Raw genomic sequence first — 288,358 nt, 5'->3', positions numbered from 1 at the left:
ACTGAGCCTGCGCTCTAGAGCCTGCGACCCACAACTACTGAAGCCCGGGTGCCTAGAGCCCGTGCTCCGCAACAAGAGAATCCACCACAGTAAGAAGCCCGTCCACCGCAACTAGAAAAAGCCCGCGCGCATCAACGAAGACCCAACGCAGCCAAAAAAAAAAAAAAGAAGAAAAAGAAAAAAAAATTAACTGGCTTCTGGTGTTTTATCTGACAACCTTAGGGAGGGAGGGCAACTCCCTCCCCCGTTGAGAACCAAAGTGCTAATGTATTATTATGCCTATATTACTCTCTACAACCTTGCCTTTCTCTCAGCCTCACCCTACCTTCCAAACTCTTCCACTGTGCCCTCTAGAACTTATTATCCACAGCCTGCAAAAGCCCCTGCATTGTCAAGCTTTCTCTTCAATTTCTTACCTTTATTAAAATCTGACTCTCCCTTGAGGACACTATTTTCCTGTTGCCCCACCCAAATGGTGCTGTTTATACACTCAGGTTCCACATACCTCTGGGATGAGAGGTGTACTGAAATTTGGAAGAAGCAAAAAATATAACTGGTGTTTCCAATAGAAAACTATACATTCTTTAGAGCAGACCTTTCCACGTTATCTGATTCTAGCTTTTTATTGCTTTTGAGGTATTTTACAACTTATGTAAACTGTATTTAACTGGTAACAAGGCAAAATAAATTCTGTCCAGTGGAAGCTCAATTGACTTTCCTGAAAAAGTAGAAACTATCCCATTCTCTACTTTCTTAGTACTAAACATATAATCCTACTTTCACCAATACCCATCCTGTTTTCCTTCCCTCCTGTTTTAATGGAGGAGCTGTCTTTCCTCCTAATTAGGGCCAAATTCTTTTCCTGTGTTTTGGATTCCCTCAACCCTGCCTTCTCAGAACCCTTCCCTGTGGACTATACAGTCTGGTTTCATCTATATATCTTTTTCAATTTTTTTTTCCTCTGTATAGGATCCTTCTCAATGGTTTTAAACATTCTCTCTTCTTTTTTTTTCTGTTAAAGAAAACAAAACCCTTCCTGGATCTTAGCTTCCCTTCTAGCTACTCCTCTAACTGCCTTCATTTCCTTTCCTTCCACTCACTGTTCAGCCAGTTCTCCTCTGGGGTCCTGCGTTATCACACCCATGAAGGACTTCTGATTGAGATCACTTATGTCTCACTGATAAAGTCTTAGTGTCAACAAATCCAACATTTTTCAGTCATCTTATTGACTTTCCAACAACAATTGACACAATTTGACCACTCTCCCTTCTTGAAATGCTCTCTTTTCCAGCTTCCATGACAGTACTCTCCCAGTGTTTTTCTTATCCTTCTGACCACTCCTTCTGACTCCTTGTAAGTATATCCTCCTCTATCCATGCATTAACCCCAAGCATCTCTCAAAGCTCGGTTCTAGGCCTTCTTTTCTTTTCCTTCCAGTTAATATTTCTGAATATTCTTGTTCATGCCTCGGACTTTACCACCACCTCTTTATCGATGACCTCTGCCTTGACCATGCATCTGAACTCAGGTTACTTATCAATTCTTCTTGGAAGTCTCAGAGGCATCTCAAATTCAATGTATATATAACTGAACTCATGACTTAGCCTTTTCCAGGAGTTTTATTTCAATGAACAGTTATACAAAAACCTAGGCCCTGATGTCTTGTCCCTCAACCCCTAATCTCTCCAATCCATCACCAAATTCTATCTTTTTAGATTAGATCCATTTACTTCTAACTCTACTTTCACTGGATTTGTCCAAGCTACCATCTTCTCTCCCTGTGTACTCCTGGAAAATCTTCCTAATCATCTACCCTAATCCGCTCTCAGCCCCCTCCATCCTTTCTCCTCATAGTAGCCAAAATAATCTTATAAAATGCATATCTGATCAGATAAACCCCTGTTAAAAACCCTTCGGTGACTCTTAAAGACTAAAACCTTCAACATGGCCAGGCCCCTGCAGAATCTAGGCTGCATCCTCATCTGATATCATGTTCCATTCCAGCTGTGCTTCAGCCACAATGAGTGCCTTCTAGGTCTCCCTCCACCCCCTCTGCCCCCAGAGCCTTTGCATGTGCTGTTGCCTTTGCTTGGAACATGGCCACCCAACTGTCCACTTGGCCACATTCACACTTGCCTTTCCTTCAGATCATAGCTCCCCTTAATGTCTCTAATAGGATTCTCCCATTTTAATCTCTCACCATCATCATCATAACAGCTAATACTCAGACATGTTTACTACACATCAGTCACTGATCTAAGGGCTCTACCAATAAGAATTTGTTATATATGGAAACTGAGTTACCACACACTTTTATGTACCATAACTAATTTTCCTCATGTGTAACATAGAATAATAATACTTTCTTCATAGGGTGGTTAAGAATATAAAATGAGTTAATATCTCTAAAGGACTTGGAACAGTGCCAGCCACATAATAAATGCTCAATAAATGTAAATGTTAGCAATTGTTAGTATTGTAATCTTACATTTACTGCATGATTATTTGATTAAAGTCTGTCTCTGTCTCATAAGTACTATGAACATTGGTCAGGGTCTTCTTTTTTTACCCACTATTATATTCCTTGTGTCTTCCTAGGGCATTGGTACATTGTAAATGCTCAAAAACATTTCTGGAGTTAATGAATAATAATTTGTGTCCAACCACGCAGGATTGTTACAAAGCTAAAAAAAGTATGTGAAGTACTTTTTAAAACTACACAGGCATATAGAAATATTAAACATTTAAATGGTAAACTGTGATGCTAACAGTAACCATAACAGGAATCTTAGGAAAGGAAAACTAATGTGGCCTAAAACTGTTAGAAAAGAGGCTTGTGGAAGAAGAGGACCTCAAAGTATATATAGGATTTGAATGGATGAAGTGGACCTCAAAATATGTATAGGATTTGGTAGAGTAGCGTGAGCATATAGGTATACAGGGAAGAATGGGCTACCAGCCTACTTGGTGGATGTGTGATGAGGAGTAACAGGAAATATACTTATAGATATGGTGGAGACAAATCATGGAGGAACTTGATAGGCAGATAAAGGAGGCTGGACCTGATATGACAGAGAAGAGAGTATTGACCAGGGACATTTCAGGAAGATTCATTCACCTAACAACTAGTGACCAGGACCTCTTCTTGATACTGTAGATTCAATGGTAATCAAAACAAACTGTGAGGGACTTCCTTGGTGGCACAGTGGTTAAGAATCCGCCTGCCAATGCAGGGGACATAGGTTCGAGCCCTGGTCCGGGAAGATCCCACATGCCGCGGAGCAACTAAGCCTGTGCGCCACAACTGCTGAGCCTGCGCTCTAGAGCCCGCGAGCCACAACTACTAAGCCCGCATGCCACAACTACTGAAGCCCGCGTGCTTAGAGCCTGTGCCCTGCAACAAGAGAAGCCACCGCAATGAGAAGTCTCTGCACTGAAACAAAGAGAAGCCCCCACTCGCGGCAACTAGAGAAAGCCCGTGCACGGCAACGAAGACCCAACACAGCCCAAAGTAAAATATAAATAAATTAATGTAAAAAAAAAAACCATGAAATAGAGACACAGATGTAGAGAACAAATGTATGGACACCAAGGGGGGAAAGGCGAGGGGACGAATTGGGAGATTGGGATTGACATATATACACTAATATGTATAAAATAGATAACTAATGAGAACCTGCTGTATAGCACAGGGAACTCTACTTCACTTCACTCTACAGTAGAAACTAACCCAACATTGTAAAACAACTATACGCCAATAAAAAAAAAAAAAAGAATGGTGAAGGGATTTGACCAGGTGATTTCTGAGATCCCATGGGCTTTATCTTTTGTGATTTGAATAATGATTATCTTTCAGCAAGCTCATACTTCCAGCTCCAAATTAAGTGGGATCTATACTATAGTCAAGAATACTGATGATACCATTTACATCTTGAGTTCATGTGGTTTGTTCAGAAGGGAGGGGAAACAAGTTTATAAACACATGCTGTGATCAGTTCATTTTCCAGGAGCCTGTCCTCGATTACCACTGAACCCACAACGACAATTTATATTTGACATCTTTATTGAAGAATCTTCTTGCTTCTCCTTCGGTATATTTTACTTTGGGGAAGGGGCATTGCCCAATTTTATTTTCTAAATGGTGTTTAGCAGACTGAGGATGCTCCATAAACATTATATATCCATGGAACCATCTCTGGAAAAGAAATCTTGGCTATGTGACTACATACCCAGTGCAATAAACAATAACTGTTTTAACCCACTCACCAGGGGTAATTCATGTGGAAACCTAAAATTAAAAATAAGTGAAAACAGCTGGCTCATGATGATTTTGTCAAGAAAACTTCAAATATACAAAACCCAGATGGTTGGCATAGAACAGCACAGAAGATACCACTGAGTAAATATCAAAATAAATAATCCTGGCCACTGAGAATTTCTGTTCACCTTCACTCCAATAAAGGTTATTTCAAACTGGATTTCTTTATTCATCACGAAGAATTATGCATGGAAACTGACAAAGGATTAATCTCCAATATTTACAAGCAGCTCATACAGCTCAATATCAAAAAAACAAACAACCCAATCCAAAAATGGGCAGAAGACCTAAATAGACGTTTCTCCAAAGAAGATATACAGATCGCCAACAAACACATGAAAGAATGCTCACCATCACTAATCATTAGAGAAATGCAAATCGAAACTACAATGAGGTATCACCTCACACCAGTCAGAATGGCCATCATCAAAAAATCTACGAACAGTAAATGCTGGAGAGGGTGTGGAGAAAAGGGAACCCTCTTGTACTGTTGGTGGAAATGTAAATTGATACAGCCACTATGGAGAACAGTATGGAGGTTACCTAAAAAACTAAAAATAGAACTACAATACGACACAGCAATCCCACTACTGGGCATATACTCTGAGAAAACCATAATTCAAAACCAGTCATGTACCACAATGTTCATTGCAGCTCTATTTACAATAGCCAGGACATGGAAGCAACCTAAGTGTCCATCGACAGATGAATGGATAAAGAAGATGTGGCATATATATACAATGGAATATTACTCAGCCATAAAAAGAAACGAAATTGAGTTATTTGTAGTGAGGTGGATGGACCTAGAGTCTGTCATACAGAGTGAAGTAAGTCAGAAAGAGAAAAACAAATACCGTATGTTAATACATATATATGGAATCTAAAAAAAATGGTTATGCAGAACCTAGGGACAGGACAGGTATAAAGATGCAGATGTAGAGAATGGACTTGAGGACACGGGGAGGGGGAAGGGTAAGCTGGGACGACGTGAGAGAGTGGCATAGACTTATATATACTACCAAATGTAAAGTAGATAGCTAGTGAGAAGCAGCTGCATAGCACAGGGAGATCAGCTTGGTGCTTTGTGTCCACCTAGAGGGGTGAGATAGGGAAGGTGGGAGGGAGATGCAAGTGGGAGGAGATATGGGGATATACGTATATGTATAGCTGATTCACTTTGTTATAAAGCAGAAACTAACACACCATTGTAAAGCAATTATACTCCAATAAAGATGTTAAAAAATTTTTTTTAAAGAATTATGCATGGAAAACTTGAACGAAATGTCTGGAAAGTAAGTTGGATTGTGATTTGAAAATTCTAGTAACAAATGATACTCTGACTTTAATTACTGAATTCAATTACTTCACAGACTGGAAACTCACTTCAAGACCTGTGAAAAATGCCCCTTTTAAAAAATGTATTAGAGGGAATTCCCTGGCGGTCCAGTGGTTACAGGGGGCACAGGTTCCATCCCGAGTTGGGGAACTAAAATCCTGCAAGCCGCACGGTGTGGACAAAAAAAAAAAAAAGACATTAGAAATTAATAACAGGAGGAATTTTAGGAAGTTCACAATATGTGGAAATTAAACAATATATTCTTAACTAATGGGAGAAATCACAAGGGAAATCAGAAAATACCTTAAGATGAATGAAAACACACAACGTACAAAAACTTATAGGATGCAGCTAACACAGTGCTTAGAAAGAAATTAATAGCTGTGAATATCTATATTAAAAAGAAATCTCAAATCAGTAATATAACCTTCCAATTTAAGAAATTAGAAAAAGAAGACTAAACCGAAAGCAAGCAGAGGGAAGGAAATAAAGACTAGAGCAGAAATAAATAAAATAGAGAAGCAAAAAACAATAGAGAGAATAAACAAAAACCAAAAGTTTGTTCTTTGAAAATATCAACAAAATTGACAAGACAGCTGGACTGACCAAGAAAAAAAGAGAAGACTCAAATTACTAAAATCAGGAATGAAAGAGGTGCTATTACAACTTTACAGAAATAAAAAGAATTATAAGGGAATACTATCAACGTGCCAACAAATTAGATAAGCAATATGAATTCCTAGAAACACCCAAACTACCAAAACTGAATCAAGAAGAAAATCTGAATAGAACTATAACAAGAGATTGAATCAGTAATCAAAACCTTCCCACAAAGAAAAGCCCAGGCCAGGCAACTTCCCTAGTGAATCCTACCAAATGTTTAAAGAAGAATTAGCACTAATCCTTCACAAACTTTTCCAAAAAATAGCCGATGGACTTCCATCTCATTTTATAAGGCCAGTATTACCCTGATACTAAAACCAAAGACATCACAAGAAAACTGAAAACAAACATTTCTATGAATATAGTCACAAAAATCCTCAACTAAATACTAGCAAAGTGAATCCAGCAAAATATAAAAATGATTAAACACCATGACCAAGTAGAATTTATCTCAGGAATGTAAGATTGGTTTAACATATGAGAATCATATTAATAAAGGACAAAAACCATATGATCATCTCAGCATACAAAGAAAAAGCATTTGACAAAATCCAACACCCTTTCATGATAAAAACATTCTACGACTAGGAATAAAAAGGAAGTTCTGCAACCTGATAACAGAATCACATAAAATCCACAGTTAACATAATATTTAATGGTGACTAATATTAGGAACAAGACAAGATGTCTGCTCTTACTACTTCTATTCAACATTGTACTAGAGGTTCTAGCCAAGGCAATTAGATTAAAAAAAAAGAAATAAATGGAATGTGGATTGAAAAGGAAGATGTAAAAGTATTTCTATTAGCCCGTGACATGATTTTGTACATAAAAGTTTTAAGAAACCTACCTACCAATTAGAGCTAATAAATGAGTTAAGTAAATTTGCAGGATACAAGGTCAATATACAAAAATCTATTGTGTATCTATACATGAGCAATTTTTTAAAAATTAATTAATTTATTTATTTTTGGTTGCATTGGGTCTTTGTTGCTACGCATGGGCTTTCTCTAGTTGCGGCGAGCATGGGCTACTCTTTGTTGTGGTGCGTGGGCTTCTCACTGCGGTGGCTTCCCTTGTGGCAGAGCATGGGCTCTAGGCGCGTGGGCTTCAGTAGTTGTGGTACGCGGGCTCTGTATTGTGGCACATTGGCTTAGTTGTTCCGCGGCATGTGGTATCTTCCCAGACCAGGGCTCTAACCCGTGTCCCTTGCATTGACAGGCAGATTCTTAACCAATGTGCCACCAGGGAAGCCCATACACTAGCAATTCAATGACGGAAAGAACAGTCTTTTTTAAAAATGGTGTTGGGATGATTAGATGTCCACATGGAAAGGAATAAAGTTGGACCCTTAGCTCACACTATATACAAAAATTAACTCAAAATGGATCATAAATGTATCTAAATGGATCATAAATGGATCTAAATGTAAGAGTTAAGACTATAAAGCTCTTAGAAATAGTATAGGAGTAAATATTTGTAACTTTGGATTAGGTGGGTTTCTCAGATATGGCACCAAAAGTACAAGTAACAAAAGAAAAAATATGTAATTAGACCTTAACAAAATTTTTAAACTTTTGTGATTCAAAGGATACAATCAAGAAAATGAAAAGACAACTCACAATATGAGAAAACATATGTAAAAATGATAATCTGATAAGGGACTTGTGTCTAAAGTATGTAAAGAACTCTTAGAACTCAGCAATAAAAGGACAAATAATTTTTAAATGGGCAAAGGATCTGAATAGACATTTCTCCAAAGAAGATACACAACTGGCCAATAAGCACATGAAAATATGCTCAACATCAAAGGCCATCACAGAATTGCAAATCAAAACCATAATGGGAAACCATTTCACCCACTTGTATGGCTATAATTAAAAAAAAATAGATAGGCAATAACAGGCATTGGCAAGGATATGAAAAACCTGGAACCATGTTACGTTGCTGGTGGAAACGTAAAATGGTCACTTGCTTGGAAAACAGTGTGGACGTTCCTCACAAAGTTAAACATAGAGTTACCATATAACCCAGCAATTCCACTACTAGGTATATATACCCAAGAGAAATGAAAACATGTCCACACAAAAATTTGTACACAAATGTTAATAGCAGCATTATTCATAATGGTGAAAAAGTGGAACCAGCCCAAATGCCTATCAACTGAAGAATGGAGAAACAAAACGTGGTATTGTCCATACAACTGAGTATAATTTGGTCTAAGAAACAAATATAGAGTACTGACACGCTACAACAAATATAAACCTTGAAAAGACTGTTAAATGAATGAAGCCAGACACAAAGACCACATATTATATGATTCCACCCATATGAAATGTCCAGAATAGGCAAACCCAGAGATAGTAAATAGATTAGTGGTTGCCAGGAGCTAAGAGGAGGGAGGAATGGGGAGTGACCGTTAATGTGAATGGCGTTTCTCTTTGGGGTAATGAAAATGTTCTGAAATTAGATAGTGGTAATGGTTGCACCACTTTGTGAATATACTAAAAGCCACTGAATTGTTAACTTTAAAAATGTGAAATTTATGGTATATTATATCTAATAAAATTATTATTATCATTTTTAAAAATTTATTTACTTTAGGCTGCGTTGGGTCTTCGTTGCTGCGTGCAGGCTTTCTCTAGTTGCGGCAAGTGGGGGCTACTCTTCGTGGTGGTGCGCGGGCTTCTCATTGCAGTGGCTTCTCTTGTTGTAGGGCACCGGTTCCAGATGCGCGGGCTTCAGTAGTTGCAGCATGCGGGCTCAGTACTTGTGGCTCACGGGTTCTAGAGCACAGGCTCAGTAGTTGTGGTGCACAGGCTTAGTTGCTACACGGCATGTGGGATCTTCCCGGACCAGGGCTCAAACCCGTGTCCCCTGCATTGGCAAGTGGATTCTTAACCACTGCGCCACCAGGGAAGCCCTTAAATTATCATTTAAAAAGAATGGATGTATGTCCTATAGATCTTGTTGGAGGAATTTGCATTTAAATAGATATTTCTTTTTTTCCCCCAAATTAAAATTGACTGTTGACTGTTTGAAATGACCAATAACTTATCCTTTAAAATTTAAATGACAGTAGTTAAATTATCCATATATTTGACGCATTGATCGTTGTCTAAATTAATATCTCTTATCTATGAGTAGCAGTTTATTTTATTTTAAAGTTGAAAATATTTTGAAGTGAAAAATTTCTGATGCTAGTATCCATACATAGCCCTTAATATGCTAAAATTTAGTAAATGTGTGAGAAAGGCCTTAGCATTTTCTTAGGTTTTTTTTTTTAAACAAACAATTTCTAATGTTTGAACATTTCCTTAGCACCTAGTGCTTTTAAAGATTCTTTACTTTTTCTTTAGTGATATCAGGGCCAAGCAAAACAGAAGTCAAAGAGTAAATGAATTTCTGGCAATTCTATGTTTAATCAGTATTCAACTCATGGTGGAGCAATTAAGCAAGACTTCCCATGTTCAGTAATTTCCATATCTTGGTTTTTCCAGAATGAATTTTCAAAACTGTTTCCAGGCTTCCTGAATGTGAATGTTAATATACAGAAGTTTCTTGGCCTAGGTAAGAAAAATATGAATTTTTTACTTTTTCTCCCTCTTCCTCCACATAGTCTATGTACTGGAGAGATTACTCAGGAGTCCAATTTCATTTGCTATTTTTTAAAATATTTATTTGTTTATTTGGCTGCACTGGGTCTTAGTTGCGGTGTCCGGGATCTTTTTAGTTGCAGCATGTAGGATCTAGTTCCCTGACCAGGGAACGAACCTGGGTCTCCTGCATTGGGAGCGCAGAGTCTTAACCACTGGACCACCAGGGAAGTCCCTCATTTGCTATTTTTAAGCTAAGTACACTGGCTTTTTTTTACAATAAATGCCTATATCAAAAAGGCCAAGCTCATATGGTCATGGAAGTTAATTAAATGTTTGTGTTATATAGTTATGTACAACATTATTAGTTTGCAATAAATGACACAAGGGACTATGTCAAATTCATAATAAAAGCAAACAGCTATGGTGGGGCTTGATCTTCTGAAGTTGGGTTATATTATAGTTAGGGTTGCCAGATTTAGCAAACAAAAATACATGATGCCCAATTAAATCTGAATTTCAGATAAACAATGAATAATAATTTCAGTATATCTCAAATACTACATGAGACATACTTATGCTAAAAAATTATTCATTCTTTATCTGAAATTCATACAGAACTGGGCATCCTGCATTTTATCTGGCAACTCTAATTACATGAATAAGAGAGATTTTCTGCACTCTCCTTACAAAAAGCTGCGCATACTAGCAGTAGGATATAAACAGACTGAGAGGTCCCTACATTTCTGTCCTGGCTGGTCACTGAACAGTTAAGGAAGTATCCAGCAAGGTCCTAGAATTGGGCTGGCTTGTGATCGGATCCTGGTCTATTTTTAGGCTGAGATAAATGGGACAGTTATTCCAGGGATTGGGGAAAAGCGAGTCATATTTAAAATTGTGGAGAAGTATGTGCTTGAGAGGGGAGAGGAGGGTGTCATATATTGCCACAGTAAAGGCCACTTCAACCACATCATTACTGTGCACATCCACCCCACCCCAGGCAAAACAAAGTAGGTATAAATGATGTCCTATTAATTGGAAGGAGCCAGAGGGCTCCCTGTTTTTGAATGTGTGGATTGAGTAGGTCAAGCAAACGAACAGTGAGATGGGAGACTGGCTTTGAAATCATCTCCACTGGAATGAAGCACAGATACCTCAAACCCAATGCATCTGACACTGATGCATTACCTTCCCCTTTCCCTGACTTCATTCATGTATTCAATATTTGAGTGGCTACTCAGTTCCAGCATGTGCTAGTTCTGGTCATATACCCATGAGCAGAATAGGCATGGTCCCTGCTCTCAGAGAACTTATAGGGGGAACATGCTGATATAATCACAAAAATACATGTTTAATTACACATTAAGACATTGCTATGAAGAAAAGATGTTGGTTGCTATGAACAGAAGATGCTGGTTATAATCAAGATGGTATACCACTACTGATCTTTACGGTGCTATTATAATGAAGAAACACTATGAAGCATCCTGAGAATTAAACTTTTTAAAAGAAAGTATTACACATTTTCCTGTTTAGGGAAATAATATTCCATTAATATTCCAAGGCACTTAACACCTGTCTCCTCACTGGGGTCACCGTGGAGGCTCCCAGACGACTGTAGTGCAGCTACTTCTGGCCTGGAACGCAGCTGCTGGTTAACAGCTGTACAGCCTCAGAGCTCCACACTCAAGGCCTTGAAGAGGGGCTCACCGCACCCAATTAAATAACATATATTTCTATTTTCGAATAATGCATCTTGTGTCTTGCAGATGTACCTGGAACTAATGAACAGAGGTACTTTCTGCTTACCTGAGCTTTCTCAACTCGGTTTTGGCAATTTTCTTTTCAGTTAAAAATTCCTCCCCCCCCCTCTCTTTTTTCCCCCATATACCACTTCATCATCTAACCGATGGAACCCAGTTTAGCCTTTTTCACTGAATGGCTGGAAGAAGGGAAAATTAGGAAACTGGATGGGGCGGGGGTAGTGTCAAAACTTTCTTTGGGGGGCCCCAAGCAACCTTACCCCGAGTGTCCAGTCCTAACTCCTGGTTCCTTTCCCTTGGACAGGGCTCGGGCGGCCCAAGGATGAGGCGAACTGAGGGAGAACAACCGGAGCCTCTGCCCGCAGTCCTCCCTCCACCTCTTTGCCACCTCGGGCTGCATTTTCCGGACCGGAAAAAAAAGAGCCGGGAGCACACTCGCCGCGGCGGTGGACCGCCGGCCTCTGGTGGAGGAAGGCGAGTCCGCAGCCCCGCGGCCACTTTGATCGTTGCGCGCCTCCAACTTCACAGAGTGCACCGCTCAGGGGGTGCAGCCCGGCCTCCGCCCAGAGCGACCCCGGTCCTCGCGCGGGGAGGAGCTGCGGCGGGAAAGCCGAGCCGCCGCCCGCGGTCTAGAGGCCAGCCGCCCGAGTTCTTCCGGCCCTCGGCCCTCGGCCCGCGGCGGGGGAGGAGCCGCCGCCACCCGCGTTCCCTGGCCCCCACCGCCGGCGGCGGAAGGGCCGCGCGCTTCGCGGAAGCGCGGCCGCAGCTGAGGATCAGCTGCTGGAGGAGGCGGAGAAGGAGAGGGAGGAGCCTAGGGGAGGGGGAAGGGGAGGGAGGGGACCGTCAGGAAGCCGCGAACGCCACCGAGTGTCTGCACACCTCGCTCCGTCTGCTATGGCTGGTTAAAGAACCATCCGGATAGCAGCGCGGGGGGAGGGACGGGTGGGGGGAGAGCGCCGGCCGCGCGTGAGGCCGAGGGAGGGGCGGCGGCGTGAGCGGCGGCGGCAGTGGTTCCAGCATGAAGAGGAGAGCTGGCCTGGGGGGCAGCATGAGGTCAGTGGTGGGCTTCTTGTCCCAGCGGGGCTTGCATGGGGACCCCCTGCTCACTCAGGACTTTCAGAGGAGACGCCTGCGAGGCTGCAGAAACCTCTACAAGAAGGACCTCCTGGGCCACTTCGGCTGTGTCAATGCCATTGAATTCTCCAACAATGGAGGCCAGTGGCTGGTCTCAGGTAAATCAACCCCCTTCCCCTCCCCGCGCCTCCCGGCCCCCTTCCAACCTCCCCTTTCCGCTTTCCCTCGCCACCCTCCTCCTGCCCTCCGTCCCCACCCCCTCCCTCCTCAACCCCCCCTTCGGCGGTGGGAAGGTGGGTGTCAAATTAAAACCCTGGCGGGGGAGGGAGGGAGAGAGGGGTAGGAGAGGATGTCTTCTATAAAAAAGACCTAAAATGGTTGACAGGTCCTTATTTCGCTTTATCCCAAGTGTAAAGTGATCTCTCCTGATGACTGCGGTGGAAGTGTGGGTCGGGGAGGGGGGCGAGGTTACCGCTTGACAAAGTTTGATGGGAAACTCTTCCTCCGCGTACTTTAAAAGGTGCTGGGGGCATTTGAGCGATTTGGTGGGGGAGGAGGCCGAGGCACGCCGGATGCCGGGGGCGGCGGGGGGGGGAGCTCGAGCCCCTGTCTCCGTCGTCCCGGGAAGGGGCCTTGGGGCCGGGGGCCGGGCTGTGACAGGGCCGGCCGCCGGAGGGGTCGGGGCTGCGACTCCGGGTGAACGGAGGGGAGGTGACGAGCGGGTCCCCTTGGGCTGCCCCCTCGTCGCCCTCAGGGGCCCAGCGCCATCTCCTCGGGTCCTGGGGTGGCCTCTTCCGTATCTTGTTTTTCTTATGGCTTTGGGAGTGCCGAGGGCTCTGGAGGCCAAGGGGCACCGGCCTGAACTTGAATGCGCAACTTGCGAGGCAGGGGGTGGGGGAGTGGACGACCCCGGGAGACTTGTTGGCTGGAGCCCCGAGCCCGCACCCCCTTTCCCCGCGCCTGCCGTTGCAGGTGGTCTCCGCGCCTCCTCCTCCCGCCCAGCTGGGCTTGGTTGCCCCCCGGCTCCCCCTCCGGTGTTGGGTAAGTGGCGAAATCGAGGCCGGCGCTCCGGCCGGGCGGTGTAGGCCTCGCTCTCTCGGGGCTCCTAGCGACAGGCAGTTGAATCGATAGCCTATTGCTCCCGGGGAGGCCGGGGCCGGGCGGGTGGCGGCGATAGCTGCTCCGGGGGAGGTGCGCCTGCCGCCCGTGGGGGCGCTCGCCGCCGCCCTCATCACGGGGGTCGCGGGCCCAAGGCTGGCGAGTGGGGATGGATTACGCTGGGGGCGGCTCCCCGAAATCCGGCTCAGGGGAGGAGGGCGAAGACGGCTGATCTGGCGTTCCCGCTCGCCTTCTGCCCTCCCTACCCCGTCCCTTTTCCTAGATCGAGAGGGAGGAAGGGGGAACCCAGCGCTGGACGTGGCGCTTCGCTTCACCCAGGCCGGTCCCCGAATGGTTTTCTAATTTACGTCAGTGGGCAGCTCGCCAGAAACTTCTGGGATCATGGCAAAGCATCCGTCTTCTTCGCGAGTAACATTCGGAAGTGACACGGGGTGTGCAGTCCAATTTGGGGGTAACAGAGATAAGTCTTGTGATCATTTCATGATAAACCTTCTGGGGTTTCTCCAGAACTGACTTGACTTTTCCACTTCAGATCGTTTTCTCTTTGACTAGGTAGATTTTGGTCCTAGATCATCTCCTGAAGAAATCTGATATTCCACTTCGAGACATACCCCAAACAAAAGCTTCCTTCCCCCACAGGGCCAAAAATTCCAGGGGCAAAGATGGGGGAAGAGCTCTTTACAGAGCTCCCAGTTTTCTCCCCTGCTGCTACTTCTGTATTCATCATACTCCTGTCTCCTTCCCAGACTGATGTATTCCAACAGACATGTTCCCAGACACAAGTAAATGCACCCTACAGGGTGAGGGAATTTGGGGGGTGCTGTTACAGACTGAGCTAATCGTGTTAAATCATAAATGCGGTCATACATTGCTCAATTTAACACGCTTTTTATTTATTTATTTATTTATTTTAAACATCTTTATTGGAGTTTAATTGCTTTACAGTGGTGTGTTAGTTTCTGCTTTATAACGAAGTGAATCAACTATACATATATCCCTATATCTCCTCCCTCTTGCATCTCCCTCACACCCTCCCTATCCCACCCCTCTAGGTAGTCACAAAGCACCGAGCTGATCTCCCTGTGCTATTCTGATCTCCCTGTGCTATGCTGATCTCCCTGTGCTATTCGGCTGCTTACCACTAGCTGTTTTACATTTGGTAGTGTATATATGTCCATGCCACTCTCTCACTTTGTCCCAGCTTACCCTTCCCCTTCCCCGTGTCCTCAAGTCCATTCTCTACGTCTGCGTCTTTATTCCTGTCCTGTCCCTAGGTTCTGCATAACCATTTTAAAAATAACAGATTTATTAAGATATAATTCACATGCCATACATTTTATCCATTTAAAGTTCATTAACACTTTAAAAATATATATATTTATTTATTTGAGCTGCGCCAAGTCCCAGTTGCTGCCTCTAGTTCCCCGACCAAGGATGAACCCGGCACCCCGCATTGGGAGGGTGGAGTCTTACCCACTGGACCACCAGGGAAGTCCCCATTAACACTTTTTTAAAGGTGCTAAAAAGTTGCCTCCATTCTCTACCAGTTATCCTTGTGTAGTACCTTCCCCCATGTCTTAAATGAACCCAATTTTCTCTAGACTTGACCGGTTCATTTCCTTTATCTTAATTTTAGTCTATAGAGGAGCAGGGTCCTTTCCACAGGCAGGCTCTGGTAAACCTTCTGGTCCTAGGCATTCATTTTCTCTTTTCTAGGCCTGAGTTGCCCATCTCCATCAGTACTTACTGGGTTCCAACTTTCTTTGCCCCTTACTCCTCCTCCTTCCCTGCACGCTTCCTCTAGCTTAGTTCGTCCTGTTTCCTTTTTATCTACTCCTGTCCTTGTTCCTAGTCTTCCAGTAGGCTTTTTCACCTGCCCCTCCAGTTTAGCTCAGCTAGTGTTAGCTTTCTTACTTGTTCCCTGAAAGGTAGAGTTTTGGTTAAAAGCCTTATTAGCTTATTCACCGTCTAGTATGAGTACAACTTATGCAACAGAAAGTTCCTCCTGTTCGCTTCAGATAAAGAAGCCCCCTCTGGGAGTCCTAAATACACTTGTTAAAGCTAATTAAATTTTGTTCTGGGAAGTCCTTCAATAATCTTCCCAAATTTAAAACTATTTAAGGTGTTTACATCTTATCTATCATTGTCCTTCGTTAGCAGTTAACACCTGAGGGGAGGAGCACATGGTATTTTGAGGCTAATGCTATCAATCCCTAATGCTTCACCAAAAATGTGGTGGAAGGCCAGACTCTAGGATGGTAATGAGATTACTTTTATGCATTTTGTTGTAGTGCTTGTATCTTGTCTGGATTGGTTAAAGCTCTTGAAAGTGGTGATTAAAGTGATAGTTTGTTCCACAGAAAAGGAGATCAGACTTGTGGTTACCAGAGGAGGGAGCAGGGGTTGGGCCGGTGGCAGGGGAATTGGATGAAGGCAGTCAGAAGGTACAAACTTCCAGTTATAAGACAAACAGGTACTAGGGATGAATGTATCATGTACAACATGATAAATATCATTAGCACTGCTGTATGTTATATATGAAAGGTAAGAGAGTAAATCCTTCGAGTTCTCATCACAAGAAATTTTTTTTTCTATTTCTGTAATTTTATATCCATATGAGAGAGTGAATTCACTAAACTTATTGTGATTATCATTTCATGATGTATGTAAGCCAAATCATTACGCTGTATGCCTTAAACTTATACAGTGCTGTATGTCAATTATATATCAAAACTGGAAGAAAAAGTTTTTTAAAATGATAGATTGTCCATAGTTTGCCCACTGTTTTCATTTTCTAATTGTTTGGGCAGGCTCACGTTTCTTGTAACTGACACACTATTTGGGGTTTTTTGTTTTGTTTTTGTCTTTTTTTGTTCTTTTAATTTAATTTATTTATTTAGTCGCACAGCTCGGCCTATGGGATCTTAGTTCTCCGATCAGGGATTGAACCCGGGGCCATAGCAGTGAAGGTGCCGAGTCCTAACCACTGGACTGCCAGGGAATTCCCTGACACACACTATTTGATAGAAATAACTTAGACCTAGGCCAAAAATAATATTTGGGGCTTCCCTGGTGGCGCAGTGGTTGAGAGTCCGCCTGCCGATGCAGGGGACACGGGTTCGTGCCCCGGTCTGGGAAGATCCCACATGCCGTGGAGCGGCTGGGCCCGTGAGCCATGGCTGCTGAGCCTGCGCGTCCGGAGCCTGTGCTCCGCAATGGGAGAGGCTACAACAGTGAGAGGCCCGTGTACCGCAAAAAAATATATATATAATAATAATAATAATATTTGCATGATTCCTATGGCCTTATAAAATGCTGTTTGTTAAGGATACATCATTGCTTTTTTGTTCTAACAGCTAGCCCTTTTCCAGGGCACAATGAGGCCAGCAGATATTAAGAGTAAAGCAGAGAAAACCAGGAAGGAGAAAAGGTGCTCAGCTGGGAAGTGAGTGTGTGACAGCAACAAGTGGAGGATGTTTTTTTGACATTTTGAAATACAAAATTATTTTAACCTAAAAAGTATTTTTCTTTATTGCTGAAAGGGGCATTACTGTGATATCATGTAAGGCAGTGTGGTATAGCATACACATGGTTAAAATCACTGCTGTGTCATTTAATGTGTAACTTTAGTCAAGTTGCTAAGCCTCTCTTTCCTGATTTAAGCAATGGGAATACCAGCACCCACCTGAAGGGCTGTTGTGACAGCTACATTAGGCAAAGTTTAGATTGGGTACTGAACAGAGTTCCCAGCCTCTCAGAAAAAATGCTGAGTTTGTTTTCTTTCCCCTTTGTACTTATAACTTGTGGTTTCATTATTAGCTGACACTTGTTCTTACAATGCTGGTAATGGACGTGTGCAAATGGGGCAGACAGGATAGTTTTGTGATTTTTTGATGTGGAATGAGGAGGCACAATATGGTGGGGAAAGAGCCTGGGATTTGGTGTCACGTGATATGTTGGAGGCTCCACCAGTCACAGATTGTACGAATTTAGGCAAGTTCCTTCATTCCTCATCAGTAAACGGGATTAACAAATTGCCCTCACTACCTAACAAGGAGGTCTATTCAATGAAATGTCATATGTGAAGGTACTTTGTGAACTATATGGGTTTGAGTGAACATTACTCTATAAAAGACAGCTTATGCCTGATGCAGTCTTATCTTAGAATATTTATGGGTGTTAGTTTTTGAGAGATAAGGAACAACATTAAGTACTACTTACAAGAGATCCTAACACCATCAAGGAGTTTATGCTAGTATACATATTTAGGGGATAGCCTGGGTTTACCTTTTAAGTCTTTGGTTGCATCTGATTCTTTCTTTAAATTGCCTCCATTGCCTCCTCTTAGGTTTCTCCTTTTCCCCAGAATGGAAATATGTTTGCTTAAAAGTCTTTTTATTTTCTCTTGGGGAAGAAGATGAACATCTTCTTGCATTCTGCCTGCTAGACCAATCAGAATGTAGCTCTGGGGGAATTCCCTGGCAGTCTAGTGGTTAGGACTCAGCGCTTTCACTGCGGGGGTCAGGTTCAGTCCCTGGTTGGGAACTAAGATCCCACAAGCTGTGAGGCACAGCCAAAAAAAAAGAGTGTAGCTCTGTATATGTAACTCTCTGCTTTCTTATATCTTATAAATGGTTTTGGTAAATAGAATCTTAGCAGTAAATAAAAATATTTAGCTCTTTGGGATAAGAGTTGCTGTAATATTATTTACCCTGAATTGATGTTTAAGGCATTGGAACTTGTAGCACTAGCAGATTAATAGCCCATAGTGTGAAGTTTTGAGTTACAGTGAGAGATTATGATTTCTTTTTTAATGCTTATGACTAAATGTAGAAAAAGCACCCTCAGAAGCTTTTCAGATAGCATCGGCAACTATACTATTTCAAAGTGTTAATTAAGTAGGAGTTGTGAATGGGGAGAGGCATTCAATTACTTGGGCATAATATTTATAATTGGACTCACTATTTAGTCCTATTTCTATTTCTCCCATATTCTTATGGGATATAAGTATCCACAGTTATATAGAGAGATTAAGAGTCATATAATAAGGACAGTGATACATCTCACAGGGTTGTGGTGAGGATTGAATGAAATAACACTTGTAAAGTTTTTAGCACAAGGGCCTAGACCATGCTGTTGCTCTGGTTGCTACTGCTGCTGCAACTGTTATTACTGTTGTTGTTTAACTTGAACCTCATAAAAAGCTTATAGGAGGGCTTCCCTGGTGGCGCAGTGGTTGAGAGTCCGCCTGCCGATGCAGGGGACACGGGTTCGTGCCCTGGTCCGGGAAGATCCCACATGCCGCGGAGCCTGCGCGTCCGGAGTCTGTGCTCTGCAACGGGAGAGACCACAACAGTGAGAGGCCCGCATACCGCAAAAAAAAAAAAAAAAGCTTATAGGAGATTGACACTTGAGTATCTAACATTCATTGCACATGGCACAGTACAATGTGAAAAATTGAGAATGATCTCAATGAGAGGAACTGTTAGAAATGCTTTGTGAATAAACTTAACCCTAATACTGTCATCAGAGCATAATTTTAAGCATCACATAATAGCTATGATAATAACTATATGCTTAATTGGAACCCATTAATTAATGATCATTTCTTGTCACCCAATCACTAGTTATATTGCATTTTATGGAATCAGTTTTTAGTAAGTAAACTCATGTAAAAGCGTATTATCTACAGGTATAGTGTTTGACTTTAACCAGTTAAATGAAGTCTGACTATTAAAACTTCTACGTGTTTAATTAGAATGAATTTCTTCGTCCAGGGGTTAGTTTATCAGGGGAAATATGGCCAGTGGCAAGGTAGATTTCTGACTTTAAAAAGCTTTTGTAGGGCTTCCCTTGTGGTGCAGTGGTTGAGAGTCCACCTGCTGATGCAGGGGACAGGGGTTCGTGCCCTGGTCCGGGAAGATCCCATATGCTGCGGAGGCCCGCGTACCGCAAAAAAAAAAAAAAAAAAAAAAAAAAAGCTTTTGTAGTACATACGTTTTGACATGGTGATTAGGGAATCAATTCTTGGATTTTCTTCTGGGCTTTTCTGTTTACTGATAATGCATTGCTGTGAAGGTGTTAAATTTTATTCTTTGGTCTATTTATTAGTTCAACAAATAGTTTTTGAGCACATACTGTTTATAAGACAGGAGCTATGCGAAGTACGGATGATGAATCAGATATAAATCATACTCTTAAGCTTGTATTTTCGGAACATTTACTTCTCAATTCTAACAGTGCATGATCCTTTCAAAATTTTCTCTTCTGTTTTATGATACTTTAATAGATACTGGATTTCTGTTTGGTTTGTAGTACTTAATATAGCAAAAGTCCCCTTGTCTTTGATTTTTAGTGGGAAAGAAAGATCGCTTAGAGATGGCCTTGGAGGACATTGGTGTGATAAATTATAGAGATCATGTCATAAGGATAAGATAACATGGATATTTACAGATACACATTATTTTTCCCACTTGTTCTTCAGTCAACTACTTGATATCTGTCAAAAATTGGCGAATTTAGAATTATGCCTGGGTTTGTCACTTCCACTTAAGAAAATACCTAGTGAGGTTTAACCGATGACCACCAGTCTCATTAGACATTATAAGTACCTCAAACACTTGTCTTTGTGTTCAGTATTGTTCAAAGGATCATCACTGACTTGACTTACATTTATGATATACTAAGAGTTCTGAAGAAGACCAGTAGCTCTCAGTTATGTATCCTGGCCACACATTGAGGGAGGTGTCAGTCCAGGTACAAGTGTGTGCTCATTCACTGATTATTGATAGATTTGGTTGTAAAGTACAGTTGGAATCATTTAGATCAGGGAAACTTTATTCACCAGTAAAACTTGAGACAAAGGGGTACTGCTTTCTGAATGCTGAGTTAAGAAGTGGGTGCATTTATTTTCTCATGCATTGAGCAAGGTGAAGAGCCCTTTCATTGCTTATAAACAGTGCTTAATTTTGATTTTTCTTTTTTCTTTTTCATGGTTTCAAGAAAGAATTGCTTTTCCTATTGTTTTAGTCTGAATTTAAATACTCAAGGGTGGAATTAAAGACAACCTTAAAGGAACCAAAATCCTAATTCAAATAAAGATTATGTAGGTTAAGAAGGAATTGATTTTGTTTTCAGTTTTTGGTGCCCTACGTTATATTAAAAGTATTGTCTCTTATAATTTAAGAACTGAATATTGATCTATTAGGATTAACTCTTAGATTATTGTGGCGATGTGAAATTACATTTCTTTTCTACTGAATTCTGTGTTCTGTAAAATTTTTGATTTTAAGTTATAGGGATTAGGTTACTGTTTGCCAAAGTGTGCGTACATAAGCTGATTTTAGGTGATCTTTGAATGAATATTTACATTTTAATAGTACATTTATTTTATACATGTTAGAAAAGTTAACTAGCATATATAAAATAGCTTTCATGGATTTATTGCTTAAGGCAAGGGTAAATTTTATTTTATTTTTTTATTTTTTATTTTTTTTGCGTTACGCGGGCCTCTCACTGTTGTGGCCTCTCCCGCTGCGGAGCACAGGCTCCGGACATGCAGGCTCAGCGGCCATGGCTCACGGGCCCAATCGCTCCGCGGCATGTGGGATCCTCCCGGACCGGGGCACGAACCCATGTCCCCCACATCAGCAGGTGGACTCTCAACCACTGCGCCACCAGGGAAGCCCCAAGGGTAAATTTTTAAAAGTCAGTTTAAAGTAAAATAATGGTGACTGTGTTGTGTGGATATGGCAAAAATCAAAAGGTGATCACGATTAACTGTAGCTTGGGAAATAGTACATTAGGTGACCCTTTTTTATTTCTTCTTTCTCATGGAATCAGAGAGATGGAAAGGTCTTCATTTTATGGAAAAGGGAGTGGAGAAGTAGAAAGGTGACTTGTTCAGAGCTGCTTGATTAATCTTTGGCAGTGAGGACTGTTAAGTAGGACTCATTGCTTCTAGGCAAGTGCTGTTTCCAGGTTGCCTTTTTATGTTTTTCTGTCCCTTTTCTTATAGGATAGGCAGCCTTTTCTGGAGCTCTTCTGAAGAACTGAAAACTGACTGTTAGCAATTCCTAAGCACATGTGCAACTCTAGTTGCTCCTCTTAGATGATAAATTGTATTTCTCTGTTTTGCTGTGAATAACTTGCTTTACATAGGTATCTTATGTTTATTTGTTAAAAATACTTAATGAGGGCTTCCCTGGTAGCGCCGTGGTTGAGGGTCCACCTGCCGATGCAGGGGACGGGACACAGGTTCGTGCCCCCGTCCGGGAGGATCCCGCATGCTGCGGAGCGGCTGGGCCCGTGAGCTGTGGCCGCTGAGCCTGCGCGTCGCTCCGCGGCAGGAGAGGCCGGGGCGGTGAGAGGCCCGCGTACCGCAAAAAAACAAAACAAACAAAAATATTTAATGAGAACACACTATGTCTGCCTCTTTAATCTCAATGATAACTCTAAGGGTTATTTTTTTTTAACACTTATTTAGCAGATAATGTGTGCCAGGCCCTCTGCTAAGCACTTCATATGTCTTATTTGCCACTTGGAAAATAGCCAGTGTTACCTATTATCTAGAAAGATAAGGGGATTTGAAGGTTTTGTATTAATTGCATTAATTAAGTGCTAAAGAATCAAGAAAGGGCATTGATAAATGACTGCTGAGGATTCTGTAATGAGAACAGGTAGGGCATTAGTGGAAAAACAGAAATTGGAATTCAATAGAAATTGGAATTCCAATAGAATTGGAATTCATTTCTGGTTAAAAGGAAGTGAAATAGAATTCTAGGAAGGAAAAAAGATTTTTTATTATCTTGTCTATTACCTTGGTCTTTGTAGAAAATTTGGTTCCAATAGCTGCTTCCCAAGTTTTTGTTCTTTTCAGCTTTAATGCTTATTGGTCACCACTGCCAACATAATATAAGCTCCCTAAAGCTTAACTCATTATCTCATATGCCCTGCTGATCCCTCAAAAATCTGCAGTGCTCCCCAGTGCCTACCAAATTAACTAGGAATGGCTCTCCTGATGTTCGAGGCATTACTGTTTATAAAAATAAATGTTTAACAATAAAAATAGCTAATATTTGAGCATGTCATTCATATATCAAATATTATTTGGGGGGTGTTTAATATGTGTCAGGCACATTTACATACATGATCACATCTAATACTTATAAAAGAATCTTTCCTAAGGTACAGATAGTACTGTTATCCTTATTGTACATATGAGGAAACTGAGGCTTAGAGAAGTTAATTTGTGAAACCTGTAGTTTGTGGTGGAGCTGCATTTCCAGCCTCGGTCTGCATGAGCTCTGAGACATGCTGCTAACTGCTCTGAAATTTTTAGAATGTTATATACATTTTAAAAGGATATGACCTTTTCCTTATATTCTCATCTCCCTGTGTTATCACTCTGATTTGCTAATTGTTTTTTGCTCCCGTTATGTGGAAACAGAGGAAGGGGGTGCGGTTGAGGGAGATGAATCATGGGCTTGGAGCCAGTAAGCACAGTTCTGGTCACAGCTGCAGAACTCACCACTCAAGCAGGTCTCTCTCAGGACAAAAAGTCACTTCAACTGGATTTTGGTCTTGGCTGTCTTCTTCTTTTTTTTTTTTTAAATTAATTTTTAATTTTAATTAATTTATTAATTTTTTGGCTGTGTAGGGTCTTCGTTTCTGTGCGAGAGCTTTCTCTAGTTGCGGCGAGCAGGGGCCACTCTTCATCGCGGTGCACGGGCCTCTCACTGTCGCGGCCTCTCTTGTTGCGGAGCACAGGCTCCAGATGCGTAGGCTCTGTAGTTGTGGCTCACAGGCCCAGCCGCTCCGCCGCATGTGGGATCTTCCCACACTGGGGCACGAACCCGTGTCCCCTGCATTGGCAGGCAGATTCTCAACCACTGCGCCACCAGGGAAGCCCCTTTTTTTTTAATTTAATTTTATTTATTTTTTATACAGCAGGTTCTTATGTTATCCATTTTATACATATTAGTGTATATATGTCAATCCCAATCTCCCAATTCATCACACCACCAACCCCCACCCCTGCCACATTCCCCCCTTGGTGTCCATACGTTTGTTCTCTACATCTGTGACTCTATTTCTGCCCTGCAAACCGGTTCATCTGTACCATTTTTCTAGGTTCCACATATATGAGTTAATATACGATGTTTGTTTTTCTCTTTCTGACTTACTTCACTCTGCATGACAGTCTCTAGATCGACCCACATCTCAACAAATGACCCAATTTCGTTCCTTTTTATGGCTGAGTAATATTCCACTGTATATATGTACCACATCTTCTTTATCCATTCATCTGTTGATGGACACTTAGGTTGCTTCCATGACCTGGCTACTGTAAATAGTGCTGCAGTCAATATTGGGGGTGCATGTGTCTTTTTGAATTATGGTTTTCTCTGGGTATATGCCCAGTAATGGGATTGCTGGGTTGTATGGTAGTTCTCTTTTTAGTTTTTTTAAGGAACCTTCATACTGTTCTCCGTAGTGGCTGTTATCAGTTTACATTCCCACCAACAGTGCAAGAGGGTTCCCTTTCTCCAACATTTGTAGTTTGTAGATGTTCTGATGATGCCCCTTCTAACTGGTGTGAGGTGATACCTCATTGTACTTTTGATTTGCATTTCTCTAATAATCAGTGATGTTGAGCAGCTTTTCATGTGCTTCTTGGCCATCTGTATGTCTTCATTGGAGAAGTGTCTATTTAGGTCTTCTGCCCATTTTTGGATTGGGTTGTTTGTTATTTTAATATTGAGTTGCGTGAGCTGTTTATATATTTTGGAGATTAATCCTTTGTCCGTTGAGTCGTTTGCAAATATTTTCTCCCATTCTGAGCATTGTCTTTTTGTCTTGTTTGTAGTTTCCTTTGCTTTGCAAAAGCTTTTAAGTTTCATTAGGTCCCATTTGTTTATTTTTGTTTTTATTTCCATTATTCTAGGAGGTGGATCAAAAAAGATCTTGCTGTGATTTATGTCAAAGAGTGTTCTTCCTATGTTTTTCTCTAAGAGTTTTATAGTGTCCAGTCTTACATTTAGGTCTCTAATCCATTTTGACTTTATTTTTGTGTATGGTGTTATGGAGTGTTCTAATTTCATTCTTTTACATGTAGCTGTCCAGTTTTCCCAGCACCACTTATTGAAGAGACTGTCTTTTCTCCAGCGTATATCCTTGCCTCCTTTGTAATAGATTAGTTGACCATAGGTGCGTGGGTTTATCTCTGGGCTTTCTATCCTGTTTCATTGACCTATATTTCTACTTTTGTGCCAGTACCATACTGTCTTGATTAATGTAGCTTTGTAGTATAGTCTGAAGTCAGGGAGCCTGATTCCTCCAGCTCCGTTTTTTTCCCTCAAGACTGCTTTGGTTATTTGAGGTGTTTTGTTTCCCCATACAAATTTTAAGATTTTTTGTTCTAGTTCTGTAAAAAATGCCATTGGTAATTTGATAGGGATTACATTGAATCTGTAGATTGCTTTGGGTAGTATAGTCATTTTCACAATATTGATTCTTCCAGTCCAAGAACATGGTATATCTCTCCATCTGTCTGTATCATCTTTAATTTCTTTGATCAGTGTCTTATAGTTTTCTGAGTACAGGTCTTTTACCTCCTTATGTACGTTTATTCCTAGGTATTTTATTTTTTTGTTGCACTGGTGAATGGGATTGTTTCCTTAATTTCTCTTTCTGATTTTTCGTTGTTAGTGTATAGGAATGCAAAAGATTTCTGTGCATTAATTTTGTATCCTGCAACTTTACCAGGTTCATTGATTACCTCTAGTACTTTTCTGGTGGCATCTTTAGGATCCTCTGCGTATAGTATCATGTCATCTGCAAACAGTGACAGTTTTACTTCTTCCTTTCCAATCTGTATTCCATTTATTTCTTTTTCTTCTCTGATTGCCGTGGCTAGGACTTCCAAAACTGTGTTTAATAATAGTGGTGAGAGTGGACATCCTTGTCTTGTTCCTGATCTTAGAGGAATTGCTTTCAGTTTTTCACCATTGAGAATGATGTTTGCTGTGGGTTTTTCGTATATGGCCTTTATTATGTTGAGGTAGGTTCCCTCTGTGCCCACTTTCTGGAGAGTTTTTATCATAACTGGGTGTTGAATTTTGTCAAAAGCTTTTTCTGCATCTATTGAGATGATCATAAGGTTTTTTTTCTTCAATTTGTTAATATGGTGTATCACTTTGATTGATTTTCATATATTGAAGAATCCTTGCATCCCTGGGATAAATCCTACTTGATCATGGTGTATGATCCTTTTAATGTGTTGTTGGATTCTGTTTGCTGAGGATTTTTGCGTCTATATTCATGAGTGATATTGGTCTGTAATTATCTTTTTCTGTAGTGTCGTTGTCTGGTTTTGGTATCAGGGTGATGGTGGCCTCATAGAATGAGTTTGGTAGTGTTCCTTCCTCTGCAATTTTTTGGAATAGTTTGAGAAGGCTGGCTGTTAGCTCTTCCCTGAACGTTTGATAGAATTCATCTGTGAAGCCATCTAGTCCTGGACTTTTGTTTGTTGGAAGATTTTTAATCACAGTTTCAATTTCATTACTTGTGATTGGTCTGTTCATGTTTTGTATTCCTTCCTGGTTCAGTCTTGGAAGGTTATACTTTTATAAGAATTTGTCTATATCTTCCAGGTTGTCCACTTTATTGGCATTGAGTTGCTTGTAGTAGTCTCTTAGGATGCTTTGTATTTCTGTGGTGTTGTAACTTCTCCTATTTCATTTCTAATTTTATTGATTTGAGTCCTCTCCCTCTTTTCCTTGATGAGTCTGGCTAATCGTTTATCAATTTTATCTTCTCATAGAACCAGCTTCAGTTTTATTGATCTTTGCCTTTTTTTTTTTTTTTTTTTTGCGGTACTTGGGCCTCTCTGTGTTGTGGCCTCTCCCGTGTGGAGCACAGGCTCCGGATGCGCAGGCTCAGTGGCCATGGCTCGTGGGCCTAGCCGCTCTGTGGCATGTGGGATCTTCCCGGACCAGGGCACGAACCCATGTCCCCTGCATCGTCAGGCGGACTCTCAACCACTGCACCACCAGGGAAGCCCCTGCCATTTTCTTTGCTTCTATTTCATTTATTTCTGCTCTGATCTTTATGATTTCTTTCCTTATGCTAACTTTGGGTTTGTTTGTTCTTCTTTTTCTAGTTCCTTTAGGTGTAAGTTTAGATTGTTTATTTTAGATTTTTCTTGTTTCTTGAAGTAGGCTTGTATTGATATAAACTTCCCTCTTAGAACTGCTTTTGCTGCATCCCATAGGTTTTGGATCGTCGTGTTTTCATTGTCATTTGTCTCTAGGTATTTTTTAATTTCCTCTTTGATTTCTTCAGTGATCTTTTGGTTATTTAGTAATGTATTGTTTAGCCTCCATATGTTTGTGTTTTTTTATGTTATTTTTCCCTGTAATTGATTTCTAATCTCATAGCATTGTGGTCAGAAAAGATGTTTGATATTATTTCAGTTTTGTTAAATTTACTGAGGCTTGGTGTGTGACCCAAGATGTGATCTATCGTGGAGAATGTTCCGTGTGCATTTGAGAAGAAAGTGTAATCTGCTCTTTTTCGATGGAATGTGCTATAAATATCAATGAAATCTATCTGGTCTATTATGTCATTTAAAGCTTGTGTTTCCTTATTAATTTTCTGTTTGGATGATCTGTCCATTGGTGTAAGTGAGGTGTTAAAAGTCCCCTGCTATTATTGTGTTACTGTTGATTTCCTCTTTTATAGCTGTTAGCAGTTGCCTTATATATTGAGGTGTTCCTATGTTGGGTGCATATAGATTTATAATTGTTATATATTCTTCTTGGATTAATCCCTTGATCATTATGTAGTGTCCTTGCTTGTCTCTTTTAACATTCTTTATTTTAAAGTCTATTTTATCTGATATGAGTATTGCTACTCCAGGTTTCTTTTGATTTCCATTTGCATGGAATATCTTTTCCCATCCCCACACTTTCTATGTATATGTGTCCCTTGGTCTGAAATGGGTCTCTTGTAGACAACATATATACGGGTTTTGTTTTTGTATCCATTAAGCAAGCCTGTGTCTTTTGGTTGGAGCATTTAATCCATTCACATTTAAGGTAATTATCAATATGTATGTTCCTATTACCATTTTCTTAATTGTTATGGGTTTGTTTCTTAGGTCCTTTTTTTCTCTTGTGTTTCCCACTTAGAGAGGTTCCTTTAGCATTTGTTGTAGAGCTGGTTTGGTGGTCCTGAATTCTCTTAGCTTTTTCTTATCTGTAAAGCTTTTGATTTCTCTGTCGAATCTGAATGAGATCCTTGCTGGCTAGAGTAATCTTGGCTATAGGTTCTTCCCTTTCATCACTTTAAATATATCATGCCACTCCCTTCTGGCTTGTAGAGTGTCTGCTGAGAAATCAGCTGTTAACCTTATGGGAGTTCCCTTGTATGTTATTTGTCATTTTTCCCATGTTGCTTTCAATAGTTTTTCTTTGTGTTTAATTTTTGTCAATTTGATTACTATGTGTCTCGGCATGTTTCTCTGTGGGTGTATCCTGCCTGGGACTCTGCGCTTCCTGGACTTGTGTGGCTATTTCCTTTCCCATGTTAGGGAAGTTTTCTACTATAATCTCTTGAAATATTTTCTCGGGTCCTTTCTCTCTCTCTTCTCCTTCTGGGGCCCCTGTAATGCGAATGTTGTTGTGTTTAATATTGTCCCAGAGGTCTCTTAGGCTGTATTCATTTCTTTTCATTCTTTTTTCTTTATTCTGTTCTGTAGCAGTAAATTCCACCATTCTGTCTTCCAGGTCACTTATCCATTCTTCTCCCTCAGTTCTTCTGCTATTGATTCCTTCTAGTGTAGTTTTCATTTCAGTTATTGTATTGTTCATCTCTGTTTGTTTGTTCTTTAGTTCTTCTAGGTCTTTGTTAAACATTTCTTGCATCTTCTCGATCTTTGCCTCCATTCTATTTCTGATGTCCTGGATCATCTTCACTGTCATTATTCTGAATTCTTCTTCTGGAAGGTTGCCTATCTCCACTTCATTTAGTTCTTTTTCTGGAATTTTATCTTGTTCCTTCATCTGGTACATAGCCCTCTGCCTTTTCATCTTGTCTATCTTTCTGTGAATGTGGTTTTTGTTCCACAGGCTGCACGATTGTAGTTCTTCTTGCTTCTGCTGTCTGCCCTCTGGTGGATCTTGGCTGTCTCTAAAGTCTCCTTCTTCCTTAACACTGAGCGTTCTACGCTTACTTACGTCAACCATGTGGCTAACTTCACACCTCCTTTAGTCTAATTACGAGTGGGTGTACAGACTCTGGTTACCAAGTTGGTTCCTCTTCTCCATTAATCTAACTAAAAGTACAAATAATATATACGTGTTTACTGAGCCTGTGGTTTTGAGTTTGATTTCTGCTGAATGTATGCTGCTTGAGTATGGCTGAATTTCAGCCATCAGAAATAGGTATCTTTCCTTATAATTATACCCGGGGAGAAAATATCTATGCCTGGGGCACAGATAAATAATGTGCTTCCGAATAAAGTGCCTTTTGGAAGAAGGTTTAAACAATGTAACATGGGCGATCTGCCCAGAGAGCACTGTAAGTCATTTGGAAGCACTTTTGACACTTGGAAGCACTTTTGACAGTAAAATGAAGCATAGTGTTATTGCAGGTTAAGTTTACTTCTGTCACCAGCAGCTTCACTCTGCTTCTGTGAAAAAGGTGTTTTCTTTCCAAGCTTGCACACTGACTGGATGAGCAAGGAGGGTTACTCTTCAGGTTCTGGTCTTGGATTCCACTTGCTCTTCACCGCAGTTTTTCTAGGTCAGGGATTTAGGGAAAGAATTGACAATAGTAGTTCGTCACTTTAGTTGTCTGCTCTTCCCATGCCTGCGTGTTCGCACTTCCTTTGCCACCTTGCTCACTCCTTGCACTTTGTAGTGTTAGATGCCCGAGATTCTATCATGTACCTCTCAGGATACAGAGTTGATATGCAATGGAGATCAGGTCTGTGTGCTTTGAGTACTATTTTCCTATTAGGGCCCATCTTAAGGGAGTTATATTCCAGAGGGCTGGGGCATGTAGAAATCAATGAGAAAATGGCATCTGAGGTTATTGACAAGCTTATAATATATCCAAGTAGCAGAGATGATATTGGCAGCAAGGCTGATCTCCATCTTCCCTTTTGCCTTTGCTGGGGCTCCTGCGGTTGATAAAGTGAGGTAAGATTACCTTAAATGGTTGATCAAGTAACTCCTTAGGTCCCCTGCCTTTGCTGGGGTCCTTTATGACTAAGATGACCATATATCCTGGTTTACTTGGGACCGTCCCAACATCCTAGTACAATTATTAGTGCTCCTTTCATTCTTAAAAAGGTCCTAGTTTGGATTATAAGTCATATGGCCACCTGCTCATGATCGTCTGAGTTGTCTGGCACTCAGGTAGAACCAAAGCCCTAGTCTCTTAACTCCTCCCATTCACTGTTGAATGCCTCTGCTGGAAAAGCTTCCAAGCCCCCTTTCTCCCCACGTCAGGTCTTTCAACTGCCACTTTTAAGGTATTAAGTTGAATCCGAGAGGCAGAATGGTTGGTTAGTCATTTGTCTCCTCCTTGTCCTCTTATTAGAAAGAAAAAAAATGCTAAAACCATTAAGAAAATGCTAGATCCAGAGGCTAGTAAGTTACCCCTTCCTTTCTATATACTTCCTCTTATAGTTCTTGTTCTACTGATCACTTGCTGTACATTCTTTTTTCTTTTTTTTTTCTTTTTAAGTCTTCCTGTGGGTTGATGTTTTTTGCAGAGTTGATTTTGAGGAAAGATATTTTGACGAATGATTCTCCACTGAGCTGGAGTTTTTTTCCTAAGGTGTTTTTAACCCGAAGTGGTACAATATTAAAACCATGCTAAAGGCTTAGTTTTGTGGAGTATCTATCTAGCACCATATACATTTGGAATAAAAGTTGGCCCCCTCAAGTGTATAGGTTGGCCTTGCGAAGAGTTTTCAGGGATTGTAGTTTTTCAGATATGTGGGCAGTTGGCTGTAGAATATCTTTGGTGTTGTGTAATGTCATCATTAAAGAAGTTTAAGAGATCTGGACTAGAGTGCTGATTGCACCCCTCTTGTGATCTTAGGCTGCTGATGTTCTCCCTCTGTGGAATCGTACAGTTTTATTGCTGGAAAGGACTAATGATCATCTAATTGAAGCCTTTAATTTTACATATAAGGGCATAAAGGAGCAAAGAGGTAAAGTGATTAGCCCAGTAGCTCACAACTAGTAAGTAGTACAAGCAAGATTAAAATCTGGGTCTAGGGGGCTTCCCTGGTGGCGCAGTGGTTGGGAGTCTGCCTGCCAATGCAGGGGACACGGGTTCAAGCCCTGGTCTGGGAAGATCCCACATGCCGCGGAGCAACTAGGCCCATGAGCCACAATTACTGAGCCTGCGCGTCTGGAGCCTGTGCTCCCGCAACAAGAGAGGCCGCGATAGTGAGAGGCCTGCGCACCGCGATGAAGAGCAGCCACCCCTCGCCACAGCTAGAGAAAGCCCTTGCACAGAAACGAAGACCCAACACAGCAAAAATAAATAAATTAATTGATAAACTCCTACCCCCAACATCTTCTAAAAAAAAAAAAAAAAAATCTGGGTCTTCTGACCTGGTCCCTCAGTAGGGAAAATTATGAGGTTCTGCCTTTATAAAGGACTTACTCAAGTAAGTGGCTTACTTCACCAGTACATTCTGTCTGCAGTTTTATTGTCTCTGAACATGATTGTTTTAAGTTGGTGGTGCCTCATTATTTTGCAGGTGAGTAGTAGAGATTTTCCAGGGTGGAAGCAGACTGTCACTGTGGCTGACTCTCCAGTTTTAATTCTTAGCCTGCCTATACTTCCTTACTTTAAAAAGTTTTCCAAGAACATTACTCAGAAGAAGGAATTTCTTGCAAATCCAGATACCCGTCAGAATCTTATTACACAACTTTCCTCATTCTGAATTTCCATTCAAGTCTTGTGTCTAAATTCCGGTTGTATCTTTCATGTTACTCCTTAAAGCCGAGTGACTAACTGGAGTCTCTGGGATTGTTGTTTCTTTCTTTATAGGTGTCTTAACCATGTTTGATGGTCTAGTACAGATATCTTATCGCTTGCTGCCATAGGTGGCTGAAGCATGTTTTGCCTTAGACATACTGGCAAGAAACAACTGAAATTGGCATGTTTGGCAACCAGGTTCAAGCAGCCCTTGATTTTAGTCTCAGAGTTGACTTCTCTGTTTATACCTACTCTTGGGTGGATATTGTGTACCTTCCTGGAAGGACTAAGCATTGGTGCCTGCTTTGGTTCAATTTTTAGAAATTGCCCAAGAAGAGAAAAGAAAGCTTTATTATGTTCTTACTGTTGCTTATGCAAGGAATTTTGCAGAAGTTATGCAGGCAATCTTCTTATTTAAAAAAAGAAAAACTTAAAAATCAGAACCTTCTCAGATTGAATGAAGAGCATCTGTGCTTTAATGAGGAGAGTGTATTGTGCAGGTTAGTTCTCTATGGCAGAAGAAGTGAGACTGGACATGAAGACAGTCTGTGGTCTGGGAGTACCTCAAAATAAATGCTTCGTCCACTGTCATAACTTCCCTGTAAATCCTTACTATTGTTGAGGATCTGTTTTTAGCCCTAGCTCTATTTGAGGATCTTTTGTTCTTTGATATTTTACGAACTCCATACTTTACTATTGAGAATTTCCTGTTGAATCATACAAGTTATCAGAATATGGCACTTATAAGACAGACTTCCCACTTATTCATAAGTTTTTTAAATGTCATGTATTGATTATGGGAAATTTGGAAAATAGATATTTAAAGAAAGAAGTATCCCACCTACTCAGGATGACCATTTTAGACACCTGGGACATATTTTATTTAGACTTTTTTGTATTTAAATGTACATATTTTAAAAATAAAATTGGAATTAGGCCATCTCTGCTGTTTTATGTTTTTTTCTTAATATTGACATTTTTTTTCATATGTCATTGAGTATTTTCAAAAGCAGAGTTTCTCAGCCTCAACGCTATTGATGTTTTGGACCGGATAGTTCTTTGTTATAGGGGCTGTTCTGGGCACTGTAGGACATTTTGCAGCATCCCTGGCCTAAGACTATATGTGTATGCCAGTGGCAGCTCCCCAGTTGTGACAACCAAAAATGTCTCCAGGTATTGCTGAATGCTCCCTGGGGTGGGAGGGGGGCAATATCACCTGGTTGAGAACCACAATTCTAAAGCAAAAATTCTCAAACTCTTTGGCTTCAGTGAAAAAGACAAATAACATTTTAGTGTTATTGTGAAAGTAGTTTTGACTTAGCAGGCCTCCTGGGGTTCGTGGAACATACTTTGAGAACTGTTCTAATGTATGATATATTATGGCAGCACTGTATCCTGTCAAGGGCCTACATCAGAATTTAACCAGTTCCCTCTTATTCTATTTATTTTTTGCTTTTATCACAATTTCTTATAACTAAACCTTTGCAAAAACTTTTTTCCCCCTGAGAATAAAATCTTAGAAATGGGATTCTGGATCAAAGTTTTTTTATAATTTATAAAATACATTTGATATATATTTGTCCTCTGAGATGGTTGAATTAATTTATTTATACTTGTACCACTGTATTATTAGACTGCATCATGGCTGTTGTTGGGCATCATTTAATCTTTGCAATTCAGTCAATATGTGAAGATGGTATTACTTAAAAATTTTTATTATTACTGAAGTTCTCATATAACTGGACTTTATTAGTGAGGCTGAATATTTTTGTCTTAAGTTTTGGCCATTTTGTAGTCTTCCTTTAGGCTGATAACAGTGTAATTGATAAGATTGCAGCTTTCTTTGTTAAAATGGTCACATTCTCCTAATACCTTTAGAGATTAATCCCTAGTCACTCTGTTTGTGTTTGAGTGTGTATCAAATCACAACCTCAGGTTTAGAGTCCCCCTCTTAAGGAGGTAGGTAGTAGAGGTGCCTGGTAAACTATTCTCTAAATTTCAGAAGTTTGAGCCCCACCCTTTTGACTTTTGTCACATTTAAGGGGTATCATCTGTGCTATTTAACATTTTTTTCTAAATTGACTCCTTAAAACAATATTTGAAAGGAAACTTTATATTATTATAATGTCTATGAAATCATGGGTTTAATGGGCTAGGTTTCTTTTTCCTAATACACATTAAAATACATAATTGTTAAAATCATTTCTCTACTTTCTGAAATCATCCAGTGGCCTCTGCTTATTACACTTTAGGAAGAACAGGTGCTTTGGAATCAGACATCTTGGATTTGAGTCTCACTTTGCCTCTAACTGATGGTGTGCTCTTGGATAGGCGAGTTTACCTCTGTGCCTTAGTTTCTTCATTGACAGAAAGGGGATGTTGGAGAAGATGATCTGTTAGGTGTCTTCCAACTCTACTCTGTGATTCTGATGTGTATTCCTTTCTCTATTTCTGCTCAGGAATTTGAGACATTGTCTAGGGATTGGTGTGCTGGCTTAGGATTTAAAAACTCTAGCTCTGTTAAACCCCACTGCTACTAGTCATCTAATTTTAGAGAAACTGTTTTATTTCCTAGGGTTCTAGCTATCTCTTTAGGGTGTTGCTGCTACTTTAATTTCTGCTTCTCATTTAATGTCAGGTGATTCAAGCTAGGAGTCAAGGCTTCCATCATTGAGGCACACCAGTGCCTCACTCTTCACATCCTTAAAATGGGGATAATGTTTTTGCCTTACTTGCCTAATTGGACATGTGGGAAAATGAAATAATAGGTAGATGAGTAGAATCAGTTTTCAGGAAAAAGGTACTAGGTAAGAGCAGCTTATTAGCAGAAGTGTCACTCCTGTGGCTACTTCCGTAGTGAAGAGCAAACTTGTGTGATACCACCTCTCCTTATCTCTCCATACCTGCCTGCACTTGCCATTTGATTTTTTTTTTCTTCCTGATTTAGGAAGTACCATTGGACCCCAGTTTTGTGACCTTGGGCAAATCACCCCATTTTAACTTATCCATGGGCTAATTGCAGCCTGCACTGAGGCCTGCATTCAGCCTGCAAAAGTCAGGTTGCTATCTTCTCTTAAAAAATTGGAAGATCTGGCTGACTTAAGCCTGCACTCTGCTGTGGCAGTAACTGGCTGGAGCTGAGTAGTGGCTTTCCTTTAAAAAGGGTTGTGTAATCTCTAGTCTGCTATTTAATCTGGCAGGTTTCACTCATTTGCTTTGCTACCTGGCCCCTGTTGTACTTGAGAGGCTGGATTGTATTGTGGTAAGGAGCACCGTCTCTGGAGACAGATTACCTGGATTCAGATCCCAACTTCCATTCTTGGTAGCTGTGTACCTTCAGGTTATTTAGTTTTTCTGTAGTTTCATCTGTATAATAAGGATAACACTACCTGCTTCATAGGGCTGTTAAGAGGATTTGAAGAGCCACTACATGTAAAACCCTTAGGATAGTCCCTGACCCAGAGTAAATTTAGCTGATATTAGCTATTGTTGGAGTTCAAATAGCATAATAATTAGCTAACATTTATCTAGCTTGTATTGTGTATCAGGCAGTGGGCCAAGCCTTTCACACAGATCTATCATTAATCCTAACATAACACTATAGAATAGAGAGTTATTTTTTCAGTTTTGCAGATGAGAGGGTACAATTTAGAGTGGTTAAGTAACCTGTCTAAAGGTACATAGCTAGTAAGTGGGTAGCAACACTGACAGTTGAACCTTTGTTTTTTTTTAATTAATTTACTTTAAATTAATTTTTATTGGTGTATACTTGCTTTACAGTGTTGTGTTAGTTTCTACTATAGAGCAAAGCTAAGCCTGTGCTTTGGAATGCTATACTGTGCTGCCTCACACTACATCCATCTCTAAAGTAGGTTTAATTGCAGAATTGGCATGCTTGGGTAAACAGAGATTAGTGCTCTTAATGTCTTTGTAAGTGATTTGAGGAGAGAATGCATATAAATGGCCCCAATTTATATATGACATTAGTTCCTTAAAGTAGCAGAATGCCAAACCAATGGAAATAAACTGCAGGCAACTCTTTGGGTGGAAAGAGTGAGCAGAAGAGTGGTAACTGAATTTCAGGGTAGGTAAGTATAAAACAATACATAAAGAAAACTAACAGACTGCTTGTAGAATGATGTGCTCCAAGGTACTCAGTAAGGACTTGAGAATCATTTTAGTCTATTATTTGAAGGTAGAAATGGCCAACAAATATTTCATACCCATTAGGATAGCTATTATCAAAAAACCAAAAAATCAAAAACAGAAAATAACAAGTGTTGATGAGACGTGGAAAATTGGAACCCTGTGCATTGCTGGTGGGAATGTAAAATGATACAGCTGCTGTGGAAAACAGTATGGCAGTTCCTCAGAAAATTAAACATAGAATATTACCATATGATCCAGGAATTTCATTTTTGGGTGTATACCCAAAAGAATTGAAAGCAGGAACTTGAAGAGGTATCTGTACAGCCATGTTCATAATAGCAGTACTCACAATTGCCAAAAAAGTGGGAACAATCTAAATGTCTGTCAACAGATTAATTGATAAAATGTGGAATATGCATCCAAAAGAATATTATTCAGCCTTAAAAAGGAATGAAATTCGGGACTTCCCTGGTGGTCCAATGGTTAAGAATCTGCCTTCCAATGCAGGGGACGTGGGTTTGATCCCTGGTCAAGGAACTAAGATCCCACATGCCGCGGGGCAGCTAAGCAGCGCACTCTAGAGCCCACGCGCCACAACTAGAGGGAAGCCCACGCACCACAACAAAGATCCCGCATGCTGCAACTAAGACCTTATGCAGCCAAATAAATTAATTAACTTTTTAAAAAAAAATCCAGTCTTTTTTTTAAAAAAAAAAAGGAATGAAATTCTGGTACATGCAACAACATGGATAAACCTTGAAGACATTATGCTAAATGAAATAAGCCAGTCATAAAAGAACAAATATTGTATGAGTCCATTCGTATGAGGTACCTAGAGTAGTCAAATTCATAGAGACAGAAATGGTGTCTCTAGAGGTTGAATGGTGGTTGCCAGGGGAGGGGGGAGGCAGGAATGAACAGCTGATATTTTATGGATATGGAATTTCAGTTTGGGAAGATGAAAAGTTCTGGATGGATGGTGCTTTTCTTCCCTGCGTAAAGCTGTGAAACATCCTCACTTGGAATTGTAAGTAGTGTTCTGGCCTCTTGCACTTTGGTAGAAAGGATACACCTTGGTTTTAGGCTCCAGGCCTAGCTTCTTAGATTGTTAGCAAGTCATTTTGTCTCTCTGATCCTCATCTGGGAAAAGGGTTATATAATCCTTACCTCGCAAGTGAAGATATATGTGAATAAACTTTTATACAAAAGTTAATTATTTTCAACTTTGGGGAAATAACAAAACAGATTTATTTCTCATACACTGATGTAGCTGGGCTGTATGGCACATAGGCTGCATAGGCTCTATATCTCCATGCTTCCTCTTAGAGCTCAAGGAGAGGTATGGTTGTCACAAAAAGAGGTTTGGCTCCGCAGAGTGGCGATTACACACATGGAGAAGAAGAAATAAATAGGCTGAGAAGAAAGCCAGGCTGCGTGATTTCCTTTAAATCTTTGCAGGTTAAAAAAATAAACAAAACTGCAGCAATATAAAAGGGCATTAAGTAAAATTGCTATCCCCAAGAGTAACTTCTGTTAACCATTTTACATTTGCCCTTCCATGTACAAATTTGTGTATTTTGCTTTAGTAAAATACATCATGCTGTTCATACTCTAATGCCACCTTAACAAGAGTTTGGAAGATTGGGACAAATTCAGGGAGGATACTTAAGAGAAACTAGTATGTTTTAAGGAGTGTATATACCTAATAAATGACACACTGGGCTAAGTGCTTTTATATTTATTATCTCACCCAAACACCTAAGAACCCTGGGAGATAGTTGGCGTTTTCTTCATTTTACAGTCATAAAATTGAAGCTAGAGTAGTAGAATAACTCACCCAGGACACATGGGCGGTGAAACCAGGATTTGAATCCAGACACTTTTATTCAAAAGCTTGCCCTTCCTGTACCACCTTTGCTGCCTACAAAGATGGAACCCTAAACCCTGAATCTAATCCCAGTGTGTCATTTTTTAAAAGAAAATGTTTTCAATAGTTAACACAGTCACTAACACTGCATCTTCGTGATTATGCCGTATCAGAAGAGACAGAGCTGCCTCGTGCTTTTTTTTTTGCCTGCATAAGACATAGTATATCTATGAACAGTAAACTTTTTGCATTTTTAAAATTGTGGTACAATATACATAATACAAAATTTACCATTTTATTTTTTATTTTTTGGCTCTGCCACACAGCTTGTGTGACCTCAGTTCCCCGACCAGGGATTGAACCTGGGCCACCTCAGTGATAGCCCTGAATCCTCACCACTAGGCCACCACGGAACTCCTTTTTTTTTTTTTTTTTTAATTTACCATTTTAACCATTTTTAAGTGTACTGTTCAGTAGCATTAAGTACATTGACATTGTTGTACAACCATCACCACCATCCATCTCCAGAACTTTTTCATTTTGCAGAACTGAAACTCTGTACCCATCAAACAACAGCTCCCCATTGTTCCTCCCCCAGCCCCTGGCCACCACCATTTCTACTTTATGTCTCTATGATTTGACTACTCTAGGTGCTTCATATAAGTGGAATCATACAGTTTTTGTCCTTTTGTGTTTGGCTTATTTCACTGAACACTATTTAATGAGACTTAGTTTGATGGACATGTAAATGTCTTTTGCTCCACAAACAATGTTGTGCTGCAGGAGCATTTGATCCCGAGTTTCAGAGTGCTCTCTCAGATCTGTCCTGTGCTTGGCTGACTTTGAGGAAACCCAAAGCAAATTCTTTCCTTCTGTGCCTCAGCTTTTCTGGACTTTTCTTATTTTAAGAAGAATGTTAAATAATTTCTTTTGTTAACGGCATGGTGTGAGAGCTTGCAGACTTTCTGCGTATAGCTCGCAACCCACTGGAAAAGAGTAATATTTAAATATAAAGTCTTTCTGTAACTACAGAGCTGCTGCCACGATGTGATTATAGTACATTTTAGGATGAATTGGTGAGTTTGATACAGAATTAAATCAAGCCAAAATGACCAGCATAAGTAGCTGTATTCTCTTGGGATTCTCAACTGGGTTGAAGCTAAGCAGTGGTTTGTGAGGAAACCAGGCTTAGAAGGCCTGGCCTCTCCTTGTCCCTTGCCTGGCACTGGCACTAAGCAGAAAGGCCTTGCCTTCCTAAGAGGTCCTGGTGCTCCCCCTGAAGTGTCTGAGAGGCTGGGGCCAACCCCACAAGCACCCAACTGCTGCCAGACTTACGGAGCTGGCTTAAAGGATCATACTCTTCATTTCGATTGTTTGCAGGTCAGTCTCTCTCTGTGGGACTCTACAATACATCTTTGGTTTTTTGAACTGACCAGGTGACTCACAGAGACAGAACTGTAGAGCTTTTTTCATGTTCTAAACTGATTTATCCTTGCTTCACCAGCCCTCCTTTGCTTTGTGGGGTCAGAGTTTTGGGCACAGCTGTTCTGCGCTCTCTACTGGCTTAAAAGCAGCCCAGCAATTTCAGATTATGTCTCAGTTTGCACCGTTGGTGTTTTTTGCCAACCCATGGTTGAAAAGTGTCATCTTTACACAGGGCTCTTAATACCTTGCCTAAGGAAATGGGGGTGGGAGGGGCATGTACACCTTACATCTTCTGACACTGACCTTGAGGGCAAAGCAGAGGAAGCAGGCCCTGCCATAGTGATAGTTTCTGCCTCAGTGATTCCAGTCTTCTGTGGACTTGGGCTGTCATCATCATTTTAGGTACTAAGGACACATCATTTTATTTTATTTTTTATATTAATTTATTCATTTATTTAATTTTTGGCTGCATTGGGTCTTCGCTGCTGCACACGGGGTTTTCTCTAGCTGCTGAGAGCAGGGGCTACTCTTTGTTGTGGTGCGCGGGCTTCTCATTGTGGTGGCTTCTCTTGTTGTGGAGCACGGGCTCTAGGTGCACGGGCTTCAGTAGTTGTGGCACACAGGCTTCAGTAGTTGTGGCTCGCGGGCTCTAGAGCACAGGCTCAGTAGTTGTGGCACACGGGCTTAGTTTCTCTGCAGCATGTGGGATCTTCCCAGACTAGGGCTCGAACCTGTGTCCCCTGCATTGGCAGGCGGATTCTTAACCACTGCGCCACCAGGGAAGACCCAGGACACATCGTTTTAAATGATCCCAAGGCACTCTACAAATAACCATTCATTTAAAATCAGAAAGAATTTATTTGGCAAAATTAAATCTAGAATGAGCATTAAAGATAATGCTGTCTGGGTGATAGGGGAAGATCCTTTGGCTGAGAATGTTTATGACTTTGAGTGCATAGGTATAGATATTCTGTTTTCTTTTTTATTGAACTTTTTTTTTTTTTTTAAGCTGCTGCAGTTCAAGAGAGGTTGTACTGCTGCCTGCATAGGTCTTAATGAACAAACACAGAGGTGCCCTCAGTTATATTTTTTTGCTATGGGTATCCCAGCACATCCTGGAGAGTCTTATTTTCTTTTTCTATCATGAACATTAAAAAAATATGGTATTATTTTGCATATTTAAAACTATATACTTAATGTTTTCCTTTACATGTCCTTCTGAAACTTGTTTTTAGTACTTAATACTAGGTTTTCAAGATGTATTCATTTCAGTACACGTATCTGTAGCTCATTTTAAATGCTGTATAGTGTTCCATTGTGCTTAGATTTCATTCGTGTTTGTATTCCAATCGGTTTTATCAGTTTATATATTGATGGATATTTATGTTATCTACCTTTTTTTTGCAATCGGTTTTATCAGTTTATATATTGATGGATATTTATGTTATCTACCTTTTTTTTGCTATTATGAACAATGCGGCAGTGAACATTCTTTTGTACATTTCTTTGTGCCATTTTGTAAGAAGGTATCTAAATTATAATGTACATTTCCCCGATACTACAGAGGTTGAGATCCTCTATAATCTCTGTTGGCCATTTGGTTTTCCTCTTCTGTGAGTTGTCATATTTGCCTTTTTTCCTAGTTGTTTTCAAAGTTGATTTGTAGGAATTCTTTGTATGTTCTTTATAATAAAGAATATGTTCTTTATAATAAGCCATTGTTCTATAATAAGCCATATGTTCTATTAATAAGCCATTATCGGTTTTGTGCATTGCTAGAATCTTTATAATTTCAGGAAAGCCTTTCCTGGTCCCTGTCCCTGCTCCCTCCGTTTACTCCAGTTAAGTTGGTTTCTGTTTTTATTCCTGTGGTCCTTTGTTTTATTCTTAACTACTCATTTTTGAGTTGTGCTGCCAAGTCAGAGAATCCCTTCAGTTGTCCATCAGCTGAATTTGCTTTGCCAGTTATGGTTTATTTTTCATTCTATAAGGCAAGCAATCCAGAGTAGTGGTTAAGAGAGTGGGGAGTCTTAACTGCTTGCTTTTGAATCTTGGCTCAACCACTTTACTTACTGTTGTGACCTTGGCAGATTACTTAACCCTCTTGTACTTGACTTTATAATCTATAAAACCCATGAGAGTAGAGCTGTTATGATCCCAGTTTTGTATTTGATGAAACTCAGGCTCAGGGAGATTGGATTAGAAACATGAGTAAGTTGAAGAAACATGTGGGCCTCTTTATCTTTTAATTTTTCACTTTTGATAGAGACATGGGCACAGAGAAATATTTCCCTAAATATAAGATATAAAGTAACAAAAACAGTGCCAAGTCCCTGACCTGTGGCCTCAAGTGTTGGGGAAAAACAGTACGAGTAGAGACTATGTAGAACTAAAGTGCCCATAGCCTGTTTAAATCTATTAATAGGGAGGAAAACCCCTTTATGCCATTTTTCATTAAAATAAAACAACAAAAACCCAAAGCTTATTTTCATGACCTTAACTTCAAAGAGACATAGAATTTAAATAACTGTCCCAGGCCAGAGAACTCATAGTTGAATTAGGCAGATCATAAACACAGAACATTGTGGGCCGTACTTAAGGGATCATTCCATTAAGGGTAGACAGTGAAATACTTTGGGGGAGGACACAGAACTTGATTTTGACGGACAATGGAAGGAAGAAGGATCTCAAGAAACAAAGGAACTCAAGAAATGAAGGCAACTTCTTTCTAGGGGAGGGAGAAGAAGTATGATTTGGCTACTATGTTTTCTACTGGTTTTTTTTTTCTACTAAAAGAGGAAATATGTTTATGGCAAAAATGTCAAGTAGTAAAGGAAGGTATAAAGTAAAAATTAAAACATAAAATTTTCCAATGGTATATACCCAAAGGAACTGAAAGTAGGGACTTGAACAGATATTTGTACATCCATATGCTCTTAGCAACGTTATTCACAATAGCCAAAAGATGGAAACAACCTAAATGTCCATAGATGGATGAATGGACTAAAAAAAATAATGGTATGTGTGTAATGAAATATTACTCAGCCTTACAAAGAATGAAATTCTGATACATGCTACAATATGGATGAACCTTGAAGACATTATGCTAAGTGAATAAGCCAGACACAAAAGGACAAATGTATGATTCCACTTATATGGGAGTACCTAGAGTAATCAAATTCATGGAGGCAGAAAGTAGAATGGTGGTTACTGAGCACTGGGGAGAGTTACAGTTTATTGGGTACAGAGTTTCAGTTTGGGATGATGTAAAAGTTCTGGAGATGGGTAATGATGATGGTTGTACAACACTGCAAATATACTTAACGCCACTGAATTGTATGCTTGTAAATGGTTAAAATGGTGCATTTTCTGCTATATATATTTTACCACAATGTAAAGTGTCCAAACAATTCTAGCCTAGAGGTGGTGTCCACTAAAAACTTCTTTTGTAGCCATCTAGATATGCAAATACAAGCATAGATATGCAAGCATAAGACATTCATTCAATGTCTACTCTTTAGGACATTCATTTAGGTGCTGGGAATTCTGCAGTGAACAAAACTGACAAGGTTCCTGCTGTATTGGAGCTTTTTAAAAATTTGTTTTACACAAATGGATGTTGGTATGCATACTGTTTTACACCTCATTTTTTCCCCTAACAAAGACCTTTGGTCATCTTTCCGAGTTAGTTCTTACAGATCTACTGATTGAGTGGTTGCATGGTATGCCCTTGTTATGGATGTGATATAATTTGTGGCTATTATATTGAATGGAGGAGGGGAGGCAGAGGTATAGAGCTTACTATGGCTTGCTGCCCATGTTTACTCCTGTTGTAAGTTAAATTTTTATTCGGAGTACAATATAGGTTTGTTGTAAAGAGTCAAGCAGGGCTTCCCCAGTGGCGCAGTGGTTGAGAATCCGCCTGCCAATGCAGGGGACACAGGTTCGATCCCTGGCCCGGGAAGATGCCACATGCTGCGGATCAACTAAGCTCGTGTGCCACAACTACTGAGCCTGTGCTCTAGAGCCCGTGAGCCACAACTACTGAGCCCGCGTGCCGCAACTACTGAAGCCCACACGCCTAGAGCCCGTGCTCCACAATGAGAGAAGCCACTGCAATGAGAAGCCCGCGCACCGCAACGAAGAGTAACCCCTGCTCGCCGCAACTAGAGAAAGCCCGCGTGCAGCAACAAAGACCCAACACAGCCCAAAATAAATAAATTAAAAAAAAAAAAAGTCAAGCAGTGCCAAATCTATAAAGTGAAAGTAAAAACCCTCTTAATCTGTCCTCTACCTCTCTCTTAATCCTATTCCCTGGCAGTAGTAACCACTGTTTACAGTCCATTGTTCATGCTTCCAGATGTTTATAATGCATTTGCAAATATAAAGAATATGTAGAACATGTATCTTCTCATTCTCCAGGAGCTGGCTCATGCAGTATAATATTGCTCATTCAACTCAGACTGTTGAGAGTTATGCAGAGGAAAGACTGGACTGAGCTTCATGAGAGCCAAGTTCTGTCTTAATCCTTCTACTGTGACAGGGAATTCCTCCTCAGTTGTCATTTGTCTGGTGTCCCATAGTCAGTGAGATCACATCAAGGAGAGTGCTTTGGAAACTATTATGCTATAAATACTAGCATATTTAGAGTTCTTTGGTTGCAAGCAGTAGAAACCAACTCAGGTTCTGTTAGACAAAAAAAAAAAAGGTGGGGGGACATTAGTGGAAGGATTTTAGGTAGCAAATGAAGAAATATTTAAACAACTGGTTCTCTGGAAATTCAGAAATTTCTCTGTATCTGTTCAAGATGTAATTTCTGGGGAAAAGTGAGTGGCTTAGAGGCCATGTATCTACTGATGGTTTAGGGGGTAGAGTTCTGGGTTTATGTGTCCCATCAGAATCTCACAGAGTTGGGGAGATGCAGTTTTGGAAAGTATGGGATTCAGGCTGGCAAAACCAAATGTCAGCCTTGAAATGTCAGCGCTTTTAACTCTAGATTCTTACTCGCCTCTCAAGGAGGAGATGATCGCCGGGTTCTACTATGGCACATGGAACAAGCTATCCACTCCAGAGTTAAGCCCATACAGCTGAAAGGAGAGCATCATTCCAACATTTTTTGCCTGGCTTTCAACAGTGGGAACACCAAAGTATTCTCTGGAGGTGAGAAGGAGACTTCCCCTTGGGAAATGGTGGCTGGGATTCCAGATAAAGGAGTGCTAAAATTATTCCTTAATTTTCCTTCCTTTATCTCATTGAGTTGTGGAATTACTGGTTTCCCATAGCTTGTCTTCTCTGCATTACAGCAGTTTAGACACATGTATTAGACTAATGTCTGTCTGTCCTTTCTCTCCTTTGCTCTTGTTCTTTCTCTCTTTCTTTTTTGGTAGAAAACTTTTCACATTGCAGTCTGGTACACAGAAACATGTTAGAAGAGTACTTAACCTCAATATGTGTGGTACACTCTGATTTTTTTTTTTTCTATTCTATTCTGTTTTGTTTGTAAAGATTTTAAAGGTTGTGACTCAAATTGGTGTTATGACCCATGGGTGGCTCCTGTTTGAAAAAACGTCGTGTTGGGGTGTAATTGGAATGGCTTTTGCTCAAGCCAGCCTCTTGATGATGGCATCCATCAGTCACACTCCTTTCTGACCACTACATTTCTAGCCCTGACCTCTCTTCTGCACTGCAGATTTCCCCACTGAATATCTACCTTTGTTTTCCAAAAGTAATTTAAATCCAGCAGATCTAAAACTAAGATTATTAGTCCTTCTCCCCTGCACAAATATTTCCTCTTGTTTCCTGGTTTCCCTTTCTCGGTTATTATCACCATTCAACTAATTATAGAAGTTGTTAGGCTTAACTTTTAAGGAACTGCTGACACTGGAGCATTTTCAGCTGACAGAAATGACAGTTTCACGTGGTTCAGTCGAATAGAAATCTCAAAGTCGGCCTCAGACCTGCCTTTCTTTCAGTTTCACATCGTGTAAGTCACCAACTACACTGTCAGATCCAGCTTGGAAGCCTCATATCCATCCTTTAGTTTCTGCTCTCTTGCTATACCAACTGCTCTGATTCAGGTCCTCATCTTTGGCCTGGACTACTGCAGTGTCCTGCTGTGATTTCTGCTACCGGTATCTAAATCTCCTTATTCGTTGCTTATACGAGTTTTCTTCAACCATGTGGACCTTTGACTCTACATGTCCATCCACAGGATAAAGCCTAAATCCAGTCTACCTATCTGGCCTCATCTTCCTCCCCTGCACCTTGTGTTCTAGTTCACTAAATCACTTGTCATCTTAAGTGCCCTGTGCCTTTTGCCCATACTGGTCCTCCATAGGCCATGATTAATTGTCCAGACCCCACCAATTCCCGTAAGTCTTCCATCGGTAAGAGTTTTGAGTTATTTGAGTTTCTATTCAAGTGTCTCCTTCCCCGTAAAAATATTCCCCCTTTGTGCCATGTACTTTCACCCTGCTCATAAAGGACACAATTGCTCCTTTATCTGTGTCCCCATTGTAGAGCATATCGCTACAATAAGATAACCCGTCTTGTCACTATTAGTTGTTTGTGCAGGTGGACTGTGAATTCCTCCATCTTATTCATTCCTCTCGTATCCTCAGCACCTCACACTGTGCCTGTTACCTAAAAGGCATTAGTATGGGTTTGATTTACTTGGTATGAACCCACAATAGAGTTACAGTGAGGACTTTAAGGTGACCTGGCCACATCTCTACTGCTTATGCTTTTAGCATAGAGTGGGAAATTTTTTTACTGTCTTCATTTTGGGATTTTTATTTTTTGGCTACATAAACCATTTGAAGGCAGGACTACACATATCATGGATGCAATATTTTTAGATTCCTTGAGAAATGCAAGAGAAAAAAGTTGTGGATAAAAACTTTCCCATTATTTAGGATCACACTATCATTAGATTTTAATGCTATAAAAGATGATGAGGGTATGAATAGTAGCAAACGTTTGTTAGGAGCTTAGTCCTACTCCAAATGCTTTTATATTCTTGTCTTCACGATAACTCTATGAAGTAGATACAATTGTTATTCCTATTTTGCTGAGACATAGAAAAGTTACAGATATTTTTCCAGGTCTCACAGTTAATGAATGTTTTGTTTAAAAAAAAAAAAAAAAAAGCTAGCTTGGATGAATGGATTGATTTGCCCATGATCATTTATTCTTTTCCTGAATAGCCACAGTTTTTTGTTTTTTTAATCATCCACTGGATAATGCATTTTGGAAACTGTTATTATGTTATATCTACATGCTATTATGCTTTTTCAAATTCTCTATAAGAATATCTTACCTTCTTCATTATTTTTATTAACCTTTTTCTAATTAACACTCCTAATTTGTAAATATTAACATTGACTTTGTTCATTTGTTTTTGCTGAAATCTTTAAAATACTGAATTGTAATATGAACAGGATCACTTTGCAGGAGTTACCAAATGTCTGCTTTTTCCCTTGCAGGAAATGATGAGCAAGTTATCCTCCATGATGTTGAAAGGTAAATAGATTGTTGGTATGTGAAGGTAATTAACTCTATCTTTCATATGAAGAAAGGCAGGTATCTCTTTAGACCGAAATAGTTCTTGTTTTTTGAAGAAAATAACATGAAATCAACTGTCCTCTGCTGAAAAAGATTTCTGTAATAGTTTTGAAATAAAATTTTGATTTAAAAAAGATTTACAAAGTTGATATAAAATTATAGTTTTCAGGTAAAAATTTAAAGGGAGAGGTTGGAAGGGAAGGAGACATAATATTTAACCCTCACAGTAATTTTATGAGGCAGTACTATGATGATCTCAATTAGGAAACTGAGGTATAGAGATATTAGGTAACTTAAGGTCAAGTGATGTTAGGATCTGAACGTAGGCAGCCTGGCTTTGGGGCCATGCTTTTACTCACCACGCCAGACTGCCAGGAATCCCTCTTCTACCCCTGCTGGCATCAGGGCTGCTTTAAAGCTTTCCCTCGCTTTTTGGAAATCCAGCACCACCCCCAAGACTGTACACAAGCAGATGCATTCTATAGTAAGTGAAAACATGAAACTCATCAGTTGAGTCACTTTTTTGGGGGTGGGGATGTTAGTTCCCCAAACAGGGATTGAACCCAGGCTCCAGCAGTGAAAAGCACTGAGTCCTAACCACTGGACTTTCAGGGAATTCCCTTGAGTCACCTTTAAATATGCTTATTTAGTGCAAAAAACAAACTTGTCGTGAAGTCTTATCTCTTTAGTAATACTTTTTTTTCTAACCTGGAAGTTGAATACCTACTTTTTTGTAAATGTAATATCCTTTGGGTTTAGCTAGGTTGACTTTCTCCTGGAAATGAAAGAGAACTCCATTCTAGGAACTAGAGGGCTTTAACTCTGCACTACTTTTGTGTGTATGTGTGTGCCTGTGTGCCTCTCTCTGCTCTCTGTCTCTCAGCAGTGAGACCTTAGATGTGTTTGCTCATGAAGATGCGGTGTATGGCTTGTCAGTGAGCCCAGTGAATGACAACATTTTTGCCAGCTCCTCAGATGATGGCCGGGTTCTCATCTGGGACATCCGGGAATCTCCCCATGGAGGTAGGGTCACTCTGCAAAAGGTGGTTGGATTGTGTTGAAGAGTTTAATGTCAGGTTCATAGCAGATCCAGTCTGTGACTTGAGTAGACTGGGTAGAAGTGCTATAAAGGGAGAGGAAACTCACATAGGGACATAAATGTGTCTCTGGAGGTCCCACCTTACCCCTGAGTACTCAGAAGTGAGGCACCTCTGCCAGTCCTCCTCCAATCACTTGTGAATCTCCACGGACCTTTGCCCCTGGAGTAAACACCACAGTATCTTGCTGTGTAGTAGCCCCAAGGAGCAGAACATGTGGTGCCTCATTTGTGGAGAGTAGCCACCAAGGGCCAGCTTTGTGCATGGTGCTGACATGCACATATTCTTGGTTATTTACAGAGAATGGGGGTGTTGTGCACTTGGTTACATCCTAGATCCAGGGTTGTTATTTTGCTGAAAGAACCACAGAACCTCACCTTCACTGTGCATAGGAACTTAAAATGATAGCAGATACCCTCTGTTTAAGGGGGATTGTCTGGGTGAGTTCCTCTTCCAAATGTGTTCTTTGGGTCTCTGAAGTGTAAAATGAAGAATTTGTCTTGTTGAATTTCTCTGAAGTTCTTCAGGAAATGCATCTTTTCAGCTCATTTCCTGCACAGAGACTTCTGTCACTCTATCTTCAAAGGCTCTTTCCTCCAGCATACCCTCAGTGCCACCCCCAGCCCCACTCTTGGTGCAGCTTTGTCATGACCATACCTGTGTACATAGAGTTACTATCTTGCCTACCTTGTCTGGCAGGCTCTGAGTCTTTTTATTCTTCTATATTCTGAGCGTTTAACATGCTCGTCTGTGCTCATTATTGAGGTTCAGGCTATAAGAGAAGTTTGTTCTCAGAGTCAGGCAGGTATGGTAGCCAAAAGCAGCAGCTATGGTTGAGTGAAATGGCTTGCTTGTTACGTGAACTTCTCCTTTGTCTGAACTGCCTCGTGGCTGAGATTATTGAGCACTCCCTGTGCCCAGAGGCCTGTGAAGTAATCACATATGGAAATCATAGGCTGAGGAGTGCTTTCTGTCTGTTGTTTCTAAACAACTTCCATAGGAGTATGTCCCCCCAGGCAGCAAAGTGATTCCTTCCTCACCTGGAGCCAGCTAGTATATGCAAGAGGCTGCAGGGTTTCTAGGTGAAGTTGATTAGAAACTGGCTGGATGCAAGAGAAGTTCAAGTACTAGATGAAATGAAATCTTAAAATTCTAGACTGAGGCTAGTTTCTTTTCAACTTAGGGAGCAGTATTACCAGAAGGAAAAACTGCACTATTGTTTTATTTTGTCTTCATTAAATCTTTGTGTAGTTTTAAAACCTTCAATTTCTTAAGCTACTAAATTTGGATTAAGGTATAATAATCCTACCAGTAATTGACTGTGAATTTTTTTAGCTCATGAGGAATTCAGTTGTACTTACTGTAAAACAGCTTAACTTCCCATTTACAGTGACCATTCCTGTTTTGTTACAGGATCTGAATAGGTACTATGTTTATTTCTCAGCATTATAGCTTAAAATTTGTGTTTGTGTATTTAAGTTGCTGTTTGCAGACTTTCTGGTGCAGAAGGGTGTGTGCCAGGACTTGTGGGGACCTTGTGAACAAGCGTGGCTACTGGAATGATGTCCTACACTGGCTTCCAGCCCACTGGGGTGATTGTTAACGGCTGTGCTCCTCTTGCTTTCACATCCCTGCTTGTCTGCCTGCCACAGGCCCAGCAGTGCCTGAAGTGGACTGATCAGAATTTCTCTCTTCACAGAGCCCTTCTGCCTGGCCAACTACCCATCAGCCTTTCACAGTGTCATGTTCAACCCTGTGGAGCCCAGGTTATTGGCCACAGCCAATTCAAAGGAAGGAGTGGGACTCTGGGATATTCGAAAACCTCAGAGGTGAGCCCCCTTTGTTCAGAAGTTGTTAAAACTTTCCCCTGACTCAACTCTCAGGTAATGTCATCAGTCAGCGATGGTCTTGAGAACCTGGTTGGCAGTTGATCTCAGTTGGACATCTCCTAACATATCCCAGTGTCTCTGAAGCCAGGGGTACCCTATTTCCAGGGGGCAGGCAGTGTGAGATATCCACACTCCTTGCTAAGGAGGAATCATAAATTGTAATCTGGACTCTAGACAGGATCAGTTCTAGGCAAACTTTGCAATGGCAGAGCTCTCTTCAGCACTACCTTCTGTCTTTAGGTCCAGGGTTCCCCAGATGCATGGGAGGTCTTCTGGGGGAGTGATGGTGATTTGTTAAACGCATTGCCCCTGAACTGGGGATTCTTAACCCCGGGCTGAAGGGGATATGAGCTTCAGGAAGACTGTGAACCCCCAAACTGCATGGAAATTATATCGTGTATTCATCTAAGTCTGTTTTTCTGAGAAGGGAGTTTAGTTTTTTTCAGTTTCACAAAAGGACCGGTGACTACAACAATAAGGTTAAGAGCCACTGCACTACAGTGTTAGGGACCTAATGTTCCCCTTCTGTTTGCATTATTAAAGAGTACGCTTAGGACAATTCTGAGCTGATGGTGCGAATCACTAATGGGGGAATTTCAGACATCATTAAGAGAAATATGTGGATGGGGCAAGTAGAGCCTCTTTCATGTTCCTTAGATCCCATGGGCGAGAGATGACCTTTTATGGCATCTGTGCATGAAGCCAAACCTTGCTTTATGAAAGATTTGCATGCATTGCTAGCTCCTCTGAAAATTCTACATGGAGGTAACTTCCCACTTTAAGGTACTATTGCAGAAGAGTATCATGGAAAGTAAGCGAGGTTATGACTTCTTTCATGGGCCTTGGATGAAAGGGGCAATTGAGTACAGAGGATTATCTTCCTTGGTGATTTTTAGTTCTAGCTACTTCTCTCCATGGGGTAGTGTGATGAGGTTGGATCTATGGCAGATCTGTGTAGCCCAGAAGGGGATCCCTGGTGTTGAGCAGGGCTCCCTGAGGCTCCATAGGGCAGCAGAGATTTCTCCTGCTCTCTGTAGCCTATGCACCTGGCTCTTCCTTTTCCATGTGGCTGAAATGCGGGTAGTAGCAGGACCCCTATTGTGCCTTTTATGCTGTGTGCTGAGGGAGGCTTGTTCTCTGCCATTGAGACAATCTCCTGTGTTCGGCTCTAGCCTCCTCTGCCACTTCGGGCTCTTCAGGAACAACTGTTCTGCCTTGTCCTTATCACAAAAGGCAGAATTTGGACTAAAGATGCCAGCTTTCTCCCAACCTGCTATCTCCCACACTGAGAATGAATAGCTGGCAACGGGAGTGAGCCCTGAGCAATTCAATTCATCCCCAGTGGAAAGCTTGAGTAGTTCATGATGTCAGCAGTGTCTTGAGAGAAGAGGGGGGTTGAACGTTAATGCTTCTCCCAATTTTCCTCTACCAGCTTCTTACTGTGCATTATACTTGGGCCCTCCTCCCCTTTCTACTTGTCTCCTCACTAAACATGGCTTCTTTCTTTTCAAACAATTCTAAGTGAGATTTCTGCTTTACTTTTATAGTAACATTTATTAGATTTAAGGTCTATATCCAGAAAAGTGTAATGAAAAGAAAAAAAAGATAGAAAAAGAAAATCCCATCTCAAGATTATCTCTGTTGCTTGTATGTTTTTTAAATGTTTTACATCAATACAGTACTTCTCTTTCCTGGTCTCTAGTCACTATGTCCAAAGGTAACTACAGTGAACAGTTTCTTATGTATCTGTCCAGAACATAACTTAATGCGTGTAACTCACATAAAGAATATATATCCTTAAAAGAATTTAGACTAAAGGAACCACATAATAAAACCACTGTGCTCAGCTTCTTTTTTCAATTAATAATAGGCCTTGGAGCTTTTTTCATATAAGCACTTGCAAGTCTAGCACATTCTGTTAATTGGCTACATGGTATTCCATGCACATGATGTACCCAACAGCCACACTTCTTGTTTCCTGTTTGGGCCATCATAAACTATGCTTCACTGACCCTGGTCACACATCTATCTTGGCCTACCTTTGCAAAAATATCTAGGTAATTGCTGCACCAAACAAAGAGTGTACGTTTTTACATTTTTTATAAAAATTGTCAAATTTTCCCACGACCACAAAAGGCTGCACTGATTTACAAACCTACCAACTGTGCATGAGGCTACATGCATCTCCAGACCGTCATGAACACTTAAACTGTTGCAGGTCTTATGGGGGAAAAATATCTTCTTGTTTTGATTACTTCTTCATTTATGAGTGAGATTATGTGGTTTCTTTGGTAACCTATAGTTTTCAAAGCCCATGTGGGAGAAAAGTCATCTAGTAAAGCTAATTGGCAATCTTGACTGACTCCTTTTTTTGGAATAAAAGGAGGAGCACAGTGCTGTGGGGACTAGGATGTTTTTACCTGTTTCTTTCAACTTTTCTAAGGTTTTATGGATATGAGGCAGAAAAAGGGTATGAAATATTCTTGAGGTCCTCCTGTTCTTCACATCCACTAGTGTTTGGGGATTAAACTGCAGATCTTTTCTGTTTGAATTTTCTCAGTGCAAGTTGGTGTGAGGAGAAAGAGACGGCCCTTTGTCTTTTCCGTGCAGGATTAATTATGCTGAGTTGCAGTGGATGATTTGTCTCCTAAACACAGCTGCCTAGAAACCCCAACCCAGATCTTGGGACAATTCTGAATTGCCTGGGAGGACAAGCCTGGAACAGGAGAGATGATCTATTTCAGGGATACTTAAAGTCTAGGGAAAGATTTTAGGGAATTTGTGAACCCCTTGTAATTGCAGGTAAAATCATGTGTGCTTGTGTATCTGAGTGAGCACACGTGGCATTTTTTTCTAGGGACAAGGAGAGCTTTAACCAGGTTCTCATAGAGACCCTTGAACCCCAAGAGGATGAGTCGCTCAGTGTTCTAAAGATTTGATTTAGAGCCTGTTGTGGTTCCTTAGCAGGCTTCTAAGTAACTTCCAGCTTGTAGTAGCTTGGGCACATGTGAATTCTGGGCCTATTCAAATGGCCCACTGGCTCCCTAGAAACAAATATATCTCCGTGGAACAATAAGGGGGGCTCACATTGAATATCTTTTCCTTCCTAGCTTACCTTATGGGTGGTTCCATGCTGGAATGGTTTCCCTGCCCTATCCCAAGCCTAAGCTGTGTCTCTCCACTTTAGCAGTTAGCCTGTAGGAGTGTGAACAAGTTCATGTTTGTCCTACTACTGCCCTGAAATAAGCTGACTGGAGGGCTGGCTGGTAGAATAAAGTGTCAGCTCTAGAAGGGACTTCAGTTATCATCTGATCTGACTTCCTGTTGTACGGATTGTAAAGGAAGGCAGAGAGTTTGATGGTTTAGAGTGTAGGATCTGAAGTACATCCTGGGTGCAGAGCCAGGCAGTGTACCTTAATAGCTGTGTGACCTTGAGCATGTTACTTCACCTCTCGGTGCCTCATAATAATAAGTAATAGCTGATATTTATTAAGCATTACGTGCTGGGGATAATGACAGTTATATGAATCATTCCTTATTTAATCCTATGACAACCTTATGAAATAGATTCTATTCCTATTTTAATGATAAGGAAGTCAAGGTACAGAGAGGTGAAATAACATACATATATGTGTATTATATCCTCCCCTGTATGTTCTAGTTTCCTTTCATCTATGCCTCCTTGAAATAAAATTTGTCAGAATTCCTCTCAAATTTTTTTCATACAGGCCTATGCAACTCTAGAGTCTGAGGCCTTTAGACTTTCTGCCTCCCTTTTCACTGTCTTCTGGCCCAGCCCCAGTCTTCATGCTGACTTCCCATGTTTCTCGCTCTCCTAACCCTGGAAACCCACACATGCTCTTAATTTTTCTTTTGTAAAGCTTTAGAACAGAGGTTGTAAACTAGTTGCCCATAGGCCATATTCAACCCACGGAGATATTTTGCTTAGCCTACATGATGTAATAGTGTTTAGAAGATTACACAGAAAAAAATCACAGTTTCTAACATCTGTTGAAAAAGTCAAAAGATCTGATATCATTGGACCTTTATTCTCACATGGCAACAGTCGGCCGAAGTTGAATCATGGGTTCCTCTTTAAACCTTTGGGATGTGTTACAGGTTCCACCACTCCTTGATGTCTTAATCCAGGTGTGCTTCTCTCGTTTATGTTACTTCCCTGGTCATGTAGTCATTGGAGTTTGAGGGTCTGCTTTGGGAATTTTAGTGGAAATGAGGGGGCCATAGCTGGGGAACTTGAGTATAAGTGACTGGATAAGAGAAAACTTCACATATACAAGTATACATTGCAAGTTTGGGCGAGGTTTGGTTTATTTCATTTAGATTATTTCTGCCGGTGTCTTTTCACAACCATCCTCTCCTTTATCACTGCCAACATCCCAGTTATGATGTCTTGCTTGGACTATTGCAGTGGCCTCTGAACAGTTTTCAAAACTGAACTCCTTGAACATCCAAAGCGTTCAGGAAAACTGAAGTTTTCCCTGCTGTTACTCTCCTTGTCTCACCGTTTTCATTGCCTGTTTTAGCTGTCTGTTCACTCACCACCTCTCTCCCTTCTCGTATCTTTAGTTTGTCAGTTTTTGTCAGGAACCGTTAGTTCTGTGACAGGTAACAATGTCTTGCTTTGACAAGGATAATAAAGAGAGTGGTTCTTTCCCACTCAATAATAAAACTAGTGCAAGCCAGGAATTCCTATAAAGACTTACCTTATAAGCTGGTGCTTTTACGTGTTGTGTAAATAACACATTTGATAATGGGTATTGAGTGCAAATTCCTGCTCTCAGAAAGGAATTGCTCTTAGTAACTCACCTGGCTTTGGGGCCTAAATGTTCTCTCAGCCTGTGCCAATCCTACTTCTGTAGAGACCAGATTAAGTGTAACTCCTTGCCTTCTGAACAGCTAGGCAATCTCTGCCACATTGCATTTGAGGGCTGCTCATACTATTAAGGGAAAATAGAGCCCAAGTGTTCAACTTCAAAGGCCCGAAAAGGCATTTATGCTCTGCTTTCTCTCTCTCCTCTCCCACTCACCCATCTTTACTGTTCATATGTCTATATCCAATACTCAGGCAAATGTCCCATCTATTGAAGACTGTAATAAAAGCTTGTTTTTTTCCCCTAGAACTGTAAAGCTTTAAGTTCTGTATTTTTATTAATGTCGCCATCACTCTTGTACTCATCCTGGCTAAAATCCTAGAGTCCCATTTGACTCTTCTGTTTCTCCCTCCCTCTGCCATGACCAGCCTTGCTCTGTGTTAGTGCCTGGCCACTATTTTCAGTTCTTAAAGCCCCTGCCCTATTTCAAGTCCATATCACTGTTTCCATAAGGTGTTGACTACACTGGCTTCTTAACCTGCCTCTTGCTTCTGGCGCATAGCACACGTCCTTAAACATCACTTTTGCCATTCCCCTACCCAGGAGCTTTAGTGGCTGCTTTTTATCTTTGTTCATGGCCATATCCCCAGAACCAATTATGCGGGATGCTCCAAGAAAATGTTTTTTGGGGGAATGAATGTATGACCTAGTTCACTGGATGAGATAAAAACTTGTTACGCAAGCAGTCAGCCCCTTCGCTGGTACCAGTGTCCCTTCTCCCCTTGTAACTCCTCCTCTGCATACAAACACACATAGAGGAGAATTTCTCCTTTTTTCTTGATTTTTCTTCTCCTATTCAAATCCTAGTTACCCTTCAAGGTCCAAAATCAAATGGAAGCCCATCAGTGCAGACGTCCTTGCCGTGTCTCCCTATTACATACTCTTAAAGCTTACTTTGCTTGCTGTGTCCCCAGCATCTAGCCCAGTTTTGGCACAGAGTACATGCTGAATGAATGAAGCTTGCCCTCACTTCTAGCAGAAGGGATCTCTCTATCTAGAGCCTCTGTAAAGTATAATGCTTATGGCCTGTGGCATTCATGTTGCATGTCTCAGTCACTGCTTTTGCCATCATTGATTATCTTTACTGTGACTATGTTTTATCTCCAGACAGACCAGTATTATGTCTGTTATTTCCTTCCAGTGCTAAGGAATTACTCAGGAAGGAAACACTTGTCCTAATCTGTACTATTAATGCTCATGTTTTTCTGTGGATTTTTTTTTTTTTTTTTTTTTTTTTTTTTGTGGTACGTGGGCCTCTCACTGTTGTGGCCTCTCCCGTTGCGGAGCACAGGCTCCGGACACGCAGGCTCAGGGGCCATGGCTCACGGGCCCAGCCGCTCCGCGGCACGTGGGATCCTCCCGGACCGGGGCACGAACCCGTGTCCCCTACATCCGCAGGCGGACTCTCAACCACTGCGCCACCAGGGAAGCCCCTGCGCCACCAGCGAAACCCCTTTTCTGTGGATTTTTAAGGACAGAGCCATGTTTTATTTATTTTTAATCTCTATTGCCTAACACAGTGCTTAGAATGTTATGGACCCTCAGTAAATATTGAATGAGTACAGTGTTACACTCATCCCAAAATAGTATGTGTTCTCAAAGCTAGCTTTCTGTAATGTTTTCATTAACTCCCTGAGTGTAATGGCATGGATCAAAATGTCATCTGTAGGGAATAAATCCTTAGAGGAGGTTGTAAGGGTTCTTCTGGGCCTTTGGACACCTGTCAACTAGTGATATATGGAAGTCAAGGATTCTGGCAAAATTGCTTTCTGGCTTTTGGGCCACAAGGTGGAGCTCTAGGATCAGCTTTGTTCACTAGAAGATAACCAGGGCCCCAGTATCCTAACCCAGTGATTCTCAAACTTTAGAGCGCATCAGAATCACCTGGGGAGGTTGTTAACGTGCTGCTTCCTGAAGCGCAGACCCAAAGATTGAACTGTTGATCTGGGGCAGAGCCTGTGAATCTGCCATTTTTTAATACATACCCCAGGTGATCTGGCAACTTTGCTTATCCTTCAAGGTGGAAACTGATTATTCAGAGGTCTGTTGAATTTGCTGCTGTGTTCATTTGGACCCAGGGTCTTTGGGCTTTAGGCCAGAGCTTCCCTGTGTCCATTCATTCTCACCAGTGTGCCTTTTTATAGCAAGAGACTTAGCTTCAGACCAGAGCATCTGGGGAATGCCTGGTGAATGGATGGGAGTTGTGGAAGCATGTTCCAGTTCATATTCTCCCTTTAATTCTCCCCAACTCTTGTTATTCAGGAGGAGGTGATATCCAATTCCTAAATCAAGTACACTTTACTTTAAAATCAAATCTTGACTTTTTCTTCTTTTTAAAAAGCTTTTTACATTAAAAAATTCACATGCACATATATATATATATATGTAGAATTGTAAAATAAACTCCATTATACCTAGCACCCAGCTTCAGTTAACCCATTGACAATCTTATTTCATTTATTCTTCCTCTGTGACCTCCCTTCCCAATTATTTTGGATCCATTTCCATGTAACATTATATCATTTCCTCTGTAAATACTTTAGTATGTATCTCTGAAAGATCTTCTTTTTAAAAAATTGAGATAAAATTTACATAACATAAAATTAACTGTTTTAAAGTGAAAACTTCAGTGGCATCTAATACATTCACAGTGTCATGCAACTACCACCTCTGTCTAGTTCCAAAGCATTTTTATCATTCCAAAATAAAGCCTATACCCATTAAGCAGTTACTCCCCAGAATACTTCTCCCCTAGTTTCTGGCTACCACCAATCTGCTTTCTGTATCTATGGATTTACCTATTACGGATATTTCATATATCACATAACCTTCTGTCTGGCCTTTTACTTAGAATAATGTTTTTGAGATTCATCCACATTGTAGCATGTATCAGTGCAGTACTTCATTCCTTTTTATGGCTGAATAATTTTCTATTGTATGGATACATATACCACATTTTGTTTATCCACGCATTGATGGACATTTGAGTTGTTTCCACCTTTTGGCTATTACGAATAGTGCTGCTTTTAAGATTCATGAATAAGTATTTGTTTGAGTACCTGTTTTCGGTTCTTTTGGGTCTATACCTAAGAGTGGAATTGCTGGATCATAGGATAATCCTGTGTTAAACTTTTTGAGGAACTGCCAGATTACTTTCCATGAAAAGATAATTCTTGGGCTTCCCTGGTGGCGCAGTGGTTAAGAATCCGCCTGCCAATGCAGGGGACATGGGTTTGAGCCCTGGTCCGGGAAGATCCCACATGCCTTGGAGAAACTAAGCCCGTGTGCCACAACTACTGAGCCTGCGCTCTAGAGCCTGGGAGCCACAACTACTAAGCCCACGTGCCACAGCTACTGAAGCCCGCGTGCCTAGAGCCTGTGCTCCGCAACAAGAGAAGCCACCGCAGTGAGAAGCCCATACACCGCAACAAAGAGTAGCCCGGGCTCACCACAGCTAGAGAAAGCCTGTGCACAGCAACGAAATCCCAAAGCAGCCAAAAATAAAAATAAATAAATAAATAAATAATAAATTCATTTTAAAGAAGATAATTCTTTTAAAAAACATAATCAATATTATCATACCTAAAAAATTAACAATAATTCCTTAATACCATTGCATATTTAGTGTTTACATTTCCTTAACTGCTTCATGAATGTTACAATTGGTTTTTATGAATCAGGATTTAAATAAGGTCTGTACAAAGCAATTAGTTGACATGGCTTATAAGTCTTTTTTAATCTATAGATACTCCTACCTTTCATTTTTTCTCTTGTAATTTACTTGTTAAAGAAACTGGATTATTTACTTTATGGAATTTCTCACATTTTAGGTTATACAGTCGGCCCTTTGCGTCCTCGGGATCTGTATCTACGGATTTTCGTACCTATGGGGGGTCCTGGAACCAATCCCCCATGGATACCAAGGGACAACTGTACTGACTGCATTTTTATACTATCATTTAGCATGTTGCCTCTTATCCCAGTTTTTTCCATAAATTGGTATTAGATCTAGGGGCTCAAACAGATTCAGGTTCGATTTTTTTGTTTTTGTTTTTTTTGGTTACAAAAATGTTTCATAGATGGTGTTGTGTATATCCATAAGGAAGCCAAAGATATCTGGTTTTGTCTTTTGTTTTAAAATACATTGACTGGACTTCTCTGGTGGTGCAGTGGTTAAGGATCCGCCTGCCATTGTAGGGTACACAGGTTTGATCCCTGGTCCGGGAAGAATCTCCACATGCCGCAGAGCAACTAATTAAGCCCATGCGCCACAACTACTGAGCCTGGGCTCTAGAGCCCGTGAGCCACAACTACTGAGCCCGCATGCCACAACTACCTGAAGCCTGCACGCCCTAGAGCCCACACGCTGTAACTACTGAAGCCCGAGCATTCTAGGGCCAATGTGCCGCAACTACTGAGCCTGTGTGCTGCAACTACTGAAGCCCGCACACCTAGAGCATGTGCTCCACAACGAAGAGAAGCCACTGCAGTGAGAAGCCCAGGCACTGCAACAAAGAATAGCCACTGCTCACCGCATCTGGAGAAAGCCCACGTGCAGCAACGAAGACCCAACGCAGCCAAAAAATAAATAAAATAAAATACATTGATTGACTTATTTATTTATTTATTTGACTGTGCCAGGTCTTAGTTGTGGAGTGTGGGATCTTTAGTTGTGGCATGAGGGATCTTTTAGTTGTGCCATGCAGGATCTTTTAGTTGGCAGCACACGGGATCTTTAGTTGCGGCATGCAAACTCTTAGTTGGGGCACGTGTGATCTAGTTCTCTAGGGATCGAACCCAGGCCTCCTGCTTTGGGAGCGTGGAGTCTTAGCCACTGAACCACCAGGGAAGTCCCCATTGACTGACTTCTTAGCTTAGCTTTTTAAAATACCAGTAATGGGACTTCCCTGGTGGCGCAGTGGTTAAAGAATCTGCCTGCCAACGCAGGGGACACAGGTTCAGTCCAGGAAGATCCCACATGCCGCAGAGCAACTAAGCCCGTGCGCCACAACTACTGAGCCTGCACTCTAGAGCCTGTGAGCCACAACTACTGAGCTTGCGTGCTGCAACTACTGAAGCCCGCGTGCCTGGAGCCCGTGCTCCGCAACAAGAGAAGACACCGCAATGAGAAGCCTGCACACCACAAAGAAGAGTAGCCCCCACTCGCCACAACTAGAGAAAGCCCGCACGCAGCAACAAAGACCCGGTGCAGCCAAAAATAAATAAAAATAAATAAATTAATTAAATACAAGTAACGCTGCTGAAGATGTGGAGAAACTGGATCACTCATACGTTGCTGGTGGGAATGTAAAATAGTACAACCACTTTAGAAAATATTTTGGTAGTTCCTTTATAAATTAAAAATGAACTTATTATCTTACCCAGCAGTTGCAATCTTGGGCATTTATCCAAGAGAGAGGAAAACTTACTTTCATACAGAAACTTGAACATGAACATTCATAGCTGCTTTATTCATAATAGCCAAAAGCTGGAAACTACCCATATGTTTTTCAATGGGTGAATAGTTTAAAAACAGAAAAAACTGTCGTACATTTATACCATAGAATACTACTCAGCAATAAAAAACAGTGAACTATTGATACATGCAACAATTTGGATAAACCTTAAGTGAATTACACTACATGAAAAAGCCAATCTCAAAAGGAAACATACTGCATGATTCCATTTATATAACATTCATGGGATAATATAATTATAGAGATGGAGAACAAATTAGTCATTGCCAGGTGTTAGGGTTAGAGGTAGAGGGGGTGGATGTGACTATAAAAGGGTAGCACAAGGAAGTCTTGTGGTGATGGTACAGATAAGTATTGTGGTTACATGAAGTTATACAAGTGATAGAATTGCACAGAGCTACATACATACACACACACACAAATGAGTGCATGTATAACTGACAAAATCTGAGTAAGCTCTATAGATTGTACCAATGTAAATTTCCTTGTTTTGATATCATACTGTAGTTGTGCAAGGTGGTAACATTGGGAGAGTCTGCGTAAAGGTTCAAAGAACCTTCTTGATTTTCTATGTATAGTATCACGCCATCAGCAAACAGTGACTGTTTTACTTTTTCCTTTCCAATTTGGGTTCCTTTTCTTTCTTTTTCTTCTCTGATTGCTATGGCTAGGACTTCAAAACTATGTTGAATAAAAGTGGCAAGAGTGGGCATCCTTGTCTTGTCCCTGATCTTAGAGGAAACACTTTCAGCTTTTCACTGTTGAGTATGATGTTAGCTGGGGCTTTATCATATTTTTATGTTGAGATATGTTCCCTCTATGCCTACTTTCTGGAGAGTTTTTATCATAAATGGATGTTGAATTTTGTCAAAAGCTTTTTCTGCATCTCTACTGAGATGATCATATGATTTTTATTCTTTGCAAATTCTTTTTACAAGAAAATTTGCAAATTTCTCTGAATCTATAATTATTTCAAAATAAAAAGTTAAATGCAAGTAACACACAGTAACATTCTCCTTTTAAAACTGTCAGTAAGGCTAAAGTTCCTTCTGACTACCTCTTCCAGTCCCGGTCCCCTGCCCCCTCCTCTGGGGGTAATGAGTGTTAGGAGTTTGTAGTATATGCTTCCAGGACTTTTTCTTTGCTTTTATATGCTTATACATGTCCCCGTAGAAAATATATGATTTCTGTTTCTATATGCATGTATGCTTTTCACACAAACGATGTACTACTATGCAGTTATTCTACAACTTGACTATTTCACCCATCAGTGTATGTTGGGGATTTATCTATATATTAACATATCCAGATTTATCTCGTTTCTTTTGCCAGTTAAGAACTTGAGTCAACTCTCTGACTCTCTCTGTTAAGAGTCAGCTTAGATTTTTCTTCTAGGAAGTCTTTTGTGAGTGCTTCCCCTCCTGTGTACCCAGTGGAGGGTAGATATTCTTCCTATGTCTCTCACAGCACATATTCCCCTTATAAGAACACTATTCATGTTATAGAAGGAAACTGTTGGTTTTCTTGTCCCTGATTAGTTCTTGAAAGTGTCTTTTCATCTTGTTTCATCTTTAAATTCATGTGCCTAGCATATTGTCTAGAATAGTTAGCAGGTATTCAATAAATGTTTATTTAGTAAAGGCATGCCTGAATATATGAGTTACTGAACTACAGGGAAGGGTATGAAGTGAATTACTTAGATGAATCCTTCTGGCCCTGATGCATTGTTATATGATGCTATTTTTTTTTGCTGGGTGGAATAATACATCTCCACAGTGTATTCTGTGAAATCTTGTTGAACCAAGAAGCAGAATACAACTTGTTGGCCCTATTTCTGCTGCTTATTTGTTGTATGGTTAAAGCCAAGCCACATAAGCATTCAGGACCTAGGTCTCCTCCAATCTGAGATGAGAATAATGTTACCTTCACTGTCCACCTTATAGGATTAATGTATGGATTAGATGATACAATTTACACACAAGCATCTTGGAAATTAATTTTTTTATACATCTTTATTTTTAATTTTTTATTTATTAATATATTTATTTTTGGCTGCATTGGGTCTTCATTGCTGCGCACAGGCTTTCTCTAGTTGCAGTGAGCATGGGCTACTCTTCGTTGTGGTGTGCGGGCTTCTCATTGCAGTGGCTTCTCTTGTTGTGGAGCACAGGCTCTAGGCATGTGGGCTTCAGTGCTTGTGGCTTGTGGGCTCTAGAGTGCAGGCTCAATAGTTGTGGCACACAGGCTTAGTTGTTCTGTGGCATGTGGGATCTTCCCGGACCAGGGCTCGAACCCATGTCCCTTGCATTGGCAGGCAGATTCTTATCCACTGCGCCACCAGGGAAGTCCCTATACATCTTTATTGAAGTATAATTGCTTTACAATGTTGTGTTCGTTTCTGCTGTATAACAAAGTGAATCAGCTATATGTATACATATATCCCCATATCCCCTCCCTCTTGCGTCTCCCTCCCACCCTCCCTATCTCACCCCTCTAGGTGGTCACAAAGCACTGGGCTGATCTCCCTGTGCTTTACAGCAGCTTCCCACTAGCCATCTGTTTTACATTTAGCAGTGTATATATGTCAATGCTACTTTCTCACTACGTCCCAGCCTCCCCATCCCCCTCAAGTCTGTTCTCAATGTCTGCATCTTTATTCCTGCCTTACCACTAGGTTCATCAGTACCATTTTTCTAGATTCCATATATATGCATTTAGCATACTGTATTTGTTTTTCTGTTTCTGACTTCACTCTGTATGACAGACTCTAGGTCCATCCACCTCACTGCAAGTAACTCAATTTCGTTCCATTTTATGGCTGAGTAATATTTGGAAATTAAATTTAATGAAGAACTTGTTGCTTCTTCAGGGGTATCTATTGTGATTTGATTCCTTCAGTGAATTCTTCATAGTATGAACTTTTTATTTTGTGACCTTAGGTTTGACCCCTTGTATTTTATCTGGTGAGAGTCACGTGTTTTATTTTTATTTTATTTTATTTATTTATTTATTTATTTTTTGCTGTATGCGGGCCTCTCACTGTTGTGGCCTCTCCCGTTGCGGAGCACAGGCTCCGGACGCGCAGGCTCAGCGGCCATGGCTCACGGGCCCAGCTGCTCCGCGGCATGTGGGATCCTCCCGGACCGGGGCGCGAACCCGTGTCCCCTGCATCGGCAGGCGGACTCTCAACCACTGCGCCACCAGGGAAGCCCCGAGTCACGTGTTTTAGATGGGGATGTCTTCATACACTCTTAATAATCTTGGCTTCATTTATCCATGAATTTGCCCACGTATGGAACATTTTCCAAGAACGTTGCTAATGCTTCTGAATTCTACATTAAAAACTTTGTGTTTTGAATCAGTTTTTTATTCCAGTAATACAACTTTGCCATTTATGTATGGGTACTTGGGAAGTGGAATGGTGGATCTGCAGAAGGAAATCAAACTAGGTGTAGTTCCAGATCTAGCCTGGTACTATGTCCAGTGCTAACCAAGGGAGGCCTGTTTAGTACTTAAAAACCTTTCAAAGGAGGGATATTATTTGCCTTCATTGAGAAGGATGGTGAGGGACACTGAAATTTTCAGAGTCCTTTGAACATTTTTGTTTAACTATCATTATATGAATTTAAAACAATGATTTAATTTCAGATTTGCCTCTACACCAGAATCCTGTGGGGCAGCATATTATTTGAAGTTTCAGTTAAGAAGCTCTTTAAATTCCCCACTGTCATACTTTTCTCAAAACTATCTTCTGTGGACCCTTAATTAAAGAGGGAGTATGTTTGAGATGACATTTTAGAATGATGTATTTTCTTCTGATTACAGAAGTTCATGTTCATTGTAGGAAAACTTGGAAAGCAAAATGAAAGGTATAGGGCTTCCCTGGTGGCGCAGTGGTTGAGAGTCCGCCTGCCAATGCAGGGGACACGGGTTCGTGCCCCGGTCCGGGAAGATTCCACGTGCCGCGGAGTGGCTGGGCCCGTGAGCCATGGCCCCTGAGCCTGCGCATCCAGAGCCTGTGCTCTGCAACGGGAGAGGCCATAACAGTGAGAGGCCCGCGTACCGCAAAAAAAAAAAAAAAAAAAAAAAAGGTATAAAAAAAATTACCTAAATGCTATAGTCTAATTAACATATCTTGTTGGTCTCTGTACATCCATCAGTCCAAATGTTTATCACTATCTATTCTTAGATATAATTGGATAGGGCATGTATTCAAAGCCTATAGAATTCACTGTCCACTTTCTGAAACCTGATAGATAAATTTTCTTTTTTTAGCTTGTAATTGACTTCCTAAAGTTTAACTATTAATTTTCCTTTTGAACTTTTATTTTACAAATATCAGAAACTTGCTTTAAAATACAAGATAAAATTATGATACCTGTTTACCTGTTAAAGTCTTTCTTCTTGTTGGCTGCTTATTAGCAGGTAGATAAATTTAACTCATTTGAAGGACATGTGGTGGTGTCAGTGAGGAGGAGAAGACCTAAGTGGTCATTGGCAAATCATTTTACTTTCTGGGCCACAGTCCTTTGCCTGTGAAAGAAAACTTTGACTCAGATGATCTCCAAGCCTCCTGCTATTTCTCTGGTTTTTACGTTGCTCTTCTGCTTGCCTCTCAAGATTAGACTTTGTGGGCAGACAAATGTCAGGAGCCAGCTGAACCTTTGTGGAGCCTGTTTTGTTTAATATTCTAAGTCAGGTTTTCCAGATTGCTACTCATGACCCATTAGATCATGCAGCATCTACTTATTGAATGCCTATTATGTGTCTGGCACTGTTTAAGCACTTGGGATGCACAGGAAAAGATATAAAAGGTAATAGTCTAGTGGAAAAAGATAAATAAGAAACAAAATAAGTAGGTAAAAATATATGGTACTTAAGATGGTGATTCATGTAGTAGAGAAAAGTAAGCAGGCAAGGGAGAGAGGGAGCATTGGGGAAGTTGCATTTTTGCATAGGGTATATCAGGAAAGGCTAATTGAGAAGGATATTTGAATAAAGAGGTAAGTGAACGAACCATGCTCATATCTGGGGAGGAACGTTCCCTCAGGATTTGCAAGCGCAAAAGCCCTAAAGCAGAAACATGTTTGACATTCTAGGAGCAGGAAGGAGGCATCATGTGGTTGAAGCAGAGTAAGGTAAGAAGAGTGCTAGGGGGCAGAGTCAGAGACATAGGGATTGAGGGGCTGTCGAGGGCATTGTTGGCATTATAAAGAATTTGGGTTTGGGGGACTTCCTGGCGGTCCAGTGGTTAAGACTCCACGCTTCCAATGCAGGGGGTGCGGGTTCCATCCCTGGTCGGGGAACTAAGATGCCATATGCCATGTGGCGTGGCCAGAAAGTTAAATGAGTAAGTAAGTGAGTAAATAAATAAATAAATAAAATTTAAAACCTTAAAAAGAAAATAAAGAATTTGGGTTTTAACCTGGTTGAACTGAGAAGCCACTGGCAGATTTTCAGCAAAGGAATGATGTGATCTGGACTCATGGATCCACATGCCTCTGGCTGTCTTGGTCAGGATGAAATGAAGCATGGGCCAAGAGTTGAAGCAAGGAGGTAAGATAGGAAGCTCTTTCAGTAATCCATTGGGCCATGAAATTAATTTAGATGGTCACAATATTTATTAGATAGAAAATGGAAAATAGAAAATCAGTGCATTGCACACAGCAGACAGTAAGTTGTTTAATGAATTTATGCTAAATAAATGTGAGTGTACTGGAATGCAGTATAAGATGTACTTACTACAAAGGTTTACTATAAACAAGTTTGAAAGCCATTATCCTAAGACATTTATATTATTGCCAACTAGAGGTGACTTTGGTTTTTGGACACATTCTCAGTAAGTGGCTCCTGTATGAAATAAGCCATCTTCCTATAATCGTGTCTCATCGGTCAGAACTTTGGCCTTCTCTCCCCTTTCCTTTGCATTCCTCTCTTCTCTTGTTTTCAACTGTTTGCATAAGTGTTCTTGTAGAAGATACCAAATTGTAGTTTTTGTTTTCAGATCCTCTTCTGCTTAGGATTTTTTCTAGACTTTGCCTCTTTCCCCTTTAACATTCCTCTAGCTTTGTGGCCTTGTACCCTGACAGTCAGCACACGCACCCAGTTCCTCCTCCTGCCTTCAGGGACTGCCTGTTTATCTGCCTGTATTCCCACCCCCTCCTTCTGCACTGTTACTGTTGCTGTAGCAACTGCCATCTCAGTCTCCCCCTTCCCCTGGCTTTTTTCTTCCTCCTGCCAACCACTATTCATTAAACTCTTCCTCTCCAGTTTTCTACACTGTGAGGTCAGGGCTGATGCTATGTAACATCTGTCAGACGGTAGGGCCAAGAATAGCTTAAGATAAAGATTAAATGGCTGCTTACAAAACCCCTCTCTGTTTTCCACAGCTTAGAGTAAAGGGGGGTTTTGAATAAGCAGGTCATCTGATGAACCGAGATGACTAAATGCTGAGTCCCTAATTCTGTAGAAAAGTCATGAGTGTCCTAGAACAAAACTGTTATGGCACTGCCTCTTAATTCATTTTGAGATCTTGCATAGGGTTGAGATCTTGGTTGGTTTTATGTGGCTTTTGGGATCCTCTGAGCCAAAGGCAAAAAGTGGACTGTATGTCACTTCAACTCTGGGTATGTCCCTGTTCTGGAAGGTGAAGATTAGAGGCACTGCAATACCTACCATCCATGTTTGCTTCATGGAGGGACTAGATATGCCGTTTGATTACCTGAAGATCTTTTTATCAGAAATTTAGTCTAGCACTTCTGCTAACCTCATTCAAACTTAAATTTCTGGATGTTCAAAAAGGGAAGGAAATTTTACCATGGACACTGAACCTGTATCTATATTTCAACCCAGAGAGGCTTGGCAGTGGATCATGTTCTGAAGAAGATAAGTTTGTTTAGTCACAAATGACAGTGTGTCTTTCTCGGGCTTATTGTCCAGTAGTTCTGGTTTCCTCTAGAGAAGTCTCAATCTTGGAACTGAGGACTGTGTTAGAAAAAACAAAAGAGAAAACCCAGGTTCTTCTCCTTCCAACTCACATAAAAGAAATGGTTAAGGAAAATGTGGTAGGGACTTCCCTGGTGGTCCCATGGTTAGGACTCGGCGCTTTCCCTGCCGTGGCCGTCGGTTCAATCCCTGGTCAAGGAAGTAAAATCCCACAAGTGCACGCACAGCACAACCATTTGAAAACAAAGGAAGATGTGGTATATATATGCAATGGAATACTACATAGCCATAAGAAAGAATGAAATAATGCCATTTGCAGCAACATGGATAGACCTAGAGATTGTCATACTAAGTGAAGTCAGAAAGAGAAAGACATACCATATGATATCACTTATATGTGGAATCTAAAATATGATACAAATGAACTTATTTACAAAACAGAAACACACTCACAGACATAGAAAACAAACTTATGGTTACCAAAGGAGAAAGGGGGTGGAGGAGGGATAAATTAGGAGTTTGGGATTAGCAGATGCAAACTACTATATATAAAATAGATAAACAACAAGGTCCTACTGTATAGCACAGGGGACTATATTCAATATCCTGTCATAAACCATAATGGAAAAGAATATGAAAAAAATATATATATATATAAGACTGAATCACTTTGCTGTACACCAGAAACTTACACAATGTTGTAAATCAACTATATTTCAATTAAAAAAAAAAAAGAAAGGAAGGAAAAGGTTAAGTGATCACCAAGATCTTGAACACCCTTGAACGGAACTGATGTGGGCTGTGACTTTTTACTTAATTCTAGTATCTTCTAGAATTTGTCATGTTTTCTGGATTGTGTTATAGGAAGTACAAAATGCCCCTGTATTCCGTATAGGTCATCCTGTCCTAAAGCAGAAACTGGAGGGGAGAGATTTTCCCCTACCCGTGGGACATTGAATTTGCCTCTGTGGTTGTCTGATACCAGCTCTGATGCCTGTGATTTGGAGTAGCAGTGCCTTGACTCCAAGTGTTTCACAGGTGTTAGGAAACTTTCACATAGAAACTCTGAGGAAATTCATGCCAGTGGGCTTTGGAAAATCTTGTTGGCACCGTCGATGAATTACTTAATCATGGATTTATGTAAATCTAGGTTCATGAAGCCAGATCTTGGAATGTTTACCGATGCTCTGTCTTGTGCAGGACTTGATACTCCTAGTCACTTTTTCTGGAAACAGCCTTGGCTTGTTTCTCTTCTGTTCCAAAACTTTAGCCTTGGCCAAAGACTTTTTAAATTTTTCTTTTTATCCCACCAAAGCAATAAAGAAGTCCAATTGAATATTTTTGAGGGGCCAAAAACCAAAAAGCAAAAAACCAGGGGAACACACTAGTGAGGAATATTTTCCTGATGTTCTGAGGTTCTCTTGCGTCTTTTGCATGCTGACCCTTGGATCACCTCCTACCCCATTCTTGTTGCATTTTATGACGAATTCTTGGTTGAAGATGGGCTGGGAATAGATTTATTGCTTTTATTTTTCTTATAAGGATATTTTGTTTGTTTTTTTAATCTATTAACAATCACTTTATTTTACTTGCTTTTATCTTATTTATTTTTTAATTTTTTTAACATCTTTATTGGAGTATAATTGCTTTACAATGGTGTGTTAGTTTCTGCTTTATAACAAAGTAAATCAACTATACATATACATATATCCCCATATCTCCTCCCTCTTGCGTCTCCCTCCCACCCTCCCTATCCCACTCCTCTAGGTGGTCACAAAGCACCAAGCTGATCTCCCTGTGCTATGCAGCTGCTTCCCACTAAGGATATTTTGATTTGAACTTATTTTAACTTGTTGCTAGTCCTTTCAAGATACTGCTCATCTCATTTGGGTGTGTAATAGTGACCATTTCTCTGGAGGAGTGGAGATGGTGGCACCTCCGCTGTTAAGATTGAGGCATTCTTATGTACAGGTACCATCAGTTCTCCAAGAGGAAGTAAGAAACTTCTGCTTCAGGGAATGTGTTGAGGGCAGGAAAAAATACATTTCAGGCATTGTCGGTAGAGTGGAAGTCTGATCTTAAAAGGAATTAGAGTCCTTTCTTCTGTTAGACATGGGTCTGTAAAAAGTGCCATATTGTGTAGTTGGCTTTTCGCTGAGCCTCTAGTAATCTGCTTTCTCTCCACCTTATCTTCCCCTCTACACCCGCCGCCCCACATTCCAAAATGGAACCATATTTTTCAAAGTGTGGTTTGAAAGTCACATGCATCATAATTAATTAAGGTTGCTTGTTAAAGTCAGATTCCTGGGCCCACTTCTCAGACTGAATTAGAATATCTGGGGATGGATCCTGAGACCCTGCCTTGTTTTTTGGTTTGTTTTTTTTTTTGGCCCATGTGGCTTGTGGGGTCTTAGTTTCCCCGACCAGGGATTGAACCATGCCCCCTACCGTGGAAGTGCGGAGACTTAAGGATTGGACCTCCGGGGAAGTCCCAGTCTGCATTTTTTTAAAGTCCCAGATGATTTATCATGCATCTTACCCATGGAATCATAAACAACAGGATCTTTGACATTATCTTCATATCTTGACTGTGAGGGGAAACCTCTTCTAAGCCTTTTCTTCCTGATGAACTAGATCATTCTTACCATTCTCAACAGGAGGAGCCAGCTGCAGACCCCCTGCTGAGAAATTACAGTTAATGTAGCTCACTTTCTGAATTTCAGGTGTCAGTCTATCCCTCTGAAAGGATTTTTGCACCCAAACATGAAGTATTCAGTTTTAGTAGCTGCTGCTACAGTTTTTTGGTAGCTGCACCCCTAAACACTCTAGGAGCGAGATTCCTATGTACCTACGCTCCCTGTGTGAGAGATAGGAGTTCCCTGCCCAGAAACTAAGAGAAAAGTTAGTGACTCTTGTGGAGCCCACAAACAGACCCCTGTAGAGTGGCCAGATTGCAGACATAGGAGCTTGGGTGGGAATGGGATGGGCCCAGATGCCTGTCCTGGGAAGACTCCTGCAGGCCTGACTAGAATCTGCAGAGGAAGTTCCTGTTAACAAATGGAGAGGGTGTTGCCAGAGGCCCCAGCTTTCCTGTCAAGGATGCCTGAGCTGATGCAATCCCCTGCTGCTGTGGCTGACCAAGTTTCTTTTTGTTGAGTCTTGTTCCCACCCCCAACTCCTCTTCAGTCCTACAGATACTGGTTTATTTGCACACTCCATGCTGATCTTGAATTGAAAGGCTTTCATTGTTTTTGAGATCAGTGTTTAGATAACACCACATGCCTGTGGCAGCTAGGACACCCTGTAAGGGAAATGCCTGGGCTCTAACAGCCCCATCATTCATTCCCTGTATGTGAATGACTGTGGCCTGTGTTTAGGACATTATAAGAACATTGCTCTGCAGGGATTATTACTTGGGCACTACAGGAGTACCAGGCTTCTCCTTGATGTTTAGAGGTCTAGGGACCGTTTTCTAAGTCACTTGTCTCTTTACTTCCCTTCCAAACATAAGAGGATTAAAGTCTGTTTTGCCTAAGCCTTGTTTCCACACATACCTGTGGTACTAGAGTGTTCTTCCCTCTGGTGAGAAGACTGCTTTGGGGGACACAGGACTCACTGTGGCTAGTGGTGGTGCAGAATGTTTTTATGATTAAGCCAGGTTGGCAGCTTCCTTTGCACTGTGGTCCAGGGCCTCCTTTTCCCATGGGATATCTGCTTTCTTTTTTAAAAAACATTATAGTAATAATCTCTTTAATTTGTATAGCGCTTTGCCAGTTACAAAGATTTACACCACATATCATTTCATTATATCTGTATAATGATATAAATTTAACTGTATATAAAGAATATATTAAAGTCTTCAGAACCAAAATTAATATCAGAGTTTCAGAGAAAAGATGACTTCTTGGATTTATGGTTAATACAACAGCATGTTGAAAAAACTAAAGTTGTGAATTCAATTATGTCAAATGGTCAAACATGCTAACACTAATAGCAGGAATAATTTATTCTCTATAAAACCTATAGACACTATTATAATTGTAAATTACTTTTAATTCCTTTTTTTCACATTTATAAACTTTTTTTTTCTCTTTTGGTTGTTTGCAGGTTTTTTTTTTAGTTCAGTTTAGTTTTGTTTTTGAGATATCTCCTTTCTTGTCCCCTTAAACTTCTCCATTACTCTCTTGCCAGAAAAGAAATAAAAGAAAATGTGTTATATTCATTCAGTGTTAAATCTCTTCTGGTAACATATAGCTCTTTAAGTTTCCACCTGGTAAAATGCTATTAAAACTTCTTCCTTAAAAATGTTTCAAATAAGTCTGGCAGGCTCTAATTTATGTATCTCAAGGCCCTTTCCAGCTCTGATTCCCTAAATTTATAAACTTTTTTTTCTTAAACTACTAGAATCTCTTTACATGACCACAGTGTCTTGTAAAGCAGAGTGAGTTAATAGCACTGACGTGGCCCTCATTTCTATAGCATTCTCCAATGCATATACTTTTTAAAAAAAATAAATTTATTTATTTTTGGCTGCGTTGGGTCTTCGCTGCTGCCCGTGGGCTTTCTCTAGTTGCGGTGAGCAGGGGCTACTCTTCATTGCGGTGCATGAGCTTCTCGTTGCAATGGCTTCTCTTGTTGAAGGGCATGGGCTCTAGGCACACAGGCTTCAGTAGTTGTGGCATGCGGGCTCAGTAGTTGTGGCTTGCAGGCTCCAGACACGCAGCCTCAGTAGTTAGTTGTGGCACACGGGCCTAGTTGCTCCGCGACATGTGGGATCTTTCCGAACCAGGGCTCGAACCCGTGTCCCCTGCATTGGCAGGTGGATTCTTAACCACTGCGCCACCAGGGAAGTCCCTCCAGTGCATATACTTAATCTCACTTTCTTACCAGTAATTTGGTGTTCCAAGAATTAAAGAAAGAAAAGTTGGTTGACATGGACAATGAATAGTCATCCCTCTATAATAAAATAGTGTCCGGGTAATCATAATCAAGGAGACTGACTACTAGAAAGTTAAAACACACACCCTTTGTTCCTTAGTACTGTATAATTGTTAATGTTCACTGCCATCCTAGTTAACACATTGTAAGTATCTTCTGAGTCATCAAAATAAATTATTTGGAACCATACTGTGTGACTTTTAAAAAATGTTACGAACATTATGAAACTACAGAAGAATACTGGGTAAACCAGATCATACCACTCTCTAGTAGAAGGTGGATAAATGGAATTATATATATTAGCCAAAGTATATTTTAAAGTTAAATATAAACTCTTTGGGAAATGTAAAGGGAAACAAGTCATCTTGCTTTTCTAATTGTTGTAACTGCTTGCTCTGTGTTTAATTTAAAATTTTTCTTTAATATTTATCCTTAAGTCGTGCCATATGGAATATAAAAATTCTCTGTAAACAGATTGAAAATTCAAAAACAAATGTGTAAGCAATAAAGTGATTATTATTTTTAAAAAATCCAGAATAAACTAGAGTATCTTTTTTTGGCTGATGGTTCTTGTATCTCTAATTCAAAGGACAAATATATTCCTTAAATACCATCCATGATTAGCCAGTTAGTGTGGACACCACTGACTTCCCAGGGTCTTGACAAGTATCTATTTGCTTATGTAGCTCAGGTAAATAAAAGAACTAATCATTTTAATATGTCTCTTCTTTCAAGATGCTTGTATTATCCTTTTCCTATAAATTTACTGGTAATTTGCCTTTCAGAGATTGAAGAGGGGAACCACCAGTTTAAATAACTTGCTTTAATGTAATCAAGGAGTCATCCCTGTCCTCTTTATTACCTTCTAGCCCACTGCATAAAAATAACTTTCTGCCAAAATTCAGATGTGCAAGCCTGACAGGAGGTCCTGGTACAAAATGCAGTGTGTTTTGCAGACTCTTGTCCAGACTCTTGCCTGATCCCTGTGCTTTCTGCCTTCCAGTTCTCTCCTGCGCTATGGGGGCAACCTATCCCTCCAAAGTGCCATGAGTGTGCGATTCAACAGCAACGGGACCCAGCTTCTGGCCCTGAGACGTCGCCTGCCCCCAGTGCTCTATGACATCCACTCCCGCCTGCCTGTGTTCCAGTTTGACAATCAGGGTTACTTCAACTCATGTACCATGAAAAGCTGCTGTTTTGCAGGAGATCGTGACCAGGTAAGTGCCTTCTGCCGCCTGCGTCCCACACTCATGCTTTCCTCTCAGGTCGTTCTTTCTGTACTGGTCTTTATTTCTCTTTAGCCATGTCAGGTAGAAACAGTTGAGGAGAAACAGTAAGTGTCTGGAGACATTCTGGCTTAATAATGAGTTTTACCATCAGAGCTGCCTTTGGGTAATATGAGGCACACACCATAAACCACAATATGGTTCTGAGCAACCTAGCTCTGCCAAGTTTGTGAACAGATTTTAAGATTCTAAGAGTGTGTCATTTCAAAAGAAAGGAGGAAGTCCATGGAAAATTAGCCTGCCAAAAAAAGACACCTATTTTTTTGTATCAGTGAAACACAATGATGTATGAAACACTGTAAGTACCCTCCAAGAGACATACATCCTGAATAGCCCCTTTGAATGGCACCTTTTTCTTGGATGAAATGGGCTGAGCAGCTTTGTTTGAGAGGAAGCCAGATGCTGACGTTTTTTCCTTTTTATTGCCAGTATCACAACTGGGAAGGAGAACCCAAGCTGTGAGTTTCCAGCCTTTTCACAGTCTTACTGGGAATCGAGATACTGATGTTGACTTAGAGCTGGCAGTTTAGAAACGTACCTATACCTTTGCTATACCTGTCTCTCTTGGCCATAGAAGTTCTGAAGTGGATGTCAGTGAATGGATCAGTTGGACTGGTCTGAGTAATCAAGCTGAGTAAAGACAAATATAAAGAAAGATTGATCAAATAAATGGATAAATTTTTTTTCTTCTCAAACACAACAAATCTTACTACCGTTTCACATCTAGATTGGAAAAATAGAAACCTTAGTCTTGCTAATTCTTAGTGTTCTCTTTGGATCCATCAACTGTGTTAAACTTTGACATATAATTCTCACATGCTGTACTCCACTGCTTTAAAGTTATTTGTGGGCAAGGGGCATGAAAGAAACAGTTCTTTGAGAACTTGTGAAGACCCTGCTTTTTGAAGGCTGTAGCTAGGGTTTTTCTCCTTAGCTGAGGTAGAGGCTCCCTGACCGACATCATAGCTTAAAGATTAGCATATGTAGTAGGAGCACAATAAATGCTTTTTTTTTTTTTTTTTTTTTTTTGCGGTACGCGGGCCCTCTCCCGTTGCGGAGCACAGGCTCCGGATGTGCAGGCTCAGCGGCCATGGCTCACGGGCCCAGCCGCTCCGCGGCATGTGGGACCTTCCCGGACCGGGGCATGAACCCGTGTCCCCTGCATCGGCAGGCGGACTCTTAACCACTGCGCCACCAGGGAAGCCCAATGAATGCTTTTTTAATTAGTTGCATGTTAAAGAAACTGAGAAAATATTTTAAGTTGTCCAGGCTAGGAATTTCCCCTTTTATAAATAGAGAATATATATCTAAATTCAGAATTTATATTTGTCAGAGTCCTAGGGCCTACTTAGCTGCAATCTACACTTAAAACCACTAGGTGGCCTCAGTTATATAAGTGATATCTCCTTGGAGAGGCCACAATGTCTGACAGACTTAGTGTTTTTTTTGTTTTTTGTTTTTTTTTTGCGGTATGCAGGCCTCTCACTGTTGTGGCCTCTCCCGTTGTGGAGCACAGGCTCCGGATGCGCAGGCTCAGCGGCCATGGCTCACGGGCCCAGCCGCTCCGCGGCATGTGGGATCTTCCCAGACCGGGGCACGAACCCGTGTCCCCTGCATCGGCAGGCGGACTCTTAACCACTGTGCCACCAGGGAAGCCCCAGACTTAGTTTTTTATAGACAATTTGTTTCTTGGGTGGAAAGACGCAGTTTCTAGAGATGATCTGACTCACAGTACAATAGGTAGTTTTTTGCTCTGCAGAATGGTTGATTTAGTTTCATTTAGGTATGGAAATTACAGCCAAGCCCCTGCCTCCCTCTCTACCTTTCTTCCTTGATTTTGTTGATTTTCCATCTTCTGTCAACCTCTTATGCATGTGGTTTTATTTCATTGAACAATAAAGAGCAGGCACTAAATGTAGAAATGTAGTGGTTTATTAGGTTTTATTACCAGAGACACAGGCCCTGAGAGAAAGGAGAAAGAGGTGAAGGAGAATGGATGTTGTGTTTTCTCTTAGTTCCTATGTTAGCAGCCAGAACCTGCCTGCATAGAGTCCTTAAAAGACCCAGAACAAAGGCCTCTAACCAATATGTAAGAGCACATAGGCCATGGTTTCTCCACCTTGGCACTGTCAACATTTTGGTCAGATAATTCTTTATTTTGTGGGGCTGTCCTCTGCGTTGTAGGATAATTAGCAGCATCCCTGGCCTCTCCCCACTAGATGCCAGTATCATCTCCCCCAGCTGTCACCCAGACAACCAAAAATGTCCCCAGACATTGCCCCTGATTGAGAACTTTTGACCTAGGTTATAATTACCCACTTTGAGATACAGGGGGACAGGTACAGATACTGCCATAGGCAGAGCCACACAAGGTGTTTTGTGGTGGTCCTGGTTATGTACATTGACAAGATGTAGTTGTTTTGGCCTTTCAGGTTATATATAATGATAAAAACATTGAATGGCTTTTGATTTTCTCTATTCAGATTTGACTATTATGTATGATTTTTGTCCTATGGGAAGAGTTTGTGGGTAATATATCCTTTCTGACAAACTAGACTGCTTTTTGGTTGGGATAAGTGGTTTGCCATGGATAGAGGAGTATGGGAAGTCATTGAGTCTAACTTCAAATCCATTTCAGAGTTAAAGTCTGTTTATATTCCCTATATAGATTATCAGAAGTATATAACCTAGGGAATAGGAAGTACAGAGATTTATGTTTGGCTGTTTTATTCACTCCTTAGGGACTAAGAAATGTAGCTAATTCATCATTATCTTGTCTCCAATGCCTGGCACACTGAGAGCACAATAAATATTTGTTGAAGTGAATCTTGAGTACTTTGGTCAATGTGTGGTTTTTAGCTTTCCAGGCCTAAGCCTTGTATAATTGTAAGTCAGGATTGATAAGTACCTGTTTTCCTGCTCAACTTCCAGGAGCTTTAGGAGGATGAATTAAATAATGGATTTTCAGTGAAACTAATCTACTGAGCTTGTACTTTCTAAGTGTAGCACAGGAGGCCAAAATTATTGTCTCATTCCTGAAACATGTCTCTCAAAGGTGATTTATGGGCTCTGACTTTCCACACTCAGGGCTAAAGCAACAGCTGCCACAGTTATAGTATGATCTGCAGGACTGATATGTATATTCTTTGACTGGTTCAGACAGGATCTTTTTAGCTGCTTTCAAATTCCAAAGCCTACCCTTTCCTTATATCGGTCTTTATATTTGATCTTTTTCTTGTATGCTTTGAGTACGCCCACAGCCCAAGGCTCTGTGCTCTGGAACTCTTCATTTAGTCATAGGCTGGGTAAGTAACCATCCCAGAGAGGAATCTGAAAATTTCCATAATAGGAATGAACATGGTCAAGAAAGGCAGTAAGTGACCTATCTATCTGAGACAGTCTTCTGGCTTTTAATTACAGTATTACTCAGTCCACACAAATCAAACCATTATGCCAGAGAGCCTGTACTTCTTATAAGACTGTCCTAGGTTCACTAGGTAATTCATTAGCCCCAAAATGAAACTAACATTTCAAGATCAGAATAAAGCATAAAACCGACTGAGCCTACTTTGTATCTTCCCCGTGCTCGCTGCCACAATTGTATATCAATTCTAATTGTAGAGCTATTAGAGATCGTTTTGTACAATCCCTCCTTTTACAGATGAGAAAGCAGGCTTAGGGTAGGTATACAAGTTAAGACATGTACAAGTTTGGGTAGGACTAGAACCCAGATTTTTGAGCTCTCAGTAGAGACTCCTTTTCACTATACAAAAGATCACAACATAATGCTTTTAGCAAGGCAAGCAGCAAAAATGAGTGAGTTGGGCTAGAAGTAAACAGTAGTGAGTAGTGGGGACTGTGGCCAGCTGGAGAGCCCACCCCATCCTAAATCTAAGTGAATGCCATATAAATGAAGCTTTGACTCAGCTTCAGCCCATTGTTGCCAGGAGGGCCTTTGGGTTTTTCAAGGGAAGCCAAAAGTAAAGATTTGTTACGTGAAGTTTCCTGATTTTTAAGTATTGCAGCAAATTCATACTTCATTGTATGAATTAAACAAACCTGTGTACCATAACACCTATTCTTTTCTAGAGCCACCAGTTTCAAACCTCTGTGCTTCAGCAGGATGTTTTTCTATCATGTTTAGTTTCATGGTCTGTCACTAATTCATGGGTGAGTGGAGACACATTCCTTTTTGCTGTTTCCTACTGAACCTTTCCTAACTTCATGCATTTTCATCCCCTCCATCTTATAAAATAAGAAAGCAGATATTTACTGAGCATCTACTGTGTGCCAGATGCTGTGGTAGACACATTCGCATGACTGCCAGTTCATACCCTCTTTGAGATTTTCATTCAAACCCCTGTATATACACTCTGTCATCCCCACTTTTGGCTAAAAATACATGGTTTGTTTATTGCTAGTATAATCTTATTCAAGTTCGATAACTTCTATCATCAGATAAGGTGACATGAGTGACATCAGATTGGTTGGGCATCAACAGGAACAACTAGCCCCAAATAAAGCCTTAACTTTTTTTTTTTTAAAGGCAACCCACCTTCTAATCTTGCAATATAATGAGGAATTTTTTAGTAAAACAGCAAACAGCATTCCTTCCTCTGGAGGCTGCCTGAACCCAAAGGTTCTGCTCCTTGCTTTTGTATCATACTTGGATTTTTTTGTTTTTCATTTTCTCCCTGAAGCCTGACTAGGTACATTCTGTCTCCCAAGCTTCACACTCCCCTCTGTATACTTAGTGAGCCAATCTCTTAACAGGGTTAAAAAAGAAGGCCAATTTTCCACCTGCTAGCTTTTCTGGCACACACTTGTAAGACAGCACCCAGCTTTTGTTCCCTTTCTTTCACAATTCCTTAAATGGCTCTTGCCCTAGATTGCGAGAGTCCAGCAGAGCACCTCAGGCTTCTGGGAAGTAAGTCTTTCAGGCTAACTGGTTTGTGTGGCCTGGAAATGGGCAGTGTGGTAATTTAAGTCTTCTCTTTCGTTAGTCTCATCTAACACCTGGCCTGGTAATCCCTACATCTTGCCGAAAGTGGGATAGGGAAGGAAGGAGAAAGAATAATAAAGTTTTCTTGAAAGGGCTGAGCCCTGGAGTGTCTGAACATGGGGATCACTTACAGAGGTCTTTCTTTTGAACTTGACAGATGGCAGACCCCTAAAATCATGATAATTAAATCATCACATCTCATCCCCTGGAGAAAAGAGCTAACTTGTACACTGTGAATCCAACAAAACGGCCTTGAATACATGGCTTGGCCTCAGACATTACGTCACCACTCAACCTTTCTGTGTTGACATTATACGGGTATAATAGAGGTGTAGGAATTCACCAGGAAGTGCACTCCAGGCCAGTAAAGGAACCTAGAAAGTTATAACCCCGATTTTTTTTTTTTGCCTAATAACTCCATGCAGCCCTGAGTAAGCTCACGTGGGGGCCTGGCATGCCATATGTTCTCCTGAAATAAAGATACACCTTCAATAGGGGAGATTCAACTCTCAGATTCTATCCTTTGACTTGCTTTGTGTCTTTAAGCTAACTTTTTCTTCTTCTCCTTGCCTTTCTTTTATATCATATATTTTTTTCCCTTTAGCTTCTAAAGCACTTTCATGTCATACTAATCCTCCCAGCAACCTTTGGGTATAGTTGAACAGGTTTCATCCGCATGTGAAACTAAGGTCTAGAGTAGTTTGAAACTGCAAATCTAATCAGTAGCTGAACCAGGACTAGACTCAGTCCATTGCCTACGATTGTACCCTCTTCCTCGTAGGCCTGCAGTCACCTGTGTTTTCAGATCAAGTGGCGATAGCCTCTTCCATGGTCTGATGAGGAAGAGCTGAACACAGAATGTTATGGCAGAGTAATTCCTTGTTGTATGTATTTTTTAGGTGAATTTTTTTTTTTTTTTTTGCGGTACACGGGCCTCTCACTGTTGTGGCCTCTCCCATTGCGGAGCACAGGCTCTGGACGTGCAGGCTCAATGGCCATGGCTCACGGGCCCAGCCGCTCCGCGGCATGTGGGATCTTCCCGGACCAGGGCACAAACCCGCGTCCCCTGCATCGGCAGGCGGACTCTCAACCACTGCGCCACCAGGGAAGCCCTTTAGGTGAATATTTTAGGAGACACTTTACTTTATAAAGAGAAGGTAGCATGAAGATAACTTGTTTATTAAATCAGCTATTTGTAAATCTTTTTGACTCCTGAACCTCTTTGAAAGTCTAAAAGCTTTGAACACCATTTCAGAAAAATGTACATATGCACATCGTTTTGCATGTAATATTAAGGAGTTTATGGAATTCCTGAAAACTAGGGGTTTCAGGTATTAGCAATCCTGGATTAAGATTTTACTCAAGGATTAAACCATCTTTTAGTTCATTTACTGATGTAGAACTTAGAAAGCTTACAAGGTTTTGGAGTATATGCAGACCTGCTAGATATAGTCTGGTTTTTAATTGTTAAGCTGAAAAGGACCACTAGGTGACCTGATTTCCTCTTAGGAACAAATGGAATTGATGTGATCTGGTGATACAACATGGCAGTGCTCCTTTAATATATAGTTCCTGACAAGGAGTTTGGGCTCCACTAGGAAATCCCTGGTAGATATTAATGATGGGAACAGAGTATAACCTGCTCTACCTGCCCCATTCTCCTCGTAGAGTTTAAGTAGCTTTACCTCTTTTTTGGGTATCTTAAGAAAAGGGAAAAGGGAAATAATATTCCTTTCTCTGAAAGACTGGAGACCTTTGCTTGAATAAAGAATATAAATACACATTTGCAGACAGAAATGAGTGGTGCCGTCTCCCCACTTCCCAGTCCCCAAGTATAAAAACTAAGGCCCACAGAGGAGAAATTGATTGTTGAAGACCGTTTGGTTGATGACCCCTCATCTTGCCCAGGTTTCCAAAAGAGTTTTGCCAGAGATTCATCTTTAAGTAATGCAGCCTCCTTTGTTACAAGCAGCTGTTAGAGATTTAGAGCATTTTTTAATTTCTTCCCTACTGATTATTCGACAGTTATTGGCTGTCTTTATGGAACTTTATCATTATTATTAATAGAATTTTTCCTACTCAGAACCCATAAAAGTTAGTTATTTTAATAAACCAAAGAATCCAGGGGCCTAGTGGAGCTGAAATGGCAAATGATCCAAAGAAGCAAAAAGCATGTAACTTCATGTGCAAAAAATAGTGTTAATCTTATGGGTATGCATATTTGTGTGCTTTTATTGGTAGCCAATGGAATTGTATTTTCTCTTACCACAAATAAAGTCAAATAAACCTATGGCTTTGGCCATTTCCAAAGAAAACTTTTCCTGTTTGCTTTGGATAGTATTTGTGACAGGCTCTGGGTATAAGTGATATGATCAAAGGTATATTATATACCAATTGGCAAACCTTTTACTGAAAATAATCTTACAGAGGGCACATCACAAAATGGTTCAGTCACATTTTTTTCCCCCTTCTGACAAAGGTCAGGGAGAAATGAGAGCTGTGTTTGATTTAAATGTTAAATAGCAGTTTCTCTGCTGTTGCTGATCCAGGCTAGAGAGCCATCTGGTTTCTCTATCCTATTCAATACAGTTAATTAGACAGGCGTGCCATTTACTGGAGAATAATTAATCAATTACTATGGGAGGAACCTTAGAGAGAACTGTGTAAATTGATCGGTACTCAGTGAATAATAGCTGATTGATATACCTCTTTCTCCATCAGCAGATACTGGGAATATTAACTGCTGTGCACACACACATACACACACTTTACACTTACACACATGTATCATATACATATATTTTACTTAGAGAAGTGGAGCGGAGAAATTGAGCAGAAAGAGATTTCTCTGTTAGCAAAGAACCTAAGACATATTCTGGGTTATTTTTGGAGTATATCAGTAGATGGCCTGTTCCTCCTGCATGCTAGAACTTTTTCCTCTTTTTAACGTGGATTTTGGGTGGGTGAAAAGTGGGAGGCACTTTTTTGGTTTCAGGAGTTCTTGGAGGGGACGCTGGGCATTATAGCAGTCTACCAGAGTAGGGAGTATTATGGGAGTGACTGTTTTCCCTAAAGGTTAATAGATTGACAGAGGACATGTGGGCAAATAAGATAGTGACAGGGTGCTAATATGGGTTTTTTTTTTTTCTTTTTGGTTGTTGTTGGTGGTGATCGTGGTGGTGGTTCCTTGAAATCTATTAAGAGGGGCAGTTGTTGCTCTGTCCCTGTGCTTGAACAAGTTAATATCTCCATACTGACAGTGGATTAGATAAAATGCACTGGCCTCAGGTTAGCTCTACTTAAGATGACTGGGCTGCATCAAGATCAGTAAACAGGCTGCCCTCTTGGGCTACGGAATGAATGAACAGTGAGCGATGGGGTTAGAATGTAGCCAACCTTTAACCTTTGTGGCCAGCTGGGAAGGATTTCCTCACAACAACTTAATGCTCATTTTTGCATTGGTATCACCCATATTACCCACAAAGCGAAGTTAAAATTAAGTATGTCTTCCACTCTCTGATCTGAAGTAGGCTGTGGGTCTCCTACCTCCTCCTATCCCCCATACCTCAAAGTATTTGGGGAAATGGGGCTTCTATTGCCTAGATAATGGACTCCCTAAAACATTCTTTCTCATTCGGAGCCCTGCTCTATCTATCTCTGTTAGGATACAAGGTGAAACACTCATGTGAAGTGAGTTGGGTTTTTTTTTAATTTATTTATTTATATTTTACTTTTGGCTGCGTTGAGTCTTCGTTGCTGCGCGTGGTCTTTCTCTGGTTGCGGCGAGCGGGGGCTACTCTTCGTTGCGGTGCGCGGGCTTCTCATTGCGGTGGCTTCTCTTGTTGCGGAGCACAGGCTCTAGTCATGCCGGCTTCAGTAGTTGTGGCTCGTGGGCTCTAGAGCGCAGGCTCAGTAGTTGTGGCGCATGGGCTTCGTTGCTCCGTGGCATGTGGGATCTTCCCGGACCAGGACTTGAACCCTTGTCCCCTACATTGGCAGGCGGATTCTTAACCACTGCGCCACCAGGGAAGCCCCCTGAAGTGAGTTTTTTGTTTTTTTTTTTTTTTTTTTTTGCTGTACGCGGGCCTCTCACTGCTGTGGCCTCTCCCGTTGCGGAGCACAGGCTCCGGACACACAGGCTCCGCGGCCATGGCTCGCGGGCCCAGCCGCTCCGCGGCATGTGGGATCTTCCGGGATAGGGGCACGAACCCGTGTCCCCTGCATCGGCAGGCGGACTCTCAACCACTGCGCCACCAGGGAAGCCCTGAAGTGAGTTTTTAATTTGTCACTCACCCCTCAGTCAGAGGCTTCAGCCTCCTTCAACCTGGGAGGAGAGGAATCTTTCCAGCTGCTCTGATGATGTTAAATGTATCTCTGTGGGCTTCCCTGGTGGTGCATTGGTTGGAAAAGTGGCACCAACTTTTCCCTGGTGGCGCAGTGGTTGAGAGTCCGCCTGCCGATGCAGGGGACACGGGTTTATGCCCCGATCCGGGAAGATCCCACATGCCGCGGAGCAGCTGGGCCAGTGAGCCATGGCCACTGATCTTGCGCGTCCGGAACCTGTGCTCCACAATGGGAGAGGCCACAACAGTGAGAGGCCCGCGTACAGCAAAAAAAAAAATGTATCTCTGGACTCAGTCCACTTGAAATGATGTTTATTTCTGCAAAGGTTTAAAAAGAGAGAAAGGAAAGGGAGGGGAGGAGGGAGAGAAAGAAAGATAAAGGAAGGAGGAAAGAGAGGAAGGGAGGGATGGAGGGAGGGAAAAGAGAAAAGAAAAAGGAAAAGAAAAAGAGCTCCTTTGGCTACCTTGTGGTTTTTTGTTGGTGGTGTTATTTGTTTGTTTGTTTGTTTGCTGCTGCCATGCACATGCAGGATCCTCAGTTCCCCAACCAGGGATCAAAGCCATGCGCCCTTCAGTGGAAGCACGGCGTCTTAGCCAATGGACCGCCCCTGCCGTGTATTTTAAAATAGCCCAGAGCTCTGTCCCTTCTCCTAGAATATTCTTCTGTTCTTCTCCCAGATAGCCGTGTAACTTGCTCCCTCATTTCCTTCAGGGCTGTACTCAAAATGCCATATTATCAGAGAGGCCTTCTGTGACTACCCTGTATCAAATGAAACTAACCACCCCCAGCACTCCCTACATGCCCTAACCTGCTGTTTAATTTTTCTCTGTAACACCACCACTGGACACATTACATACATAGATTCTTTTTAACTTTTTTTCCCCTACTTACTCTTCACTCACAGTATATATGCATAAAATTCTTTTCCTCTCCCCACCCAATAAAATGTAAGTCACATGAAGGTAGGGACAGGTTCTTTCTGATCAGTCCTTTCTCTGGGACAGTGCCCAACACTGTAGACATAGTAGACATTCAGTAAATACTTGCTAAATGAATAAATGGATGAACTCATTTTTATTTCACTCTCTCAGTGGTATCCTAGGCAGCCAACTTTTAATGTTGGAAGGGGCCCAGCAGACAACCAAGAAATGCCATAAATGAATTCCTCAGGGCAGTTTTGTGATTCTGGTGTGTGTAAACAGTTAAACAGTCTGACTAGCCAGCAGTGGGTCGAGACCCCCTCCTTGGAAATTATCCTGAGCTGTTCCCTTGTGGTGGCTGCAAGAGGAAGAAAGGGTCAGGAGTTGCCCTTGTCCCTGAGAGGAAGCCTGTACATGGTACTCATTTTCCACCTATTTCTGGAGCTGTCACACTAAATCCAACAGGCCTCAACTCTGTGGGAGTTTTCTTCCTTCTAAGGCAGCCTTGCGCGTCAGCTTTCTGTCTGGGAGTCCCCTTTTACCTTTTCGTGGCTTTCCCTGGTGAATAGTTGAGCGAATGGGAAAGCACTGATCCTTTGCAATGAAATAGTAAAACCTCTGATAAGCACAGCCTTGGTTCACTCTTTTTTTAATATTTATTTTTTGTTTGTTTAGTTTGGGGAAGATATTGGGGAGGGGAGTGCACAGGGTAACAGGAATTCTCTATATGAAGTATTATAGCCTCTTTTAAACACAGAGCATGAAATGATGAGCTGTTGAGTAATAAATATGTTTTATATATAAATTATTAGTGCACAGTTCTTTTGTGTTCCCTCCCCCGCGTGTCTTAATTTGGGTTCAAGTTTCAGGTGCAAGTAATTTATTTGGAAATGCAGTAAATATCAGAGGAGTGGAAAAGTGAGATAGGGAAAAGAAGGATGATTTAGTAAGCCAACTACAACTGTGGGCAATTGGAGTTTGATTCTGAGGGGAAAGGGTATAGAACACACACTTCAGGGTGATTCTACCTGGGATCTAGGCAGCTGGGCTATGAGTCATTGCTGGAGCCTGCTCTCAGGGAGTGTTCATTCCCTAGAGTACCCTAAGGCCTGAGGGACATGAGCAGGGCATGAAGGAGTGAGTTACCCGTGCTTCCTGTTTCTATTAAAACAGTAGACAACATGAGCCCCATAGCTTTAACTTTCCTCTTTCCTTTGCCTTTTTCTACCACATCTTTACCTGTAGGTGGCTCAGGGCTCAAATCTATCTTGCCTTGACTTTTGTGAATCAGCAGGCACCTTGTTTCTCATAATGGCACCTAGTGATCTCGACTTCATGGCAGGGTAGCTGCGTACCTACATGTGTATTGTCTACTTGGTTTAAGCTCCTTGAGAACCCAGGTATTACCTTATATATCTTTGTAAACACCAGAGTGCCTGGCATATAAGTGCTTGGTTCGTGTGTAATTAATGAATTTTTCCCCCTAACTATTGACAGTAGGTAGTTTTGCCAAACAGGCTGTGACAGAAAAGCCTTTGGGCTGCTGAATTCCAACTTCCTAACTTCAAACAAGATAGTGTCATAAACTGCAGGGAGTTACTGGATGGACCCTAAGTCAAGACAATGAGGGTTCATCTTTTCTTTTTTTCTTCTATTTTTAAGGGAAAAATATTTAAGTATATTGTAGTGATAAGTACATTAAATTGTTGTGTAACCATCATGAGCATCTGTCTCCAAAAGTTTTTCATCTTACACAAGTGAAACTCTGTACCCATTAAACACTAACTCCCCTCCCTCCCCTGCCCCCAGCTCTTGGTAACCACCATTCCACTTTGTCTTTATGCATTTGACTACTCACTTACTCTAGGAACCTCATAAGTGGAATCATACAGTATTTGTCTTTTTGTAACTGGCTTATTTCACTTCGTATAATGTTCAAGATTCATCCATGTTGTAGCTTCTGTCAGAATTTCCTTCCTTTTAAAATCTGAATAATATTCCATCATGTGTATGCATTTTGTTTATACATTCATCTCTTGATGGACACTTGGGTTGCTTCCCTCTTTGGCTGTTGTGAATAAAGCTGCTATGAACATTGTTATATAAATATCTCTAAGAGATCCTGCATTCAGTTCTTTTAGCTATATACCCAGAGGTGGAGTTGGTGAATCATATAGTGATTTTATTTTTAATTTTTTGAGGAACTATTTTCTGTTTTTTTGATAGTAACCATCCTAATGAGTGTGAGGTGGTATCTCCTTGTGGTTTTGATATTCATTTCCCTCATGATTAGTGATGTTGAGCATCGTTTTGTGTGCTTATTGACCATTTGTATATGGCCGTTGTACATTTCTTCTTTGGAAAATGTCTGTTCAGGTACTTTGTCCATTTTTAAAATCCTGAGGTCTTTGGTTTCTCTTGTTGAGGAAACTTTTAAATTGAAGTGTAACATGATTAGACTTTGAGTTTCCTTATTTTCAACATACTTATGTAGTGACTTGTCAAGCAACCATGAGCCAGCAGTTTAGGGACTTTCAGCTCTGACCTGGCTTCCACCGTTCCTTCACAGAGTGATCATAGAATCTTAGAACTAAGTGAGCCTCAGCGGGTATCTTAGACTGTTATGGCTGCCATAACAAAATACCATGGACTGGGTGGCTTATAGTTTCAGTTATTACTTTCTCACAGTTCTGGAGGCTGGCAGTCCAAGATCAGGGTGCCAACTTGATTGGGTTCTGGTGAAGGCTGTCTTCCTGGTTGCAGCCTGCTGACTTCTCACTGTTGCCTCACATGGTGGAAGGGGCTAGGAAGCTCTGCCGGGTCTCTTTTACAAGAGTGCTAATCCCATTTATGAGGGCTCCACCCTTAAGACCCAATCACCTCCCAAAGGCCCCACCTCCTAATATTATCACATTAGGCATTAGGATTTGAACATGTGAATTTGGGGGAACACAAACATTCAGACCATAGCAATGAGCAACCAGATGAGGAAACTGAACCCACTTCTTTTTCCACTGTGCCCTGAGCCAAATCACCTAGCCCCTGTGGATAGCATTTTCTTCATCTTTGAACATGAGTTTCTTTCCATCCTTTCTCATGTTATTACTAGTGTTTTGAAGACTGGTAAATTGATTTTTAATGATTACAAAGTATTTAGTAATGTATTCATTAGGCATGAGGTTGTGTATATGTTGGACTTACACTTTTTGGATGTTCACAGTGTCATTTTTAAGTCAGAAATTTTCTTTTTCTTTTAAATGGAAATGCATTTCTTTTATTTATTTATTTATTTATTTATTTATTTATTTATTTATTTATTTACCTTTTGGCTGTGCCGGGTCTTCGTTTCTGTGCGAGGGCTTTCTCTAGTTGTGGCAAGCGGGGGCCACTCTTCATCGCGGTGCGCGGGCCTCTCACTGTCGCAGCATCTCTTGCTGCAGAGCACAGGCTTCAGACGCGCAGGCTCAGTGGTTGTGACTCACAGGCCTAGTTGCGCCGCGGCATGTGGGATCTTCCCAGACCAGGGCTCGAACCCGTGTCCCCTGCATCAGCAGGCAGATTCTCAACCACTGCGCCACCAGGGAAGCCCAGAAATTTTCTTTAGAAAACTGTAGGCCTTTAATTTTCTAGGGGAATAAGCAGATGGGACCAAAAAGCAGGAAGTAATGGTGACCTAAACTTAAAGCAAAGTGCTTTTGTTAATCTTTGGAAATAAATGACCTCTCAGAATTGCTCACTGGTTGCTATTAGACAGTGCTCTTATGAGTCCTAATCTGGCTTAGTGTCCTCTCTTTCTGAGATCAGGCAGTTTGAAGCTGCCTCATAAAAGGGGATTGCTTATGTCTCTGTCATTAACTCATAGCTGGGTTGGCAATGGCTTCCTGCTCAAAGATGTAGATGACAACAGGGAAGTTCAGGATGCTTGGGCTTGCATAAAAGATCTCTGGGAAGCTCCTAAATTTAAAAAAATTTTTTGAGAGATTGGTTCAAGATGGCAGAGCAGAAAGACGTGCTCTCACTCCCTCTTGCGAGAACAACAGAATCACAACTAACTGCTGAACAGTCATTGACAGGAAGACACTGGAACTCACCAAAACAGATACCCCACATCCAAGGACAAAGGAGAAGCCACAATGAGACGGTAGGAGGGGCGCAATCACAATAAACTCAAATCCATAACTGCTGGATGGGTGACTCACAAACTTGAGAACATTTATACCACAGAAGTCGACCCACTGGAGTGAAGGTTCTGAGCCCCACGTCAGGCTTCCCAACCTGGGGGTCCGGAAACAGGAGGAATTCCTAGAGAATCATACTTTGAAGGCTAGCGGGATTTGATTGCATGACTTCGACAGGACTGGGGGAAACAGACACACCACTCTTGGAGGGCACACACAAAGTAGTGTGCGCATCGGGACCCAGGGAAAGGAGCAGTGACCCCATAGGAGACTGAACCAGACCTACCTGCTAGTGTTGGAGGGTCTCCTGCAGAGGCAGAATGTGGCTGTGTCTCACCATGAGAACAGGGACACTGACAGCAGAAGTTCTGGGAAGTACTCCTTGGTGTGAGCCCTCCCAGAGTTCACCATTAGCCTCACCAAAAAGCCCGGGTAAGCTCCAGAGTTGGGTCGCCTCAGGCCAAACAACCAACAAGGAGGGAATCCAGCCCCACCATCAGCAGACAAGCGGATTAAAGTTTTACTGAGCTCTGCCCACCAGAGCAACACCCAGCTCTACCCACCACCAGGCCCTCCCATCAGGGAACTTGCACAAGCCTCTTAGATAGCCTCATCCACCAGAGGGCAGACAGCAGAAGCAAGAAGAACTACAATCCTGCAGCCTGTGGAACAAAAATCACATTCACAGAAAGATAGACAAGATGAAAAGGCAGAGGGCTATGTACCAGATGAAGGAACAAGATAAAACCCCAGGAAAATGACTAAATGAAGTGGAGGTAGGCAACCCTCCAGAAAAAGAATTCAGAATAATGATAGTGAAGATGATCCAGGACCTCAGAAGAAGAATGGAGGCAAAGATTGAGAAGATGCAAGAAATGTTTAACAAAGACCTAGAAGAATTAAAGAACAAACACCTAGAAGAATTAAAGAATACACAAACAGAGATGAACAATACAATAACTGAAATGAAAACTACACTAGAAGGAATCAATAGCAGAATAACTGAGGCAGAAGACCGGATAAGTGACCTGGAAGACACAATGGTGGAATTCACTGCTGTGAAACAGAATAAAGAAAAACGGATTGAAAAGAAATGAAGACAGCCTTAAGAGACCTCTGGGACAACATTAAACGCAGCAACATTTGCATTATAGGGTCCCAGAAGGAGAAGAGAGAGAGAAAGTACCTGAGAAAATATATGAAGAGATTATAGTTGAAAACTTCCCTAACATAGGAAAGGTAATAGCCACCCAAGTCCAGGAAGTGCAGAGAGTCCCAGGCAAGGTAAACCCAAGGAGAAACATGCTGAGACACATAGTAATCAAATTGGCAAAAATTAAAGACACAGAAAAATTATTGAAAGCAACAAGGGAAAAACGACAAATAACATACAAGGGAATGCTCATAAGGTTAACAGCTGATTTCTCAGCAGAAACTCTACAAGCCAGAAGGGAGAGGCATGACATATTTAAAGTGATGAAAGGAAAGAACCTACAACCAAGATTACTCTACCCAGCAAGGATCTCATTCAGATACGACAGAGAAATCAAAAGCTTCACAGACAAGCAAAAGCTAAGAGAGTCCAGCACCACCAAACCAGCTCTACAACAAATGCTAAAGGAACTTCTCTAAGTGGGAAACACAAGAGAAGAAAAGGACCTACAAAAACCAACCCATAACAATTAAGAAAACGGTAATAGGAACATAATATCAATAATTACCTTAAAAGTGAATGGATTAAATGCTCCCACCAAAAGACAAAGGCTGTCTGAATGGATACAAAAACAAGACCCATGTATATGCTGTCCACAAGAGACCCACTTCAGACCTAGGAATACATACAGACTGAAAGTGAGGAGACGGAAAAAGATATTCCATGCAAATGGAAATCAAAGGAAAGCTGGGGTAGCAATACTCATATCAGATAAAATAGACTGTAAAATAAAAAGTGTTACAAGAGAAAAGGAAGGACACTACATAATGATCAAGGGATCAATCCAAGAAGAAGATATAACAATTATAAATCTATATGCACCCAACATACGAGCACCTCAATACATAAGGCAACTGCTAACAGCTATAAAAGAGGAAATCAAGAGTAACACAATAATAGTGGGGGAGATTGACACCTCACTTACACCAACGGACAGATCATCCATACAGAAAATTAATAAGGAAACACAAGCTTTAAATGACACAATAGACCAGATAGATTTAATTGATATTTATAGGACATTCCATCCATAAACAGCAGATTATACTTCTTCTCAAGCACACACGGAACATCCTCCAGGATAGATCACATCTTGGGTCACAAATCAAGCCTCAGTAAATTTAACAAAATTGAAATCATATCAAGCATCTTTTCTGACCACAACGCTATGAGATTAGAAATCAGTTACAGGTAAAAATAATGTAAATAACACAAACACATAGAGGCTAAACAACACATTACTAAATAACCAAGAGATTATTGAAGAAATCAAAGAGGAAATCAAAAAATACCTAGGGACAAATGACAAAGAAAACAAGACAGGGGGCTTCCCTGGTGGTGCAGTGGTTGAGAGTCCGCCTGCCGATGCAGGGGACATGGGTTCGTGCCCCGGTCCGGGAAGATCCCACATGACGCAGAGCAGCTAGGCCCATGAGCCATGGCCACTGAGCCTGCACGTCTGGAACCTGTGCTCCACAACGGGAGAGTCCACAACAGTGAGAGACCTGCGTACCGCAAAAAAAACAAAACAAACAAACAAAAAAACGATCTGAAACCTATGGGATGCAGCAAAAGCAGTTCTAAGCGGGAAGTTTGTACCAATACAAACCTACCTAAAGAAACAAGAAAAATCTCAAATAAACAATCTAACCTTACACCTAAAGGAACTAGGGAAAGAAGAACAAACAAAACCCAAAGTTAGTAGTAGGAGAGAAATCATAAAGATCAGAGCAGAAATAAATGAAATAGAAACAAAGAAAACAATGGCAAAGATCAATAAAACTAAAAGCTGTTTCTCGGAGAAGATAAAATTGATAAACCATTAGCCAGACTCCTCAAGAAAAAGAGGGAGAGGACTCAAATCAATAAAATTAGAAATGAAAAAGGAGAAGTTACAACAGACACCGCAGAAATACAAAGCATCCTAAGAGACTACTACAGGCAACTCTATGCCAATGAAATGGACAACCTGGAAGAAATGGACAAATTCTTAGAAAGGTATAACCTTCTAAGACTGAACCAGGAAGTAGAAAATATGAACAGACCAATCACAAGTAATGAAATTGAAACTGTGATTTAAAATCTTCGAACAAACAGAAGTCCAGGACCAGATGGCTTCACAGGTGAATTCTGTCAAACATTTAGAGAAGAGCTAACACCCATCCTTCTCAAACTCTTCCAAAACATTGCAGAGGAAGGAACACTCCCAAACTCATTCTATGAGGCCACCAACAGCCTGATATCAAAACCAGAAAAAGATACTACAAAAAAAGACAATTACAGACCAATATCACTGATGAATATAAATGCAAAAATCCTCAACAAAATACTAGGAAACGGAATCCAACAACACATTAAAAGGATCATATACCATGGTCAAGTGGGATTTATCCCAGGGATACAAGGATTCTTCTGTATAAGCAAATCAATCGATGTGATACACCATATTAACAAATTGAAGAAGAAAAACCATATGATCATCTCAATAGATGCAGAAAAAGCTTCTGACAAAATTCAACACCCAGTTAGGAAAAAACTCTCCAGAAAGTGGGCATAGAGGGAACCTACCTCAACATAATAAAGGCCATATATGACAAACCCACAGCAAACATCATTCTCAATGGTGAAAAACTGAAAGCATTTCCTCTAAGATCAGGAACAAGACAAGGATGTCCACTCTCACCACTATTATTCAACATAGTTTTGGAAGTCCTAGCCACGGCAATCAGAGAAGAAAAAGAAATAAAAGGAATACAAATTGGAAAAGAAGAAGTAAAGCTGTCACTGTTTGCAGATGACATGATACTGTACATAGAGAATCCTAAAGATGCCACCAGAAAACTACTAGAGCTAATCAATGAATTTGGTAAAGTGGCAGGATACAAAATTAATGCACAGAAATCTCTTGCATTCCTATACACGAATGGTGAAAAATCTGAAAGAGAAATTAAGGAAACAGTGCCATTTATCATTGCAACAAAAAGAATAAAATACCCAGGAATAAACCTACCTAGGGAGGCAAAAGACCTGTATGCAGAAAACTGTAAGACACTGATGAAAAAAATGAAAGATGATACAAACAGATGGGGAGATATACTATGTTACTGGATTGGAAGAATCAGTATTGTGAAAATGACTATGCTATCCATAGCAATCTACAAATTCAATGCAATCCCTGTCAAATTACCAATGGCATTTTTTACAGAACTTGGAAATGGCATTTGTTTACAGAAAAAAGAACCTTAAAATTTGTTTGGAGACACAAAAGACCCCAAATGGCCAAAGCAGTCTTGAGTGAAAACAATGGAGCTGGAGGAATCGGACTCCCTGACTTCAGACTATACTACAAAGCTACAGTAATCAAGACAATATGGTACTGGCACAAAAACAGAAATATAGATCAGTGGAACAGGATAGAAAGCCCAGAGATAAACCCATGCACCTGTGGTCAACTAATCTATCACAGAGGAGGCAAGGATATACACTGGAGAAAAGACAGTCTCTTCAATAAGTGGTGCTGGGAAAACTGGACAGCTACATGTAAAAGAATGAAATTAGAACACTCCCTAACACTGTACACAAAAATAAACTCAAAATGGATTAGAGACCTAAATATAAGACTGGACACTATAAAACTCTTAGAGAAAAACATAGGAAGAACACTCTTTGACATAAATCACAGCCAGATCTTTTTTTGATCCCGCTCCTAGAGTAATGGAAATAAAAACAAAAGTAAACAAATGGGACCTAATGAAACTTCAAAGCTTTTGTACAGCGAAGGAAACTACAACAAGATGAAAAGACTACCCTCAGAATGGGAGAAAATATTTGCAAAAGAATCAATGGACAAAGGATTAATCTCCAAAATGTATAAACAGCTCATGTAGCTCAATATTAAAAAAACAAACAACCCAATCGAAAAATGGGCAGAAGACCAAAATAGACATTTCTCCAAGAAGACATACAGATGGCCAAGAAGCACATGAAAAGCTGCTCAACATCACTAATTATTACAGAAATGGAAATCAAAACTACAATGAGGTATCACCTCACATCACTTTGAATGGGCATCATTAGAAATGCTACAAACAACAAATGCTGGAGAGGGCGTGGAGAAAAGGGAACCGTCTTCCACTGTTGGTGGGAATGTAAATTGTTACAGCCACTATGGAGAACAGTATGGAGGTTCCTTAAGGAACTAAAAATAGAATTACCATATGACCCAGCAATCCCACTACTGGGCATATACCCAGAGAAAACCATAATTCAAAAAGACACATGCACCCCAGTGTTCATTGCAGCACTATTTACAGTAGCCAGGTCATGGAAGCAACCTAAATGCCCATCGACAGATGAATGGATAAAGAAGATGTGGTACATATATACAGTGGAATATTACTCAGCCATAAAAAGGAAGGAAATTGGGTCATTTGTAGAGGCGTGGATGGATCTAGAGACTGTCATACAGAGTGAAGTAAGGCAGAAAGATACCGTATATTAACACATATATGTGGAACCTAGAAAAATGATACAGTTGAACCAGTTTGCAGGGCAGAAATTGAGACACAGATGTAGAGAAAAAACGTATGGACACTAAGGGGAGAAAGTGGCGGGCTGGGGGGAGGGGGGTGGTGTGATGAATTGGGAGACTGGGATTGACATATATACACTAATATGTATAAAATGGATAATAAGAACCTGCTGTATAAAAAATAAAATAAAATGCAAAACTTCAAAAAAAATTTTTTTGAAAAATTGTGGTAAAATATACATAACATGGAACTTACCACTAAAACCATTTTAAAGTGTACAACTTTGTGGCATTAAGTACATTCACATTGTTGTGTAACTATCACAACTGTCCATCTCCAGAACTTTTTCATCTTCCCAAAGTGAAACTCTGTACTCTGTTGAAGAGTAGCTGCCCATTTCTCCCTTTCCCCCAGTCCTTGGCAACTACCATTCTGCTTTCTGTCTCTATGAATTTGACTACTCTTGGTTCCTCATGTAAGTTGAATCATACGTTTGTCTTTTTGTATATGGCTTATTTCACTTAGCATAATGTCTTCAAGTTTTACCCACGTTGTAGCATGTGTCTGAATTACCTTTTTAAGGCTAAATAGTATTCCATTGTATGGATATATACAACATTTTGTTTATCTGTTCATCCATTGATGGACGTTTAAGTTGTTTGCCTGTTGTGAGCCTTCTGCTCTGAACATTGGTGTACAGATATCTCTAGTCCCTGCTTTCAATTCTTTGATATATACCTAGGAGTAGAATTTCTGGGTTATATGGTAGTTCTATGTTTAACTTTTTGAAGAGCCTCCATACTGTGTTCCACAGTGTCTGCACCATTGTATAGTCCCACCAGCAATGCGCAGTGGGTGCCAACTTCTCCACCTCCTCACCAACACTTTTTTCTGTTTGTTTGCTTTTGGTAATCGCCATCCTAATGGGTGTGAAGTGGTACCTCTTTGTGGTTTTCATTTTCATTGCCATAATAATCAGTGATGTTAAGCATCTTTTCACATTATTGGCCATTTGTATATTTTCTTTGGAGAAATGTCTGTTCAAGTCCTTTGCCCATTTTTAAATCAGGTTGGTTGGTTGTTGCCAAGTTTTAGCCAATTAGCCTTTGGATTTGCAAATACTTTTAAGAGAGTGTTTGCTCTGTGGTGCCTTATGAATATATGTTCATTTATCTTGTTTATTTTTAAAAACCTTTTTCTGTATAGATAGATAGGTAGATAGATTATCAGTCAACACATAAGTAATAAATCGATTTTTTTTTGTCCCAACAGTATATCCTTTCAGGCTCTGATGACTTCAACCTGTACATGTGGAGAATTCCTGCAGATCCAGAAGCAGGTGAGTGTATCCCAAGTATGAACCTGCTGCTAATGTTGGCTCTATTGACCTCCTGCATGCTGTGCCCTGAAAGGGCAGATCTTTAGCAGTAGAGGAAGATATTTCTCTTTTAATACAAAAAATTTTTTGGAAAGTGACCAAAGTAAATTTTAAAGTAAAAATTGGAAGCCAGATTTAGCTATAACCTTCATGCATACCCTTATTTGACATAATCATGCTCAGATTTTTTTCCTCCTAAGAACTTTTCTTTAGACTTCATAGATCTCCTTTATGTCCATTTTCCTCTCTCCTATTTCACACTTGGAGTATTATTACCTTGCTTTCTACATGCTTTTCCTTTATTATTCATGTGCACATTCCTGCTTATGACTCTACAAACAGTTATTAGGGCCTCTGCCTTTCTTTTAGCCTCCCTGGTGATGTTAGGTAAAGGGAAACTTTCTTTGTTGATGGACAGATGTACTCCCTGGAGTTTGGCTAACCCCAGACATGAGAGAAATTAGAAAGAAATATTTCTGCTTTTGCTCTAGATGTATTCTGAAAAAGAGCCTGCTGCTTTCCATAAATTTGGATCTAGGCCATCTGAGCTTTCAGGCAGCGCGGACCATTCTTCATTCTTTTTTTTTTTTTTTTTTTTTTTGCTGTACACGGGCCTCTCACTGTTGTGGCCTCTCCTGTTGCGGAGCACAGGCTCTGGACGCGCAGGCTCAGCAGCCATGGCTCACGGGCCTAGCCGCTCTGCGACATGTGGGATCTTCCCTGACCGGGGCACGAACCCGTGTCCCCTGCATCGGCAGGCGGACTCTCAACCACTGCACCACCAGGGAAGCCCTCTTCATTCTTGATAATAGTGTCCTCACATGCTCGGATGAGTGTTACACTGGTTGCTTCCTACTGGTAGAAAAATGTCTATTTTTTGTTCTCAGGACAGCTCAATACAGCCATCTGCTCCAGGTGATACATGGCATCAAACTGGAAAATGGCCATTGGAAAGTAATAGAGGACTGTGCTGATTATATTACACAAAATGTGTCTAGTGCTCAGAGTTTAGGAAAGTTGTTGGCTTGCCTATTGCTGAATTAACAATATTGTTACCAAACATCTGCCTTTCAAAACTTGTTGAGGCTTACTTCTGGAAACTATCCTGTTGCTGTGGTCTGGTTACCAAACAAGTTACAAAAGACCTTTTTCCCCTTCTGGAATTTGGAAAGCACGAGTGAAGCATCTTACCTTTGAAGCACAACCAGATGGGACAGCAACAGTCTCTCTGAACAAAACGTGATGTTCCAGCACTAGAGATAGTTCTGTGTTAAGTCTCCCACCTCTGTAAGTCCTAGATTGATGAGCTGAGAAATAATCTGTGGGCTTAATTGTATCTTTTACCTGATCTTGAAAAGCTTTTCATTATTAAGTCAGTGTGGCTTTTAAAACAGAAAGTGGATCATCCCCTCCCCCAGGACTGTTCTCTGGAATCTTTTTCATGTTTGTATTGAGAGAAGGGGGAAGAATTAACAGTAGTATTGTAGATTTTTTCACCTCCTGCTGATTTCTGTACTGACTTAGGGTACGGGCCACTCTTAGGCTGTCTTTATATGTAGATGGGTATGCAATCTCTGGGTTGGCAGGGACCCTCATAGCTGATTTAGGATTCCAATATCAAAACTGGGAAATGGGTGCCTGGACCTTCCAAAGATTGTATAGGCACAGCTGGTTTAAAGGAATCCGTTTCTAGATTCTCAAATTCCATATGTATTGTCCTTTCCCACCTCCCCTTTTCCCTTTGTCCTTCCCCCACTTTACAGAAAAACAAACAAACAAGCAGACAAACAAAAAACACCAGAAAATCGGAAGTACTCCAGAAATTTCTGGCCACTTGAACCTTGGCATGGTGCATTGCCCTTAAGGTGTAAAAACTTCTAAGGTGCCAAAAAAGCTGAAGTATCCTTTAATCATAGGGCTATAACCCAACCCTCCACCATCTTCTACCTTATCTTCTTATGCACTTACAATAAATTTCTCCTTTTTATAATAATTGGTTTTTATAAAACATTAAAAATATATCAGTTTTGATCAATTGTGTTCCAGTAAGTATTGTAATGGTAACTCAAATCCAATACAGAAATGTTAACACTTAGAGCCTTACAGTCACAGTAAATAAAAATTTTAATTTGTAATTATATTTTTATTGGTGAAACTATGATAGATTTTCATTAAAATATATTAGGTTGAAATTTGGGGGGAGGTAGGTAAAGTAGAAATATTATTTCAAGGAGGAAAAGGGAACGATGTAAAATTTCTATTAAAAAATAAATTGTTAGACGTCAGATTCCACGTAGGATGCAGTAGGTAGCTCCCACTGTAATAAGTACAAAAATCAAATTACAAAAGCCATATTTTTAAAGATGTCAGAGAGCTGTGGTTACAAAGTCTGCTAGGAGAACTAAAGTTCAGAAGAAGGAAGAGCCCTTCCTAACTGAGCAGAAGGTGCTGGCCATGTTCTTTCCTGAGGGCATCTGTGCACAGGCTGTAGTTTGGGCTGCCATGGACAGACTCTACCAGGGTCAAAAGAAATCAGAGTTTTCGATGGCCACATGTGTTGATAGGATAGACTGGATTCTAGAGGAACCCCAAACACATGACCAGTCTTCCCTATAGGACATTTGCCGGGTGCTGGGGTTGCCCTGGGAGCTAGGGGGCTAGGCTGGAAAGCAGAATGAAATGCCCACAGTATACAGTGCTTAGGAGACAAAGTTCCCCTAGTGGGAGGGTCCTGCTCCACAGGGCTTTTTTTTTTTTTTTTCTTTTTGTGATACGAGGGCCTCTCACTGTTGTGGCCTCTCCCGTTGCGGAGCACAGGCTCCGGACACGCAGGCTCAGCGGCCATGGCTCACGGGCTTAGTTGCTCCGCGGCATGTGGGATCCTCCCAGACCGGGGCACGAACCCGTGTCCCCTGCATCGGCAGGCAGACTCTCAACCACTGTGCCACCAGGGAAGCCCCACAGGGCATTTTGAACCTACTTGGGAAAGGATGATAAAGAGGTAAGATTAAAACTTCCAAAGAACAGAATGTTCAGAGCAGAGAACAGAGGTTTGACAGGCTCTCCATCAAAAGCCCTCAGGGGCTACACTTGAGGATGGAGCTGGGCCAGAAAGGCTGAGTGTAATATCCTACAGTCTCCTCGTATGTAAGTAGGACACGAACTTCCATTAGTGGAAGAGATCTGCAGCAAGCACCCTACAGGTCTTGCCTTTGAGACATTTGAAACCAGAAATAAACTTGGGACTTCCCTTGTGGTCCAGTGGCTGAGAATCTGCCTTCCAATGCAGGGGACGTGGGTTCAGTCCCTGGTCAGGGAACTAAGATCCCTGGGCAACTAAGGGGCAACTAAGCCCACACGCCACAACTAAAGAGCCACCATGCCACAACTAGAGAGAAGCCCTCGCGCCACAACGAAAGATCCCTCATGCCGCAGCGACGATCACGCATGCCGCAGCTAAGAACCAATGCAGCCAAATAAATATTTTTTAAAAAAGAAGAAGTAGACTTATTCAACCCAGTGCTGACCTGGTTCCTTCTGATTGGATTGAGGGTGATCAGCCCCTTCTTTTCTCAAGAGTGGAATGGGTAAATGCATATGGAGGAAACTGCTTTCGTCTCTGTATTAGTTTGCTAGGGCTGCCATAACAAAATCCCACAGACTGTAAATATCAGAGACATATTTTCTCACAGTTCTGGAGGCTAGATGTCCAAGATCAAAGTTCTGACAAGTTTGATTTCTCCTGAGGCCTCTCTCCTTTGGCTTGCACATGATTGCCTCCTCATGTGTTCTCACATGGCCTTTTCTCTGTGTACACACATCACTGGTGTCCCTTCCTCTTCTTATGAGGACATCAGTCTTATTGGATTAGAGTCCTTCCCTTATGACTTTGTTTAACCTTAATTATCTCCTTAAAGCCCCTCTCTCCAAATAGGCACATTAGGGTTTGGGGTTTCAACATACGAATTTGCAAGAGACACAGTTCAGTCCATAGCAATCTCCATGGTTCTTTATCCTCAATGTCCAGCATACAGTAAAAAAATTATGAGACATGAAAACGTGGTCAGTAATCAAAAGAAGCCAACGAGGGGGCTTCCCTGGTGGCGCAGTGGTTGAGAGTCCGCCTGCCGATGCAGGGGACACGGGTTCGTGCCGCGGTCCGGGAAGATCCCACATGCCGCGGAGCAGCTGGGCCCGTGAGCCATGGCCACTGAGCCTGTGTGACCAGAGCCTGTGCTCCGCAACGGGAGAGGCCACAACAGTGACAGGCCCATGTACCGCAAAAAAAAAAAAAAGAAGAAGCCAACGCACAATATTATCTAAATATTGAAGTCCAACAGTCAGGAACTTGAAATATTGTAAATGTGATAAAGAAAATAGAAATGATGGATGGACAAAATGGATAAAAAGATGGAGAATTTCAACAGAGAATTGGAATCTACCTAGAAAAAAAATCATGTAGAACTGAAAAATATGTCTAAAACTAAGAATTTTTTGGATTTGTTTAACCTCGAGAGGACAGGCTTGGTGAATAGAAGACAGGTCAGTAAAAGACATTCAAACTGAAGGACGATGAGAATGGAGAATGGAAAAAGCAAAACAGAGAGTGTAAGAGACAAGTGGGACACAGGTGATCTAACATAGGAACTTGAAATCCCGGAAGGATAAGAGAGAGAAAGTGAAGCAGAGCAATATATGAAGAGATAACGGCTGAACGTTTCCAGAACAAATGAAATATGCCAGTCCTCAGATTCAAGCAACTCAGTAACCACAAGCACGATAAATAAATACAACACACCTAGGCATATCGTGTCAAACTATTGAAAATGAAAGATAATGAGAAAAAGCCCAAAAGCAGTCTGAGAAAATGGACAAATGACCTGTAAATAAGCAACAATAAGATGGATGGTCAAATTATGGAAGCCAGAATACAATAGAATGGTATCTCTAAAGTGCTTAAAGAATTAAAACCTGCCAACCTAGAATTCTAGGGAACCTAGAATCCAGGGAAAATATCTTTCAAAATTATAGGTAAAATAAAAGACATTTTAGAAAAAAGAAATTATAGAATTTTAATATAATCACTTAGCAGCCCTCAGTGAATTAATGCCTCTAAGCATTGAGCATGTACAGCCGTTCACATCACAAAAAGAAAGGCAACAAGACATTAAGAGTCTCCTGATGAAGAAACACTATGGTGCCTAAGGTCTTGCAAAATAAAACAACCCGGAATCTAATCAGACCTCAGGATCCAGCTTTCAATTTGCAGGTAGCACAGAGGACAGAGGAGTGTCCTGTACTATGTTGTGAGGATACAATCCATAAAGTCCAGACTGTCGGGAACTATAGGTCAAATGATCTGTGTTCTTCAACAAGTATTTACATTTTGATGAGAAAAGGAAGGATGGACAGGAGAAAATCTATTGTATAAGAAACCCAAAAGATATATTAAAACAAAAAACAGGCAAAGCTAAAGTATTTAGAAGGGAATTCCCTGGCAGTCCAGTGGTTAGGACTCCGAGTTTTCACTGCCGAAGGCCCAGGTTCGATCCCTGGTCAGGGAACTAAGATCCCACAAGCTGCACGGTGTGTCCCAAGGATAAATAAATAAATAAAGTATTTAGGAATGCATACTTGGATGAACAAAATTATTTTTAAAAGCAGGGAAGCGATTAATGTACAAGTCAGGATAATGATTTCTTTAGGGGAGAGAAGGGGTTGTAATAGGAATGAAGCGCACATAGAGGCCTCTGAATGGCCAGGAAAAATTCCATTTCTTGAGACCTAGGTGTTGGTTATACAGGTGTTCACCTTAAAAAACTTCATTAAGCTGTACTTTTTATGCTGTTTTCTGTATCCTTTTTATACTCCTGATGAAAAAAGAAAAAGAAAAAAATGAGTGAATAAACATTGGTCAAAGAATAAATCACAAAAGAAATAAAATTTTCTTAAATGAATAAAAATGAAAACATGATATCCCAGCAGAGGCATTCACATACTGCCTGTATTTAGCCCAGATCAGTGGTCTGTAGAATTTTCTGTTCACATACATATCCCCACAATAATTTTTTTTGAGTTATATCTTACATATATTAAAGTACACTTTTATTTAGGAATAACTTAAACCCTCTGCTAGGTTGCCCCCCATGATAGGGTGCTTGTTGCCCCAGGGCAACTCCAGTGATTAGAAAGTTCTTATATGTAAGCTCTCTATTTTTAAACATCGGCAATTCATAGTTTTTAAAAACATTTAGGAAGGTTCAGCAAGCCAAACATAACATAAAAGGGCTAAATGTGGCCTTGAGTTCTAGCTCTGAATGCTTAGATAACGAAAAGTCTGTCAGGAAATTCCTCATCTAATCTACTGCCATTTTGACTTAAACAAATCTGGAATAAGGCTTTGCTCGCTCTCTCTGTTCATGCCAGTTGAAAGTAAGATACTGAGGCAGGCAATGGGAGGAAGCTGGCTTGTTGTTATATGCCTTAATGGCATAATCAGATGACGCGCCATCTGCATTTATTGAATACCTGCTGTGTGCTTCTCAGTGTGAGCCAAAAGCAAGAGCATCTTTTTCTTCTCCATTCTTCTGTTCAGAAAGACTGACAATCACTGGAGAAATTTTTTTGCTACACAAACTCCAAAGAGATGAAGTTTATTTATTATATAAACAACACAGAATTAGCCAATTGGCTGAGTAATTCACATAGGGCTTCCTAGTGGGCTGAGGAAATCATTTCAAGATGTAAGACCTAATACCCACTGTCAAACTTCCTACCTGGAGGATTAGGCTCAATTTTTTTAGTTGATGTCAAATAATAACTCATTTCTCAAAACCTCTTTAAAAATCAGAGGAAGGAACTGGGGATTTTGCTGTAGCAAAGAAAAAGCCCATCAGAATATGTTTTACACCTGTGAAGTACGTAGGACGAGCATCTGTTTCTATGTGATAATTCTGAAGATAAACAGGCTGGCCGTTATGTATAGAGCCAGTATGGTGTATGGGAAGGAGCATTAGGCTTAAGATCATACCTGGATTCAAGTCCGCAGTACTTCCAGTAACCAAATGGTTGAGTGATTCTAGGCAGGTTATATAACAGCAGTTGTCTGAGTCTCAGTTTCTTCTGTAAAATTGCTACCTCCACCCCCTGCCCTACCACCTCGTATCGTGGATGATTTAACAGCCTTGGAGGCTTTCTGAAAACTAGGTGCTTTCAAATGAAAGACATTGTTATTGCTGTGTGTAAGATCAATGTCCATAGATCCGTAATTTCCAGAGCATTGCTGCCTAGTAACCTAGGCAATAGAAGTAGTGGATTTACCTTTGGTAGAGGTTGGTGTCTCTGGAAAATATTCATATGGCCTTCTCCTTCCCTTTTCCCTAATTCTTGTTGGAAAGGACTTTAGGATGTTCACTGTCGCTTCCCCTGAGACACGCCTCTACACTAAGACCTTACTATTTATGGAAAGAAGCATAATGTAATAGAGCTGGTAGGCCTGGGTTTTAATTCCTGATGCATTCGTCTCTTAGTTGGAGGCTTTGGAAAAATTGTTTAATCTTGCCAGACTTTCTTCATCTGTAAAATAAGGATATTAATGCAAACAATAACAACAGTAGTAATACTATCTGCTTTCTTACGGATATTGTGAGGGTGCTCAGTAGCTACTAAATGTTGCTATTCCTCATTTTAAAAGCTTTCTCCCTTTTAACTTTCCTCTGAAAAACTTTTCCTTAGAGACCAAGCCATGGTGCTCATCTGGTGCCCTCCTGAATGGTCAGTTGAGTTTTTCTCGCATGAAGGCTGCTCTTGACTCATCGGTAGTTTAAGAGGGGGGAAGTTATACGACAGATTTTTCCCTGAATAGAGGGGAAAACATGCAGCTTCACTGCCAGGTCACTGCAGCCACCCCCCACTGCCAGTAGGCTGATGAAGTCGGCTGGAAACAGGTGTAAGTGCATTTCCATGGGCCTGCATATGGGTGCCTACTCTGTCTCTCCTCCTTTTTCTAGACATGCATTTACTCTCAGTGCGTTAGGCCTGGGCATCTGCCTTTTCCTCCCATATAATAGGAAGAACAGCTGTTTTTAATTGGCCACAAGTAGTTGGTTGCAAACACATGTGAAGTACAGATGAAAGAAGAACTTAGTGTAATTGACTTTTTTTGTACAATTAAGCGTTGCTGTCTGTGGAACTCTTTGAGCTTTACTGACAGCACTGGCTGTCCCCATCTGGCTTTTCTTAACTCTTAAGTGGTTACAGGATCCCCAGGAGGCAACCACTGCTCTCTCTGTATTGTCAGTACCCTGATTGTATTTCTCTTTATGGTTTGAAACTTGGAGCCCTGGGAGTGTTCACTCGGGCCTTTTGGAATTACTAAGAGGTTGTTTGGACAACTCTTTTAGATACGTGAGGAAAAGAAAGAGTCCCTTGCCCCTCATGGCTCCTCATTAATTCTACCAGTGGAGTCAGGAATGAAATAGATTAATTGCCTGGACAGGTACTTACCAAACCTCATTTTGGTAGATAACAGCTTTAGCCTTCTGCTTCAAGCCTTGTTCCAGAGGAAATAATGAGATTTACTTTAATTTGTTCACTTACTGAGTATCCTTAGATAAAACATTATGCAAATCCTATGGGTGATTGAAAAATGAATACTTTCTTGCCTTCCAAGAACTCCCAATCTAAGAGGAATGAGAAAAGGGTATGTGTGTATGTGCACACTAAATTTAAAAATGGACTCCAAAGCCTATAAAAAAAGATAATTAAGGAGGGCTTGAAGAGATTTTGGGGATCAGTAAAGTTTTCATGGAATTAGCATTTCAGAGGACCGTGAAGGGTAAGTAGGATCTTAGCTACTTTATTTCTCTGCTCTTAACTATAGTCAAAACACTATAAAAGAAACATACAGAATTGACAGCAGGAAGATGGAGAGACACTTGGATAATTCACATGTTGGATGGTGAAGCCCACTAACGGAGATTGGGCTCTTTCCTGCATGCTTATATTCCACAGTCTAATACGCTCACACCTTTTCATTCATTCATCAGGTACTTGTTGAAAATTTACCATGTGCCAGGTAGAGACTGTTCTAGAGGCTTAGGATACAGCAGATGAACAAAAGAGCCCTGCCATCATGGAGCTTACATTCTAGCAGGGGAAACAGACAATTAACAATAGATACAGTAAATTCTATAGTATGTTTAAAAGGTGAGAAGTGCTTTGGAAAAAGAAAAAGTAGAGCAGAATAAGGGGGATAGGAAGTGGTATGGGAACAGAGTCAGGGAAATGTAATTTTAGATAGGATATTCAGTTTAGTCCTCACTGAGAAGGTCATATTTGAACAAAACCTCAAAGTGGTGAGAGAGCCTTGCAGAAATCTGGGATAAGTGCATTTCAGGTAGAACCAGTATGAAGGTTTTGAAGTGAGAATGTGCCTGAGGGGAGAGTAGTAGGGCTTAGTCATAGAGATAAATGGGGTATAGGGGTGTCCAATCATGTAGGCTCTTATTGTGAGTGACCTGGGGGAGCCATTAGAGAATTTTGAGCAGAGGAGTGACATGATCTGACTTATTTTAACAGCATCACTCTGACTACTGAGTTGAGGGTACATAGTGGGAGTGGGGCTGCCAAGGGTAGAAATGAGGAGAACTAGTAGGATTCTCTCATACAGGTGAGCTGTGGTAGTGGCTTGAACCAAGGTAATAGGGGTTGAAGTCTAGATACATTTTGAAAGTAAAGCCAAAAAGGGCGGGGTGGGGGGTACTTCCCTGGTGGTCCAGTGGCTAAGGCTCCACACTCCCACTGCAAGGGGCCCGGGTTCGATCCCTGGTTGGGGAACTAGATGCCGCATGCATGCCACAACTAAGAAGCCCGCATGCCGCAGCGAAGGTACCACGTGCCGCAACTAAAATCTGGCACAGCCTAAATAAATAAATAAATATTTTTTTAAAAAAAGTAAAGCTATCAGGATTTCCTGATAGATTAGATTGGGGGAGAAAGGGAGAGCAGGTAGACTTTGAGATATCTCTTAAAAAACCAGGTAGAGTTGTTGAATGAACAGTTTGGATGTAGAGGTATGGAGGTCTAGAGTTCAAGAAAGACCTGGACTAGAGATAAAAAAATTTTTGATATCATATATAGGTAGTATCTAAAGCCACAGACTGGGTGAGAACACCAGGGGCTGAGATCAGCAGTGAGTGAAGTAAGTATAGCTAGTTTAAGAGAAGAGGACCAAAAGCTGAGCCCTAAGGCATTCTCATGTTAAGAAGCCAGGGAGGGGACTTCCCTGGTGGTCCAGTGGTTGAGACTCTGCACTTCCACTGCAGGGGACGTGGGTTCGATCCCTGGTCTGGGAACTAAGATCCTGCATGCTGTGCTGAGTAGCCCCCCCACAAAAAAAACCCAGGGAGAAGAGCCAAAAAAGGAAATCAACAAGGAGTCACCAGTGAGGTAGCAGGAAAACCAAGAGGGCGATCCTAGGAAGGCAGGGAAAAGAGTGCGCCGAAGGGGAGTCAGTTCTGTTGAGTCCTGCTAATACGTCAAATACGGCGCGTTAGGGTGGGAACTGAATTAACCATTGGATTCTTTGGTGAATATCACCAAGCCCAAGTCTTACTGCTTAGGGAAGGACTAGGTAATGACAGAGATCTGAAGTCCATGGCATCCTTGCAATAACCGTTGTTACCTGAGTTTTTGACTTCTTTCCCTTTCCCTCCTTTATGTCCTTGCTTCTCATCTTGCCCTATCAGTGTGTTCTGCAGACTTTTGTTTGCTACTCGAGTCTAGAGCTACCAGATGAGGTTTTCCCATGCTTCCAGCATTTCCTATACCAATATCTGTGTTTTTACCTGAGTATTGAGTTTTTTTAAAATACCACTCTTAACAGTGTTCTCCACTGATTTCAATTTAACAATCATTTGTTAAGTCCTTGTATGCCCAACTCATATTATCTTGGGTGTATCAGCATATAAATCTTGAAAGATCAGGGATATTTACCCTCTTCATGAGGGCCAGTGCTCTATTTCTTGGAAACACAAATTTATCTCCTGCCGTCAGAATTTCTTATCTTCCAGCAGACCCTTCCAGTCATATAGTCCCTGTTCCTGGTTCCTCACTACTGCTTTCAGACTTCCCCCTCCTTAATCTCTGTGTCATTCATTGTTTCTCCTTGGCATTCTGACAAAGGTGTTTGTCCTACCTGTTAATTAATGGATTATTAGGGAAGGGGTAGAAATCCAAAGACTCTGACAAGAAAATCAGTACTCCCATTTTATCCAGGTTGATTTGGGGTTCATTTCAGAAAAAAAGTATTTAAGTGTCCTGTTCTATAGTCCCAGGTGCCATTGAGGATCACTTCCCAGGCATGATTGATGCCTGTTAAACCAAGGCATCTAGAAATCCTGACCAAGTTGCTTTTAGCTTTTGAGTTGAAAACATCCTCATTCTTGGAGGACTTTGTTAAAATGAATGAAATTGACAAGAAACAGAAGTAACTGAAGTTGGCAAGAAATGGGAGTGGTGTCCTGACCCTCTTGAGAGGCTTCAGCAGATAGATCTCTGGCTGAATGTTATGAAAAGAGGAACATAGTTAAGAAGAGAGGGGAATGAGGACTTGTAGGCTTAGTCCTTTGTCTTCTCTGGGGGAACATCTGACTGTGGCTTTTTTTTTTTTTTTTTTTTTTTTTTTTGCGGTACGCGGGCCTCTCACTGTTGTGGCCTCTCCCGCCGCGGGGCACAGGCTCCGGACACGCAGGCTCAGCGGCCATGGCTCACGGGCCAGGGCACGAACCCGCGTCCCCTGCATCGGCCGGCGGACTCTCAACCACTGTGCCACCAGGGAAGCCCCTGGCTGTGGCATTTTAGAAAGGTCTTTATCAGGGTTCTGAGCAAGGTGTTTTCTCTGGGTCCCTTGTGTTTCCTGGGATCCCAAGATAGTGAGTGAGTTACTGATGCTGAAATCTTATGTGATGACCCACTCATTTTCTTTTCTGAGGTCTTGCAGTAGAATAGATAAGTAGAACAGATAAGATATAACATTTCCCCACCTCCCTGGCATCCCTTCTGAATCAAAGGAAAGATGGAAATATGGGAACTTTGACCTCGACTTAGAAAAGAAACCTACAAAGGTGGTGCCAACATTTTGGCTGAGCCAGCCAGAGCAGTTGTCCAGAGAAATGACCATTGGTTTGTACAGAACTCTATAAACAAATGACAGCTCAAGGATGAGTAAGGTGCTTATTCTTGGATATGTACGATTTTATTCACTGGTACCATTATTACTGATTAGGTCGTGACTCAGCTCAGTAACCATGGGTGAGGTTAATCCTCACCAGGCCCCTCACCCACAGATGAGGAATGACCCCGAAGGGAGATTATGTAGCTTATATAGTTCTTGGCAAAAATATTCCCCACCTAAATTTTTCCAACTCGATTCTCCTATTGATGAGCAGGCTCTGGTTAGATAATGGAGGAGAGGAGGCCCCAAGGTCTTACTGGTATTGGCATCTTGACATTAGCCATTTCAGACTAAAGAAATTTATCTGATATATACAAATCTCCAGAACTGATAAAAAAAATCTATTCTCTAAAAATCATTGTATGCAAGCTGTACAGTAGCAGCTGTATTCAATTACTTGAAACCTGGAAACCAGGAGAGGGACTATAGAGAACCTCTCTGAAGCCCATTCATTGCTATGATTCTGTGTATGCAGTCTGGGTTACCTTATACAGATGGCAGCAATAATTCTTCCTGTACCTGTTTTCACCTTCTGTCTCTTGGCTCTATTGACTTCCTCTTCATTTTCAGATTTTCTGGGTACACATTTGGGTAGGAAGAAGGAGAAATAATCTCTTATTAAAATTGTTGCCAAGGGACTTCCTGGTGGCAATGTGGTTAAGAATCCGCCTGCCAGTGCAGGGGACACAGGTTCGAGCCCTGGTCTGGGAAGATCCCACATGCCGCAGAGCAACTAAGCCTGTGTGCCACAACTACTGACCCTGCGCTCTAGAGCCCACGAGCCACAAGTACTGAGCCCGCGTGCCACAACTACTAAAGCCTGTGTGCCTAGAGCCTGTGCTCCGCAACAAGAGAAGCCACCACAATGAGAAGCCCGCGCACCGCAATGAAGAGTAGCCCCCGCTCACCGCAACTAGAGGGAGCTCGCGTGCAACAACGAAAACCCTACACAGCCAAAAATAAATAAAATAAAATAAATAGATTTATTTTTTTTAAAAATTGCTGCCAAGGAGAGAAACCAGATGAAGTCACAGTGCTTGAAATAGCAATAGAAACAGTTTTTCCATGGTTTGAATTTTGAAGCATTGATACCATTCAGTTATTCCTTGGATCTGAAAGTTATCGTAATTGTATTCTAAGTCATCTTTGACAGAAAGATTGGTTTAGTTGATAAACTTTAGTTCTCTGGTAGCTGATTCTTTAAGACATGAGACCTTCTATCTGTCCTCCTTTGGTGGTACTTATTCTAGAACTGCCCTCTCCTGAAACACTATCCATTTAACAGTGGACACTTTAGTTTTACTAAGTTCCTGCTTTAGTTCAGGCATTGTACCCCAGGTTCTAGGTGTGCAAGAGATCCAGTTCTACTCTCATAGACTATTCAGTGTTGGCAATGTGATGAAATGTCCTGTGCTGATACTGTAGAGCTTGCATTCACGATACCATTGGATAGAATCTTCTTCTTCCCCTCTTTTAAATTTAGGACTTAAAAAGAAAATGAACTTGTATAATGACTGCCAGAAGGATTTAGAAATCAGTTATGACCTTTTGACTCCACCCCTATTCAAACCTTTTCATCTCTTAAATGCCACTGTTACAGAGGGAACGATATTAGGCGTTATAACCAGACTCTGGTTCAAATACTGGCTCTGCCATTTACTAGCTCCTTGGAAGAAGCCACTGAAATTCTCTGAGTCACTTAAATTCTTTTTCTTAGAGGCAGAAGGATTAAACAAGAGATTGGTACTAGGTTCAACCGTAAATTTCTTTCCCAGTGGGGGTATGAATAGGAGTAGGGTGTTGGAAACATAGAATTCAGAAGAGATCCGTGAGCAGTACTGCTACTTGTTGAATCAACCATATATAGAAAAGAAACTCACCCAAAGGAACTCCTTGGGGTGGTGAGATCACTGTATTGAGACAACTGTTTTAAGATTCCCATGGATCCCTTTTCCTTAATTCTCTCACGTTTCTTTTTACTTTGACTAGGCTCAGGTTACCTTCCCCTCCTCCCACTCCACCCTAGGAACCTAGTGCACTCAGGCTGCCTAGGGGTTCCCATCAAGGCAGCCTACCTTTGGTGCTTAAACCTTTCCTGATCCTTTGTCTCCATAAAAACACACCTATGTCCTAGTTACTTTCTTCTCCTTTACAGTTTATTAGCAAACATGATGATGTTGGGCTGAAATATGAACGGCTCTAAATACATTATCCATCCTGAATAATTCAAATATTAATAATGTCAAACATGGGGGAAATTTTAGGCAAAGGATATTTTTGTCACTCACAAAGTAGAGTAAGCACCTGGTGCTAGCCAAGTTGGCACCATCAAGGAGCAAATCAGTACAGTCTGAAACCTCCTGCTGTCATTAAAAACAGATATGTACATGTCAATAAAGAGGGATATCTTTCATGAGGCAGAAGAGGTGAAGGAGGAATTGTGTCAGGAGGCCAAAAGCAGAAGGCACCTTCTGCAGCACCAGATTATTTCTGGAAAAGGGATGTTGTTCTGGCCATTTTCCCTCCAGATACTGAGATGAGAAACGTTTGGAATAAATGTTTGAACAAGGTGGAGTTGGGACTGGGATGGAGGCGTGTGAAGCTGAGATAGTGTGTAGTGCTACTTTGTGCCCTAGTGGTGCCATGCTTCTGGTAGGGTCTAAGAAGGCACTCATTGCTTAAATAAATGAACACTCTTTTGTTTGTGCTGTATGCACCACATTTTGCCTGTTGATGGCTGCTCAGAAGTGACCTTATTCAGAACTTCGTTGCGTCTGTTCTGTGTGAGTGTGATGCCCTTACCAGTGAAGTTGAACCTTTGAGATTGTCCCGAGTTCATAAATGGTGACATTTTCATCTATAAGTTCTAGGCCTCTGGTACTTTTCGCCATCACTGAAGAAGAAAGCCTACAGGATGGTCTTTAAGATACAGCTTTCTATCAGTGGCCTCTATACATGGTGTATTTAAGGCCAACACTCTCTAATTCTCAGTACCTGGGCTCTGCTTATTATGAAAGTGACCCATATCTCCTTTCTTTAATCCTTAGTTCTCCCTGCTATCAGAGTGAATAAGGGATTTTCTCCATTATTTTCCCAGAGGTTTTTGTTTGTTTGTTTTGTTTGCTATTTTCATTATAGAAATTGAGGGCAACTGGATCAGAGATTTTTTTGCACATTTAAGTAATTACATGTTTCTGGTTCTGCATGTCCCTGGCTCAGCTGCCAACTGTTCTCAAGCAGTTCAGTCTCATTTTGCTTATGACTGGCCTTTTTTAAGGTAACACTTGGATTCTATCTTGGGGATCAAAACCTTGAGAAATGTTTTAAGTGGCTGTGGCTTCATTGACAATGGAATTGCAGTGGGTGGGCGTGGGCAATGTTTAAAGACTAAATAAAGGCTCTTGGTAAAAGCACATATGCTGAGAGATATTTCATCTTCCTTCTTTCCATAGCAACTTTATCTGTAAGATTAAGCATTCTGCTGGTGGTATAGTTAATAAAATATCTCGGCTCTGGTTCAGAGCTGTTTGTTTGCCATTACTGGAACCTGTTTACTTCCATCTGTTTCGTCATTTGATTTTTGTTTCCTTCTGTCTTCCCAGGTGGCATTGGTAGGGTGGTCAACGGAGCCTTCATGGTGCTGAAAGGGCATCGGTCTATTGTGAACCAGGTCCGATTTAACCCCCACACCTACATGATCTGCTCTTCTGGTGTAGAAAAGATCATCAAGGTGAGGCACCTTCCCCTCTTGTCCTTTTAGAGAAATCATTGCAATTCGTAAATGGAAGAAACTAAAACAATGTATGTAGGACCTCATAGCTAAACATACGAAGGTCTATCAGAATTCTCAATTATTTTGACATATTAATTATAAAATATGGAAAAATTGATGTTAAAGAGGGTGGTTTTAAAACCCTCCTTTCAGGGCCATTTTAAAAAATAATCAGTAGGCTTTGAAACGAGATACTACCTGTATGCCACTACATTTCCATGGCCTCTGATCTGGAGTCTGATGAATTCTGCTTTCCAAACCCCATCTGGAGGTAAAGAAGCTATCATCCCCAAAGTTCCTCTGTGTGCACTTTTCCTTAATTGCTGTCCTCATAACTAAGTGACTACCGGAACCATAGCTAACTTGTCTCAGGACGTATCAAAATATCACAACCACGTGCATATCAACCACTGCATGTGGTTGTGATTGAGGCTAAACACTTGCATCAACTGCACATTGACTGAATGAACTTAACCCTGCCAAGGAATATTTTTAGAGCTTGCAACTGAGAGACCCAGCCTGGCCTGCATCCACGGACGGATGGCCCGCTGCCCATCACTCACATTCCAGTCGCTACTAACCCTTTTCCACATCTGAGAAAATGAGGGTTCAGGGCAAATGATGAATTCTTGAGGACCCTGTGATAACTTGACTATTAAATAAGTATAGATGATATCCCCCCCCTCCCCAGCAAAACATAAAACTCCTCTTTCCCCCCCCCCCAAATGACATTGAAAACCTGAGAGAGGTTTCAGGGGAAAAGTAAAAATTGATTTGTAACACATTGATAGTTTTCATTTTCTTTCATTCTTTAAAAAAACCCAAAAAACTATACAACTTGTATCTGAGGCAGAGGAAGCTATCAAAAATGTAATGTTGGAGTAGGGGTCAATACGTTTATTTGTCCTTATTTCAACTTCCTTTATTTAGGTTTTATTGGTCCTGTGGATCAGGGCTGACTTTCATGATTGCATACATTTATGTACCCATAAATAAACAGGGCTAGAACAGGACTTCTAGATCATTTTTACTGACTTTTCCTTTTGTAGATGATGAGGTTTAAATTATAAATTTACTGTCTGGGGTTAATTATACAGCTAATTAGTGGTAAGGCTAGCATAGAGCCCTGTTCTTTGTTGTTCCTAGTATACTGCCACATTTACCATGCTAGTGGGAAGGCAGCAGGCAGCCTGGTGCCCCTGCTGGGTTTGATCATCTCAGTAGTCCTTCACTTGGGCAGTCATTGAATTGCCCCTGTCCCTTGCATTGTTTTCCCTTCTCCTTTAGCCTGTGACTCATGAGTTGGCACAGTAGCATGTCCTCTCTAGGCCCGTTGACATCATTCTCTCAGGGAGCTCTGCTTGAGCATCTCCTTTAGAACAGAGATTCCTGCTTGGCTGTACACTCTGGGATGCTTCTGTGCTAAGTCTCCCCAATTATTGTTTAGTCAACTGGAGTCCTTACCCAAAAGGTCATAGGTTGGAAACTAGCCAAGTTCTCAGAGAAGAAGGAGAAGAAAATATTTCCTCTGTGAAAATATTCAGACTAAACTATGGAGCTCACTGTTTCCAGGTTCCAGTGAGGTCTGAACATCGCCTCACCAGGAGGCATGTTTAGCCATTCGAAACCGTAAGTCAGTACAGTTAGTACCCTTGGGCAGCCCTTCGAGTCTGTCTCCCATCTGTCAAGTGAGGACGCTAACAGTGACTTGACACCTAAGAGTGCCTTGTAGGTTACCTGTGCCTGACAATTTCTGACTATTTTAATAAAAGTCGCTTTCTTATTTGCTGTTTCTGAGAGGATCCATGGCTCCGAGCGCATCATTCTACCATATTCTAGTCCAGCTTTTCTCTCTCCACCTCTCTCTCTACTCACTCACTCCACCTTCCCCCTGACTTGTCCTTTACTGATGCCTTTCTGGCCTGGAGGAGAAGAGTCCCTGTTGTCAGGGCCAGCCTCTTCTCACCCATAACAGGTCTTCTATCCCCTTGAATGCTCACACTTAGCAAAAAAGGGGGTTCATTTTGTACTTAAACATAAGAGAGAGCAAGATGGAGCAAATGCTAGCATTTTTTCCCTCAAAAACCAATATTCATTTACTCGCCCTTTATTTGTGAACCATACCTACTGTGTGCAGTTTGTGCTAGGCCCTGTGAGGAACACAAAGAAAGGTAATGCAGGTCCCCATGGGAATTGGTGACCCAGTAGGAAAGACAAGAAATAAAGGTAATGAAAAATGCAATAAGTACATACGAGATAGAAACAGTGCTGTGTGGGGAGGGAGAAATTTTTTCCCCCATCTGGGGTAATCTCCATGTAGGTAGTACTTGAACTAGATTTTGAAGGAAAAAGCCTGCAAAAGAAAAGAAAGGGGGCCTCCCTGGTGGCGCAGTGGTTGGGGGTCCGCCTGCGGATGCGGGGGGTGCGGGTTCGTGCCCCGGTCTGGGGGGATCCCATGTGCCGCGGAGCGGCTGGGCCCGTGGGCCATGGCCGCTGGGCCTGCGCGTCCGGAGCCTGTGCTCCGCGGCGGGGGGGGCCGCGACAGTGAGAGGCCCGCATACCGCAAAAAGAAAGAAAAAAAAAAAAAAAAAAAAAAAAAAAGAAAAGAAAGGAGTAAGGTGGGAAAACCGTTCTAAGGAGAGAGAATGGACATATAATTATTTCACTGAATCAATAAATATTTATTGATCACCTACTGCATTCCAGGCAGTGTGTTTATGAATAAATGCTCAGAAACAGCAAAGTGTAGGACCAGTTTAGAAAATGATCATTTGGCCAAAGTAAAGAGCACAGAAAGGGAGGGCTAAGATGTAAGGCTGGGATGGTAGGCCAGAGGTGGGCCCAGGAAGTCTTGGAATCGGGATTAGAGAGTGTGGAGCATCCCTGAATAACAGCTTAAGTCTCTATCTGTGTAGTTTTTCTTGATAGGTGGGCAAATGTCTAAATTTAGTGTAATAGCGCAAAGAGAGAAGAGGGCTTAGAGATGCTACATCAAGCATGTCATGGTCACCTGTGTAGATCAGAACACTTGTTACTTAAGTTGCTTTCCATTTCGATGATTTTTTTTTTTTTTTTTTTTTTTTTTGCGGTACGCGGGCCCCTCACTGCTGTGGCCTCTCCCGTTGTGGAGCACAGGCTCCGGACGTGCAGGCTCAGCGGCCATGGCTCACGGGCCCAGCCGCTCCGCGGCATGTGGGATCTTCCCAGACTGGGGCACGAACCCGTGTCCCCTGCATCGGCAGGTGGACTCTCAACCACTGTGCCACCAGGGAAGCCCTCGATGATGTTTTGAATAAGAATTGAACTGCATCCTTTTCCTCAGGAGCCTCTTGTGCTAAACTTTTCACTGGGCTTGAAGAAAAGGCTGCTCATCCCTCCTACTTTTCTCATGAACTTTGCCCCATGAAGAGGAACGTCTAGCCACACTTAACATGAAACAGGAAGTTGTGTTTTCATTGCTTCACTTCTGAGTTGTTGACTTTCAGTGTAAGAAAAATAACAAACAATTTCACAAATGTTTGAAATTGATATTTTAGGGATGAGGAAGGACTAACATAATCGGGATGGTCAGTGCTTCTGCTGTACAAAAGTCTCTTTGAGGATGAGTCTAAGACCTTCTAGTTGAGGTATTCAGTTGCCAAACGAAGGAGGAAGCACCACAGTTATTGGTGCTTTGGTATACGTTATATCATTTTATCATTCTCATTTCTGCAGTTGAGAAAAGAGGTTTCAAGGATGAGGTCATTTGCTCTGGGCCATGTGAAGTGTTGAGGCTCGGGTTCCTACCTGTTCTGCTGGCTCCCACAGCTCTGTGCTGCAAGTCCCGTGAGGGCTGAAGACTAGCCGTCTGGGATAGGGGTTTTGTTTTGCTCTGAATCTTAGGATTGCATGAGACCCATCTAATTTCACTGTTTAGATAAGGAAGCTGAGCTTCACCCACGGTCACCAGCGAACTAGAGCTGTGTGGGAACCCACATTCAAGACTCTTGCCTCCTGATCCAGCGTTTTGTTCCATTACTCCAAGCTTCAGGAATGAAAGTCTACCTCAGCTTAATACATTCCAGCGCGCATATAGATGCCAACTTTCAGTATTTCGATTTTCATTCCTGAAGTGAAGATATAGGAGGCTGGGTAGTAGATTAAAATCTAGGCTTGTTGGATAGTTGGGCCAGCAAGCATCTCACCATTAATATTTTGTAATTCTGTTAAATTCTCAGTTTCCGGAAAGTACATATAGATTTCATATTATGCAACATGGTTAGTAACGTTTTCCATTTTTAAACTGGGGGAGTGAGAAATTTAGCCCAGAATATAGACTAAGACCCCAAAACACCCTGAAGGCTTTGCCTATTGGACCCCTCAGTCTCTCTCTTTTTAAATTTATTTATTTATTTATTTATTTATTTGGCTGTGCTGAGTCTTAGTTGCAGCAGGCAGGATCTTTGTTGCCACATGCGGGATCTTTAGTTGTGGCATGCAAACTCTTAGTTGCAGCATGTGGGATCTAGGTCCCTGACCAGGGATCAAACCCGGGCCCCCTGCATTGGGAGCATGGAGTTTTAGCCACTGGACCACCAGGGAAGTCGCCCCCCTCGGTTTTTTTCTAAGCCACCAAACTTTTATTCCCAGAGACACCTGTTTGCAGAGACAGTCATCTACAGCTTGGGCCGTTGCTGAAGGCCAGGTCTAAATGTTTCCCGAAAATTGAGTCTCACAAAGAATTTGAGAATTGCTTCAGACTAAGCCTTTATTTTCTGCTACTTATTTTATGCTAGCTATATTCCAGTGTTTCTTAAAAGTTGGTCCCCCCACTTACTCACCCCTTGAGTGCTAATTAAAAGTGCAGAGCCCTGGTAACCTACCCATGACTTACTGAATCAGAATCTCTAAGGTTGGGGCTCAGGAGTCAGCATTTTTTTTTTAAGACAAACACCTTGATTTTTTTTAAAATTAATTAATTAATTAATTTTTGGCTGCGTTGGGTCTTCATTGCTGCGTGCAGGCTTTCTCTAGTTGAGGCGAGCAAGAGCTACTGTTTGTTGTAGTGCTCAGGCTTCTCATTGCAGTAGCTTCTCTGTGTGGAGCACGGGCTCTAGGCGCGCGGGCTTCAGTAGTTGTGGATCGCAGGCTCTAGAGCACAGGCTCAGTACTTGTGGCACACGGGCTTAGTTGCTCCATGGTATGTGGGATCTTCCCAGACCAGAGATCAAACCCATGTCCCCTGCACTGGCAGGCAGATTCTTAACCACTGTGCCACCAGGCAAGTCCCAGGAGTCATCATTTTAATTATTCTTGAGGTAATTCACGTGCAAGCCAAAGTTTGAGAGCCACTGCCTTAAAACTCCCCTGGGTAAGATTATGAAGCTGGAGATGGGAGAACACCTGAGGAGTTGTGGGCAGGGAACAAAGTTGAAGGAGGAATGAATCTGAGTTGGGAACTGGTGAAGACACTTAGCCTAGAAGATTTCTTCAGCCCCTCTTGAACTGGGGATTGAACAGAGAACCACTTGTCTCCCAGGAGATCAAAGTAAATCACGGAGGGAAAGGGCCTCAGGAACAGGGCTTACAAGAAGGCGAATTTGTCCTTGGACAACTTTGCCGAAACAAAGCCATTGTCTTGACAGAGGATAGGGAATGAGGAGCCACTGTTTTCTGGGTTGGGTGCCATCTAAATATAGACACCAGCCTGTCAAGGCAAGAAAATCATCTGGAATTTCATCTGAGTTGCCATGACTACCAGCTGATGTAACTGAGCTTCTCTGTGCTGCTCTGGACCAGTCTGGCAGTCAGGGGAAGCTCATCGTTCTCATTTGCAGTGACAGCTTAATTACCTTGAACATCGTTTTTGCATAACTTATTCAACTTGTAAAGTTGGGCTTTTGCGTTCAGACAGACCTTCGTTTGAATCCTAGTTCTGCCACCTTTCGGCTATGCGCCCATGTCTCTGACCATGGAGTGGAAGGGTATTAAGGGATGGGTCTGTGGTCTTGGAAGGTGTGTCCTACCTATTCCTGCAGCTAACAGAAGAGTTGGGGAGCAAGCCAGCAGCTCCCTGGTTAAGAGAACCCAGATTCCTGGGTAACTGATGCCTGCACGTCCAAGAGGGAACTGCAGTGTAGGCAGCTGGCTATTCTTATCAAGCTCCAGTAAGCAATTCCCATTAGTTAAAAATAGAAATGTTGCAGTTGGGGAGAAGTAGAGTTATAGGCTGAAATATTAACTGTCGCAGAGGACTGACTGCTGGGTCTCTTTTCACTTTGGAAAAGTGGTACCTCTCCAGTCTTCTGAGAGTTTTGAACACATTGGCCAATCTTCAAGTCATCCTCTGTCCTCTGAGATTATGAAGGGGGTTATTGTAATTTCCAAGCTACTAATAGAGGAAGCTAAAGGGAAGAGGGGTAGTGGCAGACAGGGTGTGTGTTTATCCTGGGCCTAGAGACAGGACTTGAGTCTCCTGAAACTAGGCTAATGCTGTGTCCTAGACCATGCTTTGTCCCACATTTGAATCTGGAAGCTTCCATTTTCATATGTAGCCCACATAATCCAGTCTGGATTAAATTTTTAAAGTTGGTTAGCAAATCCTGGCTCAGTGACAGGGAGAGTCTGGGGAAGCTCTGCCTTAGTGTTCTTTATGGCCGACAGCTTTAGAATACATTCTAATCAGCCCTCATTGGTTTTGTTTTCGCCTTCTGTGCAGATCTGGAGCCCATACAAGCAGCCAGGATGTACCGGAGATCTGGACGGTCGGATTGAGGATGATTCTCGCTGTCTCTATACCCACGAAGAGTACATCAGCCTTGTGCTGAACAGTGGGAGTGGCCTGTCCCACGACTACGCCAACCAGTCTGTGCAGGAAGACCCCCGGATGATGGCCTTCTTTGATTCCCTGGTGCGTCGCGAGATCGAGGGCTGGAGCTCCGACTCAGACAGCGACCTCAGCGAAAGCACCATCCTCCAGCTGCACGCAGGGGTCAGTGAGCGTTCGGGCTACACCGACTCCGAGTCCTCAGCCTCGCTGCCCCGCTCCCCTCCGCCCACAGTGGATGAGTCTGCTGACAGCGCCTTCCACCTGGGGCCCCTGCGGGTCACTGCCACAAATGTGGTGGCTTCAACTCCGCCACCGCCCACGTGTGAGGATGCCACCGCTCGCCAGCAGCGCCTGTCTGCCCTGCGGCGCTACCAGGACAAACGCCTCCTGGCCCTTTCCAACGAGTCCGATTCAGAAGAGAACGCCTGTGAGGTTGAACTGGACACAGATCTCTTCCCCCGGCCACGGTCTCCCAGCCCTGAAGACGAGTCCAGCAGCTCCGGCAGCCCCAGCAGCTCTGAGGATGAGGAGGAGCTGAATGAACGGCGAGCGTCCACCCGGCAGCGGAACGCCATGCGGCGCCGGCAGAAGATGCCTCGAGAGGAGAGGCCTGGTGCCCCGACCAAGCCCACCGACACCTGCATTGGAGAAGACAACTATGATTACCCCCAGATCAAAGTAGATGACCTCTCTTCTACCCCCACCTCCTCTCCTGAGCGGAACACATCCACTCTGGAGATTCAGCCAAGCCGAGCATCGCCAACTTCCGACATAGAGTCAGTTGAGCGCAAGATTTATAAAGCTTACAAGTGGCTCCGCTACTCCTATATCTCCTACTCAAATAACAAAGAGGGAGAGAGCTCGCTTGTGTCTGGGGAGGCAGATGAAGGGAGAGCAGGAACCAGCCACAAGGACAACCCAGCCCCTTCTTCCAGTAAGGAAGCCTGTCTAAACACGACCATGGCCCAGAGGAGCCAGGACCTGCCCCCCGCAGGCCACAGCAAGGACGCTTTTAAAGAAGGGACTTCTGCCATAAATCCCGGCAATGGCCCAGGCCATGAGCCCAGCGGTCACCCTTGGGCTGAGGCATCAGAGGACACCTCTCAGGACACGAGTAACACTGGTGGCTCTGTAGAACACTCTTTTGAGACCAAGAAGCTCAATGGAAAGGCCCTAAGCAAGGCCCTGAGCAGCCGGGCTGAGGAGCCACCCTCCCCTCCTGTCCCCAAGGCATCTGACTCCGCTCTCAGCAGCGGGTCTGGCAACTGTCTGAGGACCCAGTCTGATGACAGTGAGGAGAGGAGCCTCGAAACCATCTGTGCCAACCACAACAATGGGCGCTTACACCCCCGGCCCCCTCATCCCCACAGCAACGGGCAGAGCTTTGGGGAGCTGGAGGCGGTGCCCTGCTCGTCCCCAGGACGTTCGGACACTGATCGTGATAACTTGTCCCTGACGGGGATGCTCCTACACAAAGATTGTTGTGGGTCTGAAATGGCCTGTGAGACCCCCAGTGCTGGAACGAGAGAGGACCCCACTGACCCCCCAGACACAGACAGCAGCAGGGCTGTTCATGGCCATAGTGGCCTCAAAAGGCACCGAATCGAATTGGAAGACACAGATTCGGAGAATTCCTCCTCAGAGAAGAAACTAAAAACATGATAAATACAAAGGGAAAACAAAAAGCTATGAAAAGTAGCTTTATAAAAATGTTTAAATCCTGTTTAGTGAACACAGAGGAAAGGAAAAATAGTATTAAAGGCACATAAAACCAGGGCCTGAAGTTTTGTGTCTGATGCTGCTCCCTTCTATTCAACAATGGGTCTGATGTTTAGCTGGCCATTGGCTGTGCTGTGTTAAGAAAGGGAAAAAAATCCAAGTGACTCCTTTCTAGTAAGACTTGAGCATAGTGTACCTGTGCAGATTCTGTTAAAGTAAATCCTTGTTGAGATGTTTGACTTGTTCTTGTGTGTGTGCGCTGGCACGTGTGAGCTCATTGTCTCAGACTTTTCTTTCTATTCTCCATCAGAAAGGCTCTATGGATCTGTATTTTTTGCCATCTCACCCCATTTACATGCCATAGGTGTTCTGGTCTTAATAATGAGTGCCTGCTAAATCAGGTTGTGTTGCCAGTGAGTAGTGGATTTATGCTGGAAGAATGGAGACGGGAATGGAAATAGGCCTTCAGCCCACTGGCTGTGCTGGAAAGGAAAGCATGGTTCCTTTCTTAAAGAAATCTTCCATGTTTTCTCAGTAGCACTTCTTCATTGAGCATTTAAGGTAGATGTACTAAAAGTGGAGCGTTTTTAATGCTCATGAGAGGTTAGCACTTAAGATCAGATTTGAGAGAACATACATAGATCCCTGATTTCACTGGTTGCAGATTGAGCAATGGCACAATACCATGCTGTAGGGAGGCCATAAAATATAACTAGTTGTGGGTAACACTTTAACAAGTTAGGTGCTAGTTCCTACGAGGCACTCAGAAAGCCAGCAGGCTCTTCCTGGCCCCATGTGGTAGCATCTAGGCGTATTGAAAGAGGGGAAAGACGGCTCTCAAGAGATTTGTGCTCAGACTACTAAAGTGAATGTTATAGGTGTGTTAATGAAGAAGTATAGGAAGGAGCAGAGTATGGTACTGCCTTCATTTAATTCAACCCAAAATGGTCAGAATTGGTGGGACTGGCATCTTCCCTCAGGCTTGCTGTCCACAGAGACTGTGGTGTTCTGACTGGATCTTGCAGAGCAGGAGGCATCGCGAAGTAACAGATTCTTATTGAGTAGGTCTGTTAGGAGGCAGAGAGTATGGAGAGAGGAGTCACTGGCTCTGTTTCATTAAGGTAGATAAAGATTGAGAGGAAAAGACCAGGAGCTTTTCAGCATTGCAGTGGTGGTCACACTCACTTGGTTATTAATGAAGGCCTGTACAAGACGGGAAGACCTAGGATGACAGATACCTTGTTGGCGTGGATGTCATGAAAAGGCAGGAGAATACTGGGAAGAAATGAGGGAGAGAGAGAACACTACAGCTTTCTTGAGCACAAAGGTGCTAGACCTTTAGGAGACCAGCCGCACTGGCTTAGAGAGGACCTAGCATGTGACTGGTGTGGCCTCGCTGATCCAGCATTCTTTTTAGGGAAGGACCTGTCCTACTGGAACTGGGACCAAGGGGAGACAGCCTGTGGAGGATGACGACTTGGGTGAATTTAGTCATGGGGGAAGGGGGGTTATTTATAAAGGAAGGTTGTTGATCTAAGCCAAAAGGAGATATCACCTTGCTAAGCTTTGTGAAAAGAAAGATGTGCCTGGTGTGTGTGATGTGACTTGGGTGTAAAAACATTGTCTTAGGAGAAGGAGACGAAGGAGTGTGAGTAGCAGTGGGGATGCTTACAAGTTAACAACTGTAATCTCACCAGGGAGTGGGAAAGTGATTGTGTAACCATTAGAATTACTTTAATCTGTAATCAAAACGGTTCTATGATTTGTCTTTGACTATTCACGGATAATTGTAAATTCTGGTTTTATAAGCCCAAGTCATTTTACATTTGCTTTTCCAAAATTTATTAAATTGGAATTTTTTAATCCTTTATATACAAAAAAAAAAGATATAATCACTCAGTGTGTGTTTCTCTTCCCCTTCCTAGTCAGCATTCCCCTTCCCAATCTTTGTTTTGTATTATTTAATCTAGTCAGTAGCTAGCCACTTCTGACTTCTCTAGGGACAATCCGCGTATCTTTCTGGAGAGGAAGAAGTAAAGTTCCGCTGGGAACTAGCCACTTGGTAGTTACTGTTCCCAAATGCAGAACTTGGTCTTTTCATGTTAAGAGCCGTTACCTCATTTGGGTACTCAAAAGAGAAGTCCAAGTTCATTCTGGTTCAACTTTAGTATCCAAGAAAGATATTTTTAGCAAGGATGGCTTCCATCCTTGGGAGACATCCCAGGTTCAGCTTGCCAAGAGATAGGCCCCGCAGCATACCCACAGAAGCAGGCTGAGGGATGCTGGTCTCTGTAGCCATTCCACTCTCATTTCCAGAAATCTCCTTTCTGATCATGGTCTTGGAAACCTGGCAGGAATTACCACTTCCGGGGTCCCTTCGCCTAAACTTGCAGAATTGAGACGCCAACTTTGGAGGCACATTTAATCCTCAGATTCTTCCATGATAGGTATTTTTACTAACAGGGCAGATGGCACTGATTAGGTTATGAGCTATTCAAAAGTGCCTCTTACCATTTTTTTTCCTGCATCCTGTACGTAAAATTTTAAGTGGCTGGTCCAGATTTATAAAACCTTCCCTCCACTTTATTTTCCACCTGGTTTTGTAAATGATTCCCATGTCTCTAGGACAACAGGTAAATGAGTTAAATGAGTAGTGGGCTTGGGGCAAAAGAAGGTTGCAACTGTGCTTGATTTACTAAGCCCGGAGTCCCTTGTTTGTCAAGGTGCCTTCCTCTGCTGAAGCCTTACCTCCTCACAAGCCCCACCTCTCTCCCGGCAACGCTAGCTCTTCTCTTGTGTATATGCAAATAAACCTATTATTCACTTCTAATGGCTTCCTCTTCTCTTCCAGGGAAGACTTGGTTGCTTAGACACCCCTCCTCCTTCATTTCTTTCCTGTTTTAATTCTTGCCTAATTGAAAACTTGATTCAGAGCCACACTGAAGACTAGAAGAAAAACTGTGGTGCACTACATCTATGCCAATGATCATTGTCACTTCTAGGTGTTGCGACAAAGGTTACATTGGGACAACAACATTTGGGGTAGGAGGAGGTACCTAATTGGTCTCCTTCACCAGATTTAGACGGACTCAGGATAGTGAAATCCTGGAATTGACTCTTATTAGCTGGAACTGAGGGAATGATGCAGTGAAGTGACATTACAAACAGCCTCCAAAGAATAATGTTTTCTCATGTTTCCAAATATCAAGTTGCTTTTCCTGCCCTGTCCCAGACATGCATTGCAAACTTTTTTTCTTAACAGAAAAAAAAAAAAACACCTTATATATATATATATATATCCTGTCTGTAAAGCTGCCTCCTTCAGTTAACTGAAAAATTCTTGCCAAGCAAGACTCTTGTGAGGAAAATCTATGCTTCCAAAGGAAGACTGTCCTTCCCTTAGGACCTAAGCATGGTAATGTGCCAGCTTTGAAATACTAAGGTGAAGTAAGGCTCGGTGAGTCCAGACTTGCCCACAGCAGCAGGATAAGGGCTTCGGACAAGCTGTGTGGTTTCTCTCAGGTGGGATGTTTCAGTCTAAGTGCTCATTTGTCCTGGAGCACTCATACTAGAGTAAAAATAACATTAAGTGGCTTGGAAGTAAATTTGAAATTCTTCAAAGAACAGTGCTTCCCACATGCAGCAGAAGAAAAATGTATATGAAAAGAAAATCTAAGCCATCTGCACCCTGATTGCAATTCACTGTTAGTACAAAGGTGGTAAGATGCTTCTCAGAATGGAGGCTGACGGGCAAACATAAACTTCACTGGGGCCAGCACTAATGTGGCCAGGGACAACAGGAGGAGTTTCTCAGTTCTGTTCACTCGACAGAGTTTACTTGAGCTGTGCAGAAGGGTCTTGCAGTGCTTATCTACAAGACAGTCACGTTGTAAGGAAATCGGGTATCTTGTATTTCATATTACTAAAATTGGGAAGTGACTCTTTTCTGGAGCCCAAAGCCATGAGCTAATGGAATATTCCAGCTGAAGTACAGAATGCTAGCTTTCAAGACTCCCTGTGTCTGGCTTTGTTAGTACCTCCACCAAGGCTGGAGAAAGGCAATAAAATACTAAGAGATCTGGGTGCCAACCCAGATGCTTAAGCATGAGAGACGTTCTTGGGAACGTCTAGGGAAGCTGGCATGGAAGACATTTGGAGGGAAGGAGATTAGGAAGACCGCAGTAGAAGGAATGGAATGCTAGGTGCCTTCAAACTGCTCTCCAGATCCACAGAACTAGTATTGATAACATGGGTGCCATGGATTGGGCTCTAAAACACTAGGCCATAAAGATTCTTGAAAATCCCTAAGTAAGGGAATTCCCTGGCAGTCCAGTGGTTAGGACTCTGCTCCTTCACTGCTGAGGGCCTGGGTTCGATCCCTGGTCGGGGGACTAAGATCCTGAAAACTCTGCAGTGCAGCCACAAAAAAAAAATCCCAAGTTTAAAATGGAAGTCAATAAAAATGCAGGGTTGGTTTGGGAGAAATTCCCTTTGCTGGAATGCATAAATTCCCTGAAATAACAATCATATAATGACCTGAGCACCAGCACACTTAAACATGTACCTAAAACAGGTGAGTGTGTGTTTGTTGACAATTGGCATAGGCTTTCAAAGGGTAACGTCTCCCTATTGGACTATTCCTAGACACTATGGCTAGTGACACTATTCGGGGCCTCCCCCTACCACTTTTTTAACTTATTTTTTCTTCATGTCCCAGAGTCAGTATTTTCTAACATTTCTAGTCTCTCCAAGACCCCACCTTAAATTGCTAAAGCTAATGTCTGTTCTTTTCTCTTCCTCCTAAGAGAGACCTGTGAGTCGGATGGAAATGGCATTGAAGTAGCAAAAGAAGTGGATTCTGTACTGATTTCTTCAGTGGAGTAGCTTCATGAACCTTGGGCAAATCACTCAGACTCTTTGGAGCTGTGAAATGCAGGTCCCTCTTAACTCTAAAATCTCATTCCTTCCATCTCATGGCCTGTCTACATCCTGTTCCAATGAGTTCTCATACCTGAGCCATCCCTATAGTGCCCACCAGAACCAGTCTGTGAGCCAAGATCTTTGGCAAGTGTACAACTGCTCGGAGCCTCAAGCTCCTCATTTGTGAAATGGGGGGAAGAATACCTGTCTCAGCACATTGTTAGAGGGTTAAACATGTGGGCACACGTGTGTGTGTGTGTGTGTGTATGTGTGTGTGGCTTAGAACAGAGCCTGATGTATGGAAAACACTGAAGTGCTTGCTGTCATTAGCACATCCTCTCTATTCTGCCCTCAGTGCTGTTGAAAGCAACGTGCACACCACAAAGAAGGCTTTTTTCGATGGGGTCTGCCAAGGAATATAGAAACAGAGAAAGAACTTACTGTTTATTAGCAAACCTTACTCTGAAACCACAGGAAAGAGTAAATTATCCCCATTATAGTGGTCCTGACTGGAGCTGAGTTTGGGGCCTTGGACACCACCTCCAACTTGGGGAGCCAACTGTCTAAAGGCTCTGTCTGAGAGCTTCAAAAAAAAAAAGCCAGGCTTGGCTGACAGGGCCCACAGATCCTTGCTTACTACAGCAAGTCTTCAGGGGATGGGGGAGAACTAGCAGATTTCATTAAACTAGTCTTAATATGGTGGTACTGGAGATGACCCAGGCCTCAGGAGCTGGGACAGCGAACTTCTCTCTGGCCTTCAGAGTTAAAATTCCCCGATCTGGCATTGGGCCAGCCCTAGAGAATCAGAAAAGTGGCAAGCCATGGAAATGTTCTGTGTTTGTGCCCGAGAAAAGTTCTGACCGGGGTTTTCCATGCAGGACTGTTTCGCATGTGTATGTGTGTTAAATATTCTGTAACATCTGATTCAAGAAGAAGCTAAACCGTAAAAAAGCCAACAGAAGTCTGACTAGGCCAAGGGGAAAAGGGGTCAAGAGTTCAGTCCCGGCCAGCTAAACCCTCAGGACAGATCTGGAATAAAGATTTAAGAGCACATGTGCGGCCTTGGAGAGGGCAGACAAAGGAATATGAGAGAGGAGGGGTTTGAATTGCTGGTGGAAAAAAGGCAGTGGAATTATACTTTTGGGGGGGAAAGCTTTTCAAATAAAACACATGTGCCAGAAGAGAAACTAGAACAAGGGTAGGGAAGAGTGGTCCTGAAGGGCATAGGGGTGCTTAGCTGTATCATCCAGTCCAGTGCCCTCGTTTTTGAGATGGAGAGCCCAAGGCCACTTAGTGGCTTGGCCTGGCCTCTGAGGCTAGTGCTCTCCTCACATCTTGCTGTTTCTAGATGTGGTTCTTTGGTTGGAGGGGGCGCTTACCTTCTTTCCTTGATCTTCCCACCCTCAACCAGTGTGACTCCAGGGGGGGCTCTGATGACAATATGCAGCTGTAGCAAGGGATTGAAGATGGCCTGTAGGGAGGCAGCGCAAGGAGGGAAGAGCCTTGTGCAAAGGGAAACCAGAGTCCGCTGAGCTTGGACCACCCTCACCCCCAGAAAATCAGCACCAGGGCCCTTACACTCAGACTAACGTGACTTGTCCCTGCACCTCTCAGCAACTCTGGAGGCTCCTAGGTTGCTGAATGCTGTCTTGATGTTTCAGCGCCCAGAAATGTCAACAACTCTCTTGGGTGCATTTCAGAGGGGAGCAATAAACATGTTGGGAGACTGGAAGAAAAGATCAAAGGGACCAGAGTGTGGGAACTGAAGTCATTAGGTTTTAGGTACACTGGCGCTCAACAACGGGAGAAGACTTTTCCAGGTGTAAGCACCCAAGGACCAGAAAAGGAAGGAACAAATTTTAAATGGAATCTGCCCAGTTGCAGGCCAAAGAAGACTGGTTCAAATTGCTGTGTTCCTCTTGGCTGCTGGGTCCTGGTAAGATCTTTTTCCTAAACTAGCTCTGAGAAGCAGCTTACAGTTCAGCTCCCTTCCTCTTTATCTGAGTTCTAAACTTCCCTGCTCAAAGGAAACTCCAGCACTTTGTTCCTCAAGCACCTGCCTGGGTTGGAATTCCATGGGCAGATGCTACCTAGTTTAGCCTTCCTGGGGACGGCTGGGCAGCCCCAGCAGGTGGAAGAGCTGGCAGAGACTGCCTCATTCCGATCTGGCTGACCACGGGGGCAAGAGTTGACACAAAGGCAAATGTGTCCTTCTCTTCAGGCCAGCGTCCAAATCCTACAACTTCCCCAGCTTGTCTTTCTGCCGAGAGACCAGAGAAGATGTCCTAGGCTTGGGCTCCTACTGAGTCGGGGTGCTCTGTGTTTCCCTCATGAGGTCAATTGAGTCCAGTCAACAGCTACCTCTGACCTGCTGACTTCCTCTCTCTTCTCCCCTAATTTGGGATCCGGTCGGCAACCTCGCTTCCCCCTCAGACAGGAGAGTACACTGGAGGTATCCCAGAGGGGTGGGGGTTAGGACCCCCTGCCCGCTAAACATCTATGCTATTTTTACCTCTTCATCTCTCAGGTTAATATGTATGAAGAATTCGGGGGAAAGACAGTTCTTGTATTCCACTCAGAAGGGAGGGAAGAGGATGGTTGGCTGGCTTGATCTTGATGTTGGTACCCTGGACAACAGGAGCCAGGGGGAACCAGGAAGAGGGATGGGGACGTGAAAAGACAGAGGATCACTGGTTAGCATGCCTCTGGGGTCTCCTTTGGAAAACAGTTGAACTTAGGAAATAGATGGAACCGTTGGAGCAGCAGGGTTAAGAGGCAAAGCTCTGACTTCATTCAAGAGGATTAGCTCATGTGTGTCCGAGATTACTTAGACTTTCTATTTATTTATTTATTTATTTATTTATTTATTTATGGCTGTGTTGGGTCTTCGTTGCTGCGCGAGGGCTTTCTCTAGTCGCGGTGAGCGGGGGCTACTCTTTACTGCGGTGTTCAGGCTTCTCATCGTGGTGGCTTCTCTTGTTGCGGAGCACGGGCTCTAGGCACGTGGGCTTCAGTAGTTGCAGCATTCAGGCTCAGTAGTTGTGGCGCACGGGCTTAGTTGCTCCGCGGCATGTGGGATCTTCCCGGACCAGGGCTTGAACCCGTGTTCCCTGCATTGGCAGACGGATTCTTAACCACTGCGCCACCAGGGAAGTCCATAGACTTTCTCTTTTTAATGGGGATTGGCTCTTGTGATTGCTGATGCAGGGAAAGGTCAAGCACTCTACCATTTCAGTCCTGGGTGCCTTTGGGGCCAGGGACAAGGCCTTGGCAGTCAGGAAGATCTCTGGCCAGGCCCTTGCCAATAACACTTGACCTTATGACCGATGACAGCCTCTTCGGGAGGCCTCTTCAATTCCTGGACGGTGCTCAAGTCCGATTGTTCCCACCTTCAAAATCTAGAATAGCCGGTAGACTCTTTAAGATGTTCTCTAGGCCCGGAGGGCAGGACTACTATACCCTGCAGCCTGTGGAGTGTCTAACCCTAGCGGTTGCCATTCACACTGTGGTCTACATGACTGGCCCCTCCCAGCGCGGTGGGAGGCACCACCCGCTCAGCTGCACACTGTGGTCCTGCCAGCGCCATCCAGTGGAGCTCCCAGTCCAGAAAAGGAGGCATGTGAGCCCCGGGGTCTCCTCCTTCATGCTCTCCTTGCCGCCACACCAAGAGCACTGTGGGCTCCCTCCCCAGAGCGTTCTCCTCCCCAGTCTCCCTTCCTTCCCCCTCTTATGAGCAGCATTTAGCTCAAGGACCAGGTCATTGCAGAGGGGCGGTGGAGGGAACACTTGAGCCCAGCCCACATCTGTGACACCTGCTGAGCTGCCAGTCACAGGGATTTTCTTCTTCTCAGTCCTCAGTGTGACTTCAAGGCCTAGGAGAGGTTCAGCTGCCCAGTTTTCCAAGCTGCTTCTGGCATTCAGTCCTCCCCACTTGGACACGCTGTGGGTCCTGCTCTGTGAGGGGCAGTGAGAGCAGAGGGTGAGATTTGAGAAGCAGCTTCTGCACCATCCCTGCCTTCTGGTGATCAGAGCCTCCTTTGCCCCTTTCCGCCCACTTCTGGGCATTTCTCTTCTGCTGCTGCTTCCCCTCAGTCCCGGCACAGAGGGAACTAACAAGCTTATTCTAACTCTCAGCTGTCTCCTGAGCTCTGCGTCCCTTGCTGGTGCCAAGAAACCTCCTTCCCGCATGCTCTGAGTCAGAGCCCAGCCACCTTAGAATAGCAGAAGAGTGAGTCAGGGAGAGATGAGGGCCATGGTAGGGGGGACTGTGAGGGTCCAGCATAGCCTGGGGTTGTAGGCTATACAAAATAGAGATGAGGCTTACCTTGCAATGTTACTGTCTGGGTTAGTGGGGAAAAAATATATATATATATATATAAATACATATGTACATATATATGTGTGTGTGTGTGTGTGTATATATATATATATATATATATATATCTCATCTAGCACAACATCCATCATGAAGTAGGCACTGGGTAAAGAGAGCTGCTATTATTGTCATCATAATCTTCTTCCAGGTCCAGTGACCGGCTGACCTTTGGCTTCATGTCCATGATGCCGGTATTAAGTGAAATGTCAAGGAAAAATGGACGTAGGAAGTCCTGGTGACTTCTCCAACTGTGTCATCTCCTCTTCCTAATCTATTCCCTCTCAGCATTTATGAGAAAGTGACATGGAAATAAAGCTCAGTGTTTTGAAATGCTGGGTTCTTTCTTTGTCCTAAATACTTCCAAATAGAGCCAGCCACAGAAGCCCCTCCGCAGAGCTAGAATTTGAAAACCAGAAGCCAGTGAGGGGAAAGAAGTGGCCACAGGCGGAGGGAGCCTAGACCCTCACAGCCACTGTGACTCCTCCCTGCTGTCCGCCCCACGCTTCCAGTGACTTGCTGGGATTGTCCAACAGAGCTTTGGTCTGTCTGGTAGGAGTATGGCCTTCACTTAGGAAAAGACAATTATGAGAAATCCAAACTTAGCAAACCAAAATGAGGACAAAGGGATTCACGTTACACACTAATGGATTCTTGGCAAAAGACTTCGGATGACGCCTATCTACTGTGTGAAAAGAGGCACCCCTGGGTGTAGGGATGTAGGGTAAGCTCTGAGCGAGTCCCTTAAAAAGAAACCACTCCCCCAGGAGACCCACAGTGATGTGTTAACCCTGAGCTTTGCCCAGATGGTTGATCCTCCCAAAATGTAGGAAATTTCCCCAGGGAAGAAATTTCACAGTTTCCACTATCCATAAGGATTTTAATCTATCTCTAGGAAGTCACCAGAAATCCGAGGGAAAATTCCCAGCTGATCCCTTGAATCCTCCCTTCTCTTCCCAGTTCCTTGGTACTCCTAGTGCTGGGGAGGGTTTAAGGAGCCAATTCCCTCCCAGCATTTCCTCCCCAGTTACAAAACACGAAAATGGTCATTGTAGGGTCAAAGATCTTTGCATCCCAAGAACAAAAGAACGTTTTTGGAACAGTAGTTTTTCTTCAGAATTGTCATCCACAAGGGATAGATAAAGAACAACCTCACTTTATGAGACCAGGATGTTTAAATGGAGACAGTATCCTAGAAACTTAGCAAAGTGATGTGAGACAAGAAATAAAAAGATGTGTCTACCTCTGTCCTTCAGTAGGCACGGTGCATCTCAGTACTGGTGTCCCGAGGCTTTGCAAATCAGGATGGCGAGTATCTGTTTTGGCTGTTATTTCCATGTGGGGAAAATGGACGAAAAGAACAATTCCGATTCCCTGCAGCCCCAGTCTTGTTGCCTGCCAGCAGTGGAGACTGTTCACAGTCGGGCACTACTCAAAGTAAGTATGCACATATTCTATTGATATGTCCCAGCCATCCTCTCCTGGACATACGTTCTAGACATTCTCACCCAGGTTCAGAAGGGGACACATACCAGATTTCACTGTGGGTTTGCATGTGGTGCCAGGGAAGTGGGCAATAAAGTGGGAGTGGAGGTCCAAAACGTGGTAGCAGCCCACCCCCAAGGACCTACAGCAGATGGCACAATGGACCAGATGTACTGCTCATGGCAACATAGATGGATCCCAAAACCACAGAGCTGAGTGAAGAAAGTACAGAATAAGGACTGCAACATAATACCACCACATGTGTAAATTAAAAAGGCACGCACACAAGAGGAACACTCATTTATCATAAACACATAAAACAAAAGATACATATTATGTAAACTGGAACGGTTACCTATGTGGGAAGGAACATGAGAATGGGGAACAGAGGTGAATACGTAAATAAACCAGGACCACACTGAAACTTGTACACGAATGTTCATATCAGAATGATTCCTAATACCCAGAAATTGGAAACAACCCAAATGTCCATGAACTGATGGATACATGCAAGTTGTATATCCATACAATGGGGTAATATTTGGCCATAAACAGGAATAAAGTGCTAATTAATGCTACAACGTGGATGACCTTTGAAAACATTATGCTAAGTGAAAGAAGCCTGCACAAAAGACCACATATTGTGTGACCACATATTGTGTGATTCCATTTTTATGAAATGTCCGGAATTAGCAAATCTAAAGAAACAGAAAGTAGATTAAGGTTGCCTAGCGCTAGGGGGAAGGCGGCTTGAGGGAAAATGGGGAGTGACTGCTAACGGTTGTAAGGTTTCTTCCTGGGGTGATGAAAATGTTTTAAACTTAGATTGTAGTGATGGATGTACAACTCAGTATATATATCAAAAACCATTGTTTTACACATTAAATGGGCAAGTCTTATGGTATGTGAATTATATCTCAATAGAGACTTTTACAAAGAAGAACAGGAGGGGGAGGGTATGCTTAAGTGGTTGCCTGTGGGTCCTTCCTCTTTGTGCTTCTGGTTTCATAGGGAACTGGGTGAGGTTCACCTACCTTAACCCTGCCCATGGACCATTGCCCTCAAATGTGCGCATTTACCTCTGGCCCTTCTGGCTCAGAAACCCAGCACTGGCCAAAGGCTCCCTGGAACTGAGTCAAAGCTGACTCCAGGGCAGGACTGACCAGCTACATGCAGACCATGTCCTCCACTGCCCAAAGAGGCTCACTGCCAGCCTGGGGTGGAGGATTTCCTCACAATGGAAGTTGGAAGGGACATTCAGGGCCTTTGGTGTTCTATTAACTAAAAGTGAGTTTATCATCAGTCAGCAGTGTAACTCTAAGAAGACATATCTTTCCTTCCTGGCTTTGTCACACTTAACTTCTCTGAGCCTCAGTTTCTCTCTCTGAGGAACGGGCATAAAATTACCTAGAGCAGTTTGGGATAGTAAACTGAACCTGCCTTCCAAAAATTTGACCTGTTCCTCCAAAGAGACAACCACATATACTAATACAGTCTTGAATTTGGCAAAATTGGTAGAAGGCTCCAGATCATGGGAAGTAAAGCATAATCTTAATTGAGAGTCTGCTATGTGCCAGACAGTGGTGGGTGCTGAGAAACAAAGATGGGTGGAATGGTTTTAGGAGTCAGGTGTCTTGGGTACAAATGACAGAAACCCAACTTAAACTGGCAGCAGCAGAAAAAGGGAATGCAGTGGCTCAGTAATGAGCTGAGTGGTAGAGACTCCTCCTCTTCCTCCTCTGCATCATTTTCTGTGAATGGACCGAGAAAAATTCCTATCCCTCCTAGCTTACTGACCTAGGTGGGAGATGAGAGAATCTTTCAGCAGATTCCTAGTCTCCCTTCCTTTGCAGACAGAGTGGGTATGTCCAGTGCTGTAACTACAGTCGAACGGAAATGCAGAGAAGCCGATATCCTATTAGGGAAAAATCTCAACACTTTTAAGCCTGAAAGGAGTCTCTGCCCATTAGGAGACTAGTAGTGGCAAGTGACAGAAAATGGGGCTTAAACTGCATGGAACAATGATGGTGATTTATTGGCTCTCCCGTAACTGACAAGTTCTGGGATAGAGTGGCCTGAAGGTTTCTCAGGGCTCTATCCCCTTCCCTGCAGTTCTCCCGGCTCTGCCCTCCATGTGTGTCTGCTCTTTCTCAGGCTGGCTTCCTCCATGGCGGTGAGGTAGCCCTCATCATCAGTCAGAGCAACACACTGCCTTGGTCCCATCTGGGGATAAGGCAAGAGCAGCTTCCTGCAGTCGCTGAAGAGAAGTCTGAAAAGGGTGGCTCTGCCTGGACCACCACGGCCTGGGCAACACCCATGTCAACTCCTGAGACCGTGATGGGCTGATGTGCTTCTATGAGTCAGAGTCCACCTGGAAAATCACAACTCACTTCCCAGTGGGAGAGCGTGGAAGGACACGGAGAACACGAACACAGTGCTTCCCACAGGGTCTCAGATCTCATTTACAGGAGAGGATATGGGGGCCAAAGCCTGCCCAAGGCTCTACATCTGGTTTGTGGCAAATCTAAGACCAGATGTCAGTGGTTTTGCCTACAGTTGGCTGCTTTTGAATCAATAATAGAATAGAAGACCTTGACGGGAAGCAAACACCCCATCACTAAGGAGATTCAAGCCGAGGCTCGATGGCATCCTAGCTATAAAAGGAATTACCACACTGATTTCCAAGGGAGGACAGAGGCCTCTGTTACTGGTGCTCCGTGGGAACAGCATGGGGATGAGACAACTAATCTCAGGAAGGGAGAGTGGAGATGGGGCTGTGCAGCAGGGCTGGGCTCATCCTGTCCGCTTTCTCGGCTTTATAACTTCCTGAGAGAGGCTGACTCCCCTCTGCCTTCCCCTCCTCCCTGCCCTTTTCCCAGGTTGAGATGGACAAGCTGGGGCTGGTAATTGTGTTAGTTCAGTTTCTTCCCTGGCCCTGCCAGCACAGTAATCTGATTTCCAAGGGACGAGGGATGGCAGGGCCCAGGCTCAGGAAGAAATCTCCTCCCTTGCGTCCATCAGGCCTGTAATTTGATAGAACTACTTGCTGAGCTTCCACAGAACCCTCATTAGGAACAAATTTCATCTGGTTCCCACAGCCCTGGCCCTGAAGAGCTCTCCAACTCTCAGCCCAGAAGAAACTTCAGCTTCCAATTTAATTTCTGCATAAGGAAATTGTCTTTATTATAATAATAGCAACCAGAGATTGAGCACCTACTGCGTGTCAGACACAGTACCAGGTGATTTGTATCTGATGACTCAAAGTGTGCTGTTAGACTTGTGAATTCACAGGTGCTCCAAGCTAGGCTCTTGGCTAATGATCCCCTTTGTCACATGATTCTCCCTCCACTTGAATGGATTTGCTCTTGGGCCTGGGACCTTTGGCCAAATCTGAGGATCATGTGATCCTCAGTGTTTCCAGGGCAAGATGGCTGCCTGAGTGAAACAGGATCTGACCCAAGTCTCCTCGCCTGCCCAAGGGTTCCTGGTGTCTAACAGGTGCCAGCAGCCACTCAGGACACCCGTTGGAGCTCACCTTCACCATCCTGCCCCATCACCATAACAACCACCCATGGCTTCAAACCCTATTCTAAAGCTCATCCTGCCAAGCATCATGGAAGGTATGTAGCTCGGTGGAAAGAAAGACCCTGGGCCCTGGAGAGAAGCAGCTTTGCCACCTATCAGCTACGTGACCTTGGACAAGTTATCTAAACTCTGAGCTGGGGCTTCCTCATCTGGGAATGGTGAGAGTGTAATCTACCTTAGAGGACATTTGTGACAATTAAATGAAGTAAAGGATATGCAACCTAGTCTCCAATTTCACTGTGTGGGATGGGAATTATTAATCACCCCTGGCTCAAATATTTTCCTAGGGCCCGAACCACCTCTATGCCTGGCCATCTGGACCTACACTTTGACTTCCTCCCCAGGAATCCCAGGATAATCATAGGGTTGTGGGGCTGTGGAGGGATTGCCAGATTGCTCATCACTTGGAAACTGCAGTCACCTGCTTGTTCTTTGAGGGTCCCTGTCCCCACAGAGCTCATGTTTTTATGGCACAGATGACAGATAAGTAAATGAATATATAAAGTGTCATGTTGTGACGTGCTCTGTCCCAGTGGACATGAGGGAGGCTACAGGGACCCCAGCTAGGGTGCTGGTGTCAGTGCCACCCTAGGGAAGTGACAAGTGACTTTCCGTGCACCACTCCACCCAGACAATAGGCACCCGCTTCCCCAGGCCATCAGCCTGCTACCTAAATCAGTCTTGGTGCCCACAGTTACAGCCTGCGTTGCCCCCACCCCAAAGAAGCCTCTTCTCTCAGGCTGTTTCCGGGGTCAGACCTGGGCTCAGCCCCCTGCTTCTGCTGCCAACACTGTCGTGAGTGCAAATTCTGGGCAGCTCAGGGAGATACCGACTCCCCCTCTCAAAGAGCACCAGGACTCGCTCCCCTGCCTCTTTTGAATCTATTCAGATGTCACCTCTCCCAGGAAGTCTTCCCTGACCACCTGTTCTAAATTAGCCAGCCTCACACATGATCCCCACCCCACTTTCCCCCATCTCCTTAGCCAAAACTAACAAGCGAGTCCAACAAGGTCACATGATACAAAGTCAATATACAAAAATCAATTGTATTTTAGGATTCATTTTGAATTAACATTTGTATAAAGTGTGAGGTAAGGGTTGAAGTTAGTTGTTTTCATATGGATATCAGGTTGTTCCCACACCATTTGTTGAAAACATTATTGTTTCTCCATAAAATAACCTTGGCACTTTTGTAAAAAATTTCACTGACTATATATGTATTGGCTTATTTCTGGCTCTATAATGTTCCATTGATCTATATGTCTATCTTTATAGCAATACCACATTGTCTTGATTATGTAGCTTTGTAATAAGTCTTGAAATCAGATAAGTCTTCCAGCTTTGTTTTTTGTTTTTGTTTTTTGGCCACATTGCACAGCTTATGGGATCTTAGCTCCCTGACCAGGAATTGAACCTAGGCCCTCGGCAGTGAAAGCGTGGAGTCCTAACCACTGGACTGCCAGGGAATTCCCTGTTCTTCTTTTATAAAATTGTTTTGATTATTCTAGGTACTTTCTATTTCCATACATTTTATTTTTTAAATTTTTGTATTGAAGTATAGTTGATTTACAATGCTGTGTTAGCTTCTGGTGTACAGTAAAGTGATTCGGTTTTATATATATATATATATTCTTTTTCATTATGATTTATTACTGGGCATTGAATATAGTTCCCTGTGCTATATAAGTAGGACCTTGTTGTTTATCTGTTTTATATATAGCAGTTTATAAATTTCCACATATATTTTGGAGTCAGCTTGTCAATTTCTATGGGAAAAAAAGAAAGAAAAAAGCCAACTGGCAACTTATTGGGATTGCTTTGAACAATTTGCAATTGAAAAATAGCTTAATTTGAGGAGAATTGATATCTTAACAATATTGTGGCTTTTGATCCATAAACATGGTGTATCTGTCCATTTAATGTTCATTTATTTGGGTCTTATTAAAATTTTCATAGGAATATTTTATAGTTTCCTGTATAGAGTTCCTCACATATTATGTTAAATCTATCCCTGAGAAATCAAGTTTTTGTGTTATTGTAAATGGTATTTTTATATTTTCATTTCTAACTATTTATTGCTAATATATAGAAATACATTTGATTTTTGTATATTGACTTTGTATCATGTGATCTTGCCAAACGTATTGATTAGTTTTGATAGCTTTTTGTAGGTACCTTAGGACTTCCAAAGTAGACAATCATGTTGTCTTTGAATAAGGATAGTTTCCTTTTCAATCTGTATAGCATTTATTTGTTTTCCTTTCCTTATTGCACTGTCTAGGACCTCCTGTACAGTGTTGAAAAGAAACGGTGAGGTGGTCATTTTTGTTCTTTACCCAATCTTTGGGGGAAAGCACTCAGTCTTTCACCATTAAGTATTATATTGGCTGGAGATTACTCATAGATGCCCTTTAACAAGTTAAGAAAGTTCCTGTCTATTTCTTGTTTACTGAATGGCTTTTGAATTTTGTCAAAAAATTTTACAACTCAAGTGAGATGATCATATAGTTGTTTGGTTTTTTTTTAAGTTGTGCTAGTATGGTGAATTACATTGATTAATCTTCAAGTGGTAAAAAAACCCCTTTCATTCCTGGGATAAAACAGATTTGATCATGCCTCATTTCCCTTTCTATACTATTGCCAGATTTGGTTTGTTAAAATTTTGTTAAGGGTCTATGTTCATTAGGGATTCATTTTTTTTCTTGCGATCTTATAATCAAACCTTTTTTCTGATTTGGGTATCAGGGTAGTGCTGGCCTCAAAATATGAGTTGGGAAGTGTTCCTTTTTTTTTTTTTTCATTTTCTGTGTAGAATTGATTCAATTTCTTCCTTAAATGTTAGGTCTGATTTACTATTAAAGCCATCTGGACCTGGAATTTTATTTATGGGAAGATTTTTTTTAAAAATCAGTTTACTGATGTATTGTTTATGGCTGCTTTCACACTAGAAAGGCAGAGCTCAGTAAATGCAACGGAGAACATACGGTCCACCAAAGCCAAAAGCACTATCTTTCCTTCCACAAAAGAAGTTTGCCAACCCTGCTCCACAGCAGTGCCCTGCCCATAAAATGGTGCTTGACTTAATTCAGCTTCCTTGAAGAGGCTGACTCTGTGATGGAAACTGAGCCATGTGGCTGACAGGGTCTTGGTGCTCCTGCCAGGATTCAGGCCTGAGCCTCTGAGGTGGAAGAGCCAAGTTCAGGACATTGGACCACCAGAGACCTCCCAACCCCACGTAATATCAAACGACGAAAGCTCTCCCAGAGATCTCCATCTCAACGCTAAGACCCAGCTCCACTCAACGACCAGCAAGCTACAGTGCTGGACACCCTATGCCAAACAACTAGCAAGACAGGAACACAACCCCACCCATTAGCAGAGAGGCTGCCTAAAATCATAATAAGGCCACAGACACCCCAAAACACACCACCAGACGTGGACCTGCCCACCAGCAAGACAAGATACAGCCTCATCCACCAGAACACAGGCACCAATCCCCTCCACCAGGAAGCCTACACAACCCACTGAACCAATCTTACCCACTGGGGGCAGACACCAAAAACAACAGGAACTACAAACCTGCAACCTGAGAAAAGGAGACCCAAAACACTGTAAATTAAGCAAAATGAGAAGATAGAGAAGTACACAGCAGATGAAGGAGCAAGATAAAAACCCACCAGACCAAACAAATGAAGAGGAAATAGGCAGTCTACCTGAAAAAGAATTCAGAGTAATGATAGTAAGGATGATCCAAAATCTTGGAAATAGAATGGGGAAAATACAAGAAACATTTAACAAGGACCTAGAAGAACTAAAGAGCAAACAAATAATGATGAACAACACAATAAATGAAATTAAAAATTCTCTAGAAGGAATCAAGAGCAGAATAACTGAGGCAGAAGAACGGATAAGTGACCTGGAAGATAAAATAGTGGAAATAACTACTGCAGAGCAGAATAAAGGAAAAATAATGAAAAGAATTGAGGACAGTCTCAGAGACCTCTGGGACAACATTAAACGCACCAACATTCGAATTATAGGGGTCCCAGAAGAAGAAGAGAAAAAAAGGGACTGGGAAAATATTTGAAGAGATTATAGTTGAAAATTTCCCTAATATGGGAAAAGAAATAGTCAGTCAAGTCCAGGAAACGCAGACAGTCCCATACAGGATAAATCCAAGGAAAAACATGCCAAGACACATATTAATCAAGCTATCAAAAAGTAAATACAAAGAAAAAATATTAAAAATAGCAAGGGAAAAGCAACAGATAATATACAAGGGAATACCAATAAGGTTAGCAGCTGATCTTTCAGCAGAAACTCTGCAAGCCAGAAGGGAGTGGCAAGACATATTTAAAGTGATGAAAGGGGAAAACCTACAACCAAAATTACTCTACCCAGCAAGGATCTCACTCAGATCCAATGGAGAAATTAAAACTTTTACAGACAAGCAAAAGCTAAGGGAATTCAGCACCACAAACCAACTTTACAACAAATGCTAAAGGAACTTCTCTAGGCAAGAAACACAGGAGAAGGAAAAGACCTACAATAACAAACCCAAAACAATTAAGAAAATGGTAATAGGAACATACATATCAATAACTACCTTAAATGTAAAAGGATTAAATGCTCCAACCCAAAGACATAGACTGGCTGAATGGATACAAAAACAAGACCCATCTATATGTAGTCTACAAGAGACTCACTTCAGACCTAGGGACACATACAGACTGAAAGTGAGGGGATGGAAAAAGATATTCCATGCAAATGGAAATCAGAAGAAAGCTGGAGTAGCAATTCTCTTATCAGACAAAATAGACTTTAAAAAAAAGACTAATACAAGAGACAAAGAAGACACTACATAATGATCAAGGGATCAACCCAAGAAGAAGATATAACAACTGTAAATATTTATGCACCCAACACATAAGGGTGGATAAATACATAAGGCAAATGCTAACAGCCATAAAAGGGGAAATCGACAGTAACACAATCATAGTAGGGGACTTTAGCAACCCACTTTCACCAATGGACAGATCATCCAAAATGAAAATAAATAAGGAAACACAACTTTAAATAATACATTAAACAAGATGGACTTAATTGATATTTATAAGACATTCCATCCAAAAACAACAGAATACACTTTCTTCTCAAGTGCTCATGGAACATTCTCCAGGAGAGATCATATCTTGGTTCACAAATCAAGCCTTGGTAAATTTAAGAAAATTTAAATCATATCAAGTTTCTTTTCTGACCACAACGCTATGAGACTAGATATCAATTACAGGAAAAAATCTGTAAAAGAATACAAACACATGGAGGCTAAACAATACGTTACTAAATAACCAAGAGATCACTGAAGAAAGCAAAGAGGAAATCAAAAAATACATAGAAACAAATGACAATGAAAACATGATGACCCAAAACCTAAGGGATGAAGCAAAAGCAGTTCTAAGAGGGAAGTTTATAGCAATACAAGCCTACCTCAAGAAACAAGAAAAATCTCAAACAATCTAACCTCACACCTAAAGGAACTAGAGAAAGAAGAACAAACAAAACCCAAAGTTAGTAGAAGGAAAGAAATCATAAAGATCAGAGCAGAAATAAATGAAAAAGAAATGAAAGAAACAATAACAAAGATCAATAAAACTAAAAGCTGGTTCTTTGAGAAGATAAACAGAATTGGTAAACCCTTAACCAGATTCATCAAGAAAAAAAGGGAGAACACTCAAATCAATAGAATTAGAAATGAAACAGGAGAAGTAACAACTGACACTGAAGAAATACAAAGGATCATGAGAGATTACTACAAGCAACTACATGCCATTAAAATGGACAACCTAGGGACTTCCCTGGTGGCGCAGTGGTTAGGAATCCGCCTGCCAATGCAGGGGACATGGTTTCGAGTCCTGGTCCAGGAAGATACCACATGCGGCGGAGAGACTAAGCTCGTGTGCCACAACTAATGAACCTGTGAGCCACAACTACTGAAGCCAACATGCCACAACTACTGAAGCCCACGCACCTAGAGCCCGTGCTCCACAACAAGAGGAGCCACGGCAACGAGAAGCCCACACACCACAACAAAGAGTAGCCCCCTCTTGCCTCAACTAGGGAAAGCCTGCATGCAGCAACGAAGACCCAATGCAGCCAAAAATAAATTAATTAATTAATCAATCAATTAATTAATTAATTTTTAAAAAAAGACAACCTGGGAGAAAAAGATAAATTCTTAGAAAAGCACAACCTTCCAAGACCGAACCAGGAAGAAATAGAAAATATAAACAGACTAATCACAAGCACTGAAATTGAAACTGTGATTAAAAATCTTCCAACAAACAAAAGCCCAGGACCAGATGGCTTCACAGGCGAATTCTATCAAACATTTAGAGAAGAGCTAACACCTATTCTTCTCAAACTCTTCCAGAATATAGCAGAAGGAGGAACACTCCCAAACTCATTCGACGAGACCACCATCTTCCTGATACCAAAACCAAAGATGTCACAAAGAAAGAAAACTACAGGCCAATATCACTGATGAACATAGATGCAACAATCCTCAACAAAATACTAGCAAACAGAATCCAACAGCACGTTAAAAGGATCATACACCATGATCAAACGGGGTTTATCCCAGGAATGCAAGGATTCTTCAATATACACAAATCAATCAATGTGATAAATCATATTAACAAATTGAAGGAGAAGAACCATATGATCATCTCAATAGATGCAGAAAAAGCGTTTGACAAAATTCAACACCCATTTATGAAAAAAACCCTCTAGAAAGTAGGCATAGAGGGAACTTACTTCAATGTAATAAATGCCATATATGACAAACCCACAGCCAACATCATTCTCAATGGTGAAAAAATGAAACCATTTCCACTAAGATCAGGAAAAAGACTAGGTTGCCCACTCTCACTACTATTACTCAACATAGTTTTGGAAGTTTTAGCCACAGCAATCAGAGAAGAAAAAGAAATAACAGTAATCCAAATCAGAAAAGAAGGAGTAAAACTGTCACTGTTTGCAGATGACATGATACTATACATAAAGAATCCAAAGGTGTTACCGGAAAACTACTAGAGCTAATCAATGAATTTGGTAAAGTAGCAGGATACAAAATTAATGCACAGTAGTCTCTTGCATTCCTATACGCGAATGATGAAAAATCTGAAAGAGAAATTAAGGAAACACTCCCATTTACCATTACAACAAAAATATAAAATACATAGGAATAAACCTACCTAAGGAGACAAAAGACCTGTACTCAGAAAACTATAAGACACTGATGAAAGGAATTAAAGATGGTACAAACAGATGAAGAGATATACTATGTTCTTGGATTGGAAGAAGCAACATTGTGAAAATGACTGCTACCCAAAACAATCTACAGATTCAATGAAATCCCTATCAAACTACCAATGACATTTTTCAGAGCTAGAACAAAAAATTTTGCAATTTGTATGGACACACAAAAGACCCTGAATAGCCAAAGCAATCTTGAGAAAGAAAAACAAAGATGGAGGAATAAGGCTCCCTGGCCTCAGACTATGCTACAAAGCTACAGTAATCAAGACAGTATAGTACTGCCACAAAAATGGAAATATAGATCAATAGAACCGGATAGAAAGCCCAGAGCTAAACCCATGCACATATGTCACCTTATCTTTGATAAAGGAGGCAAGAATATACAATGAAGAAAAGACAGCCTCTTCAATAAGTGATGCTGGGAAAACTGGACAGCTACATGTAAAAGAATGAAATTAGAACACTCCCTAAACCATACACAAAAATAAATTCAAAATGAATTAAAGACCTAAATGTAAGGCCAGACACTATAAAACTCTTAGAGGAAAACATAGGCAGAACACTCTATGACATAAATCACAGCAAGATCCTTTTTGACCCACCTCCTAGAGAAATGGAAATAAAAACAAAAATAAACAAATGGGACCTAATGAAACTTCAAAGCTTTTGCACAGCAAAGGAAACCATAAACAAGACCAAAAGACAATCCTCAGAATGGGAGAAAATATTTGCAAACGAAGCAACTGACAAAGAATTAATCTCCAAAATATACAAGCAGCTCATGCAGCTCAGTACCAAAAAAACAAACAACCCAATCCAAAAATGGGTAGAAGACCTAAATAGACATTTCTCCAAGGAAGATACACAGATTGCCAACAAACACATGAAAGGATGCTCAACATCACTAATCATTAGAGGAATGCAAATCAAAACTACAATGAGGTATCACCTCACACCAGTCAGAATGGCCATCATCAAAAAATCTACAAACAGTAAATGCTGGAGAGGGTGTGGAGAAAAGGGAACAGTCTTGAACTGTTGGCGGGAATGTAAATTGATGCAGCCACTATGGAGAACAGTATGGAGGTTCCTAAAAAAACTAAAAATAGAACTACCATATGACCCAGCAATCCCACTACTGGGCGTATACCCTGAGAAAACCATAATTCAAAAAGAGTCATGTACCACAAAGTTCATTGCAGCTCTATTTACCATAGCCAGGACATGGAAGCAACCTAAGTGCCCATCAGCAGGTGAATGGATAAAGAAGCTGTGGCACATATATACAATGGAATATTACTCAGCCATAAAAAGAAATGAAATTGAGTTATTTGTAGTGAGGTGGATGGACCTAGAGCCTGTCATACAGAGTGAAGTAAGTCAGAAAGGGAAAAACAAATACCATATGCTAACACATATATATGGAATCTAAAAATATATATATATGGTTCTGAAGAACCTAGGGGCAGGACAGGAATAAAGACGCAGACGTAGAGAATGGACTTGAGGACATGGGGAGGGAGAAGGGTAAGCTGGGACAAAGTGAGAGAGTGGCATGGACATATATACACTACCAAACGTAAAATAGATAGCTAGTGGGAGGCAGCTGCATAGCACAGGGAGATCACCTTGGTGCTTTGTGACCACCTAGAGGGGTGGGATAGGGAGGGTGGGAGGGAGGGAGATGCAAGACGGAGGAGAAATGTGGATATATGTATACATATAGCTGATTTACTTTGTTATACAGCAGAAACTAACACACCATTGTAAAGCAATTATACTCCAATAAAGATGTTAAGAAAAAATCAATTTACTTAAAATCTTTTATATTGAGATAAATTCCACATAACATAAAATTCACCATTTATACCATTTTAAGGTGTATAATATATTGGGTTTTTACTGTACTCACAGCATTGTGCAACCATTCCCACTACCTAATTCCAGAATATTTCCATCACCCCAAAAAGAAACCCCACACCTCTCAATTCCCTCTTTCCCCCATCCCCTGTTGACCAGTAATCTGTTTTCTGTTTGTATGGATTAGCCTATTCTGAACATTTCATATAAATTCAATAGTATGCTATGTGGCCTTTGTGTCTTGTTTCTTTCACATAGCATAATATTCTCAAGGTACATCTATGTGTATCATGTATCAATACTTCATTCCTTTTTATTGCTGGGTAATACTCCATCGTATGGACATACCACATTTTGTTTATCCAGGCATCAGTTGATGGAAACTTGGGTTATTTCGACTTTTTGGCTATTACAAATAATGCCACTATGAACATGTTTTTGTGTGAACATATGTTTTCAATTCTCTTGTGGAATTGCTAGGTCATATGGTAACTCTGTTTAACTTCTTGAGGAACTGCAAGGACTTTTCCAAAGTGGCCACATGCACCATTTTACATTCCCACCAACAAAGTATGAGGCTTCTGAATTTTTCACTTCCTTGCCAACACTCGTTATTTTCCACTTTCATTGTTTCTTTAAAAAAGAGTGGGCTTGGGCTTCCCTGGTGACGCAGTGGTTGAGAGTCTGCCTGCTGATGCAGGGGACATGGGTTCGAGCCCTGATCCGGGAAGATCCCACATGCCGTGGAGCAACTATGCCTGTGCTCCACAGCTACTGAGCCTGTGCTCTAGAGCCCGCAAGCCACAACTACTGAAGCCCACACGCCTAGAGCCCATGATTCCAACAAGAGAAGCCACCACAATTAGAAACCTGTGCACCACAACGAAGAGTAGCCCCCGCTCGCAGCAACCAGAGAAAAGCCCACGTACGGTAACAAAGACCCAACGCGACCAAAAATAAAATAAATTTATAAAGAAAAAAAGAGTATTATAGTCATTCTAGTAGGTGTGAAGTGGTATCTCATTGTGGTTTTGAATTGCATTTTCCTGATGATTAATGACATTGGCAATTTTTATATCTTATTTGGAGAAATATCTATTCAAACCCTTCAAAGCCTATTTTATTTTATGAGCCTATGGCTCACGGGCCTAGCCGCTCTGCGGCATGTGGGATCTTCCCGGACCGGGACACGAACCTGTGTCCCCTGCATCGGCAGGCGGACTCTCAACCACTGTGCCACCAGGGAAGCCCAAAGCCTATTTTTAAATTGGGTTGTTTGTCTTTTTATTGTTGAGCTTAAGAGTTCAATATGAATTCTGGATACTAGCCCATTATCAGATACATGATTTGTAAATACATTATCCCATTCTGTGGCTTTTCATTTCAATTTTTGATGGTGTCCTTTGATGCATAATAGTCTAATTTACTCTTCCCCCCTTTGGTTGCTTGTGAACTTTTGGTGTCATAATTAAGAAACTATTACATAATTCAAGGTCACAAACATTTGTATCCAAGAATTTTATAGTTTTATCTTATATTTAGATCTTTGATCCATTTTGAGTTAATTTTTTAATATAGTGTGAGGTAGGAACCCAACTTCATTCTTTTGCATGTGGATATTCAGTTGTCCCAGCACCACTTGTTCTAAAGACTGTTCTTTCCCATTGAATGGTTTGACAACCTTATAGAAAATCAACTGACCATAGGTGTATGAGTTTATGTCTGGACTCTCTCTGGCCCATGTAACTGTGGTCGAGTGAGAGAAGAGTGGTGGGAGATGAGGTCAGAGGAGTCAAGACCTGGATTGTTCAGGGTCTTGCAGGCTGTAGAAAGGATTTTGGCTTTTGCTCTGAGTGAGATAGAGCCACTAGAGCATTTTGTTCAAAGGAGTGTCATGATCTGACTGACATTTTAGCAGAACCATCCTGTGTGTGCTGCTGTGTAGAGACTAAACAGAGGGGCAAGGCCTGAAATAGGAAGACCGGCTGGGAGGCTATAGTAATAATCCTGGCCAGAGAAGCATATCAAGTGTGAAAGCAAAGAGCATGGCCCAGCAAGTGCCTAATGCATGGACTCTGTCAGGACTGGGTTAGTTTCCAGGAGCAGAAATCCATCACCTAGTTGGTTCTAGGTGGTGGTTAATAGGACAAAAGGGAATCTGGATTTGGGAACCAGCAGGTCAGTGGGTGACCCGCCTCCATAGGTCTCAGTGGTCCATCGTCTCTCACCTGCTCTCTCAGTGGACCAGCTTTCTCTGCTTGATCAGTATTGGGCTAGAGAGAGGAGCTGTCCTTCCCTAGTGTCCAAGGACGGTGCCCCCTCCCCTTTTAACTGGCCTAACTTACCACCATTAATTAGACAAAAGCAGCTCCTGACAGGCCCAAGTCTCAGCCTCTCAAAGGCCCTCTGTCCAGTGCTATTATTAATAATGATAAAAATATTTTCCATTTCTGTCTGTGCTTCCCAGTTTTTAAAGCCAGAAAATAGCATATTCTAGGAGGCCAGAAAGCATTATGGTTAAGATGTGGTTCTGGAACCCAGTGACTGGAGCTGGAATCCCAATGTTCCATCATTTATTAGTTCTGTGACCTTCGGAAAGTTGTTTGACCTCATTTACAAAAAACACTTAATGTGTTTGTTTGAATAGCTAATCCATGAACATGTGTAATATTCAATAGGCATAAAAAGATATAGAGTAAAAATAATTATCCTCCTACCCCTGTCTCATATGTCATCAGTCCCCACACTGATCAGTTTCTTACTTAATCTTTTGGAGCCTCAATTTCCTCTTCTGTACAATGGGAACAATGATGTTTGCCCAACCTCCCACCCAAAGCTTTCATAGAAATTAAATTAAACAACCTGAGCAGAAGTGCTTCATCAGTAAGCTATGAGCCTATACAAATGGAAGGAGACAGTTTATATAAGCCAGGGGCATGACTTTGAAACTTTAAATAACCAAAGTCCATCAGGTTGTCCTCATTGATCCCAGGTCTGGATTTTGTTGAGATAAAACAAACTGATTTTATGGAGTCTTCCCATAATTTTTGAACTGTCAACATTCAAATTCCAGCTTGGGTGTCACCTGTTCTGAGGCTTTCCCTGTTCCTTGTGTGGGTCCCTCACCCCAACTCAGATGCACCTGCTGTTTCTGAGGCCCACAGTCTCTCCTTTTACAGCTCTCTGTGCTGCAGGAGGCCTTTCTCTTGTTTGTCAATACATGGCAATGCAGCCCTGCATGGTGGAGTGAACAGAGCTTGGATTTTGGTGTCACCACCTAGGGGCTATGTGACCCGGGCAAGCGCTTTAATCTCTAAACCTCAGTTTCCTCAGCCACAGATTTTGGTTAATAACTTTACCTCTAAGGCAGCAGCTTTGGTCTCAGGACCTGCCAATTCAAGGAAAACAACAGTATGAACACAGAGTATAAAGACCATAGAACTTTTATGTGTGTAGGTTATAGCTATATATTTAGATATCCACATATTTACCATATTATTTATACCTATATATTTATTTACTCATAGATTTACCATATTAAACATTAAAACTGAGAAATTAAAACATCTTTATTTATTAATTTAAAAATAACAATAGCTTTGTTCCACACCTGAAACTAATATTGTAACTCACCTAAACCTCAATAAAAAATAATAAAATAAAATTTTTAAACATCCAACCCATTACATGTTAACATGGTTATTTTTAATTTTTCAAAGTTATTTGTACTTTCCAAAACAAAAGATTTACTGAGAAAAAAATAATGTTCTTTTATATTTTTGCAAGCTGGATTCTCATATTTGTTCTACCTTCATTATGCTGCAATATGTGCTTTTGGTTGAAATGTATGAAGACAGTCTAACCTCATGCAAAAAGTAGTTGGAAAAGGGAGAAGTACTGATATTTTAGTGGCCCTTTCAAATTATTGTGGATAGTCTTCTTCGACACTATACCAAAAATCAACAAGTGACAGTTTCTTAAAGGTCTCCTACAGCATGAAATCTGAACTACTCGATAATCTTTTCATAGCCTGTCATATTAAAATCCATGGGTCTATTTTATACTTTAAGTAGATCTTTTTCCTATGCATGATTTCATAACTTTGTGCATTAGTCATTTGGAGAGTATTTTTTATAGAACATGCAAATCTTCTGAAAGTTGACACATCTCATTAGCAACCTAGAAAAAATCACACGCCTAATATCACTGCCGATTTCATCAGAAAAGTCTTTAAGCATGAGAAGCTGTCAAGATCATAGTGGAAGGTACAAGTTCTCCAAAATTCTATCATACTGTTGTTTTCCTTGAAGTAGACGGCTCATTTTGTCTATTTTCAACAAAATGTCTGCCAAACATCCAAATATGAAGAACAATGGTTTGTCTGTCAAGCATTCTTTAGAGTAAAAATGATGTTCCAGGAAAAAGGTGGCTAATCTAGCTCACAACTTAAACAGTCATATGAGTACTAGTCCCTGAGATAGTCATTGAAAGGCAGCAGAAGTGCTTTCTGTGTACTTCCCATTGTCACACAGAATAGTAAACCATGTACTTGGGGGAGATTTAATAAGATGGATAATGTTTACCGCTTCATCAAGGGCATTCTTCAGTGAAACTGGAATCTTTTTGCTGCAGCTATGTGGTGGTGAGGAAAACAATGACCATTAGTACAGTTTGGTGCCACTGCCTTGATTCGTGCTAAGGCATCAGCAGTCTTGCCCACCATAGCTTTTGTGCCATCAACGAAAATGTCAACACAGTAAAAAAGCAAATAATATTTTAGTATTATAATGAAAATACTCTAAACCTTTCAGGATCCCTTGAAACGGTCTTGGGACCCCCAGGGGCCAGCAAACTACACTTTCAGAACCACTGCTAAAGGGTTGTTGTTAGGATTAGATAAAACGATGTACGTAAAGCAGGTGCTGTGGTGCCTGGCACACACTCCAGGTGCTTAAATGCTGGCAGTTCTGTTCATTATTCAAAATGACTTCACACACTGTATCTCACAATGACCGCTCCGTACCTTCCACATCTAGCCCAGACTGCCTTTGTAGTATTAGCTTCACTAGATCATATGTATCCATGAGTTTCTCAAGGGCATGCATCTGTAACCAGGAGGCCTGCCTAGTGTCCAGCTCATTTAAATGAATAAATGACGTACTCATGGTAATTATGTCAATTTCCATTTTATAGATGAAAAAGGCTGAGTGTCTGAGATTGAGTGACTGTTCAGCTAGTGGCTGCACCTGTACTGGTAAGGTCAATGCTGAGGGGCGGGGGAGGGGCTTAGGCAGCAAATGGGGATCCATTGGGAGTAAGGGGTAGAGGAAAGGCAGGGGAAACATTTGCCAAGTGTAAACACTGCAAACAGATTCCCCAAAGGCCAAGCTTGCCCACTGCTGCCTACATGGTGCTTTAAATTTTAAATCCCTGAGGAAAATGATAGAGTACAAATGGGGAATTTGCAAAAGAGAAAATCCAAAAACTAAAAAGCCCTTGAAGAGATGCTGAAACTCATGAGTAATCAGACAAATGTAAGTTAAAACAACAATGAGATCTCACTTTACACCTAATAAACTGGCAAAATTAGAAAGCAGAGTGACACCCAGCATTGGTATCAACATGGGTGGCTAGGAACTCCCATGAAATTTGGGTGAGCAGATCAGCTGATGCTGCTATTCTGAAGCATAACCACTCCGTGTCTAGTTAAACGAGGTATAGACCTACCTAGGACCTGCTCCTGCGCAAATATCCTATGTAAATTTTGAAACTGCTGCATAAGTTTGTATAAAACTGCATGAAGTGGTTCAGCATAGCAATGTTTAAGGATGATGAAGAACCAGGGGCGTGGGAAGGTCTGTCTCAGTGAAATAAATGGGTAAAGTGTGGTTGATGTACACCATAGATTACTGTATCAGTTGGGTCCCTGCAGGAACCAGATGCAGGCTCAAAAAGGGTGACTAAAGATAGTCTTCAGTCAAGGTATGGGCATGATTCAGGGAAACCGATAAGGAATGGTAAAGCCCCAATCTCTAGCAAGAGGGGCAAGTGGCGAGAACAACCTGAATCAACCAGAACTGGAGTCCTAAGGGAGGGCCACCTGACAAAAGCTGTGGCTTACCTGGAGAAATGCAGCTACTGACAAACTGGACTAGCAAGAAAGGAGCCAGGGAGCAAATACCTGACCTCTCTCTTCCTGCCCTCTTATCTCTTGATAGTGCCCTCTGTTGGCCAATCCAATTGAAATTTGGAGAACAAGGGAGCACATAGCAGGAAGGAGGAAGCTGAAGGGGCAGACACAGAATATCGATCAGAAGTATAATGCAGGGACTTCCCTGGTGGCGCAGTGGTTAAGAATCTGCCTGCCAATGCAGGGGACACGGGTTCGAGCCCTGGTCTGGGAAGATCCCACATGCCACAGAGCAACTAAGCCCATGAGCCACAACTACTGAGCCTGCGTGCCACAACTATGGAAGCCCCCGCACCTAGAGCCCATGCTCCACAGCAAGAGAAGCCACCACAATGAGAAGCCCACGCACCACAACGAAGAGTAGCGTACGACTAGAGAAAGCCCGCATGCAGCAACAAAGACCCAACGCAGCCAAAAATAAATAAATAAATAAATAAATAAATACTTTTTAAAAAGAAGTATAATGCAGTAGTTGCAAATAGTGAACTAAATGTACACACGGCAACACAGATGGATCTTAAAATATTGGACAGAGAGTAAAAACTAAGAAACAGAATGAGATCCATAACACAATGACATTTAGGTCAGTTTTAAAATGCACACAATCTAAAAAAATAGATATATATGTATATAGAGAGAGACAGACAGACAGATACAAACATAAAATACCTAGGAATAATTTAAATGAAGAGGTGTAAGACCTGTACACTAGAAACAACAACACATTGCTGAGAGAAATTAAAGAACTAAATAAATAGAGTGATATACCATGTTCATGGATTAAAAGAATCAATACTACAAAGAGGTCAGTGTTCTCAAATCCAGTGCAATAGATTCAATGCAATCCTAATCAAAATCCCATCAGGACAAGGTGATTCTAAAGTTTATATCAGAATGCAAAGGACCTATAATAAACAAAATAATCTTGAAAAATAAGGGAAATTTTGTAGAACAAATCACTACCTGCTTTGAAGACTTATGATAAAACTATAATAATCAAGACAGGGTGGTATTGGCAAACGATAAACAAATACACCAATGGAACAGGAGAGTCCAGAAACAGATCCACCAAAATACAGTCAATTGATTTTGAAAAAAACATCAGAACTTCCCTGGTGGCACAGTGGTTAAGAATCTGCCTGCCAATGCAGGGGACACAGGTTCGAGCCCTGGTCCGGGAAGATTCCACATGTCGCGGAGCAACTAAGCCCATGTGCCACAACTACTGAGCCCGCATGCCACAGCTACTGAAGCCCACTCAGCTAGGGCCCGTGCTCCATAACAAGAGAAGCCACCGCAATGAGAAGCCCTCGCACCACAACAAAGAGTAGCCCCCGCTCACCACAACTAGAGAAAGCCTGCGAGCAGCAAAGAAGACCCAATGCAGCCAAAAATAAATAAATTAATTAATTTTAAAAAAAGGAAAAGACATCAAGGCAATTCAATGGGTAAAGGAAAGTTATATCAACAAATTGTGCTGGAATAACAAGTTACTTATAAAAAAAATGAACCTTGACTCCTATCTCGTACCACACACAAAAACTAGTTCAAAATGTATCACAAACCTAAACATAAAAAGCTAAAACTCTAAAGCTTCTGGAAGAAAACATAGGAGACTATCTTCACAAGCTTGGAACAGGCAAAGGTTTTTTAGACAGGACACAGAAAGCAATAGCCATAAAAGAAAAAATTGATAAATTTCTCTCTCCTTCCCCGAGTCTCCCTTCAGGGCTGGCATGCCTCCTCTCCCCACATGTTCCATACAGAGCCCTCACCCTCTACTCCCATCAGCACCATGTTTCTGAGGGCTTTGGGGGATCATTCACACAAATTTTGCCATGATTTACTCAGCATTTCCCTTTAAACCAACTCACTCCCTTTTACTTAAATCTTGTCCAACCTTCTTTTAGCTTTGTCCTAAACAATCTTTGCTGTGAAATCCCTAGTGTGATAGGGTTTGATAGGGCTGTCATTTTTCTCTATTAAATATTAAAACAAGTCCCTAACTATTAAATTTTTTTTAACGTGTGAAAAACCTAAAACTATTTCATGTACTGCACTTTTTTTTTTTTTTTTGCAGTATGCGGGCCTCTCACTGTTGTGGCCTCTCCTGTTGTGGAACACAGGCTCCGGATGTGCAGGCTCAGCAGCCATGGCTCACAGGCCCAGCCACTCCGCGGCATGTGGGATCTTCCTGGACCGGGGCACAAACCCATGTCCCCTGCATTGGCAGGCGGACTCTCAACCACTGCGCCACCAGGGAAGCCCTGTACTGCACTTTTTACAGGTTCTTGTGAATATGTGTATGAATGGGCGTGAGCATGTATGTGTGTAACTGAAGGTGTGTGTGGGTGGGTGAGAGTGAGCATGTGCAAGTGTTCATAAATATGTATGAGTGTGTGTGTGAGTGTGGGTGCACTGCAGGTGAGTGTAGGTGTGTGCATGTGTGTATGTGTGAGTGTATATGAATATGTGAGCATATGTCTGAATGTGTGTGAGTGTATGTGTTCCTGACTGTGCCTGACTGTGTAGTGTGTGTGAGTGTTGGGGTGGGATGGGGCTGGAGGAAGACTAGACTGGCTACATAGTGATGAGTCATAGTGGGAGGTGACCACCTCCCCTTGCCCCCCAACAGTGAGCCCTGATCACCAGGAAACAGGCAGGGCGAAGAAAAGGCATGTGGGCCACCATGCCCTTCAGCCGCTTCCTGCTTATTATCCGCAGGCCCTCAGAGGAGGGGTGTGGGGGAGTCTCTTCTTGGCCAAGGGAGCACCTGGTTACAGCTGGTGTCCTGGTAACCATCACCAGGGACTGGGAGTACTTCTGGGAACAGCAGAAGCCAGCAGGCGGGGGCAGGTCCTCCATTGCTATATTTACAGGTCTGGATTTAGCACAGGACCTTGAGGCGGGGGACCGAGCTCCTAAATTTTCAATATGTTCATCTCCCTGGCAACCTTGTGCAAGGGATATTTTGTAGGAGCTCAGAGAGGTTAGATAAATTGCTCAAGTTCGCACCGCTAGGATATTCAGAACCAGAGCAGGACCCAGGTCAAGGGTTTTTCCATTCAAGTTCAGACAGCACGGCACCCCCCAAAACCCTGTGGCAGCCATTCCTTGCACGTGAGAACCTGAGCAGTAATGCCACGTGACACCAGATTTCACTGTGGCTATAATCATATGGGTCTACCCTGTGGTCTTAGCTAAGTGGTTCTTTGCCAATTTCCATGCCAAACCCCTCAGCCAGGAAGCAGCTGGTGTCTTGTGTATGGAAATCTCATGAGTGGGGTGACACTGCACACAGCAATTGGCATGCAAGGGCATTGATCAAACAGAACTGACTTCAATGTGAAGTACTGGGGCAGGGTCCTGGAGGTGGGGGAGGGCCTCTGTGGAGGGACAGGGGTGGCCAGAGCATTGAGGGTGCTTGGGGGGCTCAGGGCTGTGACTATTTAGCAACCAGCATGGAAGCATTTCAATATTTAAATAATTCTGGCACATTCTGCATGTCAGCCTTGTACAAAGGATCCCGGTGTTTTCAATCTTCTCAGAGATAGAAGGTGAGGAAGCTCCTCTCTCTGTCCTTCCTCTGTCCCCTACGCCCTTGCATTGTAGATGAGCCCTTTAGTGCCAGGCACAATACTAGAGACTGAAGACATTAAAATCCAGATCTCTGCCTGCACCCCAGGAGCTCCTGTCCTCCTTTTCTGAGAGAGATTCTCTCAGGAATCCGGCGCCAATCCTAGGTTATAGAGGAGTCAGGTTGGTGCTGGTCAAGGTCAGTGTGCCCTGAGGGTCTGGGACGCAGGTCATTGTCACTGCGTGGAGTCCAGGGCAGAGGCATTATGCACACAGGGCCCTGAAGTTGGTTCTGGGACTCAGCCCCCCACCGTCTCATTTAGGCTTCACGGCGGCAAATGTATTCACAAACTCTTCGGGCTAAAGAAGCTTCACTTTAAAGAAAGTAGAGGAAACCCCGTGGCAAGCGAGCTCATGGGCAACTCAGAGTGGATGGGTATTTGGAAGGCCCTGGGCTTCTGCCTAAGGACCTGCCTTCCTCTCGCTCAGTGGTTCTCAAACTGAAGTGAACACGGGATCACTCCAGGGGATTAATAGTTAGGCATGTATTTTAGCATGAAATGGAGGAAAATGACAAACCTATCAAACTAGGGGTTGTACAGCACTCTCCATGGCACGTCCCGCGGGGCAGTGCTGGGCCCCCCTGCTGCAGGCAGAGAACTCCAGCCCTGTGTCCATCTTTCCGTCACTCCACTCCGAGCTCAACGTCCTGGGGGAGGGAGCTGGAGTGACAACCAAGACTGCCAAAAGGAGAGAGATTCCCCCTAAAAAGAAAATCTGGGTGCTGCTTTCTAAAGCAGGGCAGAATGTATGCTGGACAGATGGATAACAGCAGACGTCCCCAACCAGTTTCTGCGGGAGGAAGGTGGTGCTGTGGAAAGACACGGACTGGGGCATGGACACCTGATTATGACCCCAGGCTTATCACATCTGCTCTGTAACTGTGGACATCCTCCATTTATAACCGTGCCCAGACTTCCGGCAGCTCCTAGGGAAAAGCCCCAAATATCAAGGCTTGGTGTGATCTGGTCCTGCTTCATGTCTCTTATCTGTCCCCAGACCCATGGCCTGGGCCTGAGACATCCCTTCTCTCTTCAAGCTCTTCCTCTCCCTCTCTTCTGCGTAATTAATGGAATTAGGCAGCCTCCTCAGCCTTAAGACCTCACTCAAACCCCCAGCTGCCTGAGGAAGGCCTCTGTATGAATCAGGGTTCCCCAGAGAAACAGAATATCTCTGTCATCTCTATCTCTGTAGATATAGAGAGAGATTTTAAGGAATTGGCTCATATGGTTGTAGAGGCTGGCAAGTCTGAAATTTGTAGGGCAGGTCGGCCAACTGGAAATTCCAGTAAAAGTTCATGCTGCAGTCTTGAGTCCGAAATCCACAGGGAAGCAAGTTAGAAACCCAGACAAGGACGGTTTCTATGTCGCAGTCTTGAAGCAGACTTCCTTCTTCTTCTGAAACCTCAGCTTTTGCTCGTAAAACCTTCAACTAATTGGATGAGGCCCACCCACAGTATGAAGTGTTACCTACTTAAAATTCACTGATTGTAAATGTTAATTACATTTAAAAAATACCTTCACCAAAACATCTAAGTGGTATTTGACCAAACAACTGGGTACTATAACCTAGCGAAGTTGACACATAAAATTAATAATCACACTTTTCCTGACATCTAGGGAAGATAAGCACCCCCTTCCTTCCCCTGCTTCCTGCTTACATGCTATTCTAGGACTGTGACTCTCTCCTTCATAGAACTATGACACTTTCTAATATTATCTGCTTAGTTTTGCTGTTCTCCACATTTTGCACTGTGTGCCTAAGGTGTGAATTTTTGCTATTTATTCTCAGAAATTGGGTTGGGGTGCTTATTCGATCTGAAGATTTAGGTTTTTCTTCAACTTTGATCAATTCCCAGCCATTATCTTTTCAAATATTGCTCCTCTCCCATTCTCCCTCTATTCTCCTGGGTATGCTAGCTAAGGTGTGCTAGATCTTGTCATTTTTTTCCCGGGGAACTCTGTGTCTCTTAGCCATGGTTGCTTCCATATTTTTCCTCTCTTCTTTTTCTCACTATGCTAATGGCAGAGTGATTTTTTTCAGAGGAATCATCCCACTTGCTAAATGTCTCTTCAGCTGTGTCTTATTCTGCTCTTCAATCTATCAATTTAGTAAATAATTTGTTAAAAATTGGGTTGGCCAAAAGGTTCATTTGGGTTTTTCCATAAGATGTTACAGGAAAACCTGAATGAACTTATTGGCCAACTCAATATATTTTTCATTTTTAAAACTATTTGGTTTGTGTTCCATCAATTTTCTTCATAGTCTCCTATTCTTTTTTTTTTTTTTTTTTTGAGAGTTATGTTTTATTTGGCAGGAATTTTTAGGACTTCAAGCTCAGGAGGCAGCATCTCAAGTAACCCTGAGAGAACTGCTCCAAGAAGGAGTTTTGCAACAAAGGGCAGGTAGTTGGGAACATCAAAGGTTATTGTTAATTAAAGAAAACCAGATACCCCAAGTTAAGGAATTTAGCATTTTTCTATGTATGGGAAGATGCAAGAATCTGGGCTCACTGAAATCATTCCTTTGATATGCACCTCAGCTATCTGGGGCCAGTATCCTATGTTTTCACACCCATAGTTTCCTCAGGGTTTTCACATCCTGAGTTTTCTCAGGTCTCACTGTTGGGAGTGGCCACAGTCTGATGGCTGCTAGATGGCAGGTATTCTTTCCTTCCTGAGTTTCCTCAAGGCTCACCGGCTGGTTGGAGGGCTGCAATCGCTGATAACTGTGACATCCTTTGTTTACTGACATGGCAGGAAATATTCCATTTCTCAGATCCTCCTCTTGGTCAGTAATTCAACCAATATTTGGGAGACATTTCATGACCAAATTTTGTCCCAAGGCACTGGGACATATTATCCTATTCTTTATTATTATTTCTTTTCTTTAAAAAATTCTTTATAATCACTTAAAATGTTTATTTTAGGTTTTCAGATTTTTTTGTATTCTTTCCATTCCTTAGGGGGTGAATTCTTCTGTACTTTTTGTTTATTTTAAAAAATATTTTTGTATTTACTGATTATTTCTTATAGTAGCTTGTTTCCTTCTGTGGTTTGTAATTTTTGATTGGGAACTCATATTCAGTGGGAGTTGTTTTGTTGTGGGACGTCTGTGAAAATGTCCTTACATAGTACTTTAGGTTTTGCTCTGTCCGGGTCCTAAGTTCCACACTAACTTTTTTTTTCTTAATTAATTAATTTAATTTATTTATTTCTGGCTGCGTTGGGTCTTTGTTGCTACACACGGGCTTTTTCTAGTTGTGGAGAGTGGGGGTTACTCTTCATTGCAGTGCACGGGCTTCTCATCGTGGTGGCTTCTTGTTTTAGAGCTCGGGCTCTAGGCGCGAGGGCTTCAGCAGTTGTGGCGCACGGGCTCAGCAGTTGTGGCTCGCAGGCTCTAGAGCACAGGCTCAGTAGTTGTGGTGCACAGGCTTAGTTGCTCTGTGGCATGTGGGATCTTCCTGGACCAGGGATCAAACCTGTGTCCCCTGCATTGGCAGGCGGATTCTTAAACACTGCGCCACCAGGGAAGTCCTTGGACTAACTTTTATGTTAACTTTTTGGCACAGGAGTCCTGGGACCAGTGGCACACCAAGTAGGGGATGCAGTGGGAGCCATCTAACTCTCCCCTCCATGTGGGGCAGGCCTTGACCTTCCATCTTTCACAGGAACTTTTCTCCCACCCAAGCTCAGGACAGTGAGAAAATTTTGTTGCTCCTCCTGCCGGCCTGATTGGTAGAGTTTTCCCAGGCTTCTTTTTCCCTGACTAGTTCTCTCTTTAAATCTCTAAGCCTTAAAAGGATAAGTTCAGAGGGATAAATTCCTGCCCTCCTGCCTCAAATAGCCTAGGGCTACCTCCTGTCTTTGAAAGGGCCTTAGAACTCTAGGCTCCAGGACTTAGGGCCTTTATCTAGTCAAAACCCCATGAATCATAGGCTCAGCTCTCACTCCTCATTCTGACTTTGAGTTCTTGCACTATCTTTGGAATCTGAGGATTTTCCTTTTTTTCTTTTGAGTTCAGCTGTGTATTTTCAAATGTTTTACTTGTGTTTATGCAGCACTTCTATATGGTAGCAAGAGAGGGGCTGCCTGAAATACTTCAATCTAGCATGTGGCCAAAAGTGTTCTAATACATTGATCTGTGTGTTATCCAAGCAATATTAGTCTCCCCCACTAGATGGTAAACTCCATGAGGCAGGGAATGTGTTGGCTTTTGTTTCCAAAAAGGACTGAGCATATGAGTTCAATAAATAGTCTTGAATGAATAAACAAAGATACTCTCTCTGGAGACATTAGTACCTAATCCATAGAACTGTTGGGAGAACTTAGCAAGAGAAAGTATGTCAAATGCTTGGCATATGGTGTGAGCTCAGAGACCGTATTTATTAAAATAATCATGTCTACTAGGTCAAAGGCTCTACCATGATGGTTTCCCTGTAATTCAGCTCTCACCCTTCACCTCAGACTTTAGTCCTGGCCTAGGATAGCAGACAGGTTCTGTGGGTGTGGCCTCCTGACTTCCTCAGAGTACAAAGGTCAGCTCTTCCCACTAGAACAGCCCTAGCTCCTGGGTTTTAACCTGAGCCCCAAGGCCTGAATATGAATTGGCTAAAGTCCTGTCCTGTCTAGGGATCCCTGACCACGCCATTACCAGTGATCCCTTGTACGGCCAATTTTCTCTAGAAATCTCAGCTTTGAGAGGTTTGTTGAGGAAAAATGCATTTAATAAGTAATCATTGATTTATTTTTGCATTTTAATTAACCGAAGGCATTCAACTGCCAGGGCTTCCAATCAGCATTATAGGGTGAGATAATTTTAGCCCAAAGCAAGGAAACATAATATTTTAATCAGACTGTGTGGACTCTCCTCCCATTTCCAACCCAGGGATTTGATGACTCCAAATGAGAAAGTCCTGCCCAGGGGGACCCACCAACAGCAGCAGTGCCTTGCAAATCAGAACCAAAGAGAACAGACAGGGACTTCTAAGATGGAACCCAAGGTCAACCTTATAAGTATTATAGTTTCAAGAAACTAGGTGGAAATGGTGAGAGGCAAGAAGGGAACTGACAACGCTTACAATAGGTTTTATGTAGCCTCAGGAAAAATAATTTAAAATGTGGTGTGTGTGTGTGTGTGTGTGTGTGTGTGTGAGGGGGATCTCCTTGGGCATGTTGGAAAGTATACTCAACCAACGAGGGGAACTTTGAGCTATGGACTAAAAATAATGAGATATATTAAATGTCTTTTACATGTCAGTCACCCCACTTAATACAATTCCTCAACATCTGTGAGGTTGGTACCACCTCCCCCACTTTACAAGTAAAGAAACTGAGTCAGAGGGATCTTAAGTAACCTGGCCACAGTCATGTAGCTGGTAGGTCAAGAGCCAAACTGGTCTGACTCCCATGCCCAGTCTCTGGCCACCAGAGGACTGCCTCTCCTGCGCATGAGGAATGAGTTTTAGGCACTGATTCCCAACTTTGGCTGCTTGCTGGAATCTTCTGAGGATGTTTAAAAAATATTGATGTCTGGGTCCAAACACTAGAGATTTTTTTTAATTAATTAATTAATTAATTTTTGGCTGCGTTGGGTCTTCGTTGCTGGGCGTGGGCTTTCTCTAGCAATGAAGAGCAGGAACTACTCTTCGTTGCAGTGTGTGGGCTTCTCATTGCGGTGGCTTCTCTTGCTGCAGAGCACGGGCTCTAGGTGCACGGGCTTCAGTAGTTGCAGCACGCAGGCTCAGTAGTTGTGGCTCGCGGGCTCTAGAGTGCAGGTTCAGTAGTTGTGGCGTGCAGGCTTAGTTGCTCCGCAGCATGTGGGACCTTTCTGGACCAGTGATCGAACCCATGACCCCTGCATTGGCAGGCAGATTCTTAACCACTGCGCCACCAAGGAAGTCCTGCCGCATGAGCTTCTAAGTCAATGGTGCAGGTGAGGAGAAGTTGAGCATTCTGAGTTGGAGATGTGAGTCTAGACCCGGGGTGGAGGCCAGGGAGGGGAGGTAAGCTGGAGATAACATTTCATCAGCTTGTAGATGGGACTGACAGCCATGGGAGAGGTGGGATCCCTGGAGAAACTTAGAAGGGAGGGGAAGGGAAGTGAGGACTTGGCCCCAGACCTCCACCATGGAGAGGTCAGGAAGGGGAGGCTGAACCAACCCAGGAGACTGAGAAAGAGGAGCAAGTGAGGGTAAGAGTGAAACCATGTGAGTGGGGTGTGCTGATGGGAGTGAGCTCAGACAGGCAGGAAAGAGGGAGGGCTTAACTGTGCCAAAAGCTTCGATCAGCTGGTAAGATAGGGACCAACCTAAAACGCTGAGACTTGCAAGTTGGAGGTCATAGGCAACCTTGACAAGAGTGAGTACAAGAGTGAATGGGGTCGGGCTGCTTGTTTGGCTGCTGCCGTCACCTCGTGGCGACACAGGTAGAGGAGGCTTCGCGGGGAAGGGGCGGCGGCGCCGAGGAGGCAGTTGAGGCTGGACGGGCCGGACGGCGACGCAGCCCGCGGCAGAAGTTTGTGATTGGCACAATGGAAGAAGCTGGAATGTGCGGGCTAGGGGTGAAAACGGATATGTTGCATAACTCTCAGTCCAGTGATATTCTTCAGCATCAAGGCTCACACTGTGGTGGCACAAGTAACAAGCATTCCTTGGAAGAGGATGCACACAGTGACTTTATCACGAAGGGCAGGAGTTTGGTGAGCCCAGAGTACTGCACACGAGAGTCAAGGGAGGAAATTCCTGGGCGAGAGGCTCTAACAGATCCCCCTGATGGTCAGCAAGATTCAGAGTGCGACAGGAACAAAGACAAAACCTTAGGAAAAGAAGTCTTATTATTGATGCAAGCCCTAAACACCCTTTCAACTCCAGAAGAAAAGCTGGCAGCTCTCTGTAAGAAATATGCCGATCTTCTGGAGGAGAGCAGGAACATTCAGAAGCAAATGAAGATGCTGCAGAAGAAGCAAGCCCAGATCGTGAAAGAGAACGTTCATTTGCAGAGTGAACACAGCAAGGCTATCTTGGCAAGAAGCAAACTCGAGTCTCTTTGCAGGGAACTTCAGCGTCACAAGACGACGTTAAAGGAAGAAAATATGCAGCAGGCACGAGAGGAGGAAGAAAGACGGAAAGAGGCCACCGCGCACTTCCAAATCACTTCGAATGAAATCCAGGCACAGCTGGAGCAACACGACATACACAACGCCAAGTTCCGCCAGGAGAACGTGGAGCTGGGCGAAAAGCTGAAGAAGCTCATCGAGCAGTACGCACTGAGGGAGGAGGTAGGCCAACTGGGGTGTCCCCTCCCTGCGAGCCAAGAGCATTCACTGAGACTCTTCCCCCAGGGCGCTTTAGAACCTCGGTGTATGCGTGGTGCAAGTCTGGCCTTCCCTCACAGGATTCGTGGGGACCATACTCATGGCCCAGAAGTCAGCGGATTTGGGTGCGTGAGGCAGTTTCTTGGAGACAGTGTTAAACACTACTCGTCCTCCGTGTGATGCTGGAAGGTTGTAATTTTAGCGTAGACTTTCCCCTTGTCTAGACTAAAGTGAGTAAGTACTTGGCCCCAAAATATACTGTATTTTAGACGTCTGTGATAATCTGTATGGTCTACACTATCATTCCGTTATGCCTGTGTTTCAGATATTTCTTTTTAGTGGAGGTTTTATAGTATTTGGGAGAAAAAACGAACCTATTTCTACACCCTTATACACCCGATTGAAGTAAAAAGTTTACTGGAAGGGTCTGTGGCACCTCATCTTGGTCACTGGCCTCCAACTAAGAGTTCTACAAGCTAGTTGGGAAGTCTGGGCGTGGTGTCTAGATTAAATGCAAATAGGCAATCATGTGCTTTTTTAAAGTTCCTCCCTTTTAGCGGTCAAATGGGCAGGAACAAAGGGTTAGGTTCTTTAAAGGACACATCCCCTGCCTTTTAAGTTAGTAAAATGTTCTCTTATGTGTGTTGTATCCCTTATAGAGATAGATTAAAATAGCTGATTAAAAAAAAAAAAAGAGTGAATGGGACAGAAGGAGATGGAGATACAAGGGCAGACCGATCTACCTGAGGGATTTGCTGTACAAGGGAGCAGAGAAACGGACTAGCCCATTGGGAGAAGAAGGAGGACCCAGATGGTCACTGATGACCTTGCTGAGAGGTTTCAGAGCAGCAGATGTGACAGACTGGGGACTGCTGTGTTAGGCAGGACGCCGGCATGTCTCCCCTGAGACTGAAGGAAAGAGGGAAGGACGCGTAAATGTGTAGACATCCCTGAAGGAGATGGAGGGATTCTGCCAGTGTTCTTTCTCTGTGGCCTGAAATTTCACCATTACTGTTTTTGGCAACCTGACTTTCAGCAACCAAAGAGAAAGATGTCACCTAAAGAGCAGAGCCAAGATGGAGGCTGGTAGAGAAAGGTCCCCAAAGAAAGGATGAGCTCTAGTTACAGCCCCTTTGGCCTAAGGCTACCTGTCAGGGTGGATCTGGTCAGAAAAGCTGGTCTGGCTGGGGCAGCAAGTGCAGGACAGCACATCTGCAGACAGTCTACAGCTTCAGGACCCAGGACTTTACCACTGGATAATGCATTAATTTAGGCATGCCCCAGTTCTGACTAGGCGCTGATGATTCAGAAGGGCTAATGGACCCTCCCTAGGAAAGAATCCTTCCTGCTGTTTCATGGTTCCCAGAGCCACACCTGTGAAATAATGAGGGTGACCTTTGCATCCAGAAAAAGGGTGTACCAGTTAAGATGCCTCAGGCCAATAAAACAGTGATGCTTGCTACTCAAAGTGTGGTCCCTGAACCAGCAGCATCAGCATCAACTGGGACCTCGATAAAAATACAGAGTCTCAGACCTATTGCATCGGTCTTACTTTAACAAAATTCCCAAGTGATTCGAATGGGTTCACCTAACCACTAACATTGAGAACCACTAACTTAAGCCATAAAGATATTTACTTTGGGAGCTAGAATCCAGGGTAGATTCGGCAGTTCCCCTGATGTAATTGAGGACTAACAATTATCAGAGGGTTTTTTTTTTTAATGCTGATGCTTATTGCCTCATGATTATAAGACGGTTACCACAGCTCCTGGAATCATGTACTGATATGACAAGGTTCAAAGCCTGGGAATGGGGTGAGGGGCCAAGGTGATAAGAGCTTGTTTTGTGAACTCTCTCCTTTTGTCAAACAGGGAAAAAAATTCCCAGATCCCTGCAAGAAATGTCCCCTTGGTTCTAACTGGGGAAAGACTTGCCACCCTCACCTGCATCTGGGAAAGTGAATTTCTGGCTTTTCATTGTCCATAATAGGAAGCAGAATATGGAGGAGATGGGAAAGGCTGCTAGGCAGCCAGTCATCAGCGCGTGCCATAAAAGGCAAATGTGAAACATAAATGCACATATGGCAAACTTAACACATTAAATAATTAGTTAAGTAATTATTTAATGATAGAAAACAAAGAAGATCAGGGTCTCCCATTAGTTTTGTCTTTAACTTATTTGATCAATTAATAGATCATTTTTTTTCTGTTTGATTGATTTGCTTTATGTTTGTCCAGATCAAAAATCAAAAGGTTTTGTTTAAAATACAAGCTTCTGAACTTCCCCAGTGGCACAGTGGTTAAGAATCCGCCTGCCAATGCAGGGGTCATGGGTTCGAGCCCTGGTCCGGGAAGACCTTACATGCCGTGGAGCAACTAAGGCCCTGTGCACCACAACTATTGAGCCTGAGCTCTAGAGCCTGTGAGCCACAACTACTGAGCCTGCGTGCTACAACTACTGAAGCCTGTGCGCCTACAGCCAGTGCTCCGCAACAAGAGAAGTCACCACAGAGAGAAGCCTGCGCACCACAACGAAGAGTAGCCCCTGCTCGCCACAACTAGAGAAAAGCCCGCATGCAGCAACGAAGACCCAGCGCAGCCAAAAAATTAAATAAATTAAATAAATTTAAAAAAAATTACAAGCTTCTTTGAAGGCAGAAGTTCCCATCTGAATGTACTGTTCCTAGCTCTGTGTCACTACACTCAGTAAAAATATAGGTAAAGAGACCAAGAATAAGGTAGTCAACCATGTCTATGAATGCTCTTCAAACATATAAATGTGCTGTCCACAACAGTTGCGTTAAAAAAACACTTAGAATTTTACATACCCTTTACCACAGAAATTCCACTTCTGGAAATTAGTCCTAAGGAAATAATCATGAATGCATTTCAGAAACAGCCATTGACAAGCTGCTTATAAAAACTGGGGACAACTTAAATCTCCAATGACTGGGTGTTTGTTAGATGATACAGCCATACAATGAGATACTAAACAGCTATAAAAAAATGGACAGCGTTGAGTAGTATTTAATGGCAAGCGAAAATGTCCGCAATATATTATTAAGTGAAAAAAGCAGTTTATGAGGCAATAAGTATATAGTATAATCACATTTTAATTTTTTTAAACATAATTATGCTATGAAAAAAAAAACACTGCAGGGACACACCACAAAATATTGCCTCTCTGGATGGCAGGATTATGTGAGGTCTTGATTTTTTCCTCATGTAATTTATTTTGTAAACATGTTCTATTTTGCTATAAGGGAAAAAAAAAGTTAGAGAGGGTTTGTGGAGCTCTGATTAGGACCTAGGCTTCCCTTCCTCACCCCTTCTCCCTACCCCCAGGCTAAGCAAGAAGACTTCCCCTGCCAACTCAGAATGCTGTGGAGGCTTCTGGATACCCCTCCCACTTGGCCAAGTTTCTGTTTTGGTGGAAACTCTCAATGTTTCCATTGTCTGACTTGAGAGTGTTCAAATTATTCAGCTTAGTTAAGTAGGACTAGGTGTTGTTTTGATAGAGACTCTCACCCATCGATATTCTTTACCTCTTGTTTGTTTTAGAAGCCAAGAATGAAAAAGGTTGAGAGGGAAGGCACCCACCTTGCAGTATCTTCGTCTGAAAGGCAGCCTTTCTGCTGGAAGAAAGGACAGTCGGGATGGCCTCTGGCTGGTGACTTTCCACACTGCCAGGTCCTTAGAGTCTTGAAAGCCAGCAAGAACTGTTTCTTTGCAGTAGTAGCTGCCTGGGTTCCAAGGTGAGTCAAATAATATCCCTTATCTAAGTAGACCAGATGGTGGTTTCATGAGTGGACATTTATCCTCTTAACTCAGATGTACATTCCTACTCTGTGCCAGGTGGTTTTGTGGGGAGAGGGAGCCAGTCTAGACAGGTGACCATGGCAACCTCTCAGGGGTGGTGACATCTGAGCTTAGACTTGAGTGGGCTTCCAGCCATGAGCAAATCTGGGGGAACAGGCTTCCAGACAGAGGAAACAGCAAGGGGAAGGACTTGTGTGGGAATGAGCTTGGCCATTTCTAGGAAAGGAGGGAATCCTAGGAGGTCTTTTCCTGGGATAAATTCCCACAATGGGGTGACGGGACCAAAAGTTATATACATTTTTAGACTCTTGATGTATATATGTGTGTACATATATATCTCTCTGGATTGTTTCCAAAGTGAACTTAATTAAGATCTTGTGTTCAATTGTTAACAGTGGTTATCCTGGGGAGTGGGATTCAGAGGTCTACAGGATGAGAAAAGAGACTTTAAAGTTTCCATCTTCTGCATGATTTGAATTTTGTGCCGAGAGTATACGTCATTTTTATAATTTAAAGTGACCTAATGTTTTAGAACACTGGTAATAAGCAGGGTGATAGATATAGAGTTTTATTGTTCTAAATATCACACATGCATATATAAATCCATTATATGTATGAAATATTTCATACTAAAAGCTTGATTTTTTATAAAATGTATTAATTTATACACTCCCAGGTAGCTCTAAATGTGACAGTTTTACCGCATATGCACAAGAATTGACAATTATTACTCTTTAACATTTTTGCCTCTTTAATTGGGTTCAGGCTCTGGTTTGCTCTGATGTTAGACAAATCACTTTATCATCTGTAGGTTTCAGTTTTTTGTCCAATGAGAAGAAAGATCTGACCAAGCTCTCAATTCCCTAACAGAATTTTTCAGGAAATTAAATAAAATAGTATGTGGAAACGCACTTAGTAAAATTTTAAATGCAATAGACTAGAACAGAGGAAAGAGAGAATTAGGAAGGAATTTCCACCTGGAATGGACTCTCCCTTTATCCACATCTCACCAAGCCCAGTGGCTTCTCAGTACAGCCTTCCTGGACTCTCTCATTTACCCTGTTCTGTCCATTATCTAAATTCTGTCTCAAATGTTCTTAAACCTAAGGCTTTACAGTGTGACACATTAATTGTTTTCCATGCATTAATGATGACATCCCCCAGAGGAGGGTCCAGTGAAGGCATGGTGTCCTGAGGGTGGCATTTTAGAAGAGAGGAGATAATTTTGGGGGAAAGGGTGGTCTTTCCCGATACTAAAGTTACAGAGAGTGGGATGGGTTGGGAAGAGTTTCAAATGGGGTTTTATCAGAATTAGGTTCTAGTCTGGGTTTTTCAAAAACTAGCTCTGAGCGTGTCCGGTCTCTTCACCTTTCTGGTTTTGGCTTCTTGAGATGTGGAGGTCAAGAAGCAGAGCTACAGAATTTTCCCTTTCTGTTTCATTATGGTGTTTTAGGTATTTGGTAAAGCAACATACTTTAAGAAGCCTTGAAAATGGGGAGGCTTTGTAGAAATACAAGGGTCTATTGCTGCTATTTAATGACTGCCTTTGTGCCCAGCGGGTCACACAAGGATGCTCACACAAGGCCTGCTGACCGAGGTTGGAGGGAAGGGGTCCTCTCACTGGCTCCAAGTGTCATGGACAGACCTCGAGCTTTGATTCTAGGCAGAACTCAGTTTACACCTTCGTTCTGCCAACCACTACCTGCTAGTTATTAAACCTCCCTGTGTTCAACGTCACCTATGCTCACCAATATCCTGTGCTTCTCCCCTTCCTGGAACATGGAAGACTCAGCCCACTTGTAGGCGGTGGGGCCATAGGACTAGTTCTGGCAACTGAAATGACAGCAGAAGTTCACTTCCAGGCTGAAGAAGAAACTCATGCATGATTCTCCAGTCTCTCTCTTCCCCTGCCATGGCAATTATGGCAGAGGCCTTCAGTTTACATGGTGGGCCAAGAGATCAAAGCAGCCAGGGTCTTGGAGTCACTGCATGGAAGGCTGCTGTGAGTGGCAAATACACACTAATTGTATAAAACCACTGCGATTCTTAGGACTATTTGTTACTACAGCACAACCTCGCCTATCCTGACTGACACACAACCTGAGTCTCAGTTTCCCCTCCCCTACTTCACATGGCTGTGGTGAAGATTTAATAGAGAATATATGTCAAGCTTTTAGCTCCATGTTGGCTCATAGAAGGGACTCACTAAATGTTTAATTCTTGCCCACCCCTAGCAAGATGGTCATTCTTGGTAAAGTCACATAAGGCCACCCAACCAGACCTTCCCATGGACCTCTGGAGCATAGCTATGAGATCAGTAGTTCCTCATGGAAGCAGGCATGCCATCCTTATTAAGCCGCAGGTATTATGAGTTCCGTCTCTCCACACTTCCCAGTCCTTTCTGTGGAAATCCTGGGGTGATAATTTGGGTTTGTTGAGAGATGTGGCACTGACAGCCCCTCACATCTGTTTACAACGAGCTGTGACAACTCCACTTTCCCTGCACCATTGCCACCTTCGGCTTCCATCCACAGCAGGGGGCAGGGGTGGGGCTGCTGAATGGTTGGGAGTTGGGAGGGAGCTACCATTGCCCCTCCACTCCAAGCGGCGTGAAACATTTGGGAACATCAGCATGCAGTAGGGCCTCTGAACCTCACCTGGTCCATCCCTCGACTCTTTAACAACAACAAAATAATAAAAATAAAATAATTAATTCAAAACAAATTCTGAGCTGTGGGTGCCTTTTTTTTTTTTTTTTTTTTGCGGTACGCGAGCCTCTCACTGTTGTGGCCTCTCCCCTTGCGGAGCACAGGCTCGGACGCGCAGGCTCAGCGACCATGGCTCACGGGCCCAGCCACTCCGCGGCATGTGGGATCTTCCCAGACCGGGGCACGAACCCGTGTCCCCTGCATCGGCAGGCAGACTCTCTACCACTGTGCCACCAGGGAAGCCCTTTTTTTTTTTTTTGAGTAAGGTTTAATGAAATGTTGGTGGTGCTAAAGCAAAACATGAACCTGAATGTTGAATGGGGAGGAACAAAACCCCTGTGGAAAATCACCTTCCCCTTGTTAATGATGGCTGGGTGTGTTTGAGGGTGGTTCTGTGCAGGGGTTTGTGCAGCCAGGCTGACACTTTGAGCTACATCAGGAAAGCAGTTTCTTTCTTTCTTCTTTTTTAAACTTACGTATTTTATTTATTTATTTTTGGTTGCGTTGGGTCTTCGTTGCTGCACACGGGCTTTCTCTAGTTGCGCTGAGCGGGGGCTACTCTTCATTGCGGTGCGTGGGCTTCTCATTGCAGTGGCTTCTCTTGCGGAGCACGAGCTCTAGGCGTGCAGGCTTCAGTAGCTGTGGCACACGGGCTTCAGTAGTTGCAGCACGTGAACTCAATAGTTGTGGCACGTGGGCTCAGTAGTTGTGGCTTGCGGGCTCTAGAGCGCAGGCTCAGTAGTTGTGGTGTACGGGCTTAGTTGCTCCGCAGCATGTGGGAATCTTTCCTGACCAGGGCTCGAACCCATGGTCCCCTGCATTGGCAGGCGGATTCTTAACCACTGCGCTACCAGGGAAGTCCAGGAAAGCAGTTTCTTGAACCCCACAGTGAGGGAGAGAAGTTAAAGAGCCCTTAGAAATTTAAGTCAGGGCTCTGGTGGTATTTTCCAGAACTAGTGACTCAGGATTGCTCACCTAGACACCTTCCCCAGCAACATTTCCCCTGCACACACACTGTCTCTCCTCACACCCACACACACACACACCCTCATCCAGTTATGGAGAAGATGGGAGCACACAACTCAGAAACGCTTTTCGCCTAGCCTTGGAAGACAGAAAAGAAATGCAAGTCCATTTTCAAAGTCTAGGCCTGGCTGTGGAGGGGCCTATTCCTCCCTCAGCCCCTCTCCTGACCCACAGGAGCTGTACGAGACAGTTCAGGAAAATGGATTCCACCCCACCTCTCCATCTTATGAGAAACAGATGACTCCTTCCTCGGAAATGGCCAGCGCCTCCAGAAATCCATCCTTGTCCTTTCTTTGTTCCAAAACAAACACTTGCCTTGGCTTCTGTTCTCACGCCCAGACATGCTCTACAAGAGTAGAGCTCCTGAGCCAAAGGCCTAGGACTTGAATGGAAGTCAATGGACCTCCAGGAGCTGTGACCACAGAGAGGTGGGGCCACATTCCAGACTTACACATCTACACAAGGCTTATCCCCTTCACCTAGGTAGGCTATGGAGTCACTTCAAGGGTGATCATAGTTAACAAGGTATCAGCCTATATGGAGCATTTGCCAAACGTTAGGCTCTGTGCTAAGATCTGTGTGAGTGTTTCCCATTTGACCCTCCCAGTCCCATTAATGGAGGAGGAAACTGAGGTTCAGAGAGATCAAGTCACGTCACTACTGGGTGAGGAAGATGGAGTCCGACCCAGGCCCAGATCTCTCCCCTCCAGGCTTAAAACTACTTTCAGAACTAGGAATAAATGCCGTCTTTTCAGATCTTCACTGATGGCCTGAGGATTCACCTTCATTTAGGTTCAATCAGTGGAATCTGGAGCTTTCACATTGCTTCCTTATTTCACTGAAATCTTACCACAGTGAGACATGTGGCTGAGCCTCACAACTGTCTTAGGGAGGGAGCCCTGGACTGTCAGAGAGGTAAGGAACATGCAGTAAGTGACACTGTGATTGCTCTTGGGAATGGATATGAATTTTGGAAACAGCCAAAAGCTATTTGGAGTAAAGTCTACTCAACTAGTTAATGTATCTATCTGCAAAATTAGGCGTGCTCAATATAAATTTACACACAACGGATCATCTTGTGTGGTTCATAGGCTGGCCATTTTGAAGCCAATTCCGGAAGAGCTGTTTCAGGAATGGTCAGAAATTTCTTCTGAGTCTGAACCGAAATCTGCCTCCTTGTAATCTGCTCCTGTGACTCCAGTTCGAATCCTGCAGCCGCATAAAATCGGCCTCATCGCTACCTCTCTCCACACTCCACTCCATCCTCCCAAGCGTAGTTATCTGGATGCCAACCCAGCAGATTAGAAACTGCAAAATAAAAACAAATGGACATGCACATTAGAATCACCTGAAATGATTCTAACTTACCAGTTCCCAGGTTCTACCCCCAGAGAGTCTAATTTTATCAGCCTGGGTTAGGGCCCAGGTGTGGTTGTCTTTTTGAAGTTCCTCAAGTGATTTTAACCAGGGTTGAGAACTGCTGTGTTCAGAAGAGAGGAGAAATTAAACCTGGAGAGTCTGGGTAAGTAGCCCAGGATAGCACAGGAACCATATTCTAGAGCTGGGCGTTAAGCCACTGTCCACCTGCCCCTTGGTTCCTCTGGACATGCCCACCCTACTTGACCCAAATGGGTCCCCAGTGGGGTCCCAGCAGGGACAGCAGGGGAATGATGGTCTCTGAAATCTGCCCAGTTGTGGAAATGTTGCCCATCACCCATAATAATGGTTGATTTCTTGTGACAAAAGGAATGCTGGGGGCTTCCCTGGTGGCGCAGTGGTTGAGAGTCCGCCTGCCGATGCAGGGGACGCGGGTTTGTGCCCCGGTCCGGGAAGATCCCACATGCCGCGGAGCGGCTGGGCCTGTGAGCCATGGCCGCTGAGCCTGCCCGCGTCCGGAGCCTGTGCTCCACAATGGGAGAGGCTACAGCAGTGAGGCCCGTGTACCGCAAAAAAAAAAAAAAAAAAGGAATGCTGGAGAGCTCGGCGCAGGTGATGCCCTGAGTGCTACTCTGCTCGGCTCCCACATGAGGGCATGGACTTGTGGATGTGGAGTCAGGCCCAGAACTATGAGAGGCCCGTGTCTGTGGACATTCTCTCAACTTGCACTTAGATCGTTAGAAGTACATACTTCTGGAACCATGACATCAGCCCTACTATAATGGAGTAAGATATCCAACTTTCCAGGAGATCTTACCTCCCAGGCATTGAGACAGGCACCCCTGCCCACCTCCTTCAGAATTCGGAGGGCCAGAGGAAGCTTGTGGCGTGAGGCCGCCTCTATTGCTGTCTTGTTTCTGATAAGAACAAAGATTTTGAACCCTCGTCTAATTTAATTTCTAACCTTATAGGTACTGTGTACGTATAATGCTGATGTTTTGGGACTTCCCTGGTGGTCCAGTGGTTAAGACTCTGCGTTTCCACTTCAGGGGCATGGGTTTGATCCCTGGCTGGGGAACTAAGATCTCACATGCTGTGTGGCGTGGGCCAAAGAAAAAAAAAAGTGCATGTTTTATATAACCTGTAGCTGAGGACATGAGGATGGGTTGCCCTCCTGCCCTGGCACTGAGACTGATAGGAATAACAGGCCTCAAGGAGCCAAGGCAGGGATTGTCTCCACTGTGGCTCCCCAGGGGAGAGTCCACCGACTCGCCAAGGCCTGGCCTCAGTCCCTCTCCCTGTAGCCCTATATTTAAGCTTCTCTAGATGTCTCTTTTTCTTAAGCCCCAGATGCTGTGGTCCTGGCTCTCCATTACCCTTCTGCCACTAACAGAAATATTTATCTGGTTGTTAGTCCCCTTACCTTTCCCTTCCATGGCTGTCCCTACCCCGTTCCCTCAGCTCCAGGACATATATATATATATATATATATATATATATATATATATATTTTGTGTGTGTGTGTGTGTGTGTGTGTGTGTGTGTGGTACATGGGCCTCTCACTGTTGTGGCCTCTCCCGTTGTGGAGCACAGGCTCCGGACGTGCAGGCTCAGCGGCCATGGCTCACGGGCCCAGCCGCTCCGCGGCATGTGGGATCTCCCCGGACCGGGGCACGAACCCGTGTTCCCTGCATCGGCAGGTGGATTCTCAACCACTGCGCTCCCAGGGAAGCCCTCCAGGGCATACTTTACCTAGAAAACAACAGGAGGGAATTTCAGGCCAAGAAACAGGCACAGCTGTAGTGATTAACTCAATTGACTACCATCTATACACATGGATACAAATATATTGATTCCACAGATGCAAGTTCATTTTGTCCATCCTCAACATAACGTTGCGTGATGGATAATTTTATGGGTCAACTTGATTGAGCCACAGGTGCCCAGATATTTTGTCAAACATTATTCTGGAGGTGTCGGTGAGGGTGTCTTTAGACGAGATTAGCATTTAAATCAGTAGACGGAGTGGAGCAGGTTGCCCTCTTTAATGTGAGTGGGCCTCATCCAATCAGTCAAAGGCCTAAATAGAACAAAAAGCCTGACCATCCTCTGAGTAAGAGAGAATTCTGCCTGCCTGATGGTCTTCAAACTGGGATGTTGGCTTTTTTTCTGCCCTTGGATTCAAACTGAAACCTCAGCCTTTCCTGGGTCTTGAGCTGCTGGCCTTCAGATCTTGGGACTCGCTCACCTCCTTAATCACGTGAGCCAATTCCTTATAACAAACTTCTTTCTCTATTTATAGACAGCCCACTGGTTCTGTTTCTCTGGAGAACCCCGACTAATCATCACCTTGCCTCAGAGACATTGCCAATATCCCCATTTTGCAGATGGAGAAAATGTTTCAGAGTCAGGGCCAACGTCACCCCCTCCGATGTGCGCTGCCCCGCCCTCTCTGGATCTTGCGCACTCCAGCTCTGCTCGCCTCCTTCCCTCCTTCCTCCCCATGTCTCTGTCTCTTCTGCAGCTCATCCTGTCCAGGTGGCAGCTCCATCTCCATCCCCCTTCCCCATCTGGGCCAGCATGTACCTCGATCTAAGAGCTGTGATTCTTTCCCTGGTTCTTTTTTTTTTTTTTTTTTTTTTTAGTTTCTGCTTTATAACAAAGTGAATCAGTCATACGTATACATCTGTTCCCATATCCCCTCCCTCTTGCGTCTACCTCCCTCCCTATCCCACCCCTCTAGTCGGTCACAAAGCACCGAGCTGATCTCCCTGTGCTGTGCAGCCGCTTCCCACTAGCTATCTACCTTACGTTTGGTAGTGTATATATGTCCATGCCTCTCTCTCGCTTTGTCACAGCTTACCCTTCCCCCTCCCCATATCCTCAAGTCCATTCTCTAGTAGGTCTGTGTCTTTATACCTGTCTTACCACTAGGTTCTTCATGACATTTTTTTTTCTTCTTAAATTCCATATATATGTGTCAGCATACGGTATTTGTCTTTCTCTTTCTGACTTACTTCACTCTGTATGACAGACTCTAGGTCCATCCACCTCATTACAGGAAGCTGGACAAATCGATATTTATGGGGGAGTTAAACATACACACTGGCCTTCCCTGATTCTGCAGTCACTTCTTTTTTTAAGCACTTGAAAATATCTCAGAACCCACATTATTCCTTTGGTTGTCAAGCCACACCATTGTTTTGTAGAGAAGGCTGTATTTGCTGGAGACCCTGTCTCTCTAATCTCCATTTCTTTCCCTACCACCTTGCACATTCCTTTCTTACTCCAGATAATCTCCTTCCGCCTGCAGGTCTATTTCCAAAATAATTCAAGGAAAGGTGTTTGACTGGCTCACACATTTTGACCTGCTGTGGTTCCCAAAATATTTTGGAGAGATCTAGGGGGTAGGTTAGCTTCTTCTTGGCCATAGGCTGGGTAGTTTTTTTTTGGTTTTTTTTTTTGCGGTTTGTGGCCTCTCCCGTTGCGGAGCACAGGCTCTAGACGCGCAGGCTCAGCGGCCATGGCTCACGGGCCCAGCCGCTCCGCGGCATGTGGGATCCTCCTGGACCGGGGCACGAATCCGTATCCCCTGCATCGGCAGGCGGACTCTCAACCACTGCGCCACCAGGGAAGCCCCAACTGGGTAGTTTTTGTGAGACGGCAAATGTATTCTGACTTTCAGATGGTAGAAAGAAAGGAAAGGAGGAAGAACAAAGGAAAGGAAAGAAAATAAGAAAGACACCAATAGCAACGCCCAACAGCTAAGTTTATATGAACGTAACCAAAATAATTCTCTAAGGACAGCTTGTACTTTACCTTGGGCCAGCCAGGAGCAGGGGGCACCAACAACCACAGTGAGCCATATGCCAGGTTTAAGATTATATTTACCCAGGTTCTTTTTCCATCCTAAGTATTTGAAAACACTTCAACACATTCACTGTTAATAATTCTTCCTTCTGAGCATCTAGAGAAACAGGTCAGTGAAGGGACTTACTCAGTATGATGGAGCAAGTGGGAGACAGGAAGATCTTTGAGGCCTGGACAGTGTCCCTTATGAGGCTTCTCCAGGCTGGAACCTGGGAACATGGTCTTAAGCTGGAGCCAAAATAGAGTTAGAGAGAATGTGGAGGAGGGCTTCCCAGAAGGCAGAGCCTGGAAGAGGGACTTGAAGAAAAGGCTAGTGAGAGGCTGCCAGGCAGGCCAGGAGGTCATGATTCCCAGAGTCCTCCGGCCCTCTGGCTGAAGAACCACTTCACTGCGAATTATTACCCCGGCTCTTGTTTGTGTCTGTATAACAGCCATAACAACGGATGCCACAAATGTCAACCCTGGGGCTCTTGTTGCGCTAACGCATTTAGTAAGGGTTGGGGTTGGAGATGAGTTGATGAAGTTGCCGTTGATCCAAACACGGTTTGGCTAGCCAAGGCGGTGTGAAGCCTGTGAGAAACTCCAGATGGAATTCGTGTCCTCTGGGGTCCCAGGCAAGGATGGCAGCTAAAATTTAACTTGAACACATTCAAGGTAAGACACGTGGGGTGAAAGCTCATCTCAGCTTCTTACATGAGATAGAGTACTCTGAGTGGAGTGCCGAGAAGCTGGGGTGACCCACAGGGAGTGGGCATTCACTCAGTCCAGGCCAGAGGCCCACCTTGGTCACCAGAGCAAGCAGCGTGCCAGTTGTAGAGGAGCCCTGGGCCCTGGCCTCCTGAGGAGCTGCTGGACCCCACAAGGGTCTGGGCTGCCCCTTTCTGTGTGGGGTCATCTCAAATCCCACCTGGCATTACTTGGTGGTATCTTAGCACTTCCCCTTCATGTGACATTAGAAAAGGAGGTCCCAAGGGGTGGAAAGACCCACCCAAAGTCATCCAGTTGGATGGAAGCTGAGCCAGTACCAGAAGCCGACCATTGGCTTCCAGTTGGATTATTTCCACTTTTCTTGTCTGTGGGCCCCCGACCCCTCCAACTCCCATTCAACCAGAAGCAGGTAAACAGCAGCCCCCCAGCCCCCAGCTGGAGATGGTGGGGGATGGGCTCCTGGGGGCCGCCCGGTTCTCATTCGCTCCTTCACCCCAGTTGTGCCTTCCAATGAGTGCACACCAAGTACTTGCTACACCTCGTGCAGGCAGGAAATCTAGAGTCAGACCTTGACCATTTAATTCCTCTGAGGCTTGATTTCCTCATCTGGAAAATGGACAACATTAATCCCTGTGTCTAACACATGCGGTGAAATGCTCTATGAAGGGCGACTATACGAGACAGGGGGTCCAGGCCCCCAAGTTCATGGTCCTCAGGGGAGCCAGATTCACCTATAACTATACTCAGGTTGTATGAACATGGTGGTTTAGGAGCAAAGGAAGGAATAACTACCTAACTATCTATCTAAGGTGTACCAATATTTGCCCTGCCACTTACCAGCTGGATGACCATAAACACATTTCTCATCCTCTCTGGAGGAACCTGAATCTTCTTATTTGTAAAATGGAATAACAGAAATAGCACATAAATTCAGGGCTATGGATTTAAGAATTGGACATAACAAATATGAAGCACCTGACACTAAATAGACATCAATATAGTAGTATCATCATTTTTGAGGGTGAAGTCAGAGAAATCTTCACGGGAGAGGTGACATTTGAGTTGAGTTTGAGAGGTGAGCAGAGATCTACAGGGAGAAGTTTGAACAGCATGGACGAAGGCATGGACACAAGGAAATATGGCTTATTCAGAGGAGAGCAAGCAGCTTGGAGATTCTGAAGCAGAGAGTTTGTGGGAGAGTGGGAGTGAGGACACAGGGACCAGGCCATGGTGGGCTTTGCACCTGATGTGAAGAATTTTGGACTTTTGGACAATGAGGGCCATTGGAGGTTTTTGAGCTTAGGTAGGACAGGATCAAATTGGCATTTATAAGATAAGGTTTGTTGCCACTTTCTTGGCTACTGGTTTTTTGTTTGTTTGTTTTACCACAAGCCACATTATAACACCACTAATACAATAGTACTAAACTCCTAAATATCTATCAATCAGAAGTCTATTGGTTGCAAGTGACAGAATACCAAACTCAAACTAGGTGCGGTGGTTTTAAAATATGTCCACAAATTCTTTGGTCTTCATCCCTTCAAGAGGTAGAGACTTATTCCCTCCCTTTGATTGTAGGCTGGACTTAGTAACTCACTTCTAACAAATAGAACAAGTGGAAGTGACAATGTGCACTTCAGAGTCGAGGTCATAAAAGGCCCCCCTCACTTGCTCTTTTGGATGACACATTCTGGAGGAAATCAGCTGCCATGTTGTAAGGACACTCAATCAGCCTACAGAGAGCTCAATGACCAGGAAATGAGGCCTCCTGCCAACAGCCACATGGGTGAAACCATCATGAAAGCCCAGTCAGGACTTCAGGGTCCTTGCGAACATCCAGACTGAAATCCAGTGAGAGACACTGAGCCAGGATCATTCAGCTTACACCACTCCCAAACCTTGACCTACAGAAATAGTGAGATAATTAATGTTTGCTCTTTTCATCCACTAAGTATTGCAGTACTTTATTATGCATCAATAAATAACTAATCTGATATACCAGCTTAAGCAAATAAAAATAAAATAAAATAAATTTAAAAATTTTTAAAAATAAAAAAGATAGGAGAGAAACAGAACATGTCACCAGATTCAGATGAACAAAAATCCTTTAAAAGGAAACATATTAAGAAATAAATGAAAACATGTGACTATAGATGCAACAAAAACCCTGTAATTTTTCCATGGGTAAAAGTGTATAAAGTCTTTAAGAGAATCTTACTGAATTTATCTGCCGTAACCTACGTGTTCTGGTTTTATTCTCAAATATTAAAATGAATAACACACCAACTTTAAAAAATTAATACATTGACGCACGTAACTGAGAATTCCAGAAGTGGTACAGCTTCATGCAGGGACTCAAAAGATGTCACCAGGACTCAGTTTTTCTTCCCCTCTTAGAACTGTCTTCCTCTGCCCTGGCTTTTTCCCTTAGATTCCATGTGGTAGCTCCTGAAAGCTCCAGGCTCCTATCATCCTTGCTGCTGGGATCTCCAGGGGAAGAGACTGTGTGCCTCTCTCTCTCCCAGGCATGCCAGCAAGAGTCTTACTGTGTGTCTTTGATTCTGATTGGGTCTCGTGCGCAGTCCTAGACCAATCGTTGTGCTTGATTGGCCAGGCCCATCATTGCCCAGCCCTGGTGTTTAGGGGTGGGGTCAACTCTACCTGCAGCGCAGGGACCAGGGTAGGGGAAGTGCCTCCCTAGAGGAAAATCAAGGTACATTTGCCAGAAGAGGAAATGGTTTCTGGACAGTGAAACAATGAATATCTATTATACCCACATTTGCCCTGTACTTTTCCATATGTGTCTCACATGCATGATTCCACACTAGTCTCCCGGCTGTTCCTCAAATGCTTTTCCTTCTTCATGTCACTTAGGTCTTAAATGTTCCCTACTCAATGAAACCTTCCCCAAATACCCCATTTAAAAAAGTAATCTCCCTTTACTTCTCTTCTGTGATATTGTGCTTTATAATAAGAAACATATATTTTCTCTTTGTCCTGTTTCTGGCACAGAGCTCCTAAAACCCTCAAAATTTCCTAAGTGGTAAGAGCAATAAAGATGTCTTGAGGGCTTCCCTGGTGGCGCAGTGGTTGAGAGTCCGCCTGCCGATGCAGGGGACACGGGTTCGTGCCCCTGTCCGGGAAGATCCCACATGCCGCGGAGCGGCTGGGCCTGTGAGCCATGGCCCCTGAGCCTGTGCGTCCGGAGCCTGCGCTCCGCAACAGGAGAGGCCACAGTGAGAGGCCCGCGTACCACAAAAAAAAAAAAAAAAAAAAAAAAAGAAAAGATGTCTTGAAATTCATGACAAACCCCTTTCAACCACATCAGAGTTTATGTTAATGAGCTGACTTTTGGAAAGCACCTAAGGATGGGGGCTGGTTGCCAGGGGAACCGACTGTGTTATTGGAGAGTTGGAACTTTCAGCCCCACTCCTGAGACCTCCAGGGAAATGAGAGCAATTGGAGGTTGAATCAATCACCAGTGGCCAATGATTTAATCAATCATGATTATGTAATGAAGCCTCCATAAAAACCCAACAAGGACAGGGTTGGGGTTGGAGGGTGTTTCCAGAGAGTTTCTGGGTTGGTGAACACACGGTGATTTGGGGAGATGGTGTGCCCAGAGAGGACATAAAAACTCCACCCCGGGACTTGCCTGGTGGTCCAGTGGTTAAGAATCTGCCTTCCAATACAGGGAGTGCGCGTTCAATCCCTGGTCAGGAAACTAAGATCCCACATGCCACACAGCACAGCCAAAAAACCAAAACCAAAAACAAAACTCCACACCTTGCCCTATGCACCTCTTCCATCTGGTTCTTCCTGAATTATGTCCTTTTATAATAAACTGGTAATCTAGTAAGTAAAATGTTTCTCTGAGTTCTCTGAGCCACTCTAGCAAAGTAATCAAACCCAGGGAGGCGGACGTGAGAACCTCAGACTCTATAGCTGGTGGGTCAGAAGCACAGGTGGCAACCCTGACTGTCGACTGGCATTTGAAGTCCCACAGGACTGAGCCTTGACCTGTGAGATCTGACACTGTCTCCAGGTAGATGGTGTCAGAACTGAGTTAAATTATGTGTAGGACACCCAGCTGGTGGTGAAGAATTGCGTGGTATTGTTGGAAAACCCACACCCTCTATTCCCCTTCCTTGCTTAGTTTTTTCCTGAATACTATCATATTATTTTCCTCATTTATCTTACTCTCGGTCTCTCCCATTGGAATGTGATTCCACAGGGCAGGGATTTTTGTCTGTTCTGGTCTCTGCTATACCCTCTGTGTCTAGAACTGTATCTGGCCCAGAGTAGGTACTCAATACGTAATGGTTGGATAAATGAATGATTTTTCACAGCCATCCTGGGAAGTAGGTGGGATGAAGGTGATTCTCCTTCTGTTAGAGGTAAGGACATTGAAACCTGAGAGAAGGCTCCTGTTGGCAAAAGATTAAAAAGAATTTTAAAAACTTTAATTGTGGAGTGCTAATGAGAAAACAGCAGAGGAGAACTCAGTGCATGACAGTGTGTTCCTACCAGATGAAGGTTAAATGATGCCCTGATGTGGTGGTTCAAATAGAGAAAGTAATAGGAGAATTGAGTCATCGCCTGGCACGTGGTGATACAGGTATCCTGAATGCGAAAGAAGCACCTGCTCTACCACAGTCAGAACTTACATCATGCTGGGAGTTGTAGTTTAATTTCAGCAAATAGCAACAGTCACATTTAAATTAATATGGCTTGTTTGAGTCTTACTGGTTTTATAGTTTCTGTTAAATACAATTTGTAAGCTTGTTTTGATTTTATCTCAATCGTCAACCTTACGAGGTTTGTGCCTAGGACTTCCCTGGTGGTCCAGTGGTTAAGACTCTGCGCTTCCACTGCAGGGGCACAAGTTCCATCCCTGGTTGGGGAAGTTCTACATGCGGTGTGATGTGGCCAAAAAGAAAAGAGCTTGTGCCTAGTTTTATGTTTGTGCACATTTAAGGAACATTAAAACAAAAATTAAGTAACTTTGTGAAAATTTGTATCCTTTATAAAGGAATTGAGTACTCCAGGTTGAGAAACACTGTTTCCAAAGACTCAAACCCTCTTGTCGTTGGACATGTGAAGGAGGAGCCTAAGGAGGATATTCTTAGAACAGAGCTCAGAGCTTAAAGACCAGGCGGTGAGTCCAGCTCTCTCAATTTGCAGGTGAATAAACTGAGGAGCTCATGTCTTCTGATACCCTCACCCCCTCCTGTGCCCAGTTAAGGACACCTGCTCCCAAAAAGCTATCCCTTTATTTCCATGGAGTGACCTTAGAAGGTCTCTAGGGTTGAGCTTCTGTGGAAGACCAGTGGGACCCAGTTGCTAAGAGGGGGAAGCTGGGGTTGATCAGACACCCATGGAACTCACTCCCTTGCCACCTCCCAAGGGGGTGGAGGTTGGGGTATACTACTCACCAGGAATTTCCCAGCTGTGATTTGGGTGTTTTGCTCCAGTATTTGCTGGGAACTAGAGATAGCTGGGGGAGAGCTCCCCCCTCTCCTTGGAGGGCTCAGGTTGGGCAGTCACCAGGCACGACTATCTCCTGCTCACAGAGCTGACCTCAGGGTGGCTATCTGAGGGGGAGATTTCTGAGGCTTCTGCTTGGATTGACCCCTGGACTTTGGGGGAGAGATATATGCAGAAAAGATGGAAAAGAGGGTACCAGACAGGCCAGATGTTCCATCACCTGAGGTCTAAGACCTGAGAGCTGGGCAGAGCATGAGAACCAAAGAAAGTTTTCTGCCTGCTCCAGGCCAGTCTTTTAGTAAAGATTCTGCAAGAGGGACACTGTTGATTGTCTTCTTTCCTCCCCTGATGGGCCTGTGGTGGGAGGGGCAGGAACTGGTACCACTGGCTGAGGACTTAGGCCTGAGGTCTGAGAGCTGCCGGCTGGGGTGCAGGAGGATGACGGCCTAGTCACTTTCTCCAGCACTGGTTTCTTGGGAGGTCAGGGGACTGGTGAAATGCTTACATGGACTATGGCAGAGGACTGGCTTCCCAGAGCCTCCCACAGGTTGATGGGGGAAAAGGAGGCACAGAGATGGCATTTGACTCAGGCCATTTTTCTTTCAGCAAAGATTGAATTGGAGCACCTTTTGTGTGTTAGGCCCTGTAGGAGGCTATGTGGGGGCCAGTAGAGGGGTAAGACTGCATAGGAACAGTGGGAGATGAAATGTGGGCAAAGGACTACAATAAAGCAAAAAATGCTATCTCAGTTACAAATGGTGTCCTGTGGGAGCTCAGGGGAAAGCAAGTTAATGAATTAGATTGCTACTGGGACTGGAAAAAATGGAGGCCTCTGACCTTCTGAGCTAGAAACCCAAGAAACCATAGTGATTTCCCCTCTTGTTCTAGCCTTCTACAAATACAGCCATGTTCTTAGCTCTTAGGAAGAGCCCATAAGGAGCCTTAGGCTGTAAGGTCAGAGGTTCAGAGGTCAGAGGTCAGAAGGAAACCCCCAGATCTCTGGGCTTTTAGTTTCCAGAATCTTGCAGATCCTACATGTCTGTGTTTCCCCACAGGGCCTTGTGTGGTCAGTTACTCATGGCGGGGTAAGAAGAAGGGCCTGAGGAGCATTGGAGTGGCTGTGGCACTCTGCATTGTTTATGTCCCTGCATATGTCAATCCAGTTCATTTTTACCCTCAGACTGTGCCGTCAGTAACTATACATTGGATGGATGAATTCTAGGGGAGGAAGCCCATGGTTTGGTCCCAGCTAGACCTGGAGGTTTGGGAGGACCAGGGCTCTTCTTTGAGTCTCCTAGTATTCTGCCTGGCACAAAGCAGGTGCTTGGTAAGTACTCCCAGAACTCACAGACATCATAGTTCCTCCCTCTTTCTAAGGGAAGTTGGGTCATCTATTCCAGAGGTAGGTTCTTTCAGCAGCAAAGCACTTCTGGCTTTCTGGGTGATTCATCACCAGCTGGATTGGGGCTGCCTGCAGTGCTGGTAATGGACTGGGCTAGCGTCCCAGAGCCTGGTGCTGTAGAGCCGGGAGCTCCATTCCTTGAGCAGCTCCAGAGAAAGCCCCAGCTGGTGGAAAGGACCTGAGTATTCGCTTCCCGGCCACTGACTTGAGCAGACACCTTCAGTCTCGAGTCACACCCATTGGCCTGTAGAATGGCAAGACCTCTGCCCACAGTCTTGGTTCCTTTGTCATCGCATCCAGAGAAATCCAAAGGATGGATGGAAAAGGGGCCAGAAAGGCTGAGCCTCGGGGAAGAAAGGAGTCAGGGTGGTTCCCCAGATGAACCCTCTCATTTTCCTTTATGATCTTATCTTACTTGGGCTGCCCATGTGACCCTGGGGATTTTTTTTTGGGGGGGGGAGCTGTTTTTCTTAACCTTCTTTTATTGAAAAGTCATAATGGACCTGCTCCAATGGAAACCAAAACGGCTCCCATCAGGGGCCAAACAGCCTCCCCAGACAATCATTCATGGAATATTTACTACGCATCTATTACCTATCTTAAGAGAGACAGGACCACGTCTTTCTTGTTTGCTCTTGTATCTTTACTCTCCAGCCCAGTGCTGTGCATAGAGCAGTTGCTTGATAAATATTTGTTGAATGAATGAATGAGTGAATTAAATTTGGGGAAATTAATAAAATATGCATGTCATCATCTATCTTAAGCAGCTAAAAAAATCAATTGCTATTATCAATGGCAGTAGGAATGACAGTTATGATTCAAATGGTCAATAATCATATGAACAGATTAAACCCATAAGAAGAGACCACTACTCACCCATCTTCATGGCTAAAATTAAAAAAAAATTTTTTTTTTCTTTTTGATAACACCAAGTGGTGGGAGAATGTGGAGCAACTGAAATTCTCACATCCTGCTGCTTGGAGAGTAAATTGTTACAGCCAGTTTGAAAAACTGGCAATAGCCACTAAAATGAAACATATATCTACTCTATGATGCAACAACTCCCTTCCTAGGTATATATATACCCAAGAGAAATTAATGCATATGTTCATCAAAAACACACATAAAAATATAAAACTGTTCATAGCAGCTCTATTCATAGTTTCAAATTGGAAACAATGCAAATGCATTGCCAGGAGAGTAGATAAATTACTTAGCACATGCTTATACAATGGAATACTACACAGGAGGGAAAAAGAAAACGAAAAACAAAGAAAAAATCAACTACTGATACAAACCACAACATAAACAAATCTCACAGACATTAAACTGAGTGAAAAATCCAAAAACCAAAGTGTGCCTACTGTATGAGTCTAAAACAACTTTTCAGGCCTTACTTTCCCGGCTTCTCTGCCATATCCGATGTTGCTGATGCCCCTCACTTTGAAGCTTCACTCTGGATTTTTATGACACCATGTTGTCCTGCGCTCCTGCCGACCACTTCCTCTCTTTCCAGGGGTCCTTGTTCTTTACACTTCCTTTCTAAGTCCTGATTCTCTGGGTTCTGCTGGGCGCTCTTCTCAGCAGAAGAAGAGCTCTCATGGTGTCCATACTATCCGTAGTCAGATGACTTTCAGACACTGTTTCCCCTCAGGTCAGGGCTGTGCCATCACCTGCTTGCTGGACAGCTGACTCTGGACATTCTCAGAGCACTTCCAGTTCAGTGGGTTCAAACTCAATCCATGATTCTGTTCCCAAACCTCTTTATCTCAATTGATTGTACTTCCACCATTCACCAGATCCTCTAAACTAGAAATCTATGGCTAAAACACTGGTTCTTAACCTAGGTATGGCTGATATTTTGGGCTGGATCATTCTTTGTTGTAGGGAGACTGTCCTGTACAATGGGATGTTTAGCAGTATCCCTGGCCTTTATCCACTGGATGCTAATAGTAACCCACCAATTATGACAACCAAAAATGTCTCCAGGGCTTCCCTGGTGGCGCAGTGGTTGAGAGTCCGCCTGCCGATGCAGGGGACACGGGTTTGTGCCCCGGTCCGGGAGGATCCCACATGCCCCGGAGCGGCTGAGCCCGTGAGCCATGGCCGCTGAGCCTGCGCATCCGGAGCCTGTGCTCGGCCACGGGAGAGGCCACAAGAGTGAGAGGCCCGCGTACCGCAAAAAAAAAAAAAAAAAAGTCTCCAGACATTGCCAAATATCGTGTGTGTGTGTGTGTGTGTGTGTGCGCGCGCGCACGCAACTATCCCAGGGTTGAGAACCACTGGGTTAAAGGCATGGTTTTAGGAGTCACATATAACTTTGGACTAGGTAGCTACCTCTCTGAGCATTAGTCGGTTTTCTCTGTAAGATGGAGACATTCTCACATCACAGGTGGAGCTTAAATAATATAGGTAAAGTGCATGGTCTGTCCCATATCAAACATTTGTTGAGGGAATTCCCTGGCAGTCCAGGGGTTAGGACTCTGCGTTTTCACTGCTGACGGTGCAGGTTCAATCCCTGGTCGGGGAACTAAGATCCTGCAAGCTGCGTGGCCAAACAAAACATAACAAAAACAAACAAAGAAAAAACCAACCAAACAAACAAAAACATTTGTTGAGAGCAGCAAAGACTCCTCTCTCTCTCCTGCTTCACTCTCTCCTGCTCACATCCAAGATCCTAGGCCTCTCAGTTTTATCAAGTATTTCTTGTCTACCCACTCTTCTCCATTCGCGAAATACTCAGTGTTTATGTCCCTCCCAACCAAATTCATGTGTTGAAATCCTAACCCCCAATATTATGGTATGAGGAGGATGATTTGGTCATGAGGGCGGACCCCTCATGAGTGGGATTAGTGCCCTTATAAAAGAGACCATAGGGAGCTCCCTGCCCCTTCCACCATGTGAGGCACAGTGAGAAGATGGCTGGTTTTAAACCAGGAAGCATGCTCTCCCCAGACACCAAATCTGATCATGGACTTTCTCCAGCCTCCAAAACTGGGAGAGATAAATGTTCTTGTTTAAACCATGTGATCTACAGTATTCTGTTATAGCAGCCCAAATGGGCTAAGACACCATTCCTATTTGGATTATTGCAATTTCTTTGCAACTGGTTGTCACAGCTTCCAGCCAGCCTTGTTCCCCTCAGGGCCACACTTCACAAGGCACAGGAGGCCTTCATGTTCTGGCTGCTGCCCACCTCTCCAGCCCCACCTCTTGCGCCTCCTTGCCTTGAGTTTCTAGTCTAGCCATGCTGAAATGCTAGGCATGCCTTTTATACCATGGTTTCCTGCCCCCGTGTATTAGCTCACACTGTTACTTCTGCCTGGAATAACCTCCCACACTCTTCTTTGTCTGGCTGACTCTTGTTCCTTAAGGCTCACTTGAATTTCACCTCCTCCAAAAGGTGACACCTGGAGCCTCCTTTCCTATGCTGGGCTCAAAGCTTGTCCTCCGTGCCCCACTCTGTACCCCCTGGCCGGGGAACTATCTATCTCCTTGCAGTATATTTTTGTTTCTGTGTCTGTCTCTGCAGGGCTGCATGGGGGCAGGGAGTGTGTCTTTTTCATCTCTAGATACATAACATCCAGCACATCCCCTGACACACGGACGGTACTCAGCAAATATTTGAGTGAATGAATGGATACGGCGCCATCATTACCCTCTATGTCAGGTTTAGAGCCATAGTTTAGAAGTGGATATAAAACAGTCCACAAATCTGCTGTCTCCGTGGTTCTGAAGCACTGCTTCCTCAGCCAGGGACTTGTGGCAGGCACAGTGGTGACCAGTGACACTTGGCATAAACGTGCGAGATTGACTAATGATGCAGGCAGCGACAGCACCACCCATATCTGCTTACAACAGCATCAGCTGGCTCTCCTGGGAGTCACAGGCAGTTTCTTCACCTTTTCCATCTGTGGCCTTTCAGGTATCCTAATTCACGGCCCTTTCTAACTTCTTCACTCACCTCTGGACTGACACACTTGCGTTTCTGCAGTAGACCCAGTCATCCCTCAGGGGAACAAATATAGATGAAGCACTGCTCTGTGCATAAGCTATTGGAGGCCTTCTTGCTACTGTTCCTCAGTCCAGGACCCCTCAGAGGTGCCCACCAGGGTGTGAGGCCTGCCTCTTCTTGGTGCCTGTCACTGCTGGAGCCCACTGGGTAGACCTCCCTCTTACTAGGCCTGAGGAAGGAAGCCCAGGCAGGCACCAAGATGTTAAAGGTGTTTCGTCAATCTTGCCCTCCTTCCTTCTCCAATAACAATATGGCTTTGTTTGTCAGGCACACGATTACAGGGTTGGCCTGTGGAGTCCTGAGAACCTGATAAACCCTTTTTAAGCTCAGCTCTTTGAACCTCAGTTTCTCCATCGGTCAGGGGTGTGTGTTGGAGGGACGTGGCGTAGGTAGATCACTCGGAATTATCGGGATGCTGCCCAGGTGTATATGAGGGTAGCTCGAGCCCTGCCAGCCCGCGGGGACTCGCAGGGGATCCCGGGAAGCTGAGCGACATAGCCCCTGAGCCCAAGGGCGGGCGGCAAAGGACCCCGCGGCGAGGCGGGAAAGCTGTGTGGCCTCTGAGCGCAGTTGGCTGGCAAGAAACCTGGCTCCGGGAGGGCAGGGGTCTGCGGGGTCGCGCAGGGCGGGGCGGGGCGGCAGAATCAGGAAATTCCCAGGAAATTCCTTTCCATTCCGGCACTTCCCGCCCCCCTTCCTTGGGGGCCGACCTCTCCGGACCCTGGGAAAGAGAAAATGGAATGCTTTTCGGGTTTCCTAGCGTCTGTCCTCCAGCTCCTGGCACTCTGGGGTTTGGAGCGCGCGCGGGAGCGCAGGACGCCGGCGCGCCGGAGTTCGGGGCCTTCGTGTCGGCGGGGAGCGTGTCCAATCCCCCGGCGGCTCCTGGGGCTCCCGAGCGCGCGCCCGCTCGGTCCCCGAGCTCGGGGAGGCGTCCCCCGGCTTCGGTCCCGTTCAGCTTAAGCTGGTGTCACATGAGCCGCGGGGGAGTGGGAACCCGGGGAGTGGGCGGGGGCGTGCGCGCCCGGAGGGGGCCGCCCAGTCCACCTATATGCGCCGCGGCCCGGCTGACGGATGCCAGGAATTCCCAATGAGAGGCGATGGGGGGAAGTTTGGGCAACTCGGTCTGGCCAATGGAGAACCTCGGGAGGGCTCTGCCCCTTCCCCTCGCCCCCGCCCGCCTCTGCTCCCGCAGCGCCAGTGTGTCCGCCTCGCTCAGTGTGCGTGGAGATTAGGTCTGAGCGGCCGCCTGAGGCAGGCACTCAGCGAGCTCGACCCGCCGCCGCCGCCGCCGCCGCCGCCCCCCCCGCCCCCCCCACTAGCAGCCGCCTTCGCGAGCAGCGCCGCGGCGGAACCGGGCGCAGGGGAGCTAGCCCGGCCCCGCCAGCCCAGCCCAGCTCAGCCCATCCCTGACTCCCTCCCCACGCCGGGGCAGCAAGCCGCAGCAGCCGCCGCCGGGAGAGAAGGTGGAGGAAGAAATCCAGCCCCTAGCACGCGCTCACCATCATGGACCATTATGATTCCCAGCAAACCAATGACTACATGCAGCCCGAGGAGGACTGGGATCGAGACCTGCTCCTGGACCCAGCCTGGGAGAAGCAGCAGAGAAAGGTCAGCAACCGCCCCAGCCCACCGCAGCCCTCCGCCCCGGGCCACTCCGCCCGCAGGGCTCTGGGTTCCCGGCTGCGAACCGGTTCCAGGCGCGCACGAGCGGGGGCGGGGGATGCGCGGCCGCAGCGAGGAGGGGTGTTGGGTTACAGGCGCGGGGCGGAAGGGGGAGCGCCCGGGTCCCAGAGCCCGCGAACGCCGAGGCCAAGCGCGGGGAGGTGGGGCCGCCGGCGGGCAGGTCGCCTTGGGGCGGGCTATCCAGGCCACCCGGCTATACAATCGCACCAGCCCCGGGAGGGCAAGGCGCAGGGGCGGTGCTCGGGAGGCTGGGGCTGAGTCCCCGGCTCGGTGGCTGTTAGCTCCGGATCGATTTTCCCTTCCCTTCCCCGCCCCTTGACCGCCTTTCCGTATGGTGTGCGGTGGCAGCTCGCTTCCTGGGTCGCCTTGGTACCTGGAGGGGACATGGTGCACGGATCCTCCCAGCCCCTGCCCGCAGGCCGAGGGGGAAGCGGGCGCCGGCGGGATTGGCAGCCTCCTCTGGGTCTGCCTGGAGGTGGACCTGCCAGAATGGGGTTGTTGGGGCCGAGAGAACCCGGGGGCAAACGCGAGCTCCCCAGTGGGCCCTGGCGGGGGCGGGGTCAGGACGGCAAACCGTTTTATTGCTTAACTCAGCGGTTGGTAGCTGCGAGCGGAGATGGGCTTGCGTCTGCGTCCTGCCTCTCCGACCCCCGCTCATTGCCGGGAGATCGCGAATTTGGGCAACTTGATCTGAGTCGAGGGGCTCTAGGGCAAGGCATTGTCTCCGGGGATATTTGGGGTCAGTCACTGGGGCTCCATGCTTAGCCAGCGAGGCGCGTCCCAGGCTCCGCGTGCGAGGGCGCGCTCCGCCACCGGAGCTGGGCTCGGAGCTGGCGATGGGACCCGGGCACAGTGGCCGGTGGCAGGAAGAGTTCACAACCCACTCTTGGGGGGGTGAGGGCGCCCCAACCCTGTCCCTGCTTCCTGCCTGCGCGGTGAGCTCCTGCCCCAGGCGGCCACGTACCCTGAACACCCCCCTCCCCCTCCCCCGCTCCCATCCGGTCCCTCCTTACCCCCCAACCCCCCACCTCCACCCCTCTGCTGATCTGGGAATGGGGGGGGGACAGGATGGCGCGTCCCTCTGGATAGTGCGGTTAGGGCTGGGCTTGAGGGAGAAAGCTCATGTCCAAAAATGGTAACATTCATTCCCTTTTTTAAACTTAAAAGGGGGGGGAGTTTAGGGAGCCGACTGAAGTTTTTTTTCAGCCAAAGGCATCCTGTATTAGCTCACTCAGGAATCCTAAGCCCTGAAACGGCGCCCTTTTACTCACTTCATCAGACAAGAAGAGGTAATTTAAAACACGCGCACAAAGGGCTTCCCGAAGCCGGGCGACCTGAGCTCCAGGGTCTTGGCTTCTCCTGGACCCAGCCCTCTGTGGCCGCATCCGAGGGTTCCCGGGCTTCGAGCTGACTTCTTTGCCATGTGGCAGTTGCTTAAACACCCCTCCCCCTCTTCCTGTCGGCCCCTCTGGGAGAGCTGGGGGAGAGGTGAGTCCTCTCTCACCCGGTTTATCTCCTGGGTCAGTTGGGCTGTTGGTGAAATTGAGAAGGGAGTGATTTGGAGATTCCTATGCGGGAAAGGGTGGGGCTCTTCCCCCCCCCCCCCGACCAAGGTGCAGCTTTCTTGAGAATAGATTTTAAATTGGACGTGAGGGGTGGAATTAGGGATTAGGGTGTGGTGGATATCTTGGGATCTTACATGGGCAGTAGAAGTGGAAAAATTCCTGTTTGCCTAACACCTACTGTATGCCTGGTGGGGCAGGAGTGACAGGACTGCCCAAGAATTAGGAATTAGGTCCTTTTAAGGACTGTGGGACTAAGCACTGGGCACTGGACCTGCACGCAGTGCTCATTATTATCAAATGAATGAATGAATATATTAAAGGTAGTTGAGGAGAAAAATTATGTAGTCTCTTTCTCTCCACACACACACACACACACACACACACCCGCACTCACACTCAAAAACCCTGACCTGGGTGGTAGTGGGTGTGCACCAGGCTTTTGGGCAGCCAGGTGGGAACAGGGTCACCTGGGAAACTTCGTTATCTAGGGACAAACTCAACAGTTCCAAGAGCTGGCATTGGCTGATGTGTGCCGGGCACTCTTCTAATCATATATACTGTTTCAGTTGTTACTGCCAACAGCTCTGTGAGCTGGGCACACGTGAGGATGAAGAAATAAGGGGCAGAGGGGGAAGTAACCAGCCCAGCGTCCTGATGGGTGCACGGTGGGGCTGGGATGCAACCGTGTTCTGGGCAGGCGGCTTCCCCTCACTTGTTCCTTGTTGGTGAGAGAGGCCGGAAAGCTGGGTCTGGCATCCAGCCCCGCGAAGATCTCGGACCAAGAAGAGCCAACACCTGCTTTGGTGGGGTTGATGGAGAGGGGTACACGGCACAAGCTCTGGGCCTGATTGGGAAAATCTGGTCCAAGGTTTGTTTTTTTCCTGCCATTAATTCTGTTACCTCTCAGTTTCTGCACATTTCCCCTAGTTCTCAGAGGGCTGGTGGGGCTATAAAGTGGTACAACAAGTGGAGGATCAGACTTAAAGTAACTTGGTGCTTTTGACACCCTCCCTGCTGACCATGGGAGGTGAGGGTTGAGTGGGACCAGATTTAACGAGTGGACAGAGGCCGACCATTCCAGATGCAGGCTGGAGAGTGAGTCTGGGGGTGAGGGCGGGGAGGAGGAAGACACAGTACCGTGGGATACAAAGGCCACTGGGTGGGAGGCTGAAGACCCTGTTTTTAGCCCTGGTACAATCAGTGCTATGTGTGAGACTTCGGGCAAGTCATTTCACTTCTCTGAGCTGTTATTAGAAACTTCAGCACATACTTTTGGAGCACCTACTCTGAGCCAGGCCCAGTTCCAGGTGCTGAGGGTAGAGCAGTGAAGTAGACAGGTGAGGTCCCTGCCCTTGTGGCCCTTCCATTCTGTTTCCTCCTCTGGCTGCGTGCCTGCCCTGCCCACCCCTCGGGGCTCTTAACAGGCATCAGATTAAATGACTTCTTGGGCAAACGGTAAGGCTGATGCAGATTCAGGTAGAAGTTCATTCAGGCAGCAGGCATGACTCAAGAACCTGCCTCAGGTTGGCCACGGCTTGTCCCTTCAAAGAATGTTTCAGTGCAGAGTTCATCATGCTGGACTCCCTGCCTCCAGACACAAAATGCAGTGGATTGGGGAAGTTTACCGGCTTTCACAGTCTTTCTGATCTTGGAAGCTGAGCACCAAAGTCACCTTTTCTAGGGGTGAGCGGGGGCTACTCTGTTGCTGTGCGCGGGCTTCTCATTGCAGTGGCTTCTCTTGTTGTGGAGCACAGGCTCTAGGTGCCTGGGCTTCAGTAGTTGTGGCTCGCGGGCTCTAGAGCGCAGGCTCAGTAGTTGTGGCGTACGGGCTTAGTTGCTCTGTGGCATGTGGGACCTTCCCGGACCAGGGCTCGAACCCGTGGTCCCCTGCATTGGCAGGCGGATTCTTAACCACTGCGTCACCAGGGAAGTCCCCCTGCTGTTCAGTTTTATTCTCTCTCTTCCCTCTTAAATCCTGGAGGCTCTGGTTTAATGTGTATTCCCACAGGTGCCAACCTGTTGTTTTTTTTTTTAATAAATTTATTTATTTATTGCTGTGTTGGGTCTTCGCCTCTGTGCGAGGGCTTTCTCCAGCTGTGGCAAGCGGGGGCCACTCTTCATCGCGGTGCGCGGGCCCCTCACCGTCACGGCCTCTCTTGTTGCGGAGCACAGGCTCCAGACGCGCAGGCTCAGTAGTTGTGGCTCACTGGGCCCAGCCGCTCCGCGGCATGTGGGATCCTCCCAGACCAGGGCTCGAACCCGTGTCCCCTGCACCGGCAGGCAGATTCTCAACCATTGCGCCACCGGGAAGCCCCTGTTTTTTTTTTTTTTTTTTTTTTTTTTAACATGTAGGACCTTAATTAATATTTGTTGAGCTGATGGAAGTTCAAACAGAGAGGCAGCCCTGGCAGGTGAAAGAAGGTGGTTGTTAATAGGCCCAGATGTTGATTCTGTACCCACGTCAAGCCAGGTTGTCAGGGGATGTGGCAGGAAGAGAGGCCACATTGTTTACACTTGCTTCTGGACTGTGAGACCATCATCACAGGAGCTACCAAGGCCACCGATCAAGGTGGAGGACTGAAAAGAGGGGAGGGCCTGCTGTGGGTGAGTTTACCTGGGGAGGAGTGGGACGTCTGCTTACCCTGAAGGCAGGAGGTTAGGACTTCTAAAGCCAGAGTGATGCCTGGTGGAGATAAAGCCTAAGAGAGGAGAGAATTGGCCATCGTCTCCATCCTCATACCCCCAGTGTTCTTCACTCCTTCCTGCTTCACTCCGTGCCAGTGTCCATGGGGGCAGGGACCCAGCCTGTCTTGTGCTCTGCCTGGCGGAGAGTCAGGCCTGTTGTACATGGTCCAGAAATGATGCGAATAACTGGATAAATGGCATCATGCATGGCTCCCAACTCCGGGCCAGGGGGGTGGAGATTGGGATGAAATGCTTTACATTCCAGATAAAACACCCCATCCTGGGGCTGGACCCCGGCTCCAACCTCTACAGGTGGACATGCTCTGGGCACACTGGGTTCAAGTCTTGGCCCCTCCACTGACGAGTGGTGTGATCCTGGGTGAATCACTTACCTGCTCTGTGCCTCTTGATGCCAAGGGGGAAATGGGGATAATAATTGTTCCCACTTGAAATAGCTGCGTAAAGGTTTAAACCAAGTAATGTATGTAGGGAATTTAGCATAGCACCTAGCATATAGTGAGTACTCAATAAATGTTAACTATTTTGAGGAACCAGATTTGCTATGGCCTTTACCCATGATGCTCTGAGATAAGATGTAGTATATAAACCCATTTCAGAAGGAGACCAGGTTGACTAGAAGGGTGTGGGAGTTGTGTTGTCCTTGACCTTTGACCCCGAAGTCAGCTCTGGCTCATTCAGTGTCACCTGACCTCTCCAGTTGCTCAGTACCTTTACCTATAGAATGGTATAGAATCCCTTGCCTACCCTTTCCCTACTTCCCTGGGTATCCAGGATGAAGAGATGAATGCTGAAGTGCTTAAAAACTTTGTCAGCTGGTTGTAATACAGGTAAAATGACCTCAGAGAATGGATTTCCTCTAAAAGAGCCAATTCTAGAATGTCTTCAGCCCCCTCTGATAATTAGCTGAGGCCACTCTTTGGGTCCGGCCCACACCCCCAGCTGCTTACCCAGCCCTGCTTTGCTCCAGGACCGGTTACAGCTGCTTCCTCTCTGAAACCTGTCCCACATGGGTGCGCTGAGCACAGGTGCCCCACTGGTTGGTGAAGTGATTGACAAAGCCCGAAAGAGAGATAGAAGAGATGGACGAGGCCTGGAGCATCAGGGCTGTGGGTGGAGGCTGCCACCTTCCCTGCCCTGGACAGATAGATGTGAGAGTGCCCGGAGCACAGGGCGAACCAGACTTTCCAGTTCTGAGGAATGTTGAGACGTTGAGGGCCTGCTGGTCACTCGAGATGGGCTTGTAGGATCCAGCCTTTTCAAAGGGAAAAGGAGGAAACTCATTTCCTGAAGTCTGACTTCTAGAGGAAGGCTGCCAAGGCTGTGCTCAATGGGATGGGGCTGGGAGAGGCCCTCACCGCTGGGACCTTCCTTGTGGGGCGATTCTGTGTGAGGAGGTCAAACCAAATGGGCGACCTGTCGTTTGGGATTTGTGGTTGGGATTTGGGCCTCCTTTTTCCAGCTTCTCGAGGAAGTCCTGAGGCTGGGCGCCTGGCCAGTGGCCACAAACCACAAACCTGGCTGGAGGACTTGTCACATGAGACCTGGTGCCTCCTGCCCTGCCAGGGTAGGGCGGCCTGAGACAGGACCCAGCCACAGACCTGCTACTGTGTGTCTCTAGGGAAGAGCCGTGTCTCTGCTCCTTACCTTCTAGCCCCTTCACAGTGTGAGAACATGGACCATTTCTCCTTGTGGAGTCAATCAGTGAGCGCTGATCAAACCCCTGTTAGGTATCAGATGCCCCACCCATGTGGGGTTGTGGAAATGACAGTTTAGGTGCAGAGGGAACCAGAAAGACAGAAAATCCCACCAGGCCACGCCAGTCACGGCTGGGGGCGTGGCATTGGCCACTGTAGAGCAGGAGCCACCACTGCTGCCTGAGGTGACAGGGAAGGTCTTGCTGGGAAGCCTCCCCTTGGGTGTGTGTGTGTGTGTGTGTGTGTGTGTGTACAGAAGGGTAGGACAGTAGGGGAGAGGGAGACGGCTGGAAGGAGCCCAGGCAGCAGTGAGTAGTCCTGCAGGCCGGGAACACCCTGCCGTTGTTTTCCCTTGTTGTCCTCCTCCCCCCATTCTCTCTGCGCCTCCCGGAGCTGACCTGTCGCCTTCCCGAGAGGCCAGGCTGTTTGTACGGCTCACAGGTTGGGCTCTGGAGCCCCCCACCTCTGCGCAGGTGTGGTGTTAGTTGGGACCAACGCCACCCGAGCTGCCCCCATGTGCGACCCGCCCAAGGTTCTCCTGGGACCTGGTGTGCGTGCGGCCCAGGGCTATGGTGTCAGGGAGGCTTCCCAGGGCCCTGTTTTTATCCCCTCGGAGTGTGGTCAGTGGGCCCACATCACTGCAGGAAGGGCCCCAGGAGCTGGGCTGAGTTACTCACCTGGGGTGCTGGAAGCCCAGTCCAGTCTGGAGCTCCCCAGAGGAGTCTCGGCTAAGAGGCGGCAGGCAGAGGAACCCCCGTAGCCTGGTTCCTTAGTCCTGGTCAGACGGGGTCACCCTGCTGGGACTCGGGTGCTGTCTCCATCGGCCAAGGCGGGGTCCTGCTAAGTTCTAATTGCCCAAAGTGGCCGACGCCAGGCACCTGGGGAGTGGCGGGGGCAGGAGACCCTCAGAGCCACGCTGGGAGCCCACCTTCCTCTTAACACACGGCCAAGATTGCTCGCTGGTTCTCAGGCCGAGCATCAGGCCCTAGAATCCTCCCGTCTCAGCGGGTAGAGGGTCACGGCGTGGAGAGGGCTGGTCAAGCACTCTCCTGCTTGTCTTTCCTGTTCTTCCTTCACCCCCCATCACATCCTGGCTGGGGATTACCTGGCAGGATCTTGTTGTGCAGGGTAGTGAGTCCTGGGTAGTGACCCTTTGGCCTCAAAGCCACGCGGGCAACACTCACGACCCCCACCTGCCCCCGCCTCGTGCCCTGTTCAGCCGCCCCAAATGGTGCAAGGCCTTCGTCCAGCTCCAGCCTCTCCCAGACAAATGAGCAGAAAGTGGCCGTCCCGGCAGCCCGAGAGCAGAGCCAGGAACAGGACTGGATTTTTTTCTTTCTTTTTTAAGTTGAAGAAATTCTTTTTCTCATAATGATCACAGTAGCTCACGCTTTCGGACCATGTGCTAAGTATCCGGCCCTGTGCTAAGGACTCTACGTGCTTTAACACATCTAATCCTGTGAGGTGGATACTGTTACCCTGTTTTACAGATGACAGAACTGCCCTGGAGCAGCCGCATGACTTTTCCAAGATCCTGCAGCGAGCGAGAGGTGGAGCAGGGGTCCGTAGCCGGGCAGTGTGGTTCCCGATTTGCCTGCTCAGACTGTGCTCTCCTGCTTATAAAGCAAATGCTTGCGAATCTAGGAACAATTTAACCAAAGCCAAACATATACAAAACAAAACCCAGTGATGAAAACGTTCTGGAATTAGATAGCAGTGGTGGTTGCAGAGCCTTGTGAATACACTAAAAACCGCTGAACTGTAGGCTTTAAACGGGTGACTTTGATGGTATAAGAATTATATCTCAATTTTTAAAAACCCTCAGAAAATGCTAATATAAGAAGGGAATGACAGTTGCCTGTCATCCCACCTCCTAGAGGTGAGCTCTCTCCATCCTTACCCCTCTTCCTCTCACTTGGGAGCCCACCTTTTCTGTCTTGCTCACTGTTTACGCTAAGGTCAGGGATACAGGCTCATGGTAAGCAAGTAGGAGAAGAGAAGAGGAAAATAATCAAGAAGGGTGGCTTTCATAAAAAGCATCATGTGGCCTTTTTCTTGGAAACTGCTTAAGAATAGGTCACCGATAAGAACAGGCAAACAGAAGGCTGGGCTGGGGGAGGACGGGTGGCCTTCCTCATTCCTCCAAGGCCGAGTCCCATGGGACCTGCCTTGTTGGCCTGAGATTGCTTCTCACCTTCTGCCATCCCCAGGGTTAACAGGGTGGGTCCAAGTGGGGCAGCTATCCCCAGGGCCTGAGGCATGAAGAGGGGAGGGCAGGGCCAGGGTCCTACCCCAGGAGGCAGCTGCCCATTCTCAGAGGTTGCCCAGCAATAATGGGAACAGGTGACTTAGCCCACTACAGAGGTGGGAGGAGAATAAAAGGCAGCCGAGGATAGAAATCGGGAGTAGTTGCAGAGGATGCTGTTACCCTGGAAACCGCCTGCTTGGTCCTTGGCTACAGCGGGCTACTTCTGGGCTGGGATCCACTCTTCACTGAGAGGTTGTGGGGTCCTCTCCAGGCCTGTCACCCACAGTGTCGGGGAGGGGGACAGAGAGAAACCCCTCTTGCACGTGGCCTCCGTGGTGGATGTGTTCTCTGCGGTGTCATTTAACATTCACAACAGCCTTGTAAGGCATGTGGGATGATCACACTTGATAGATGAAGATCCCGAGCTTAAAGATATAAAATAACAGGCTCACACCAGAAGGCTCACAGTGAGAAGGGGCTGGGAAGGAAGGTGCTGGTACCCTTGGTGCTTAAAACAAACCTTTCATTTCGCTTTAAAGCATTTCACATGCCCAGGATGTGGGAGGTAATGTAAACACTAACCACGTTCAGGGAAGGGAAGAGGAGATGAGAGAAGGAAGGCTGGAAAGGAGAGTTGTCTGTTTTATATCCAACAACCAGCCAGTAATATTTATTAAGAAAGTCTTGGTTCCCCAAACAAGTAAAAAGAGTGATAGTTCACATGGATTGAAGGTTGCATGGTTTGGATTATCTCAATCTGTCAAAAACCCCTTTGAGAAAGGTACTTTTATTTCCCTTGTTACTACAGATAGGGAGATTGAGGCTCAGAGAGGTTAAGTAACTTGCCCAAGATTGACCAGGTAATAAGCCAGGTTATGAATGAACCCAGGCAGGTTGACCTTGGAACTCCACCCTTAACCATAAGTACAGACGCACCCTTTGTTATTTTGGAGGTTACGTTTTAATTGATACATGGCTGATATAAATGAAATAAGGAACAAGTCAAGATGGAATATAACCAAGTACTCATCATACGGTTCATGATTTTTTTTTTTTTTTTTTTTGTGGTACGTGGGCTTCTCACTGCTGTGGCCTCTCCCGTTGCGGAGCACAGGCTCCAGATGCACAGGCTCAGCGGCCACGGCGCACGGACCCAGCCGCTCCACGGCATGTGGGATCCTCCCAAACCGGGGCACGAACCCGTGTCCCCTGCATCGGCAGGCGGACTCTCAACCACTGCGCCACCAGGGAAGCCCCATGATTTTTAACATTTACGCTTTCACGTATGGTTTTTCTCTCCATTCATCATGATGAATAGACTTGTGAGGCCTTATCCCCATTTTATAGACAGAGCAAGTGAGGCTCAGAAACGGGGAGTGATTTTACCTCTCGCAAGCTGAATGGGGCAGAGTTGGTTCTGAATCCCAGGACTTTGAGGGTCTGTGAGGCCAAAGGGGTGGGTGTGGGCCTTTCCGAAGTTCCTTTAATTGGTTGGAAAGGTAGTGGAGGATTCTACTTGTATTTCTCCCCACTTTTCAGTAGGAGTAACTGTCAGGAATAGACTCAGGTCCCCGGTGGCCTCTCCTGGAGCTGCTCCCAGCTTTGGGGGACTGGCTCCCCTGCTATGAAATTCAACCACGTCCCCTCCTTCTCTGCTGCTTGGGTTCCTTCAGCTTCACCTGCTCCTGCCAGCCCCTTTGTTTGGTCGCCAGGGGAACCTAGCACCCTTTGAACCAGGTAGCTGAGGCTCAGTGTTTATTTTGGTTTTAGAAGCCTGTGCGTGTGAAACGCCAAGGTGGAGGTTCTGGTTTGAGCTTTGAGGCTGTTCAGAAAGCTGATGAGGGAAAGTATGGGGGCTTAGGCTGGGGTAAGCAGTTTTGGCTTTCAGCGCTGCGGGCCAGGCCAGAGGACAGCCCTGGGGGGAGGACAGTGCCCTTCCTGCCCCCTCTTCCCTCTGAACCTTGCAGCTAAGAGTCTAAATCAAAGGCCCTGAATGGTTCAGCTGAGGGCAGAAAAGTGATGGAGGTGGGGAAGGGAAGGGAGCCTCCTCTACCTTGTGTTTACTGTTCCGTGGTGGTTGGTACTGTGGAGCTTGGTCGCAGGCCTGTGATTTGAGGCCAGGGCTTACAGGGGAGCGTTTTTTATGGGCCTGAAATTTTATTTTTTTATTTTTTTTGTGGTACGCGGCCCTCTCACTGTTGTGGCTTCTCCCGTCGCGGAGCACAGGCTCCGGACACACAGGCTCAGCGGCCATGGCTCACGGGCCCAGCCACTCCGCGGCATATGGGATTTTCCTGGACCGTGGCACGAACCCGTGTCCCCTGCATCAGCAGGCGGACTCTCAACCACTGCGCCACCAGGGAAGCCCTGAAATTTTATTTTTTTAAAAGCCATCGGCAAAGCTGATTATAACCGACGGAGCAGTGCTGGGCTCTGTTTTCAAATCATCTGTAGGTGAAATGACACGAGGGGAGGGAGCGGCGAGGTGGGTGGCCCCCTTCAGGCAGGTCTCCTAATGAAACTTGGCTTTCCATCTTGGAAGAGGGGTGGCAGGTCCTGCATGTGGGTGGGAAGGGACTTATTACTGTCAGACTCTTTCTCCTCATGTCCCATGTGGAAATGTGCACATGTCACAGCCTGTGGTTTGAGGATGGAGAGAGAAGTGGGGCTTTTAATTCTTCTAAGTCCCAAGACCAGGAAATGGGATCACTACCTCCCCCAGTGAGAGGGTCTGGTGGGGACAGGGCCAGTGGCTTTGAGGTCCCGTGTCTGTTTTGACCTCTAGTACTGTGAGTGAGTGAGCGAGGATGTGTATGTGTATGTCAGTGTGAATGCAGGCACGTGTGTGTGTGTGTGTGTGTGTGTTCACATGTGTGTGTGTGTCTGGCTCTGAGAAGCCCCGCTGTTGTTTTTGGCCACTGCCTTGACTTTGGCAGGGGAGTGGCCCCCTTTCAAACACCACAGACATCCTCCAGATAATATATAATGGCCCCTTCCAGTAGAGTTCCCGATACTTCGGAAAGGTCTTTCTTTCCAGGAACCCAAAGTGCTTTTCCAGACTTGGCCCCGGGAGTTGGGAGATGGAGGAGGTGAGGGAAGTGGGGGCCAGACCCCTGGTTTCCTGCCCTTCCCCCTGGATGCTGTGCTGGCCGGGGCTGTTTGGAGGGATCTTTGCATGCATGAAGTCCTGAGGACGCCCCAAACTCTAGCCCCAAAGAAAGCCACCTATATATATTTATTTTTTTGGTAAGTTACGCAGTGGTAAATTGAGTTTCATTGTATATAATCAGCTCTTTAAAAATTAAGGAATTCCACATTGGGGTTTCAGTTCTCTGGGTCTGTCTGGAACCCCCTTAATGGGCTGCTTGGTGCAGGCAGTGAGGCCACATTGGGGGCCCAGGGGTGCCCGGCTAGGGGACCTGCCCACAGTCCCTTTCCATGGAAGCTGCTGGTTCAGGACAAGGCCAGCTTAGGCCCACCTTGTGGCCCAGGGAGTATGTCTGGAATGATATACAGCGGACCATCTCCCCCCTCCCCCAAGCATGAGGCAAGCTGGTGCTGTGCTCTGGGCCAGGCACGTTTCTGAGTGTTTCACAGATATTCATTCATTTAATCCTCACGACACCTGTGTGAGATGATTTGGCTGGGGGTAAGGAAACTTAGAAAGGACTGCGAAGGCTCAGGTGGTTACAGCCGTTATTTCTCCATTTTCTGCTCTGAGGCCAGTTCACAAAGACGATGCACATTCCAGACTGGAGGTCACGGCGCTCCTCTCCCCAGTCCCATTCCTGTCCCTCCGTGGAACTGACCGCTTTCCAGTTTGGTGTTTTCATTCCTAAACATCTGTTTGTACAGTTCTTGCCTGTGTAGTTGCCTGTGTGACAGATGGTGTCCCACACAACGTGTCGCCATGCACACCTCCCTTTCTGCACTCACTTGTCCCGCACCCCACGTGACAGGAGCTCTGACCCCTCTGGCGTGGATGAGACGGCTGACGCCTGGAGGGGCTGGAGGACTTGGGGGATTTGCCCGGGTCACACAGCCACTTACAGGTGGCAGGTGGGACCAGAAGCTGGGCTTCTTGCCTCTGCGGGTGGTTCTTTGTGTTCACCTGCAGCTCCCTGCCCCATCGGAGTTCAAAGACTCACTGGTATTTGGTGAGGGAGGGCCGGAGCCCTCACTCTTGTTTCTTATTTTCTTTCTTCCCACATGTGCTTTTGACACCTGGTTCTCGTCCCCTGGGGCACTTGTACCCTTGTCTGCTGCCCTCTTCCTGGGGCTCGAGAGTCAGGTTCTTAGGGACTCACACCACATTGCCATTTTTTTCTCCTCCCAGGAGAGAGCCCTTCTGCTTTTATTGTTCCTTGATGAAGCAAATATGCAATGACAGAAAGCTACTGTGAATTTGGGAATGCTTCTAGATGAATGTGTGTTATACGTCTCACAGTGGCTTCTTGCAACATTTGGAAGTTAGTTGTTCTCTGCACATAGAGTTTTGGAAGAGGCGGGAGGTGGGAAGCCGTGGCTGAGCCCGTCTTGCCTGGATCCCAGGGGCAGCCAGTGGGATTCCAGTTATGTCTCTCTGTCCCTGCTTGGTTTCCTGGCTCCGGCCCTTTCTTCCTAATCCCGTGGCTCTCAGCCACTCAGCCCTTGCCTTGCTCACTTAGCGCCTAGGTAGAGGATGGGCTGGAGAGAGCTGGAAAGGACAGCCGTGTTGGCAGCCCTCACCGCACTTGCGTAGGGCACTGTTGTGAAGCTCTTGGCTCTGAGGACATGTGGAGGGTTCTCAGGGGATGTCACTCATCTGTGACTGACTTGGGACTCCTTGGATGAGTGAAGGTGGGTTTGTGGGGTCTCCTGGGGCCTCCTAGTAAGGGGTCCATTACTTGGGGCTCCTGAAGGCTGTGCCACTGGGATCCAGACACTCATGCCACCTCATCCCAGAGCCTTGAAGCCTAGAAGGATAGGGGTGGTTTGTGGAGTACAGCAGTGGTTCTCAAACTTGAATGTGCATCAGAATCACCTGGAGGGCTTGTTAAAACACAGGTCGCAGGGCCCCTTCCTCAGTATTGGTCATTCAGTGGGTCTGGGGTGGGGCCTGAGAATTTGCATTTTTAACAAGTGAGATGACACTCTAAAGTTACTCGCAGAGGGGGAAGATGTAGGCAGGGGTGAAGAATTGGGGCTGTTTTTGCAATCTACTGTAGAGGTCTTGAACCAGACTGTGACTTTGCTGGTAATTTCTACCTAGCACCTCCTCTCCCTTCCCCCAAAATAAAAACCATGTTCTTTCTCTCTTTGGGAGGCCCAGGCTTGGGGAGGGAGATGTGCTTCTGCACCCCAAGAAAGGGTGACTCCTCAGGAGCCTCCTGCCGGCACATAGTAGGTACTCACTAAATATTGGATGGACGGTGACAGTGGGTACATTTCAAGGGGGTGTGGTAGCCACAGTCCAGCAGGAGACGTCTGCAGATGCCGAGGTGCTGGGTGTGATGACCTCCCAAGTCACCAAGGGTCACTCCAGTGATGGGGCTGAATCAGGGCCCAGAGCAGGGCTGGCTCCCAGGACTCAGAAGTGTGCCCTGGGGTCAGGAGGAGGCCCGAGCTGGGGAAGCGGCCTTTTGCTCGGGATGGGGTCTGAGCCTGCCACGCTGCTGCTGCTCGGCACCCCCTCCCCGGGTGTCCTATTGCGGTGAGGCGGGAACCAGCGCAGGGCTCCAGCTCCCTGTTAGGTAGTCCAGCTGCCTTTCTTCCTCTTTTGGCCGGCGGCCCCCTTCGGATTCCCCTCCCGAGGAGCTGGCCTTGCTGACACATCCCTCCACTCCCTGCCCTATTGCATTTGGCTGAGGCCTCTACTTCAGAAATTCTTAGGGAGTTTCTGGTCCTGTTGTGTGGGTTTGTGGGCCTCAAAGGAAGTAAAATCTGGGCCTCAGTTTTCCTTCTCCTTCCAGGCCCAGAGCCAAGGGTTTTCTCAATTATTGGACATCAGCAGCCTGCTGTCTTTGGGCTCGACCTCCTGGGGGTATGGAAGCAGACAGAACCCTGGGCTCTCCAGCTCCCCAGGATATGGGGTTCAGCAGGACCTTGGTCCACCTGCCTTCTGCTCCCTTTCAGTTGGGACATTGGGGCATTTAGGAGAGGAATAGGTTTGGAGAGACTGTCCCTTTTTTGCACCGTTAGGCCAGAGAGCTGCTTGGGAGGACCCTGTCCTCTTTCCTCAGAACAGGGAGAACGGTTGTACATGATGTACCGGGGCCTCAGGAGACCTGAGGTCTCGAGACCTCTTAGAGCTTCCTGTGGCTACTGTATGATGCTGGATAAGTCACACCCGATTGTTACCTACAAAATGAGGGGGCTGGGTTATAGGATGACAGTGCTGCTCTGCTGTAAATGTCTTGCTTGGATTATCACATGGAGATGATCTCCAGGGTCTGGGTCAGTGCCAGTATTCTGTGTTCTCGTCTTCTTTGGGGGGATTACTCAGCAGAGTCTAGCACTTCTTGAGGTGACCTTGAGGTTGATCCCTGGGCTTCCCAGTCTGGCCCTGAAGATAACCTGCTAATGCACAGTCTCTTATCTTATATGTCCTCAGCTTTCAGCAATTTGTTCCCACTGTCTAGGGAGGGCATGGGCGGGGCCGGGTGAATGAGCTTCCCTTATGGACCCACAATGCTCTGTGTCTTGGGCCCTGCATGGACTCTCTTACTCTGGAAATGCCTGCTTGGGGTGTGGCCGAGTGGAAAGCCAGGTGCCTGGGGAGGGGAGAGTGGGGAGCCCTGTTTGGGTTGGTGATGGGCCCCTTAGCTTTGCCTTGTAGGCTGGATGCTCCAGGTATGGTCTGGGGGTGGGGATACTGGGGGTGGCTCTGGAGGGATGGGGAGAGCATCTCTGCCCACTGCAAGGTGGATGGTTCATAATCAGTCCTTTGTATAGGCTTGGCTGACCCACGGCCTGGTGCGAGGGAGGCGGCCTGCCTGTGGGTTCAGTGGGTAGGAGAAACTCCTGCCAGAGCAAGGGTATCTGCCCAAGGGACTGGTGTCAATGGGCGGCCTTGTTTTTCACTTTGTTTACTCCCAGAACCTGGCTCTATCCTTTCCCTTGTAGCAGTTTGAAGAAATCAATTCATGGAATGCCTGACCAGAAGGGACCTATACTGTTACCTGACCTTCCCCCCATTAGATGAAGAGACTGAGGTCCATAGTGGTGATCTGACTTGTCCAAGGACACACTGCCAGGAGTTCATTCCTTGTGGGGCTGGTTTTAGTAAAGAATTTATTCTGGGTACATATACATCATCTTCTGAAGTCATCCTTGCAGGTGGGCTCCAGAACAGCTGCTGACAGATAGGCGGGGTGCGCCTCTGTGCTCTGAAGGCAGATGGAGCTGCCAGACTTCTGGCTGGTGTGTGGGTGGTCAAGTTCAGGTGAATTTCACACATGCTGGCAGCTGTGCTCTGCCAGGCTGGAGGGGGTGATGGACAGACAGGTGGGCCCTGTGCATGGCTGCCCTTACACTCAGATGTTCCTGGCACTGGCTTCTGATTTTGCCGTTGAGGAGGGGAGCAAGAAAGGAGTCAGAGGGACAGGTGCTGGTGGCACTAGTGGTCCTGGTCCTGATATTAACACTTAGTACCGCATGCCCAGCCCTGTGCTAAGCCCGTTACACGTATTATATCAATGAATCATCATAACCACCCCATAAAATCTAGGTCCTCATACATTTTCATCTTCACTTTACAGAAGCGCTTGAGCATTATCGCGATTAAATAATTCGCCCCAAGCCACCAACTCCTGGGCTCTGGCCTGTGAACCCAGGGCTGCTGGGCCAGAGCCTGCACTCCTACCCAGTGCCCTGGCTGTCTCCTCTCTGCCAGGACAAGCTGCCTGACAGCAAGTCAGCCCTGACTGGAGACGGGAAGCCCCTCGCCAGAGAAGGAGCTGGGTCTCTACCCTCCCTGGGCCCCAAATACCTCTCTCCTGACACACGCATTCCTGCGCATTCCTGAGGAACCAGGAAGTGGCCGTCTCTCTGGTCCCCGACGCTGCAGGTCCCAGCACTGTGTCAAGCAGTGCAGGTGGCTGGGGGGGCTCAGGGCCAGATGGGGGCTTTTTATGTCCCCTCCATACTCCTCTTTGCCCTCCTCCTTTCTTCTTGTCTGTTCTCTTTCCCTCCTGCCCCGCAGTGGCACCCCAGACACTGACCACCCCTGAGGATGGCCTTGGGAGGTGAGGCTTGGCCAGGCCTCACCTCTGGGGAGGGGTGGCTTTCTTTGCCTTCCTGGGGGGCGCAGGGTGTTGGTTGCCTTCACTGGCTGCCCCAGAGCGGGGCATCTTCTTGGCTGTGTCAGGGTTGGGCTGCTCCTGTGTCTGTAGAGGTGCTCCAGGCCCCCACCCTCTGAAATAGCCACGCTTGTGTTTCCCCATCTTTGTTGCAGCTCCTGTACTGGCTGTTTCACATCCTCGATCATATTTCCTCCCCACAGCAAGGTAGGAGGTATCAGCCCTATTTGCAGGTGAGGGAATCAAAACCCCGCCAACTCAGAGAATGCGCTGAGGCTAGTATACGGCAGATTGAGTTTAATGCCCAGGTCTGTGGGCCAAAGTGCCCACATCTGCTATAGCCCAGTGTGAGCAGAAAGTGGCAGCTGAACAGAATCCCCCCCAAACAACAACAACAACAACAACAACAACAACAACAACGAAACACTTCCCAGCCCGACTATAGCATCCTGGGTCCAGGTGGGCTGGGGTATCTCCCTGATGAAGGCGCCTTGCTGGCCTCCTCTGAGAGAAGAGGGCAGCTGGAAAGCATTTACAGGCTTGTGGGCACCTCTTACTCACTAAGCTGTGGCTGGGGCATTGCTCAGAAAAGCTCATTCAAGAGAATACATGATGCAAGGGCAGCCAGAAGCCAGTCAGAGCCTGTCCTTTGTGTCTGGCCTTGTTCTGTGATTCCTTCTTGCCAGAGAGTTTCGGTGCCCATTGTCGTCGGGACCTGTTAATAGGGGCTATGGGAGCCTGGTTAATAATAATAGTAAATAATAATAATACTGTAAGAGCTATATGCACTGACTTTCTAATGCTGTGTGCCTGGCACTGTCCTTAACTTTTTACACGTAAGCACTGGGACAAGGACTTTGCACATACTAACCCATATATTCCTCACAACAACCCTGTGAGGTGGGCATTAGTATCCCTGTTTTACAGATTGGAAAACTGAGGCCCAGAGAGGTTTAGTTATTCACCCAAGGCCCTACAGCTAGCCAGTGGCAGAACTAGGATTTGAATCCAAGGATTTCCATTCAGTAAGATCATGCATGATTCCCTGGAGGTCAGGGACCTCCTCATGGCTTTTATTTCTATCCCCAAAGCTGGCCTAGCACCGGATACTGAGTGGGCTCTAGGAAAAGTTGCAATGATAGGATGTAGGGCGTTTGCATCCTGCCCTTTGAGAGGAAGTTGCCTTTAAGTTGCAGGGATCTTGGCATGGGATCCTGTGGGGGTGTGAGGTGGGCAGCAGCCCTGAGGCCCACCCTGGGGCTCCTGCAGCCACTTACTGAATGGGGGGAGCGCTGTGTATGGGGAGACTTTAAGTGCAGATGGAGTCGGCAAGCCTGGGAAGAAAAGCCCAGGAGACACAGGGCCTAGAAGCCCCTCATTAGCTATTTGTTCCTTTGGGGAGGTCTCCCCTGTCTTCCTGTCATAAGTGACATTAGGTGTTTAACTCCCAGGGAGGGATAAGATAGCAAATAATTTAGAATTTAATAAAGTTATCAATTCATACAAGTGGGGGGCAGGGGTTGTTTCTTATTTCTCTTCATCCATGATGCCTGGCATGTGGTAGGCACTTAAGGAATGTTAGTTGCATGAATGAATGAATTAAAAAAAACCCTTATGGAAAATTCAAGCACAGGAGTAGAGAGTAGTGTAATGAATCCCCATGTACCCATTACCCAGCTTCAACAGTTAGCAACGGAACCTGTCTGTCGTATGTAGCCATCTGGGATACTTTACAGGGAGATTAGCATGCTAGGATGAACTGCTAAGACCTTCTCAAGTGGGAAAGGACAAATGAGATGAAATGGTGCCCTTGTGACGCGGCTGTGCCAGGCACGCTGCAGGTGCTTATCTGAAGGTTTGACCTGACTGCGCTTGATAACTGGACCAGGTGGCATTGGGCTCCAGCCCCAGGGTGGGAGGAAAGTTTCTGAAGGATGAGTTCAGCAGATCCATGAGATGCTCAAACATGTACGCCGGGGCTAAAGGCGAACGATAGTTCATCCACTCAGTTCACATTTTTGTGGATCTCTTTTAAACATTCAAATGTTTAAAAAGTACAGAATAGTAAAACAAATACCCAGGCGCTTGCCACCCAGATTCAAGAAATATTAAGCACTCACTCTTTTCAGTTTAGGGCCAGATGATGCAGGATGTCTGCCTCTGAAGAGGCCAGTGGGGGAGAGACCCATGAAGTAGCATTTCCCTGTCGTGTTCAAAGATGTCACAGCCCATATAGTGAAGGGAGCCCAAGGAAGGCCCCAGGCCACCTTGGAGGAGACTGGTGTAAGACTTCCTGGAGGAGGTGACAATGTGAGCTAAAATTTAAATCTAGAGTATGTAAGAGTGAGTCAGGCAAGGGGGGTGGTGGCGAAGAGTGGGCCAGGCGGGCCAGGCTGTGTGTGACCAAAGGCTTGAGACAGTGAGTGTCAAGTTCTGGGAAGGGAGGGGCCGGGGATGAGTGTGAAGGAGGTGCGGGGAGGGGCAGAGAGGAAGAGGCCCGAGGGTGGGTGACGGTGGGTACAGGGGGAGTTGGACTGTGGGGCAGTAGCAGGGTCTGGGCCTGTCTGAACTGCACGCTGAGAGGATTAGAGAACCACATAATCCCCTGTGGAGTCTGGGGAAGGGTGGGAACTGCGGCAGAGAAGTATTTGAGGGAACCTGGCTGTTGAGAGAAGCTCCAGGCTGGAAGAGTGGCTGTGCTGGACTTGCTATGTTCGGTGACCCCAGGGCTCAGAGAAGCAGGCCATGGGGGAGGTTGAGTGGAAATGGAGTCTAGCTCAGAATTTCTAATACTCAGACTTTCCAAAGAAGGAATGAACTGTTAGGTTGGGAGTTTCCTGGTCTTGAATGTGTTTAGGTAGACCTGAGATAGTGAAACGGCAATGGGGGAATTCTCTGGTGGTCCAGTGATTAGGACTCAGCGCTTTCTCTGCCAAGGGCCTGAGTTCAGTCCCTGGTCGGGGAGCTAAGATCCTGCAAGCCAAAAAACAAAAAGACAAAACAAAATTTAAAAAACCTTGTAATTGAGGTATTCAACTAACCCAAAAAGAAATGAGATGGGAGGGACGTGGAGGGAGGGGGGCACTGGGCCTTCAAGGCCCCTCCTCATTCTGGGTTCTAAGAATATAAGCTGGGGGAGAGTGGGTTAAGTGACCCGTGGGCACAGGCGAATGGTGCTCCAAGGAAGGCAGCCATGGAGGAGGTGCTGGCCTGTTGCCATGGGAACCATCTCTGCTGTGGGTTTCCAGTTCCAAGGATGCCCTGGAAGGGAATGAGCTCACTCCACCTGCAAGGTGATGAGTCAACCTGCTCCGAAGTCCTGCTTGCTATCCAGGGCTGGGCAAGAAGTTGAGTGGCAGACCCTGCTTCTGCCCCTCCTCGGACCACTGATACTTCTCTGCCTGATGTGGGCTGTTGTCATGAGAGACGAGATGGGGGCAGTAGAGGAAGCCACCCACCATTCTGGTGGCCCTGGGGAGCCTCCGGTAGAGGCAGGAGGAAGCCTGTAGTCCAGTTGGCCAAACCGTGGCGCTCAGCAGGGCTGAACTCTGCTATCTGCAGGCCACTCAGCTCACATCGATGGGGCAACAACTACACCTGTGCTGGGCCTGGGGCCTGCAGTCCCGTAGGCTGGACGGATGCTGTGATTTCAGGTGTGCTGAGGGTTTTGAAGAAGTTCAGACTGCTCATGAATGTGTATTGGTCAGGTGTGGGCTGGTTTCTGAGGGTGGATGAGGAAAACTTCCGGGAGGGAGTGGCATTTGTTCTGACACTGGAAGGCTGAGGGGTCACTAGTTTGCCAATCAAGTCCTAGGTATTTGGAGGTCCAGGGTTGTGGCTCATCTCCTTCCTCCCCACCCACCACGTGTGCGATTTGTTGTGCTTGTGAGGGAGTGCACAGAGCATGTCCACTGACTGCCAGGGGATGGCCAGAATCTCAAACAACTGTGATTTCAGGGCACCAAGCATCTTCCTCAAGACCCTATGAAATGTAGACCATCATCCACTGGGTTCCAGTCCCTAAGGATCCAGATAAGGGCCCTAACCTGTTCTCTCCCTCCTGGTGTGGCAGACTGGGGATGACATTGGAAAGGCCAGGGGAACTCTGCTTTTCTAGTTTCTGGCTTGCCTACTTGTTTCACCTACATGGGCCTCTGTTTCCTTTTGAGAAGATAAACAACTTTGGAGGTTTGAGAAAATGACCGTTTTAACCCTTTCACCTAAACACAACTACTTATATTTTCAAAAACCTCTTTTTTTTTTTTATCCTCATGCTTGTATTATTTTGATAGTGGTAATCACAGTGGATCTACAATTTAGTTTGCTTTTATATTTCCCCACTTGGCATTTTATCAAAGATGTTTTTTCTTATATAGCCTCATAGCCTTTATGTTCCTTCCCTGGAGAAAGTGTAGGGATTTTTTCATGAATAAATATTTATTTGTATTTTCCTGCCTCTTTCCAAAAAACGTTTGAGGAGACATGTTAAAAGGCTCATGTAAAACAGAGTTTTAAATTAAAGTTAGATGACCCAGAGCTTTGTCAGGGTGATGGTGGTGGGGTGAGGTAACTGAGAAAATAGTGTTAAAAGAGGTTTGTCTTGGGACTTCCCCGGTGGTCCAGTGGTTAAAAATCCGCCTTCCAATGCAGGGAACTCAGGTTTGATCCCTGGTCGGGGAACTAAGATCCCACATGCCATGGGGCAACCAAGCCTACGCGCTCTAGAGCCTGTGCGCCGCAACTAAGGCCTGATGCGGCTAGAGAAATAAATATTAAAAAAAAAAAAAAGGTTTGTTTTTGTAAGTCAGCACTGACCCTAGTTTTGAGCTTCCCGGCAGCCAAAACAAAACAAGAAATTGGAATTCACATCTGTTATTTCCTAGTAAAGGGAAGTGTACCAGTTCATTGGAAAGAGACACTTAGCCTCTCTGTGTAAGCACTGAACACCCAGGGCTCTTCCATTTTAGGAGAGCAGGTGGATGATGCCATCAGTGTTAGTTTCATGGAACATAGAGACCTTTTTTGTATATTGGTTCTTAAATCAGCCCCAGTAGAGCCAAAGGCATGATGTTAAATCACACTGGTGTGAAGGCATTTCTGTGGGGAGCTGAAGAATGAAATCTTATTCTACTGTTTCTGGAGGTGCAGCCTGAGCGAGGCCCCAGTCCTTGGAGATGCTTCTCAGCGTTTCCTGGAGACTTACATGCAGTTGTCTGACAGGAGCCGGAGGGCAGTCTGTGTGGACTCCTGTGTTCAGAGGTTTCCTGAGATGAGAACTTTTGCTTTCAGTGCTGGGCACATGAGGGCCAAAGTTGCTATTTCGTTAGGAAAATGAGAGTTTGGCCTATATCACCTCTTCACGGGAAAGCTGTCAAGGCCAGAGCTGTCCTCTGGAAGCACTTGGGGGTCTGCTGTGCATCTCAACAAGATGCTCCTGGCCCCAGGCTCTTTGCTACAGAGGAGGGACGAGGCCGTCCAGTTGGGGCTGGGCCTGGGCCTGGGCCTGGGCGTGGACCTCTACTGGCTGCCCCACTCCTCAGCCATACGTCTCCTCTTAATTCTCCCATTATTGGACATTTTCATGGTTTCCAGTTTTTTTTTTTTAATTAATTAATTAATTATTTTTGGCTGTGTTGGGTCTTTATTGCTATGCATGGGCTTCTCATTTCAGTGGCTTCTCTTGTTGCAGAGCACGGGTTCTAGGCACGCGGGCTTCAGTAGTTGTGGCGCATGGGATTAGTTGTTCCATGGCATGTAGGATCTTCCCGGTCCAGGGCTCAAACCCATGTCCCCTGCATTGGCAGGAGGATTCTTAATCACTGCACCACCAGGGAAACCCCATGGTTTCCAGTTTTGAGCTCTCATAGATAATTACTCTATAAATATTCCTTTCATGTGGACATTTTCCTGCATTTTAGGATAATATCTAGGAGCTGAGTTAATCAAAGGAGATGATCGTTTCTATACATCCTTTTACATATTAATCAGTTACCTTTACAAGGCAGACTAATAAAAATTAAAAAAAAATAAAATAAAAGGCAGACTAGCTTAGTGTGCCACCAGCAATACACAACCTATTTTTTATTGAAGTATAGCTGATTTACAATATTATATTAGTTTCAGGTGTACAACATAGCGATTTAAAATTTTTATAGATTGCACACTCAACCTATTTTTTTAAAAACTAATTAAAAAGGAAAGTAATTTTTATTGTGGCAGATTTGGAAAATACAGCAAAATACAAAGAAGAAAATAAGGATTGCCTGAAGTTTTACCACCTGAGAGCACGGAGGTGTGTCTTTTTTTTTTTTTTTTTCTCGGGCCTCTCACTGTTGTGGCCTCTCCTGTTGCGGAGCACAGGCTCCGGTCGCGCGGGCTCAGCGGCCAAGGCTCACGGGCCCAGCCGCTCCGCGGCATATGGGATCTTCACGGACCGGGGCACGAACCCGTGTCCCCTGCATCGGCAGGTGGACTCTCAACCACTGCGCCACCAGAGAAGCCCGGAGGTGTGTCTTTTGATGGTCTGCTGTGGTGAACCTGTTGCCTCTTGTCAGGCAGGAGTTTGAGCTGGGACAGTCTCTCCTTTAATGGCTGTCCCTAGGTGCCCCTACCTGGCAGGGGGGTGCCTGATTTTCCTCTGACCCAAAATATCTTTTCAGCCATTGGCCTGTCTGGCTGTGGACTTACATTTCTAAGGTTCTAAAGACCTTCATAACATTTTCATCTAGTGCTCGATACATAAGAAGTTGGCTTGGAAACTGTGAGGATTTAGATATTTGGATGGAAAGTGTGAAATATTATCACCTAGTGGCAACTTAGCAGATTCCTCAGTAGCTACCACATACCGGGTGAGATCTAAGGGCCGCGGGTATGGCTGATGAGTGCCGGTGGGACAGGTGGTCAAGAAGTAGAATCTGAGGGCTTCCCTGGTGGCGTAGTGGTTAAGAATCTGCCTGCCAATGCAAGGGACACGGCTTCTGGCCCTGATCCGGGAAGACCCCACATGCCGTGGAGCAGCTAAGCCCCTGTGCCACAACTACTAAGCCTGGGTTCTAGAGTCTGCGAGCCACAACTACTGAAGCCAGCACGCCTAAAGCCCATGCTCCACAACAAGAGTAGCCCCCGATCACCACAACTAGAGAAAGCCCGCGCGCAGCAACGAAGACCCAGTGCAGACAAAAAAAAAATAATAGTAAAAAATTAAAAAAAAGTAGAATCTGTGTCTGAGAAGATTCTGTCCAGCCCTGGCTCCTGACCGCATCCCCCAAGTTCCTGTCTGTCTGTGAGGCTTGTCAGAAGAGCCAGGGTGTTCGGTGAAATTGAAGGGAAGTAGAACGAGTCGTAAGTGAGAACCTACGCCTGCCATCTCTGTGCTTGTTCTCACTTCTCTGAATCGAGCATCCCGTGGACCAGGTGACCCTCTCCTCTACTGTTTGTCTGCAGGAGGAAGCCTCCAGGCAGAGGAGACCACTTCCTGATGTGGACGGGCCCTTGCTGAACTCTTGGTTAGGGTGCTGGTGTTGGGCTGAGGCTTGCTGACACCTCCAACCCACAGTGATACTTCTGTCACCCGAGCAGTTACACATCTGCTCTGAATTTCCCAGATGCTGGAGTGAGAGGACGAAGAAGGTCTGTTCATGATATGACTTGACTTCAAGTAGGGACGGAGGCCTCAGTCCCTAAGAACTCTAAGAGCTGACTCATGATTTCTTAGGTGGCTTCACGTGCCAAAATGGGTGATTATACTGGGGGTGCCTGGTACAGTGCATACGGTAGGGCACACCTGGATGGTTGTGTTATTTTAAGTATGGAGGAGGTGGTGCACAGAAGCTTCCTTTTCCCTACAGCTCTGGCCCTCCCCTTGAATTGGGTGGGATTTGGGCAGGGACCATAGCTGGAGGCTCATGGATGTCTCGGGGGAGGAAGAAGTGATGCTTAAATGATGGCATCTTAGAGTTACCCACGTGTGGGACTCTCAGGCCTCTAGGAGGTGCACCTGGAGGAGGCTTGATGTTACTAGTGCTGTTTGTCCTATGGCCAGCTCATCTGACACAGTTGGGGACAGTTTTCCAAGGTCCGGGGGCTGTGGATGATCAGAACTTTGGAACCATGGGATTCACCACAGAGAATTTTCGTGTTGGGACATTTCCTTGGGGGCCCTGAAGGGGGAAGCCATCAGAATGTCTCAGCTACTGTTCTAGTTGTTTGGGTAAAGAGCTCCCTGTTGGAGCCTTGTAAGGCTCTCCAGCTTGCGGCCATGTGGAAAGGCTGGGATTGATTTGTTCTGTCTGGTTTGTTAGACACTCTACCCTCTTTGCCTCTCCCCACCCAGGAAACCACATGAACTCTCAAGGCGGGTCCAATTACAATTCATGGTAATTGGAGGGAGAGAGGGACTCCTGAGGAGGCAGTGACTTGTGCTTTTGCTCTGTGAAGGAGAGGTTTCTTTGCTGTGAGGAGTGGAGGTGAGTAGCAATTAAGGGCCTCCTCCTTACACCTTATTAAATGACCACCGACTCCAGGTGACCACGGCTTCCCTGTAGGTATTCTGGTTCCCGAGGGCACATCCACCCTCTGCCACCCAAGTGGAGAGTTTCACTCCAAGGCTGTCTTCCTTAAAGGGTGGTCCACGGACGACCTAGAGTTCACGTAAAATTTGTAGCTTCCTGGGCCTTGCTTAGACTGGCTGAACCAAGTACACTGGGCTCAGAGCCCAGGAATCTGCATTTCTAGCAAGCTCCCGCCTTAAGCCTTAATTTTTAGGTAACACTAGAGACCTCTGCGAAGGATTACCTGGGAATATTGTTGCTTCGGTCTGAAGGGCGGGAGTTCAGCTAAACAAACTCAACTCCTTCATTCTCATTCACTCCTCCTCTGGGACATCCTGGTGATGCTTCATCTCCTCGTAGACTTCAACCACAAATTCACTAGCTCTCCAAAATGTGAGCCAGGCGTCTCTTTTGGACCCCAGACCCAGAGGGGGAATATTAATAGAGGAAAGGAAAGAAAGGAAAGAAAATCTCCTCCTGCTTCTCTGACTGTGATTGTTTTTGGCTTTGGAGCAGGTGGGCCAGTCGACTCTCTGCAAGGCTGTGTCAAAGCAGTATCGCAGTGATAATGGTGGAAGCCACTTTTCTCATCCCGGGCATGCGGAGGGGTGTCTGTATCAGACAGGCGGCCCATCCTGCCCTCCAGTCCCTCCCGGCCTGCTCAGGGCCCGCCTTGCCACTGAGCACAAACATCTGTGTCCTGCAGTGACCTGTCAGCTCTGTTGTTTGGTTTCCTGTTCAGGGAGGGCCTTTCAGTGTTGTGTATCCTGCCTTGCCTGGCTCCTCTCCCTGTCCCACCTTAGTGACCTCTGGTCCTCTACACTCAGTTGAGCCAGATTCTGACTGTGGGCTGTTGTCTGGGTTCTAGCTTTCATCCAGACAGCGTGACAAGAGGAGTTTGGGTTGGCCCTAGACTGTGTGAACGCCTCCTCACTGTTATGGCCCTGGATTGTTTCAGCCTGCAGGTCTGCCAGCAGCATTGTGTTTTGCTGGCACGGACACAAACTGCCCCCTTGAGACAGGGGTCCCAGCAGCAGGAAGCTAGAAGGCCTGGAGGACTGAGCTCAACAGGCAATTCCCTAATGACTCCACACCACTAGGGGTCCTCTCGGGGGTTCTAGGCCAAGAAACCCTCTGGCAGCCTCTCTGCCTAGTGGGAGGTTTTTGTTTTTGTTTTTGTTTTTCCAGTACGCGGGCCTCTCACTGTTGTGGCCTCTCCCGTTGCGGAGCACAGGCTCCGGATGTGCAGGCTCAGTGGCCATGGCTCACGGGCCCAGCCGCTCCGCGGCATGTGGGATCCTCCCGGACCGGGGCACGAACCCGTGTCCCCTGCATAGGCAGGCGGACTCTCAACCACTGTGCCACCAGGGAAGCCCTAGTGGGAGTTTTGCAGGGGAGATGTGGCGCTGTGGAGGTCATGGCGTAGAAGGGGATCCGGGGCCTCAGAAATGGGGGGGGCATTGAGTCTGGTAGGGAAGGGGTCAAGGGAGCCACAACAGGTCTGCTGATGTCAGAGTGGACTAGGGTTACAAGAAGGATGGGTACAGAGGAGGTAAGATTTTAGAAAAAGGATCTCCAGAGCGCTGAACCTGGAGGCCCAGAGAAGATGAACTCTTCCAGTCAATACAACTTAACTTTAAAAAGTAAAAATAAAATCCGATCAGGGCAAGTTTCTAGTCGAATAAATGCTTGTGCTCTTTTCTGAAGGCCTTGAGTATTGGTGCAGCCTGGGTTAGTATCTGGCTCGTTTATGTAGCAAAAACTATGGAAATGTTCTTACCCTTGGGCTGGGTAATTCTACCCCCAGGATAGTGTCCTGAGGAAACTGTCCAACTAAAACAAAGAAATGCTTCAGAATATTCTCTGTGCTCTCCATAGGAGCAGAAGGAAGGCTTCTGTGTCTCACTAACGTCAAGGGAGGAATTTAACAAACCGTCCTGACACGTGATAGTGGTGGAACATATTTTCAGCCTTTAAATGACATTTAGGAAGATTACACAGGAATGAAATGCTCAACAGACTGTTGAAAGTAGGAGAACTTTATGTAGCATGTACATTATAATCGGTTGCAACTGTAAACCCCATGTAAACAGGAAGATAACGTACAAAAGTGAAAATGGCTGTGTTGAAGTTGTAGGATTAAATACTTAAAAAAAATAGTACTCAAATTTTATAGCAAGTCAGAGAATTGCTATCTGAGGCAACATCCTGCTTCAGATGTTTTTCTGCTATCACCTGTCCTTTTTCTTGAGGAATGGCAGCTCAGTGAGATCTGACTGTCCGTTCTGAGCACTTTGGTGTGTGCTGTGCACTGCTGAGCCCCATGGAGCACACAGAGGGGGTAAGACATGGTCCCCTGAGCCTGAGAGCTCAGGGGGAGGTTTCTTCTCCCTGGGGAGACAAAATGTGCTGGGCAAGCTGATTAGTGCTGGGTGCTGAGGCTTGGCCCTAGCACGGCCAGGGACCGTGGGGAGGGGAGGGGGCAGGTGGGTGGATGGCCTGGGCCTTCAGCCGGGAGTTGGAAGGATCTGTAGGAGCAGGGAGCAAGCAGCCTGGCAGCCGGGAAACCTGCAAAGCCCAGCAAGAAGAGTCCAGTTCTCCTAAGATGGGTTCTATCCAGGTCCTCACCGCTTTGACTGAGATCAGTTATTTAAATAAATGCCTGTGATTCACCCCATTTCTAGAGACTTGGAACTGAAGTCCAGTAAACGAACGCTTCCAGTAATCTCCAGAGTCCCCTGGGACAGGGCTGCTGCACAGGCCCGCTCCCCACACGTTGGCTGTGCCCCGTCTGCAAGCCCCACCCGTGCCCTCCCCAGGGACAAATCCCCTGCTCAGGATCCACTCCTGGGAGGCTGCCCTTTGGTCCCTTTTGGGTTGGCAGTGGGAGATCAGTGTTCCTTCCCCAGTGATCTCTCCTTTTAGATCTTTCCCTGGCCTGCAGGGGTGCCGGGCACTGCTGGGAGGCCGCCCATCCCCATTTTCCATTTGGAGACCTTGACATTTTGTTTAAGAGGGGGTGTGATTGAGAGCGTGTGAGGGTGAGAACCGGAGGTGCTGGCTCCTTAAGGCTTGGCCTTCAAGTGAATTTTGGCAGAAGGGACACTGAATGTTTAATTTTAGGGCCAGGAGGGGGTGGGGGAAAGTCCCTGCTGCATCTGGTTTGTGTTAAGTCCTTCCCTTCAGAAAAGGGCTATGTTTATGGTTCAAATCCGGCAGAGAGGGGGCGAGAGGGGCTCCACTTTCCCGTACTAGGCAGTGGGGCACAGGGAATGCACAGAGCTTCCTTCTGGTCCTCCGACCCCATCCCGAGATAAATGGTTCCAACTTTGAGAAAACTTCCACATCCATTTTATCCCTGAGGTTAAAGCAGGCATTTGCTTCCAGCAGCTGGGCTTTGCAGGCGGAGCTGCAGGGTTCGCGGCGTTGGCCGGCTGTCGGCTTGGCTTGTCTGGCGTCTGAGGGTCCTGGATGGGTCAGCAGTGCTGCTGGCTCCCGCAGGCCTCCCGGCTGTGACTCCGGGATTGAGGGCTTGCGTCCAGGAGGCCCAGGTTGTCAGAGCTGGAAGGTCCTGCAAAGACCAGATCCAGTCCCTTCTTGACAGATAAGGAACTTGAGGCCCAGAGGGCTGAAGAAGCTCGTCCAAGGTCAGAGAGTCCGGATTCGAACCAGACTTTCCTGACTCCCAGTTTGGTTCAGTGCGCTTTTCAGGGCCCCGTATGGCTTCCCCTTCTGTCTGCTGTTACTCTTCCAGGCTCTGCTTCCTCAAAGGGCCAGCTTTGGGGACAGAGCTTGTGATGGCCAGTCTTGAAATTTGGTGGCAACATTCACAAGGCTGTGAGCGCCTCGAAGGCTGGCTGACTCACCGCCGTTTTCCAGCCCTGGCATGGTCCCTGGCTCAGGGGAAGAAGAGCTCAGAAAAAGTTAAATGAATGGATGAGTGGGTGGCTTGGCCTGAGGGTGGAGGTGCCGGTGTTCCAGTTAGAATCATTGTGCCTCCTTCTGGGCATCTGTTCTGAAGCTGTCCTGTTCCAAGGCTGGGTCTTGTCTTCTCCAGCCCTGGCTCAGTTCCGGCGCATCACCCAGCTTTCAGGGAAGTCTCGAGTTTCAGAGCCGAAAGGAGCCTTCGATAGCAAAGGGTCCATCCCCTGCAAGTTACAGGTAAGGAAACTGAGGCAGGGCCACACAGCTGGTCAGTGGGAACACAGGACTGGAGCCCGAGCTTGGCGTGTTCGTGGAGGGAGTTGAGGGTCCGCTGGCCTCCCCATCCCGTGTCTTCCTCAGTCGGGCGGACGAGCCATTTCGTCTGCCTCCCTCTTCGCTCTAGCTTCCTCCCCACTGCGGAGGGTGGTTTCACCAGAGCCGACTGGGGAGAGGCCGGGGCATGCAGGGATGGGCCACGTCATTCCCTTGTGCTGTCCTAGAAGGGGAAAAAGGGCGGGCGGGCTCATTTCCTTGCGGGGGAAACCAGAGCTGGAGTCACCCTGGAGTCAGAGCCCAGGGAGGGGCCCCCAACCCTCTCACCGCCTCTGGCCCTGGGTCGGGGGCACTTCCCTCCTGCCGGGCTCATGAAGGGCGGAGGAGGGCCGGGCGACAGTACCGCTGTCCCCCACCCCAAGTCTGCCTTACTGCCTTTGGGAGGGCGTTTCTTGTGGTCCTCTGCAGGGCAGACTGGTGGTGGCAGCAAGGGGAGGAGCCCGGTGACAGCACTGTCCCATTCTAAGAACTGTGAGTTGTTAAACCCCCTCACGCGTCGTGATTTGAAATGTTTTTACCTTGTAAGTCTCAATCTCTTTTTTGGTTTTATTATGAAAGTAAGACATGCTCATGGTAAAAAAAAAACCCCAAAAAACAAAAAAAACAATTCCCCACGGGTGACATGGTTATTCTTCTACGCCACACATAGGATTTTGTATTTAATTTATATAGTGTTTATTTAATTGTGGTAAAATATACATAACATAAAATTTACCATTCTGACCACCTTTAAGCGGACAGTTCAGTGGCAATGGTTACATTCACGTTGTTGTGTAACCATCACCACCTTCCATCTCCAGAACTTTTTCATTTTGCAGAACTGAAACTCTGTACCCATCAAACAACAGCTCCCCGTTGTTCCTCCCCCGGCCCCTGGCCACGACCATTCTACTTTCTTCTCTGTGAACTTGACTGCTTTAGGGACCTCATTAAAGTGGAATCAGAGAGCATTTGTCCTTTCACGTCTGGCTTGTTTCACTCAGCATAATGTTTGTAATGTTCATCCCCGCTGTGGTGTGTGTCAACATTTCCTTCCTCTTTAAGGCTGACTAATATTCCGTTGCATGTACGTGCCATCTTTTGTTTACCCGTGCATCTGTTGATGAACATTTGGGTTGCTTCCACCTTTTGGCTATTGTGAATCATGCTGCTGTGAACATGGGTGTGCAAATACCTGTTCAAGTCCTTGCTTTCATTTCTTTTCTGTATATACCGAGAAATGGAATTGCTGTATTTTATGTATTTACTTTTTGGGACTCTCAGGCTCTTTGAGCCCCCGTGGCAAGGGTTGATAGGTCAGCACAGTGCCCTGGGCACCCGCCCCCCTCCCCCCCTCCGGCCCCGCCCTCCGTCCTTTTCCCCCAGGGCTGGGTCCCTGGCCCGCTGGTCTGCCGTGGTAGCTGTTGGCAGAGGTGGGCAGGTGGGCGGGCTGGCCAGCTGGGTCCCCTTTGTGTACCGTATCCGGGGCTGGCTGCAGCACAGCTCTAGGGAGGTTTGGAGCTGCTGAGCTAGTGTGAAGCTCCGGCATCTCCTGGGGAAGAAGGGCCTTTTTGGGCCAGGTTCCTATCCCTTCTCCTGCTGCAGATCTGGGGAAGGGGGCTGTAGTCTTCTGGGTGCCCTGGGGTGGAACGGGGACCCCAGAGCCAACTGGCCCCACTCTCCCCATTCGCTTTTTTTCTTTTTTCCCCCCAGTTCTTCCTGCCCCAGGCCATTTTCCTCCCAGAGGGTTAGCCTGTGAACGATCGCTGGCCGGGGAGTTCAAGAGACTAATGCAACACTTCCTAGCTGCCTTTGGAGAAAAGGTCTATTTCTTGCTAATAGAGCAGGCTCTCCTCTCCTGCTTCCTGCTCTACCCACAGTCGCCCACTATCTCAAGTCAGGCCCCCAAATGTGCTCACACCGCAGAGCAAACTGGTTGCTGCCTGCTGTCTGGAATGGACCTCTACCACGTGCCGCATACCTGCCCCCTGCGGGGATCTGTGTATCGTTCCCCTGAGTGCTCAGTCTGTGTCTCACTGGTGGGGTGTGTAGTTATCTGTCAGCTTGGCCATGGCTTCCTGAGAGCTGGGCCCTCTCTTGTTCTAGTAGTCACTGGTCTAGTGCCCTATACTTAGTGGATGCTCAGTGAGAGAAAGAGAAAGTGGAAGGAATTTGGAATTTGGTTAGGGAACTCCTGGTTTGGGGTTTGAGGCCTGCTCTTTGCCAGCTGAGTTACTTAACCTTCCGGAGCCTCAGTTTTTCCATCTCTAAAATGGGGATCAAAATCTACCTCTTAGGGCTTCCCTGCTGGCACAGTGGTTAAGAATCCACCTGCCAATGTGGGGGACACGGGTTCGAGTCCTGATCCGGGACGATCCCACATGCCGTGGAGCAACTAAGCCTGTGCTCCACAACTACTGAGCCTGCGCTCTAGAGCCCGCGAGCCACAACTCCCGAAGCCCGCATGCCACAACTACTGAAGCCTGCGCGCCTAGAGCCTGTGCTCCGCAACGAGAAGCCACCACAGTGAGAAGCCTGTGCACCTCAATGAAGAGTAGCCCCCGTTTGCTGCAACTAGAGAAAGCCAGCGTGCATCAACGAAGACCCAACACAGCCAAAATAAATAAATTAAAAAAAAAATCTACCTCTTGTTGTGAAGAGTAAGTGTGATAATCAGTACAAAGTGCTTGGTAAGTGTCACTAAATGTCAGCTGTGTCATTGTTGTGCCCTCTAAGTGGTAGAGACGTCATCAGCTGCCAGGCCTGGGTGAGGACTCTGCAGGAAGGCGAGGTTTTAGGATGGCTATGGTGCTTCCCCTCTGCTTCTCAGTTGTCTGGTCCCTGGAGAGACTGGGTGAGAGAAGGAGGGGGCCGTGTGATGCTGTGTGGCTGGGTGGTGGCAGTTTCCTCTGCAGGAGGAAACTACTTCCTCTCCAGGGAGTCCGCAGTTGCTCGAAACCCTCCGTGAGGCTGGCTGCTGCTCGCTGAGCAGGGATTGTGTGTTGAGGGGAAGATGGGGTCCGGAGTGCCTTGGGCTTCATTCCAGATGTGACATGTCTTCTGATCTCGGCACCCTTCCCTGCCAGACCCTCTTGGAGCCCCGCTCCCCAGCACCAGGAGGTCTGGCTCAGAACTGCCCCTGCCGTGTTTGCTGTATGACTGTTTCTTAGGGGGGTCCTACCTACCTTTGTAGGTTGCAGGCTCCAGGACCCCTGTCTCCCTCATATTTGAGGACAGAAAATAGCCGCCCCCACTGCCATGCAGTAGAGCTCTCCTTTCTCCTGCAGGATAGGGTGGTTGGGACCACCCATGCATGGGTTGTGTCTGGGCTCTGGGGAGGGAACAGGATTGCGAATCCCACTTGGAGCTGCTGGCTCCTTTCTGCCCCTCCCTGCAGGAGAGTCCATCCTGCAGAGGCTTCGGGGTGTTGGGAAAAGCCCGGCCTCGGGGCTGCCAGTTCCGGGGTGAGGGGAAGCTCTGCCATCTTACTAGCTGTATCCTTGAACAGGTCCTCCTTCTGAGCCTCAGCTTCCTCATCTATAAAAAGAAGGCAGGGCTTCCCTGGTAGTGCAGTGGTTGAGAGTCCGCCTGTCGATGCAGGGGACACGGGTTCGTGCCCCGGTCCGGGAGGATCCCACATGCCGCGGAGAGGCTGGACCTGTGAGCCGTGGACGCTGAGCCTGCGCGTCCGGAGCCTGTGCTCCGCAACCGGAGAGGCCCGCGTACCGCCAAAAAAAAAAAAAAAAAAAAGAAGGCAGTCTGTCTTGCGGGATCACTGCCAGGACTAGACGAGATGATGGTGTCCTGCACCTGGTGGGCTCCCTAAGCAGGGGCAGGGCTTGTTATTTTGGAAGCGAGCCCAAAGCCAAGGAGCCCTTTCACAAACTCTTCTTTCCCTTCTCTACCCAGAAGGCAAGGTGGTAAAGACTTCCTGTTCGTTTCCACAGCCCAGAGTTGCCCAAATTCGCCTGATTCTAGGATTCACCCGAGTACCTGTTACTTGTTAAATACCGATTCTCGGCCCCCACCCCAGAACTTCTGAACCAGAATGGCGATTGTCGGGTTGGGGTCTGTATTTTCATCATGTTTTATCAGTAGGCCAACTCGAGAAAACTCGCCTCCCTCAGACTGCCCTCCCAGTGGCTGTATCATCTGATCCTCACAGGAGGCCACTGAGGCAGGTCTGAGGCAGGTGTGGCTGCACGCAAAATGGGAGACTTCATAGGTGAGATGGTGAAGTTTAAGGGAGAGACCCGAGGTGGTGGTGGTCTGAGCCACTGGTTCCCTCATGGTGGAAACAGAATTAGAACTCAGATCTCCCAGTGCTGTGTGTCCGTTGTGCCTGCAGACATTCTAGCAAAGCATGGAAAGGTTGGGCGATGGAGAGAAGTGGGGTGACCGGAAAGAGGTGAGTAACAAGGCTGCAGTGGTGGCAGAGGGGCACCAGTGGTGCCCTTCTGCTGCCCCTTGAGGGAGGCCTGCAGAGACCAGCCACAGGGACAGGGGTGTAGGGTGTTGGGCTGGAGCCCTTCCCCCACCAAGATACTTCCCCAGCTGTGCCTTCTGAAGATCAGGGCCCAGGTGAGCAGGATGAGCACGGGCTTTGTCCCAGAGCCACTGGGAGTCAGCAGGTATAAGGAGGTTAGGGGGTGGCCTGGGCCAGGCGCCCGAACACCTTCCCGGGGCTGTTGGCGGAGTCCTGGAAGTCCTTTGTGCAGGTAGGTCTACGTCTCCCTCCCTTCCCTGCCTTTTATGATTAGGTCTGGGAAGCCTTCTAGAAGCACAGGCAGGGCTGGCTCCCCTGCTCAGGTGGTGGAAGGCAGCGTGTGCGGGGAGAGAGGAACGGGCGTGGCCAAGGTCAGCTGGCCATGCCAGGTACAGGGGTCCACTGCCTCCCTGCTTCCTTATTCCCAAGGTTGGCCTGGTCCACTAAAGGAAAACTAGTTTAGGGCCTCTGTATACCACCCCCCTTTCCAGTTTCCCCTTAAGTGGCTCTTAATGATGCTTTCAGGCTGATTTTCTCCCAGTATTGGTGGAGAGGCTTGGGGAGGGTGGGTGGGAGGCACTGGAATTGCTCCGTTAGGGCGTTCCAGGCTGAGGTGGGCTGCCCTGACTGCACAGCAGCGTCACTTCTACCTGGGGGCTTCTACCTGGGGGCTTCGGGAGCTGCTTCTGCCTGGGCGCACCCCCGGAGGGTGATCCGACTGGGCTGGGGTGAGGTGGGCTGGTGCGCAGTGTGAGAAGAGGAGCCCCGCCCTGGACTGGTGCACGTGACATGACTTGCTGCTGGGCCCTTGGGAGGGGCCCGAGGGAGGAGAGCCAGGCTGACCGAGCCTGGGGTTAGGAGCTTGGGCTCTGCGCCCGGTTCTCTGGCTCCTCTGGCTACTGTTTGATGTGACCTTGTGAGCATCTCTATGTCTCAGTTTTCTCCTCTGTAGAGTGGGATTAATGATAGCACCTACCTCATAAGGTGGCTGGGGGGATTAATTGTGTTAATACTGACAGAGCTCTTGGGACAGTGAGCTGGGGAGGGCATCCCTGGCCTCTGAAGTCCTTCTGCGCTGACCTTCAAATTAGATTGTCAGGCTGAGGACTGTGGGCCTTCTTATGTAACTGTGGTGAGTGCTGTAGGTGTCTGGGGGGCAGGGAGCCGCGTTTCAGTGGATGGCACCTTCACCCATACCGCCTTCCTCGGTTGGCTTGGGTCCAAAACCTGACTGTGACCTCTGATCCCTCCCTCCCTGAGTATCTCTTGCATCCACCCACTTCTCTGTCCCCGCCACCACCTCCCTGGTCTAAAGCCACCTTTGTCTCTTGCCTGGACCTTTGCGTGGCCCTCTGACTGGGCTTTGCTGCCGTTCTGGCCCATCTCTGATCTGCTCGTCACGGTGCAATTAGGAGTCTCTTTCCAAGATGCAGGTGTAATTATGTGTAAACTAGCACCTGATTCCTGCACCCACCCTACCCCCCCCAACCCTCAGCTGAAATCAAATAAAACCTCTCCCATTGTTCTCAGGAGACACCGTCCTAACATCCTATGGGACCCCATGCCCCTGCAGTAATGCTGACCTCTGGCACCCCTCTCTTCTCCTCCTGCACCAGCCCCAGTGGCTGTTTTCCAGTGGCTTGAGCAGGCCTTCGTCCCTGACCCCTGGGGCCGCTGATATTTTCTTTCCTCTTCTTGGGCGGCACCACCCTCCTGACCATCCCAGACCCCACACACGTGTGTTGGGTACCGTCCATCTCGGTTTGCACCTGTTGTTCTGATGTATTTATTAATAGCGCCTCCCTTTATTTTCAAGTGCCCTGGTTTGGATGATAAACTTTGTGGTCCCCCTTTCACATTTACAATCTCTTCATCTAATTAAAATTCCTCAGCTTTAAAAATTCACTGGCTTCCTCAAAGTAGTGGTCAGACACACACACACACCCTGGACCAGGTTAGGGACCCGTTTTAGCCTCATGCCTTCCAGGACTTTTCCTGTATGCATTGAAGCTCGGCTTGCAAATATATACTCACTGATGTGAGTCTTTGGTTAACATTTGTCATTCTTGTTAGACCAAAGGCTCCTTGATTTAAGGGACTATGTCTTGGGCTTCCCTGGTGGCACAGTGGTTAAGAATCCACCTGCCAATGCAGGAGACACGGGTTCGAGCCCTGGTCCGGGAAGATCCCACATGCCACAGAGCAGCTAAGCCCGTGCGCCACAACTACTGAGCCTGTGCTCTAGAGCCCGCGAGCCACAATTACTGAGCCCATGTGCTACAACTACTGAAGCCTGCGTGCCTGGAACCTGTGCGCCGCAACAAGAGAAGCCACTGCAGTGAGAAGCCCGCGCACCACAATGAAGAGTAGCCCCTGCTCGCCTCAACTAGGGAAAGCCCGCACGTAGCAACGAAGACCCAACACAGCCAAAAAAAAAAAAAGAATAAATAAAATAAATTTTAAAAATTAATAAATAAGGGACTGTCTTTACTTGCCCAAAATGTGACCCCAGTTCCTGACACAGTCAGTGCTCAGTAAGAATTTACTGAATGAGTGAGTGAGTGAACGAATGAATGAATTTACCTTCTCCTGCTCACTGGCAGGGGGAGCTTGGAGTCTGCGTGGGTCAGGAGCATGGGCAGTGGCCTGCCTTGAGGGAAGCTGCTGACATCGAGCCAATCCAAGCCCAAACAAGCCGGTTGCCCACACCCTGGCATACATACCCCCTGACTTGCCTGCCCCTATAGTTATTCATGACCTTTCTCAACGGGCTTTGTGTTTGGAAAGCCAAAAGAGACAAGCTTTCAAACCCTCTTTCCGCCTCCCCAAAACTGAGACTTAGGAGAAAGAGTTGCTTGGCCCATTCTGTCTCTCTAGGGAGCCCCAAGGTCCAGGACCTTCTCGCACGGCTGGATATGAGTGCTGGCGTGATTCTCACCCAGTGTCCTGGGCTGCCCTCCCCGGTCCAGGCCCAGGGACTGCCTGGGGACGGCTAGCTGCACACGTCCCCGTGTGGTTCTCGGCAGACCTGGGACTGGCGCTGGCCGATTCCTCATTCTTCTCCAGCCTGAGCAAGGGTGGAAGGCTTACCTGGAAGAGCCGCAGGCCCCAGCACAGTGGAAAGGGCCCACACATTGGCATCCTGTGGACCCCAGTTCAGATCTCAGCTCTGCCTGTCACTAGCTGTGTGGCTAGGAAGGTTGCTTCCTCTAACCCTCGCGTTCCTCCCCTAACGCAGGATTCTTGAGTGGATTTGCTGAGATGGTGCATGCCTCACCCAGTGGTAGTAACAGCCCACGTCTTTGAGCCACTCCAAGATCTTATTCCCTCTCTCTTCCCCTCCCCTTGGGGCTCCCAGAGGTCCACTTTGCCTTCCGTGTCCCCATCTTGGAGTTGAGGGCTTAACACGGTACCTTCCTCTGGAACAAGGTTAGGGGGAGGCTGCGGTGCCCTTGGGCAGCCCGTGTTCTCTGCGGCCCCCTCTCCCACTCACTGCACACTTTCCGAGCTTAAGCCTGGTGCTGGGAGACAGAGCGGGTGTGGCTCTCCGAGCTCCCAGGAGGCTGTGAACACACTCACCCACAGACAGAAGCCCCGTGTCCCACCCCGTCCCAGCAGTTAGTTGGCCAGATCTGCCTACAGCTGCACTTCTTCCCACCCTTCTGGAAATGTGGAAGTTTCCACAGACATGTTTCTATTCCTTAGCCTCTGCTCCCTGCTCCTGATCCCCCTGGCGCCCCGTCCCTTGAGCCAGGCTGGCCGTGCTGAGGTGTTGGCCAGCCCCCTGGCTGGCAGGCCCGCTGCGCTGGGCTGCCGACGCCCCAGGTCGCTGATGGGTCTTAGTGGAGGCTGGGAGGGCAGGGACGGTGTCGGGCCACGTCCGCCTGGGCCTGGGTAGGGTTTTTCATGGCCCACAGGTTGCCTGTGATTTCTTCAGAAAGGGGTTTTGGGGTTTCTGTGCCGCTTTATAATGCGCTGATCTGTGTCTGTATTTTGGGAGAAGAAACTTTATTTTCCTGGACCTCAGGTGAAGAGAACTGGCTTAATGAGGCCCCTCAGCTCATGGCCCACTTGTGGGTCCACCCAGGTGCGGCCACTGTGCGTCCATCATGTTTCACCCCACAGTCTCCCTACGATGGGCACATAGGGGCTCCCCACCCCTTCCCTGCCAACACATATAACGGAATGACGAACATTCTCCCACAGACCCCCGGGTTCACCATGTGAGGATTTCTTTGAGAGGAGATTTCCCGGGTGGCTTGTTGGGCAGGTACGGGGTGAATTTCATGATGTAGTGCTGGCTTGCTCTCCAGCATGGCTGCACAGCCCACCCTTCCAGCCAGGCATGAGGGCTCCTGGATTCCTCAACCACAGCGACATTTGGGGTAATCACCTCTCTAATTGTTTACCAGTCTCTTAGGTGTAAAGGACAAATGATTGTTTTATATGCAACTGAGGAGGAACTCTAAAGTGCCAAGCCTCTCTGTTCCCTTCCTCCATTCAGAGTTCCTAGAACCAGAAACGTCCTCTTAGGCATGGGGTGATTGCTGTCATAGCTGAGAGTCACGGAGGTTCTCTGCAGAAAGCCCCCCACTCCCCAGGGAGTGGCGGTTTATAGGGAGTCTGTTAATGCCCCAACCTCCCCACCCCCACCCAGAGTGCACATCACTCGTGGGATTCCTTGTGGCTGGTGATGCTTACACAGCTGCTGGATTCTGAGGTTGTGCCCCCTGCCGCCTGCTTTCTGCTTCCGGCGTCTCTGGCATCCTGAAGGCTCTGGGTTCCCTGGAGCTTTGACCTTTCCTTTGGGAGGCTGCGAGTCTACCTGCGTTCCAGTGTGAGGTCATGTGGCGGTCCCTCGGGAGGGAGGTGGGTGGCATCATAGCACTGGCGTGGGGTCTGGGCTGAGGTCGTCTTACTGAGCTTATGTCCTTGATTGGGTCAAGGAGCCTAGGGCCAGGGAACGCTGGGGCACAGTGCCGGCTGGTGCGTGCTGGCCCAGACTCAAGCACACAATGGGCATGAAGGCGATCTCTATAACCCCAGGATGGTGCCAGGTGACCATTTAGTACACATGGGCAATTCCATGGGCCCCGAGTAGGTCTCTATCTCACTCTTTTCTGTGAGCATCCTTTTTCATTTCTTTCTTGTATTTTATTTTATTTTATTTATTTATTTTTTTGCGGTACGCGGGCCTCTCCCGCCGCGGAGCACAGGCTCCGGATGCGCAGGCTCAGCGGCCATGGCTCACGGGCCCAGCCGCTCTGCTGCATGTGGGATCCTCCCAGACCGGGGCACGAACCCGTGTCCCCTGCATCGGCAGGCGGACTCTCAACCACTGCGCCACCAGGGAAGCCCTCTTTCTTGTATTTTAATAATGAACTCTAGATATTATTAACAGCTTATCATGTGCTTGGCTTTTTGCAAATGTTAGCTCATTGAAACCCCTTAATACCCCAGTGAGAAAGGTATTAACCCCTTTTACAGATGAAAAGACTGAGGTTCAGAAAGGTCAAGAACTTGCTCAGGTCCCAGTGTTACTAAGTGGCAGACCCAGATCACATCCAAGTCATCTGCGCCTAAACCCGTCCTTGTAACCGTCAAGCCCGTGGTCCTCAGTGGGATCTCTGGACCAGCAGCATCAGCACCACCTGGATTCTTGTGGGAAATGCAATTTCTCTGCCTGTCCAGAACTACGGAATCAGAAATCGGGGGGGGATTCATACATCTGTTTTCACGAGCCCTCCAGGTGATTTTGATGCACCTTCTAATCCGAGAACCCCCACACGGAGCTCTTCTGCTCTCCTTTTTCTCCTTTATTTTTTCTGCCCTGCGCTTGTGTCATTGGGCCAGTCAGCGTACGCACAGACTTTGGGCCTTGGCTTCTCTTCCTGGGTTTCATGCCCACTCTAAGAGGTAGAGTGTCTGTCCCTACTGGGTCTGGGGCCTGCAGGAACCCCTCCCACGTCCCTGAAAGCATTTGATAGAGCTGCCTCCAGCTGCAAGCCTGGCGACAGTGGCCACCACGGGGGTCAGAGTTCCCAGCACTGTGCCAGAGGAGATGCCTCGAGAGGGCAGGGGTCCCAGCAGTGGACTGTGGGACAGGCCAGAACAGAAGCTCCAGTCCAGCAGGTTATTCAGGGACACAGAGAAGAGACCTGGAAATTTTCTTTATCCAAGCAGTGTCTCTTTCCTTCTTGCAAATTTGTAATAATGGTTTGGCCTCTGGAGAGGCCACATGGGGGGCTTGGAGCCTAGGCAGGACCCTTGTTCCCAGTCAGCAAATCACACTCAGTAGAAATGACCCTGGCGAGAGGAGGGGAGCTAGCTGTGCTTGACTTTACTTTTTGAGCCCCCACTATAAGTCAGGTATTGTGCTATTTGATTCTTACCACCACCCCAGGAGGGGGTGGGCAGATTGATGATTCCCATTTCACAGGTGAGACCATCGAGGCTTCAGGCTGTGAAGTTGAGGGTCACAGCTCAACCATACAGAGGAGTCAGGTTAGATGCTCGAGGCAGCCAGACCACAGCTCCCCGTATTTTATGAATACCAGGCTGGGCCAGATTCTTGTCATGCGGGGAAGTTCTCTGTGGGATTGAGTGGCCCATGGCTCTCAGCACTGTGCCAGAAAAGCCAGATGACCTCACATGTGAATGACTTTCCCTTCTTTGGGGAAGGAATGTGTGGGCCATTCCTGTGAGCTGCAGCCCACAAGACCTGTGTGCTCTCAGACCCACAAGGGCCAGAATCCGACTCCAGACATGGGGGAGGTGTCATAGGCAGGCCCAACCTTGGGGTCGGCAGTGGGGAGCAGGCTGTTCTCACACTGGCCTCCGGAAGTAGTGTCAAGTGTGCCCAGGAGGGGCCAACAGGCCTTTGATGGTTAAGCAGATGTCCTGGGGTGTGACCTGCTCTTCAGAGTAACCACTCCCTGGGGAGGCATCGACAAGGCCAGTGGCACCTAAAGCCCACACAGTTCAGGCCTGGCTTGAGTGCTACATATGCCCGAAGATGAGACCAGACCTCCCACCTTGGAATCTTGGTCTCAGTTACCTCAGTACCTGGAGAGAGCCAGGGTCTGGGGCCTGTCTTTGAGCCTGGTTTCTTGCCAGTGGGCCAAATGGGTAAACAAAACAAAACAAAAACCCCTTGATAAAAGACTTAGTGGGGTTCTGGAATATTTTAGTTTTTTTTATTAATAGCTTTATTGAGATATAATTCACATACTGTACAATTCACCCATTTAAAGTGTACAATGTAAAGTTTTTAGCGTAGTCACAGATATGTGCAGCCATTACTGCAGTCAATTTTAGATCATTTTCATCACCTCTAAAAGAAACCCCATCCCCCTTAGCTATCACCACCCCCGGCTCTAAGCTACCACTACTCTATTTCTGACTCTGTAGTTACATTTTTGGTTTTTTAGCATCCAGTGAGCACTTAGTCTGCATCTGGCACTGGGCTAAGCCTTCTGTTTAGCTCACACAACCCTCCCTCAGGATAGCCGCACGGGGTAGACACTCTTTTTTGTCTTTGTCTTACTGATGTGGATGGAGACTGAGGCTCAGCGAGTCCAGGGTCCCAAAGGCCATAGTGACAGAGCCTGCCAATGGCTGGACCATTGCTGTGGCTCTTTGGTCCCAGGAGAGGCCAGGCTGTGGATGGTGGCAGACTGGTGGGGGCAGCTGATGCTCCTTGGCCAGGAGCTGAGAGGACAGTCCTTGTTTCTTCACTGGAATCTGGCGCCACCTGACTTTTAAAAGGGCCCTGGGGCCTCCCTGGTGGCGCAGTGGTTGAGAGTCCGCCTGCGGATGCAGGGGATACGGGTTCGTGCCCCGGTCTGGGAGGATCCCATATGCAGCGGAGCGGCTGGGCCCGTGAGCCATGGCCGCTGGGCCTGCGCGTCCGGAGCCTGTGCTCCGCAACGGGAGAGGCCACAACAGTGAGAGGCCCGCATACCGCAAAAATAAAAAAAAAAAATAAAATAAAAAAAAAAAAAAAAATAAAAAAAATAAAAGGGCCCTGAATTCTCTCAGGAGCTCCAGATTCTGCCTGCACCTGGGGGAAGGCACTGGACTGCTTTCCAAAAGGGCCTTGGTGAGAAGGGGTGCCTGGGCCTCGTGGAGGGGCTGGCAGCTCTCCTCTCTCCCACCAGGGTGTGGTCATTAGGTCAAATCACCTCCTAGAATGAGCCATTTGGCCATCTGTGCTTTGGCCTTGTGGCCTTGGCGACCCTCCGGGCGTCTGGTGCTGTGTCTCGAAATGGGCTGCAGGTGGACATGAACCGGAAACACAGGCCCCTGTTCCTCCGACTCCTGTTCTCACCCTGGCCAGGGGCTGGCCTCAGGGTTTCCTCATCAGTCAGTAGGAGAGAAATAACAGACCTCTTTCTTCCCAACCTGTAGAGCTCTGTGAATGATTAACTTTGATTGAAGAGAAGGGGAATGGGAAGCGAGAGCAGTAGGACAGAGGGCATTTATGAGGCTCCTGCCCTTTCCTGACGGCTGTGGCTATTTTGCTTCCATTGCCCTCATTCTGACAACAACCCCACAAACTTGTGATATGATGTATCCCCATTTGTCAGGTGAAGTAATTGAGGCCTAGACGGGTTCATTAAAGCCACACAGCCAGCCACTGAGTGACAAAGGCCGGCTGGATTAACGTTTTTTAAGCCTCTGTTGTGAACAGAGCACCAGACAGTCTCTGAGTTCATGAGATCTAATTTGGTCCTCTCTAATGCTGTGCCGTCATAGGTCTTGTTATCCCCATTTTACAGATGGGCATCCTGAGGCTGACATTGAGAATTCTGTACAAAGAGACAGAGCTAATGAGAGGTGTAGGCCGGGGGCCCAGCTCTTTCCAGTTACAAAGTCCAGCTCCTTTGGGAGCCTCCAGCCACCTGCCTCTGAGTTTCCAGGGCCCCAACATTCACATGGCTTTGGGGGCAAGCGGTTAGAGAGGTGCCCTTTCAGAGCAGAGGAAACCGCCTGGTGGTTCAGCACCACTCCCAGGGGTGGAAAGTAAACAGATCTGGGTGGAGATGTTCTTGAGGACTCTGCTTTTCATCTGTGAGTGAACCAGCTGACTGCTTGCTTTGAAAGGCTGGCAGCCAGCCCTTGATAAGTTAACCAGATACTTCTATTTACGTTACCGGAACACTGGGCATCTGAGATCACTGCTGGCAGGCCTTTGCTTAGACAAACCACCCAGTGCCCACGCCCTGGCGAGGCTGGCCACGTGCAGGGGTCAGAGGGACTCCACGGTGGCCTGAGGGAGAGAGAGTGCTTCCTGGCTGGTCCACAGTGACCTCCCCTGGGCCAGCAAATGCTGCAGAGACCTCGGCCCTGAGCTCTCAAGGGGCCCTGGCCTGACGCTTGCGCATGGTGGCCAAGAGTGGCAGAGGAGGGTGGGCTGTGACCGACAGTCATGGCAGGGCGCCTGCCCAGAAGGGTGTGGAGATCGCAGGGCTGCTGAACTGATTTCTCAGTTGATGAGCCTAGACCAGGACCAGGGTCCTGGTTGCTGTACTCCAGGGAGGGGAAGATCATCCGATGAGAAGCCAGCTTGTACAGGAAGCCCTGTACCACCTTCAAGAGGCTTAGAAACTTGCTCGGGTTTTTCTGGGCCACTGGGCCAGGGGGTACTGTCCTTCATCTCCCCCCACAGTTAACAGTTTGCTGTCTGTTGGGGTGGACATGTGGGTGTAATTGCTGCTTTATCTTCATGTCCTGGTCCCTAATTATGACTTTCCTTATAATAGTTTACACTGATAAGGCACTTCAAAGTTTTGCACAACCCTTTCTCTATATAATATTTTATTCTATTACTAATTCTTTTAAATAGATGGAAGAATTTTTCCTTTTTCATCTCTTCCTATTCTTTTAAATTTGGAAACATTTGTTTCCCCCCCCCCCCGAGAATTCATGAGCCCTGACCACCCCCCCACCCCCCCACCCTGCCAGCTCACCTCCCATCCCAAGTAATCCCAGAGAAATGGGAAGTTCCCTCTATCCCATCCAGAGGTCTGACTCAGCAGATAAACGTATACAGACTTTTCTTAGATTTGCATGGCTTTTTGTTTGTTTGTTTTAACAGATAACGACTGCACATGGTATAACATTCAAAGGAAACAAAAGGGTATTCTGTGACAAGAAAACGCCCCACCCTCCCCTGTCAGGAGCCTCCTAACCCCCCTGCCTGGAGGCAGCCACCTTGCCAAGTCCTGTGTATCCTTCCAGGGATATTCTGGCATAAAGCTTTTATGGACTATCCAGCAAATAACCTAATAACAGGTGTCTTTTTGTGAGGGGTAGGCAGTCTTGAGACCGAAACCCTGATCATGCGTTGAGTCATTGAGGTGAAACTGCCCCTGTGGAATTTATTGGCCTCTGACAAGGAGCCGAGCCCATCAGTGGCAATCAGCCCTACGTGGGAGCTGAAGAGTGTCCCTGGGTCCTCTACTTGGCTGTGTCTTTTACCTTTGCACGTTATGATGGGACACGTTGCTGGGCTCTGACCTGCAGGGTCTGGGACTCATTTGGGATTACATAGCTGGAAGGGGTTGAGGTGATACATATGAGGTCACACGCATGCCTGGCTGAGCCAGGGCAGAGCCCAGGTTTCCTGACCCCTGTGCTCTGAACAGTAACTCCCCTGGAGTGAACCGGGGCTGGTGTCGAGTGTCAGGATCCCAGGGGAGCAGGAGGATGTGCCTGGGAGAGGTGTGGTCGGTACGCGAGCCTGGGGCCTGGTGGCCAGTGAGGTGGCAATGCTGTCCCTCCACCCGCTGAGCCGGCCTCATTTTGGCTGCAGGTGGGTTGTCTTGTTTACTCAGGACCAGTGGAGAGGTCAGCCAGGTGTGGATGGCCTGGATTGTGCGCTGAGGGGAGTACACATCACAGAGGAGTGCTAGCAGGGAGAAGGGCAGGGAGGAGGTGGGGATTGCCAACCACATTTGCAGACGGCTGGGCAAGGAAAGAAAGTCATCGCAATTCAGCTACAGGAGCACAAGCACTGCTTGCGTCAGGATGGGTTTTGTTTCCATCGTTTTCTCTTGTTCCTGTGATCGCTCACATGGTTTTAAGCCTGTGGTACATACGGTTTTGCATCCTGCTTTCTTGGTAATTACATATCAGCCTTTTCCCATAATAATATATAGTTTCAGAACCCATCATTTTGGCTGTCTAGTGTTCCATTAAGTGGATGAACCATAATTTATTTAACTAATACTTTATTAATAGAATTTGGGGCTATTTCTAATTGTTTCCTCTCAAGTAATGCGGGCGAGGATGTCTTTGTGCCCGTAACCCTTCTCTTTCTTGAGCGATATTTACCCAGGATAGTGTCCCAGCATTGGGCTAAAGGTTATGCCCGTTTTAGCTCCCCTCGGCGAGTTGCCTTCCACCGGAGTTGTACAGAATCAGCCTACCTGCTGTGACGTGTTGCGGCTTGGCCACTGTACCCACCCTTTAATGGGAATTAGCAGAAACTTATTTTTGCAGATGTAATAAATGAAAATTGGTACCTTCGTTTGAATTCACAAAACATGGTGGTGTGTGTGCACGTGTGTGTGTGTATGGGGGGGACGCACACCTGATTGTCGTCCCTGGTGACAGGTGTGGGTCCTTGATCAACCCAAACAAGGAGAGCTCCTGTGGCCCCTCACGGAAAGTTCTCTCAGTTTTTGCTTACAGATTCCCGGATGGCTGATGCCGGTGGTGGTCTGCGAGGAATGTTAACCGTGCTGGGCACAGCTGTCTGCTCGCGTTAACACACCATTCGTTCCTGTGTGATAACTCTTTTGTTAGGAGACTTAGAAAGTTTTCACGTTTTCCCACTGTGGAACCAGAGACCCTGTCAGTCTTAATTCAGATTTAGCCTGCCCCTATCTTTTGAGGGGCTGTGGGATGTCTTATTTTTAAGTTGGACCAGCATTTAAAAATGAGAAGACTCACATAAAAGTCCAGATTTCTGGCTCCTCTTCATTGGAGGTCTGGCACCTGGGGACGCACATTCCCATATGAGCCAAGGAGAGACGCCTCCCATCCCCTCACCACACCTACCCTGATACCGAGATTGTGTTCTAACTGCCATTATCACTGTGTATGCTCGGGACCAGTTCTCTGTGCCCATGTTGCTCTGCTGAGTGGAAACCCAAAGGATAGCCCGAGAGGGCCACTGTTTCAAGAGAAATCCATGAGCGCACATGGAGGCAAGGGCGCTCGTCATTCCCACTTTCCTTACACTTTCCCCTTTGGCCTTTTATTAAACTTCTTTGTGCCTTAGTTTTCTCATCTGTAAAATGGGGAAAATAATAGCACCTGCCTTGCCGCATAGCACAGGGAGATCAGCTCGGTGCTTTGTGACCGCCTGGAGGGGTGGGATAGGGAGGGTGGGAGGGAGACGCAAAAGGGAGGGGATATGGGAACATATGTATATGTATAACTGATTAAATTTGTTATAAAGCAGAAAAAAAAGAAAAAAAAATATGGATCTCCCTAAAAAAAAAAAAAGAATATTCTTGGTGAAGTAGTAAAAATATTAATTGTATTAAATTTCAAAAAAAAAATAGCACCTGCCTTGTAATGTTGTTTTGAAGATTGAGTGAAAGGGGGGTAAAGCACTCAGAAGAGGGTCTAGCAAGAGCAAGTACTCAACAGATGTTAGATACTGCCATTATTATTATTATTATTATTATTATTAATGTCATATGTGCTTGTCTTCTCCAGACTAGATTCTCAACCAGAGGTGATTTTTGGTTGTCACAACTTGAGGTGGAGGATGTACCTGCATTTAGTGGGTAGGGTCCAGGAATGCTGCTAAACATCCTATGATGCATAAGACAGGCCCCAAACCCTTAACAAAGAAGTAACTAACCCAAAATATCAATGGTATTGAGGTTGAGAAACCCTGCTCAGACATTTGAGTGTGTGACTCTTGGTCTAACTGAACTCTTCAAACACATCTCTAACCCAACTTTTCAAGGGCTACCTTGGGCTCTCGAAGAATCAGCATTATAAGGGACCTACTTAGCTCAGCCCCCAGGGGGAGCTTGAATCCTCTCCCAGCACCCTCACCAAACACATGCCTTTGGTGGGTAATGCACTGTATACCCAGTGTTTGGTCTGTTCTTTATTACATTGAACTCTAGTCTTCCCTGCAGCTTCCTATCCTTGATCCTAATAATAGTAGCTACCATTTATTGAGCCTTATGTGTGGGTGATTGTACTTAGCACTTGCCATGTGTTGCTGCACTGTTCCACACCACCCTTCGAGGCAAGTTCTATTATTATACCCACTTTACAGATGTGGAGATTGAGGGTTGGAGAAGTGACATCACTTGCCCAAGTTTACTCAGGGCCAGAGATGGGATTAGATCCAGGTGAGTCTTGCTCTAGAATCCACGTTCCTCGCCATTACTGCCTGCCTTGTTCTGCCCGGGGCTGCACTCAACAAGTTTATTTGCTCGTCCATGGGAGGGTCTTTCAAATATTTAGGATGAGTCCCTGACTCCAGTCTTCTCTCTTCCTGGTCAAAGAGCCCCAGTTCCCAGAATTCTCCTCAAAGACATGTTTCTGATCTGCTCACCATCCAGAACGATCTCCCACCTCTGGACAACCAGCTACCTGCCTTGGGGCTATGCTCCCTTTGCCTCTCTTCATCACGCTGCCTCCAGAGAGGCTGCCCATCCCATGCCCATCCCATGCCAGTTGATGGCCCATCAACTCAAGACTCTCTGTGCCAGTGCTGACCGGAGTCACCCAGGTTCCCTCTGGGTGGTGTTTTTACTTCACAGTGACCTGTTTTTCAGTGACATGCCACAAGATTCAGCCCACCTGTCTGCCCTTGGTTCTGCTGTTCCCTTCCAGCACCCCACGCACACCTGCACCTGAAATCCACATTGTCCTGGTGGAGCAGAAAAGTATACGGGACTGGGAGTCAGGAGGCCATGTTGTGAACATATCCAGCTGTGTGGCCTGGGAAAAGTCACTCACCCTCTCTGGTCCATGTGTCCTCAGTTGTAAAGTGAGGGTTTTGACTCAGGTGTGCCAAGCATCTCTTCCAGCTCTAACATTCTTTGATGACATATGTTGGACAGCGTGAACTTGTAATAGTTATCTCTAATTATTGTGGTACCCGTAATGATAGGTAATTATGGAGCAGTCACTGTGTTCCAGACCTTCTTTTCCATGTTTTAAGTCGGTTACCTTATTGAATTCTCCACCAACCCCATGCTGTTATTACCCCATTTTACAGACTGGTGCCTTGAGGCAGAGCCACGTTGACTCACTTGCCCAAGGTTACCGCCTGGCGAGAAGCTGATGGACTGGAGTTTGCCTTGTCTTCTTCAGAGTGATTAAATCCTTCCAGGCTCTTAGATTCTTGCTCTGTGGAGTGATTTTTATTTTTAAATTAAAAAAATAAAAGAAAAGATTTTGGCCACACCTTGCGGCTTATGGGATCTTAGTTCCCCAACCAGGGATTGAACTCACGCCCTTAGCAGTGAAAGCACAGAGTCCTAACCACTGGACTGCCAGGGAATTCCCTCTGTGGAGTGATCTTAAGCAAGTCCTGTGATCTTCCTGTGCTCAGCATCTTGTGTTTTTACCACTCCCTCCTCCCACCAACGTCAAGACTCTGATGCCACTTGACTTCAAAAGCTCAGCCCCTGGCTCATGCTTATGGGGTAATCCTCTGTACCCCAGATCCCAGCTGAGCGTGATTATTCAGACACCCTTTAGAATCTAGAATTTAGATAATAATGATGACAGTAGTGACTACTTCTTACACACTTAATGTATTTCAAACACATTAATATTATCATTATTAATATAAATTAATATTAATATGTTAACATGATCATTTTTCCTAGTTTTTTTGGTTGTGGTAAAATACACTATATTATTATTTAATCTTCATTGCAGCCCTGCCTGGCAGGTGCTGTTGTCTCTAGTTTACAGTATGAAAACTGAGGCTCAAAGAGGCCTGTGTGGCTGAAGTCACATTCTAGTGCATATGAGCTGGGGAGCAGGGAGAACATGTTCTCAAAAGCCACTTGCCTTCTCAACACATTTTAAAGGAAATATAGGGAATTCCCTGGTGGTCCAGTGGTTAGGATTCGGCGCTTCCACTGCCTGGGGCCTGGGTTTGATCCCTGGTTGGGGAACTAAGATCTTGTAAGCCACTTGGGGCAGCCAAAAAAAAAAAAGGAAATATATGGATAGGATACTTGTTAAAGATATAATGGAAAGCCCTTAGAGGATTCTGTGTGAAAGCAGGACTGTGAGACCCACAGAGAAGGTAGACAAAGATGCTTCTCTCTCCATCAACTCCGTGGACCTTGGCCCAGCTCAAGTGTCCTGTACTCCCTCACCCCCTGTTGGGTTGGAGGCTGGCCTGGCCCATTTGTAACCTTGGACTACAGTACTGGATAGTTAAACTCTGTGTCTCCTTAAAATCACCTTTATGCCAGATTAAACATGGGTAGATGCTTCAAGGTCAGTGAGAAGTTGAGCAGGAGTCTGGGTTCTCTGCCAGCCCCTCCCTCTCTGTCCAGGGCCTTCCGAGGCTGTGCAGTGGGGCTGGAGGTAGATGAAGTGCGGAGAGAGGCTGCTGAGAAGAGAGCTAAGCTAGCCCTCACTGTAGCTCTGGGAGCACTTCCAGCATGGTGCCCAGGCCCTTTTTCCTGGGACCTGTCTGCACACCCGAGCTCATTCTGCAACACAGTGGGTCCACGGAAGGCCCATCAGTTCCTCCTATCTCCTTAGTCAGGCAGTGAGCCACAGCAAGGATCCCCTGACGGGGCTCTTGGAGCAAGCGGAAGTTCAGATCGGGCAGGGCCTGGTTGGGAGTGAGGCAACAAGATGCCACCTGCCCTTTATTTAAATGAGGCTGGACCGTAACCCTGCTGGGGTAGCACCGCCCACCATGCTGGGGCATCTGGGCTGGAGGCCAGGGGGCCAGGGTCTCTAGCCATGGGCATCCCTTGTGGCTGTTTGCTTTTCCTCCTGCTAAGGAGCAGGTGTCCCCCTCTGTCAGAATGTGGGCGCTCAGGCTTCCAGTCTAGGGCCTGCCTGTGCCGGAGGAGAGAGCGTGGCTGTGCGGTGCACTGCGTGGAGGACCTCGCTCCTGACCTTGCTGTCTCCCCTCTCAGGCCCCGCCAGCCTCCTCTGCTGGGGATCCACAAGGCCACGGTCAAGGTCACAGGCTTTCTGCCCCCATACCGCAACTTTAGCCCTCTCCGAATAACACTTCAGCACCTGTTCAAAGAAAAAGAGTCCCCAGACACAAGCTGTCATCTTGGGGACACAGCGCAGCACTTGGCAGGGTGGAACCCAGGACGGAGTTTAGTGGCTGGAGGCCGGGGGAAGGGTGTGGGCTGGGAGCACGGGGGGCCGAGTCCTCTGAGCCCCTTCCCCCGGAGCTTCCAGGGGAGCTAGCCTTTCTTCTCCCTCCTACCATTTATTGAGCTCGTGTTACGTGGCAGGCACTTGATAACTATTTTCTAGTTAATCCGCTTGACTTTCATAGCGTGCTGTCACTATCCCTGTTTTGCTGCTAAGGGACCCGAGGTTTAGGGAGGTGAGTCGGCGGGTCTCACCTGCAGACTGGTGAAGAGTGGGTCTGAGCGCTGAACCGGATCTGGTGCCCACCCACCCCCAAGTGCATGTTCTTAATCACTGAGTTACCCTTTCCTCCATGACCTGAGCTTCGAGCTGCTTGCTGGGGAGGTGCTCAGAGACCCCTTCATGGCAGCCACCTGTAGGGGCCGGGAAGGGGGCTTGGGGTTTTAACCAAGTGCAGCCCCTGAGACCTCAGAGGCCGGGCTTTGTGTGGGGAGTCTTGAGCAAACACAGGTGCGTGTCAGCCTCCAGGGCTCTGGGACTGGCTTCTCCAGGAAATGGGGCTGGCTGCTTTCAACAGCCCTTTTCCTCTTGCAAAAGTGGTACCTTTTTACCCACGTGGCCTCTTCCTCCTTTCTCTCACCCCATCCCCTCTCCACGACTGGGTGGTAAACAGTGAGATTTCACAGCCCCTCCAGCTGCGGGGGTCTGGGCATTCCCACCAGGACCCCGGCCCCACCGGACCTGAAAGCTATCCCTCTGAGCTGCTGGGGTGACCCACTTCCCGCCAGGTCAGCAGAAAACCCCAGGCAGAAGCTGAGCGTGGGCCTGGGAGGGAGATGAGAACAATGTGCTGTGGAAATGCGAGATGGTGGTAAGTGACCGCCCCCCTCCATCAACGTACAGTGTGACGACACCCGGGCAGAAGTGCATATACAGGAACACGACAGCTGGGAGAGAGTAAGGAACTACGAACAAAGTCGTATTCATTTTAAAGATTTAAAAATTCTGTAATATTTTTTACATCAAAACATTGACAGCACAGTGAAAATAAAAACTAAGTAGCCTCTCTTCCCCTGCTGGGTTTGCAATGCCAACAAGAGAGGCAGGGGGCCTGGTAGATACTCTTTCTTGCCCTGCTTCATCCCCTTTCCTCTGAGCTGGCTTCCGCTTCCAGAGGGTCTCTGAGAGCGCTGTTTGGCCCATCACCCCCCTGCACTGATACCATCCAGGTGTAGTTGGATCTTCCAGGACCCTCCCACTTTGCATCGGTTCTCACTTTTACATCCACTAGAATGTCCGTTGCACAGGGCAAGGAATTTTGTTATTTTGTTCACTGCTGCGTCTACGACTCTGTGCCCCGAGACTTTAGGGTGAGTCCAGGTGTGAAGCTGACCAGTGGCCACCATGCAGTGGGATACGGGCAATGATAAGAGGGGTTGCAGGGTGCCGTGGGCTCACACATCAGCCCGATCTGGCGGGTGGCTATCAGGAAGGCTTTCTGGAGGAGGTGATATCTTAGCCCAGCCTTAGAAGAAGAGTGTGAGTTAGCCAAGCATGACATAAAGGACATTCCAGGCAGAGGAATCGGTGTATGTCCCCTGCCTACCCCCAAGCTGTGTGCCAGGCTTACGAAAGCTTTGGGACAGCACACGCACATCCCTCTTGTCTGTCATGGGTGTGGGCTGGCCTACAGAGTGGAGCTGTGTTTGCAGGGAGGGAGAAGTACCCTGTGTTGCTGAGTTTCTGGTGAGATACGATTTAGGAATGAGGCCCAGTGTTGGAGGGGTGTCATAGTGCGGCCCCCTGTCCCCACCTCGTGTGGGCTGCTGTCTTGCCTTCTTGCTCACAGGCTCGTCAACTCTTGGTTATACGCCTACGCAGCCATTTCTTCTCCCCAGTACTCACTGCTGTGGCACTGCCCCCTTCTCCTGCCCATTTATTGCCACTTCACTTTGGAGTTCCCCAGGGCAAGAGGATGTGGTGGTGGGGGGTCATGAGTCTGGTGACCTTTCCGAAGAGGAGGAGTATTTCCAGGGTGGTTGCTGCTGTTATGAGAAATAACACTGTCACCATTGCCACTTTGCAGGACAGGTGGGGAGAGAGCTGGCTGGCCCTGCTGTGGGGGACTGAAGGTGGGCTCTTGAGCCCCCGTGTAGTTGAGAGCACCATTTGGGGCAGAGGAGTCTTGAGTTGCCAAGGAATAGATTGGATCTACAGTGAGAGAGCTCTTCCCTCTGTGTGTGACAGCTGGGGAGAGACACTTGCCCAAGTTCTGTTTGGATGGGCGAGCGAAATGGAAGCGCGTGCTGTTTATTTCTCATGTTTGTTGAGTCACCCTGTTCCTTGTGTGAGCCACCAGAGGGTGCTGTTGGCACAGGATAGCTTGGCCTGCCTGATGGTCTGCTTAATACAGAGGCTTCAAGGTTGCAGCTCTCTCCCCACAGATCAGAAAATTACGGCGCTGATGGTCTTTCATTTAGTCTTCTGGCAGTCCCTTTTTGAAATTCTTGCTCTTACTTTTGCACCTTAAGGTGCCTCCACCTCCCACCCCAAATACACACGCATACACCATGGGGGCACTTACTTCTCTCTCTTTATTCTGACTGCCCCTCTGAACTCTGTTCCCAACAAAACGGATTAATCTTCCTTTAGCTAGCTGCCAAGTGGACAAGGATTTAATAAACTTATTTACCCTAAGGTGTTAATGAGGCTCAATACTTTACCCCTGGGGTACTCGACCTTGTAACTGTGAAGATCGAAACTAAGCCTTATAATCTAAGAGGTGAACGGCTAAGAATGGAATTGTGCCACTTCTCAGTGTGGGTGGGGATGATGTTTTGGGAAGAAGGTTGGGAGGGGAGCTGTTAAAGGAAGGTGCTGCTTTGTCCATCCCACTGGTGCCCACCCACGTCACTGGCCCTGCAGGGCGACCCCTCAGCTGTTGCCCTGCAGTGAGGTGAAGGAGACTGCAGAACAGCCACGCTGAGAGGTTTTATGGCCTCTGCTGAGTGGGTTTCTCACCCTTTATGGTTAGATGTCTTGACCAACAAGGATGACACCACCAGCCTGCCCAACACCTTATACAGAACAACTGGAAAAAGGGCGTGAGACGGACGGGTCCTCAGGGCCTCAGAGACCATGTGGCTTGTGGGAGAGACTGACCACTTGCTCTTCTTCCCTTTGCGCAGACGTTTACAGCATGGTGCAACTCCCACCTCCGGAAGGCAGGGACGCAGATCGAGAACATCGAGGAGGACTTCCGGGATGGCCTGAAGCTGATGCTGCTGCTGGAGGTCATCTCAGGTGAGCTGGACCACTGGCCTTGGGAGAGAGCCAGAGCAGAGGTGAGGTGATGCCAGATGGGTGGGGCCACCATGGCCCAGGATCAGGCACTGCCCACTGGGTTCTGCCACTTTGGGAATGCTGCCCTGACACCTCTGCGTCTGCTCTGTCCTTGGTTATGGCTAGCTTTGGGTGTCTTGAAAAAAGTTGGGGGTGACGTATGACTTCAGACAAGGAGACTGAGTTTGGTCCTGCCTCTGCTACCGGCCATCTGTGTGCCCTTGGCCAAGTCGCTGCCTTTCTGCCTCAGCATCCTCATTTGCTTAAAGAGGGGTTTGAAGGATGGTCTCTGAGGTCTCTTCTCCAAATGCTAGGATTCTGTGGTCAAGAAAGCAACCGTGGCTGACGATCTCCAAACACTGGCTCCACTGCTACCTAGCTACCTATATCCAGGTGATCCCAGTCCCTTATCCAGCCCCCAGCTTGGAATTTGGGTGTCCAGATATCTGGAGGGACGGCTCCTCTCCAATGCATATCTCCTTTTTCTTATGAATACCTTTCCTCCACCGTCCCTTAAAGGTTGGAGGTCCCGAGATTCTAGCCTTGGCTTATGCACTGGAGGATCTTGGCTGCTTTCTTCACGTTACCTTCCACCTTGCCGCCAGTCCTAGGCTAGTCTCAGTCCGACCTTCTCACTGGAGCCTCCTTTTCAATACTGAATCGCGCTGGGCATCTTCCCCCACATGTGCCCCAGGGTTCAATTCCTGTGCTCTTTGGCATTCAAGTTTCATTCATTCTATTTCCTTCTATTATCCTTCTTTTACCTCTGCTACCTCACGGTGTCAGTGCGCCTGCGTCAGCTGTCACCTAGATAATGTCCAGAGGCCTTTGACCCCTCCTCCCAGCTTCTCCCTTCCCACCGCCCTCCGTTACCCACACGCAGCCAGAGGGTCCATCCAACGGCCCATATATGGTCGCGCTCTTCCCTGCTTGAAACTTTTCATTGCCTCTCTGGGGCTTTGCGCCTGCAGCCCACATTCCTTAGCATAGCTAGCAGGATCCTTCATGAGCTGGCACCTGCTTTGTTTTCAACTAACTATTCCCAAAAATGTGTCAGACTTCAGACCCTCTGCCACATGGGGGCACACGCAGTCCTCCCCAGATGGCACGCTCTCTGTTTTCTGTGCTTTTGCACAGGCTCCAACCGCCTTCCCCCACTCCCCAATACTTGAAAATATTTTCATTGCAGGTGAAATCTGTGGGGTGGGGTGGGGGGTGTGTGTGTGTGGTAAGATATATGTAACATAAAATTTACCATTTTGATCATTTTTAAATGTACACAGAGGGGTTAAGTACATTCACATTGTTGTGCAACCATCACCACCATCCATCTCCAGACTTTTTCAGCATTCCACACTGTGGCTCCGTACCGTTCAATGCCAACTCCCCATTCCCTTCTCCCCCACCCCCCCCCCCGGCCCCTGCCCACCCCCATTCTGCTTTCTGTCTCTGTGAACTTGATTCACAGATTCTGTTCTAGGTTCCTCGTATTAGTGGAATCATATAGTATTTGTCCTTTTGTGACTGGTTTATTTCATTTAGCATAATGTCCTCATAGTTCCTCCATGAAGTAGCATGTATGAGAATTCCCTTCCTTTTTAAGGCCAAGTAATATTCCATCGTGTATATATGTCCCACATTTCGTTTATTCAGTCACCTGTCAATTCACACTTGAGTCATTTCCACCTTTTGGCTATTGTGAATAATGCCGCTAAGAACATGGTGTACAGATATCTGTTCAAGTCTGTACTTTAAGTTCTCTTGCGTATGTACCCAGAAGTGGAATTGCTGGGTCCTAGAGTAAGTCTATATTTAATTTTTTTAGGAACTGCCATATGTTTTCCTCCGCTTTTTAGAGTGTCTTTCCCGACCTCTCTTCCAACATTTCTGAGTTTAAACAAACCTGGCATTGTTCTTTTTCATTCTTCAAAACTCAGCTTAGGTGTTTCCTCCAGGAAGGCTTCTCTGACTACCACTGCCCCCCACCCCCCACCCCCACTCGTGTTCTGAGTGGCTGCCCTCCTCTGGGCTCCTAGAACAGGCCATTGATTCCTCTAGTGTGTCATTTGCCATGCAGCAGGACCATTTTTGGCTCATGTGTTTTCTCCCCACTGCACACTGAGCCCCTTGGGGTGGGGACAGTCTCATCTGTATCCCAAGTGCTTAGACCTGTACTTGGCACATAGGTGATGCTCAACAAATATTAGAGTGACTGACTGCCCGCTGGGCTTTTCCGCATACCCACCAGGGGCTCTCACTGAACGGGCCGGCCTGTGCACATCTGTGGGGCGGGGAGAGATTGAGTCACCAAGATGTTGCCTTTTCCTCCTTGAGCGTTTCTGGAGTTGGGTGGGATAACAGGGGAAGGAAGAGGGTGCTCCCTGCAGAGGTCCTCTGAGTGTGGTCCCTGGACCACCCAGCAGAGTCAGCAGGACTGCTTGGCCACATGCAGATTCCCAGCCCACACCCCAGACCTCCTAAATCAGAAACTCAGGAAGCAGGGGAAGGGGACTGGACGTCTGCAGTTAGCAGGTCCTCCTGGTGGTTTTGTGCTGATTGAAGTCCCAGAACCACTATCCTTGCTACCTCCACTGTCTTGGAGAAGCCCCGTTCCAGCCAGTGTACGTGGCCGGCGGGCTGGCTGGCGAGCTCGGGCTTAGCAGGACCTAAGGTCTGGGGCTCTAGCGGGAGCAGCCTTCCGGGGGCACGAGGGGCTGCCTCCATCCATCCTATCGGAAGGGAGCCCTGCGGCATCTCATCTGCTCAGGAGGGCGGTAGGGTACCTTGCCAGAGAGGGGAGCAGTGGCCACAGCCTTGGGAAAGCCGTGAGCGGAAAGTCTTGATTTAATAATAAAAACCTAGCTGTGCTTCCCTGGGAGCTGCCAGGCCAAATGACATCTGTGGCCGGAATTCTGTTCTCTAGAAGCTGGGGGGCCCCCTGGGGAGTTGGGAGGCCCCCCCCAGAGAAGTGCCGCTCTGACAGGGTGGGCATGGCCCAGCATCAGGGCCACCCTGCCCCTCGAGGTCTCTCAGCCAGACTGTCGATGTGCTCGGAAGGGAGCAGGGAGGGCACTGCTGGGCTGGGCCGGAGACCGTGGCAGGTGCAAGGGTCCCAGGTCCTAGGATGGTGGCTCTCAGCCTTTTAGCGTCCCTGACCTCTTAGAGACTCTGAACGCTGTGCGCCCCTTCCCCTGATATGGGCACACATGTTGTACATACGCGTTTTTCAGATGGTTTCAGGAGGTCCCTGGACACCTCTGGTCTGTGCTCTTAACAGGGTGTTTGGAGAACCTGCTCCTCAACGCCTGTTTCCCGGCAGCTTCTGACCGAAAAGCCTGAGCAGCAGGGGCTCCCCTGTGGAAGCTGGAGGTGTGTGGTGGGGTGGAGGAGTGACTGCTGAGTGACGGTGGGGGGTTGACTCTGAGCCGAGCTGAGGGTACCCCTGGGAGGCAGTAACTGGACAAGAGCAGCGGTGCTCAAATGAGAGAGGACCCTGGCAGCGCACAGGGAACTCTTCCAGAATACTCTAGAGCGACCCAGACACTCTCCCAGGCCAAAACAATCTAGGTTAGGAGTTCGGGGCCTTTGCATATGCTGTTCCTTCTGCCTTGGTCACCATTCCCTGCAGTCTGGGCCTGGCTGCCTCCCACTCAGAGGCCTCCCCTGACCCCCTCACAACTCTTTCACCCTCCTACCTGCCCTCCTCTGCTGTCCGTTTTAAAGCATTTATTTTAAGCATTTACCCTTCTGGCTATTTGTTCATTGTGTGTTTCTCTGATGAAGAGCTGTCTCTCCTCCTGGACCATAAGTACATGAAGGCAGCAAACTGTTCTGTTCACCCCCACATTCCCAGCACACAGCCAAGTCTTTGGCATATGTTAGGGGCTTAATACAGACTAGTTGAGTGGCTGCAAGCAGTTTAGACCTGAGAAGTAGGAGAACAGCATCTCACTTCCTGTTCCTCCCTCTCTGTCTGTGTTCAGGTGAACGCTTGGCCAAGCCGGAGAGAGGCAAAATGAGGGTGCACAAGATCTCCAATGTCAACAAGGCCCTGGACTTCATAGCCAGCAAGGGAGTCAAGCTGGTGTCCATAGGAGCTGAAGGTGAGTAAGCCCTGCCCCTGGCTGCCCCCTGGAGTTGGATTCTCCCCACCCCCCAACTTCCTGGTTCTTTTGGCCTTTTCCAGCCTGACTCCTAGACCCACTCCTTTGTCCCACCCACTTCTAGACGTCCCTGGGGGCATTTGGAAGTGGGGCTCCCAGCACCTCCATCTGGTCGACCCCGTGGATCCTTCATGTAAAAACAGCACTTTCCATCCAATCTCAGCACCTTGGCAACCCCTCCGCTGAATCCTAGCGCTGTGGGATATACCTTTGTGGAATGCCACCCTCCCTCTTCCACAGGCCTGGCTGCGCTGCGCTGTCCCAAGCAGAGAGTTCTGTGGTCTGGGGAGAGTGTGCAGACACTGGCTGGGTGGAGGCAGCCCCCTGCAGGATGGCTGTCTACATGCCTTTAGGAACATTTTTAATAGCATTTCCCTGCAGAGCAGCTTCTTGACTCTTTGCCCTTTACTTAAAAAAAAATTGTTTATACACCTGAAACTAACACAAGATTGTAAATCAACTTTACTTCAATTTAAAAAAATTGTTTAAAGCTCAGTCTAAACCATTATTAGCATGTTCTCTTTTTTCTCATTTTTTTAAATTTTTTTGCATTATGCAGGCCTCTCACTGTTGTGGCCTCTACCGTTGCGGAGCACAGGCTCTGGACGCACAGGCTCAGTGGCCATGGCTCACGGGCCCAGCTGCTCCGCGGCATGTGGGATCTTCCCGGACCGGGGCACGAACCCATGTCCCGTGCATTGGCAGGTGGACTCTCAACCACTGCGCCACCAGGGAAGCCCTATTAGCATGTTCTCAATGGTTAAAAGGAGGTTGCACAATTTCTTGTGTGCACTGTAATGGTTCTGAAGGATTTAGGGAGGGTCGTGAGGTGATTAGAATAAAATACCATAACTAGGCCCCGTCAGGACTGTGTCGCATGGATTCTGCAATGGATTGGGCATCTGCTGTGTGGTGCCAGAGATCAAAAGGTGAGTAAGACACCATCTCCATTCATTCATTCCTTCCTTGTAGATATAACCCTGGCTGTGATTACTGATCACTCGCTCTGCAGCAGGTACTGTGCTGAAGCCCTTTGCACCAGTGATCTCATTTCACCCTCACCAGCCCTATGAGGTGGCTCTAATTATTATCCCCATTTTACAATAGGAAAATACATGCCTGGCGAGATTAACTTGTCCCAAGTCCCATCATCAGCAAGTGGTAAAGCCAGAACTCAAATTCAGGTCTGCGTGACTCCAGAGAAATACCCCAGAGGGTGGCCTTTCCTTGCAGAGGCTGGAGGGTCTTGCTTCAGTAGATCCATAGGAGCTGATCTCTTCTCTGGTTGATGGCTTTAAAGTCCTCCTCTTTTTTTTCTGGAAATTGAGGGATTTGATGTATCAACATCAAACTGAGAAACTTGAGCACAGCGGTTGGCAGACTACAGTCCATGGGGTCCAACCTGGCTGACCTGGGTTTTTGTAAATATTGGAACACGGCCATACCCATTTGTTTACATATTATTGGCTGCTTTCCTGCTACAGGCGGAATTGAATAGTTGCGACAGAGACCATATGGCCTGCAAAGCCGAAAATATTTCCTATCAGGCCCTTTACAGGAAAAGCTTGCTGACCGCTGCCTTACCAGGGACTCAGGCTAGTACTTGAGGCCATCACGGGTGGTGCCTTATGCATCCCATCCCCTCAGCTGTGAGGAAGAGATCACGTCTTCTACATCCTTGTGGCCCCAGCTCCTAGCAGCACGATGCACACAGTCAGTGCTCAGTAAATGTTCAAAGGACTTGTGCGTAGCAGGATACTTCGCTTTGTGAGTGGGAAAATAATCGCTGCCTGTTCAGAAGAAAAGAATAGTTTGTTCTCTTAGGGAGGAATCAAGACTTGGCAGAAAAAGTTTCAACCAAGCAGGTATGGGAAGCCAAAGAAATTGCCACTGAGGTCGTCTGGTGCAAGCTCAGGTGCTCACTGGGACAGGGAAGTAGAGGACGTATGGTGTGGGCTGGGGTGAGCGGTAGGGATGAGTGGGGAGAAGAGGGCAGAACATGTCCTTCTAAGCAGGGCAGCTGCCATGTAGATCTAGCCAGTCGTTGCTATGTGGGAATACTCATCAAGCATTGCTAGATCTTCCAATTTTTCAAAAGAAGCCAGAAATCCAGATTTTTAGAAAGGAAAATTTAACAACTACCTAAAAAGATATATTTGTAAAGACTCTGAATACCAAAGGGGAGGAAGAAAGGAGAAGATGGGCGAGAATAGCACCTGCTGAGTTCCAGATCTGTGGCTGACTAGACAGGATACTTTAACAGGCTTGTCATGTCACCAGCCGCATTTTACAGTCAAGGAAACTGAGGCTCGAAGAAGTTGATGGAATGGAAGTGTGTAGTACAGGCTCTGGGCCGGACTGCTTCCATATGGTGGAGCCCAGTAAACCCCGGGGGTTTGGGCTCTGGAGCTGAGGTCTGAAGCTCTCTCATCACCCCAAGGCTTTGCTGCCTCCTCTGCAGGGGCCCAGGACAGAAATTTCATGTCTGATTTTCCTCAGCTCTGAAGTGGCAGGTCAAGCTGGCTGTGTTGTCTCAACAGAGGGGTAAGGAGCAAAGACTGACATGGGTGTAAACGCTCACGACCCCCCTCTAATCTCTGGGGAGTCACCTAACCTAGCTGGCCAGAGTTTTCTAGCTCCTTTGGCACAAGCCTTGCTTCTCAAAAGATTTCTAAAGCCTCCTTAAAATGAGACATTCCCTACCTTCTTGCTGCCTTTAGGCCAAGGCTTCCCTCTTTGAGATCCTCGCTCCCGTTTCAAGCTGAAATAATAACCTATACAGGAAAAGAATCTGAAAGAGAATGAATATATGTATATGTATAACTGAATCACTTTGGGGTACACCTGAAACTAACACAACATTGCAAATCAACTATACTCCAATCAATTTAAAAAAAGAAAACAAAAAAAGCTGAGCACCAAGATCATGCCAGGACGGCCACTCTTGTGAGCCAGGAAACTGGATGAGGCCCTGAATGGGTTTTGTTTATTTTAATGAAGTGAAGTTTACTGCTGTAGACTATAAAAGGCAGTGGAATGGATCACCTGGAAGGAGCCCTCTTGGGGTTGGGGTGGGGGAGACGTTGCCAGTTGTCCTGGCTGGGGTGCCCTGGGGACCAGGCCCAGCCCAGGTGAAAGGCCCCAGATCTTTGAAGGGTTATCACGTGGGGCAAGGTCTTGACTCTGGCTGACTCTGACGTGCAGAACCAGGCCCGGAAGGGAGACCCTGTGGGCAGGCTGACTGTGGATAACATACAGAACCTTAGGGGATGCAGTGGGTGCCCTGGGAAAGGCACGGGTTCCCTGCCCCCAGAGATGGAGGCCAGAGGCAAGAAGCATCCACACCGCGGCAGGGGTTAGAATAGATCCTTAGGATTTCTTGTGTGATACTTGATTCTAGAATGTCTAGACTTGACCTGGGTGAGTGGTGGGATTTAACCAGATGAGAGCACCTGAGAAGGATTTTTTCTTTTACAATCTTGAGGCAGGGAAAGCTTGATGGCTTTGGGTGCTAGAGCCTGGGTGTGGGCTCGATGATTTAGCATCTGTCCTTAGGATGGAGGGGGCGGCGGGTACAGTAGCTAAACCCAATGGTCTTGGGAGGTGGTGACCCCCAGGGTTCTAGTTTCTATCACGTGGAGTTCCTTCGGCATCATTCATTCCACCATCTGAGTACTGCCCAGATGACTGCCTCCCTGGACTGGGGCCAGGGGACAGGCAGGTTCTGAGTAAAAGCAGGATGTGAACAGCTTCACAGGTAGCTGTGGTCTAGGAATGGCTTCTTCCCACATCCACAGCGACACTGTGTTTTTGGTTTGGTTTGGTTTTTTAAAGATTTTTTTGATGTGGGCCATTTTTAAAGTCCTTATTGAATTTGTTACGATATTGCTTCTGTTTTATGTTTTGTTTTTTTGGCCACGAGCCATGTGGGATCTTAGCTCCCCAACCAGAGAGCGAACCCACACCCTCTGCATTGGAAGGCGAAGTCTTAACCACTGGACTGCCAGGGAAGTCCCAGACATTGTTAATCTAGCATCATGGTTTCTCCCCCAGGGGCCCGGTTGTGGCCTTGGAACCCTTCTTTTGGACCCAGCATTTCAGGCCATATAGATGCCTGTGAGATGGGCAGCCTTACTCCAAACACAGAGATGCCTGGGGAAAGGATCTACTGTTCTCGGGACCAGGACAGGAGAGCCCTCTGGGGAGGGTTACACTCTGAGGGTGTGTGGGGAATCAGGTGGGCACTGGGGATGGGTGGTACATGGGCTGTTAACTGTACACACACCACTCTCTTTGCCTGTCCTGGGCCCCTCTGTTTTCTGGAGTGAAACTGCTTCTTTGGTAGGAGTTAGAGTTCAGTAAGCAACACCCCCAGGGCTTGGGTGTTTCTGTGGAAGGAGCAGAGACGTAAATAGGCAAGACCCAGAGAAGAAGCTGCCTTGTCTTCCTTGGTGCTGGGAGGACACTGAGCTCAAGGCCAGCAGGAGGCTGGGATATTTTGATCTTCACAAATGGGGCAGCTGTGTGGGGGGGACACTGGCCCCAAGTCATTAAAAACTTGTGAACATAATTTTTAATTATGTTCTAATTGTCTATTTGGTGAGCACAGCTGTGCTCTGTTCCAGACCTGGGTCCGGTCCTGGAGGAGCCTGAGTGCTCTTATGTTCTATGCCCGCTCGCCTGCCTGTGATTAGTGTCCTCCAGTGTCCTATTCATTCATTCATTCATTTGTTCATTCATTCAACAGATGTTGATGGAGGGCCTTTTCTGTGTCAGGGACAATGCTGGGCTCTCAAGCAGTGATGCAAAACAAGAAATCTTTACCCTCAGGGAGCTTACGTTCTAGAAGAGGGAGAAAGAAAATATATAAGTCAGTTGTAGAAAAGTAAAGTGGGAGGTCCAGGAAGGGCTCAGTGAGAAGATGAAGGGTGAGTGGAAACAGGAGGGAGGTGGGGGGTATCCCAGGACGGGGGAGAGCTGCGGGGAGGCCGTGTGACTGGAGGGGTAGAGGGAGGAGGGGTCCCAGAGGCCCCACCAGCCACTGCCTTTGGCTCCGAGTGGAGGTTTTGAGCCGAGGGGTGACAAGTCTGGGGATTTGCTCAGTCATGCCTTGTACTTTGCACCTTCACAGGGTTTCCAGTGTGTGGTCATGATAAATACCCTGGCAGCAAGCGCCTTCACACAGCAACCTTACTCTGTATTTCACTCCACTGGCTGGGGCTAGAGAGAGAATTTTTCTCTCAATAAATTGAGCAACTTCAAGATGCTTGCTCCCTATTGCCACATTATTTCCCAGAAAGGTGTTTTCTGTTTTTTTGTTTTTTTAAAAACTTTTAGCCACAGTATGGTAGCCTTATTACCATCCTGGTGTGTGTTCGCTTGTTTTTCAACTTTGCTAATTTAGTAGCTGGGAGATGGTATCTTATATCTTTAATTCCAAGTGAGATTGACATTCTTACAAATTGGTTATTTGTATTTCGTGTTTTGTGAAGTGTATTCATGTCTTTTGCCTACTTATGTATTATGAATTTAGACTTTTCTCTTATCAATTTATATAAACACTTTGAACGTTACAGATGCAAAACCATTGGGAGTCACAAATGAAAGGGCATTTAAAAAATATCAGACTTGTAGGAACTGGTTCTTTTTTTTTTAAATTAATTTTCATTGGAGTATAGTTGCTTTACAAGGAACTGATTCTCGACTGCTTAACTGACTCCACTCCCGCTCCCCGCAAGCCTGCAGCCGGCTGCTTTAGTTATTAAGGAGGATGGTCGTATGCGGCTACATCTCTCTGTCTCTCTAACCCAGGTTCTCCAACGTGGATCATTGTCCTGCGGATGCCTAGGGTTCTGGGAAGGGCATTCAAACCCCCTTCTTTACAGGAAGAGTCACATCCTGTCCCATGTCCAAAGTGGACACTGTGCTTCCTTTACTCAGCACCCTGATGCAGGCTCAGCAGAGTTACCCACTGTCCCCACCAGAAGCTGCTGTGGCCAGGCATCACTGCTCAGTGCCTTTACCTTGCATGCAATTTTGCCCTCCCTTTTGAGGAAGGGGATGAGATCTTAATTTCCTTAGTGGAATCCACTCTTGTTTAAGGGGTTTGTTTTGTGGGCAGCAAACCCAAGTGGATGTGGGCTCAGGGAATTAGGAGTCCCTGGAAGTTGCCCCTTCTTATGGTTTTGTTGGGTCTCCCCTAAAGCTAGTGTTGCAAGTAGGAAAAAATGAGATATTCTTTGGATGCCTGAGTCTTAACTGAGAGTACCTCACCATGGGGCCAGGTTACCATCTCCTGGCCCGGAAGCAGGTGAGGGTAAGGAGTCTGTATTTGATTGTTACCCTTCTCAACCCCCAAGACTATAAATAACTCCATGTCTTAGGCTCCTTAAAGACAGGGCTTATTTATCTTTGTATTCCCTGCCTTTGAGTCTGGTACAGAAAAAAAAAAATTACTTCATAGAATTTATAACATTTTTTAAAAAGTCTAGAAAGTGCTGCTTAGACTGAATTTAGTGGGGTATCTCTTTTTTTTTTAAAGATAGATTTTATTCATTAAAAATTTTTTTATTTATTTTTAGCTGCGTTGGGTCTTCGTTGCTGTGAGCGGGCTATCTCTAGCTGCAGCGAGCGGGGGCTACTCTTCGTTGCGGTGTGTGGCCTTCTCATTGCGGTGGCTTCTCTTGTTGCGGAGCACGGGCTCTAGGCACGCGGGCTTCAGTAGTTGTGGCTCGCGGGCTCTAGAGCGCAGGCTCAGTAGTTGTGGTGCACGGGCTTAGTTGCTCCACGGCATGTGGGATCTTCCCAGACCAGGGCTCGAACCCGCGTCCCTTGCATTGGCAGGTGGATTCTTAACCACTGTGCCACCAGGGAAACCCATAGTGGGGTACCTCTTAATTGTGATCTTGAAGCTGTTGTTTGTTTTTTATTAAAAAATACCCAGCTGGGCTTCCCTGGTGGCGCAGTGGTTGAGAGTCCGCCTGCCGATGCAGGGGACACGGGCTCGTGCCCCGGTCCGGGAAGATCCCACATGCTGCGGAGCAGCTGGGCCCGTGAGCCATGGCCGCTGAGCCTGCGCGTCCGGAGCCTGTGCTCCGCAACGGGAGAGGCTGCAGCAGTGAGAGGCCCGCGTACCGCAAAAAAAAAAAAAAAAAAAATACCCAGCTAGTGGCATCATGAACTTGATTTGTGAGTTAGTGGATCCTTTCAGTGGCAGTTTATAAACCTTTGTCAGGTTGGTTAATGTTGCCTGAACTGGCTTTCCAGCTGTGGATGCCTGTTTTGAGAGCTGTGCTTGCCCAGAGGTCCTCAGCTCACAGAGGTGCCAGGACATTTGTGATGGTATAGAAATTCTCTCCTTCTTCTCTGTTAGGCTGGTGGGCACCACTCAGGGTTTAAGACACCCCCTTCTCTGTTGCCTTTCCTGTTGTACCCAGTCGAATTGACCACTCTCCTGGTGCTCCCAAGACACCCCCAAGTAGACTTCCTTCCTGACACCTGTGACGTGTAATTGCACTAATTTTTAGACTTCCCTCTAGAAGTGGAGTGTGTAGTCATTGACTTCCTAAGTGGCACATGGAGTGACATGGGCACTCAGGGAGTGTGAACTCTGTCCCTGCTGAGACCCTTCTTAATGTGTCCTACTGCTGTTTCTGTAGAAATCGTGGATGGGAACGTGAAAATGACCCTGGGCATGATCTGGACCATCATCCTCCGCTTTGCCATCCAGGACATCTCCGTGGAAGGTAGGTCTTCTGCCCTGTTCCATGCCATCCCCAGGCTTCCACCTCTCCCGTGCCTTCACCATCACGTCTTCCTCCCTGATCCCCAGGGCAACAGGGCCTTGATCACGGGCCACATCCTGGGCCGCTTATCCATCGCTGGCATCTGTGCTCTCTCCTAGTCTACAGGGAAGTAAGAACTGTTTGGAGTGCTGGTCCCCATAGATGTGTTGGCCCCAGGGAAACCCCTCACTTTGAGAAGGCCCAAGGTTGCTGTGGGGAAGTGTATTGGAAACACCCCACCTGGCTCTTGGGTTGTTAAATCTGAAAGGGTAGGGGAATAGCAGTCAGGAGGGAGTGACAGGAGGGTGAGCCGACACCAGGTCCTCCACTTTGCTCCCATAGCACCCTCTGGTGGCCACCTTTTAGATCTGCAAGGGGCCACCATGGTCTGGGGCAGTGAATCTCTCTAAACTTTTTTTTTTTTTTTTTTTGCGATACGCGGGCTTCTCCCGTTGCGAAGCACAGGCTCCGGTCGCGCAGGCTCAGCGGCCATGGCTCACGGGCCCAGCTGCTCCACGGCATGTGGGATCTTCCCGGACTGGGGCACGAACCCGTGTCCCCTGCATTGGCAGGCGGACTCTCAACCACTGCGCCACCAGGGAAGCCTCTCTCTAAACTTTTGATTTCACACTCCAGCAGTTTTTGAGCTTTATGTCTGATACGTGTGTATTTATTTTGCACTAAATTATATGCATGTACTTCTATGCATATTACAAAACACACCAAACCAAATTTTTAAAAGATGAGGTGGAGATATTTTAAAAATATTTTTTATTCATTTTAATGGCCTAGAAATCAAATCTTGAAAAGATTTTTGTTCAGAATAATTTTTAATGAGAACAATGTGGATTAAATTGCTTTGTTATGGAAATCTTGGTTTGACGCTTGGTGATACAGCAATGTGAAATTCTAAGTTTGGTTTATAGATACCTGGTATTTAGGGCTGAAGTGGTTAAAAAGATACCCACAGTAGTCACTTAGGTCATGGTGCTTGTTAGTGATAATAGATATAAATCTGATTTTCAAATAGCTTTCTTGATGAGTTTATTCTTTTGGGTTAGACATCTTGTCAGTTCTGATTAAATCGTTGTTTTTTCATCTTGTAATGTGACTGACAAAGAGCTTGAACTAAAAGCAGAAGCGTTAGCTTTGCTGATTTTTTAGTCGTTTTCTTGTGCTTGAATTATTATATTATCTTTGCAGGAATTGTTTAACATCATTTTAAAGTCCATTTTGTGAATCGAAAGTAAATGAGATCATCCACAAACCCACTTTACTGAGTACTATAACCTGCAGTTCACAGCCTTGAACACATGGGGGCGGTGCGGTTTGCAGCCATTCTGGGCTGGGAGCTTCTGGGGTCCTCTCAGATACCTGCCCTATCTTACTGACACATGTCTGCTTTACACACAGCAACAGTGTCGATCCATGCATTAAATATAAGGAAACCATTTTTTTTTTAGATGAACACTAAATGCAACCGGAAGTCCTAATGCTTTCTTCCCACACGGCTGTGTGCCCTCCACAGGGTACATGGGGCCCCTATCTGAAGATTCCTGGATTTCAGATTTCACAGACCAATCAAACCTTCCTCCCCAAAGTGGCCACCTGACATAAGTTGTTTTGTATTGTTGCCATTTCTTTGCATAAAAGGGAGTGAAGGGGAGATATTCTGAAAGTTTGAAAAGCCATTTTCTCAGTATTTAAATGTGTAAGGTGGCCAGTTATGAAACGCTTCCTAGCTCACTTCTATGTTTCTCAAATAAGTTCTCAAGCTTTGTCAAGGAAATAGATTTGGTAGCCTGGTAGCAGCAGGGTTGAAATCTAGGGGTCTTTGTGTGGACCCCCTGTGTGAAAGAGCATAGACCCTGTGGTCACGGTGGGACCTCCATGAGCCCACGCCCCTCCCTCCACCAAGCCAGCCACTGACCTCTCTGCCTGTCATCCCCTTCCCCACAGAGACTTCAGCGAAGGAAGGGCTGCTCTTGTGGTGTCAGAGAAAGACAGCCCCTTACAAAAACGTCAACATCCAGAACTTCCACATAAGGTGAGTGGCTGGGGTCTGAGGGACCCTTGCAGCACCTGGGCTGCTTCCCCCAAAGACCCCAGGGCACACTTGGCTGGGTCAGTCTTAGCTCTAGAACAGAACAAAGACACTTGGGTAAGAAGTCGCTTTTCTGGGAAGGGAGTGTCACCCTTTGATGCCCCCTTCCTCCTGGAGAGGAGCCCTCTCCCTCCTAGCTACAGCCTGATACACCTTTGGTTGATGCCCTTGGAGCCCCCCAAGGAGAGTGTCTGGGAAGTTCTAGCCTGGGGCTCTGGAACAGAGCAGACGAGGGCCCTGGACCTTGGGGGCGGGGAGGGTTGGATGTGGCAGGTGTGTCTCAACTTACCAAGCCCCACAGTGTCATACCCCAGTGCCTGGGATCGTGGCAGGAAGAAAGTATCTTCTCCCAGCTCCTGCTCCGAAGGGTTATGTACTCATCTCTGGAAAAAAGGAGACCCCTGCTTAGTGCTTTACCCCTACTGCTTAGCCCGACTCACCAGTTTGCCCCCCCTTCTCTCCCCTGGGCAGCTGGAAGGATGGCCTCGGCTTCTGTGCCTTGATCCACCGACACCGGCCTGAGCTGATAGACTACGGGAAGCTGCGGAAGGTTTGTGTGCTCACCTGACCCTCCTGCCCCCCTCCCCCAGCAGCTCCTACCGACTGGTCCCCCTTGTTTGGGTGGGAGATGGGCAGGACTGGGCCCCCTCTTCTGAGAGCCCATGGCCCAGTGTGAAGGGGTGTCAGTCTCCTTAGACTAGCTAAGGAGACAACCCTTCCAGAAGTAAGAGAAAAACACCTCCTCTATCAGGGCTGCTTGAGTATGCATGTGCATGACACATAGGTACTTGCTGACATGCCCAACCTGCCAGGAAAAATATCAAAACCACCAAAGCAATTTTGTTAGGATGATGGGATACTAAGTGGCCTTTTCCCCTTCTGTTTTTCTGGGTTGTGCAAGGTGCATATATTACTTTCATAATTTAAGATATTGCAGGGGCTTCCCTGGTGGCGCAGTGGTTGAGAGTCCGCCTGCCGATGCAGGGGACACGGGTTTGTGCCCCGGGCCGGGAAGATCCCATATGCCGCGGAGCGGCTGGGCCTGTGAGCCATGGCCGCTGAGCCTGCGCGTCCGGAGCCTGTGCTCCGCAACGGGAGAGGCCACAACAGTGAGAGGCCCGCGTACCGCAAAAAAAAAAAAAAAAAAAAAAAAAAAAGATATTGCATATTTTTAGAGACATCTATCCCAGCCTTGTCTGAGACTTGCTCTACAGTCCTGGGCAGGTTCGTGCCATAGATTTGCTTTCCCTCATTGCTGAAGTTTGGCTGGGGATTTTATTGCTGCTTGATTCATTTATGCTTTTGGTGTGAAGTTGCTAAGGGGTTTTCTGAGCAACAAGATGTTGAGGAACAGACCGGGAGGTGGGAGTTGTGTGTCTATCCTCGTGGTGGTTCTTAGTGTCCAGGATAGTTAAAGATACTGGCCTGACCTGGGAGAGGTCTGTCCGGGACACCCTGACTGTACTCAGCATCCTCCCTCTCAGCCCATCCCAGCACCGAGAGGCCCTGTGGTGCAGACATCCTGGGAGAGGCCACCTGTGGAGCCCTCCCCATGCCCCCGGTATATGGTCTGGAGCTCGGGTTGGGATGTCACCTGTTGGTGCTTGAATCTCTTGGCAAAGGGCTTCTAGGAATGACCGTTCTGGTATTTGTCTCCTTGACCTTGATACTTGGAGAGCTCAGTGTTCAGTGAAGTCCCCCACCTTGCCTCTGCACCCAGTGGCCAAGCAAGGCTTGATGTTGCTGGTGCAGCAGCAGCTCTGTGGCATCAGAACCTCCGTTTTGGGGTGTGTGTGGTGGAGTGAACCGCCAGAAAGGATTTGTGAGGGAGGAAAGGAGTAGTTTCCTATTCCCTCCAGAAACCCCAAGCTGGGCCTGAAACTTGAGGCTGGGCCTCTGCCCACCTGGAAGAGCCTACCTGCCGAAGGAGAGAGCCCGCTGCCTGGCCCTGTGCATGGCAGTGTCCAGGTGTATGTGGACGAGGGTCCAGCTAACCTCTTGGGGGATGGGGGGGCGTCCCAGCCCTCTAACTCAGCCACTTTGCAAAGAGAAAAAAAATCGATTTGAGAACCCCCCTGACCCACCTGAAAGCTGTGTGGCCAAACCAGACAGGGGCCAAGGTGGGGGAATCCTAGAGGCGGAGACTTTTTTTAAAGGTATCATCATCATGTACCGCCCTAGCGGTCAGCCGATGCCCTGTGGTGACAGGTGTGCATGTGCCTGTGTCCTTGCTTGGGGGGCCGGGGTGGGCAGCAGCCAGTCAGTGCACAGCTGTTCCCCACCCCCGTATAAAGTGGGGTCCGTGCTGACTGTGGCTTTTCAGTCTTGGCCCCCGCCCCGCCCCCCCGACTCCAGGAGCCTCAGTCGTTCGGGAGGTGAGAGTCCAGGGGCCTTTGTCTCATTCCCGGCCAGCCTCTCCCCACCCTCTGTCCCTCTCTCTGTCTTTTCATTTCTCCCTGTCTCTCTGTGTCTGTCTCCCCTTCTCTTTAATTCAGTAGCAACAGTACAATCCAGCCCAAATCCTAGCACAGACCTGTTCCCACTGAACCGTGGATTCTTTCCAGAAAGCACAGAGGTTGCCAGAGCCTCTGGTGCTTGGGAACAGGGGAGAGCCAAGGGCTCTGACCGGGAAGCACTTCCTTCCGGCACCCGCTCTAGGTGGGCGTGGGGTCCTGGCGGTCCCTGGGAATCGAGGGGGGCAGGTGGGTGTGCACCCGGGGCCTGAGGATGGCCGAGGGCCTGGACGGAAATGACTGTTGCTGCTTGACGGTGGTTTTTTATTATTCTGGAAGCTGTCAGAGACTTTCCCAGAAGGACTCCACCTTCTCTATTTTGAGCAGTTTCTTCCTGAAAGCGTCCCAGATGAATGGATTTATCCTTTTGTACCCTGTGATTCTCACCTTAGCAAATGTGGAAGCTGGGTGGTAGGCTGACAAAGCCGGTTTGCTTTAGGTTAGTCTGGGAACCACGAATCGAGTGGGAGGTCCAGCAAGGAACTCCCCCGACTAAGTTATGGGTTTTTTTTTCCACATTAAAATTTTTTTTTAATTTGGTAAAATATACATAATTTTTTTTAAATTTTTTAATTAGCTTCTGCTTTATAACAAAGTGAATCAGTCATACATATACATCTGTTCCCACATCCCTTCCCTCCTGCGTCTCCCTCCCTCCCACCCTAATATACATAATTTTTAAAGTACCACTTTAACCATTTTGAAGTGCGCAGTTCAGTGGCATTCAGTACATTCACACTGGCGTGCACCCATCACCACCACCCAACTCCAGAACTCTTCATCTTGCAAAACTAAAATTCTGAACCCTTTAAACCGTCATTCTCCACTCCCCCTTACTCCAGTCCCTGGCACTCTACTTTCTGTATCTGAATTTGACCACTCTTGTAGGTACCTATATAAGTGGCATCATGTAATATGTATCCCTTTGAGTCTGGCTTATTTCACTTAGCATAATGTTTTCCAGGTTGTCTATGTTGTCATATGCCCGTCTCAGGATCTCTTCTCTTTTCTTTTTTTTTAATTAATTAATTTATTTATTTATTTTTGGCTGTGTTGGGTCTTCGTTTCTGTGCAAGGGCTTTCTCTAGTTGCAGCGAGCCGGGGCCACTCTTCATCGCGGTGCGTGGGCCTCTCACTGTCGCGGCCTCTCCTGTTGCGGAGCACAGGCTCCAGACGCACAGGCTCAGTAGTTGTGGCTCACGGGCCCAGTCGCTCTGCAGCATGTGGGATCTTCCCAGACCAGGGCTCGAACCCGTGTCCCCTGCATTGGCAGGCAGATCCTCAACCACTGCGCCACCAGGGAAGCCCCTCTTTTCTTTCTACGTCAGAATAATATTCCATATCTATTTATCTGTCAGTGGATGTTTGAGTTATTTCCACCTTTTGGCTATTGTGTATAATGCTGCTATGAATGTGGGTGTACAAATTATTTGAGTCCCTGCTTTCAATTCTTTGGGGTATAGACCCAGAAGTGGAATTGCTGAGTCATACAGTAGTTCTTTGTTTAACTTTTTGAGGAACCTCCATACTGTTTTCCACAGCAGCTGCACCAGTTTACAGTTCCACCAACAGTGCACAAGGGTTCCGATTACTCCACCTCCTCACCAATCCCCAATAAGTTTTCTTGAGAAGATAGCAGAGCCAGAATATAGTCAGAAGACTGTAGCTGTTTGAAGGAGCCCCAAATTTCATGGAATATGAGCGCCAAAGGGGCTTGAGAGCTCCTGGGCCAACTCTTGAGTAATAGGCGGGGAGACTGAGGTTAGGTTACTTACCAGTCAAGCTGGCTGGTGGCGGAGCTGAAACCAGAAGCCAAGACCGCTGGCTCCCAGGCCAGTGCCTGGTCTCAGCTTGCATTTCTTTCTTTCTTTCTTTTTTAATTGTATTTATTTTTGGCTGCATTGGATCTTCATTGCTGAGCACAGGCTTTCTCTAGTTGAGGCAAGCGGGGGCTACTCTTTGTTGCGGTGCGTGGGCATCTCACTGTGGTGGCTTCTCTTGCTCTGGAGCACGGGCTCTAGGCACGCGGCCTTCAGTAGTTGCAGCACTCAGGCTCAGCAGTTGTGGCTCGCGGGCTCTAGAGCGCAGGCTCAGTAGTTGTGGCACACGGGCTTCGTTGCTCCGCGACATGTGGCAGTCCCCCCGCCCCCAGTCTTGGTGATCATCGAGATGGGGGTAGCCAGAGACTTCTTGTGCCTCTCACCCGCCTTCTTCTTCTTCTCCCCCTAGGATGACCCACTTACAAACCTGAACACGGCCTTCGATGTGGCGGAGAAATACCTGGACATCCCCAAGATGTTGGATGCAGAAGGTGAAAGGCGCTTTCCTTCTGGGCGCTTTCCTTCTGGGCCTCCGGCTCTTCTCCCGGCTGCGTCCAGCGGCCAGGAAGGGCGGGCCCCGCCCCTGAGGCCAGAAGGGAGAAGGCTTGGTCTTCATTTGGGGAGCCAGGGGGTCAGTTGTCTCTCAGGGATTCCACAGACAGATTCCCTGAGGTTTGGAGGGAGAAGTGGTAGCTGGTGTCGAAAAGGGCTGCCTGAGCACGGTCCTCAGCTTGGCCTTGGAGTCGGGGTGGTGGGTGCAGGGCGGAGTGCAGCGGTCCTTTGTTGTTGTAGGGGAGGGAAAAAAAGTTTATTATCATGTGCATCATGGACACACTTGGGAGCTTGCAGTGATGAGTAACTCAAAGGGGTGATTTGAGTTTGGGGTCTATATACGTACCTGACTTCACAGGGGTAAGGGAGTGGGAGAGAGGGCACTTGTGGAAATACAAATGACTTTTTGGAAAGATGAATGGGCCCTTAGGAGAATAGATGGAAGATAGGATAGTTTGTGACAATGTCTGTCAAGGTGTAAGGCCATTTTCAAACATGCAAAAGCAGGGAGAATAATATAATTAGCTTCCATATACCCACCATCCAGATAGAACAGTTATTGAGATTTTGTCACACTTTCTTTTTTTTCCCCTTTTGTTTTCTTTGTTGAAATATTTTAAAGCAAGTCCCAGACATCACAGCATCTCACTACTACATACTTCAGAATACATACCTTAAAAATAGCAATATTTCCTTACGCAATCATAAAATAATTTTCTCACCAAGCAAACTGACAGTAATTCCTTGATACATCTGCTGCCTGGTTCAGCATCAAATTTCCCCATTATTTCTTTTTAGTTGCTTTGTTTTGATCCAGATCCAAACAGAGTCTGCACGTGGCATTTCGTTGTTCTATTTCTTGTGTCTTTTCTAATCGGTCGCACTTCTCTCTTCCCTCCAACCCCTTTCGTTCCTGGCATTGAACTTGTTGTAGAACCCAGGCCAGCTGTCCCGAGTACCCCTTACTCTGGTTTGCCTGTTTCCTTCCTCGGGTACCATTTCACTCCTTCCTCTACCTCTCGCCTTCCCGTAAGTGGAAGTTGATGCCAGATGGCTGGTTAGATGCAGGCTCAGCGTCTTGGCAAGAAGACTTGGTGGTTCTGAGAGCTGCTTTCCCCATCACATCAGGAAGCGTATCATGTGTTCACCAGCTGGCCTTAACTCCAGATTTTTCTTGACAGACATTGTCGGAACTGCCCGCCCAGATGAGAAAGCCATCATGACTTACGTGTCCAGCTTCTACCACGCCTTCTCTGGAGCCCAGAAGGTACCCGGGGCCCCCTGCTCCTTCCTTGCCCAGCACACCTCATGCCAGACCCCAAGCCATGCGCTCCCGCCCCTCCTCTCCCTGCCTCTCCTTGGCGACAGGGTCCGATGGTCTGTCTCTTCGGTGGCGTCAGCCCCCGGTGCCAACGTGGCATGTCGTTCTTGCTCAACTCCTCTCCCACCCGCCCCTCTGCTTTCTCTCATCTTCCTCTACTGCCTCGGAGAACACTGGGAAAGCGCTCACCTTCTGGGACCCAGATGGCGGGCTTCAGCAGGAAGGACGGCATGGGTGAAATCAGCCAGGATGGTTCTGGAGGCCTGGAAGCGCTGTGGCCCCTCTGTGCCCACCTCTGTTGAAGCTACGGCTTTAACAGAGCAGCAGGCGTCCCTTACGGAGGCACATCTGGGGAGGTGCCTCCTGTCTTCACTGACCTGTTCTACAGAGGTGTCACGAAGCCCCCGCCTTTCTCCCGCTCACAGGCGTGGTTTAGCGAATCTATCCACAGCCCTGTTGGGCCTTGGTGCCTTCTATATCTTGCCTGGGGCCCCCATGCGGGGCCATTCTGCACAACCCCTTGGGGAGACGAAAGGAAAGCGTGGCCGCAGTGAACACATCAAGTGTCCTGACCCAAGTTTGCCCAGGAAGGCCTGAGGTTCAAGTCCAGTTGTGCAGGTTCTGCACTCCACAAAGGCATCATTCACACTGCAGACACTGAAGATTTGAATATTTTCATTAGCAGGCTTAGCTCGGGCGGCAGGCGCCCCTCCCCCAGGTCCCCTCACAGGCAGGACCCCAAAAGCACAACATCCAGGTCGCTATGACCACAGACCACAGGCTTGGCCCTCTCAGCTCTGGGCCTTGGAGCTGCCACATACTCAGGCAAATTTCCCACCCTCTGCATGGAGTCTGAGTGGCCTGTTTTGAAATGCATGATGGGGCGATGCTCCCACCTCCCCGACCCTCTGCCCAGCCTTCCCCAGCCCCCCCCACCCCTTTTCCCCCACCTCTTCCCTCTCTCTCTCCCACCCCAGCCCCTTTTTCCCCACCTCTTCCCTCTCTCTCTCCCACCCCAGCCCCTTTTTCCCCACCACTTCCCTCTCTCTCTCCCACCCCAGCCCCTTTTTCCCCACCTCTTCCCTCTCTCTCCCACCCCAGCCCCTTTCTCCTCCCATCATCTCATTTTCTCTTTCTGTCCATTCCCTCATTGTCTGTCTGTCTTGTGTGCTCTGTCCACCATGGCTGTTTGGGTTTGTTCTGCGCTGCTGCTGCCTACTTTCTTCTCTCAACCTCTTCTCCTTCTCTGTGCAGATGTGTAGGCACGCTAAGGCCGGATGGGAAGGCCATGTGACCTAATGTTTCATGTCACTGCCACGCCTTCTCGGTGCGCAGAAGGTGAGCTCTCCCTCGGCCTCGCCCTCTCTCCCAGCGCCCACTTGCCCATCTCTTCCATCCGCCCTGGATACTCCAGCCGCAGCCCCTTGGAACTGCAGCCCCTGGAATGAAAGGCGGGATTAGAAAAGCCCCTCTCCCCTTACCACAACCCCAGCCCCTTGTAGGAGGGCAAGATGCTCTCTGAGCTTCGGCCAGGACACTTAAAGATGCCTGAGAACGCCAGCCTCTGGATGGCCTGCATCTCTGTCCCTACATGCTGGGCATAATAGGTGCCACAAACGGGAAAGAAGCTTGCGGTCTCAGCGCCTTCCCTGGACTGAGTTGAGAGCCCTTATCCCAAGCAGCACAGTTCTTGGCTCTGCTTCCTGCCTATTGTCTTAAATATCCAGCACCTCCTCACCTCTCTCTCTCCCTCCCTCCATCTGCTTAAGCAAGACTACCCTCTCAAATTACCCAGCAGCCAGGGCAGGGCGAAGTCTTCTGCCTTCCCCCTGGTGTCCAGTCCAGAGGCTCAGAGTCCTGCCTGGTCCTTCCCAACCAGGCCTGCCAGGGACAGTGGTGCAGGTTGCATGCTACCCAAGGGTGCCCTGTGTGCACCATAGACCATGAAGATTTGAATATTTTTTACAAAAATAATCTTGCAAATGGCAGTAAAAATGTCTTCTAACAGAATAAGTATGACAGTTTTGCAATAGAGGTCCGTTAGAGAAGAGGTGCCTTTAAAAAATATATATATATATCTCTCAAAGCATTATGTGGGCTAGCAGCAGCCCCATTCCCTGCCTGGATGGGCACCCAAGACCTTCCTCACTTCCCTTCCAGGCCTCATGGGTACTGCCTGACAGGAAACAGCCCCGCCTGGAGGCTCCCCATCCTGGGTGTCCCAGCATCCCCAGGAGGCCCAGCCCTTTTCAGCCTCTTCTCTGGCCTGCCTCTTGCTTCTTCTTTCTCTTTGTCCCACTTCTGCTGCTGCTCTTTCTTGTCAGCTTCTTCTGGCCCCTCTTACACCCCACCTTTTAGGCAGGATGTGCGCACCATCTATCTACTTGCCTCACTGGGCCTCCAGCCCTGAGAACCACACAGAGTCTTGCCTGCACCCAGGGCTAGGCTGAGCTCTCGGCCGTGGTCTTTCCCCTCTTTCCAGCTCTCCTTCCTCCTCCTCCCCTGCTCCTGCAGGGTTCTCTCCTGGGCTTCATGCCTGTTGACACTGGCCTTCCCTGTCTCTGAAGCCTTCCCTGTGTCCTGGCTGATGATGCTCGGAAGGGAGCGCGTGTGTGTGCGTGCGCGCGCGTGTGCGTGTGCGTGCATGTGTGTGTGTGAAGCAGCCTGCTTTTCTCCCTCCCAAATCTCATACCACCTCCCCCCATGCCCTCTACCCTCTCACTCATCCCTGTTGCAATCATTTCATGCTCCTTTTGTCCATACATGAGGACAAGGTCACCAGCTGGGGGGATGGGGTGTGGGGGGGTGGGGATGGGGGTGTGTTCCTCTCACGTCCTGGGTCAGGAGCCTCACCCAGAGTTGCCCCTCCCATCCCACTTCGAAGGAGTCAGGCAACTGCTTACAGCTCAGCAGGCCGGTGGGAGGGGAATCTTGCCCCTCTCCCGTGGAAGAAAGAGGAGTCTTTCAGACTCATAGGCTCTTCTTGTCTTGACTGTCTCCGTGTCTGGAGCCAATGGGGGAAAGTCTCCTGAAACCCACGCCCAGTGCCCTGCATCCTCTTCACTGTCTTTCTCTTATCAAGCCTTGGGCGGTGGAACTAGAAAGACAGCCGAGTCTCATACATGCGTGCATGCAGGTGTACTCGTGTTTGTGTGCCTGTGTGGATACTGTACTTGTATGGATGCAAGTGTGTGTGATTGACGTTCCTAGTCAGATGAGGACCAACTCCTGTTTGATGTGTTGGTTTTGGTTCTCATTCTTTCTCAGCTTTCCTTTCCCCTCCTCTTCCCCTGGAGGGATTTAGAATGGCTTGTGAGCAACCAGTTTGTGTAGTTTGTTGCTTTAACATTCATGGCCTACTGGGAACTGTTTCTGAGAAACAGCCTTTTAGGGCAGGAACTGGACTTGCTGTAGGGGGTTCTGGATGCTTTTAGGAGTAGATGATGCTGTTTGCAGCCTTCCATTTGTCGCCAGCTGGTTGTGAATCTTCTAAGGGAAAGAAACCCCGTTCCTGCCCTCAAGGGATTCATGGTCCATCTGGGAAAACTCTTAATAAAAGAAGCTCATGATGCCGTGGGGTCTAATCTCTGCTCTGCTGCAGACCTGAGCAGGGGAGGGGCGCTGCAGGGCTGCGGGACATGGAGGCTTTCTTGAGCAGGAGACACTGGAGCTTGAGGGTCTTAAGGGTTGAGTGGTGGGGATCTGCAACTGAAAGGCTCAGGGAAGGTTGAGGAAGGTGGTCACAGCTTGTGCGACGCTTCGTGGTTTGACAGTGCAGCCTCCAGAGGAGAGCATGTCCATCCCACTGCCTGGAGTGAGGACTGGGGGCAAAGCCAGAGTCGGTAGCCGGGGTCAGGGCCGAGTGCCGTGGGGTTGGCTCCCTTCTGTCTGGGGGCCTCACTGGCAGGGACACCAGGGCAGGGAGCTGACTTGGGACATGGAGAAAGACTAGGCAGTGGGAAGCTGTGGGAGGAAGGAAATGGACAATTCTAGCTAGATTTGGGAAATTTTTGACTAAAAAGGTCACAGATGAGATCTTCGTGGCACTCGCACAACTCTGTAGGTGGTGGGTGGCCGCGCCATGGCGCGTCATTTGGCCTCATTTGGCTGTTTGATATCACCGGCATGGAGGCTGCTTCCTCTCCAGACTACCTGTACCAGCTAATTTGATACTGATTAGTAGAGTGGCAGTTTGGCCTGGTAGCTGAGGGTTTCATTTGAAGATAGCTAAGCCCTCCAGGGCTAATAATCCATAACTTAGAAACAAATAACTAATATAAAACTAAGCACATTGTTTTGTATTACGTTGTATAACAATACACCTTAAAGTGGGTCGTAAAAAACAAAAAAAACAAACCATGGAAGGGTCAACACAAATTTCTAGTCACCTTTTCCTTTGGCACTTGGAAGTCATCCTTTGGCCTGTTTCTATAAAATATTTTCTCAGCCCATTTGATGATCTCTATAAAAAGTCCCCAGGAGGCCCACCCGGGAACTCCCTGAGACTTCATCCAAAAGGAGCCCGCTTTGACCCTGGGGCCTCTGAGGGACGGCCAAGGCCCTTAAGGCCCGCAGGACGTGTCTTCCAGAATCCCATGAGCTCAGGCCTCACTCAGCCCACCAAGTTCACAAATTGACACACCAATCAAAGCTTACGGCCTCTGAGCCCAGGATCTCAGGATGAGTCAGCAGGATAACACGATTCAGGTGGGCTTGATCCATTCGCCATCACGGTGGCAGCTGCTTCTTGCCGATGATTAGGGGCTACCTGTGATTCTTACTTGCTTGATCAGTATGTTGGGCTGGGGGCTTTGCAGCCGCCCCACATTCTTACATACATGTCAGCACACGGGAGAGCACTGGCCTTCCCCGGGTCCCCTCCCCAGCCATCAAGGGAAGTGGCCCCGGTGACTCCAGGCAGATTCCTGGGGCAGCTTCATGGGGACATCAGCCCAGTTCCCATGACCCTGCTTGTTCCAGGGCCCCACATCTTCTGGGACGGGCTCCAGGAAGGAATGTCTCTCCTTGTGGCCTCTTGGGATCCCCCATGGTTGCCTCTTGGTTCCTTAGAGGAAGGACGATCCGTCAGGAGTTCCTGATGGTCCTGTGAGAAGTGGCCTTGGCATCTCCAGGACAGAGTTAGGTTGGGGCGCAGTGGCTGAGGATCTAAGGATGTGACTGCTTGTCTCAGTTCCTTGAGACCTGGGACTCTCAGCTCCCCCTCTGGCCACGCCCACAGCGCTTCCGCTGGAGGCCCATCCTCCCTGACATCTCGCCCTGGAGGGTGCAGTGTCTTCTCTTGGAGCTTGAAAGAACCTTCATGGTGATCTCATCCTGCCCCCTCGCACACACACCTGGCAGTCACCCACGCATCACCTGATTTGGCGGGCGTGTGTTCTATTTGCAGAGTTCTGCAATGAAAAAGCATTTACATCTTCTCAGTTGTTCCTTCCCAAGTCAAAGCACCGTCATCCTCAGGAACTTCTTCTTGATGCCTAGCCTCAGTTTATCTTGCTGCAGTTGAAACCCGTTTTGTCTTGTTCATCAACCGGGTGCAAGGTCCCATCTTTTTCCCCCTTAAACCTTTGCCATCTGCAGGGTCACCCTTCTCCGGGGCCCCAGGATGCTTATCTGTTTGCTCATTGGCATTATCTGCTACCACCCTTAGGCCGTCTTCCTATCACAGGACCCCAGAATGGCTTCGAGTTCCCCTCCCCTTGCACTTGGGTTAGGATGTGCACAAGAACTGCATTTAAAGATCACCTGGGGCTTCCCTGGTGGCGCAGTGGTTGAGAGTCCGCCTGCCGATGCAGGAGACGCGGGTTCGTGTCCCGGTCCGGGAAGATCCCACATGCCGCGGAGCGGCTGGGCCCGTGAGCCATGGCCTCTGAGCCTGCGCGTCCGGAGCCTGTGCTCCGCAACGGGAGAGGCCACAACAGTGAGAGGCCCGCGTACTGCAAAAAAAAGATCACCTGAGCAAAGTGGGTTTAGGAGCGCCTGGCCCTGCTGGTGTCGCGTGCACAGTGCCCTCTAAGCGGGAGAAGCAGTGTCCCCTGGGGTTTCTGGGCCTTTGCACCTGATTGCCATTCAGTCCTATTTAGTTCCTCTCGCCACCAACGCCCACATCGGGTGTCTGCTGGCCCAGCACTCGGTGTGGAATGTGCACTTAGCTTTCCCAGGGGTGCCCGTGCCTGCTTTCTGGACATCCTGCCTGTGCTGGGTTGATCCTTAATTCCTGCAGCTTCTCTAAAGTTCTTTGGGCTTTGGGCCAGGAGCCTAGAGAGATTCTGCAGGGGTCCTGAGAGGCCCCGCTCCTTATCAGCACCTTATTCTAGGACCCCCAGATTTGAATTCCTGCATCTCCAAGATCCTGGCAAAGCCAGTCTGAAAGCCTGAGCCTTGGGAATCCCAGGGTCTCCAGTTTGGAATTCTAGGATGGGCATGGATTTTCTCACCCCTCCACCTGAGCTGAGTATTTCAATTCTACCAGTCATTGGATTAGTTTCTTCCCAACATACTTGTTGGATCTCAAACTTAGGCTCTTCTTCAGGGGCCCCCAGTTCAGCCGCTAAGATCTCCTTCTGGGACTTGATCTGTGGGACTCGGCCCGGGCTGGCAGAGAGGATGCCGAGGAGCCTGTGAATTCAGAGTCTTGGGAGGTGCCTTCCAACTGCGTGATCTGCAGGGGCGGGGGGAGACGTTGTCACCGCAGGCACGTGCCAGGTGCTCCCGCTGTCGTGAGGCTGACCGTGACGCTCTCTGTCTTGTTGCCAGGCCGAGACAGCCGCCAATCGCATCTGCAAGGTGCTGGCCGTCAACCAGGAGAATGAACAGCTCATGGAAGACTACGAGAAGCTGGCCAGCGATGTGGGTTCCCTCTGGGTTCTCCCGGCCTGGCCCCAGCAAGGCCCCGCCACCCTACCCTGAGAGCCAAGGGGGCCCCAGAACCCGTACCTCCACATCTGTGCCCAGGCACAGTCCCAGGCTGGGTGTCATCCCTCATCCCCAGCAGTCCTCCTAGGGCAGCTTCGGCTGTGCTCCTGCTCTCCCAGAAAGCAGAGGGTGGGTCCGGGGCCAATCTGGGCTTTAGAGAGCTGAGTTCCAGGCTTTTTCTATCACCGAGAGTGAGCCTGGGAAATCCCTTCACCTCTCTGGGTCTTGTTTTCTTTTCACTTAACAAGTGAAAGCTGTGCTAAGGGACCTTGGAGGCCTTTCGAGACCAGTGAGTGTACTGTTGTTCTGGGGGTCTCGCTTGGACTAGAAAAGGAGTATGCAGTTCTGAGGGGATGTGAACGGGGGAGAAATCAGTGCTGGCTCAGGCTAGCTTAGCAGCTGGGCCCACCCAGGGGACAGGAGGGGACAGGACTGGATTTGCTGTTCTGCCATTGGCTGCATTTGGGTTAGAGCTCCACTTGCTTCTTCCTTAGAAGAATTCAGCCCTCTGCACAGCTCAGCCCAGCCTCTTGGTAGATCAGATCTGCCATCCAGCATAGTGACAACCCAAGTTCGGGTGCCCAGGTGCCTGGATTTAATCCCTGTGCTACCATTCCACCTTGGTCACCTTGGCAAGTCACAGAACCTCACGGTGCCTTGGTTACCTCCTCCGCCACCTGAGGCAGGATCACAGTACCTAACCCCATGACAACGTAGCTCTCGCCATCATTCAGATGAGTTAGTTCAGGCCACGTGCCTGGTACCCTGCAGGGGATCACATCGTTCCTCTCATCACTTCCACTCCTCCTCCATCACCTCATCGAGGAAAACAATCCCTGCCTGTGCCCCAGAGGCCAGCCTCTTCTTTTTTGAGTCAGGGATCCACATGCTAGAATCCTAGAAGGTCAGGTGGCAGGCACCTCAGGGAATGAGTGTTCACACCTTCATGGTAAGATAAGGAAACGGAGGCCCAGCCAGGTAGTAGACCTAGAAATAGAACTCGGGTCTCCTGCTCTTAGCTGAGCTATCTTGCCCCCAGGTCTTCCCTTGGCAGAGCAGGGAGGTGGAGTGATGCTGGCTGTGAGTTAACATACCCTAGCGGCCAGGCTTCATGAGGCCTTTGATTCTCAGAGGGAACACCCTGGAACCTGGCCGAGTGGCCTGGGGTGGTAGTTGGGAAAGAGCGTGCCGTCAGGAGAGATGCCCCCCCAGCATCAGGAGGAGAGGGAGGCCAGTCCTTGCCCCCATCCCAGCATCCTCCCCCGCTCCCTCCAGCTGCTGGAATGGATCCGCCGCACCATCCCGTGGCTGGAGAACCGGGCGCCCGAGAACACCATGCACGCCATGCAGCAGAAGCTGGAGGACTTCCGAGACTACCGGCGCCTGCACAAGCCGCCCAAAGTGCAGGAGAAGTGCCAGCTGGAGATCAACTTCAACACGCTGCAGACCAAGCTGCGCCTCAGCAACCGGCCCGCCTTCATGCCCTCCGAGGGCAGGATGGTCTCGGTGAGCACCCGGACTGCCCCCACCCTGAGCTGTGCCCGGTCACCATCAAATGCCGCATCGTGAGTGGGGCAGGGCGGGGGTGTGTGCTCTCTACCTGCCCACCCTGCTCCAGAGACCACTTCTCCCTTCCAGGTGACCGCCCAGGCTCCAGCCCACACTCAGCCATGTGGGGTTCCCTCCCTCCCCAGGAACAGGGCCCCTTCTCTCCTCACCATTCCGGGTCAGACTTGCCCTTCCAGACCCCTGAACATCCACTTAGATCTGCCCCCAGCACCTTCCTCCCGACCCCTCAAAAAAATCATCTTTGCAAACAGAATCTCTCTTGACACGTTGAACCAAACAGGGTATAATAGCAATAAGGATAATTTTCACTTTCATGGAATCTTAAAAATTTTTTTTATTACCTTAAGTAATAGATTTTTTGGTAGGATATTTCAAAGGTATAAATAAGCAAAATTCAGAAAATAGAAATTATTCATAATCTTACCACCCAGGATCAACTTAAAAGATGTTGGGGGGGAAGAGATTCTTTTAGTCTCTGTAAATGTAATTTTTAAGGGAGCCCTAAAGCATGTTTTAATTAATAAGCTGCTTTAAAAAACAACAACAATATATTGTGACCAGGTTTCCATGTCATAAGATTTTCTTCATTTATGTCACTTTTTGTTATTCCTCCCTCTTTACCCTCTCCTCAGAACTTGAGAAATTTTATGAGCCAGAGAAACATGTAAAAGAAAATTTAAAATTCAACAGGGTAGAGCTTTTGCCCTTTGCAATGGAGAGTTGATGAGGAGACATGAGCACATAAGGCAGGAATGGAAGGGAAGGGGAGAAGCATGCAAACAGCATTGGAAAAGGAAGCAGGATCCTGGGGGGACTCTGGGGGACAGGAAAAAGGCTGTGACGTTGTACATGCAGTTTGGAAAATTACAGTCCTTTTACAGGTTCCAGGATGAATCAGCAGTTTTTAGATGGCCAGAGCTGCTGCTATCTGGAGGGTGCTCTGTGCTTTAAAGCCCCTCCTCTGGGTGGATGCAGCGTGGCCCCTGGCACATGGCAGGGACCTGGGTGGCACTCGAGCTGGGTCAGCCATCACTGCCCAGGGGTGCCCTTGTGCTAACGGTAGGGGATGGTCCTGTCAGTGGCTCCCTGTCTGAAGGCCTGTGGGTTTATGCTCAGTACCTGTCACTATCTCTGGGCAACTCTTGGCTGGCTCACCCAGGCCAGGGTCCCTACAGGCTCCAGGCTATTGCCCAGGGCCCGGAGGCTGGGGCCCATGGGTGGACCCAGAAATGTGGGAAGGCTGGGAGGCTCCCACACCTGCCTGCCTTGTTCAGTCTGTTACTCTGTCTCCCTGGCTGGCCCTGTGACCTCTGTGATTGCTCAGAATCCTGTCAGAAGCCAGTCCTGGAGCACAGAGGGCCTTGGGCTTTCTCCCCACTGAGCTGCACACCCAACACCCCGTAGCTGGGCGGCCCCACTCTCTGTCCAGGAGGCCTGGTGCCCGGGAGCCCTGGGAAACACCGTGCGGGCTGGTCGGGGATGGCTGAGATGGGGAGGAGGCTCCTCCTGGAAGGCATGGAGCAGCTCTGGGGTCTCAGGGGCCCAGGCGGGCTCACCCTGTGCCTCCCATCCTTAACAGGACATCAACAACGCCTGGGGTTGCCTGGAGCAGGCAGAGAAGGGCTATGAGGAGTGGCTGCTGAATGAGATCCGGAGGCTGGAGCGGCTCGACCACCTGGCAGAGAAGTTCCGGCAGAAGGCCTCCATCCACGAGGCCTGGACGGATGGTAAGGCCAGCCTAGCCCCTGCCCCCTACTCCAAGGGTCTGGCTTTCATGCTGAACCACCAGCCACAACTCCTTTTTTTCTTGTTTTTTATTTGTTTTGTTTTGTCTCTTGCTAGTTCCTTGACATTAGGCAAGTTCATCAGCCTTTTGGTTGCCTCAGTTTTCTCATCTGTAAAGTGGGGACAATAATAGTACCAACCTCATAGGTTTATGAGGGTTAAATGACTTAATACATTAGATGCACGGAAAAGAGTTCCTGGCATAGTACAATGCTATATATGTGTTAATTATTCTTGTCACTATAATGACTTCTTCTTCCCTGAATTAGGTTGGGGTTCAAACCCCGACGTTGCCACCTTGAAGCAGTGTAACTTGGACCAGTGGTCTTGTTTCCTTGTCTATTACATGCAGGTGATGATGTACCCCCCCGGATTAGTTTCCTAGGGCTGCAAATTACCATAAACTGGGTGGTTTAACAGGGCAGAAATGCATTCTCTCCCAGTTCAGGAGACCAGAAGTCCTAAAGTGAATTGTCATCAGGGTTGGCTCCTTCTGGAGGCTCTGAGGGGGAGCTTGTCCAATGCTTCTTCCCCACGTCTGGTGGTTGCTGGCAGTCCTCCGTGTTCCTTGGCTTGTAGCAGCATCACTCCAATCTCTGCCTCCATCATCACGTGGCTGCTTCTCTCTGGGTCTCTGTGACTCAATCTGCCTCTCAGTTTTCTACTAAAGACACCAGTCATTGGCTTTAGGGCCCGCCCTAATCCAGTATGACCTCATCTTAACTAATTACATCTACAAAGACCCTATTTCCAAATAAGGTCAGATTCTGAGGTTCTGGGTTGGACATGAGTTTTGCGGGGACACTATTCAACTCAGCATACCTCCTCATGGGGTTGTTATATGCATACCTATCATAAGTGCATTTTATGCTTAATTGGGTGCCTGGCACATATAACACACTCAGTAAATGGTAGCCCTTGATATCTTCCGTCCAATGCCTGCCCTTTTCCTGTTTCTGGCCTCCCACTGTAGTAGCCTAGAGCCCTGGCCTTAGCACCTGTGTGTCTCCATCACTCTGACCTGGAGGTTCTTGGGGCCACGTCTGGTGTCTGCTTGTTGGCAGCTAAGGTTAACTCCAAAGAGAGAAGATCATACCTGGAATGGTCTTTTCCTCAGAACCTGGGTTGGGGCTGGAGAGGGGGCCATGCTGCTGATATCCTAGGGCCATGCAGTCTTTTCACCTGGAGCCCCTGGGGCAGACCAACTGGCCAGTGGAGCTCAGTGCCCTAAGACACCCCCACTCAGCTCTGTTGTGATCGTCAGACATTAGGCTGGAGACAAGTAGGGACGGCCACTTGGGGGTAGCGCGGCTTGGTGGGGGATAGGAGTGTGCTTGACTCAGCAGAGGGGGTTTGCTGAGCTTTGTATACAGTGATATGAGGTTGCTGCCCCACTTTCCACTGCGCATCTTCGGAGCTATCTATCCAAGCGTGGATGTGCGGAGTAGAAGGGGGATGGTGGAAATTGCACCTGTTCACCCACATGCTCCTATCGTGTCCTCTCTGGAGCCAAGGAGCAGCTTGCCAAAAGGTACAGAGCAAGGATTGGCCCCGCCAGCTTGCCAGCCACCAGCAAGGTCATGAGAGGTGCTGGCATGCCTGTAGTAGATGCCGGCACAGCTGCTGGGCACAGCAGTCTGGCTACACATACGCTTGACAGTGTTATTGCCCGCTTACCCGGGAATTCCATTTCTTGAGACTGTCTAAAAAATTAACCCTGGGACTTCCCTGGTGGCGCAGTGGTTGAGAGTCCGCCTGCCGATGCAGGGGACACGGGTTCGTGCCCCGGTCCGGGAAGATGCCACGTGCCACAGAGCGGCTGGGCCCGTGAGCCATGGCCGCTGAGCCTGCGCGTCCGGAGCCTGTGCTCCACAACGGGAGAGGCCACAACAGTGAAAGACCCGTGTACCGCAAAAAAAAAAAAAAAAAAAAAAAAAATTAACCCTAAGCATGGCTGAAGTCATGTGTCTGGGATGTTTGCGATGAGACCATCTACAATAGTGCAAGCTGAGGGGCCTGAAGGCCCCATGGTAGGGCAATGAGTGGTTACGCCAGTGACGGTTCAGCCATGCGACAGAATGTTATGCAGCCGTCAGAGTGGCTCATATAAAAGCCGCTGGAGCCAGAGTAGAAACTGATGATGTGCTGCTGAGTATTTTAAAAGCAGGAAACCTTATGTATATACACCCGATGGCTTTAACACAACATCCATATAAGGCAAGACTGAAAAGGAGCAGATAAGTAGGCTCATCTGTGATATTTTTTCCCTAAACTTGTCATATTATTATTCTGACAAAGAAAAAAGAGTAGAGAGAAGGAAAGAAGCCCTCACCTCACAGCCCAGCCTTCATTTACTGAGAGGGGCTGAGCATCCCTGAGGGGTGCAAACACAGGAGGTGGGAGTGCAGGCAGGGCCAGGTCAGCCCCTGCCCTGCAGCAGCTGCTTCCCAGGGTAGCTGATAACCATCATCTAACAACAGTCTGGGAGGTCATTTCTCATCCCCTTTTCCTCCTGGGAAACAAAAATCCAAGAAATCCAAGTGTGCCTTGCCCCTAAAAAGGGAGGGCAGTGCACCTGATGATTGGAGAAGATTCTGGCCACTGATGGCTTATGTGCAGAGTGCACTGGACACGCTACCCACAGCAAGGGAGGGGTCCCTGCTGGGCTGCTTGGGACCAGCAACTATGACTGGAGAAACTCTGAAGATGGGGTATCCCTGAGGGGCTTGGCTTGTTTTTCCCTGGTTATACCACAGGCATAGATCATTGTTTGCTGCTGTTTATAAAGTTCATGTTATGCCCTAACTTCCCCTCCTGGTCCTGCATAGCCTTTGTACATCACCACCCCCGATGGCCCTGACATGCTCCATGGAAAGTAATGACTTTCCCGCCCTTGCCCCATCGTGGATGGGTGTTCCAGTTGCACATCTGCTTTCTCGAACTGCAGATAATGGATCATCGCGTAGGGCACGCCTCCTCGGGATGTACCAGAAGTGGAGCTCCCGGGCCCTGAGGGGTGGGTAGTTGGGGTCAAGAAGGTGGGGCCTCCCGGCTCCCGCCCAGCCTTGTGCCCTGTCTCTGACCCCAGGCAAAGAGGCCATGCTGCGACAGAAGGATTACGAGACGGCCACCCTCTCGGAGATCAAGGCCCTGCTCAAGAAGCACGAGGCCTTCGAGAGCGACCTGGCCGCCCACCAGGACCGTGTGGAGCAGATCGCTGCCATTGCGCAGGAGCTCAAGTAGGCCCAGCCCAGAGGGCACAGGGGCACCGTGGGAGGTGGGAGCATGGCCTGAAAAGTCATCAGTACGGAAGGCTAAGGACGTTCCCCCCAGGTGGGGAATAGCCTGTGACTGTTCTGTCCCAGGCCTTTGGTCCTCACCTGTAACTGGTGTGGGACCAGAGGATGACCAAGTCTTGGCTCTGAGCTCTCGGCTGGTCTTAGTGGCTTCCTGTCATTGGGCATTGGGGTCAAGACTGGTATGGCCTACAGGCAGGGTTGGGGTGGGGGCCCTTGCAGAGGAGAACTGGTCTTTGCTGGTCTCCTGCCAGCGGTCTCCTGAAAGCCAAGGAGTTGAGAGTGGGAGGGGAGTCCTGGAAGGTCTTCATGAAGAGAGCACACCTGGCCTTCCAGTGCCACCAGCGCCCCAGCCCCAGGGAGAGGAGAGCAGGTCATGGAAGTCACCTGGGTCATCTGACTCTTCCTGTCTCCTCCTTCCCAGTGAGCTGGACTATTACGACTCACCCAGTGTCAACGCCCGGTGCCAAAAGATCTGTGACCAGTGGGACAATCTGGGGTCCCTAACCCAGAAGCGGAGGGAAGCTCTGGAGGTGAGGGCCCCCGAGGGAGATGGAGGCCTGCCTTCAGCAACTCTGTGTGCCCCTTCCAGCTTCGTGACTCTCTTTGCTCTGGGCTAAGAGGCTCCACTGGGTTCCCCGGACCTTCCCCAGGCCTGGCCTGCCTGTGGAAGGCTCACATTGACCCTGGACTTGGCCTTTGCCCTGATGAAGATGTCCTAATCATATCCCATCCTCCCAGTTTAGTGTACTCAGCCCCACCCCAGCTGTTTGAGAACTTTCTTGTTCTCCAAACCATACTCTCTGGGGCCCAGGCTGGGTGACTCAGTTGGGGGGTGGTCCATACACCCCATATTAAGAAACAGTGCCTCAGAGAGAGCCTGTTCTTTCTGTCTGAGTTAGTCTTGTGCTTCCAGACCTGAACCCCTTTGGGCTGGCCCGGAGGATCTCGAAGGCTGTTGGGAATAGGGGTGGGGGGACGTGGTGATTCTGGACATGACTTTGCTAAACACCTCCCCACCCCCATGCCATTGGCACTCCCAGCGGACAGAGAAACTGCTGGAGACCATTGACCAGCTGTACTTGGAATATGCCAAGCGGGCCGCACCCTTCAACAACTGGATGGAGGGGGCCATGGAGGACCTGCAGGACACCTTCATCGTGCACACTATCGAGGAGATCCAGGTGTGCTGCCGCCCCCGCCTCGCCCCCGGAGGCCGGCTCCCCAGCTGCCCACGGCCCACACTCCTGCAGCACTGCCCCTGTAAGGAGAGGACTAAGGGTAGCATCCCCAGGATGTTATAGATTCGAAAGCTTTGCATTTTATGTATTTTGACTCAGTAATATATGCACATGGTATAAAATCTAAAAGCTAAAAAGGCTAAGCAGTGAGTTCCCTTCCTTGTCCCCCAGCCCCGAGTGCCCCTCCCCAGAGGTGAGCAGTATGACCACATGGTCTCTGTATAGGCAAGCACATTTATTTATTAACATGTTCTTCTCCACATCCCTTTATTTATAAAAAGTTTATTATATACTGTATCCTGAGCCTTATATATATACATATATATATATATATATTTTTTTTTTTTTTTTTTTTTTTTTTTTTGCTGTACGCGGGCCTCTCACTGTTGCGGCCTCTCCTGTTGCGGAGCACAGGCTCCGGACACGCAGGCTTAGCGGCCATGGCTCACGGGCCCAGCTGCTCCACGGCATGTGGGATCTTCCCGGACCAGGGCATGAACCCGTGTCCCCTGCATCTGCAGGCAGACTCCCAACCACTGCGCCACCAGGGAAGCCCCTGAGCCTTATATTTTTAACCTAACAATTATTTAGGAGCCCATTTCATAGCAATAAGCTGTTCTTTTGTACAGCTGCAGAGTGTCAGACGAAAAAGGTTTTGCAAAGTGCTGAGGAACGTGTGTTGGGGGAGGTCACCTGAGGAGCAGCCCTGGAGCACCCCTTGTCCCCGACCTGACTGTGGGGTGGTGAGCGCCCCCCAGGGGGTTGCTGCTGACTTCACCAGTCCTGAGCGTGAAGCTGTCGGCACCTTCCCGTGGCCAGCCCGGCCATCCTGGTGCTCAGCCGCGAGAGCCCTGGCTTGATACCGCTGGGCCTCCCAGCTGGTGTGGGGCCGGCCTCTGGTGGCCCCTCCACCCACCTCTACCCTGGGGCCTGCAGGTCTCCCTTGTCTCCTCTTGCCCACGGGAGGCACCAGTGACTGGGAGGGACTTCCCTCCCAGTCACTGTGCTTCTCCTGCATGCCCGTCTATGTCCAGGGACTGACCACAGCCCATGAGCAGTTCAAGGCCACCCTCCCCGATGCTGACAAGGAGCGCCTGGCCATCCTAGGCATCCACAATGAGGTGTCCAAGATTGTCCAGACCTACCACGTCAACATGGCGGGCACCAACCCCTACACAACCATCACACCTCAGGAGATCAATGGCAAATGGGACCATGTGAGTCCAAGGGCTGGGTGGGGCATTGGCGGAGCCACTGTAAGTTTCAGAGGGGCAGGGATTTTTGTCTGTGTGTGTTGTTGATTTTCACTGACTTTTCATTGATTTCATTGTCACACAGTAAGTACTCAGTATCTGTCAAGTGAATGACAGTGAATGAATGGCTGAATTTCTAGAACAGGTCAATGTGTTCACTGACTGGCCCCTTCCCTTCACGGCTCTTCCATTTCCTCTTCTGAAGTGGGGGCAGATAGCTGGCCCATCCCAGTGTCCCATGATTGTTCCTGCCCCAGGTACGGCAACTGGTGCCTCGGAGGGACCAGGCCCTGACGGAGGAGCACGCCCGCCAGCAGCACAACGAGAGGCTACGCAAGCAGTTTGCGGCCCAGGCCAACGTCATCGGGCCCTGGATCCAGACCAAGATGGAGGTGGGGCCCATCGTGGGAAGCAGGGAGAGGGTTTCCACCCTTCCCAGCACCATCCCAGCCAGTCAGGCTTGCCCTGTCTCCTCTGGGACGAGACCTGTGGGGACTGTGGAGTCTGGTCTGCTGCCCTGTGGTTGGGGCCGGAGTCTATGCGAGGAAGGCCTGTGGGCTGATTCCGGTGTCTTGGTTTGAGAGCAAAGACCCACACAGGGACACCACTAAAGAGTCACATGAGAAGGTCCCACAGAAGGAGCAGTGCCTAGGTGATGGACTCGGCTTGCCCTTTGGCTTATGTGGCTGACCAAGTCTCCCTTCCTCCTGAGTCGTGAGCTCGGTCAGACAGGGTGATCTCCCCAGAGAGAGAACCGAGCTTTGGGCAAGCGTGGAATTTTTTGCTGAATTGTTGGGCCAGGTATGGGGGTGATGTAGATAAGGAAGGGACACTGTGTGGGTTAGAGCATGGTGTCCCTCTGAGCTCCTTGAGGGCAGAGACCACATCGAGTTCATGTTTGTGTCTTCCCTGCATCCCACCCCCACCTGCTTAGCACATTGTGCATAGTAGGTGCTCGGGGTATATTTGCTGAGTTGAACTGAGTGCACGGAAGGTACTTTTACAAGCAAGGTGTGTTTACATGGATGAAAGACTGACAGAAACGGGGATTAGTCCTGGACCACGGAGACAGGTGGGATTGAGGTGGGCCAGGCAGGCATCCTAGGAACAGAGCAGCAGGAGCACGGCCATTGAGAAGGGGGGTGAGGTGCGCTGAGCCTGTGAGGAACCCAGCTCAGTGGCAGAGTGCCCTGAGATGGATGGTAGCCGGGAATAGGCCTGGGAAGGGAGTTGGAGCCGAAGGGTGAACACTGAGGTTAGCAGCTGACCTTGCATCCCCTTCCTGAGGCTCAGAGGTGCCCGAGAGACAGGAGGTATTCAGCCGGTGAGAACAGTGCTGGTCATACTCCTTTATGATGCTGTTTCCATGCCAAGAATCATCTGAGGGGTTGGCCAATGACCTGGGGGCCCCAGTCTCCACCCCAGGGGCCCAGAGTGGGGTGGTCTGACAAGGGCCTCCTTCCCGGGTGAGCAGGAGATTGGGAGGATCTCCATTGAGATGCACGGGACCCTGGAGGACCAGCTCAGCCACCTGCGGCAATACGAGAAGAGCATCGTCAACTACAAGCCCAAGATCGACCAGCTGGAGGGCGACCACCAGCTCATCCAGGAGGCGCTCATCTTTGACAACAAGCACACCAACTACACCATGGAGGTGGGTGGCACCAGCCTTGCTTCTCCAGAGAGGGAGCCCCAGATCCCCTTCTGCTCCACCATCCTGGGCTGGGGTAGTGGTGGGGGGTTACCCGTCATCCAAGAAAACTGGTCATAGTAGGATAAACTCTGGCTTTTAAGTGAGGGGATACTCGCTTCTCCTCACTCCTGGGGCTCTGGGTCTTAAGTCCTCAGTGCCTTCTGAATTTCCCGAGGAGCTTGTTGAGAATGCAGATTTCCAGGTCCCATCTCCAGAATTTGATTCTCTAGGTCTGGGATGGGGCTCAGGCATCTCAATTTTTTTTTTTTTTTTTTTTTGCGGTACGCGGGCCTCTCACTATTGTGGCCTCTCCCGTTGCGGAGCACAGGCTCCGGCGCTCAGGCCCAGCAGCCATGGCTCATGGGCCCAGCCGCTCCGCGGCACGTGGGATCCTCCCAGACGGGGGCACGAACCCGTGTCCCCTGCATCGGCAAGCAGACTCTCAACCACTGCGCCACCAGGGAAGCCCAGGCATCTCAATTTTTAACAAACAGCCTGGTGATTCTGAGGCTGGTGGTCTCCAAACACTGGCCTGACATCTGCTTTCTAAATGACCTACTTGTTTTGACCGTGAAGGCAGGTGTGTGAGGTTATGGAGTTGGATATTCAGGGAATTACACGCTTTTTTGTCCTTTAGTTTTTTTTTTTTTTTTTTTTTTTTTTTTTTTTTTTTTTGTGGTACGTGGACCTCTCACTGCTGTGGCCTCTCCCATTGCGGAGCACAGGCTCCAGACGCGCAGGCTCAGCGGCCATGGCTCACGGGCCCAGCCGCTCCGCGGCACGTGGGATCTTCCTGGACCGGGGCACGAACCCGCGTCCCCTGCATCGGCAGGCAGACGCTCAACCACTGTGCCACCAGGGAAGCCCTGTCCTTTAGTTTTTCCTGCCGCCAACTTTGCCCTCCTTCCTGACCTGACCACACTGGTCTTTGTGGTCTCTGCCATCCCAGGCAGAGGCCACCACCCTCCCGTGCTTCCCGCTTCATCATCAGGGTCCTCTGTCCTGGTGGGTTGTCCTTGTCCTGGTTCCCCTGCCTCTGGTGACCCTGTAAATCTGGACAGAAGGCCTGGTTCGATTGCTTTGGCCATTTTGGTGGTCAGGGGAAGGAGTAGGCAGGTGTGGCCCAGGCCTGGGACCCCTTTACTGACAGGCCCTGCCCACCCCCAGCACATCCGCGTGGGCTGGGAGCAGCTGCTCACCACCATCGCCAGGACCATCAACGAGGTGGAGAACCAGATCCTGACCAGGGATGCCAAGGGCATCAGCCAGGAGCAGATGAACGAGTTCCGGGCTTCCTTCAACCACTTTGACCGGGTGAGCCCCGCCCCCTGCCCGGGTGAGCCCTGCCCCCTGCACTCGCTCAGGGCAGCCCCAGCCCCTGCCCCAGGGCCCTGGAGGGCACTGCCCAGCACGTGGGCCTGCTTCCTGGGCAAGTAGAGGGGGGGTGGCCGGGAGGAACTGTTGTCAGCCTGCCCTGACTGCACCACACCAAGCCAGCCTTAGAAGCTGTCCTGGTATCCCATGAGCTTCCCCGCTTTCCTGGAGAGAGTGCTCGCATTGTGAGTTAAGGAGGGAGCCTTTGACCCCTGACCCTTGGTCTCCTGCGACCAGGAGTCAACCCCCCGGAGCCAGGCTGCCATAGCCTCAAGGGAAGGCCTGCTGTCCCCTGGCTGTGGGGACCATCCCTTGCCTCTGCCTCAGGACAGAGCAGGGGCTCCCTCCCCCACTCCCCGCCCCCCCCCCCCCGCCCCGTGTAGCCTTTGGGACACTCTGCAGGGGTGTCAGAGTTGTCAGTCCTGGGTTCTTCTCCTAGCTCTGGGACAGGACAGTTCTGCGTGGGCTGCCCCTCCCAGTGCCCTGGGGCTTCGCAGTGGCCACAAGGGGTGGGAGCATGGGCTTAGGTGCTACCCAACCCCCCCTGCCTGCTTCACTGCCCTCCAGGCACCTGGGTGGGTGGAACCCTCCTGGAAACCCCGGTCTGGGCAGCAGGGCCGGAGGTGGGCTGGGCACTTGTGAGGCAGCTGCTTACCCCTGTGGCTCACCGTGCTCCCCTGTGGCCTGCCTTCCGGAGCAGGGCTGAGTGTGCCAGGGAGAGGGCCCCTGGGCCTCGTCTCTGTGTCTAATCGTGTGCACTTTTATTTCCTCCTCCTCCCCCGACCCTCCACCCTCCGCCCTCCCCATCCGCATGCCTTTGTCCCTGTGTCTCCCCACACTTGCTACCCTCCACCGGGGCATGGCCCACCCCTCCCCTCACGGCCTCCACCTCCCTGGCACCGCATGGCTCGCTGGCTGGCGCACGGCGGCCCCAGGATCACTCCGGCACGCTGGGTCCCGAGGAGTTCAAAGCCTGCCTCATCAGCTTGGGTTATGATATTGGCAACGACCCCCAGGTACTCGCCTCCTGCATGGAGCACGCTCAGGGGTGGCGTCCGGGGCGAGAAATAACGCGTTTCTCCTTTTTCTTTTCTCTCTCTGTCTGGATCTCCCTGTCTCCCCTTTCCTGTGGGCCGCGGGGCTCGTCTCCTCCTGCTGTCCCCCACTGGCCCGTGTCGGGCTCCTCCCCCCACTACTCCGACCTCTGCCCTCGGTTGTCTTTCGTGGGAACCTGCTCGGTGCCCACCTTCCTCTCTCCTCGCCGCTCTCCATCCTGTGGACGGATTTTTGCATCTCCCTGCTCTGTCTTCCTCCTTCCTGTGGACTTTTCCCCCGGATGTGTATTTGCATCTGTTCCTCCTACATTCCTCTCCCCTTCCTGACCCCCAAACCGTACACCTCGACCTCCCCTCTGGCCACCTGGGCCATGTCTTCCTGGCCCTCGGCCGGCCCTTCCTCCTTGTGTCTCGGTGCCACTGGCCCCACAGAAGAAGACAGGCATGATGGACACGGATGATTTCCGCGCCTGCCTTATCTCCATGGGTTACAACATGGTAATGTAAACCCCGCTTTCTGGCCAGGGGCAGCCAGCTGACTCGAGAGGCCGAGTCCTGGCCGTGGCGGGCTGGAGACCCTCAGGCTCAGGGTGCCCTCCCCAGAGGGGCCTCAAGATTCTGCTCCATGGGGAAGATGGCGCCCTGAAGGCTGAGCCCAGCCGCAGGGCCTGTGTGTGTCCCAGAGACCTGGCCTTCTCGCCTCTCTCTGCTGGTTTATCTTTTGATATTTACAGTGGAGGTGGGCCTTTTCTCTCCCACTGTGGATGGTGGGGCTGACTCCAAGGCTGCCAGGAAGGACTGGTGGTGGGCGCTCTGGGTGGGGCTTGGTTCTGATTCATCTCGCGTGAGGCGTGGAGGTTTCCACCTCTGCCCGCGTGACGGCTCCAGCCAGGCCCGCTGCCCCTTTGCCGTTTCCTCAAGCCCCTCCCCAACCTTCTCAGCTGCCAGCCCTCGTGCCGGCCTTCTGAGCAGGACAGGGGCCTCAGCCAGGCAGCCCGGCGACGCCTGGGCTGTGGTGCAGAGTGCAGAGCCCGTGGGCTGCCCAGCAGAGGGGCAGGGGCACGGGCTTTAGAAACAGGGAACCCGGGAATAAATCCCAGCTCTGCCATCACCAGCTTGGGGGCCCAGATAAGGTGAGGGGAACCCTGCCCTACTGTTGTAATGGTTAAATGAAAGAACTCTCGTGAGTGCTGTGCCCATGTCTGACACATAGAAAGTACAGCGTGGTGGAGGCAGACCACCCAAGTTCAAGTCTCAGCACTTCTACCTACTGGCTGTGTGACCTTGGGCAAGTCACTAAGCCTGTCTGGGCCTTAGGTTTCTCATCTGGAAACCTGATGGAAAGAATAAAATAAATACCTACCTCATATGGTTGTGAGGAGGGTTAAATGAATTATATACACAGCACTTAGAATAGTGCCTGGTATATAGTATATGCTATGTGAGTGTTAGCCATTGCTGTCATTAATTACTATCAGCATTATCATTTCTGCTCCAAGAGGAATCACGGCATCCGTAGAGGGTGGGAAGCCTGAACTGGGTCTTCACTATTGGGTATTATGTTCCTATCATGCCCTCAATACAACCCAGGTTAGGTCAGGGGTCTGCTTTGCCCTCTCTAATAGCCTCAGGCTACTCTGAGCCTGCAGGGGCTTCAGGTCCATAAAGAGAGGAGACCGTGGCTGAGAAGATGACAGGCCTGGGATTGGCTCTTCCCTCCAGGGAGAGGCAGAATTTGCACGCATCATGAGCATTGTGGACCCCAACCGCCTAGGGGTAGTGACGTTCCAGGCCTTCATCGACTTTATGTCCCGTGAGACGGCTGACACAGATACAGCAGACCAAGTCATGGCTTCCTTCAAGATCCTGGCTGGGGATAAGGTGCGTCTGCTGTGGTGTGGGCACCATGCTGGGGCGGACTGATCTGGAGGGGTGGTCGTGAGCACCTCCACTGCTCTTCCATCCCCCCCGCCCCGGCCCTCCTTGCTGTCACCTCTACCCATTTCCGTAATGTCTTGGGATCAGCTAAGGCATTAGGACACAGCGTTAGCTTAAGGGGGTCCCCTGCCAGGGACACTGCATGTCATACTTGTGATGAGATACTGGTGATGAAATGATGGGTGGTGGAGGGCAGTCCAGTCAGGTGGAGTGTGTGATTGGGTGATGGAAGGTCCATCTGGGAACTTGGACTTCGCCCCTATATCATTCTGGGCACAAGGTATGGCGTATAGGTGGGGAGCAGGAAGGAAGCGTGTGTCTCATTTTTCTACCCTGAGCAGCAGTCAGCTTCAATTTTCCAAATCTCCCAAGTTCCCTGCAGTGCCCTGCTTGACAGTGGAAACGTGGGAGCATCCAGGGGAATTTGGGGGCAGAGGCGTCTAGAGGCCAGGTTCCCTTTCTGAAAAATTCACAGGATAATCCTTATGGCATCCTTCCTTAGCCAATAGGGAGTATAGTTTCTGCAATGTTTCAATCTATATGGAAATAAAGACTCAACCCACAAAGTGGTTCCTAAAGGTCTGATTTAAGTTCGAGGACAGCATGTTAGAGTCAGCACTTTGGAGCTGGAAGGACCCTGAGAAGCCACCTCCTTGAAGTGACTCATTTTGTAGAGGAGATCTCCGGGGCCCAGAAAGGGACCTGGTCTTCTGACTTTTGAAGTGACCTGAGGGCCAGCCCCTCCCTCCTTCAGACTGGCTCCTGGGGGGACTCTGGCAGAAGTAGGACATAGGACGGGTTCCCGCCGTGTGGGTCAGAGCCCCTGAGCTCCTGTGGAGCCGCAAGCTCCCAAAAGAAGTAGCTTCCAAGTAGACTTTCATGAGCAAGCCCAAGGTGGGGAGAAAGCAGAGACCCAGACTGGGAACCAGGCCAGGTGGGGTCAGGTCCAAATTTTGCAGACACGGTTCAGATAGCTGTCTGTGGCGATGATGCTCTCTGATGATGATTGACGCTCATGTAATTTGCAGGAAGTGGGTGATGTCCTCGGAGCCCAGCTGAGTGGGTGTGGGGGGCCCTACTCTGTCCCACCAGATTCGGTGCTGCTGATCCTGCTCCAGCCTGTGGTCGGGGTGGGCTAGAGCGATACCTGGAAGATTACAGGTGCAGTTAGCACTTCCAGTTAGCTTGGAAACCGCCTCAAGTAGTTATAGAAGTGGAAAACTTATAAAGGGATTTAAATATACACACACACACACATATGTATATGGTTATATATGTGTATATGTATCGTATATATTTATATACATACACATACAGATATATGTACGTGTGTACGTGCAATATACGTGTGCGTGTATGTACACACGTATATGGTTATGTGTATATATCGTACATATTTATATACACACATGTATACGGTTATATATGTGTATATGTATATAGTACATATTTATATACACACATGTATATGGTTATATTTGTATATATGTATATATCATTTATATTTATATACATACACATATATACGTACATATGAATGTGTAATATAGATGTGCGTGTGTGTATGTACCCAACACACACACACGTATTTCTGTATCCAGAAGTATGAGGACAGGGCCAGAACGGGGACGGAACAGGGTACCTAATGTCACGAGTGAGGTTTACGGCCTCTGGCCCTTGCGGCCGCTTTGCTTTACGGCCGCCCTGACCCGCCGTCCTGACCGCGCTCTCTCCGCAGAACTACATCACTGTGGACGAGCTGCGCCGTGAGCTGCCGCCTGACCAGGCCGAGTACTGCATCGCGCGAATGGCCCCCTACACCGGCCCCGACGCCGTGCCAGGTGCTCTGGACTACATGTCCTTCTCCACGGCGCTGTACGGCGAGAGTGACCTCTAACCCCCTCCCGCCAGCCCACGCCCTCGCCCCCGCCCGCCATGCGCACCCAGCTCTGCGCCTCAGCTGTCCCCCCTCTCCCGCCGGGTTTGGTTCGCGCTCCGCCTCCAAAGGGGCGAGCTGGACCCAAGTGGCATCGAGCCTCCCAGACCGCGAAGTGACAGTTTACAAAATTATTTTCTGCAAAAAAGAAAAAAAGTTACGTTAGAAAAAGTAAAAAACCACATATTTTATTATAGAAAAAGTATTTTTTTCTCCACCAGACTTAAATGGAAAAGAGGAAAAATTAACTATTTGCACCGAAATGTTTTGTTTTGTTGTGACATAGGAAAATAACCAAGCACAATGTTATATCCATCCTTCTTACCGATTTTTTTTTCTATCTGTACCATCTGCTGTATTCATTTCTCCAATCTCATGTCCACCTTGATGTGGAGTCGGGGGGTGAGGGTAGGGGATAATCTTGTCAAAGGCACATTGGTGCATGTGTGTTTGCTAGCTCACCTGTCCATGAAAATATTTTATGATATTAAAGAAAATCTTTTGAAATGGCTGTTTTTTTAAGGAAGAGAATTTATGTGGCTTGTCTTCTCATTTTTAAGTCCAGAGGTGTAATTAGCCTGTTTGTCAGCACACACTTTTTTTTTTTTTTAATATTGCTCATTAAAAATGGTCAGGACAGGGGCTTCCCTGATGGGGCAGTGGTTAAGAATCCGCCTGCCAATGCAGGGGACACGGTACGATCCCTGGTTGGGGAAGATCCCACAGGCCGCGGAGCAACTAAGCCCGTGCGCCACAACTACCGAGCCTGCACTCTAGAGTCCCCGAGCCACAACTACTGAAGCCCGCGCACCTAGAGCCCGTGCTCCACAATAAGAGAAGACACCGCAACGAGAAGCCCGTGCACCGCAGCAAAGAGTAGCCCCCGCTCGCCGCAACTAGAGAAAGCCCACGCGCAGCAACGAAGACCCAAGACCCTTGCAGCCAAAAATATAATTAATCAATTAATTAATTATTTTTAAAAAGCACTAAAAAAAAAATGGTCAGGAGAAAATTGGCAAGTGTGGACCACTTTGATGCTGCTTGGCACACACCATATTAAAGCAACAACACTCCCATGTCAGCTCTTTGCTTGCTCCTTGCTTACTGTTTTCCAGAAGTGTGTGTGGGGTCGATGGTGTGGGGGCACCTGGACCACCCCTAATATGCTCTTGACCTTGGCGCATTCCATCTTCTTACACTTCAGTTTCGTTTTTAAAAGGAGAAGGTCGTTTCCTCAGGAGGCTCCTATGAGTTGAAAGGAGACTCCACCTTCGTTTGTTTCCCACGACATCAAACAGCTCTGTGACATCTACATGCCCCCCTTCCTTTTATTCTTGCCACAGGGGACACATCCTCAGAGGCATCTCGTCCCTTGCTATTCAGACTGTCCCACAGACGGCCGCTGTCCAGCATCGCCTGGAGCTTGTTGGAAATGCAGGCTCTCAGGCCCCACCCCAGACCTTCCTGAATCAGAATCTGCCTTATAACAAGGTCCCCGGGACATCTGTGTGCACTTCTGTAGCTTCTCCTGTTTTTTCCCCTTACCTGTGTTTCCTCCTCGAGGTTATCAGGCAATGAAGACTGCCGATAATGATATCAGTAATAGTAACAGCGCAGTGATTTACAGAAATGTAACTTAGCAATGGAAGCTAAAGGTCTGGGTTCCAGTTCTGGCTGTGTCTAGGAGTAAAAAAGTTTGGTGTAGTGGTTACAGGGAGTTGGGTCTGTGGAGTCTGACTGCCAGTGTTCAAATTCATGACTGCCACTTACAAAATGGATAACTGTGCACTACAGTTCCCTTATCTGTTAACAGGGAGTAATAGTGCTGTTGGAAAGTTGATGCTATAATACACAGAGCTCCTAAAATATTAGTGCATATAAATGTTAGCTGTGGTCAATCTTATTTTAAGTTTCAAGGGATTCGCGTGAAGGATCTCTTAAAAAGAGAACCCTCAACATGATACGTCCCCTCATATAAGAGGACTAAGACTAAATCAGAACTTATTGAACTGGGGCCAAAGATAAGTTCTTCAGTGTGAGGCCCTCTTGTTTAGGAATTAGTTCTATGAGTTTCTGGAACAACCCTGCCCTGGGAAAGAGGCAAGCCTGCTCAGGAGAAAAGACATGGGGAGAGAGGTTGGCTTTTGCTTTGGTAAACATTCCTATAGGTTTTACCACTGGCTGGTAAAAAGCCAGTAAATGCTCAAGGTGGGTCTGCTCTGACTGCAGCTCTGTGGGGAAAACTGTGGAAAAAGGCCAGAGCCTGCTCTCAAAGTCTTTTGAGGGAGGCGGATAAGCAAGATACATTGTTTTAGCTATTTACATGCAAGTCTACCCAAGGGCATGGTGGTATAGGAGTTGAGGAGAGGGAAACTGTTCCAACCAGAAAGTTTCCTAAACTCAGGGTGTAAGTGCTTTAATAAGCTTCAATTTCCAGGGACTTCCTGGTGGTCCGGTGGTTAAGACTCCACGCTCCCACTGCAGGGGATGTGGGTTCAATCCCACATGCCATGCGACGTGGCCAAAATACTAAAAAAAAAAAAAAAAAAAAAAAAAGCCTCAATTTCCAGAGATATCAATTTTTAAAAGAATGTGTGAGTCATTTGAACAAAGTGTATTTACAGAGTTATTCCACAGCCTTCAAGAGTTTGAGTTTCTCAGTGTTCAAGGGTGCTTGTATGTGTGCAAATGACTATAATTAAATTAATTTTCAATCTGTTAAAGAGGTAAAATCTTAAAAATTGATTTCTTAAGCTTTTAAGGTCATCATGGACATCTTGTTTTACTGATAATGTAATTTTTCTGTAAAAATAAAAACACTCTTCCTTGTCCTAATCATTCATACATTTAACAGATTTAATCCCCCAAAACAACCCCACTTGCAAACTACACTAAATTCCTTTAAATATTTTCAATGTATTTATAAGTTTTAATAATTCTTTCCAGGACATCAGACTCCCAACCCAGGAAGATTCAAATCCAAGCGGCAAAGTTTCACTCAGCACAAAGCAATTGAAATATTATAAATGTAGTAAATCACATTCTCTGGAGCAGTTCAAAGCTGTTTACTAACAATTCTCTTACACCTCCAGAATTAAAATCACACGTCTCATTTCAATTATACATTTCAGATGAAAAACCACAAGGCTAATATATGCCAGGTTCTCTGCCATGTTCCGTCACCTTAAATTAACCCACTGGTTGTCATGATGCTTACAAAACTGCTGAACACCTCCAAAGTATTAGTACTAAGAGTTTGATATACTTCATCTGTTTACTTATTTCTAAATAGGTGATTTCAAGTCCCTTTACTACTCATTGCTGGCTTTTGGGGTCAAAGGTTCAGGTGATAACATATAATTTACATCTAGGAAAATACCATTAAGAGGAGTCCTCTTCTAGTCTTTGAACTCTGTGGTGGGCTGAATAATGCTCCCCATAAGATGTCCATGTCCTAATCCCTGGAACCTGTGACTGTGTTACTTTACATGGCAAATGGGACTTCGCAGAGGGTAATTGAGTTAAGGTACTTAATGGGGAGGTTATTCTGGATTATCTGGGTGGGCTCTTACTAAGGGAGCCAGGCCAGCTGTGTCAGAGAGAAGATGTGATGATGGAGGTGGAGGTTGGAATGACATGAGGCCACAAGCCAAGGAATGCACTGTGCTCTAGAAGCTGGAACAGGCAAGATGAACTCTCCCCTAGAGCCTCCAGAGGGAATGCAACCCTGCTGACCCATTTTGGGTTTCTGAACTGTAAGATAATAAATTCCTATTTTAAGCCACTACATTTGTGGTAATTTGTTACAGCAACAGTAGGACACTAATACTTGCTCCATTATCCAGGCCTCTGGGAAGCCTGGCTGTCTCCCTGACGCCAGTGACCCACGTTACAGGCTTGAGGCTTTGGAGAAACCACCCCAGCTTCAAAGGCCTGAACTTGCAACGTCATCCCTGGGAGGCTGTCACAGCTACTGGACCAGAACTCCTAACCCTAACATCACCAGTCTGCAGAGGAGGGAGATGGAAGCTTCAAAGCTCTGAAACCCCAAAAGGGCCAGAATGACTAGGCTCAGCAGGAGGTGGGTATAGGCTGATTAGCTCACCTGGTTAGTGGCACTGGCTGAGGGGCTGAAGGCTGTGGGCTTAACCCCTGATGGGGTAGATGACCTCACACGGACAAGGCTGCCCCGAGGTCATAGGCTGCTCCTTCACCCCCAGACCAGGCCAAACCTAGGGGGACAGAAGAGAGGTAACTGAGCAGCAGCACTGCCACTAAAACCATTGAAGAAACTTG

General features: G+C 46.3%; 4 protein-coding genes across 7 annotated transcripts in view; 3 read left to right on the top strand and 1 right to left on the bottom strand.

Annotated features, from left to right (window-relative positions):
• The window catches only part of EXD2 (exonuclease 3'-5' domain containing 2), a 92,894-nt gene extending 80,526 nt beyond the window's left edge, over positions 1 to 12,368 (bottom strand). Inside the window, exon 1 of the mRNA XM_081226900.1 lies at positions 11,937 to 12,368. The gene's annotated coding sequence lies outside the window, so the exon portion shown is untranslated. The remainder of the gene's footprint in view (positions 1 to 11,936) is intronic.
• Positions 12,369 to 12,636: 268 nt separating this feature from the next.
• On the top strand, positions 12,637 to 122,322 carry DCAF5 (DDB1 and CUL4 associated factor 5). Of its 2 annotated transcripts, none has more exons than XM_081226897.1 (9): positions 12,637 to 12,908; positions 44,333 to 44,476; positions 46,801 to 46,837; positions 47,763 to 47,902; positions 49,676 to 49,805; positions 73,121 to 73,334; positions 94,865 to 94,931; positions 110,808 to 110,935; positions 117,675 to 122,322. In XM_081226897.1, exons 1-9 carry the CDS (start codon positions 12,695 to 12,697, stop codon positions 119,445 to 119,447), a joined length of 2,847 nt encoding a protein of 948 aa, XP_081083023.1. In that variant the 5' UTR covers positions 12,637 to 12,694; the 3' UTR covers positions 119,448 to 122,322. The 2 variants fall into 2 exon arrangements, with proteins under 2 accessions (XP_081083023.1, XP_081083024.1); XM_081226898.1 differs by having other exon boundaries at positions 12,653 to 12,729.
• Positions 122,323 to 159,325: 37,003 nt separating this feature from the next.
• Positions 159,326 to 186,082, top strand: LOC308614099 (gamma-taxilin-like; the record flags this gene model as incomplete). The annotated part of the gene is made up of 4 exons (XM_081228294.1): positions 159,326 to 160,147; positions 185,410 to 185,538; positions 185,787 to 185,973; positions 186,027 to 186,082. Exons 1-4 carry the CDS (start codon positions 159,401 to 159,403, stop codon positions 186,080 to 186,082), a joined length of 1,119 nt encoding a protein of 372 aa, XP_081084420.1. The 5' UTR covers positions 159,326 to 159,400.
• ACTN1 (actinin alpha 1) lies at positions 185,791 to 284,573 on the top strand. Of its 3 annotated transcripts, XM_081229440.1 has the most exons (22): positions 185,791 to 186,202; positions 239,579 to 239,693; positions 243,716 to 243,835; positions 251,554 to 251,640; positions 253,639 to 253,726; positions 254,255 to 254,333; positions 258,526 to 258,607; positions 259,850 to 259,935; positions 266,764 to 266,856; positions 268,198 to 268,428; positions 270,071 to 270,218; positions 273,365 to 273,515; positions 273,997 to 274,105; positions 274,616 to 274,756; positions 275,848 to 276,030; positions 276,324 to 276,458; positions 277,541 to 277,720; positions 278,927 to 279,073; positions 280,069 to 280,149; positions 280,621 to 280,686; positions 281,911 to 282,069; positions 283,865 to 284,573. In XM_081229440.1, the coding sequence occupies exons 1-22, from the start codon at positions 186,098 to 186,100 to the stop codon at positions 284,021 to 284,023; spliced, it is 2,745 nt and encodes a 914-aa protein (XP_081085566.1). In that variant the 5' UTR covers positions 185,791 to 186,097; the 3' UTR covers positions 284,024 to 284,573. The 3 variants fall into 3 exon arrangements, with proteins under 3 accessions (XP_081085566.1, XP_081085564.1, XP_081085565.1); XM_081229438.1 differs by lacking the exon at positions 280,621 to 280,686; XM_081229439.1 differs by lacking the exon at positions 280,069 to 280,149 and having other exon boundaries at positions 185,792 to 186,202.
• Positions 284,574 to 288,358: the final 3,785 nt, after the last annotated feature.

Source organism: Mesoplodon bidens, assembly GCF_964165515.1.
Source record: "Mesoplodon bidens genome assembly, chromosome: 3".
Classification (NCBI taxonomy): domain Eukaryota; kingdom Metazoa; phylum Chordata; class Mammalia; order Artiodactyla; family Ziphiidae; genus Mesoplodon; species Mesoplodon bidens.
The sequence above is the reverse complement of the archived record's forward strand: the minus strand, read 5'-3'. Positions and strand labels throughout refer to the sequence as shown.

Excerpts from the sequence above, each read along its gene's own strand:
- DCAF5 (XM_081226897.1), top strand. The coding sequence starts at position 12,695 with ATGAAGAGGAGAGCTGGCCTGGGGGGCAGCATGAGGTCAGTGGTGGGC. Across the intron at positions 94,932-110,807 it reads TCCTGCAGATCCAGAAGCAG|GTGGCATTGGTAGGGTGGTC; the intron begins GTGAGTGTATCC and ends CTGTCTTCCCAG. Across the intron at positions 110,936-117,674 it reads GTGTAGAAAAGATCATCAAG|ATCTGGAGCCCATACAAGCA; the intron begins GTGAGGCACCTT and ends CCTTCTGTGCAG.
- ACTN1 (XM_081229440.1), top strand. The coding sequence starts at position 186,098 with ATGGACCATTATGATTCCCAGCAAACCAATGACTACATGCAGCCCGAG. Across the intron at positions 239,694-243,715 it reads GCTGCTGGAGGTCATCTCAG|GTGAACGCTTGGCCAAGCCG; the intron begins GTGAGCTGGACC and ends GTCTGTGTTCAG. Across the intron at positions 268,429-270,070 it reads CCGAGGGCAGGATGGTCTCG|GACATCAACAACGCCTGGGG; the intron begins GTGAGCACCCGG and ends CATCCTTAACAG.